The 272162-nt window shown below is 47.3% G+C and overlaps 4 protein-coding genes across 21 annotated transcripts; 2 read left to right on the top strand and 2 right to left on the bottom strand.

Annotated features, from left to right (window-relative positions):
• Positions 1–1947: 1947 nt before the first annotated feature.
• On the top strand, positions 1948–18766 carry KLHL30 (kelch like family member 30). Of its 2 annotated transcripts, none has more exons than XM_031957517.1 (8): positions 1948–2131; positions 4235–5066; positions 6553–6694; positions 9526–9612; positions 11487–11642; positions 13564–13752; positions 14824–14969; positions 18196–18766. In XM_031957517.1, the coding sequence occupies exons 2-8, from the start codon at positions 4293–4295 to the stop codon at positions 18436–18438; spliced, it is 1737 nt and encodes a 578-aa protein (XP_031813377.1). In that variant the 5' UTR covers positions 1948–2131; positions 4235–4292; the 3' UTR covers positions 18439–18766. The 2 variants fall into 2 exon arrangements, with proteins under 2 accessions (XP_031813377.1, XP_031813376.1); XM_031957516.1 differs by having other exon boundaries at positions 4231–5066.
• Positions 18767–28800: 10034 nt separating this feature from the next.
• ERFE (erythroferrone) lies at positions 28801–40731 on the top strand. Its single transcript, XM_031957511.1, has 9 exons — positions 28801–29194; positions 29356–29633; positions 31209–31334; positions 32828–32930; positions 34737–34993; positions 35287–35395; positions 36691–36784; positions 37295–37373; positions 39263–40731. Exons 1-9 carry the CDS (start codon positions 29092–29094, stop codon positions 39359–39361), a joined length of 1248 nt encoding a protein of 415 aa, XP_031813371.1. The 5' UTR covers positions 28801–29091; the 3' UTR covers positions 39362–40731.
• A 635-nt stretch (positions 40732–41366) lies between these two features.
• ILKAP (ILK associated serine/threonine phosphatase) lies at positions 41367–65121 on the bottom strand. Of its 4 annotated transcripts, XM_031957512.1 has the most exons (13): positions 64977–65121; positions 61142–61210; positions 54535–54600; positions 53997–54053; positions 50577–50696; positions 49632–49758; positions 46751–46857; positions 45917–46010; positions 45742–45829; positions 45327–45448; positions 42992–43111; positions 41916–41997; positions 41367–41592 (listed from the first exon to the last, which is right to left on the bottom strand). In XM_031957512.1, exons 1-13 carry the CDS (start codon positions 65029–65031, stop codon positions 41452–41454), a joined length of 1248 nt encoding a protein of 415 aa, XP_031813372.1. In that variant the 5' UTR covers positions 65032–65121; the 3' UTR covers positions 41367–41451. The 4 variants fall into 4 exon arrangements, with proteins under 4 accessions (XP_031813372.1, XP_031813375.1, XP_031813373.1 ...); XM_031957515.1 differs by lacking the exon at positions 50577–50696; XM_031957513.1 differs by lacking the exon at positions 53997–54053.
• A 9679-nt stretch (positions 65122–74800) lies between these two features.
• Positions 74801–246483, bottom strand: KIF1A (kinesin family member 1A). 14 transcript variants are annotated; one of them, XM_031957496.1, is made up of 50 exons: positions 246291–246483; positions 221044–221212; positions 197405–197481; positions 195801–195980; positions 192854–192919; positions 191303–191481; positions 186346–186457; positions 184952–185029; positions 183530–183595; positions 182813–182830; positions 181744–181819; positions 179709–179787; positions 178389–178531; positions 177690–177716; positions 172689–172900; positions 170987–171066; positions 168583–168658; positions 163849–163928; positions 162566–162672; positions 158453–158536; positions 155872–156052; positions 154852–154924; positions 154478–154571; positions 152778–152926; positions 151869–152047; positions 149847–149984; positions 148575–148859; positions 136478–136596; positions 130395–130480; positions 127646–127784; positions 126360–126528; positions 125302–125392; positions 123906–124024; positions 122815–122870; positions 117580–117688; positions 116047–116113; positions 114968–115052; positions 113875–113980; positions 109612–109638; positions 98015–98129; positions 96588–96721; positions 92824–92885; positions 91961–92106; positions 90143–90352; positions 89000–89077; positions 87078–87202; positions 85341–85493; positions 84496–84688; positions 81340–81458; positions 74801–80083 (listed from the first exon to the last, which is right to left on the bottom strand). In XM_031957496.1, exons 2-50 carry the CDS (start codon positions 221147–221149, stop codon positions 80041–80043), a joined length of 5496 nt encoding a protein of 1831 aa, XP_031813356.1. In that variant the 5' UTR covers positions 221150–221212; positions 246291–246483; the 3' UTR covers positions 74801–80040. The 14 variants fall into 14 exon arrangements, with proteins under 14 accessions (XP_031813356.1, XP_031813357.1, XP_031813359.1 ...); XM_031957497.1 differs by lacking the exon at positions 109612–109638 and adding an exon at positions 100854–100877; XM_031957499.1 differs by having other exon boundaries at positions 172689–172822; positions 246291–246482.
• Between the last annotated feature and the right edge of the window lie 25679 nt (positions 246484–272162).

Raw genomic sequence — 272162 nt, 5'->3', positions numbered from 1 at the left:
TTGATCCAGCAGTGTTATTACTGGGATTATATCCCAAAGAGATCTTGAAGAAGGGAAAGGGGCCTGTATGTGCAAGGATGTTTGTGGCGGCCCTGTTTGTAGTGGCCAGAAACTGGAAACTGAGTGGCTGCCCATCAATTGGAGAATGGCTGAATAAATTGTGGTATATGAATATTATGGAATATTATTGTCCTATAAGAAATGATCAGCAAGATGATTTCAAAGAGGCCTGGAGAGACTTACATGAACTGATGCTGAGGGAAATGAGCAGGACCAGAAGAACATTATACAGGACAACAACAAAATTAAGTGATGATCAACTGTGATGGATTTGGCTTTTTTCAACAATAAGAGGATTCAGGCCAGTTCCCGTGGTCCTGTGATGGAGAGAGTAGCTGCACCCAGAGAGAGGCCTGTGGGAGCTGAGGGTGGATCACAACATAGCATTTTGACCTTTTTTCTTGTTGGCTTTTTTCTCTTTCTCATAGTTTCCCTTTTCCTTCTGACTTTTCCTGAGCAGCGTGATAAATGTGGAAATATATATAGAAGAATTGCACGTATTTACATGTATTGGATTACTTGTTGTCTAGCAGGAGAGAAAGGGAGGGAGAAAATTTTGGAAAACAAGGTTTTGCAAGGGTGACTGTGGAAAACTATCTTTGCCTGTGTTTGGAAAATAAAAAGCTTTTTTTTTTTTTTTTTTTTTTTTTTTTTTTTTTAAGAATTAGTCTTAAACAAAACAAACTTCCAATCACTGGAAATTTCACCAAGATCCTGCGGGAGGTAGGTACAATTATGGCCCTCATTTGAAAGATGAGGAGCATGGGGTTCTCACAGAGTGTGAAGTCTTGCCCAGGGGTCACATGTAAGGAAGGGTTTGAATTCAAGTGTTCCTGACGCAGAGCCCAGAATGCTCTCTACAACCACCCTGTCTCAAGTGCCCACAGATGTTGGCGGCCTCTGGTGAAGAGTTCATTGGCTGTTGGGTCCTAAACAGGAAGGGGAAGAGCCTAGAGAGAGCGAACCTTGTTCTTAAGGACTAGACTTCCAGCTTTGGGCCCACTCCCTCTTCCCTTTAACCCGGCCCGACCCAACTTTGTTTCTCCTTGATTTAATTCACTTCAATTCCATTCCATTGATTTCAATTTCAATTTCAGTTCTCCAAAGACAATTCCCGAGAAGAGGAAGCAGGAGAAGGTGCCTTCCCGGGGCATTAAATTTCCAAGAATCAGGAGGGGAGCCTGCAAAGGAATAAAGCTGTGGGCGGCCGGGGAGACCCCTTAATATGGAAGGCCTTGGAGGAAGCGGCCACTGTGAGGAAGCGCTGTAGGGCCAGAGCGGCTGCCCATCCGTTTCCCGTGGGACGGTGCTCCGATATCCAGCCCAAATCCTGGTCTCCGACCGCTTAGTGTTCAATCTATGGTCCTTCTGCCGCCTATATTGGGTCTTAGCTGGATTCAGTCCGGGAAGGGTCTTTAGTGGCCAGAGTCTAATCCCTTCATTTCTCAGGCCATAAAACAGCCCTAGAGTGGCTGAGTGACTTGCCCAGGGTCACACGGCTGAGAAGTATCTGAGGCAGATTTTGAATTCGGGTCTTTCTGGCTCCAGATGCTCTGTCCACTCCTCCACGCACCTGCTCTGTGGGCTCAGTGGGCCTCCGAGTGGATTCTAAGCTCCTTCAGAGCAGGGGCCTTGCCCTAGTACTTCCCTCCCCCCTGCCCTGAATAATGCTTTGTACACACACACATACACACACACTCACACACAGTAGGGACTCTGCTCACTTGTCCCCACACTCTGTCTGCCACTGCTGCGCGTGTGGCTTTAAGAGCCAGCAGCCTGGCCAGAATCCCTCAGTGTCCAATCCTCCCCCCCCCCAAGGGGCAGACAGAGGGCTAAAAATACCCTCTGTGCGCCTGCCGGGCGGCACGCCTCTCCTGCTGGGCTGTGGCCAGGGCCCACATGCCCAGGGCTCTCTGAGGGCCGAGCCTCCTTGGGCCGGGATCCGTGGAGGAAACTTCTTTGCGTCCTTTCTCCTTTGTGGCCCCCACTGGACGAGGCCCAGCACCTGTCGCTCAGCTGAACCCGGGCAGCGGAGGGCAAGCTTCGAGGCGAAGCCAGAAGCTGAGAGGTAAGGGAGGCCCAGGGGCCGGGAGGCTCCGGCAGAGTCAGGCTGCAAGGGGGGCTGGCCCGGCCAGCCCCGGCCCAAAGGAGCCGGGAGTCTGGGCGTTCATGGGCTCCCGGGCCCCGGGAAGCGGGTTCCAGCCCAGAGGGCCCAGGCTCCGAGGGAAATGGGAGAGCCCTCCCATGGGCCTGGTGAGAACTTGGGGCTTTGTTCTTTTTATCTTTTCCACTCACACTGGCTCAAGGCTATTCCCCATAGCCCCAAGAGCAGCTTTCGTCTCCCACTACGGAGGGGACGGTGTTCTGCTCTTACCGAGCCAGGCCCACAAAGCTCCTCTGTTCTGGCCCTCAGAAAAGCCCAGAAGCTCAGGAGAGGAGCCTCTCATGGGCTCTTGCCCTTCATTTGAGTCTAGTCCTGTTCAGAGCTGCCTCCCATCCCAGTTTCTTCCTGTCCCAGAGCTCCCTCCCAACCTGTCCCAGAGCTGCCTCCCGGCCTGTCCCAGAGCTGCCTCCTGGCCTGTCCCAGAGCTGCCTCCTGTCCCAGAGCGGCCTCCTGTCCCCTCAGTCTTTATGGGGCAGACTTTCCCTCAGAGAGGCTCATGGCAGCTTGGGAGGATGGTGTGACAACAATTCTGACCTTCAGAGGCTGGGGCGGGGCTGGCACGTGGCTGAAGGGAGAAGTGGGACAGAGGTGCTTATGGGCCAGCGCTTCCTGCCATTGGAAGCTAAGAGCAGAACCCATAACCAGCCTGGGGAGAACGGGGCTTTGTCCGAGCTTTCTGGTAAGGTCAGGGTGAATTTCCAGCTCAGAAGCAGATGCTTCCTTCCTTGTCCATCTGTGGCCTTCACCCTCAGGGGCCCAGAGTCCTGGTGCCCCCTCCCGGGGCTCCCTCCTGCCCCTCCAGATCCCAAGGGTGGGAGAGCCCTGTGTGGAAGTTCCTCCCCCCACCCACCCAAGACATTCTGGTTTCAGTACGGCTCTGAGAGAAAGCGCTTTAGTTCCCTGAGCTCTCATTTCACCCAAGGGACCTTGACTGAGGAGGGAGAATCAACATGGAAGGAGGGATGGGCTAAACATGGGTCTGGCTTGGAAGGTGACTTAGGACAAAGCTCGCTCTGGACTCTGCCCCTTTGGAGGCCTCTGGGAGCCACGTGTGCCGGGCCAGTTTCATGGAAAGCTCTCCCGGCTCGGCCCCTCCCCGACCTGCCCACATGGGCCTAGGACCACATCGACAATTCGGATCCATTTCCACTTTGTTTCTGTTTGGGAGCAGATAGTTTATAGTCTCCCATTTAGGGCGAGCAAAAGTCAGAATAGCTCTCTGAGGCTCAGCCAGGCCCAGCCATCCCTTGTCATCCATACTGTGGGAATTCTGCCCAAGGGCCAAAGGAGGGGACAGCAGGTAAAAGGAGGCCCAAGGATGGCCCAGGGGGTCGGGGCCGATGGGAAAGGAGGCCCAAGGATGGCCCAGGGAGTCGGGGCTGACGGAAAAGGAGGCCCAAGGATGGCCCAGGGGGTCGGGGCCGATGGCTCAACTCTCTGGGGTGTTGGCTGGGATAGGGATAGTCCTTTCCGGGGATCCCAGGTGACTCATCTTCCAGGAGAACTGGTCATCAAGCCTGGGAGAGAGGCTGGTCAGAGGGATCCTATTTCCCCAGGAGGGCGTGTCACATAGGCAGAAATAGCCAGAGCGCCAGACCCTGTGCACAGCTGAGGGGCCAGGCCCAGAGTCCCAGCCCAGCCCAGCCCTGTGACTCAGGGGAGTCACCAAACTCACCAAGCCTTAGTCTGCCTCTGAAAATAGGAGCGATAGCGTCTCCCCCTCACCCCTCCCACCCCTCCACCTCTGAGACAGCCCCAGACCCATTACTCCGCAGCCTTACTTTTACCTCCTGGGCCGCAGCTGTCACATCTGAGGGGGAGGCGGACCATTTCCCAAACCCTCTAGCTCTGATTCTTGGTTGCCCTCCCAACCCAGCCCATTCAGCTCACGAGAGCTTAAAAGCGATGTGCAGAGAAGGGGGCTGGATGGGAGTGGGGGTGGGCAGGCAGAGGCAATGGCTCCTCCTCCGCTGCTCCGCCATGTTGATTTTCTCCCCTTTAAGGCAGATTGGGGTCCGGAGGCCGTTCTGTGATTGCGCGGGGAGGACGCATCTGGGCCGGAGCCATGGTGAGGAACATGGATGACCTGGACTTCTGCCTCCAGTCCCACCCCCAGGACATCCTGGATGGGCTCCGGGCCTTCCGCGCCCACCCCAAGCTGTCGGACATCACGCTGCGGGTCGCTGGCCAGGCGTTCCCGTGTCACCGCAGCCTCCTGGCCCTCTGCAGCCCTTACTTCCACGCCATGTTTGCGGGGGACTTTGCGGAGAGCATCGCCGCCCAGGTGGAGCTCCCCGACGTGGACCCCGGCACCGTGGGGCTGCTGCTGGACTTCGTGTACACGGGCAGGCTCACGGTCAACCAGGACAACGTGGAGGCGCTGACCGAGACCTCCAACCGGCTCCACTTTCCCGCCGTGCAGAGAGTGTGCAGCCGCTACCTGCAGCAGCAGATAGACGCCAGCAACTGCCTGGGCATCTGCGACTTTGGCGAGCGCCACGGCTGTCCGGAGGTGTCCTCCAAAGCCTGGGCCTTCCTGCAGGAGAACTTCGAGGCCGTGTCTCAGGAGGAGGAGTTCCTCCAGCTGCCCAAAGACAGGCTGGCCACCTACCTGGCCAACGAGCTGCTCCAGGTGCGGGAGGAACAGAGCCGGGCCGAGGCCCTGCTCAGGTGGGTGAGGTACCAGGAGGAGGCCAGGGCCCGCTACCTGCCCGAGCTGCTCGACCTGGTGCACCTGGTCTCTCTTCCCGACCAATTCCGGCAGCACTTGCTCTGCACGGAGCCTTTGACGAGGGCTTCGGAGGCCTGCAAGGCGGTGATCTCCCAGCATCAGAGCCCGGTCAGTGATGAGGATGGGCGGGGGCTGCCGTGGTGGGTGGGAATTGAACGCTGTTAACGGGCCCCTTGTCAGGCAGCCGATAATCACGGTTACCTGTGGCTGTCCCATCCCTGGTGCTCAGTCATGGGAAGAACTAGTCATGGTGTGTATGTGTGTGTTGGGCTTTTCTTCCAGGCTAAAGACTTCCTCTTCCAGATATTCACAGCAATATTTCTGGGTCAAATAACATGTACAATTTTATATCCCTTTTGTATGGTTCCCAATTGTTCTCCAGAATTATTGGATCAGTTGACAGCTACACAAATAGTGTATTAGTGTCCCTATTTTTCCACATTCTCTTCAGAATCTGCCATTTTTCTTTTTCCATTATGTCAGTCAGTCTGATAGGTGTAAGGCGGTACTTTAGAATTGTTTAAATTTGCCTTTTTCCAATCAATAGTATTTTAGAGTACTTTTTCATGTGACTTTTAGTAGCTTTTATTTCTTTTTCTGAAAACTGGCTGTTCATATCCTTTAACCATTTATTAACTGGAGAATGGGTCTTAATGTTTGTAAATTTGGTTCAACTACCTATATTTCTGAGGAAGGAGGCCTTTATCAGACAGACATATTTGCTATCAAATATTCTCCCAGTTTCCTGTTTTCCTTCTTATTTTGGCTGCATTAGTTTTGTTTGTGCAAAACCTTTAAATTTCATGCAATTGAAATTATCCATTTTACTTCCAGTAAACTTTCAATCTCTTGATTGTTCCCAAACTCTTCCCTTATCCATAGATCTAAAAGGGAAAAAATTTCCATATTCCCCTAATTTGCTTATTTTTGAATTTATATTTATGTTTAAATCATTTATTCTTAAATTTATGTTTAAATCATTCACCCATTTTGACTTCATCTTGGTATATTGGGTGAAACATTGGGTCTATATCTAAATTTTGCCCATTGTTTTCCAGTTTCCCAAGCAATTTTGTCAGATAGTGAGCTCCCCCCAAACACCACCCCCTCCTCGGCAAAGCTTTTATCTTTGGGTTTCTCAAACACTAGATTATTATGGTCATTTGCTACTGTGTATTGTACACCCCATCTGTTCTATGAATCCACCACTCCCTTTCTTAGCCAGTCCTAGCTTGTATTTGATGTTTCCTATTTTGTAATGTGATTTGGAATCTGGTACTGTTAGGCTGTTCGCTTTAACATTTCCATGGATTCCTTTGATGTTCTTGACTTTTATTTTTTCCAGATACATTTTGTAATTTTTCTAGCTCTAGTGATAATGTGATTGGAATGATATTGAATAAATAAATTAACTCAGGTAGAATTGTTATTTTTTATTATATTGACTTGGCTTACCCATAAGTAATTAAGATTTCTTCAGTTGTTTAGATCTGTCTTTATCTGTGTCGAAAGTGTTTTGTAATTGTGTTCTAGAATCAACATCGAAAGATCGTTCTCCTTTAAATCCTCATCTTTTATACATTTGGCCCAACAGTCTTCAACAATGCTTCCGCAGAAGCTGGAAGAAGTTCTGGTGATAGTAGGGGGGCGAGCACTGGAAGAGTCCGAGGATGAGGAGAATCATGAGGAGCCTCCGCCCATCTCCAGGAACTGCGCCTTCTATAATACAAAATCTAGTAAGTACCTGAGGAGAAGCCTGGGTGCTCTGAACCTGGAAGGGACCCAAGAGACTATTTAGGGCAATCACCTCATTTCACAGATGAGGAAAGTCACACATCGGGAGGGAAAGATAGATCAGGGAAGGGCCCCCAGTTCTTCCTTTGTTCCTTTGTTCCTTCCTTTCTTCCTTCCTTCCTTCCTTCCTCCTTCCCTCCTTTCTTCCCTCCTTTCTTCCTTCCTTCATTCCTTCCTTCATTCCTTTCTTAATTCCTCCCTTCCTTCCTCTCTCTTTCTCTCTTCCTCTTCTCTCCCTCCCTTCCTTCCTTCTTCCTTCTGCCATGGCCCCTGGAACAGCTAGTCCTCCACTCACCTTGACCCTCCCAGACGGAGCACATGTCAAGGAGGGTGGATTGGGTGGGGAGCAGGGCCAGCAGGGAGGATTATTACCTGAGCCAACTGATGTCAGTGAGGCTGCTTCCTGGGCCACTTGGGCCTTGCCCCCTGGAGCCAGGTGGCCTTCCAAGCTGTGAAGGAGAACATTTGTGGCTGACGCCACCTTCAAATGGCCCCAGTGCCAGGCCAGAACTTTCCTCAGGGAAAGCCCCATAGCCGGCAGCCCAAAACTGCCAAGGAGATCAGTGTTTGTCGCCATGGTTTTCACTGACTCTCTGCTGGGGGAAGGGGGAGAACGCTTTGTCCTGGGGCCAGAGCCAAGTCCCAGAGAGCAGGAACTCCTCTAAGGCTTTGGTCCCCAGCCCTTTACCAAAATCTGTGAAATGGGAATGCTAATTACACGAGTCCCTGAAAGTTAAGGGATCCAGGAGGGACCTTCAAACTCTAGGATCCCAGGATCTTCTCCCTTCCTTGGAGCTCCTGTTCAGTATCCCGGAAGGCTGGTCCCCAGCACTCAGCCAGACACCAGGCTGAGGTTCCATTTGCTACCTCAAGCCTTTTCCCTTCCCCTTCCCTGGCAGTGCAGTAGTTAAGGTTCTCAGGGAGTTTGACTGGGACTATAGAGGGGAGGCCAGGGAGTTCCAAAGAGGAGAGCTTTTGAATGGGCCAGGCAGCTGGGGTTTCTCCCTTCTTGAAAGCAGTGGCAAGCAGTTTGTGTGAGGGCTAGCCATAGGCTGTGAAGGATGGGACCTCTCTTTGCATCCCCCTCAATACCAACCCATTCATGTTCAGACCTATGATTGTGCATTCATTCATTATGTTTAGATCTATGATTTTGCATTCATTCACATTCAGACCTATGATTTTGCATTCATTCATTCACATTCAAATTTATGATTTTGCATTCATTCATTCATTTATATTCAGACTATGATTTTTCATTTATTTATGTTCAGATGTATGATTGTGCATTCATTCATTATGTTTAGTTCTATGATTTTGCAATCATTCACATTCAGACCTATGATTTTGCAATCATTCATATTCAAATTTATGATTTTGCATTCATTCATTCATTTATATTTAGACTATGATTTTTCATTTATTTATGTTCAGATGTATGATTGTGCATTCATTCATTGATGTTGAGACCTGATTTTTCATTCATTCATTCACATTCAGACCTATGATTTTTCATTCATTCATGTTCAGACCTGATTTTTCATTCATTCATTCACATTCAGACCCATGATTTTTCATTCATTCACATTCAGACCTATGATTTTTCCTTTATTTATGTTCAGATCTATGATCTCATTGATGCAGTTCCGAGTAAGAAAACTCCCTTTATTTCTGCAGATTTCCATCTGCTCTACAACTTTTAGCCTTAGAGGACAGTGGGTGCTTAAGTGAACCAAACAAAGTATCTGGGTTTGACTCCTGGCTGTGAGCCAGCTGAGTGAGCTTCTGGAAAATGGGGCCAGTGATAGCTGGAGTTCAGTAGGCTTTTGGGAGCCTCCAGTGAGGTCATGGATGTAAATCCGCTCATGAGCCGTGAAGCACTCTTGGCAGGCGATGTGTGACTTTGCTTAGGCCCCTTTCATTACCCACCTGTCCCACCCTTTGGACGGCCTGGATCCAAGCTGACGTGGCCCGGTTCCCTGGTGATGAAGCCCAACAACAGAACGGACCCTGATCCCGTGCATTCTATGGGGACCGAATCATCTTTTCTGTTTCTCCCAGAGCAATCTGCGGCTGGGCAGTGACGTCTCTCTGTGTGAGAACTTGGCTGGATTTCTGGTCGCCCGGGGAGGGTAGTGGGGGGGGGGATTGGGCACGTGCCAGTCAGCTCCTCTCGGGTGAGCAGCCCCTGACGCCGCACGCTGACATTGGCCAGATGGTCCCCAGGAGGCCCCGGCTGAGGAAGGAGCCCGGGACCATGGGAGATTGGAGGCTGAGCTAATGTGGTGAGCTCTCTTGGCCCACCGGGCCCAGCAGCTGTGCCCTGCCCGGATCAGAGGCTCCCGGAACGCCACGAGGCAGCCCGGTGAGACAATGGTCTGGCCCTTTCCTCTGCCCTCCCAGAGAGACCCGAACATGAATCAGAGGGCACATGACCTGGGCAAGATGACGCAAGTGGAGGGCATGGACTCAGATCATGGAACAGGGAGGCATTACCCAGAATTACATAAATTACATAAGCACATAGCAATATAACACAGGCTAGCAGTAATGTAACAAATAACATGAAGCAACATGAGAATTTATACATGTCCATAAGTCCTAGAAATAGTCCAAAAGGAATCCATTGGCCATCAGTTCATGTGTCAGGAATCCCATAATTCAGAGGAAGAAGATCTCTTTGCTTAGAGTCGCTGCTTCCAATCATTTGTCAGAGCTTTTAATTCATGCTCCACTTGCTGATATTCTCACCCCTTTTTTCCTTCCTTATCAGAACGCTGGACGGCCCTTCCCGATTTCCCCGACTACCATAAGTGGGGCTTTTCTCTGGTGGCGCTGAACAATGATATTTATGTCACAGGTACGTGAGGAGGAAGGCCGTATGATCCAGGCTGGGTGACCGCCCGGGAGCTTTGGTTGCTCATTTCAGAACTCGTTTCTGAGTTCTATTTCTTGCTTACTAGAGTTCTCTGGGGCTCGGCTATTCCGGGCCACATTCTTTTGTTTAACTTGACGCCTCTCTGGGTTTATTTGGGCTCCCGGCTGTCACTGGAGATGCTTGGGTCATGAATTCTTGCCTGGGTCATCAGGGTCTAGGAGCGGTCCTCCCATCTCGGGAACTGGTCCTCCTGATAGCCGAGCTCTAGAGGGGCGGTTTTTGCCACTGCAACTCAGTAGAATCTGGATGCTTGCCTTGGTGCCCCAGCTCTGTGTGACTGAACCCCTTTCTTTTTTTTTATTTTTATTATAGCTTTTTATTTACACGTCATATGCATGGGTAATTTTACAGCATTGACAGCTGCAAAACCTTTTGTTCCAATTTTTCCCCTCCTTCCCCCCACCCCTTATCCCAGATGGCAGGTTGACCAATACATGTTAAATATATTAAACTATAAATTAAATACAATATATGTATACATGTCCAAACAGTTATTTTCTGTACAAAAAGCATCGGACTCTGAAATAGTGTACAATGAGCCTGTGAAGGAAATCTAAAATGCAGGCAGACAAACATAGAGGGATTGGGAATTCTATGTAATGGTTCTTAGTCATCTCCCAGAGTTCTTTTTCTGGGTATAGCTGGTTCGATTCATTCCTGCTCTATTGGAACTGACTTGCTGAACCCCTTTTTGTGGCCCCCCATCTTCTACCTCTTCAATAAGGAACCCAAGAATGCTGCTGGGCCATCTATATTTGTGAAAAATGGGATTTCCTTTTTTGGAAATTTCCCACTTGGGGGCAAATTAAGATTCCCACTCTCCTACTGGGCCAGCCACTTATTTGATCTTGGTGATATTATTGTTCCCATTCGAAAGGCAAGAAAATGGCAGCCCCCAAAGTGAAGTGACTTTTTAGTTAGCGATAGGACAGGAAATGCCTCTGAATGATTCTGGGCAACAGTCCCTGGTGGTTGGGATGGAGTCAGAAAGCCTGGAGGTCAAACCTGGTCATTGACACTCTAACCATGCGATGATCAGCTAATCTTCCATATTATCTGAAACTTAATTTCTTCATCTGTAAAGAGGGCATGATAATGGCACCCACCTTACAGGGTAATCATGGGGTTCAGGGAGTTATCAGATGTAAGGTAATTTTTTAAAGCAAGGTAATGGAATATGGGGGTGGGAGCAAACTCTGAGGGCAGTTTTAAGCTTTCATAGCTTCCCGGCTTAATGAACTTAGTTATTCAAGCTTTAAGGCTGTGGAAACTTAGAATTCCTCTGATTTTGAGGAGTCCTCCATAGAAAGCTGGTCATCCTGATTTTGATGAGGCAGGTGAGGTGTCTACAGCTCCCCTGTGCCCATCTTGAGCCTCTTCTCATGGTTCCAAGCAGGCATCCTTGGGTGGAAGTTACCAAGTTATTTAGACCAGATGTCACAAAGAACTTGCCAGCGGTTGGAGACTCCTCAAAGTGAAAAGGGCCACCCATGGGCATGGCAGGTTCCTTGTCTCCAGAGGCTTTGGAGCCATGGTGGGACAAAGTCTGCCCAGGGATGTTGGTTGGGGGAATCTTATTCAGGTACAAAGTAAGCTCTGAGTGATGCTGAGGCTCCAGCTCTGAGCCTCAAAAGTTCTTAGCTGAGAAGGAGTGCTGTCCATAGGTGGGGGTTCTGAGCACCATGGTGCATATGGGGACTGGCAGTGGTTCAGGAACTTTCCCTTAGGGAGATTGGGTGGGGGTTCACCTGCCTGCTCTTTCCACATCAGAACCTCACTGTGACGTTTCTTGACAGGAGGTTCCCGCGGCAGTAAAATCGACACGTGGTCCACAACCCAGGTCTGGTGCTTTTCACAGAAAGAGGGCATCTGGAAAATCATTGCGCCGATGTTGAAAGCCCGCACCAACCACGCCAGCGCCGCGCTCAACGGAGAGATCTACGCCATTGGGGGTGAGGGCCAGCTGGCTCTGCCACTTTCTCCTTTCTGTTTATTTAATCTAGTAAACATCCCCGTTTGGGGTGCCGGGAACCGTGGGCAGTGCTTCCGAGTCCATCCATCTTGGCAGAGTTTCTGAATGTTATTTTGTCTGCAAAGATTATTTGTGGTTCATGACATTTGCAGGGTCCCGACTAAATTTTCAGAGTTCTCCTCTTCCCTCTTTATCTGACTGCCAAGCGGATCCTCATGAGGATTCAGGACCTCCCTTCCCTAAGCTTGTCCAGATTTATCCCATCATCTTCTGTACTCTTTGAGCGTTTTGGTCCTTACTCATGTCATTGATCACGGTCCATTTTAAGGCACAGTTACCTGAGAACATCATTTTCCCAATTAGACCATGAGCTACAGGAAAACGGAGGCAGTGATAGTGATCTCAGGAGCTCCTATAATGCCTCACATGCTCTGAACTTTGCAGACCATAGGGGTTTGATTAGAATCTTCTGAATGAGTGTTAGCCCATTTGGACTTTTCTTGGTAAAGATACTCCAGCTCATTTTACGGATGGGGAAACTGAGGCAAACAGGGTGCTATGACTGTCACTCTGAAGCTGGATTTGAATTCAGGAGGATGAGTCTTCTGACTCCAGGTGTGCACAGAATTTGCTCACTCCAATTTGATTTGGGCTTAGGACATCTGGATTTCTTGTTTATTTGAAGCTGAATCGGTGAATCGACTTTGCCATCATTTTACCAAATTTCCAGCAGCTTCAGTGGGTGGGCTTTGACTTGTGTCCTCGAGATCAAGTCAGCAGTTAACTTCCAGAGCCCACGTTTCCAAGGTGTCGCCCACCCTCCATGTACAGGCTTCCTGACAATAGGCTGAAGCCCATGTGGCTTGCAAAGGACTCCTTTAAACTTAGCCGGCTCACCCACTGGAGCTAGTCGGGGTCTGACCAGTCGCTCACCGCAGCCCCGTGTGGAATGGCCCAGAACACCCCAGCAGGGATGGGCTCATAGCTTCAGAGGAGCATGAATCTAGAGCTGGGAGGAATCGTGGGTCATTGAGTGCAGCTCCCTCTTCCGATAGAGAAATCCAAGGCTAAGAGATTTCCAGTGACTGGGCCCCCCAGAGCCAGGAAGTGTCCCTGAGGAATCCCTAGGTCATCATGCTGAGGTTTTGATGGACCCGTTTCCTCACCCCCAGGGTCACGGCCTGTTGTCCAGAATCATTCAGGGGCATCCCCTGTCCTAATGCTAACCAGCGGTCACTCCGCTTTTAGGGGCCGCCATTTTCTCATCTGTCCAATGGGCACAATTATCGCCGAGGTCAAGTAACTGGCTGGCTCATAGAGAGCCGCCGATGGGCACCTCTGCTTTCTTTCCCCTCCTCTCAGCAGAATAGGAAGAATAGTGAAGGTACATGTGGGGAGAGCCACGTTCACACTCGGGCACGACCTTCCCTAGCCATTTCCCCCGAACGAGTCCTTCCCCTTGACCCTGGTAAAAGGAGCCAAGCTGATAGATTGCCCGAGTGACTTGGCAAATGATAAAGTCTTCCAGAAACACAAGCTGTTTCCCTTCCTTCTTTTCTTGTGCTTTATGTCAGCTCCGGTGCCTTGTGACTTTGGCTGAGCCCCATCAGGACCCACATACAGAGGGGCTGCTGACTTGTGGGTTAGCCCATCTTTCCTCGAGCAGCAGCCTCGCCACGTGGATGCTGGGAGCTCCTTGAAGGCCTGGTCCGGTGCCCAGGCCAAGGAGGAACGCAAAGTCACAGGTTCCGAGCTCCAATCCCAGCTCCCCGACGTTCCCTGTGTGGGACCCAAGTCTCCGTTCCCTCCCCTGTAACAGGAGGCGCTCCCTTCTGATCCTGGCCTTCGTTCCCCGAGTCGCTCAGCCGTTGACCCCCCCATCCATTCTTGTTGCTTCCCAGGGACCACCATGGATGTGGTGGAGGTCGAGAGCTACAACCCCTACAACGACAGCTGGTCAGTCATCAGTCCGGCCCCCAAGTACGTGAGCAACTTCTCTGCCGTCGGCTGCCACGGGAGGCTCTACCTCGTGGGCTCGTGCGCCTGCAAGTACAACGCGCTGACCCTGCAGTGCTATAACCCCCTCACAGGTGAGCGGCCACATGGGGGTTAGGGCCCCGCATGGAGCCAGAGTCAGGGCGACCCCCGCCATGAAGGGCTTCCCGGCTTCCCTGAGGTCCGGGCAAGCTCCTCATCCACCATCTTGGCCTGTCCCGCCATCATCCACCTGCTGAGTTCTCCTGCAGCTGATTGGAGTAAGGGGGGATCACCAGCTCTCAGAGATGCCCCCTCACCCACAGCTGGTGATGGCGACCCCTCTGAATGTTAGAAAGCGCTAACACTCAGCCTTAATCTGTCATATCAGGACAAATGCCCCAATTACGAGCCCCAGACTAGAGAAATGGAGTTAATCCTCTTCCAGTCCTTGGAGATCAGGATCTCCTCCAGTTCCTTCATTAAGCTATTTCCCAGAATGCTGAGCCTTGGGGAGGGACCTTGGGGAGGGACCTTCTCACACCCAGGAACCCAGCAGGACAGAGTGGGGATGACGGCTGTTGGCATGAGCGTTCCCAGAATCCTCCTTCTGTACCATCCTGGGGGCCTCAAAGCCACAGTGTCCTCGCCCATAAAATTGGAACGGCAGAAATGTCTTACTGACCACAGGGACTTGACCAGAAGGAAGATGCTGGGTGCTGGGTTCAAATCCCAGTTCTTTCATCTAGTAATAAGTATGAAACTGTAGCCTCAGCTTCCCCTGGGGCTCCTCCTGGGTTGACACCTAAGACCTCATAGAAACAAGGCTTGTTTTGGGGAGCAGAGCCTCTCACCGTCTGAACCCCCGCTGAGTGTAGGGTCAGGTGCTTGTCTCTGTGATCCTAACCAGACAGGACAGGGAGGGAACCAAGGACCTTCCCCCCCCCACCCCCATCAGCCTCATAGTTCCAGGCTCCCTTTTCAGAGGCTTCAGAAGCGAGAACGGTCCAGAGAGCCCCGAGTCAGATGTTACAGATGAGGAAGCTGAGGCAGACAGACTTAGCTGACTTGCCCAGAGTCACTGGCCAGTGAGGGCCTGAGCTCGGATCTGCTCTCGGGTTTTCCCAGGTAGCACCTGGTGCATTGGCCGGGGCCTCCAGGCCAATGGTGCCCTGTCTCTCTTGTAGAAATCTGGAGCGTGATCGCCTCACCTTTCATCCCAAAGTACCTGTCCTCCCCTCGTTGCGCCTCCCTCAACGGGGCCATCTACCTCATTGGGGACAACACCAAGAAGGTCTACATGTACGACCCCGAAGCCAACGTGTGGCAGAAGGTAAGCCGTGTTTGTCACCCGGGGCGGCGTGGTGGGAGTGCATGGGACAGAGCCACGCCATGGGCCAAGAGCGGGCGCATCCGTGATCCCACGGAGACGGAACCCACGGAGACGGAACCACGGTGCTCTTGGGCTGCCGGGAATTCCAGCAGCAGGAAGGGTGCTCTGTCCTCTGCCTGGTCGGACCCATATCTGGTCCCGGGTTCGGCTCCAGGGAGCACGGACACGGACAGCACCAGAGAGTCCAGAGGAAGAAGGGCAGGACAGGGAAGGGCTTTGGGCTCGTAGCTGAGGATGTACGTTCTGGAGAAGCCAAGGGATGGGGTGGTTGGTTCCCCTCCTGGAGGGAGGCCACAAGCCCATTTCTCAGGGACGTAGAGGAAGGATTCCCCGGCCAGACGCCTCCCAAGCTTCCTCCCTCTCTTCAGTCCGGTGATCGTCCTGTGAGAAGTTCCTGGGCATTCCCATCCCCAAAATGGCCAGCCTGCCAGGGTCCTTGGGCAGAAACTGCACAGAGATACAACATGGCCGAGGGCTGAGATGCACTCAGAAATGCACCGGACCTCTCCCTGCCTCAGTTTCCTCATCTGCAAAATGGGGCCAATCATGGCTGTAGCATTTTCCTCACCAGAGAGGTTATGAGGTTCTAGCAAGATACACTAGCTGTGTGACCATGGCAGACCACTGAACCTCTCCCTGCCTCAGTTTCCTCATGTGCAAAATGGGGCCAATCATAGCTTCTTCCTCAATGGAGCAAGATAATATACCTGAAGAGGCTTCTAGATGTTAAAGGGTCAGAGAAAGGAGAGGTCGTAAACCTTTCTCTCATCTCTTGAGTTCTTTAAAATTTTCCCAGCAGTTTCCTTCCCATGACCCCCGGGGGCTGGTAAGCTTCCCTTAACTGATGTGTCCATGGTGCTGCATCTGGAATCAGAGGACGTGTCACTGAGTGTCAAGGAGACCCTGGGAAATGTATTTAATTTCTCTGAGGACTAGAGGAACATGGAATCATAGGAAGAGGCCCGGATCTGAAGCCAGACTCCTGAATTCTAGTCCCAGTCCCAACACTGACAGGACATATAACTATGGAGCAAGTCCCCTCGCTTCTCTGTGACTCTGGTCTCTTCATCTATAAAATGGGTCCCTTCCGGCTCTATTCCACCTCCATAAGATTCTCCATATGGAAGGGGCCCTAGAGACCACTGTGCGATGTCATCTGACAGGTGGGGCCGGGAGGGACCTCAGAGGCCGGCGAGATCAACCTTTGCATTTTATCGATAAGGAAACGCCGCCCCCCCCCAAAAATGAAGTGACTTGCCCAGGAGGCTGTGGGGAGCTCAGGGGGCCAGAGGGGGCTGGCAGCCAGGAATCCTTCCTCCCAGACTGTCCTCTCGGGAACTTTCCTGCAGTGTGGGGCAGAAGGGCCCAAGCTCCCGCCTCCCTCAGAGCCTCTGCAGGAAGGGCTTGGCCCCCGCGCCTGACCTCTGGGCCCGTCCGGGATGGGTCCCAGGGTAGGGTTACACTTGGATCATTCCAGAGCCGTCCCGCAGCTGTTCCCATGCCGTCAGCGCTCCGCGGACCACGCTGCCCTCGCCGGGGCAGGAGCACAGGTGCAGGGGGGGCTTGCCAGGCGGTGCTCCCCCCATGTCCGTCCCTGCCAGGAATGAGGGCAGGCGACCCGTTCCCAGCTCCAGCCCCGCAGCTCCCACTGGGGTGTCTGGGAGAGCTTTTTCATGGATGTCATGGGGCTGGGCTGCTCCTGCTGGGCCTTTGTGACGCTGGCTAGCTGGGACAGACCCTGACACACCCTAGAGAGACAATGGACTCTAGGTATTCAAATCCTGCTTCTGATGTTTATTGCCTACATCACATTAAGCAAGTTCCTTTCCCTTTCTGGGTCTCAGTTTCCTCATCTGGGAAATGGGGTGGAGGGGAGAGCTGAATCCCAGGAGTCAGCCTTGATCCAAGAACAAAGTCTCAAAGAACCTCCACTCTCCTGCCAATATTCTGCCTGTATGTTGATTGCTCTGAAGACATCCAGTTAAAAGTCCCGTGTCAGGACTGAGCCAATCTTTCCATGTGTAAAATGAGGACCCCTTCCGGTCCTGTGTGTGACTGGAGCAAGTGGCTTCTCTCTTAGTTCCCTCAATCAGTCAGATGAGATATTAAGCAGTGACTCCACACAGCTACTGTGTCAAGTGCCAGAGATGCAGAGGAAGGCAGGAGTGTGGGTGCTGGCCCTTAAGGAGCCTCCATTCTAATGGGGAGACAAAGGGGAAGTCTTTGCAGGGAAGATGGAATCCCGAGAGGACAGAAAAGTTGTCAACTCCACATTGGACTAGCGCTCATAGTTAGTCGTTTTCTTGGATTTCAAGAAAGCTGCCTCCTTCCAACATCTTCCCATTTCAACCATCTCTCCCCCCTGAGTTGAATGAGCTCTTCTACTTCCCCTTGATTGCTCTGGGTGACAGCAGGTCTCACTCAGTTGCTCCGTAAAAGACATTCACTTAAGCAGATCTCACTCAGGAGTTCCTAGGGGACATTGACTTAAGCAGATCTCACTCAGTTGCTCATTAAAAGACATTCACTTGATGAGATTTCACTCAGGTTGCTCATCAAACCACATTAACTTAAAGAGATCTCACTCAGTAGCTCCTCAAACCACATTAACTTTAAGAGGTCTCACTTAATAGCTCCTCAAAACACATTAACTTAAAGAGGTCTCAATTAATAGCTCCTCAAAACACATTAACTTAAAGAGATCTCACTCAGTAGCTCCTCAAAACACACTAACTTAAAGAGATCTCACTCAGTAGCTCCTCAAACCACATTGACTTTAATAGGTCTCACTTAATAGCGCCTTAAAACACATTAACTTAAAGAGATCTCACTCAGTAGCTCATCACAACACTTTGAGTTGATGAGATCTCGCTCAGGTTGCTCATCAAAAGACATTCACTTGAGATCTCAGTAAGTAGTTCATCAAAAGACATCAACTTAAAGAGATTTCACTCAGTTGCTCATTAAAAGACATTCATTTAAGCAGAACTCACTCAATTTTCTTGTTGGCAGATATTTTTCTGCTTTCCTCTACTGGGCTAACAGCTCATCTCTCCCTTTATTATGGGCCTCAGTCAGTCAAGAAACATTCATGAGACCCCTACTGTGTGCCAGGCACTATGCCCAGTGCTGGTTATTAAAAGAAACGCCACCTTCTCTGTTTCAGGTTCAGCTGCTTCACAGTCTGCACGAGAATGGGGGGATGGTGTCCCTGGGCGACAAGCTCTATGTGACGGGAGGCCGCTGGCAGGGCATGGAAGGAGACTACCGGGTGGAGATGGAGGTGTATGATGGGACTAAAGATGTCTGGACATGGGAAGGGGCGCTTCCCTGCCTCTGGCTCTACCACAGCTCTTCTTCCGTCTTCATGGACATCTCCAAGTGGACAGAGCCCTTTGTGAGGAGCTAAGGGCCTCCGAGGTCACACCTGTTCTTCTACCATCCTCCACTAAAGTTGCAGTACCCACAGGCCTTTGCATGAGCCTCCCCCGGGTACCCCTCTCCACCACGTCCGGACGTCATCATGTGTGCAAGTTTCTGCTTCTTCCTGCTTCCCAGACCCAGAAGCCTTCGAGAGGAGGAAGTGAAGATACCCCCTGGTTTCCAAGGAAAGTTTGAATGTGACTGCCATGGCTGCTTTTGTTGCCTTTGCTGTTATTTCCTTGATATTACTGAGACCCCCTTTTGACATGTTCTAATTGGGCAACCCAGGGCAAATCCAGAAGGAGGGGAGGAGGCTGGACTAGATTCTGATTCTGGGCTTGCCATTGGTGTTAGAGAGCCACAGATAAAAGGTCAGGAGCCCCGGAGCCCACCTGATCTCTAACTTCTCTGAGCCTCAGTTTCCATATGCAAACAGGAGAATGCTGAACAAGATGAGCTCCACGGTCCCTTCCTAGTTCAAATGTGTATGAGATGCTCACTGTCAGTCTGGGTTTCAGTTTTCCCACTCATCCAATAAGGAAGCCGAACACGACACTCTTCTGGGTCTCTTCCAAATGCAAACATTTGCAGGTCTTCTCTAGGACCTTGGGCCAGTCATTTCCCATGTCTGAGGCTCAGCTATGGTCTATCCCCCCAAATCCCCCTCCTTCTCCCCTTTAACATTCTGTTTTAAATCCTCGGGATTTAACATCCCTGAGGGTCTACACAACCTCGTCCTAGGTTCAGTGGTTTTTTGCTTCTTTTGTTTGAGAGCACTGATAGCTATTTATTCTTGTTTATGCCCTAAAGCCTGGTACTAAACCCAGCATACAGTAGGTGCTTAATAAATGCTTTGGGGACTGGACTGGACAGGGCTTAGTAAGAAAGAAGTATGCTTACCTAGGAGAACTAGGGCCCACTTTTGCAGATGGTGACCTCAGTGAAGTAGCTAGCTGTGTGACCCTACACAAGTCATTTCATTTCTCTGAGATAAGGTCATCATATTAATCTAATCAAATAACATAAGTGAAATGTTTTGGACGAGTGCTGAAGATCTGCCAGCTATTAGTTCCATTTTCCCTCTTCGTTTTACATTGGCTGGACATCAAATAGACAAAGTCCAACTGTCTTTTTTTCCCCTGAGGCAATGGGGTTAATTAATGGGGTTAATAATGTGTGAACCTTGCTCAGGGTCACACAGCCAGGAAGTGTTAAGTGTCTGAGTGCAGATTTGAATTCAGATCCTCCTGACTTCGGGGCTGGTGCTCTATCCATTGTGCCACGTAGCTGCCCCTTTTTAAATCATTTTTTAAAAAATTCTGAACTTCAACATCACACAAAGAGCATCTCCACAGAAATATCAGAACACCAAGTGAGGGCTGTGATGACCCAAGATGCTCTGTTTCATGTGGCTTGCTATAAGGACTGTATGCAATAAAGTCTGCATTTTACTTCTAAGACCATTCTCTTTGTGCACTTGCCTGAATTTCTTTTTTCTTTTTTTTCCTGTGCACTAAAACTCTGTCACAGTGACCCTTTGGGGTGAGGATCATTACTGCCCCCCCCTTCCTCTTGACCTTCCCAAGAGAAAAAAATGAAAAAATCCTGACAAGAAATAGCTTCGTCCAAGGGCATGAACTCCCATAGTGGCCGTAGCCACCTTTGGCTCTTTTCCTCTCCATTGGGAGGTGGGTAACATGTTTCATCACAGGGTCTCTGGTCATTGTGTCCATTGGTTATCATCAGTCAGTCAATTAGCATTTATTAAGCACTAAGTGTGTGCCAGGTAACATGTCAAGTTCTGGGAGTGAGTTCATCATAAGGTCTCTGGTCATTGCATCTATTGGTTATCGTCAGTCAGTTGATCAGCAATTATTAAGCACTAAGTGTGTGCCAGATATCATGTCAAGTTCTGGGGGCGTGTGGAAAGGTAATCTTACAGTCTAATGGGGACGGGATAAAACGTCAGTGACTGTGTGCCAATCAGACAAATACAGGGTAAATGGGAGTGAATCCACAGGTACTAATGTTAAGGAGAGCTTCCTGTAGGGGCGGGATTTGGGTTGGCACTTGAAGAAAGTTAGGAGGCTGAGCTGATACCAGGCTCAGGGGACGGCCAGGGCAAATGCCCAGAGTCTGGAGATCAGGGAGGAGCAGCCAGGAGCCTGGGGTTGCTGGATCATGGGTGTGAGGACACATAAAGTGTGCCAAGACTAAAAGGGAAGGAGCAGGGAAGGTCAGTTAGGAGAGGCTGGAGAGGTCTAATAGAGAACTTTCTATTGGATCATTGACTGTTTCAAGCCCAGGAACCTTCATTTTCCCAAGCTGCCTCCCTACAGGTGAGAGGAGAGTGTGTGAGGGCTCACACTGGGCTTTCATCCGTCATCCTGCTCTGGCCCAGCACAGACTGAAACAAGGGGCCGCAGGAGCCACATGGATGCATGGAGGGAGGGAAAGAGGGAGGGAGCGTGCATGGAGGGATGGATGGAGAGATGGATGGATGGAGGGAGGGAGGGTAGATGAAGAGATGGAGGGATAGAGGGAAGGATGGATGGAGGGATGGAGGGATGGAGATATAGATGGAGGGATGGAAGGATGGAGGGAGGGATGGAGGAATGGAGGGATGGAGGGAGGACCAGGGAGAGAGTGAGAACGGGGATGCCCAGTCCCTCATTCCTGGAGGCTGTTGACAAGTCATGGGGCGGCGGGGGGGGAGGTAGATTAGTCGCAGGCCACCCATAGCAAGGCGTTGCTGCCTCTTGTTGTCAGCAGCAGATGGAGAGTTCGTTCCCATGACTTCATCAGCCGGGTCTTTCCCTTGGAGGAAGAAACAGACAAACGTAGAGTGAGAGATTGAGAAAAAGAGGGAGAAAGAGAGCAGAGAACAGCTTGACTGCTTCAGGCTGCTGGGAAACACAGGCCAAGGCAGTGACATGAGAGCTCAAGAATGAGGATTCAATTTCATCCTAGCGTGAAGGAGTGTGAGTGTGAGTGTGAGCATGTGTGTGTGTGTGTGTGTGTGTGTGTGTCCCCGGCCCCATACACCATCCCTCCCTCCCACCTTCCTCTGCTCCTTCAATCCTTCCATGTGGGAAATCACCCACTATTCCCCAAAATTGGCCCTCCCTCGAGAGCATGGGATCGAAGGCAGTTTCCCCAGAGCTCTCAATTTCAGGCTGATCCTTGACCCATGTAAGATCAATGACTCTGAGCAGAGATCCTAGGGGAGACTCCCAGCACAGGAAGAGGGAAGGCAGGGGAGCCCCACGCCATGGCCCCGCATGCCCCCTTCTGTCCCACAGCCCCAGGCAGGTGGGGCCATAACCCCCACGTGGGGTTCCATGTGGATTTGCCCAAGGATTCAAACCAATTTGTTGTGGACATCCTGGTGGCTCTGATGACATCATTTGTACCATTCATTGTTTGGGAAAATAGCAACGGCTGCCGCCTCTGCATCAGCTGGACTTCACAGAGCGTCCTCTTCTTTGAGAGGATTTGCATGATGTCACAGGGGCCTGGAGAGGCCTTTCCAACAAAACTGGCTGCTCCCCTGCCCCCTTCCCACTCACACACGAGCACGTTGTCCAATTTTGGACAGATTGAGCCCGATTCATTAACATTGGGCCGGTTTCTGTCTCTTAAATTAAAGTAGACATTTCAGCTCTTAGCAAGAAAGCAAAGGAATAGCCCCACTGGGGAAACCAACAGGACCTCCTCATTGGAGTCAATTGCAGAGGCCATTTAGTCTAACTCAAAAGAATCTTCTCCTCTCCCCCCACCCTGAGGCAATTGGGGTTAAGTGACTTGCCCAGGGTCACACAGCTAGGAAATGTTAAGTGTCTGAGACTAGATTTGAACTCGGGTCCTCCTGACTTCAGGGCTGGTGCTCTATCCACTGTGCCACCCAGCTGCCCCAAAAGAAACTTTTTTTAAAAACTAGATTCTCAGCTAATTGTCGGTCCAATTTTGCATGGAGCCCTCTAAGAACAGAGAATTCACCACCTCTAAGGACAGGGAATTCACCCCCTTCTGAGATAGCCCCATTGCATTTTGGGGTATCTTTGCTTTGGGGGAACTTCTCCTAACACCTGTTCCCACCTTCATCCATCCATTATTATCAACTATACCGTTTAAGCAAAGCAGAATAGATTCAATACCTCTGCCACGTATATGAAGACATATTGATTTACTGATTCAGTGCTAAGCTAAAACCTATAAAACTAGTGATGGACACTTTTTTAGAAAATATAACAAAATTCAGTTGGAGGAACATAAAGTTGAGATTGCAAAAGAAATAATGGAGAAAAACCCATTAGGGATGAAATAGACATTGTATCACCAGCCTCAGATTATATTAAAAAGCTGTATCCTAAAGATTTTTGTTCTGTTTTATTTACTAAATTTGTACCCAATGTGGTGCTAATAAAATAGAAAAGGCTATCAGTGAAAACAGATCAGAGAAGCAGAAACCAGCAGCATTTCAGAAGAGCATCCCAGTGGAAAATTAAGAGCATAAATTAGTGAGGAAAAGATTTCTAGTTTTAGGGGAAGGATATTGGGGAGACTAAGAAGGAATTTGGCAAAATTTAGATTTAGATCAGCTCCTTACACCACAAACTACAACAAATACCAAATGTAACTGTGACCTAAGTGTAAAAGGTGACAATGTCAAAAAAATGAAAGGAAATGTTTCAGAACTATGGGTAGAGGAAGAATCTTGGGATATATAATTGATAGAGAAGATCTTAAAATACAAAACGATTTTGACCAAGTAAAACTAAAACTTTAGTAAGGAAAAAAATCAATGTAGAAGAACTAAGAAGAGATAATTGTCAAATGGGACAAATATTTGGATCCAGTGTCACTGATTAAGGGGCAGTTGGGTGGCCCGGTGGAGAGAGTGCTAGGCTTGGAATCAGGAAGATCTGAATTCAAAAGGGGCTTCAGACACTTATTTAATTGAGCCATCTACTCTGTTTGCCTCAGTTTTTTCATCTGTAAAATGAACTTCAGAAAGAAATGGTAAACCATTCCCATATCTTTGCCATGAAAATCCCAGATGGGGTTGTAAAGAGTTGGATATGACTAAGCAAAACAAAACAAAACCAAAAAAAAAATCATTGATTAAAGACCAATATCCATGATACAGAAGGAACTGGCAAAAATACCTAAAATCAAAACTCATTACTCAGTAGATAAGGGAGGCAAAGCATAGGAGCAAATGGCTTTCAAAAGAAAACTTGAAAGATCTCAACAATCATATGAAAATACACTCCATATCAGTCAGGAAATAAACATTTATTAGGGAGTTTTCTTCCTGGGAATTTCCCATTTAAACAATCACAGCTCATTCCCTTAAGGACCTGCTTAGGTGAGGAAGTAATTGGATTTCAAGGTGATACACTCTTGGCCATCTCTGAAGTGTAGGAAATTGCACTTTACATCATGCCATTTAGTGACAAGCAGAATGCTTTCTGAAAAAGCTGAAAAGATTTATCCAAACTGATACAAAGTGAAGAGAGCAGAACCAGAAGAACATTGTATGCAAAAACAGCAACATTGTACAGAGATCAACTGTGAAGCACTTAGCTATTCAGCACTGCTGAAGAACCTAAGATGAAAAATGCTATCCATCTCTAGAGAAAGAACTGATGGGGTCTGAATACGGACTGAAGCGGACTTTTGAAATTTTTCTTTATTTTTCTTGTTTGTTTGGGTTTATTTTTTGATCTGTATTATTTTGCAGTCACGCAAAACAATTTCCACATTGATCATGTTGTGAGAGAGACTTGATGACCTTTTCATTGAGGAGGAAGGGGAAGGAAAGAGGAAGGGGAAAAACTGGGAACTCAGTTTTTAAGGGAACCTTAAAAATTGTTTTTACACATAATTAGAAAAAAATAAAATATTTGAAACAATTTTTTTTCTAAAAATCATGTCATTTTATTTCTCTGCAACTCACATAATATTTCCAACTCTGTCTTTGGGAATACAGTCACTCTTTCAAATATTTGAAGATGCTTATCCTATATCCCCAAAGTTTTATCATCTGTAGGCTAAGTGTCAATAGTTCCTTCAATAATTCCTTGTATAGCTTTTTCTTCAGGGCTTTCACTCTCCCAGGCTGGTCCCTCCCATCTGGAATGATCTCATTTGTCAAAGACAATTCCTGAAAATTGCTGCGTATAACTAAACACAATATTGCATGTGCGGATCACCAGAGTTCAAGGCAAAGGGATTATGAGCTCCTTCAACATGGACAGTATGTCTTTTAATGCAGCCTTGGATCAGATAAGCCTTTTATCCCCCAGTGTCATCACACTGTTAATTTATATCGAGCTTGTAGTTATCAAAAGTTCCAGCTCCTTAAAAAAATAATAAAAACAAACTAAAAACAAAAAAATTAAAATAAAATTTAAAAAATTCCAGCTCGTTTTGTCATGAACCATCAGCTGATCGTGCTTCCCTCATCTTATGCTTGGACAGCTGATTTATGGAAGACAACTAAAGGAAGGTGCATTTACTCCTATGAGATTTTTATCTTTATAATTTTAATGTAAAATGCATTAAGGTGTTAATTTTTAAGATATCTGAAAGAGCGAGAGATGCCAGAGAGTTTAAAAAACAAAAACACCGGATAATGTTGTTTAAGAGAATCACAAAGGTTTTAGTAACTAATTGTTTGTGTGTCTACTTACTCTTCTCAATAGAATAAGACTCTATTGAGAGTCTTACTACTCTCAATAGCTTTTTGAGTCACACACACACACACACATACACACTGATGAAGGGGGAAATATCATTGATGAAAACATGAGGAGGCTTTCACAGATGGTTTTCCGCAATGGACTACATCCACACAATCATATAACAGACTGAAAGGCAGGAAATACTTATCTTAGAGTTCATTAATTATATATAAAAAAGCACCAATTTGATAGGAAAAAAGAAAACTTATATAGAGTCTCCTTCCAATGAGATTTCTTGAATGTATGTTTATAAGATCATCTCATTATCAATTTCAAGGCATAAATCAGGGAGATGTACGCTCTCCAAAGTTGTTGTCCACTGGCAGAGTATCCTATTCAGAGACCAAATGTGGAAGGGGTTCCTGTGGGTGGTCCTATTTATCATATGCTTCTGTTTGTTAGTGATTTTGTGTGTAAAGTCCCAGAATACTGTAGACCTTTGTAAATGAAATCCATAAACATTCAAAAAGAAATCTGCCTAATTATGCACGTGGGATGTAGACCGCTTATGGCTATGACTAGTTGTTGAATGGAAAAGCCATTGGGAACAGCTTGCAACTCACTTCCACCACTGGGTATGGTTTATTGTCCATTTGCAAAGTTTGTACTTTATCTATGCATAAGTCTAGGGTTTGCAATTTGTAATGATCCTAATATGGAGGAACACGGTATAATGGTATAAATGGTACCATCTAGGGGAGGTGGGCTGATTTTGCTGTAAGTGCGAAGAACAATTCTGCACTGGTGTTTAGGGACCAGAAGAAGAGCTTCAGAATGTTGGAGAGATCTTATATGGAGAGTATTAACAGAAACATAAAACAGCTGAAGTATATCGTCTACCCAACGAGGGACTCTTGTCAGAAGATACAGCCCTCTATTTCCAGCCACAATATCACTAAAAACAATAATATCGTTAATGACATGTGTTTATAGAGCACTTTAAGATTTGCAAATTGCTTTATAAATATTACCTCCTCTGGGTCTCATGATAACTGAGATGTAAGTGATATCATCTCCATTTTATGATGGGGAAACTGAGGTACTGAGAGGTTAGGTGACTGACCTGGAGTGATACAACCAGTAAGTGTTGGAGGCTGGATTTGAACTTGGATTTTCCTGACTCCAACACCAGCACTCTATCTCTCATGTCACCTAGCAACAAAGTCCTTGCAGCTCTTTTTCCTTTCCTTTTATCACTCTTTTGCTGTTTCTTCAACAATCTAAAGTACAGTTCTCACTCAAGAAGAGCGAATGTGTTTTGGATAACTGTTTATGGAGTCTCTGGCTTCTTTCTGTCTTTCTTGGTACCTGTGGCATTCTGTGAAATCTTTGTATCTTCCGCACTTTCTTTGAGAAGAAATCGAGGCAGTCCTTTCTGCATATGCATTTATACCTTGAATGCTTCTACAAGAGCCGGGAACATTTTTTACTTGCATCTGTGGAAACCTAAATGCATCATCTTTGGATGTTTTTCCCAGAAGAAACATCAGGTGGGGATATAACAAGTTCAAAGAGAAAATGACTTATCTAGGTCGCTCCCCAGGTCCAGCATGTCCTACTGCCTGCGCGACTCTTAAAGTCTTGTGGACGTCCTGGTACATGAGGGACATATATCGCTCTCTGTTTTAATGATTCTCTACAAGAAAATAATCGGTATTACCAAAACACACATAACCACATCACCTTCTCAGAAAGATTCATTGGTTCTATGGACTTAAAACTCCGAGGTTGGCGCTCAAAGTCCTGAAGTACCCAGAATCCCCTCCCTTGCCAGTTTGGTTTCGTGCTACCCCCTTAGGCCAATCTCCATTTCACACCAGCCTTTCTGCTAGCTGTTCCCTGACTCCCAAATGCCACCTCTCGCCTCCGTGCTGTTCCCTAGCTGGAAAGCACCCTGGACAGGGAGACAGGCCCTCTAGGCCCTTTTCTTTCTTGATCTCTCTTCATCTCGGACTCATTGAATCTCTAGCATTAAGGGGAGAGGGGTTTAGGAAGGGGGGGGGTGAGTACCTCCCCAGGGTTTCTCCTGATTGCTGCCCTCTCCCTTTCCCTAGGTGTTAATGTGAGGGCACGGCTCTCTCTGTCTATCTTTCTGCCTGACTCTGTCTCTGTCTCTGTCTCTATCTCTGCCTGTTTCCCTCTGTCTCTCTCTGATTCTCTCCTAGTCTCTGTCTCTCAATTTCTCTTTGTTTCTCTCTGTCTGTCTGTCTGTATCTCTCAGTCCCTGTCTGTTTCTCTCTGTCAGCCTCTGTCTCTATCTCTCTCAGTCTCTTTCTGATTCTTTCTTTCTCTCCCTTTCTCATACTCTGTCCCTTTGTCTATGTCTCTCTCTCTGTATTTCTATCTCTCTTAGTCTCTGTCTCTCTCTTACTCTCTGTGCCTCTTTCACTCTTTTTCTGTCTCTCTCTCTTGTCTCTTTCAGTCTCTGCCTCTATTTATTTGCTGTTGTTCACGGCATAGCCACGTAGGAAATAAAAACTTCCCAAGGGCGGGGGTTTGCCATTTCTCATTGCACCCCCAGCGTTTGGCACATCAGAGGCACTATATATATATATCATATATATATATATATACATATGTTTATATATGTTATATATATATACAATGTATATGTGTATATATATGTATATATATATTCAATATATATATATTGAATTCCAGTATCTTGAGAAGTTATTTAGCTAAATGCCATATCATTTTTAGTGTATGATCCTTAGCCTGCATACAGCAGGGACTTAATAAATGCCTGTTTCACTGCATTTCCCTTGGAACTCCCCTGTCTCCGTGTACTTCGTGGTACAGCCCAACTCTGCACCCTCCGAGGCATTAACACAACTTGGTTCAAGGCTGTATTGGGACCCCAACTTTCTCAGAGGAAGAAATTCTCAGTGAGTTGGGATGTTTCTGATTTACAAAGGATTGTACTAGGGGACGGCACCCAAGGAAAGAAGCTGGTGACCAGGGGCCTGGGCGGAGGCAGAGACCTGCTTTCAGCTTTAGTTTTCTCTGAGCGCTGTGAGATGTTGGGGCAGTCCCTCTCCGTGCCTCAGTTTCCTCCTCTGCCCCAGGGAGGGTCGGACAGGGAGCAGTGGAACTGGGTCTGGGGTCTGGGGTTTCAGCTTTAGTTCTCTCTGAGTGCTGTGAGACGCTGGGTCAGTCCCTCTCTGTGCCTCAGTTTCCTCCTCTGCCCCAGGGAGGGTCGGACAGGGAGCAGTGGAACAGGGTCTGGGGTTTCAGCTTTAGCTTTCTCTGGGCGCTGTGAGACGTTGGGGCAGTCCCTCTCTGTGCCTCAGTTTCCTCCTCTGCCCCAGGGAGGGTCGGACACGGAGCTGTGGAACTGGTCTGGGGTTCGCGGACTCGGGCCTCGGAGCCGCCGGGTTCCGGGCCGGCACGGGCCAGGGCCCTCGGCCAGCCGGGATTCTTGGGGGCGCGCCAGCTCCCGGGGGGCTCCCAGGCCGCGCCCTCCCTCTGCGCTCCCGCAGCCCGTCTTCGGGCCAGAAGGGGGCTCTGTGGCTCCCGGGCCGGGCGAGGGAGGCCGCGAGGCGGGGAATTCAAGCTCCTTAAGAGGAGGAGATAAGAGCTGGAGCCGGGAGATAGCGGAGGCTGCGGGAGGAGGCCGGAGCCTGGGAGGGAGCGGGCGCGCAGGCAGAGATAGCCCCGCGCACGGGGAGGGAGGGGAGAGCGGCCGGCCCGGGGGAGGAACAAGAGGCGCCCGGCTGGGGAGGACGATGCCGAGAGGAGGGCGGGCGCCGGCGGGGAGGACGGCCCCGGGCTCGGGCCCCCGCTGACGCCCCGGGGGCAGCCTCGCCACGGAAGCCGCCGCGGCCGCCGCCCCGGAGCCCAGCCCTCCTTCCAGCTCGGAGCGGCCCGGAGCCCTGCCCCTCCCCAAGATGGGGGTCCCCGCGGGGCGTCCCCGGGGCGCGCAGGGTCCTGCCCAGCCGCTGCCCGCACAGCAGCCAGCGCCTAGGCGCCCGGGGGAGCGCTCCTGCCTGGGTAAGAACGCGCTGCGCCCCTGGGAACCAACGGCTGGCTATGGGGGGGGGGGTGGCCACAGGAGCCACTAGGACCTCATCCTCCTCATCCCTCGGGCAGCGCTCTCTAGGCGGCGGTCCCCCGCCCCCCGTGCCTCAGGGCAACCTCCTGCTTCTTCCCAGGTGTCGGCCTCGCCGTCCGCGGAGACTCGGGGCGCCCGCAGGGGACGCGCAGGGGCCCCCGCCGGAGGGCCCCGCGCCCCGGGCCGGCCGCGGCCGTCCTCGCCAGCTGCCGCCTCCTGCTGCTGCTCCTGGGGCTGCTGGCGGCCGCCTCCTGCGCTGGCTCGGAGGAGTCGCAGAGAGACGGCGGGGGCCGCGGTCCCGAGAGGCGGCCTCCGGGGAACGCGCTCCCCAGGGAGCGGGGGCCCAGCGGCGGCCCCCCGCCGTCCTCCAACGACCCGGTAAGATCCCCTGGGCCAGCCCCTCCCCCGCCGGCCCCAGGGAGAAGTGGGGCTTGCCCATCCCCCTAAGACATCTTCCCCGGCGTCGTTGGGGGGGCCGGGGCTCTGAGTGCCGGAGGCAGAGTGTGTGAGAGGGGGGGCCCAGAGAGGACGCGGAGTGGGGGAGTGACGGCCCGGCCGGCCAGAGGATCTGGATTCAGGTCCTGCCACACGTCTGTGGGAGCTGGGCCAAGGCCGCGGCTCTGGCTCCATTTTCTGGCCCCTGAAACCAAAGCGCCGGGAGGCCGGATCATCACTTAGGGGCTCCCCTCCCATCAGAGCCCCAGGGACTTGCCCAGAATCCCCCGCCGGGAAGTTTCGGGGTCAGGATTCCAATCCAAGCCTCGCGGACTCCGGGTCTGTCCCGCTGCCTCCTGTCTGCCACGGGCCGTGGGAAGCTTTGCAGAAAGAGGGGCCGGCCAAGGGGCAGCGTTTCCTGCCGCGTGGAAAAGATTAGGGGAGAAATAAGGGAACTGGGGGCGAACCGGCCCCGGGAACGTGGAGCAGGAGGGCCGCGCTCGGACCCTCTGAATTGGGGTTTCCGAGACCTTGTCTTGCCTTTGATCTCAGGGGATCTGATGACAAGGGGGGCTCTTTACCCTTGGGCGAGACGGAGGGCTTCAGTTTGGGAACCGGGGAAGCGAGGGCGGCTGCCGGCTCCCTGTACAGCGTCCTCCTGGCTCCCAGCTCCCGCCCTGGGGCCTGGCCAAACTCCCGGGGCCGCAGCTCCGCCGTCACGCAGCCGGGGGCCTGAACTCCCGCCGCTGCTGCTCTGTAAAGTCAGGTGGAAGCCTGGGGGAGCTGCGGATCTGGGGGGATCATGGGATCCGGGACTGGGAGAGCTCTTGGAGTCTGTCCCCTCCTCCTCCCCACGTCCCTCATCCTTCTTGCCATCCATGGTCTCAGTAGTTGAGTCATCCTTGACTCCTCCCTCCCGTGGCTGCCTCATCCCCGAACCTTGCTCTTTGCCTCCAGGATCTCTCTGATATTCAGGTTCTTTTCTCTAGGATGTTTTAACATCCTAGTTGTTTTTTTTTTTTTTGGGGGGGGTCACCCCAGGCTATGGCTGTGCCTTCCCAATTGATTTCCCTCCCTCCCGTCTCTTCCCCAAAGGACCTTCCCAGAAAGCAGCCCGATCCTTTCCCTGCTCAATAACTTCCAGTAGCTCCCTGACTCCGGAGCAAGTGCCCCTTTACCTTTAGCAGATCCTTGGTCTTAACTTCCATTTTCGTGAGCTTTTTCACAGCCCATCTATGTGTGAGTAACTGATCGTACAGACACAACATTTACAAATACGTGAAGAGACTCGGATCGGGTGTTTGTGCCACAGTAGAGCCCCGGCCTCATTCTGTTTCTGCCCTCCCGGGGCTCAGGCCGGCACCTCCTCTGTCCCGTCACTGTCCTCTGCTCTGTCCCATCACCATCCTCCGCTCTGTCCCGTCACCGTCCTCCGCTCTGTCCCATCACCATCCTCCGCTCTGTCCCAGCACCTCCTCGGTGGGTCCCACAGCTCCTGTTCCCTGTTCCCTGTTCCAGGAAGCCCCCACCACCGAGAAGCCCCAAAGCATCAACCCCAGGGACGCCTGGATGCTTTTCGTCAGACAGTCCAACAAAGGGGTCAATGGCAAAAAGAAGAGCACGGGGAAATCCAGGAAGTACAAGGTAAGCATGGAGGGGCCTGGGCAGCTTCTGGGGAGAGTCCTGGGCACAGAGAGTGCATGTTACCAAGATGATGCCGTCAGAGCCTCACAATAAGCTTGCATGAGAGGAAGTCTGGGTATTATTATTCTCATTCTACAGATGAGTAAACTGAGTCAGAGGGATCAATGACTTACCTATGGCCAACTAGCTTAGTAAATGGTAAAGGTAGGATTTGAACTCAGATCACTCCTGACTTGAAATCTCGGGCCTCTATTTCATCAGAGTGATCATTGAGTTCAATTCCCCAATCCCCCAGATTCACAGGATCTCAGATCCCGAGCCAGGAGGGTCCTTAGCCGCCTCTAGGCCAGCGCCCTAATTCTGTACGAGGAAACCAGAGTCAGAGTGATGTCTACACAGGTGGTAACTGGCAGAACTGGGCTCGAACCCAGGATCCCCGACTCCAACTCAGGAGGAATTGGAACCCTAACGTGGGCAACGAATGATGAGTCAGCCAGGGCCACCTTCTCTCTGAAGCTTGGACTTGGAGCGGCTCCGCATAATCATCCAAGTCTCCTCCCACCTTATGATTCTTTCTGGTCCCAGTGGGAGCTGCACTGGGCTGGCTGGCAGACATTAGCAGGAGGCAGGTCATCGGCCCATCACTGGAGGGATGGGGATAGTAGCTGATAGTAGCGAGAGATAGAGATAGACTCGATTTAAAGAAGTGTTTGGTCTTGTTGGGGAATGAGTTCCCCATCCCTGGAGGGATTTAAGTGGTGGCCGGGTGACCACTTGCCGTGGGAGGGGCTCGTGGGCCAAGCCCGGGGTTAGAGACCACAATCCCAGAGTGCTTTGCAGTTCCAAGGTTCTGATTTCCAAAAAGGAAGAGAGGGGGATTTATCTGAAGGCAAGTCGTTAATACAAAGAAAGACTCCCCAGACCCCAGCTGCTTTTGCTGCTTTTCTCGAGCCATAGTGAGAAGCTAAGTTTCTTTCCGAAGTGTCCCATTAGTGTCACCCTCGGGTGACCAGCTGCCTGGTGTCTGGGGATGTTCCCAGCAGAGCGGGCTGTCCCCCAGCCCCCTACTCCTGCCGCCCCCGTTCCTGCAGCCCCCACTGAGAAGCCTGGGAGGGGGCAGGGACTGGGCTCTCCTGGTTCCAGCCCAGCCATGTCCTGCTCCTTGTACCCAAGTCACCGTGAAGCATCATGGGAAGGGCCGAGGGGACCTGAACCTACCCAGCTCTGAAGTCCAAGGGAAAATGAGCGCCCTGAGGGCAGGGGCTGTAGCTCTGGGTCCCTGTGGCCCCATCATGGAGCCGAGCCCGGGCTGCCCCCTGGGGCTGAAACCAGGGCAGGCGTAAGGGGCTCCTGGCTAGGAAAGGCCAGGGTGGCAGCGGGGGAGAGAATTCCCAAGGACTCGTGCATCCAAATGACCGAGTCCAAGAGCAGGATTCCAGGGTCATCTTCGCGGCGCTGGCTCTTGATGCTTTTCCGGGTCCTTTGTCTTTCAGCTGGGGCTCCCAGGGCCGCCCGGCCCCCCCGGTCCCCAGGGCCCCCCGGGGCCTTTCATCTCGCCAGAGGATTTATGGAAGGAATTCCAAGTGCTGCTGAAAGGTACGGGAAGGATGTTGGGGGGGTCTGTGGGTGCCGCGGGGGCCCCCCCCGGCTTCAGATCTGGGCGTCTCCCTGTTGTCGCGGATTCAAGATTGACCAAAATCTTAAGGAAGCTCTGGTGCAGACCTGTCGTTTTACACGCAGGGAAACCGAGGCCCAGGGAGGTCAGATGTTGCGTCTGGGGGCACAGAGGCAGGAGGAGGCAGGGGCAGGATTAGAGACAGTCAGTGAGCCAACAAGCACTGATCGAGGGGCCAGGGCACCACGGGTGCCGCACTGGGGGGCGTCAAAGGGGCAAAGGCGGTTCCTGCCCTTGGGGAACCCAAGGGAACCGGCCCCCCAGCACACACTCACACACAGGCATACTCGCCACACTCACACAGACACACTCACAGCCCCAGGGCGCCGGACACAAAAGGGAGGGCTGCTTCTGGGTGGAATTGGACCTTTGAACTTCCTGACTCTGAGACCAGCGTCCTCTGAAGCTTTTGTGGAGAATGTCGGACTCGGAGTCGGAGGATCTGGGTTCAAATCCTGACTTGTCACACTTTGTGTGACCTTGGGCAAATCACGACCTTGGCTTCCTAAGGGGCTGAACCAGGGGTTGGACCAGATGACCCCTGATGGCCACTTTAGCGCTAACCTCTGACCCTGCCTGTGCTCCTGGGCTTGTTTTCCTCCTCTGCAAAGGGGGCAGGTTAAACGCGCTGCCGCCTTCCCACTGTAAAACCTCTGAGCCTTTCGTGCCCGACTGTGTGTGAGGCACAAACAGCCCCGGCCTGCCTGCTCTCTCTGGGCTCCCTTTGGCCAGCCACACCAGAGGATGCTCACCCCCCCCCCCCAACACTTTGTCTCCTCCCTTCCCATGAGTACCCAGCGGCCGTCCCAGGGCAGGGGTGGAGAGAAGCCTCCCCCAGCTGCAGCTGCGGCTCCCACAGCCTTGGGCCTCGCAAACACAGGCACTCCCTGAGATAAGCTGCTCTGGGAAAACCTCCTCCCCGGTGGGTCCCACGCTCCGGCCGAGGGAGGGGAGGGGGAGCTGGGGGGCAGGGGCGGCTGGGGGGGCAGGGGCGGGCTCGGGCCTCCCGCCAGGCTCCGGTGTTCAGAAAAATGCGGGATTTCCCTGGGCCTGGGGGGGGGGGGGCATCTGCGACTACTTGAAGGTTGTTGTGGGGCAGAAGCTTCAGGGGTCTGGGCCGGGCCCGAAGGGAAGAGCCTAGAGCAGTGGCCGGATGACAAAGGGGCAGGTCCTCCCCCCTGCTTTTTTTGTATCTCCAGGGCTCAGCACAGTGCCAGGCACACAGTAGGTGCTTAGTAATGTTCTCTGACCTGGGGAGCCAGATTCTGGTCCAGGCTAACACACTCTTTCCCCTTCTGAGTCTCTTCTGGCCCCGTGGCTGAAGTGTCTGACAAGTGCCAGGCACACAGTAGGTGCTTAATAAGTGCTCTCTGACCTGGGGAGCCAGATTCCAGTCCAGGCTTCCATGCTCTTTCCCCTTTCAGAGTCTCTCTGGCCCCTCGGCCACAAGTGGGTGGGAGGGGGGATGTGGACGACCGGAGCAGGCCGCCCGGTTCCAATCCCTGCCCCGACCGCCCTCTGTAGGGGCCCCCTTAAGGCCAGGCCTGTCCTCAGCCAGGAGGCTGTTCCTGTTCCAACACGGCCGTCGTCCTGGGGCACTCTGCAAGCTGGGGCTGGGAAGGGCCTCCCTGCTCTGGGGCCCGGGCTCCGGGACACAGCGGGGACGCCCCCCTCCTCCGGGGGCCTGGCCCAGGCCGGCGGGCTGAGCTCAGTCCGTCTCCCGGCAGGGGCGGTGAAGCATCGGGACAAGGTGGGCCCGAGGCCCTGCGAGGGCTGCGGGGCCGGGGACGCCGGGGACGCCGGGGCCGAGGAGGAGGAGAAGGCCGAGGCCGCGGCTGACGAGGAGGACGTCCTGGCCCTGGTGGCGGGGCCCCTGGTGGAGAGCCGGAGACCTCAGCGAGTGGAGGCCGCCTTCCACTGCCGGGTGCGGAGGAACACGTCCATTGAGCGCCGGTCCCTGCAGGAGCTGCAGCTCTACCACCTGGTGAGTGGGGAGGAGCCGGGCGGCCCCGGCCGTGCTCCCGGAGCACTGACGCGCTCGTCCACGGGGTCCCGCCCCAGACGGCAGAGACCCCGGGCATTTAGGAGACGAGGGAACGGAGCCCAGAGGGCTCAGGAGTGGGGTTCACAGAGGGGGGGTTCTCTGCGGGCCACAGTGAAGAGCAGGGCCCGGGATCGCCGGCCCGCCGCCTCCAGGACGGCCTCGGGGGGAGCCACCGTCACCTCGGCCCGTGGCTGCGAGACCTGGAAACCCTAATTCGGCCTGTTCCTTTCCAGCCCGGAAAAGAGGGGTCGTTCCAGCGCGGGCCGGGGCTGAACCTCACCAGCGGCCAGTACACGGTGCCCATCACGGGCTTCTACACCTTCGCCGCGACCCTGTACGTCGGTAAGAGCCGACCCTGCGCACGGAGGCTGGGCCGGAGGCCGGGGGAGAGGCTGGGATCGGAGCCACAGGTTTGGGCCGCCGCAGGGGGCTGGCCGGGCCCGGGTCCCCGGGGACTTCGGCTTCCCCAGGTGTAAATGGGGGTCAGTCTCCAGACGGCCCCAGGAACAAACCCTGGCCAGATTTACCGCACGGTCCCGGCGAGTCCCAGAAAGATCACATGCAGGGGCTGAATTAGGGCCGCTCCCTCACGGGGATTGTCCGGGCCCCCAGAGGCCCCCCCATTGAATGCTGGGCACACCATGCCCAGGGGAGTGCCCCGGGGGGTGACTGGGGCAGGGTCTCCCTTCAGACCTGCCCCCCAAGCCCCCGGATCATCCTCTGGAGGTCTCTGCACCAGGTTGTGCGTCTCCTCCCTTTAGACTGGGAGCGCCTTGAGCAGGGACAACTCTTGCCTTTCTTTGCAATCCGGTGCTTGCGCAATGCCTGGTACATGGTAGGCGCTTAATAAATGCTCGTCACCTTCCCTTGTGGAGCAGAGCCTCGAAGGGCAGGATGTGTGAGGAGGGAAAGCGCGGGGCCCCCGGCTGGGGCCTGGAGATGACTTCAGGTCTCCTGTGGGCGAGGTGCTCGGACCGCGGGCCCGGAAAGGCCATGGGGCCTCTGGGACGGGGCAGCTCAGCCGGACCTGGGCCTGGGCCCTCGGCTCACATCTGGCCCTCGTCCCCTCGCGCCGTGTCCCCCCTTAGTGGGGACGCGGCAGGCGTTGAGCTCCCGCACCGAGGAGGCTGCTCCCTCTGGCCGGGCCCCGGTAAGCCCATTTCCAAAGGCCGCAGTCCAGGACGCTGTCTGGGAGAGGTCAGTGCAGGAAAGGGAGGCCGGGCCAGAGCCAGAACGGGAAAGCTAAACTCGGGATGGGGGCTCTGAAGGCCCTGCGGCCGGCCGGTGACCGGGAATCCCCGGCAAGGACCTGTCTCGGATCCCCAAAACAGGATTTCAGAGGGAGCCAGTTCTGTTAAATAGAGGCAGGCCCCCCTCCCCCATCCAAGGCCACAGACCCCCCCGAGTCACCCCCAGCCCCGGCCCTTCTGGCTCTGAGCGCTGTGACTCCCCAAGATTCCCCTGGCCCTGGGCAGCCGGCTCTGGGGGATGCCTCATCCCGGCCCTTCCGGCTCTGAGCGCTGTGACTCCCCAAGATCCCCCCGGCCCTGGGTGGCCGGCTCTGGGGGCCGCCTCATCCCGGCCCCCGCTAGCTCCCTCCCAGGCCCTCCTGTGACCTTGTCTCCCCTTGCTCACAGCGCCCAGCGGCGACCACCAGAAGAAGGCACCCTCTCGGTCCCGGGACCGCCTGCGGGTGCTGATCTGCATCCAGTCCCTGTGCCAGCGCAATATGTGAGTGGGCCCTCAGATGGCGCAGCCGCGGGCAGGCGGGCATGGGGTATGGGGGGAGACTAACGGGTGCCCGGCAGTGGGGGTGGAGGACAAGCACCCGCTCGCTTGGACGGGCTCCCACACCCCAGGCGGGAGGTGGTCAGGAAGCCCAGGGGTTTGCCGCAGCCCCAAGCCTCCTGGTGTGAGTCCCCACGCCCTGATCCCCAGTTACAGCCTCGGCCCTAAGCCCAGGAGCTCTGTGGGGCTGCAAGGAGACCGAGGGGAGCTTCTTGTCCGGGGTGCTGGATTTGAACCCAGCACCGGGGACAGCGCCCTATCCCCTGGAGAATGTCATGTGATAAAACCCAACAGAATCAGGGGAGGGAGACCCCTCAAACTTGGGGGCATCACCTGTCAGTGAGGGGGTGCAGGGCCAGCTGGGGGGGGCAGCGGAGGTGGGAGGTACCACAGGGAAAGGCGGCGGGGCCCGGGAGACGACCCTAGACTGACCCTCTGTGTCGCCGGCCCCAGGTCTCTGGAGGCCATCACCGGCCTGGAGCACAGCGGCGAGCTCTTCACCGTCACGGTGCACGGAGTCCTGTATCTGCAGGTGAGTGAGGGGCCCCGATCCCCAGACAGAATCAACGCTAAGGACGAGGAGCCCGGGGGGCCGGCTCCCCCAGAATGCGCCCCCTACCTGAGGCCCCCAAAGGGAAAGCTCTGCGCCTCCACAACCCCACCACGCAACCCGATGATGCTCCTCCCTTCTCTGTATAGGGAGGACGATGGGTCTTTTTTACAGAGGGGGAAACTGAGGCTGGGGGCACTGACCTGGCTTTCCCAGTTGTTCTTCTCCCCTCCCCTGAACCATCTTGAATAGACTTTCCTAGGTAAATGTGTCTACCCAGTAGGAAGGAATAAGCCAATAAACAAGCATTTATTGAGCACCTACTGCACGCCAAGCACTGTACTAAACGTTGGGGACGTGAGACAAAAACGACCACATCCCATTGGGCAGACACACAAAAATTGGCATTTACAGGACGCAGGGCACGCCTGGGGTGGGGGAGGGCCGGGGCTGCCTCCTACGCCTGCGCAGCCCCCACTCCCCACCTCACCCACTGCCCGGCACGCGGTAGGTGCTTTTAGCGGCATGTCCTATGGGACTTGCTCTTCTTCCAAGGGGGATCACTAAGTGACGGCCTTTTTTGGACCGTCTGAGGCGGCAGGGACGGCATTGCCTGGCCATGCTCAAGCCCTGCCTCAGACATGTAGCAGCCACGGGACCCGGGCAAACCAGAGCCCAGCTGCCTTCTCTGTAAAATGGGGGCGGTAGAAGCACCGTCTCCCATGGTTTTGGGGATCCCGCGAGATAATGTTCAGAAGGTGCCCCTCCCCGCGCTCTATGACAGGCTGGAGGCAGGAGGCAGATGAGCAAGTCAGGGAGAAGGGGCTCCAGGAAGGCGTCACTCTGGGTAGCTGCAGGGTGGTGGGAGACGCTCCATTAAACTGGAAAAGCGGCTGGTGTCCGTGCTGGCTGCAGCCGTGCCTGGGCAGGGGGTGTGAGGCCGCACAGCCGGAGGGCAGGCGGGCTCAGACTGCACGGGACCCGACAAGCCGCCCAACAGGGGCCGACCCGACCCGTCTGAGGAAGACGCACAGAAGGGACTGGAGACCAATGCGGAGCCTGTTCTAATCACCGACTAGCAGTTATTAGGTGCTCACTGAGTGCCGGGCTCTGGGCGACGAGGATGCAGGAAACAGGAGTTTCCATGGATGCAGCCTATGTACCACCTGCATCCCAGATGATCTGGACTGGGGGAGGGGGCAGTCCCTGCTAAGAGGTGCTGGAAGCTTAATGACAGAAGGATTCTGGGAGACTACTCCAGGCCGGGGGAACGGCTGTCCAAAGGACGGGAGGAGGTGGCGGGGAGGCCGTGGTGGCCACTGTCGCGTGCAGGGAGGCTGGAAAGATCAAGGGCTCTCAACACCAACCCCATTTTATCCTAAAGGCAAGAGGGCGTTAGTTGAGGTCGGGGAGACAAGGCCAGACCCGAGTTTTAGAAAAATCCTTTTGGCAAAGGAGAGAATGGATAGAAGGGGAGAGCTGAGGCGAGGAGGCCCATGGGAGGTGAACGTCCACATGGAGAAGGTGAGGGCACCGTGACACGCCGTCAGATATGGGTGACAAGAAAGAGCAGAGGCGAGGCTGTCTCCCAGGCCGTGGCTCCTTGTGCCAGGCCATGGCTCCTTTTACCAGGCCGAGACTCCTTGTGCCAGGCTGTGACTCCTTGTGCCAGGCCAAGGCTCCTGGTGCCAGGCCGTGGCTCTCTATGCCAGATGATGGCTCCTTGTGCCAGGCCAAGGCTCCTTGTGCCAAACCAGTTCTCCCCATCAGCCGGGGCAAAGAGGCTGGGACAGATGGGGCCTGAGCCCATGCTCGGCCTGCCGGCTCTTGCTGGCCCTCCTCACCGCCCCCTGTTGCATCCCCCCTTTCAGGCTGGCCAGTATGTCTCGGTCTTCATAGACAACGCGACCGGGTCGTCTCTCACCATCCGCGGAGGTTCGGACTTCAGTGCCGTTTTCTTGGGGCTGTGAAGCCCTCCGTGACTCCGGTGTCTCCGTCCCCTTTCCTGAACTTTGTAAACTGAAGCTCTGCTGGAGAAGCAGCCCCACTCTCCCGGGCTGGGGGACCCCCAACGGCCACCATTCCGACCTGTCCGTGACGGCCCCGCATCTCGCCCCGGTGATGTCCTTTACGCAACGGCGTGTTGGGGCTCGGGATTGAATGGTTCCGAGACTGGAGAAGTGACTGAACTACAAAGACTTTTCCCCTAAAGGAAACAGGGGACCCCGCTTATCCCGGAAAACATCTTCCCAACCCACTCCTGGAAGCCGCCTCTCCCGACTCTGACTTCCCTCTATTCCCGCTGCCTCGGGGGCCGGCAAAACCTGCTGGCCAGCTGTGGGGCCTTCGAGCCGTGCTTCCCCCTGACTCCGTCTCCTCTAGGTGGTCTGGGTCGGTGGGGGAGAGGGAGGAGCTCAGGGGGCCTTCTCCGTTTTCCAGCTTGCAGTTAAAAGGTGTGAGACAAATGGGACAGGGCGGCCCCGGGCTCCTCCACCTGAGGTCGGTCCTTTTGCTTTCTTGTCGACTTGGAAACCATTCCTCCCTCCGAGCCAGCCTGGGCGGCAACAGGGACGTGAGGCTGGGTGAAAACGGAAGGGGCCACAAAGGGCGGAGCTGGACGGGGGGCCCGAGGAGCCAAAGCCGGGTCACCACGCTGGGAAGTGGGCTACAGCGTCCCCGGGGGCGTCCTCTACTTCTCCCCACTGCCCGGGGCTTGCAGGCCAGCGGGCCGCAGGTGGCTTGGCTCTGGACCCGAGGACACAGCGTCCCCAGGTGGCTCCCTTGGCCCTTGCACCACCCACAGCTCCCGGCTGGAGAGGGTCCCATGTCCAAGCCTGCTGGGTATGACCCCTCCTGGGGGACCCCGATGAAGGTTGATGTTTGGCAGTTCTCAAAGACCCCAGAACGCTCAGGCAGCTGCAGTGAACCTCGGGACTCCAGAGCCCCCGATTTCTCAGTAAAACTTGTGCCCGCCCTACCTGGAAATGAAGAAAACCTCCTCCTGATAAGGGGCAGCGGCCGGGGCCTTCCCGGGACGGGAGCTTCCAAGAAGCTCTGCTGAGCTGCCCGTGGCCATTGGCCTTGGGCATCCCCTCCCCCCGGGCAGCCCGTTTGGCGGTTACTGACGCCCTCCCGAGTGCCCGAGAGCACAGGGTGGAGGAGCGGGGACCCCGAGGACACCGGCTCTGACCAAGATGCTGGGCCTGGGCCAGCCCCCTCTCCCCTGCCCCACCCGGTCTCTGCAGGGCCTGCCCCCTGGGGGGGACGCCTCTCCCCAGCCTGTTGGGGATGGATTTCTTCTGCACAAAACCATGAGTTAAATAAACTCTGCGCTACTTGCCCCGACTGGCTTGATTCTCCCCCCCCTCCCCCCCACTAAGAGTGCCCCTGGGGCCCTTTCCTTAGGGACACCGAGACAGAGCTACCACTGAATTCTGAGGTGTCCAAGTCCCTGCGCTGAGATCCCCCCATCCATGAGGGCCCGGCGCATGGGCCCTGACCCGGAGCAGAGAGGCCCGGAGCCCAGGCCTCTGCCCGGGGCGTGTGGGACCGTGGGATGGGGCAAAGACCAGGGCTGAGGGTCTCCCAGCATCAGGGATGGGGCCTGGCAGGAGGTGGGCCCAGCAGAGAAGGCTGCAGGGCTGGGGGGGAGGGGGGAGGGAGGGGGCCAGATGTGGCTGCACGGAGGCCGAGCCTCCCAAGCAAAGACCCAAGAGAGGGATGGGACAAGGAGGGACGGGTCCCGGGACCCCGTGGAACCCTGCACTGTCTTCTGCACCCCCCGCTAACCCTGCACTGCCTTCTGCACCCCCCGCTTCTGCCTTTACTGAAGTTCTCGGGCCCCTCGGTCTGCCCAGCCCAGCCCAACGGGCGTTGTCCCCCCCAAGGCCGACACTTGGCTGGCCGCAGGCCCGGGGTCACCATCTGGGACCCCCAGGGGCTCTCTCAGGGGCTCTGCAATGAGGGCAGCTCGGGTTAGAAAAAACAAACAAACCACCTTTATTTACAAGCACAGAGCACAGATGCGCACACAGACCGAGCCCCCCCTCGCTGCCGCCCCTCACTTCCCTATCCGCACGACCATCACGGTCACGTTGTCCGCGGAGCCGCGCTGCACGGCCTTGGTGGCCAGCCGGTTGCAGGCCGCCTCGTACCTGGCGTCGAGGGCCGACTTCCCCTCCCGGGTCTGGATCTTCTCATCCTTCTCCCCCAAGGGAAAAACGGCAGTTACCCCCACGGCCATTACCACCCGTGGCCTTCCCCGGGGCTCTTGCCTGGCTGGGGGTGAGGGAGTCTGTCCGGCCTGACTGGGGACGGAGACTCAGGACAGGTTGGGTGGGCAGGGCCTACGGGGCGCCAGGGGCGATGCCCAGGGGACGATAGATGATGGCATCCGCTTACAGAGCCCCAGGCAAAGGCCTGGCGGGGCCCTGGGCCGCAGGAAGAGCAAGAACGTCCCGGGGTTTTGCCAAAGCCAAAGGGCCCAAGGCCAGCCCTCTCCCACCCAGGACCCCCGTCTCCTACCTCCAGGCAGGACAAGATGAAGGTCACAGCTTCCTCAGGGGTGAAGACCTTGAAGAGCCCATCACAAGCCAGCATGATGAACCTGACAGGGGAGGGGGGGGAGGGAAATGAGCCCCTGCCAAGGCCTTGGTCCCTCCTGACCCCACAACACTATCTCCACATTCTCTGCCTCCACAGCACTTTGGGGGCAACTCGGACCCTGGGGAGCAGACCAAGGGGTGGCTGGGACGGTCGGGGCTGACCCAAGTGGGCACCAACTGGCCAATCAGAGCTGGGGCTCCATCGGTCCGTTGTGGGCCCCAGATGGACACTGCCTCTAGGGGCACAGCCCGGGGCCCCCCAACACTCCCAGGATCTCAAACTTGGCACACACAGCAACTGTCCTTCAGGGGAAGGACACTCGGCTCTGAGTGGCCCTGAGGCAAACTCGGGGGCCCAGACACAAGGACCCTGGATGGAGGGGACAGGGTGGGGGAGGGGGCACACAGGCAGAACGCCGCCCTACCCCCCTCAGTGAGGCCAGAATGCCCGGGGGTCCCCGAGAGCACGCAGCCGTCTGAGTCCGGGCCCAGCCATGGAGTCACAGCTCTTGAGACCATCATCACTCTGGGGGCCACCTCACTACCTGACAGCAGGGCCTCCAGAGCGTGTGCTCACCAAGCTGGGTCCCCAGTTTAGCCTCTGAGAAGGGTCCCCCGCACTGGTGTGACCATGTAAAACATGAACGCTGCCCCTCAGAGCAGCGGGCGCCAGGGGGCCTCTGCCCAGCTTGTGCCCTCCCCGCTCCTTTGGGAGCCTGGCACGCCGGAATGGCGAGCGCTGAGGTCAGCAGGATGTGCAGACTGTTGGGCTGACCCCGGGGGGTCGGGGGGCACAGGAATGACTAAGAACCACGGGTCAGACACTGAAGGATCCAAGCAGCAGGGGAGGGGGCTCCTTACCACCAGGTGCCACCCCAAGTGGCACAGAACGCGTGGTGCTGAGCTGCCAGATCCGGGGAGGGTGCGGGCGCCGTGTGCCCTCTGGCTGTGCCCCACACGCCCGCCCCCGCCCCTCCTCTCCGGGGAGGCCTTTACCTGTCATTCTGGGTGAGCTGGCAGCGTTTGATGTCAGGCACCGAGGTGACGCCACAGCGCTTGTACTGCCCGTCCCCGATGGAGCGCGACACCTCCAGCACGCCGAGCACTCGGCCGTCCCTGCAGAGAGAGGGTGATCAGGCCCCAACCCCGCACCCCAGGGGGCGCCGGTCTCCCCCCTCGCCTTGAAGAGGGGACACAGACACCGAAACCCGGATGCCCTCCCCTCCCCCAGCATCTCCACCAGCCACCCAGGAGGCTCCAAGGGAAGCCACCAGAACCGCGGCTCTGGGCCCGGCCCCCCGGTCCCCCTGGGGCCCCCCAGGTTTCCCCAGCTCCTTCCCTGGCCCAGGGCTCTCTCTCCCTGGATGTCTGGGCTTCGGGCCCTTTGTCTCACCCCGCCCCGTGCCCCCCCGTCCCCCGTCCCCCTTCCTACTGCTTCTGTATTGTGATGGTCATACCCCGTTTCTCCCCATTACCCATAAGACCCTGCTTCAGTCTCTCCCTGCCCCCCCCTTCTCTCCAGACTCAGCCCATCCACCCCCACCCCCCTCCCGGGAAAGAACTTCAACCAGCAGAGACGCCCCCTGCTGGCCCGGGGAGGTGGGGTTAACTGGGAGAAGCCTCCCCCGTGAGAAGGGGCCGCCGGGCCGGCCCCAGGCCACTGGCAGATAAAGGGGGGGATTGGGACCATCGTGCTCCTCCACCCCCCCTGCGCCTCTAGCCTTGTCTCCCCAGACCCACGGCCGTCCAGAGCAAGCGCAGCCGTGGCAGAGGGACTGACTTGCACGTCAGGAGCCCTTTGGAGCCCACCCTGAGATGGGGACCCCAAGATGGCCTCAGGTACCTGTGACCTCTGCCCTCTCTTTAGGAGCCCGGCCTCCCGGATCCCGGACCAGCCGAGCAGAGGAGCCAGGGCAAGACCTCCCGGGGCAGAGGGTGGGTGCCCCCGGGCTCTGCCCGCTCTCCCAGCATCCCCTGCAGGCTGACCTTCTGCTGACCCTGCGGACCACCCACTCCCAGGGAGAGTGGCCAGAGGGTTCATGCCCTCGGACCACGACCTGGACGCCAGGGGCCACGTGTGCCGGCGCCCCGCCTGGGGAGAACGGCAGGGCTGAGTGGGAAAGCTCCCTGGGGGCAGGGCCCAGCGCTTAGCGAAGCCCCCGGGGCATCGTGGATGAGACTCTACATGGGGAGAGGGGGGCTGGGTTCCAATCCTGCTCCAGACACTGGCTACCTCTAAGAGCCGTGGACAGTGTCACAGACAGAGAAAAAGAGGCCGGTTCCCATCTGTGACAGGGCCAGGAGGTCAGAGGGTCCCGGCTCACGCTCAGGTGAGCGCGGCGTCTTTGCGCGGGCCCGGCCCAGATGCCGCCGGCCTCGCTGGGTGTCTCTGGGCAAAGCTCTCCCCTGCCTGCCTCAGTTTCCTCCTTTGCACAATATGGTGGGTGGGAGCATCTCGGGACTCCCTGGGGGGGCGGGGTAGAGTTTATGACCCCGGTGTAAGCTCAAGCGGGCACCACTGGCAGCTTAAGGACAATCACTGAGGAAAAGGACCAAGACTGAAATGCTGCCTCAGATCTGATGACCAATCGGGTGACATATTCTTAATTCTGGCTCCGCCTCCTCCCCAAGGGAAGGGCCCAACCTGCTGTCTGGCTCCCCAACTGCTCGGGGCCCAGAAGATGCTCCCCTGTCTCCCCCTGCTCACTCGGGAGGCCGCAGCAGCCCCACTCTCTGAGAACGCACCAGGACATCAAGTCTCTTTGGGGCGACTCCCCCCCATCCTCTCTTATCTCCCCCAGAAAACCTGGCTTGCAAGTTAGGAGAAGAAAGGGCCAGAAAGTTCCTCTGCAGAGCTGATAACCCAGCAGCCCGGGCACTGGGCACTGCCACCTGCCCTCCGCCTCAGCGCCGCCCCTGGCAGAGCCGGCGGGCGATAAACAAGGGGCACCATGTGCTAGCTGAGATACAGAAAAGGGCAGTGTCATTTCCTGGCAGGCCCAGGGCCCACAGCGGGAGTGCCCAAGGCCCGTGGGCACGGCTGCCAGCGCTGGAGTAAGTGGAACCAAGAGGAACTCACACAAAATCGAGAAGAGCCGCACGGCTTTCAAGATGCAAAGCCAGTGGGCCCTGGAGAGGGAGGCGGTGCCCAGCGCCTAGAGGGGAGACACAGCGGAGGGGCTTTGGCCGGGTCTGGGGGCCCAGGTGCTCGCCGTGCGCTGCCTGTGGCAGGGGAGCCCTTCCAGGGGCCAGGCAGGGGAGGAAGAGAAAGAAGGCAAACCCCCGTGGGAGGCTCCGGGCCCAGGGCAGAGGTGCCCCCCATTCCCCCTACCTGACGTTCCCTCCCGCCTTCTGTATCCGCATCCGCTCCTCGTACTGTGTGGGATTGTGCTCTTTGCTGAGGCTCAAGGCCGCGTGTCTGTGGCTCTCCTCGTTATAGCGGCATAAGATGGCCTAGAGTAGGCAAGAGGATGGATCAGAGGGCCGGGCCCGGGGAGGAGAGAGCTCAGAGCCTGTCCTGGGGCTTCCCCTCCCCCAAGACCGAGAGGCCACGTGAGGTGACCAGTGTCCCTCCTCATGGACCACGCCAGACTTTCAGCCGGACAGCCCATGCTTGTTTCCATGGGGCAGCAGAGCCACTGCCCCGACCGCCCCCAGAGACGCCCCCGGGCTGCCCAGACCCGTGTGCCGCGGCCCCCCTCCAGGAAGCCCTGGCTTAGACAGAAACCCGCCAGCATGCCCTTTACCCGGCTATCCCCCAGGTTGGCGATGTAGAGGACGTTGTCCACGGCGAGGACGCAGGTGGCTGTGGAGCCGTCCTTCCAGGCAGGCTTCCTGCGGAGAGAGCCAGTGCGGTCAGTCCCAGGGCCCCCGCGGCCACCCCCCTGCCCAGGGCCCCCCCACCCAGGGCCCCCCACTTACTGGCTGGAGGCCTGCTTGAGGAACTCCTCGTCCGTGTGCTTGAAGGTGTCCAAGAGACATCTCTTCACGGTCTTCTCCACACTGATTACTTCTCCTGTTACAGGAGGACACGACCCAATCAAACTTGGGGGTCCTTCTCCCATAGACCAGACTCCCCGGAACACACGGGGGCCAAAGCCCAAGCGAGCCCTTAACCCGATGCAGGCTCCTGGCCCTGACATCTCCACACTGGCCATCGGGGTCTGTGCTCAGGCCAGAATATTTCCTTGCTGATGAGGGTCGGGGGTTCGGGGGCTCAGGGACGGGACCCTTCTCCTCCTCGCTCCCAGCTGCCCTCTGCCTCGGTACATCTGGCATGCTGAGCCAGGGTCTGAGAGCCGCTCTTTGTCCTGACTCAGTGACTCACCAGGTCACTCTGGATTCCTCCCTGGAGCACCCACCCTTTCCTGCTTGTCTCTCCTCTTGGGGTTGGCCCTCTGGGCCCTGGTTCTCCCTAGCTCCCTCCCCACCGACGATGGCCTCCCTGGGGCCACGGCTTTGGCCACCTTCCCCAGCTTTGTCCTGGCCCCTGCCCCCTGCCCCCTCTGCTCCCCCCGGTTTCTGGCTGAGTCTGGGAGGGGCCTGGATCGCGCTCCCCCTCCCTCCTGTTAGCCAGGTGGCACTTGGGCACCTCCTTCTGGTTTTGCCAGGGCCAGCAGGGTTCCCCGGCTTGTTGGTGACGTGGGTGCGGCCTGTGCCCATCCTGTGCCCCATCAGGAAACCCCCTGCCCCAAGCGCCCCCTCCCCCAGAACGAGAGTTCTCTCTGCCCCAATAAAACGACCACGTGCGCTCACCCTTGGGGAATTTCCGGATGAGGTTCTGGTGCAAGTTCTGAGCAGCAAACTTGGAGGCTCGCACGCCGCCGTGCCCGTCGAAAACGGCGAAGTAGGAAACGCGGGAGCTGTGAGGGAGGGAGGCACACACGGGCGTCACGCCTCCTTCCGCTTTGGGACAGCCACCCCGGAGTCCACCCCAAGGCAGGGGCCAGCTTGCTGTCTGCAGCGTCATGGACCCTCCCAGGGAGCTCTCCGCGATGCTCCTCCCCACACTTCTCTTGGGGGGACGATCACCCACATTTTCCAGGAGGACCCCAAGGTGCACAGAAGCTCCAATACAGTCAGAAATAGCAGTGCTCCGCAAACAGCCTTAGGCACCAAAGGGAACCCTGGTGTCCAGAGAATCCCGCCCTGACCCGTGCTAAACTGTGGGACCACAGCCCCCGGCCCTTCTGCCTCGGCTCCCCTTTCTCTCTGGGTTCTCCCTAACTTCCCTGGCGCCCGTGGCTGGGTCTGAACCACAACGCTCCTTTCTCCTCAGATCCCCTGACTCCTGGTTCCCTCATACTTCCCCTAAAGCCTCCGTGCCCTGCATGACTCTCCGATGCCCTGTGCCCTCCCGATGCCCCCAGGTGCCAGGTACTGATGCCGCCTTCCCCACGCCTCTGGCTCAGCCCCCTGACGCTCCCTCAGGGCACCTTCCCCCCATCGTCCCCTTCACTTTCCAGGCCAGACCCGGTGGGAGGCGCACAAACAGGATCTGCACATGTGAGAGAGGGGATTTTAGGGGGACCAGCCCCAAGCCGGCCTCACCCTCCGAGCCTGGGACTGGCCCCAGAATCAGTGTCAAGACCGAGTGGAGCAACCCCCCCCCCCCCCAGCAACCTGCTAAGCCCCCAAAGAGCCCAGGCACTTCCTACGGACCAGGCCAAGTGTGCCCCAGGGCAGCCTCCCTGAGCCCCACCCTGCTGAAGCTCCGACCTGTTCTACAACAAGAGCCGGCACTCTGCGTTAGTGAGCAAACCTCACAGGTCGGAGACGCTCTAGAGCGCTTTGTCCCCCGCACTGACTCTATGTTTCAATTAGAGTTAAGTAGAATAAGGATGTACCTATTTTCCCCCACCTAAGGTCCCCAGATTCTCAGGAAATTTACCCAAAGATTCCCCCAGAGCTTTAATCCCTGTCTAAGACTTAACTGGGAGTAAGTGATTTTTGAGGGTGTCCAAAAAACGGAGCGACTTTCAAAGAATCAAGATTTTGGGAGACCGCATACATTTCGAAGAGGGCATCTCCAGCTCTGAAGGGTCTTTCTAAAGAAGTTTCCCAGCCCCCCAAGCTCTGAGCAATGGCACGTTATTGAAGCGTGTTGCCTCCCGAGGTGATTCCTCAGGAGGGAAAATCTTGCATTTAGATATTGAATCCCAAGATGCTAAATCCAAGAATGATACGTGACCTTAGAGCTCCGTCCTTTAGTCTAAGTGACCCCAAATGCACAGATCTCCAAGGTTAATTGAGAATCCTCTACCTACTCCTAAGGAATCAGTGTTTTCCTACCTTCTGATTTCTTTATCTGAGAAGCTAAAACTTTCTGAGTTTATTGGTTTGAGCCTGTACTTTTCTTGTTATTTCTTTTCTGGGATCTCTAAGTTTCTCTTTACCATTTGTGCCCTTGGTGGGTATTGTCAATCTCACTCAATTTATCATCATCCATTAATTTTGCCACTAACTTCTACTCTTTCTTTCAGCTTTTATTTAACATGGAAGGAAAAAACCCCCACCATTTCTGGTTAATTATAAATACTAAGTGATGGCTTCTGAGAGACAAAGCTGGGAGACTCATTTTTAAGTGCGGCAATTATGTCTCCTAGTGAAAAAGGATACTGGGGAGAAAAAGGCACAGGTCACAATTAAATCAGTCGAATATAAAATTAGTTAAATGAGCAACTGGAAAACCATTTCACCACGAGCAGCTAATTGCCCACAACTAACAGAAGCCACAAAGCCACAAAGAGAAGCCAGTCTGGCTTCTCTACAGAGAGCTCCCTTACGAAAGGAGAGAAATGGCAGTGAAAGGTGAGCTACAATGTCCACTCAAAAGTGAAGTGCCTGCAGAGCTGTCAGTGGTCGTCTCGAGAAGCAGGAAAGCACCAGAAAAAGCCAGTCTGAGTAAAGCTTCATTGCTAGAAAGGCAAAGTTAAGCCAACGATGCTCAAGAAAATAAAGTGGCTTTTCCATTGGAAATGCCAGGACCACCAGATCTGGGCCTGAGGGGCTCCCAGGAGGAGGAATGGCTCCCAGGGAACAGCTGGCTCCAATGTACAGGGAAGGCAGCGCAGTGGGCTCGGGCCAGACCTAGATCCGGGCCTGCTGCTAACCATGGGCAGAGCCCCCTCACAGATAAACTAGAACGGACAGGATGGCCCCCAGTCCTCTCCTCCTTCTCTAAATCCCTAAGCCATCGAGGTGGCCTTTAGCAGATACAGGGAGGCCCGCCATGAATGGAAGCCCTGGGACGCCAGCCCGGAGGCGAGAGCAGGGCCACCCCGCAGGGAATCCACGTCTACCTCTTCAAGGTTAACGTGGTCTGGAGAGTCTGTGTGGCAGTGAGCCTGGACGTGGTGAGCTGCACAGAGCCAAGAGCACAGCACAAGGGGCAGGGTAGGCTTCTAAAGGGCCCAGGCTAGACCTCCTCAGGGAACGGAGGCGGGAAACGCAGGTGGGCCAGTCACCTGGCAGGAGGCTGGAGGCAGGTGGCCTGGCACATACAGCCAGGCACTGTCAGAGGAAGAAGCCGGGCCCCCGGCTCTGTTGAGGAGCCCGAGGACCCTGCTCCCACATGGCCACAGCAGATGACCCCTGGACCCTCCTGGGGAGCCCCTCAGGGGCTGCGGGTACTCACATCAGAGAAGACAGGGGCTTACACTCCTCCGTGATGTCGTTCAGGATCACGTGGGCATCCTGCATCTCTTCTCTCTCCCCTTTCCTCTCTGCCACGTAACCTTTAAGGCCAAAGATCACCGAGGAATCTGAGGAGGGAAACCACAGGAAAGCGGCCAAGCTCTTCTCTCCGAAGCCTCAGGGCAAAGGCCGCGCACACTTTCCCCCACAGCCCCGCCCCATCGGCCGGGCGCCCGGCCTCCCCCTTGCAGCACAGGGCAGGGCCCTCACCCCGCTTTTCTTGTCCATCACTCACTGGCCCGATGCAGGGCAAAAAGCCTTTTCGTTAAAGCCCATTAGACAAAAAGCCCATTAAATACATTTGAATTTGGTCAAAAAAGTCACAAGGACAAATCCCCCACTCTGCCTGAACCTTCTAAAGCCCCAGTAAGAGCAGAGGTTCTGTCTGCGGGGGAGCCTGGCTCAGGCGGCCCCTCGGGGCACAGCCGTCCCACAAACTCCTGTTCCCGAGACTTCCGGGGTGCCCCTTTTCTCTCCTCTTGGGCTAGCTCCCTCCAGCCAAGCCCTTCAGGACCTCTCCGTTACTTCCCCACCCAAACCTTGGTCAAAACTGCCACCAAAGGACAAAAGTGTCCGGTTTTGTCTCCTTCCCTGGCTGGGGAGCCCTGGGGTAGGAGGAAAAGAGTGGGAAACGGAGGCATTTCCGGAGAGAAAGGCACAAACGGGGCCCTTGGCTGCCTGAATCTGGGTGGAAAGCACACTGGCTTTGAGGTTCTGGGGAGCCCGAGAGGCCAAAGGCAAGGAGAAGGCAGAAGGGAATCTACGGACAGGGACACCTCCCCCCTCCCCCCCGGGCCAGAAAGGAAAAAGGAACAACCAGAGCATCTCTGGCCTGGGCTTGTGAGGGATAAAATCTAAGACATTTGTTTTCAAACTGTCTGAAAACCTTTACAAACTTTCTTTTCCACAAGCTCTTCACTGCCATTCTTCTCTTCCTCCACGGTTTTCCGCTTTGCGGCTTTCCCATCGCTCTTCGGGCCCTGGGATGCTTGAGAGGCGGGCGAGCCTGGAAGAGAAGCAGATGCCGGAGCCCCCAATGAGTCACCCAGGCAGCAGAGAGGGCTGTGGACCCAGGCCGGCACCAGGCGGCTTTCCCTTCACCACAAATGGCTCCGAGCTCCTCGGCGCACTCACGCCCGCTGTGGAAGAGACATCCCTCGGCCCGCCAGGACTGACGCTGCCCCGTGGGGAGATACCCACAAGCTACAACGCCCCAGACGCACGCTCGGGGGCAAACACACCCAGGCCCCAACGTGGCCGACCCCCCCCCAGACTGATAAGCCAGCAGATGGGTTCTGATCCAGTAAAAAACACCAAGGGCCGTTTAAAGCCAAAGCACAGAGACATCGCTGGTACATCCAAAGCGAGCCGGCAGTCTGGCAAGTCCAGACGGCAGCTCGGGGTGCGGTGGCTGTCGGAGCTGTGGTTAGGCCCGGAGTCAGAAACCGAGTTCAAATCCAGCCACATGACCCCGAGTCCCTTCCCTGCTGCTTGCCTCAGTTTCCCCGTCTCCAAAATGGGGACAACAGCCCCTCAGAGCGCTCTAGAAATGCGAGCCATCCCCATCGCCCTCTCCTTGGCCAGAGACACATGGATGCGCAAGCTGAGTGAAGCAGTGAGCTCAAAGGCTCCTGTTTCTGCTCACAGACTTAGAGAAGGCTCCTTAAAGATCACCAAGTTCGAAGTACATCAGGGCAGAGGTCACCAAATCAAATCTCATTTCACAGCTGGGGAAACCGAGGCAGGCACACTCAGGATGGCCCTGGAGTCCCAGAGTTGGGGTTCTGGCCCCTTTCACACTCACTGCCTCTGAGCTCAGCCCACCTGCTTTAAGATGAGGACTCCAGGGCCCCTCCCCAACATTTCCAAACACTAAGCACCCGAGAGACAGGGGACTTTGGGGGGCCCTGCCTTTACTATGGAAGGTGGCTGACATGGCAGATTTCAGACTAAAGCCTTGGTCCCCCCAGAGGCCAACTTCCCAGGGTGGGGGTCAGCAGGGCCTCCACAACCAACCCTTCCTGTGGAGGGAGATGGACCCAAGGGCATCGCACTTCCTGTCAGTGAGGGCCCCCCCAGAGGATCGCCCCAGGCCCCCTTTGGCTGACCTACTTGTCTTCAGTTCCAGCCAACCCCCCCTCCAGAAGACCCTGGGTCTCCCTGTTTTGTTTGCCATCCCTCAGGCCCAACACCCACTGGGCAAGGAGGTGGCTTCCCTCTGCTGCCCTCCTCTCTCCAACACCCCAATGGCTTCCATGTCGACCTCCCTTCTTCCTCACATAATTCAGCGTTCGCTCACTCCGATGGCCGCCCCCAGATGTGGGGACTTTGACGGGCAGGCAGACCGCCCTCTGACCTCCAGATCTCTTCCAAAAGGGGTCACACTCTTCATAAGAGTGGCTTCCAAAGTGTGGACCCCGGGGTCTTCAAGACCCCTTCAGGAGCCCACAGGGGCAACCTTGTCTCCATAATGAGTCATGTTAACAAATACCCTGTGGGGGGCAGGGCTCCTTCTGTCCCAGGACCTCCCCCTCAGTCCCAAGCCCCTCCACACCGCCTCCTGTCCCAGCAGAGGGTGGGTGGCGGGCTGCAGTCCAGGCCTCAGTCCCGTGCTGGCTGTAGGACCCTGGGCAAGTCCCTTCACTTCGTCTGCCTCAGCTTCTTCATCCACAAAGTGGGGATCCTAGCGGCAGCTGCCTCCCCAGGCTGTTTAATGGCCAAGTGTCTCTGAGAAGCGCTTGACACCGTGCCTGGCCCACAAGCATGCTCTCCATCAGCTCCAACCATGTCCATGATTCTGGGCCCCGCTGTGACGCTCTTCCATCTGTCCCTTTCCATCAGCGACTTTATTCTGACCTCCAACGCTCCTGGGGCTCGCCCCCAAACTCATTCCCTCCAGCACGCTCCTGGTCTCCTCCTTTCCTCCCAGACCCCTGGGTCCGCAGCCAGTGTCCACTTCCATTCCGAAGCTGGCTTCACCCCTCGGCACAGCCAGAGACAACTTCCCGTGAGGCCCATTGGGCTGCTGAGGGTCCAGTTTGGGGGTCTCCTTCGGGCTCTGTCTTCCTTCTCTGGTCTCTCCGTCCCGCTCCCACCTCATCTGCCCTAGGTGTCCCCAGGGCTCTTCCCAGCCTTACTGGTGGCCGCCCCACTCCGAGCTTCACCTCCTGGCCTAGCACAGAGCTCTCCGGGAGGGGTTTGGGGGAGTCTCCTTGGCCCAGTCCCCTCGAGGTCTGCCAAGCCCCCATGGTCGTGTCCAGATCTCGCTGCCGATCTGCAAAGGCATCTCACCACTGACGCAAGAGAAAATGAGCTGGAAGAAGTGAAAGGGAGCCTGGCCCCTGGGAGTGCAGGATGTGGTGCCCGGGCCAGGGTCAGTGGGGGGTGGTCCGCCTGCGACGAGGAGGCACTTGGGGCTCCAACATGGCCAACACCCATGGGCTGGGTCCACTGTGACTAACTGCCTCCTCCTCTTCACCGTGGAGGGTTCTGAAAAAGCAGCCTGGGGTGCCCGGAAGCCTCCAGAAGAAAAGCGCCTCCTTCCTCTTCCTCCTGAGCTGCTGCCTCTTACTTCCCAAGGTGAGGGGGCGACCTTCCAGCCATGGGCGTATGGGTGGGAGTCCTCACTGTTGCCAGAGTAGATTCCAGTTGTCAAGGGAACAAGACTAGCTCAAAGACAAGGCACCCTCTTTGCCTGACTTGGGGCTAAATTAAGCCAGCCCTCCAAACAAGAGATAGTGCGCTCCCCCTCCATGCTCCCTGTGGCAGCGGTCCGGGTTCCCCGGCTCTCAGCCTCGCGCTCTCGGCTCACATCGTGCCGCCTTCTGGCTCACCCTCACAACCTGACTCTCTGAGCCGCCTCCTCACAGAGGTTCCCCCTCCCCCCAGGCCTGGCGGGACCCCCCTGCCCCAACCTCAGCCCCTCTCAAGGCATCTTCTGTCTCCTCACTGTGCCATAATCCTCCATAAGGGGGTGAGTTCCATAGTCTCCAATCCCCCCCATCAAAGTTTACCAAAATGAATAACTCTTTACAACAAGAAATAGAAAAAGATGGATTAATTTAAAGATCTTTAGCTTCTATGTGCCAAGAGTTTATTTAAACCAGAGTGACAGAGAATGGACCCCGGGAAGGGATAGCTGCCTATTTCTGCAAAGCGGCTGCGGTCCAGCTGGAGCTTTAACCTCTTTTTTCTCAAGGCCGTGATTTGTGTATTGCCTGAAATATCTTTGGGGAGAGAGGCTCAGAAACGGACACGAGACCACGGACAGACAGCACTGGCTCGAACCTCTCCTTCACCCACTTACCTGAGTCACCACTGCTAGCAGGTGGAAGGTCATCAAAAAGCAAAGATGGCCCTGACCCTGAAACAAGCAGAAGCCCGAGTGAGCCGGACACAAGCCTCCCTGCAAGGCCTCCTGCTCCCACCCCGCCGCCCCCGGTTTCCTGCCATCCACTCACAGCTCTCCTACGGGACAAGGGGCACGGAGCAGGCGGGGGTCCTACACTTACCTGAGACTACCCCTATCACTTTCAGAGAAACAGAAATTGGCTTTAGAGATCCAAGTTCGTTTGAACCAGGGCAACAAACACGGCCGCTCAGTGTTGGGACAAACGGGCCAGAGAAACCTGCCCGAGTCTCTTAGGCAGATTTCTTCAAGGCCGGCACTAGCTACGAGCTGACTCTCTGCCTTACCTGAAGCCATGGACTCAAAATTTAAGACAATCCAACACCTCTAACATCTGCGTGTTGAAAATGGGGGAAAGGGAGAAAGATTGAGACAACTACAATCCCAGGAGGAGGAGAGAGGTTGACACACACCTGGGAGAGCCTGAAGACTGTACCTGAGTCAGCACTGCTAGCCGGGGGCAGGTCGTCAAAAAGCAAAGATCCTTTCTGGACGTCTTTCCCTGAAATGCAAACAACAGGCTTAGAGCACATCTCATTAGAACAGAGGAAGAATTCTCAAGAGAAAAAGTCTCGGTGCTAAAAATGTCCCGGGAAAACTGCCTTTAACGCAATTAACTTTCCCAGGTCTCAGCCAAAATCGCATACTCTGTTCTACAAATAAATCACATTTTTGCTCGGTATTTAACATGGACATTCTCACTTCCAATTGGGTCATACAAATACACTGTCTATATAGCTTATAAACTTTTATTTTGGGAACAAATATAACGCCTTAAACGTTTTAAGGACTACCAGGCCTTTCAAAGAAAACGATAAAAGGAAATTCATTCCCAAAACATTGACATAACCACATTGTTCTTTAAAACAAACTGAAGGAAAAATTGCTGCTGGTCAAAGGATTCAGCAAAATGAGTAATTCTATTACAAAAGGATTTAATATGGAGAAGGAAGAGCGGGAGAGAAAAAGAGAAACCATGAATAACTGACGAGGAGACATGCCTCCAGATCACAGACAGCAAGAAGAGCCAAGTACCATATGTGGAGAGCCCGGTCTGCTATATGAATATGAAGCAGTCTGAAAAAAGGCAAGGCCTTAGAGGACTTCCCTGTCTCTTTCTCTCCCCATCTAATTGATGGGTATGATTTGGATGGAGAGCCAGCTAGATCTTAGAAGAGACTGTCAACCAGGCGGCAGAACCTGGAGAAAGCCTAAGGGAAGGAAAGAATCAAGGAAAAGAGGCCGTCGGGAGAGCCAGGCAGACCAGGATTAGGAAAAGGTCATCAGACTGGACCGTGACTAAGGTCATATGACCATTTTCTATGATCCTTGAGACCTCTCAAACCTCTCCAAATCATCATCCTGTGCCAGAGCGGTCCCCATAGTCTGGAACAACAAGAAGCCAAAAATCTCAATGAGCCAAACAGGAGGCTAATCCTGGGCACGACCACTCACCTCCCCCCTTGCCCTTTGATCCAAGCAGCAGGTGGGCTGCTTGTAATGGCTTCATCTCACGAGGCGAGCCCACTTTCCTTCCCAGGGACCCAGATGTGCCGAGGCTACAGAAGCATCAAGGAGCCAGACCGTGGGCACCCCGTTGGCTCTGTGCGCCCTCAAGCCCATCCTTCCCCCCAGAAGTCCCAGGGGACGAGGGAACTGTCCAGCACAGGAGAAGCTGAGAGAGCTCTGAGTTCTAGCCATTGCCAAGGTAACTGCTATTTAAGGGGGTGACTGGGGGAGGGGAGTCCCCCAGTGTCCCCAGAGTCCCCAATGAGGGGAGTCAGAAAGTGAGCCATAAAAATTGCCAAAGATCTCAGGAGGAAGACAAACATAACTGAACAACCCAAACAGGAAGGCCATTAATGGCAGAGTTATGAGAGCAGCATTTATGGCTTGCATAGCAGAAATAACTGGCAGAACAAACACGACTCCATGGTGCCAAGCCTCATTAAGAGACAAAAATAGAGGATTAATGAACTGGGAATACAAATACACAGAAGTGAAGGAGCACACGGAAGGAAAGAAGCAGAAAACAGTAAAGTTAAAAGAAGGTGAGACCTTTATACAAGCAAAAATCAGTGACTCAAAGAACAAATGCACAGAGGAAATTTTAGAAACCTACGTCTCCCAAACGATCACAAATCCAAAAACCTGAACATCAAAAATCCAAGAACCAATACGAGCCAGTGGCTCAGAACTTCCAAACACCAAAAAACAACGCGCCAATCCCCCCAAAGCCTCTGCTGCCAGCCCCGACACGCAGCGCAGTCACGCCGACAACTCTAACAACGAATTCTTCAAGTCAATCACGATTTATTAATCAGCTACTATTTTGCTCTCAAGGAATTCCCAGGCAAAGGGGGAGAGAACATGCAAACAAGCGTAGAGAATTAAGCCGGATGCAAGACAAGCTTGATATAATTGATTGAGGGAAGATGCTAGAATTAAAGTGAATCAGAAGGGGCTTCATGTAGAAGGTGACATTCTAGCTGGGACTCGAAGCAAGCTGGGGAAAACAGGAGACAGGGATGAGAAGGGGGTTTTCCAGGAACGAGAGACAGCCAGAGAAAGTGTCTGACTGGGATATGAAACATCCTGATGCAAGGAAAATCAAAGCGGAAACGTGACTGGATCACCGAGAGTAGGGGTGGGGGACGAGGAGGTGACAGGACACAAGAAGTTTGCTGCTACTATGGGGCAACAGACTCTTGATCGCCTGGAGAAATCATTATTTCTAAGGGTGAGGTCAACAGGACAAAAAGAGGCCAAAGGTCAAGATCTGCAAGACCACAAGGGAAGCCAAAAGAGACCCTCAAAAATTTTAGTTCCAATAGACAATAAAGGACTTAAACAAGGACAAGAACTCTGAATCAATGAATAAAAGGCCAAGATGGGAAGGGTATATAATAAGGGGAAAAGTCTTTAAAAAAAACAAACAAACAAAAAATGCAAGTTCAAAGACCAATAAACAAAATACCCGAAAGAAGAGGAAGGGGAATTCTACTGGACTACTTAACTGAGAAGGAAAAGAGGGAAAGAATTAAATACCTAGACAAAATTGGGGGAGGGGAGAGAACGAGCTCGGTTTGGGACAGTTTAAGAGGTCTGAAAGGGTGAAAAGGTGAGTGAGGGTGGGCTCTGAGGGGTGATGGGAGCCACCAGCCTGCAGAGTTGGGGAGCAGCCATTGCCCCGGCCCTTTCCCTTGCTGGAGAAGGACGGGGGCGGTCTGGAACTCTGGGCACGCATCGCATGCCATTTGGAATGGAATGATGGTCCTCCAGGTACCTTGGGCTCTTGGCCAAACCCCTGGGAACCCTTCTTCCGACCCTTGCCGTGTGCTCCCACCAGTCTCCTCACCCCACGGGCCCACTCAGGGGGCACCTCTCCACCCACCCATTGTGAGCCCTGTCCGGCCCTCGCCTCTTGGCTCGTGGCTCTTTTTGGCACCTCTCCCTTCTGCTGACCTGCTCAAGCACAGCCCTCAGCCCCTGGGGATGGTGCCCACTCAGGAGACCCCAGGGGAGCCTATTTGGGCTCAACTTTGAGCCCCTCCTCCCCCTGGGCAGTCCTGTCCGACCATAGCCCGAGCTACTTTGGCCAGGTGTGGCGCGCTCCCCTCCTCCTCCCCCTGTGCCAGTCTTGAGAGCTCCATCCCCTGACCACAGCTTGCTCCAAAGCTCAGTACAAGAATCCTTCTGGGCAGCCAATGCCTCGGAAGGCCTCACATCTAGATGTGGGGGGGCTCCCTTCTGACAAATAAGGAAAGGGGGGCCCTGCTGAGGTCCAGGTGGGATTTAAACTCAGGGACTTGTGTTCTCTCATGGCTCTGGAGATCAGCTCCATCCTGAGTGAAGATGCGGACAACTGCTCGCTTGGATGGCTCCCTCGGACGGCGCTCGCTCGGCTGGCTCTCAATCACTACCGCACTTCTACCACAAACCGCCAGCGCGCTCCTGCAGCCACGGGGCACCATGGCCTCCCTGTGGGCCGCCACTCGACGCCACGATCCCTACCACTGTACCTCACCCTCAGACAGCAGCCCAAGCACTATTCATGTCCTGTTTCTGGTCCTCTCGGACATTCGTGCCCACCATGCTGCAGCTTAAGCGACTGCCCATCTTCAATTAGAGACATTTTTCTTCACTCCAGGGACTGGGCTGCTTCTTGTTGCTTAGCTTCTGATGCTCCACTGATTTTATAATTAATTCTGAATTTGCATCGTAGCCTGACTGGAGTCTAGTCTCTGCCCTTTCAGGACACCCGCAGCCTTAAGCTGCCTCGACCACATCAGGGATTAAAATAAAGAGTATTTAGAAATTAAATGGCGCCAAGTCCTAGAAGCAGCCCCCGAAGTTCCCTTTTGATGAGCCACAAAACAGCATTTTCTGACTAGTCACGAGGCAGAGTCCTTGACAAAGGGCCGTGCCTTCCTACTCACAAGAACGGGAAACCCACAGCTAGAACCCTCGTCCCACACACTGAGAGAGGAGAAGCCGAGGTCACCCCAAGTCACCCAGCCAGGCGGGGGCTCTTCCTCCAACACCACACTGTCCCAACCTGTCAATTAACGAGCTCTGATCTTCTCTCAAACCAGCTCCACCAAGCCTGACAAAGCAGCACGCCAGCCCCGCCCCCAACGATCACCCTGGGAGCCGGAGGCCGCCCTGCAGGGGGGCGCCTGGTCAGCACTGATGAGGACCCCCGATGTGCACCATCAGTCAGGAGGCCTTCCCAGGGCCCTGCTGCTGTCACGGTTACCATCCAGGGCCATCTCCTAGGTGACCATCCTGCCTCCGTTTCCACTTCTTTGCCCTTACAAGTTTTGGATGTACTTCCTCTGACCCCCCTCGGGCACCACCTGGTGGTGGATCAAAGGGAATGCAAGGCCTGGGGCCTATGGGGATAAACAGCTCTTCAGCGCAGCAGCTGGAACCACACTTGGTTTCCATATATTCTAACTTTTCTGGACCCTCCAAGAGCAGACACGCTTGGGATTCAGGCCACATGTTATTAGACTAGAGAAATCAACATGTGACTAAAAGTGACTTTAAGTGACTTTTTAAAAGTTGTTTCCAAGGTAAACTGCCAGTACAAAGTCCAGCACGATGGTGGGGGGTTCCCAGCAGAATGTGGACTCTTGGAACGCCCTTTGTGCCATCCCTAAGGTGCCCTTCTTTAGGGCATTGGAGTATTTGATGGGGTGTGTGACACATGCCCATATTCTTGGTTAAACTGAATATTCGATTACTGTCCCCCTTCCCCCCACTTCTAAATTATTTGGAATCAGTGGATTTGTGCATTTGTTTGCAGTCACACTTAGGAAGGAATGAGAGATGACACTGGTCACAAAGGAGCACGGTCCTGACAATCCCCTTGACTTCTGATTTTCCGAAGATACTTCAACGTTCTGATGAGGTTCCTGAAAGTCTGATCAGGTCCCAAGTCCCAGCTGAGAGATGGGTAAGGGGCTGCCAAAGTGACCCTCCTTTTCCCCCGTTTTGCAGTTTGGCTTCTGGCCCCTGACTCTACTGCAAGTTGTTTGAAAGGTCTGGGCCTCTTACATTTCAGACCCAGAGCTGACCCTTTCCGGCCTCTCCAGCCACTTGTTCGGGGGCCTCAACCTGGGGGGCGCTACCTCCTTTCCTCAGGCAATATCATTCCCAATGACTCTAGAACAGGACAAGCGTCCCTCCCCGTGACTTTAGAACAGGACAAGCATCCCTCTCCACTACTCTAGAACAGGGCGAGCGTCCTTCTTCCATGACTAGAACAGAGCGAGCATCCCTTCCTACTACTCTAGAACAGGACAAGCGTCCCTCCCCGTGACTCTACAACAGGACGAGCGTCCCTCCCCGTGACTCTACAACAGGACGAGCGTCCCTCCCCGTGACTCTACAACAGGACGAGCGTCCCTCCCCGTGACTCTAGAACAGGCGGCGTCCCTCCTGCTCTACAACAGAGGCGTCCCTCCCGTGACTCTACAACAGGACGAGCGTCCCTCCCGTGACTCTAGAACAGGACGAGCGTCCCTCCCCGTGACTCTAGAACAGGACGAGCGTCCCTCCCCGTGACTCTACAACAGGACGAGCGTCCCTCCCCGTGACTCTACAACAGGACGAGCGTCCCTCCCCGTGACTCTACAACAGGACGAGCGTCCCTCCCCGTGACTCTAGAACAGGACGAGCGTCCCTCCCCGTGACTTTAGAACAGGACGAGCGTCCCTTCCTGTGACTCTAGAACAGAGCAAGCATCCCTCCCTGTGATTAGAACAGGGCGAGCATCCTTCTCCATGACTCTAGAACAGGGCAAGCGTCCCTCCCCGCGACTCTAGAACAGGGCGAGCGTCCCCCTCCCCAGCTGCCTCCTGGCTCTCTGTACAAGTCCATGCAGGTCCAGCTCTGGTCCCTTCCCACAGAGTGCTGTCCATCAGCAGCATTATTCTGGCCCCCAGAAGACACAGGCATTTGCCCAGCCCTGTCTCTGGACGGTCACCATCCGGCTCTGGGTTGTTGTCCCACCAAACCTGCTCCTGACCTAACCATCTGTCTCTGGGGCCGCTGTGCCCCCTGCCACTCCCCCATTTTCCTATTACATTTCCCAGTTTCTCTGTGTGCTCTGTGGCCCAGACTCGCTCCCCAAACCTCTCCCTGGAAGTTTTGCCGCCATCTCCACACTATGACCCTTCTGCCCACGCTTTTGGACAAAGGAATCCCCTTCTCCCATGCTTGGCCCTTAATGCCCCCCTCCCCCCGTTTCCTGAGCCAAGCCCCCTCCCCCATTTTCTCCAGCTGCACTCTCAACCACGTTCTCAAGCCCAGCTGGATGCCCCCTCCCCCAGGAAGCCCCTCCTCCAACCAGACTGTGATGCACCAATCAAACAAGTTTGTGTATTTCAGCAACCTCTGCTCACATCCCACTCCTCAGTTAGAAGCTGAGACCCATGGTGTTCCCTGTACTTCTCATGGTGGGGGAGAGAACTGAGGAGCCGGAGCGGCCCCGAGCCACCTCCCCCCTCCCCCCCGGCCTCGCTCAGCTCCCTTACCTGACTTCTCACTGCTGGACGGCGGGAGGTCATCAAAAAGCAAAGGCCTTTTTTTCTGTGCTTCTCTCCCTGAAACACAAGCATCACAGGAGACTCACAATGTGAACAGCGCAAAGCTCAGTTTCTAGATCCTTCCTCTGAGGAGGGGGATAAACAAGTCTGCAATCTATGAAAATCCAGACCTAAGAAAGCCTGGTGGGGCAAAGGGAAGGGAAATAGTGCAGATCACTTCCTGAGAGTCGCATCCACACCCACTGCCCCCATCCTCAGGGCGTTAGCCATGGGACCACTTGCTCATTCCCAAAGCCACACCGAGGTCCCCCCTGGAACATCCTCTTTCCTGACACTCTTCCCTGTTTTCCTCTGCCTAGAGAGGGGCCGCCTCTGACTTGAAGAAAGCAGCTTTACAAGAGGGAATCGAGCCATTGTTGGAGAATGGCTGAACAAGTTACGGCACATGAAGGTCATGGAATATTATTGTTCTGTAAGAAACGAGCAGCAGGATGATTTCAGAGAGGCCTGGAGAGACTGAAAGGAACTGATGCTGAGGGAAGGGAGCAGAACCAGGCGATTATCATACAGGAAAAAGATCATGTGATGATCAACTGTGATGGACTTGCTCTTGTCAACAAGGCAAGACTCAAAGCAATTCCAATGGACAGAAAACGCCACCTGCATCCAGACAACTATGGAAGCTGACTATGGATGGAAGAAGCACTCTATTTTCACCTTTTCTTTTTCTTTTTTTCTTTCTCATGTTTTTTTCCCTTTAGGTCTGATTTTTCTCGTACAACATGACAAACGTGGTAACAAATTTAAAAGAATCGCACATATTTTGCTTGTATCAGGTTACTGCTGTGAGGCAAAGGAGAGGAGAAAAATTTGGAACACAAAGTCTTACAAAAACCAACACTGAAAACTATCCTAACGTGTATTTGGAAAAACAAAATACCATTGAAAAAATTTTTTAAAAGAGAAAGGAAAAAAGGGGGGGGGGGGTTCTGAAAAGCTAATTATCTCAATAGGTTGTGGAATCTAAAAAGCAATGCTTTCCATTTCCATAGACCTTTAAGGAAGACAATGCAGTCCAGACCCGAGGAGGTGAAGAGAGATTATTTATTCCCGCTTTTCTGGCAGGACTATTGTCTTCAATTTTTTTTTTTCTTCCTACCTGGAACCCTGCTTTGAATACAACAGACACTGTTTGTGAAGGAATGGCAAAGATCGCTTCTTATGGGCAAAAGCACTTTGTAACTCTCCACATCACACAAATCTAATTCAATATTTACGCGTACATTGTTGAGGAACAGAAAGGTAAGCAATGACACTGTTCCTGCTAACAAAGGGTTTATCTAATAGGGGAGAGGAGACAGGCACACAAATGACTGCAAGAGAATTAAGGGAGGCCACAGGGAGCCTGGCAGCTTCTTAGAAAAGACAGTTTTTACTGGCAGAGGTACGGGCAGGAGAGGGCAGATGAGATTATTTGGGCCTAAAGAATTCAAGTTTTCCTGCACGTGTGGGGACAAGAGAAGAGGGAATAAAGATGGGGGTCAGCCCCAGGCCTTCATTAATGAATTTCTCTGTAACTTGTTCTTGCAGAGTCTGATGAAGGGGCCTAAAACTGAAGTGTACCAGAGGGGGATTCCTGGCTCCAGGGTCCCCCCCAGCTCTCCATTGACTTCCTCACCCAGTGTCTTCTGGAGAGTCTGAAATGGGATCCAAGGAAGGAAAAGGAAGTGGAGGGAAGCAGCTGGCCAGCTGAAGACCAGAAGATGCTCGTGTCAGCGAGAGGGGGGCAGCCCCAGAGGTTGGTCAGACTTGGTGGGGGGGGACAGAGGATCCCGGGAGCTGTTAATGGTGACACTTCTCCTGCAGCACAGGACAGAGGCCAGACAATAATCGCACCTTAAAGGCCTGAAGAGAGCAGACAAGGTGACAGGTGACCAACAAATCTGCAAGCAACAGGTGAGCGACAAATACTGAAAATGGGCTCTGCTGGCTTACTCCAGGAGGGACCCGGAGGTGCGAGAAGCCGGGCGGGTGTACCCCTCGCACCTGGAGACAAGCCCGGGCGCACCAATCCTCGCCAGGGTTCTCTCTTCATGCTCCCGGGCCTCTGGCTCCCAAAGGAAAGAAAAGGGATTGCGAAGGACGGAATCCCTGGCGACTTCCACCTCCCTTGCAGAATTTCCTTAGTGAACAGTATGAAAACACACTTTAAGAATTGCTTAACATTTAAGACATTGACTTGAAGATGTTTTAGAACAATGCCCCAAGAAGGGTGGCTGAAAGGAAAAAACGAAGCCAAAACTATGATCAAAACGAGGAGAAACCGAGAGTTATTTCTCAGTAACACACCTACTGGCCAGCATCCTGAGAACTGATAAAGCCTGAGCTAAACGCAGAAAGCAAAAGCAAGGCTCTGGTGCAGAAGAGGGTTTGGAAATGTGGAGCCAAAAGTAAGCTTTGCATAACTTAATAAAGGTCACCGAGCCAGGGGAGAGGCGGGATGCAGGAGGTTCAGAGAGGAAAAACGGAAATGGAAACTTCTATCTCTGCTTCCAGATTCAAGGTCAGAGAGACCCACCCTGGGCACTTCCATCACACGTCGGACGGCAAGTGGCACACCAGGAAAGGGGCTTGCAAGCTGCCCAACTTTACTAACCACAGCTCACTCCCAAAGAAGAAGCTTCTGCTCCAACAGTTCTCCATGAGCCGCCTTCAGTGCCCCCGGGAAACCAGAGCTCCAGGACCATTCCGGAGGCAACGGGAACCCCAGACTAACCCTAAGCCACTGGCCTCGCAGAATGGTTTTTAAACGCACAGAGTACCAAGAAAACTAGTTATTCTGAAGCGGGGATCAAAGCAACCCAACTGCCCCCCCCCCCCCCCACGGCCCGAGGTCCCTGCACAAAGCCCGGGCCGGCGAAGGCGGGGCCCCCGCGGGAGGCGGACTCGGGCCCGGCGGGGAGGGGGCCTCGGGACAGCCCGTTTCTCACTGAGCTGAGCTGTCAGTTTAGGGGTTCGGAGCGGGGCGGAAACCACACGTGTCCCGTCCGGCCCCAGCTCACGCCTGACGGGCCCATCCAGGGGCGCGCGGAGTCTGGGGCCCCCCAATGGCTGAGTGGGAGCCGGGGGAGCAGGCCCACAAGCGGGCCGGGGCCCGGAGCTGTGGGCTGCCCGCAGGCCGGCCCCCATCGCGTCCCGCTCGGACCCACGGCCGGTTGGGGGCTTGGCTGCCCCCCCCATCTGGCACAGCGCCCCCCCACGGGCCGGCATCCCGCCCCGCACGTGGCCTGAGGGGTTTCTGAGAATCGGCCCCCCCCCCCCCCCGGGATGGGGGGGGGTCTCACAGCCGCTCCGCAGGTTAATGGGAGCTTGGGCTGGGTCTCCGTCCCTCCCAAGGAGCCCCTCGGGGGGTCCCGGAGACACCCCCCAGAGCCCTCAGTCCCGGGGGAGCCGGGCCATGTGACACGCCCGGCGCCAGCGCCACTGGGGGGGGGCCTCCTCGCTCTGCGGTCAGGGGCCATGGGGGGGCCCAAGGGCAGCTCCTCCCACCCAGAGTCCCAGGAGGGCGGGGCGCTTAGAAGTTTCCTAGCCCGGAGCTCCCTGGGGGGCCGCTCCCCGGTGTCCTGCACGTGCGCGGCCCACCTCCGGGTCCGCTCCTCCCGCGAGCCGGAGGGGGCGGGGAAGGTGGGAATGGGGAGGGGGAGGTCCAAGGGTGAGGGGGATGGGAGCGAGGAGGAGGAGCGAGGGGGCGGGGACGGGCGAGGCCCGGGGTTTTGGATTCAGCCGCCCCCGCCCCCGCCCGCGCCCGTGCCCGGAGCCTCACCGGCAGTGGAGCGGGGCGAGGGCTCCGGCTCCGGCAGGTCCCCGAACAGGTCCATCCGTAACCGGAACCGGGCGGCGCGCGCACGGAACCGAACTTCGTCAGGGGAGGCGGCGGCGGAGGAGGAGGCGGAGGCGGCGGCGGCAACTGAGAGGCTGACGCGGGAGCGGCGACGACGGCGGCGGCGGCGGCCTCGGCCTGCTTGCAGCTGCCAATCACCGGGATGGGGGCTGGTCCGCAGAGGCGGCCAATCGGGGGTCGGCCTGGGTCCGGATAGGGCGGGCCGTCAGCCGGAAGTGGGGGCAGGCGGGGCCGCGTGTTCGGCCCGGAGGCGGGACCGGCTTTCGCGCCGGCGGCTGCTCTTCGGCCCTGGGAGTGGGGACGGGGGGCGGAGGGAGAAGTCGGGTCTTAGTCGGTTCCTCCGGCTCGGGGATACGGGCTGCCTCCGCCGTGCAATGCCAGGGGGCTTCCGGGCGAGCCGGGGGCGGGAGGGAGCTCCGCCGGGATGTGCGCTTCCCGGACTTGGCCGGATGGCGTGCCGCGCATGCGCACAGCCCCTTCGGCAGGACCATCCAGCTGTCTCTTATCCCGCGCCGTGGGCGGGGCCTGCGCCGGGATCCTTCCTCTACTCCTGCGCGCCCCTCAGTCCTAACTCGGGACCCAAGTCCGAGGGGATCCCGTCCTCACGGAGCTCGCCTTCTAGCGGGGGAGGGGGGGAACAGCGGGGGATGGAGACCCCTGTACCCGCGCTATGAACCCCCGGAGAAAAAATGAGCTGCTCCGACCTGCCCGCTCCCTCTCACATGGCCTCCTCACCCAGCCCGCCCCCTGCTGCCCACTCTCACCTAGGCTGCCCCCACTGCCCATTCTCACCCAGGGCGCCCCCTGCTGCCCACTCTCACCCAGGCTGCCCCCTGCTGCCCACTCTCACCCAGGCTGCCCCCACCGCCCCCTCTCACCCAGGGCGCCCCCTGCTGCCCACTCTCACCCAGCCCGCCCCCACTGCCCATGGCCCCCTCTCACCCAGGGCGCCCCCTGCTGCCCACTCTCACCCAGCCCGCCCCCCCTGCCCACGGCCCCCTCTCACCCAGGGCGCCCCCTGCTGCCCACTCTCACCCAGCCCGCCCCCGCTGCCCACCGCCCCCTCTCACCCAGGGCGCCCCCTGCTGCCCACTCTCACCCAGGCTGCGCTGCCTGTTCTCACCGGCCCTGCCCCACTGACCAGCGTGGCCTCTGACACACGAGCCCCGCCCCCCTCCGACTTTTGCAGCAGCGCGTCCGCGGGCCCTCCCTGTCTCTGCCAGCCTCCCTGAAGCCCTCCTTGGCCACCAGCTCCCTTTGCGGCCTGTCACCTGTTTGAGTGACACGTGCCAAGAGCCCGCCCCTCCCGGGACAGTGCGAGCCCCTCCAGGAAGTGAGGCCCCTTTCCTTGGTACCCTGGGCTCCCAGCGTCCCCTGCCCAAAGCCCTGTACTACACTTCGTGATTGATGGGGGGGGCTCTGGCCGAGGCCGGCAGGCCCTGCTGCAGACAGTTAGAGATGGGACGCAGGCCGTCCTGGCGCTGAGACCGCCCTCCCCAGCGGGCGCGCGCTTCCTTGTTAGATCAGTCCTGTCAGGATGCTGGGCTGGTCAGATCCCTGAATGGGCAGTGACTCCTTGGGCCAAGTGATGTAGATCAGGGATGACTCCTCAGCCTCCGGGAGGGTGGCCCTTCTCAGCGGGCTGGCCTCCCAGCAGGGGGTCGCGCCCTCTCTGCAACCAGAGCCCCACAAGCCAAACCTCCGCCGAGCCCGGGACTTCCCTTCCCTTCCCTGAGCTCTTGGGGGCAGCACTTACGGCATCAGGTGGTGGGGAATACCCGAGCCGATCTCGTGTGCCAGACTGGGGACGGCGCTTGCTCTCCTCTGCCCCAGGGAAGGAAGGGATGGAGGGACTCCCCAATAAGGCCTAGGGGTCGGCCTGATGCTCAGGTGCCGCCACCATGGCTCATGGGTCATGTTGTTCCTCGGCCAGCCACTGGGTGGCACTACCAGCCTACCGGTCTTCTATGACTGGCTCCTGTCCGGTCAGCCTTGGAGAGTGACCATTACCCGAAATGGATTTTCCTGCCCCTCCCGTTGTCCGGAACAAAGAGAATGGGCTGCTGGGGGGTGATACCTTAGCATCCCCGGCTCAGAGCTGGGAGGGCCCCGAGAGGCCGATCTAGGCAGATCCTCTCGTTTGACACTTGAGGGCCCGGAGGTTCAGTGACGGCTCCCCCAGCTAGGAAGTGTCTGCAGAGGGAAGTGAGCTTTCCTTCAGGTCAGGAGACAGGGTGCCCAGTAGCCCCTCAGTAGGACTGCGTGAATGGACCCAGCTTGCAGCTGACTTTTTAATAGTTATTTTTCTGAGATCAATCTTTACATTAAATATTCAGATCATTTGTTTTTCAGGTCCCCAAAGCCTCCAAAATTTGCTTTAGAAATGAAGGACAAAAATACCAACGCTGTTTAATGATACTTACAGGAAGATGGGCCCATTACTGCATTATATGTAATCTGTGAGTCCTTGCGGATGTTTGGGAAAGCAAATTGGAATTATGCTGACAAAGTGACCAATATGTTCGTACCCCTTGATCCGGAGATTCTGCTAATAAGAATATACCCAAAAAGGTCAATGAAGGAAAGGACCCACATATAGTGAAATATTGATAGCAACATATATATTTAGTGGTAAAAAGATCTAGAACCAAAGTAAATGCCCGTTGATTGGGGGCTAGCTAAGCAAATTTGGTTTGTGAATAGAGTAAAATATTACTGTTCTGTGGGGAATGACAGATGAGAATATGTCTGAAGCCTGGAAAAACATGAAAAGCTGCAATATAAAGAGGAGACACCTTAATTATTTTTAGAGGATAGAGAGTGCAACATTGCGGGCATTTCCAGAGGGTTTTTTTTTTTTTTTTTTACATATTGACAAATTTTGTCCTCTTCCTTTTTTTTTTTTCTTCGTTATATGGGATAACTGGGGGGGGAGGGGCTTAGGCAGTATAAAAACAAAATATCAATAAAGATGTAATTTTAAAAAATTCACTCCCCCCCCCTTAACAATCAGGGTTATTTCTAGAACCCAAGAGAAGCTTTTATAGCTCTCCTCTGACACACTAGCCTGCCCCTGCTGGTGGAGGGCAGAATAGCAGCTCCCTAGCAAACTGCCCTGAGCTGTTATCACACTTGTAGGAACCAGTCCTGTTTGTGATCCCAGTAGTTCATCCTATGCCATGTTTGAAACCTTGATGTTGCCGTTGGCTTTTTATTCTTTGTTTTCTGTTCTTGGCAAGAATAAAGCGCTTGGAACAGGAAGACCGATCTTCAGCTCCTACCTCTGACACTTCCTTGTGTGCCCGCGGCTGGCCACGTCCCTCATCAACCCCCAGTTACAGGGCTGCTCCAGCCTCGGCACAGTGTAAAGTGCAGTTTCCACGGCAGCGAATGTTCTCATCCGTGCCCAAGGCCTGCCAACTTGACCTTCCATGATCACGTCCATCACCGATGGCCAACTGGGATAGAAAGGGATCCCTGAGGGCCGGATCCACTTAGGAAACGGCAAATTAACATTATCCAGGCTGTATTTTATCTATTTTGTTAAACATTTCCCGATCACATTTTACTCTGGCGAGTAGTTTTGTGGGCTGTGAATGTGATGCCTCTGTACTTTGTGATGTGTGGACCCTATCATCTCTCCCCTGATCCCTTCAGCCAGATTTTTTCATCTCCACCCTCTCTTCCCTCTAATAACTTATTTCACTGCTTCCAGATTATTCTTAGATCTCTTAGTCACATCATTCCTATTCTAAAGCTTTTAATGATTTCTTGTTGCAGAGCACAGGAAAGCCCACAATCAATCAAACGGCAAACATTTGCTAAGCACCCCTTATTTAAAAGTTCAGTCTAGGATTTAATCTTAAATTACTTCTCTCTTTATTCTTTGCCTCAGTAAAACTGGATTATTCATGGCGTCCTTTGTTGGTATTGCCCATTTCTAACTCTATAATTCTGCTCCTACTGTTCCTGTGCCTAGAATACCTTCCTTTAACTCTCCTATTAAAAAAATCAACACATTTATTAAGCACCTACTATATGCCAAATGCTACATTAGATTCCAGGGATAGACTTAAAAATGATATTCTCTAGCCTCAAGAAGGTTCTAAAACTAGATGATGATCAATACAGACAGTTCCAATAACAGAGGGCATTGGCCAGGAGAGCCACGAAGGGGGCAGCATTTGAGATGAGCTTTCTAAGGAATGGAGAAGAGTCTTCTAAATATGGGCAACGATCGGTGCCCGAATGTGGAGGCAAGAGATACAATGTCCCGTTCTGGGAACGGCAAGGAGGCCAGTTTGGCTGGAATGTAATGGCACGGAGCAGGAGGGAGGGAGAAACTGTGGAATTTATCTGCCCTTGAAATGAAAGAGCATTGAATTAAGAGAGGACTTGGGTTCAAATCTCCAGGCAAATCACTTGCACTCTGCGAACCTCACTGAGAGATACTCCTCAGTATCCCCTCATAGCTCCAGATCCCCTGTCAAGGACAACCGCCTACAGGAAGCCTTCCTGGGTCTTGATGACTTTTGTCCCTTTTACCCCAGAGGCCACCTTGCCTCTCCTGCACCTTTCATGCTTTGTTTACCACATGTGCAAGCCCTCTGAGGACAGGGATGTGGAAAGAAAGACTTGGGGGCTACATATAACATAAATATCAGAAGGCCTGGCATGTGTTGCCTATGTGTATGTGTGATGTTTCTTTCCCATTAGAATATAAACTCCTTAAGGGCAGACACTATTTTGTTGATGTTTATCTATAAACACACACATATATACAAGTATAAATATGTATACACACATATATATGTAAAATACTTGGCATATGGCAAGTACTTTATAAATTATCTGTCCATCCATGTACTTCATCTCTCCATCCATCCAGCGTAACTTCTCTTTTTAGCTCTCCACCCATCCAGCTATCCTGCCTCTGACACTTAGCGTGAGCCTTGGTTTTCTCATCTGTAAAATGAGAATAATAGTACCTCCCATGGTGGGTTGTAAGGCTCAAGTGAGAGGGTGGGTGTGAATCCTACTAGAAACCTCAACCTGTGGTTGAGACATCAGCTCTCAGGTTTGGATTCAATAGATTACAGAGCGAGACCTCCACCTCTGACCAAAAGGCACAGGAGGACATGCACATTTGCCGATCGGGGCCAATATGGGAACTGCTGCTGCTTTTGCTTAGCGGGGTGGAAGAGGGACACAAAATAAATGCTAATTTATTGGGGGGAAATAATTTGAATTGTAACAAGAGGCTTCCTGGGAAAATGAAGGTTGAAGACACAATAGCAGTTCTGTGACCCCCATCAAGATAATTGCTTAATGCTCCATGATTAGGTACTTAATGTTAATAATGAGTCATAATCAGAATAATAGCTAACATTTATCTGGCACTTAAAGTTTGTGAATCCCTGCATATGACTGTCCCATTTGATCCTTATAACCTGTTCAAGTAGATGCCATGGTTACACTCATTTTACTGAAGAGGAAGCGGAGGCTGAGAGAGATGAGTTGGCTTGTCCGAGATTGCAGGGCACATTAACATAATTCAGTAGAAGGAATATTCATTTTGGGATCAGAGGAGCTAGGCTTAAATCATCCCAATCCTGCTAACCGTGTCATCTTGGCCAAGTCACTTCCCTTTTGTGCACCTCAATTTCCTCTTCTATAAAATCAAGGGGATTCATCGGTTGGCATGTGAGACTCCAACTCTCCCTCGATGTTTCAATTAAAATGGTAGCTGCCATCATTTGAGAGGGAATTTGGTCCTCACTTTTGGCAAACTTGAGAACGCTCTATAAATTTTAGTTACTGTTATTATTCATTGTTTTAATCTCTAGAAAATAATTTGCAGATGGATCATAACACCCGATCAAATTAAATTGAGCGTCTGTATCCCCAGCACCTAGTGCAGTGCTTTGCACACAGTAGGAGTTTCATAAATGCTTATTGAATCGAATTTCCGGGGCAATAGAATTTTTGTTTTCTCCTGGGATCTCTCGTGTATGTCCCGATCAATCATTACTGGCTTGTTGCTGTAATTTGGGGGGGTTCAGCCTTTGGGTTCTTTGATCTTTCCTTGATGTATAAATAATGCTAAAAACCACTTGTGTACAGTGCTGCTGCTATTTACTTAAGCATTATTTTTACTTTTTTCTTATCGATCTTCCGTTTAAGTTCCAAGTGAGAAAGAACTGTTGTTTTTTCAGTTATTTCAGGTAGTGAGACGGCTGGTTGGACAGGGAAGCAGGAAGAAAGACGGGCTTCCAAAAGTTCTGACATTTCCTGTTCTGTGACCCTGGGCAGTTAGTCCTTGAACAAGCATTGATTAAATACTGTCTGGGCCAGGTGCTGTGCTGAGTGCCAAGGATGCAAAGAAAGGCATTAAACAGGCACTGACCTCCGGGAGGCCCACTCCAGGAGCACCCGATCTAATGAGGAGGTCCATCTCTCGCCCTGCGCCTCAGCCAGCTCCCTAGCATCCATGAACTAATCTGTGGCAGGTCTGCGTTCTGGGACCAGGGACAAGAATTTCAGGTCCTTAATGTATTGATATCAACAGCCCTTTTGCCATGAGACAGAAAGGCCTTTTGAGTTTGTTTTTGCTTTTTTTTAAAAAATATCACCACTTATCAGAAAGCTCATAGTCTTTGTTCTCAAACCTCCTCGCTTGCAAACTTCCCTCTTCCTGTTGAAGGCCCCACTGTCCCCCCAGTGTCTCAGACTCACAAAGCTGAGCATCGTTCTTGGTTTGTGCCTCTCGTACCCTCACCCTCATACCCAATGTGTTCTTTCTGCCTTCTTGACATCTCTGACATCTCTGGGCTAGATTCTCCCCTCTGGGCAGCACGGAACCTCCTCGGCTCCACTTATGTACTTCTAAGGCTTTGTCACTTGGTCACCGTTCAGGCCTCTTCTCTGCCTAAACTATCCTCAAAGGGATCTTCCTACAGTTCTGGCTGATCCTATCACCTCCCCTCAGCAGCTGGAACCTTCAGGCCCAGCCAGTCAGCAGCCTGCCTTTTGAATGTTTGGCTTTTAAAGCCCTTCACACCTCTTCTCTCTCCTACTTTTGCAGTCTCCTTATTTTTACTTCCCCATCTGTCTATTCACACGCAGCAAGATGGTGCAGTGGATTGAAAATTGAGCCTGAAGTCAGGAATATTTGAGTCAGACTTAACTGGCTGTGTGACACTGGGCAAGTCCCTTAATCCTGTTTTCCTCAGTTTCCTCATTTGTAAAGTGAGCTGGGAAAGGAAATGGCAAACCACTTAACCACTTTAGTATTTTTGTCAAGAAAGCTCCAGCTGGGTCAGAACGGGTCACTACTGGAAAGTGTCTGAAAAACACTGTTCTAATGAATACCACCACCTGTCTTGCTGTGTATTACAGGGCACTTTAACTGTGCCATTTGGCTAACTTTCTCATGCTTGTTATGCCCCCCTTTCTCATTTCTGCCCCCTGGCTTCCTTCAGTTCCAGGCGCACATTCTGCCTTTCTAGGTTTGCTTTCTGATTAATGCCATCCCTCTGAGATTGCTTTTCATTTATACCTTGTATAATCTTGTCTCCCATGACGTTATGCCCTGAATAAAAAAAAAAATTATCATGGCCACTCCCCCTCCCCTCCTTGCCATTAGGACTGAGAGAACCGAATCAGGAAAAACCTTGGAGCTCTGGTCACCTTCACGTACCATTGTGTCATAAACTCCAGGTGCATTATCGTGGGTAATTCCCCCTCTGTTTGAGTATTGCCCCTCCCCTTGCTGTCTCCTGCCCTTGACCATCTTATCTTGACCCCCATCCTGTCAGGATTAAGTTATGATCCTTTCCTGGAATTATGGCTTATCCCTCCTCCCAGCATCCTCGCTCCCCTTATCTGCTTTTGCAAACCCTCGTTAGCTAAAATCCTATATAACTTCCCTGCCTCAGTTCTTGGGGCTGGAATGATTTTGGACTGAGTCCCATCCCTCCGCTAGCCTAAAAGTCTCCACATTAAAAGATTAAAAACCAGTCTCTGTCTAGCCTCAGTTTCTCTCGTATTACAATTAGATCGTGAACTTGTGTTTTCTGTCTGTTGGGTGCTCAGCACACGGCCGTGGTCATCTGAAATGGTTAGTAACCAGGAACCAGGACAAAGGCTTGTGGACAGAATGAAAGCCCTGCTTTGCACAGTCAGTGCTGCCACATCGCACTGGGAGATACATCCCCCAAAACTTGTTCGGTACTTCTGAGCCTGGTGATTTTGATGACCCTAGCCTGAGAATGCAGCCTTAAAACTCGTAGGTTTTTGTCCCCTCCTGTTTTCCCACCACCTCTTAATTAGCATTTAAGTACTTCTTTAAAAGGCAACTATGGCTTTAAATTCTCTTATCTGATGATATCTGCTTGGATAGCTTTTTTCTAGGGAAATTTAAATTAAGAGTTTATTATTATTATTGACTTGTATTCTTTGTTTCTGGTCAGATTTCCAATTAGAATATAAACCCGGACTCCCCCAAACAATGGGAGGAAAGGCCCGGTGGGGGATAATCTTGTGTCTTGCAGCTTATGGTTTGTACTTCTTTGCTGACAAGCACCTTGTCCAATGGAAGATGCCCTTTCTCCCCAGATCAGAATAGATCCCTTTCTGCTTTTTCTTACTCTAAGCGTCTCTGATTGTTTTTGAGGACATTAATCGCCGTCCCATGCGTGAGGCTCCGGTGATGCATAAAGCACTTAGCAGGCTGTATAAATGCCAGCAGTAGGGAGGATTTTCCACACAGGGAACTTACCTCCTTTAACTTTTCAATATTATTAACAGTCCCAAATTCATATCTTACAGTTTTTGCTTTAAAACTAGTATTCTTGAGAAGAAAACAAAAAAGTAGCAGCTTGTGGCATCTGCTTGAGAATGGCTAAACAAGCCAAGGCAGGCAAGTGCCAGAATATTACTATTATTAGCTGAGGCAGTTGGGCTTAAGTGACGTGCCCAGAGTCACACAGCTAGGAAGTGTTAAGTGTCTGAGGCCAGATTCAAACTCGGGTCCTCCTGACTTCAGGGTTGTGGCTCTATCCACTTAGCTTCCCCATGTCAGAATATTGTCACAGAAAGAGTGGTGGAAGGGAGCCCTCCAGAGAAGGTGGGAGACTCCCAGTGTCTTAAGCACAGGAGGCATTTGGGTTTTTTCTTTGTATGCCCCAGGGCTTAGAACCATGTCCCTGACATCTTATCAGCCCTTAAAATGCTTGCTCACACATTGTGTTTGTTCTTTTTCAAAGGAGATCTGAAGGTGATGGGAGCCTTATGAATTGGATTTAATGAGTGTGGGCTGTGTATGAGGTCACTTTCCTCACTTTCTCTTCTGGAGCCATTTGGATCCAATGGCCAGATAGAGATCAGGATGCCTGGGGATGGCCCCCTGCCTCCTTAATGGATGATCCATATATACAACGACTACCATAATCTACACAAAACCAACTAAGCTTGATTGTGGTAGCAGACCTTCTTCTGGAGAAAAGATGACAGAGAAAGGACATTTTCTTAGTTGAAAGAGAACACACGTCACAGGGTGTGGGATGGAGTGGGCAGAGCAGAGAATCGCTTTTTAATCTGATTTACGTAACTGTTGCCCTTTGTTACAGGGGACGGTTTAACAAAAATTGTGTCATAATTTGGGGAAAGATTATTGTTTTTTTAAAAAAGAGGCACCGAGAAAACTTAAAAAAATATACAGACAAAAAAAAGTCCAGAGCCACAGGTCCAGTATTTGCATAAATGCCACATTTATTTCTTAACTGAACAATGCCTTGAGTGTACACAAACAGTTTAAGACCCTATATTTCAACACTCATAGTTTAAGACATCAATAAAACTAGACTCATTACTTGAGTATTGTTGTTATTATACAGTGGTGCCCACAGCAATCACATATATACAAAGCAAGAGAAATGGTCTCCCAGCGCATGGGGGATGGCGTCACAGGAAGAACTCATTTGGACAAACTAATTTATGGAAGCACAGGCAAAAAAAGAAAAAAAAAAAACTCCAAAGGAACCACACCTCCCTTCATTTGTACAGCAAAGCCTCTCGGCAAATGACCCCTCCTGAAGAAAGACAGTTTCCTTCCCTCGCTTGGCAGTCCACAGATCGAGAGAGAGCGCGGGAGGACAAGAGACTGGTTGACCGTTGCTTTCTCTTGGCTCGATAGCATCCCAACCTTCAACACGGCCGTCGTTAGGACAGGTCAGGAGGGCCTCTGAGAGCTTCTCAGCAACTTGTTTTGGCTTGGAGCCTCTTGAAAAAGCATCACCCCTAAAGTGTCCCGGGACTCGTAGGTCCCGCAGAATTCTATTTCCTCTTTTGTGTAAGCACCCAGGTGATGGTTCTAGCGGTTAAGTCTTTACCAAAAACATCATTACACAGTGATGGGCTCTTCCGACGAAGAGCTTGGAATCAATGAGCTATTGACAGACATCTCATGCACGGTCATAGAGACCAGTCGAACAAACAGTGGGAAGACACCAAAGAGCGTTTTCTATAGTTTATCTCCCATAGATTCCTATTTGGTCTCAGTCTGGTCTAAAGTCATGGCCAATTTGTATACAAGGATTTTTTTCCTGGTCACGGTCATCTCAAGGAAATGCTATGACTCTTTTGAGAAAAAGTCATGCTGTTGTTTTTTGTTTCGTTGCCAGATCGGGTCTATCTGTGACTTCATGAAATTGGGTCTGCCTTGCCTTGACCCTATGTGGTGAGAGGTGCTGGAGAATTAATCGATCATTAATTCTCACTTAAAATCCTTCGTGATAGTGAAGCGTTATCTTTGTAAATAGATTGCTACTAGATGGTGAGCCTTGTTAAAACAATGTAAAACATGTGTCTCATGTTTACAGTTTATGAATTCTTCCTCATCTTCATCTCTTCAACAATAGCTAGGATTTCTTTGCAACTATCTAAAGAAAAAAATCTACCTGGAAATTTGATTCCCGGACCCTAACAATAATAGTAGCAGGATTGTGATTCTGCTGCTGGGGAGAAATGTTGCGGGATACCCAAAGGCAAATGAGTTTCAGAATCCTAGTTATTCCCAGGCTGGGATCAGACCACAGAGGCAGCTGTCGTATAAGTCGGGAATCTACCTAATTGCTGGATTTCAGATCTTTTTGATGTTTTGTAGGAAAATTCACATTAAATCTCAAAAAAGTTTATTGCATTTTTTTTCTGGTCCCCCTCAGCTTGTTTCCCCCTCAATTATCCCTCCCCCCAAATAACAAACAGTGTGCTCTGCAGGTTGGCTGGCCTCAGGCACAGGTGTGTTTATCACTTGGAAGGGAGGAAGAAGATCATTCCCAGACCATGTTCTTCAGGATGGCTGACCTGACAACATGGCCCTGAACAGCTTTGATGGCTGTCACCTTGCCCTAAGGGAGTACCCTTCCTCCCTAGAAAGCTGGAACTCTTGGAGGACTCAATGCTTACATCAACTTTAGACATCCTTTCTTACTTTTCCTGGTATAGATCGAAAAACAACAATAGGCACTTGCAGAAAAAGATCTTTTAGGTCTTTCTACCAAGTCAGAAAAGCTTACTTATAACTTCACTAGGGGGAAATCTTTTAATTAGATTTGAAGGGAGGAAAATGCAAAACATTTTCCAAAAGACCCTTGGTTCCAATTCAGGTTGAAGAAATCTGGACTTCCAAAGGAAGAACTGAGCTCTAGCAGTGTCATCAAGGTGGTCTGAAACGCAGCCTGGGCTAGCTAGGGAGAAGTTTCCGGCTCTTTGTAATTTTTAGACACTGGGGTTTCACAGGGCTTTGTGTGTGCGTGTTATATTTTCTACTCCAGTCATCAGGCTGTCATGAAATACATGAAGGTCCCTGTCATAATTTGAGCCTCAAATCATATTTTTAGGGGCTGACATTTGCTCAAAATTCAGCATCCTGAAAGGATTTGGCTGCTCTCTCCTGTATATCTTAGGAAAGATGGGGGGATTGAAATAACTTTTCAAAGGGAAAGTCTAAATAGAATCTTCCCTTGATCATATCATGCTAGAAGGCCAAGGGGTGTCCTATGTATTTTTGGAGGTAGAACAAAAAACCCAATCTTATAGCTTCTTGTAAAAGAACAAAGGACACCTTTTACTTGACTCTGCTTAGAAGGTGGGTGGTTTAAATGGCCATCAACTTGTAATGTAGATTTGACGATGGACAGTGACCATGATAGGACAAAAATGGATGTGGTTGGAGAAGACCAGGAGGAAAAATCAGTGCCAGCGAGTTGGGAAACATGACTGAGGGCCTGTGGGACAGAACCAAGTCCCACCGAAACAGAAGGATGCTCTGGTCTGAACAGTTGTCCTAAGAACAATCAGAAAGGAAAGGAGAAGAGCAGGAAACCATCCACTAGAGAGTGGGATCTTTGAGATATCACAATATCCCGCTGTTGTGAGAAATGGGGCGAAGCTGAGCACGACTCTGAAATCTTGGCCCTGGGACGAACAAATATGGTAGAGGGGTGGCCGAGGAGAGGGAGTCTGGAGCTTTGGGGGCCCGCTGAAGTTTCTGGAGGTTGGCTTTCTAGGTTTTCACAAGCCCATCCTCTCCCTTATCCAAAGGAAAATGCATAGATAGCTGTTTGGGATTCATAACATCCCCACTACCACCAAGGGGATGAGAAAGGGACGGTGAAAAGCAAGGGTAGCCAGGGAGTGCAAATGAGGGTGGGCTGTGATCTGGTAGAGTCCTGTGGTTACTCAGATAAGGGCCATAGAGCTACCTCTCTGGACAGTTGCTGCTCTGAAAGGGGATGAGTGGAGAGGTCTAGTTAAAACTCCCACGACTGGGAACATACCAACGGCAGCTGCAAACAACAGTCTAAAAACATTCATCTTAATTTCACCAAAAAGTTGGAAACATGACAGTCAACTGGGCAGACCCCAAACTTCAAGGGCGTTACCGATAAGAAAACTATGCTTATGAGGGAACTTCTCGTCTTGGGAACGTGGTTTGGCTAGCCACGGAATTCTGGGCTTCTTTGGTTAGCCGGACTCTTTGGACCAGATAAACTAGCTGGGGATTCGCAGGAGCAAGGGATTAAAATTCGTGTTATTTGGGGCCCAGGACAAAAAGAAACTCTTTTCACATATAAAAATAAAAATCAATCTCTGGCAAACCCGACACCATCCTACCCCCAACCCACTCTTGCTCATCAACCAGTCATCCTCTCATTGAATTCACACAGCCTTCTCACCACATGGGGGAAGGATCAAACCCTGTCCAAAATAGGTAGCGAGATCGAGCCCTGGGCTTCAAGACCACAACGAGGACTTCTTGGGCTGAGGGGGACTTGCTGATTTAGTCCGAGATTCTGGAAGGGTCCTTGCGCCTCTACCCTGATTATAGTATCTGTTCCCTAGTGGCCTTCCTAGTTCTCAACCATCCAAATGACCTCATGCCCAGCAGTTCGGATTAGAATCCTACCGGTCAACAAAGAGCAGACTCACAGAAAGGGTGGGCATTGGCTCCCCAGGATTCCACTATCCGGTGCATTGCCGGGCCCTTCTCCGCTGTTTCTTTGCACTTGCCTCTATAGGAGGGTCTCTAAGGTCCACATGGGTGGGTGGGTGGGTGGAGAGAATGGTCAAGGATTGACTCTTCCCAATAACATCGCATGGGTATCGAACCTCATAGGTAGGGGAGCCCAGACAGAGCACCTGGGCCTTTTCTGTGCTAGTGCCTCTTGGGTATTCCTTTATAAACTGGCTGCCTCACTCTTTCCATATCCTAGTTCATTCCCTTTCTCTGGCATTATAGCTGCAGACTTAGAAATGTCAATCCACAAACATTTATTGAGCAGCTACTGTGTGCAAGGCACACTATCTATCTGGTCATACCTCATGGGGCAGAAATCGTGATGAAAAGGATGGGATTCATACTTCCCAGCTGAGGAACAACTCTCATCCAATACGCGGTCGGGCTTCGGAAAGCGAGCAAAGGGGTTCACTTCCCCCCGAACCAGTCATGCAGTGCACACACATAAACCCACATAGGAGGGAAAGGCAAAACCGTTTGAAAAAGTGCTTTGTCTCCGACCGGTGACTCAGGGACAGGGATGTGTGGAAGTCTGTGTGCTGAGCACGGGGGCTCAGGGGGCCAGGGGTGCAGCCAGAAATAGCCTCCTCTGCACTTTGGGTTAGGTTCTGGGGAGAGGGAGAAGGGAAAGGTCCTAGAGAGGGGGAGTGAATGTCCAATAGCCGGCTGACCTGCTGACGTGCCCCAGTCAGCTCCAGGTCTGCCTACAACCGAGAATGCCCCGAAACTCTACGGGGTCATGGGAGTTTTGAAAGGGGCAAAAATGATGCTCTGATGGCTGTTCATTTTCCAGAACTCCCTCTCTGACCTGCCTCAGTGAGGACCTCTGCCCAGTTTTCTGGAGCACCATAGATCAAGAAATGACAACTGAAATCAACCCAAATCAATGGCCCTTGGGGAAGGCGCTAGAAAGAAGTGGTTCCTAAATATAACCAGGGCTTATGGGGCAGCCGAATCTTAAAACTTGCCAATTGAGGGTATTTTAATAATGGATCTATCTATCCTTTAAAAGAAATTCTGATTGGCAGCAGAAACGCCTGACATGTGACCTCGGACCCTTTGAACATGCTCCAGCTCTTTTCCCCAAGAGCTTGCTCAGATGGGAGTAAAAGAATGCTAGCTTCTGTTGACGAGCAGTATAGACTGGGGACGGAGGGGCCACCCGACGAAGGAGAGAGTGGGAGATGGTGTGCGCCCGAGGCGGTCAGGCCAGATGGGCAGCTGAGCGGCTACCACGAAAAAGGGTTTCCTGGGGCAAGGGGAAGACTGTCGGTGGGCCGGTGGAAGGGTGGGTGGTCAGGGCCGTCGAGACAGATCTAAGGGAGGGACGGGGGGGGGAGGGTCGGGAAGGGCTCTCCTACTGGACCCGACACAGTTGGCAAAGAGACGGTGGTAGAGGCGTTGGGCTCAGATTCTCATCTGTGCTGTTCTCCTTCGGGAGAGTTTGGATCTGTTTCAAAAGCCAAGAAGAAAAGCGAGTCAGTAGATTGTGAAAACAGGCATGAGGCAGGGATGGAGTGGATGGAGAGCTGGCCCCAGAGCTGGGAAAGTCTGCGTCCCAACGGCCGCTGGTCTGCTCCAGAGCCCGCCGATGCACGTTCCCCAACACGGTGCTAACCGGGCTCAGCTCCCGCTGCCCAGACCGCTTTTTCACTTCCTCTGCCCGCGGCTGTCTCAGGTTATAAAGGCCCCGACCTCATTTGCCACCTTTTTCAATGGGTGAGTTACTCCCCAGAGCCAGAACGCCCCTCCTCCCCAGCCAAGCTCTCACTCGGACCCCTTCCAGGGGTAGGTCTCGGACCCACACTTTTTATCTGCAGGCTCTCCCTGTTGCCTTCTAGCTTCCTGTCCTGTATTGTCTCACACCTTGAGAGTGAAATCTCTTTGTAAAAAGGAAGTATCTTTCCTCGGTCTTTAGCCCGTGTCTGGCAACTGTACATTTAACAATTCCTTCATCTAGTCGATTCTACACATTCTCATCCCGGCATTTCCCTAGCCGTCTCTCAGGAGCAGGGAATCCTGGGACTTCCACCTCGGAAAGTTCAGGCCACACCTGAAGGGCAGCCCAACAGTAATTTGCCGGGCAAGAGTTTCTAGCCAGTCTTGTTTCCCCTTGCCTGCCTCTGGACTGGAGATTGGTGAACTCTTCCAGGACTAGTAACGCTGGGACAATTCTCTTAGATAGTGGTGGGAGAGGCAGCTTGGGGGGCACGTCAAGGATCAAAGACTGAACTGGCAGGAAGCTTGGGTTCTGCCGCTGACACCAGCTGTGACCCTGAGCCGCCCATTCAGCTCAGTGCCCGGGGGCACTTGTACGGAAGTGGCAGAGGGGGGCAGTGAGGGGCACCGTGGCACACACAGAGCGCTGCACCTGGGGTCAGCAAGCCTCGCCTTCCTGAGGTCAAAATCCAGCCTTAGACATCCCTAGCTGGGGGACCCTACGCACTCACTTCACCCCGCTTGTCTCAGTTTCCTCATCTGGAAAATGAACTGGAGAAGGGAATGGCCCTGCCCCAGTATCTTTGCCAAGAAACCCCAAATGGAATCCCAGAGAGGCAGACCTGATGAAAATGACTGAACAAGTGATGGAGGAAGTTTTCATACAAGTTACAGATCCTGTCTTCCTTCTTTCCCTATTGGTGTTCTATACTTGAAAAATAAAATACACCCCCCCACACACACACACTTACACACACCCCTCCTTACCTTATGGTTCCAGCCAAGAGAGGGTTGAATGCGTACAGCCAGTCATGCATGTCCTTGTCACTGTTTGCCTGCAGCAGGATGCCCCGGTGCTCTGTGCACACGGCAAATGTATTAGGAGTCTGGGACGGAAGAGAATCAGGAGGTTAGGGCAGCATTTCCAGGGTGATGTTTTCGCAAGCGTCCATCCCCAAACAAAGTGAAAAAAAAAACACAATAACAAGAACATTCAGAGATCCAATTTCCAAGTCACCATTACGTTTCTATGATGATGGCGGTTCTATGGCTCCTTGCACACAGGGCCCCCCACAAAGGCAGATTTGGAGGAACAAGCACAACGCCCGGCTCCAGGCTTCAGAAAACTAGTGGTCCAAAGCCAAGGGGCATGTGGTTGACACAGAGTAGGCACACAGTAGGCGTGTCTTTTCTGTGTCATGGACCTCTTTGGCAGGAGGGTGAATTCCAGAGACCCTTTCTAAGAAGAGTGTTTTTAAATGCATAAGATAGAAAGTACTGCAAAGGAAGCCGGTTATATTGAAATACTGTTTTCTATTTACATCCATCTATCTATCCATCTCTCTATCTTTTGATCTGTCTTTCCTTATCTATTTATCAACCTCTTTCTATCATCTATCTTTGTCATCTATTTACATCTATCTATCCATCTACCTATCTACCTCTATCTCTCTATATATGTTTGTCTATCTATCCATCAATCTACTTCTATCCATCTATCCATATCTCTATCTCTATCCATCCATCCATCCATCTATCTACCTCTATCTATCTCTCTATATATCCATCTATCTACCTCTCTCTCTTTCTCTCTGTCTTTCTCCCCCTTCATGTTTCATCTCTATCTCCCTGTCTATCTATCTTTCTTTCTATCCATTTATCTATCTACCCATCCATTTCTTTCTTTGTGCCTATCTATCAGTTTCTCTCTGTCTATCCATCCATCCATCCATTTATCCATAGAGTCCAAGTTAAGTAGTCCTGAAATAGGGAGTTGACCCCTTCTGTAGCCCCAAACCTCCCACTGCAACATCCTAGCCTGTTCTGGCCTATTTCAGAGCACATTCTATACTTGGATGGATCTCCTGACTCCTGCCCTTTCCCCATCTCACAAAGACCCCTCTTTCATTGGTATGGTTTGATTTAAGCTCCCCCTCTGCATACTTAGTACTGAGATTCAGAAGTGGGTAGGGAGGAGAACATTGCCTCATACTAAGAAGCAGTTGAAAACAGGGTCATTTGATGGCCTGGAGGGCCTCTCCACCCTTGGGTCCAATCATTCCTTTACCCTTCTCAATTGATGGCAAAGGATGCCAAAGAGTCTGTAGCACCACAGAAGGAGTGATTAACCCTGGGTTCACAGAACTACAGAATCTCAAGCTAAAAGAGATTCCCAAGACCTTCTTGTCTAGCCCGTCTGTGGCAGAACATCCCTTCTTTGTCCTGCCCCAGGAGTAGCCATCCAGCCCACTCCTTCCCTCCTGAGGTGGCCCAGTTCTCTCTTGGACAGTCCTGCCAGCAAGGCTCAGTCTGAATTTGCCCCCTTGTGCCTTCCTCTCATTCTTCCTGGTTCTGCTTTCTGGGGCCACGCAGAAGACGTCTGTGGCGTTTGAGGAAGTAAGTCCTTAGAGACCAAGTCTCCTGTATCTCAGATGGTGTGTGTAGGAAGAAGCTCTTGGGGACCAGGTGATAACTATGAAACAACCATGTTCTCTTCCTCATGCCACGAATCTTCCACCTCCATGGACGCCCGCCCCCAGCCTTCCCCTCAGTGCCTCGGCTATCAGCATTCCTTCTCCCACATTAGAGACACAGCTGAGGCAGGGAACAGCTCTCTGTCTTTCTCCCCCTCCATGTTTCATCTCTATCTCCCTGTCTATCTTTCTTTCTATCCATTTATCTATCTACCCATCCATTTCTTTCTTTGTGCCTATCTATCAGTTTCTCTGTCTGTCTATCCATCCATCCATCCATTTATCCATAGAGTCCAAGTTAAGTAGTCCTGAAATAGGGAGTTGCCCCCTTCTGTAGCCCCAAACCTCCCACTGCAACATCCTAGCCTGTTCTGGCCTATTTCAGAGCACATTCTGTGTGCTCTGAGATTTTCCTCGGCATTGGTGCATTCCCAATCCCCCAATCCCCTGCTCTCCTCCAAAGGTGATTCTTGGTTGTTCTTGGGCTGAGTGAGGAACAGAACTACTTGGAAATAAGGGGAAAGCCAGGAGTGTGCCGTGGGGCCAGCTGCTAGTGAACAATGTCCTGGCCAACAAGTGGAGAATGGGAGAGAGAGGGACTGGACTGGAGCTGCCTGGAAGGACTTTATGGAGCTCAGAGAGGTCTCCCCTTCATTCCCCTTCTCTTACCAAATTGATCTACATACTGTTCCCAAAGTCATTATATTCTTTCCCATCCCTTGTGCATTAAAAGCAAAATCAGGTCCATAAGTCAAGAAGGCCCTTCATGGAATCATTGAGATTTGGACCCATAGGTCAAGAAGATTTGTACTCATAAGTCAAGAAGGCCCTTCACAGAAATATTGAGATTTGGACCCATAGATCAAGAAGGCCCTTCACAGAATCACTGACACTGGGACCCATCAGTCAAGAAGGCCCTTCATAGGATCATTGACATTCAGACCCATAGGTCAAGAAGCCCTTCATGGAATTACTGAGATTTGGACCCATAGGTCAAGAAGACCCTTCACAGAATCACAGACTTCAGGGTTGGAAGGGCCTTCAGTGGGCTTCAATCCAACCTTTCCTGAAAGAATCTCCACTAAAACCTGGCCCACAAGTGGGGGTCATGTGGCCTCTGCTTGAAGGGCTCCAAGGGGGATCCCGCCACCTGCCCAGGCTATTCCACACCACAATTGCTCTCATGGTGAGGACCAGGGCAGAAGAAAGAACCCTGACAAGGAGCAAGGCAGGCCGAGTCTTAGCCCGGCTTTACCACCAAGGAGTGGGATGCGGCTAGGCGAGTCTCCTTCCAGCTCAGTCCCTCAGCAGCATCCTCCCTGGAATGGGTGGGGAGGGCGGGCCAGGAGCCTTCCTGACTTTGCTGGGGAGCTTCAGTCTCTGCTCTTACGGAAGTGTCCCCCACCCCGCCCTCAATCCCAGCAGCCCCTACTCCTCCCAGACCCGTTACCTTGAGCATGGCCTGCTGGTCCTCACTGTATTCCACCTGGGCAGTGGAGAGGTTGAGAATGAACCTCTCCACGGAGTCCTTGTCACTGTTGTACATGTAAGCATAGGGGCGCCTCACCACCACAAAGCGCTTGGCCCAGCCTGTCGTCTTGGGTTCCAGGAAGTGGAGGTAGCCCTTCTTGGAGACGATGGGGCTGAGGAAAAGGGAGAGGAAAAGGCTTTGCTCCTTGGGCAGTTAGGGAAGATGCGAGGGCCTGGGGAGATTCGCCCATCACTTCCCTGTCCCTGAGAACCTGTTCCCAACTTCCTAGAACCTTCAACCTCTCCAGATTCAGGCCCTTCACAAGCCATCCCAATGAGAATGGAGCTATCCGTGGTGCTGCTCCTGACTAGTTTGAGCTCCACTCCGCCCAGGTCCTGAAAGAATTGAGCTTGGACCTCAAGGAAGGACACTCAGAGCAGGGTCAGACGCTTTGCAAGAGCTGAAAATCTGGCCCATGTCTTGGAAGCCTCCTCCTCTGGCCACAGATGCTGGTGAGGGTGCAAGAAACTAGACTTCTTTGGGTAGGTTTGTTTGAAATGTCACTTTTTCTGAAAAGATCTTGCCACTTTCTCACGTCACCACTCTCTGAAGCCATCTGACACTCTCCGGCCTTCATCCAGCATGTCTAGAAGCATGTGGGGAGGACTCAGCTCCCAGAGCTCTCCCTGGAATTGTGCTCTTTGCCCAGGGGTTTCAGTGCTTACACCTGGGATGAGGGAGGCTGGGAATCTCCCCTAACAGGCGGAGAACAGGTCCACCCCTTTTACGTCTGCCTGCCCTCAGCACCCCAGAGGCCTCCATACCTGACCCGGATCTCTTGTATGTCTGGTACCAGCAAACGCTGGGGCTCCTTCTCTGCTTCCGGCCCACCGACGGGAGAAGGAGATTTTTTCTGCTCTCCCTCCAGCACTGGCTCCAGTTCGGGGCTGACCGGTCGGGAGCAGGGCGGGGGGTTCCTGAGAGGAAAAACAAGAACCATTTCATTAGGCAGCATGGTCCAGAGAAAGCCTACATGACCTGGAGTCAGGGTGGCCTTGGATTCAAATCCTACTTCTGAACCTTACAAGTGATGTAACACTGGGCAAGTTCCTTACTCTTATCTATAAGACAGGGAGAAAATTATCTGCCTGACTTCCTCACAGGGTTATCAGGAGAGTTGGTAAGTATTAAAGCATCCAGAGGCAGGCAGGGCTGCCCAGTAACAGGGAGCTGGCTTGGGAGCCAGGCAGACTGTGAGTCAGGAAGGTCTGGGTTAGAGTTCTGACCCAGGTGCCGAGTGGCTCCGTGACTGGAGGGACCATTTAACCTGTCCAGATTTCGGTTTTCTTCTCTGTAAAATGGGATAACTCACAAGGAATGAGATACATAAAGTATATTGCGAGAACAGTGTTTAGTCTTAGTATTATTATTGTTATTGCTATTATTATACTGGCTGTAGGATCTTGTTGACTTAATGACCTCGTTGACTCTTTATATGTACTGGTCGTGTGACACTAGCAAGGGACTGACCCTCTTAATGATCTCATTGACTCTATGATTATAAATTACAGAGAAAGGACCAACCTGCCTTAGTGGAGAGAGTTTCCTCCCCTGGGAGGCCCCATCCCAGTGAGGTTTCAGGTTGAATGTCTATCCTTCTCCTAAAGGGGCTCACATTGCCTTTCCGAGCTTATCACACCGAGCATAGGAAAGTTACTGGGAACACTCCCTGCTCACCCCAGACTTGCCAGATCCCAGACTTCCTCCAAGCTCATGTGGCAACTTCTGTGAAGATCCTTCCAAGATTCCCACTGTTATTAATACTCCCTCACTTCTCCTCAAAGGAGCGTGTCTATACTTAGTCCTGGGTTCCCACCAGTAGAACGTAAGCTCCTTAACAGGAAGCATTATTTCATTTTTGTCTTACTATGTGAGGGCTGCCTAACACAGTGCCTGGTATACAGTAGGTACTTAATAATGGCAGGCTGAATGAATTGAATTGAACATAATGAGGAAGAGTCATGACTTGGAAATTTACTGCCTAGGCAATCCCAAATGGGCACAAGATAACATGACGGTAATGGGGGAGGCATTCCAAAGAATGGGACTCTAGAGTTGAGTATAAATCTTGCTATTTCCTAAATTCTTAATTTCTCCTCTTTAATTCTAATTTTTTATTTTTTGTTTTTAATAATAGCTTTTTATTTTCAAAATACGTGCAAAGATAGTTTTCACCATTGATCCTTGCAAAATCTTGTGTTCCAAATTTTTCTCCCTCACTTCTCCCCACCCCTCTCCCTCAGAGAGCAAGCATTCAGTATTAGGTTAAATGCATGCAATTCTTCTAACCGTATTTCCATATTTATCCCGTTGCACAAGAAAAATCGGATCAAAAAGGGGAAAAGATTCCTCTTTAAATCTTAGGCATTGGATCCAGCGGGATTCAGCGATGTTGCCCCCGGCTCAGAAGAGCCACACATCTGGAACCTGCTTCCTGGGTCACTGAGCATGTCTTGCTTTGGATGCCCCCTCTGGGCTTGGCCGCAGAGTATTTGGCTTACCTCAGGTCCGCAGCGGTGTACCGCCCTTCAACCAGGGATGGGCAGGTGGAGGATGGAGTAAGAGTAGCTGCACTAAGGGGGGACATGGAAGGATCCCGCAGCAGAGTCACCGACATCTCTGACAGCTGCAGGGGAGAAGAAAGGACAGATGTATTCTTTCCCCAGCACCTGCTGCTCTCAATATCAGTGCACGACTCGGGAGCAGAGCTGGAACGGAGCAGGTCTTTGCCCTTTGGTCTTCATGGAACTCAATGGATTAGGATTTCCAGTGTGGCACAAACCCTGATCCAGTGACTGCTGATGACCTTTCAAGCCCAACATTCAGGATGTGTGCCCACAGCAGGCGGACACTGATGAGGTGGAGAAGGAACCGGCGAACCACCCCAGTGTCTCTGCCAAAAACCCCACATCTGAACCCGAACTGTCAGACGTGACTGAACAACAGCAGCAATAAACTAATTTGTTATAGAAAATACTAAGTATTAGGAATTATTGTTGGAATTAGGTTTCATTTCTTGCCTTTAAAAACATAATCATGGTACCTTCCCAGCAGAACTCAAAGACCTGAGTTCAAATCCAGCCTCAAACATGTAACACTTCCTAGTTGTGTGATGCTGTGCAAGTGGTGAATAATTTCTCCCTTGTTACTTATACTTATGGATAAGCCCCTGAGAACTGTTACAGAATGTTTCTGTATTTTATACAGTGTATTCATGGCACTTGCCAATTTCTGACCAATTGCTATCTGAAGCAGGTCCCTTCACTAAGGGGGTCTCACGTAATTCAAATCGGCAGCTCCTGGTTTGATGGGATTTGAGAGAGACCAAAATGCTTTCAAGGGAAAAATTCCACTTCCATTTGCTTACTGTAGCCCACAAATTGGGTTCTGAAGAACCATGTTAGTGGAGTCCAGGTTCTAGCAGCTTCCACCCAATTGGGAAACCCAATCAGAAGCCCAATGTTAGAACGGGTATGTTTTTGTTGTCCAAAGACCAGGTTAAGTCAGAAGGTATCAACACCCTCTGATGGTTGGGTCACTGGTGATGATGGCTCCTTATTTAGCCATGACCACATATGCTACCGCCTTCTGGGGTAGGGAGGGACTTGGGTCTTACCTGGTAGAGGGAAGACCTCTAGTGAGGAAGTCACAGAAATTTTTACTTATTGGAGAATTTACGAACGTGATAAATAGGTGTGTATTCTTGTGAATGTTAAGTCAGTGTGTACCATTACTGAGAGTTTAAATGGACAGTAGCTCTCTGTCCTTCTGTTCTTGAAGTTTATCTGGACAATAGCTCTCCGTCATCCTATTTCTGAATAGTATCTTAGAGAAATCTTTGTGTCAGAAAGTGTCTTGTTAAGAGCTGTGATTACTGGTTTTTTTGAGCAATGAGATCTTAGGTCAGCCACCTCCTCTGAGTTTCAGTTCTCTCATTTGTAAATTGTGGGGGAAGGTTGGGATTTCTTTTTCCTTCCTTTCCAGTGCCTCCACTGGAGTCCCTCCAGGTGTGAATGTATGATGCCAAGGATAAATTGGCTTCCTGGCTTCACTTTGGGTGTGGAAGAGGAGCTGACCTGTTTACTGTCTCCCTGAGCTGGCTCCTGGCACACCGGGTCTGGTTTATTATGACTTACTCCTCATTGCCAAACCCGATAACATGTAAGTCCTCCTAATGACATAAAGACAAAGTGCCGAGACCCTTGGTCTTTGTTCCCATGATGACAAGCGACCCAGAAGTTTCACCAAATAAAGGGGATTTCCATTTCTAAAATTGTGTCGAAGCCATGGCTTCCCTTCGGATACTGAGAACCTTTAGCTGGGCTGCACTGAGATGCATCAAGGGTTTCCCTGGGATGTAAAGGATGCCGCGGGTTCCCAGGGGCTGGGAGGGACCCGTAGAACAGGGGGCTCCCCATCTTACCTTGCTTTCACTGGCACTGACGCAGACGTGGCTGTGGGTGTACTCTCTGTTGAAGGTGTGCGTGAGGAGGCGGAGGCACTGGAAAGGAAGGAAAGAGAAAGTCCAGTAAATGACTGGTCCTCCTAGAAGAAGGTGCTGGTCCAAGGTAGAGTTTATGCAGAGTGGGGAACTTAGGTCATGGAATCACCGAACAGGGAATTTGGTTTGGATGTGAGGTGAGACCTGGAACATCAGGTCTCCCCTGGTCACTTGGTGACACTTCACTTCCTCTGGGGAAGATTTCCTTGGTCAAATTCCTTGCTCAGTTTCCTAGCCAGAAGTCTCTGTTTTCTCTGCCCCACCCCACCCCAAATACAGGTTGGAATCGATCAGTTAGAGGTTCTCTCAGGGCCTTTTCCACTAAGGAGTCTATAAACAGAGGATAACCAAATGGAGACAGAGGGAGGATGGGAGTCTGGATGCCATATCCCAGGAGGAGCTGGGGTTTACCCAGGAGACAGTGGGTGCTGTTCTACACACCAGGGAGTGGAGGATATGGCTTCAGAGGGGACAGAGTCAGCACAAGAGAACCATGCACCGCCCTCTCTGGGCCTTCGTTTCTCCCTTTGTATGTTGGAACGGCCGGGCTCGAGGCTCAGGCTCTAAGGTCCCATCCAGCTCTCAACCCTATGACCCCACAAAAAAGTACTGAAGCTGAGCTGAGGGTTAGGATATAACCAGACAGTAAGCTGGATTGAAGAAGAGCAGGAGTTACAAGGGGAAGCTTTGGTCTTGGGTGGGGAGACAGTGAAGACAATGGAAAAAAGTGTTCTTGTCTGGCCGGAGGAGGAAGGAGCTCAAATGGGCATCTGCCTGGTGGCGACATGGAGACTAGTTACAGGCCGGACAAGATGTCTTCTAAGGGAGCTTCCTGTTCTTAAGATTAAACGTTTCCATTTCTAACACGGAACGAAGTACAGAAGGTGACCTTCCTATTCCTCAATTTCACTGTTGGTGCTTCCTTCCCTTCAGTCAGATGGTTGCAGGGGCAAGAGGGGCTTCTTTCAGGGGCACGATTAAGTACCCTTGCCTCTGGCAGTCTGGAAAGTAAAGGAAAGCTTGGAAACGGCTTCAAGCCTGGGAGCAAAGATGGGCTCACGGTACCTTGGCTGCCAGCTCCTTCTGCCGCTCACTGGGAATGTCCAGGGTTGTGGCGCGAGTCTCCGAGGTGCCGTCCGAGAGTGGAGAGGAAACGCAGGAAGCGCTGTGGGACTCGGAGTCCTCGCTGGAGCAGGGGGACAAGGTCTCCAGGCCAGATCTCTGAGTGGTCTCCAACTTTTCACGTAGGAGGAGATAATGCCTTGTTTTTTCAACCTTAAAAAAAAGAGTATTTTCCAAGTTGTCAGATCACCCTTCTCTTTACAAAGTGCATCCTGTATGTTTCTCTATGAATTGACATCACATTCTGGGACTGAGATATGGCAGGTAATCCTTAGGCTCATTTTACAGATGGGCAAACTGAGGCACATTGAGTTAAGTCTTAGGTCATTTGGCTAAGGCAAAAGTAGCAAGAGTGAGATTTCCTTCCTTTAAGAGAAAGCTGAGCACTGTAGAAAATGTGAATTAACTCTTTGTGCCTTGTATTGGTTATTTATTTGTGACTGTCAGCGGATACCCAAGAACGATTGTGTCCCCAGAACACAAGAGTCAGGGGCTTCAGGATGCAGCCTGGGCTGTGGGAGCCTTCAGGAACTGCCCCCACTTACATCTCAAGGCTGCTCCTTGGAGAGGCTTCCCCAGGGGAGCAGAAAGTGGATGCACTTGAACTCTGGAGAGCTGATGGTTCAGATCTTTGACCCTTCCTCAGCTCAAGGGTCTCCTTTGAAAGGAGGCACCATCTGGTCACTCCAGGCTCTAGTGACTTCCTCTCTGACTTAATTCAATTTGGTCAGTGTCTTGTATATACCCCATAATGGGTAATAGATAGAATGGAACCTTCTTGGAACAGGGACTGGCTCATTTTTATCCAGGTATAAACTCAGTGCCTAACACAACTCTAGGAACACAGTAGGTGCTTAATAAATGCTTATTGGCTGATTATGCAACTTTGGGTATACTCAATCAACAAGCATTTATTTGTCATTTCATATCTCTGAGCCTTAGTTTCCTCATCTGTAAGTTGGGAGGGGGTGTTATAATATCTATAGCTCTTGTAGAGCCAACTGGGCGGTGCACTGGCTAGAGCACTGGATCTGGAGACAGGAAAACCTGAGTTCAAATCCAGGCTTAGACGCTTACTAGCTATATGACACAAGTCACCTAACCTCTGCCTGCCTCAGTTTCCCTATCAGAAAAATGAGGATAATAATAACAGCTACTTCCCAGGTTTGTTGGGAAGATCAAATGAAATCTACCTATAAAGAGTTTCGTGAACCGTAAGCACCATATAAATGTGAGTAATTTATCATTATCATCACAATTACCATTATCCTCATTATTATCAGTATCACCATCACCATCACCACAATCATTATCATCATCATCATCATCATCATCATCGTTGTCATCATCGTCATCATCCCTAGGCCAATGTAAGTCCCAAATGAGATCCTGCATTTCCAATGCTTTGAAGAGCTTAAAGCACTTTATTGGTTGTATTTTCTTGCCATGGAAACCAAATGATCATTTCTTGGACTCCCGAGGGGGTTTGGGGACTGTGGTGTGGCAGATACAGGACCAGCCTTGGCATTAGGAAGGCCAAACCTGACCCTGACATCCACTGACCTCAGGACTCCAGGCAAGCGGCCAAAGCTCTCAGTGCCCCGGGCTAGGTGGCACAAACCCACTGCCCACCTGTATTAACGAAGGGAATTTCCACATCAGAAGTTCCCTACATTTATGGCATCAGAAGTCTGTCCTCTTCCCCCCATCCCCCAAAAGAAATGAGAGGGGGAGAGTTTGGTTGCAAGAATGGCTTCTCACCTCTTGCAGTAGACTTAGCTTCTCAAGCTCCCACTGGTGGTCCAGGATGAGGCTGTCACTGCGGGGCCTCCAGCCGGCCAGGTTCTCCTCCCCCCGCACGTAGGCAACAGAAGTGTCCAGGACCCGCCGACGTCGTCTCTGCATCCCTGGAACGAGAGGATCAGCCATATGTCAAGGCCCACTTTCCCTGTAGATGGGACCATCCGGACTACAGAAGGTGGGGACAGAGGTCCACTCAGTCACTGAACAACAGCCAGGTTCGGGGAGTGTAAGCCCCAAGGCACATGTGTGATGGTGGAGAGGGGAAAAGATGGATGTTTTCTGAAAAAACAGGCTCCTCCCATCCAGCCTCTGCAGAAGAATAAGCATTTTCCCCTCTGGAGACTCTTCTTGGCCCCCTGAGGGACTCACAACACAAAGGGCACAACTAAGAGTGAGCATTGCCAGGAGCGAATCAAATGTTGCGGGTGCGAGTCACTAACGCCCTGGGCTCAGGCAGAAGACAGCCTTCTCCAGGGAGTGACACATGCAGAGGAGCATGGAGGTGGGCCACTGGGCCGGTGAAGGACTGGTCTTCTGGGAGAGCCAATTACTTCTAGGCCTTCCTTGGGCTTATTAAGGAGTCAGGCCTGCAGGTCAGTTCCACCCACCATGACCTCATGTCCTAGAGTCATCCCACGTGGCCACAGGGAGTCAGGACCAGCTGCACCATTAGCTCAGGCTTCTTTTGTGGAGCTCCCGGGGCCCAGGTTAACACCAAAAGGGTCTACTCTGATAAAAGATGTGGAGAGTCAACTCTGCACATGACAAGGGTGAGCCCGAGCGGCCAGGCCCAGGAAGAGGGAGCAGGACCGGTCACTCACCTGGACTTCCAGCATCTGCCACATGACATAGGCTGAGCTCATACACTCCGGTCACCCGATTGCTGCAAAGGAAGAGGTAACAGCTGTGAGCCGGCTTAGGAATCTTCAATTGCTCCCACTGCCCCCAAGATAATGTATCCACTGCTCAGCTAGCATTGAGGGCCTCTTACCACTGGCTCCAGCCTGTCCTTCCAGCTCTCTTGTATCCTCTACATTTTGGCCAACCTTGCCCACCTGCTGTTCCCCAAACTCCACCTTTTATCTTTTGTCTCCATCCCCTGGCACAGGTTCTATTCCAAGCCTAGAACGCACCTCCAGATGACTCCAAGGCTCAGCACAGGGGCCACCTCCTTCAGGAAGCCTTAGAGTTTTATGCTGCCTGAAATCAGCAAGTATGGGCCTAATCTTGTACATGTTCTGTCCGCTCATCCCCAGGGAATGTAAGCTTCTAGAGGGCAAGAACTACTTATTATCTTGCCACTGTATGAATACCCTTTTAGTGCCCGGAACATAAGGCAGGAGTTTATGATTGGGCAGTATGGAGGTTCCTGCCACCAATATGGAGCAAACCTTATCTGATACTTGGGAAAGCACGGGAGATGGAAGGAGAAACAAAACTGGAGATGGACAGATGTTGCTATGAGTTTCACCAAAGGCAAGAGAATGGAATCCAGATATCACCTAGGCCAGCAAGCTGGACTGGATTCCTCCAAACACTAAAAAGGATCCTGAAAAGAGCCAGTTGGAGCCAGGATGAGAAGAGCCTACCGGGGTTCTTCAAGCACGGGCTTTGTCAGGCTGGCCTCCTTCCCAGCCGGGACAGACGTCAGATGCTGTGCATGTCGTGTACACAGATTTTAGCAAGGACTTTGACTATCTATTTCAACTGTTACGCATGGAAAAGACGGACAGATAGGGCTTAGGTGATAATCCAGTGGAGAGATTCAGTGCTTGGAAGAGCACGGGCTAGTGCGTATTTCCATCACTGATTTTGTTAAAGCGGAGCTAGCGTGCTCATCCCACGTGCAGACTGAGCACAAGTGGGAGAGGAGCGGCGACTACTACCATGCTGAAGGACAGAGCCGGGACCCAACCATATCATGGCAGGCATAACAAAGGGAAGAACCCAACAAGATGAAATCTAATAGGAATCAATGGCATTTGAATATAAAAGAATCAGCTTCTTCAATGTAAGATGGAGAAGGCACAAGTAGAGGTGTAATTGTTTTGAAAAAGATCTGAAGGGTCTCAGTGAACTGAAAACTCTATTTATAGAGTCAGTGAAGTGATACAGCAACCAGAAAAACAAAAGTGATCTAGGGTCACGTTAGGAGGAGCCATGCTCCCACGATTAGAGAGGTGATGATTCCCTTGTTTTCTGTTCTAAGACTTCTTCTGAAACACTATGTTTAGTTTGGGGACCAGTGTTTTAGAGGGATGTCAGTCTTCCAGGGTGTGCGGAGAGGAGGGCAGCTAGGACTGTGAAGGAGCTTAAATCTGTGATATGGGCATGGAGAAAAGAAGCTGAGGGGCCTAGGATGGTTAGGCATAGGTGCTGGAAGGGCCACCATGGGCAAGAAGCAGTGGTCTTGTTCTTCCTGGTCCCCGAGGGGAGAACCAGATCCATCCAGCAGTGCCGGTCAAAAAGAGGCTAACTTAGGTTGCATGTTAATCAGACTTCATAAACATTGCTTGAATAGAACTCGATTGCTTCTTTTCTAGAGCTAACACACCTGGCGGATCTAAATCCCATCCCCAAAACAGCAATGATAAGGTCTATTTTTTTCTAAAGAATGGGAAAGTCATTTGCTGATGCTGAGATGAGAGATCTTCATCTGTGAGCAGGGACGTCACAGTCACCCTATCTAGTGCCGACATCCCAGGAGTCATTCTAGGGTTCAGCTGACCTAGAATGGATGGCTTGTGGGATCTGAATGATGAGGAAAGTTCTGTTTCCAGCTCGATCATTTCTGCTGATTTCTTGCTCCTTAAGAGGACCTAGTCATGGAGCCCATGTTCTTTATTATAGAATTACTAATCTTAAGAATAGGGGAGGACTTTAGAAGTTATACAAGATGATTTACATCCAAGCTGAACTGAGAGATGAAAGGAACAACTTTACAGAGAGAAAAGGGAACTCAACTGCTTCTCTATAGATATGAAGAATTGGAAGCACAGAAAACTTCTTCCTAATCATGGAGCCCATGTTCTTTATTACAGAGTTGTTGAATTTTAAGAATAGGGGAGGACCTTAGAGATTATACAAGATGACATTTCTGAGCTGAACTGAGAGCTGAAAGGAAAAATTTTTACAGAAAGAAAAGGGAATTCAACTGCTTCTCTACAGATATGAAGAATTGGAAGCCCGGAAAGAAGTTTTCCTGTGCCCCGGAGCCACACACACTAAGTCTACTCCTCATCAAGGACAACTCTTCCTATAAACAAGCTCAAATGTACCATTCCCCATCTCCGGATGTTTGCCCGGCTCCCTCAGGCCAGGGATGCTATTCCCTCACCTCCATCTCTTGGTTTTCCTGGCTTCTTTCAAGACTCCACACAGAGCCCACCTCTTGCAGGACACTCTTTCTGATCCCCTCAGAGGCAAATGCCCCCCGTCAGGTTACCTTCTGTTGAGTATATATGTATATACCTGGATATCTTCATATGGTCTCTTCCATTACAGTGGAAGATCTTTGTAGGCAAGTACTCAAATTTCACTTTTCTTTGTGCCCCAGCATGTAGCTTAGGGCCTGGCTCAGCAAATACTTAGTACTTGTTGACCGTCTCTTGGCTGACATTTGAATCAGCTTATTTGGTAACCCTTCTATGGTCCCCGTGGTCCCTGTCACGAATCATGGATTTGGATAAGGCAGAAATCTTAGAGACCATGGAGTCCCGCTCTCTCACTGAAGGTAGGTGACTTATCCCGACATACACAGCTGGTGAATGTTCGGGGCAGGTTTTGAAGCCGGTTTTCCTGCCTCTATGGCCATCTATTCTGCCATACTTTTATCTTGGTCATTTTCTTTTAGATGGCTGAAACTTGTCATGCATTTGAGGAAGCATCCATTCTATAAGTTATTTAGGAGACCTTCCCTGCTCCCTGCGAAGCCTTTGGCTTGAATAAGGTCCTTTTTTTCAAACTGTTTTTAAAATGACTCAGAAATTCTTGGCAGCGTCCCTGCCTCTTGGGCTTTAAGTATCTTCTCTTCTGGTCACTCCCTTTCTCTGCTGGGGCTCCTGACCTTGCAGGACGAGAGATACCGTGATTCATACCTTTCCAGCCCTGGACGCCTGATACGTTGGCCACAGAGCTACAGCTAGTAACTGTATCCCCAGAGTAGGACAAAATGTTCCCGATGCAAATGGCCCAAAACAACCCCCAAGACCCTTCTGGGAGTAGGAATGGGAGGCACAGATGGGTGAGGAACAGGGAGGAGTTCCCTGGGAAAGAGAGGACCACTCCCCTGGCAGCTTCCGATTTTAACTCATCAGTCTTAGGAAGTGGGAGCTAAACTTGCCTGTTTCTATGCGGCCAAGGGACTATGAAGGCCAAGCAATTTCTCCATGTAAACTCCTTGGGCCTGTAACAGAGCCAGGGCAAAGATGCCAACCCGCCATTGTTATCCTACCATGACCAGAAGGCCTTTCATAGGAGATTTCCTTGGGAGGTCCTGCTGCAGGGCGAGCACTAACCCTTCAATATGAGGCAATCATTTCTTACTGAGCGTTTCCCAAGAGGACCATCACAGAGCGGACTTTACCTCTCGGAGGCTCGCAGGCTCCCGCTGCCGAACAGGTTGCGGATGGAACGAGATGCCGGGAGTTTAGCATCCCGGGAGTAGAACACCATGCAGAAGTCCTTGGTGATCACAGCAGGTTGGGTGCAATTCTCCATCTGAAACACAGGAGAAAGAAAAGTGGGCGGAGGAGGAGAGCTCCTGTGAGAGCCCTACCCATGATGCTTCAAGCCTGGACAGACTGGACGATGACGATCTCTGTCTCATGCCATCTGTTCTTGTCACGAATTCAGGGACACACAGCGCATCACGTCTCCATCCCCAGACTGGATGGTCCCCCGCCCGCCTGACTTTTGGCCTCTGTTATCACAGGGGCTTTTTGTGGTCTCAACCAGTCACTTCAAACTTGAGATCTCTCCTTCATCTTGCAACTGGAGAGTCCCAGAAATGAGCCAAATCCTTTGAAAGGCAACGCTCTAAGGGTATCCCTTCCTCTGGATCTCACCATGGAGGCCACGTGTGCCTTCCTTCATGTGGCTCCCTGAACAAAGGGCATGGGACAAGCCTCAGTGCAGCACACCTTGCGGCTGGGGAGAGCTACGGATTCAGCACACGCCCCTCAATGATTTCCTTCTCATTGGCTAATTTTTAGAATAATCCAATTCTAAAACTGGATATAGCTTTTAAAAATCATCTGAGAGGGAGAGGGAGAGCGCTGCACAGTGTTGTGAAAAGAGCCCAGGCTTGGAACCCCAGATGTGATACCTACCCACTAGCTATGTGGCCATGGGCAAGTCATTTAAGTGCCCTGAGCCTCAGTTTCCCCATCTGTAAAATGGGGATACTCAAACGTCACGCAGGATTATTGGAAGGATACCTGAGATGAGTCATAAAGCATTTTGTGAACTCAAAGGGATTACCCTTTCATTTACAGGTGAAGAGGCAAAGCCAGAGAGTTCAATCGCTTTGTCCAGTGTCACTTCCATAGGTAATCAATGGCAGAGTGGGCTCTTAGAGCAAGTGTCCTGCACACTCTATTCTGCTAAATTTTGGGTAATTTTCCTTCCAGATGGTATAAGGTCTACAGTGTGATTTAACTTTAAGGAAGTCACACTTCATGAAAATTTAATCTCTTCCTAGTCAGCTGTCAAGGCTGACGGGCACTGCCCATGGCCAGCACCAATCCCCATGACTCATTAGCCTGTTCCTTTGCTCTGCTGGGCTAGCTTTGCCAGGTGCATTCAGGGAGGGACTGCATCTGCAGTGGCTGTTTGGGGTTTCAGATCCTAGTTCTTATTTCTACTTTCTGACCCCCTCTGTGTGTATGGGGCGGGTGGGAAATCAGAGGTGGCAAACGCTAAAAGTCCCCAAGATTTGGGGTTCCAGGGTTTTATCCTTTGGGCCCTGGAGGACGTTGGGGTTTTGCCCTGGGAAGAAGTCCAGTTCCTTGCCTCGATGTAAGCAGAGAGTGTCATGTAGATCTTCTCACGGTAAGGGGTGACCCGGTTCAGCAGGAGGGAGTTGTGCATTGAGCTGTCCCAAGCGGCTTCAAACTGGTAGAAGGTCCTGAAAAGAAGCAAAGCTGGGTAAAAACCAACCCGGATGCACACCCAGACACAGCCGGAGGCGGGGGCCGAACATGCATACAGACACGTGGACACACACATGTGTGACTGGCAGATGGAGCCGCCTCAGAGTGCTCAGGCAACAAAGCTCCCATGTGGCCCCTGCCTTGGGCTGGGGGCAGAAAGTGAACATAAAACTTGGGGCAAGTCAGAATATTGGAGGGCCTGCTGTCTTGGACGAAGATGGACGTACTCTGAACGAGAGGAGAGAGACAAGAGAGAAGGCAGCAGGTAGACAGAAAGGGGCCCAACCCCCTCACTGGATTACTGCAGGGGAAACTGAGGCCTGAGGAGGGGCAGGGACTGGCCCAAAAGCCCACAGGTGGCCATGGCAGGGCAGTGGCTTGTCATGATGCATCTGCCAAAAATGGGGCAGCAGAGAAAGGAAGAGGAGAGACGGAGAGCCCAAGGTCAAGAAAAGAAAGAGAACAAAATAGAGGAGGGAGAAGGAAGTTATGTGGGAGAGAGAGACAGACAGATGGACCCAGAGAGAGAGAGAAAGAGAGAGAACGAGAGAGAGACAGACAGACAGAGAGACAGAGAGAGACAGAGAGACAGAAGACAGCACAGAGACAAAGAAAGAAAAAGAGAGACAGAAACAGAAATAGAAAGTGGGAAAGAGAGAGAGAAAGAGATGCAGAAAGAGAAAGACAGAGACAGACAGAGACAGACAGACAGACAAGAGACAGATGGACCCAGAGAGAGAGAGACGGAAACAGAGATAGAGATAGAAGACAGCACAGAAAGAAAAAGACAGAAACAGAAAGAGAGAGTGGGAAAAACAGAGAGAGAGAAAGAGACAAAGAGATGCAGAAAGAGAGACAAAGAGGCAGATCAGGAAGCTGACCAGAGCCACAGAGAGCCACCAGGCATGGGAGATGGGGCACCTTTGGCCCCTCTGACTGAAATGAGATGACTTTGTAGCAGCAGCACTCCAGGCTTCCATCTCTGCCGTCAAACATGAAGCACTAAACAACTGTCTTCCTTCCATGGAATGGAAGAACTCTGTGAGCGGTGGGAGGATGTTCAGAATGGAAACCAGCAGGGAGCCCCTGATCCACCCCCGGATACCCCAGACCCTCTCTTTGGCTTCCCTTTTAGTGGGAATTCCATCCCTGCGAAGCTCAGAATCCATCCGAAGTCTAAAGAGCCCCATTCTCTTCTTTCATTCTCTTCATAGTGAAATGTCAGCGGGATGCCTTCTCTGACCTGGGTCCCCACTCAACACATCTGGGAGAGGGTCTCTCTGTCTTTCTCTGTGTCTATGTCTTTGTCTGTTTCTCTCTGTGTGTCTATCTCTCTCTCTCTTCTGTTTCTGTCTCTATGTCTTCCTCTGTCTCTATGTCTCTCTCTATGTGTCTCTGTTTCTCTCTGTCTCTCTCTCTCTGTGTGTCTCCTTCCTCCCTCCCTCCTTCCCTCCCTCTCCCTCTGTCTCTTTCCATCTTTCTTCCATTTCATATAAGAAGGTATCCACCTCAGAAACCTTCTGTATATGCTTTCCTATGCATACATCCTTCCTTCTGGCTGGATTGAGAGCTCTCTGAAGGCAGGGACTCTTTCATTTCTGCATCTGTATCCTCAGGGCTTAGCACAGTGCCTGGCACATAGTAGGTGCTTAATAAATGTTGACTGACTGATTGAACTATGCTCAAACTCTAGGAGACGAATCCTTGGAAAGGTAAAACTGGCATAAAAGGTTCAGTATCTGTTCTCTGAGATGGAAGCCCTGGGTCGGTGTTCCATTGACATTGTCCAGAAGCACTAAAGGCTCGTCTGGGCACACCTAGAGTCACAGCATCGCCAATGTCAGAGATGGGAGGGACCTCGAGCATCATTTAGCCCAATCCTCTCAATGCATGTTGCCCTCTGGTGGCTAACCCAGGCTACGGGATTACTTGAAGGCTCCCCATTTTTTGGAGGGAGGGAGTGTTTCCCAATATCCTGTAAGTTGACAGGTTGCTCCCTGCCTCCCACTCCCAGGTCATAACCATGGTGAGCCCATCATTCCCAAATAGTATCGTTTCCCAATGCTTGGCCTGCTCTGGAGCTCTAGGAGGGGGTCATATTTTTTAGTTTTATGCATTTGCCTCAGTTCAAAATGTCCAGGGTTTGCCTTCGAAAATTTCCGAGGTTCTCTTGGGGGAGCCCCCCACCTTCTCCTGGTTTCCATCTGATTATCCTCAAGAAGACGTAGGTTCCAAAACACTTTCACATCAACATTCCGTCACCAAGAACACAAAGTCAAGCCCAGCCAAAGCCTCTTTAGGAAGAACGGGCTCTGCCGGCAAGAGTCCATTGGATCGGCCCCGTCCCGTTTCCAAGGACGTGCCTCGGCAGTTCTTGCAAAGTGGATTTGGGAGGGCATCGAGGCACAGACAGCTAGACCATGAGTCTATTCTAGATGTCACAGGTGAATGACAGGCGGTCTGGGATCTCATACAAATTGGGGACATGGAACTACAAAGAAAACCAAGATGGGGACCACAGTCAAACACGATCACTTTAAGGGGGATGGAGAGTTCCAAAGGAAAGGTTTTCAGGGAAGTGGGGTTTAGAGAAAACAAGAGTAGATAGAGCAGGGGAAAAAATAAAAAAACCAAAAATTCAAAAAAAAAAAAGAAGGGTACAGACCAAGCAGGTGAGGAAGAGAAAAGTGAGGTTATACCTAGTGTCATTTCCGAATGAAATGCTATAGGTGGGAGGCAGCCCAGGACACATACACGGACACACACAGAAGAAATTAAAATGTCAGAAAACACCGTCCAAATGGTGTCCAGTGAGAAGAAGCTAACTCCAAAAAGTCACAGTGTGTACGAGACAAAATGTGAGCCGTGTCTAGTCATGGATTTGGGGTGGCCAGAAATGTGAAGAACATGCACCAACGGGTGGCCAGATTTGGCAAACTATCCTAAGGATAAATGGCTTTATCTTATTTCCCAGAGTCCCAGATCTGGACACACCATTCACATGCCATGTCAAGGCGGTTGGAGGAGGAAAGAGCTGAGGGGAGTTGGGACCATGGTCATGGAGTTGTGGGTGTATCCACGTGGCCCTATCCAGAACTTCAGCTTTAGTTATTCCTTCTGGACACCCCCCTCCCTTCACTGCCGTGCTAAAAGAAGTACACGTTCCCTGGAGGGCCAGAGTGAGATCTGGGGGGCTGAGGGGACAGGAAGATGTTCAGGAGCCGACTCCCATCCCCACCCACATGGAGAAAGACTTCGTTTCAAAGAAAGGCCTATCAACAGCAATGCTAATAACGAGCATCAAAGACACGGACGATGGACAATCAGGTCCATGAGCCCAAGGGCCAAGGACCTACTATGGTGAAGGATTTAGAAGGGGTCACAAAACAGCCGATTCAAGGAGCCAGGAGAGAAAAGTGTGCTTAGTTATAAGTCAAAATGTCAGAACTGGAAACGACCTCGTGGCCTCCCAGACCAAACCAAGCCTGAAAAAGGATCCTCTACTAAGTCAGTCTTTGCTTGAAGACTTCCAAGGTGTGAACACTCGCTCCCTCCCATTACAGACCATCCCACCCCTGGCTTAGGAAGTTTCCCCCTGATAAATTGGGCTCTCTGCTGCTTCTGCCCATCTCTTAATGATGTGCTCTGGGGCCCACAGCCCTCCCAAATCTGAAGTCATATCCTCTCGAGGCTGTTCATTCCTTCAAGTTAAACAATCCCCTTTTCCCCCTTCAGCCCATATTTTCAGGCAGGATTTCTAACACATCTTCCTCTACACATAATCTGACTTATCAATGTCCAACCTAAAATGGGTCATCCAGAACGGGGGGAAAAGTCCAATTCAAGCCCACCAACCGATACATCAGCCGTGGTTCAACCACATCAGGGAAGAGGGGATGATCACATTCTTCTCCTACACACACTCCCCCGCTTAGTGAACCCTGGGACAGGATTTGTTCTATGGTTTACTATTTTAGGCTCCCATGTCTCAGAGCAATCCCATCCTTAGCAAGACCCTTTTCTCCAGGATTATCTAATAATAGTTGGGTTTTTCATAAACTCTTGAATCAGAAGGAACCTCCAAAGCAGTCAATTGCTTTGTCTCTCCCTAATATGTCTGACTTTCATATTTGAATTAGAGAATCGAGAATTCTATTTTGTTTAATCTCTCATCAAAATGTCCTGGAATTCCTGGTGGCAGCCATTCTATTTTGTTTATTGGTTTGCTTTTGCTTTTTTAATCTCTGTGCCATCACTCAGCCCTAGACATCTGTCCTCCAAAGACATTTTGACCAGAAGATAAAAATACTTGGGGTCTTGTGGTCAAAGCTGTCTCTGTCTTGTCCACTTGTCCTATGGAGGGTAACTGACTTCCCCACCTCATTAACTCACCCTGATATCTATCTCACTCCAAACTAGTCCAGCTTCTTCTCTTCCACCCTCCTACCCTCACTCCACTGATAGATGGGGACCATCACTCTTCCTTGACCAGTGAAACAATGGATTTCTACTGAGCCACAATTCTGAATCAAGAAGTAGGAATGAAGAAGTATTCTATTTTCAGAGTTGTTGTTGTTGTTGTTGTTTTTAAAAGAAGCAGCAACAGAAAATGCTCACCATGTTTACTTAAACTTCAGGTTCAGGAATTTGAATTTGAAAGGAAAAGCGTCCATTACTTTGAGCCAACCAACCGCTGATCATCACTGGGCAAGCTTCCTACCCTGTTCCTTCAAGGACACTCAGGTTTTTCCCAATGCAAAGCTTTGCTCTGCCAATAGATGGTACGGGTGATCCAAGGTGATCAAAGACACTACTAATCAAACTGGCCTCGGTCTCATGGAATGATGGGAAGGCAAGAACCAAGGGAAGTTTTTGTTAATCAGAGATGCTGTTTGTCTACCACATTTCCTTCATTGTTCTCCCTCATTACTACATCTGCAAGTACATCACTTAAAGCCGATAAACAAAATTTGAGCAAGATATTTAAAAGATCCACCTCAAACCCATTTTGTTAGCTCCCCAAATATGAGCATATGGGAACCAAGAAATGGCCTCGGGATGCTATTAATACCCACTCTACTTTGTGCACATGATTTGTGTAGCATCATCAGAGCTGGGGGCCAGCTCAGCTGAACTGAGCAATTGTCTGGGCTCTCTGCATATGACCTGAGTCTCTTATGTTATCTTCTAACTAGCTTTATTTCCCTTAAGACTAAAAGCAACAGAGGGGGGTGGTGGAAAGCACCAAAAAAGTTTTTGAAAACCTACTCCAAATCACTGAAAAGAAATGTTCAGTGTGTATTGCTCCATATTCTGATTTTTGTCTCATATTTTCTGTCCATGTGAAGTTGAATATATTTGTGTAAAGGTATACACATGTATCCAAAAATGGCACCTTAACTTTTTTTTTTGACATTTTTTGTTTTAAAAAATAAACTATTCATTTGAAAAACTGCTGTTCTTAATAGTTACTCTCTGAAAACATGAAAGAACTTACACTTTTTTCCAGACAATATTTAATAAGTTAGTTTAATATTTATATGTAAGTTCTTCATGTATGATTGTGACCTGACATATTTGAATAAACATTAATTGAATATAGTCTTTGAGCCAGTATAAGTACTACCCTATCCATTAAATCTGGGTCGTTCAAGTAAGAGTTAAACTAATGCAGTTTTGGACTCATTTAGTTCTTTATAACATGTGAAATGTATATAGATATTGTAGATGAATATTTGCCTGAGATATTTTTATAAGGGTGCAAATGTATCTAGTTCCTCTTAAATTAAAAATAAAATTTTAAAAAGACCAGATGCAGCAGGGGACCTCAGGAAATGACAAATAAGGGGTAGAGAAATCCATCAAAACAAACTCAAAACACACGAGGGGCAGATATCAGCTAACTGCAGTCAACTGAGTGCAAATGGATCCGGCGCTCAGGAGATTCTGGCATCCCCAGCTGACTGCAGTGTGCTGGATAGATGCTTTGTGTGATGTAACAGGAAGTGTCAGCCTTGGTTTTGGGAGAACTGAATTCAAATCCTACTTCTGACACCCAAATGTGACCTGGGCAAGTGACTCCCTCTCACTAAACCTCCATTTCCTCAGCCATAAAATGGGGATGTGTGTGTTCTACTCGCTCGTGGCCTGCCTTGTGGAGATGTGTCCAAGGTGTTTCTAAAATTTATGAGTTGATAAAAGTCTGATCTAGGACGGGTGCTGGGACACTCTGACCACAGAACCAGGGACTCTCCCCAGTACCCTCAGAGAGCCGGACGTAAAGCTGGTCTCGGGAAGTCCTCACCTCAGTTTTCTCTATCACAGGCTCACGGAGATTTTGGGGACCTAGTATAACTGAATCACTTTACAGATGGGGAAATGGAGGTTCAGAAGACTAAATGGCTGGGTTAAACCACACAACAAATCAGAGGCAGACCTCCCTCTTGAAACTAACCCTCTTGAAACTAACTTCCATGACCCATTTACTAGGAGAATGGAAGCCCCCTGAAAGTAAGGACCATTTTTGTTTTTGCCTAGCCCAGACCAAACTTGGGGCATGGTGGGAAATTCATAAACAGTTGTTGGATTGCACTCTGGCACGTTGGGCGGGGGCACTGAGGGAGAAGGGTAAAACTCCAGGCACGGGGCTCCCAAGGCAAGGGAGCTATTAGGGGCGGGCTGCTCCCCACTTGTCTAACTGTTCTAGGCAGCTCTAGGACTTAGACGAGAATCTGTGTTCTGTCACGTGGGTGGTCTCTCCATGCATGGACAACATTGTCTCAAGGGGCCTCCTCCTAACAGGTCTCAGCCGGTCCTCAGCTGACCTCAAGATGAGAGCCCCAGAAGATCGTTCATGAATGCACCAAACCCCATCTCACTGACCACAGCCCGCTAACGATCTCAGGGAAGCAGTGAGGTCCCGGGGGCCTTCCCCTGTTCTTTGGCCAGCTCCGTGGGGCAAATCAAGATTAGAGTGATGACAGGTGCACAGCCTCAACAAAGAAACCTGCAGAGCTTCTGGACCGGCAGCCTTTGGTCTCACAGCCCTGGCCAAGCTGTGTGAGGCCATCGGCAACATTCGGGAGCGGGACCAGAACATGGAGACCAAGGCCGGGAGACGCGGGACCAGAGCCAGCTCTGCCTTCCTGTCTCAGGGCCTCAGTTTCTGGGAACTGGACTTGTTGACTTCTAGCCCCCAAATGATGATTCTGAGTCATGGGGTATTTTTATATCCAATCAACAAATCCAAGATTTCTCCCAGGACGTCCCCTCTTTACCCTGTGCGATGTAATATGGGGCTTTGTCTCGTTGGGAACCAGCTGCACTTACGCCTGCTCGGGCTCGAGGCTTTGGCCACAGAGTGACCGCTCATTGACAGATGGGAAATCTGGAGCCTTGGGGAGGGGTGGGCCCCGGGGGGGGACAGAGACAGCTCGGCTGCTGCTGGATGCTAGAGCGTCCATGAGCCCCCTCGGGTGACAGAAACAGGCTCCATCCTCTCCACACTAACCCTCAGGCCAAGGACCAGCACGTGCTTCAGCATCCCATGGCAAGCGGTGGCCCTTGGGGGAGCTTCCTTCCCGTATCCACCCTCGCACTGGGCTCTCTGAGCAGCAGGAAGGAAGCTCCCCCAAGGGGCCTCCGGAAGGGGTGAGCCTGTCCCGGCTGGGCTCAGGAGGGCGTTGGCTGGGGCCCGACGGCTTCCAGGAAATCTTCACTAAATTCAAAGCAGAAGTCAGCCCGGCGGAACGGCCAGAGCTCTGGACCAGCAGCTGCAGGAGCATGCCTGCTGCATGACCGGGACCCCCCCTGCTTTGTGGGTCTCGTGATGCTCAGTGATCCCATATATTTCCCCCTTCTGGACTCAGTCTGCTCATCTTTGAACTGGGGAACTGGACGAGAGTGTTAACACTTGTCTGGTTTTTCTGAGGGGATAAAATTCTCCCAAGGAGTTGCATAAGAACGATGGGGAGGCTTTAGGAGCCCACCAGGGGTATCCTTAGAAATCTGCTCTCCTCTCACTCAGCGCCTCCAGGATCAACTCTCTGAGACGCCCTTCCCAACCTGGGCTCTCCCTCGAGGGCCACACCATGGGGCCTCCATCTCCAGCCTCCAGGCCTTTGCACCTGCTTTCTCTTCTCACCTTCTTGCCTCCAGTCTCAGACTACCTCTGTCCCTTCAGAACCCACTTCAAACACCACCTTTCCCCCCGATAACACCCGGGCTGGCCCCCTCCCTCCCAAAGAGCCTTGGGCTTCCAAGTACAGATCGGTGCACCCTGGCTTTTTATTTCTATTGTAAATGTTTGTTCTTGCCTTCTCTCCCCCTGCCAGGTCAGCAGGGTTTTCCTTCTCTGACTTTGTAGCCCCGGTGCCAAGCAGAGTAGGCACTTAATAGAAGCTTATTGATTGATTGGCTACTTCCAGGATCCCACAGTGACCCCCATGAGTGGGTGCTGTAGGCCCATTTTACAGAAGAGGAAAGAAGCCCTGAGGGGTCACCCCACTAATGGACATCAGGGGTCACATTAGAACGCGGGCCTGCACTCCTACCAAGAACAGGGCATTTTCCCACTCGCCAACATTCCCCAGCTGGTTCACAGGGTGGGGTAAGGACCTCTGGGATGGTCGGGTTCAGCTCTGAGCCTCAACCTGGCCCTCAGTTTGGGGCCCCCAAAACCTGACTGTTAAGTTAGGCTTTAATGGGGTTGAGACCTCGGGGACCCCTACCCCACATTTAGAGCTGGAAGGAGCAGTGAGCTCCTCTGGGCCAGGCCCCTCATTTTTACAGAGCAGGAAATGGTTAAGGCAGGAGTAGTGGGGTACAACTGGGCAGATCTCCAGACTCTGGAAACAGGAGCTGGATCCCAACTGCCTGCCTGCCTGCACAGATGGCTGTCCCGCTCTCTGGTTGTTTCCTCAGTGGTAGGAGGAGGGATTGGAGAGTGGCCTTTGGGGTCCTTCACACCCAGGGGTCCCAGACTGCCGGACCAGCCCTCGCTCCCCTGCACTCCAGTCCAGCCCCATGAAGTATTCACTGTGCTCTGAGTCAGAGAGGGAGCCCCTGGGCCCCCCGCTCAACCTGGCTCTGCCCATCCTGTCTGGGAGACCCTACATAAGTCACAGCTCAGTGCCTCAGACAATTCACAGGGACTATAAATCCTGGAGAACTCTGACCCGTGAACATGAGACCCCATCTCCTGCTAAGGATCACTTATGGCCACCTCTGAGGTCAGTAGCCCAGGGCCGATGGGTCGCGTTTCTCGGACGAGGGCCGGCTTCCCGGGAACATGCTACCTGGCAGGGCGGGCTCTGTGGCCAGTTGTGGAGGTCTGTTAGCCAGTCTTTTTGGCTCTAAGCCCCATGCTCCATTCCTCAAACCTCTGCTTAATGCTCTCACCGAACTAAATCTACTTGCAAAATCTATAGGCCAGATCCTCGGAGTTGTTCCCATGGATTGGAAGCTCCCTGAAGGCAGGGACCGATGCCTCTGGCTTTTCAAGCTCTTCCCCGTCTGTCCTTGCTCCCTTTTTATTTTTTAAAACACGGTATCCCTGTCCCAGCACTCCACCCTCTGACCAGAGTGGCTCAATTGCCATTCATTCCTCACCCTTAACTCGGCCGCCATCTTTGCCCCAATCCCCCTCTGGCTGCCTGTCCCGTCCACTGCCTCTTAGGGTCTCTGGCCTCCTTTGAGCCTCAGCTCACACCCCACCTTCTGCAGGAAGTCCTTCCTGTCCACCCCCCTCCCGTGGCCAGGAATACGTTCCCTCTGAGCTCGTAGCTTTGCAAGGACTTGGTACACAAGTCCTATCTCAAGTTCATGTTGTCTGCACAGTGAGACTAGAAGCTCCTTGCGGGCAGAGACTCATTTCCCTTTTTCCTTTTTAGCTTCAGGATTTTGCACAGGTCCTGGAATCTAGCAAGCCTCTTACCACCTAGTGATTGCTGATCTCCGAATTCCCAGCACCAGTCACAGTCTCTAGGCCCCAGTAAGTGTTTCCTAAATGCTGGCTGGACTGGATTTTTGAAGAAACAAAATACAGAATTGGAACGCTGCCTCTGGGGGCTCTGGGGACAGGAGAATGCATCCAAATGAGTTTTTTCTGGGCCATTACATTCTCCTTTCTCCTTTCGCCCTCGGAAGGGCTGTTCTGGGATGCTCTCGCTCAAGGTCTTTCTTTTCTACCCCTAGCTCTTAATACTCTCTTCTTGAAATAGCTTTGCCCAATCTCATCTTTCCCTCGGGAAAACATAAGGCTCCTGAGAGATGAGGATGCTTGGTTTTTGTGTGGTGCTAATTGCTAATGTACTAAAAATAAATAAATAAATAAAATAAAATTCTGGTGGAATTGGGGGGGACTTAGTTATCATTGCTGCAGAAGCCAGGACAGGGGCTTACACAATGGGGAACAGAGACAGTCTGATGTGGAAGAGAGTCTCAGAGGGTGGGACTGCTAAATGTCTTCTTACTATAGCCTCACAGCAAATAACAGGAGTCATTTTCTCATCCTAGCTACACTGAGGCCCAAGATTTATCTGGAGTCGATCTGTAAATCAAGTCCCCTCTTGCCCCTTTCTCCATCACTTCAGTAGACTGTGGTCCATTGGGTACCCCACTGTGTAGCCTCATGACTACAACAGAGAATTCCTTTGGGTCTGGCCTTTGGACAATGTTAGGCAATCTATGACTGATGAGAAAGAGGGTCTCCCCCTGTCCCGGCTAATTTCTTCACCCATCATTTCCTTTGAGCCCCCCTCGCTATATCTTTTGCACACTTATCCAGACAATCCACTGTCTAATTCCTTTCCTCTCTCCACTTTCCACAAAATATGGAACCATGGCTTAGATTTGGATGTTATGGACAAAGTGACCCTCCCTCAGATGATCCACTGTCCAGTTCCTTTCCTCCCTCCACTTTCCACAAAATATGGAGCCATGGCTGAGATTTGGATCTTTTGGACAAAGTGGCCCACCCACTGCCCGTGTGCACTCAGCCCATGCCAGCCTCGCATGCAGCCAAAGTCTTACAGCACTCCTTTCGGGGCCAGGGCAAGTGAGGGAGGTGAGGACTTGGGATGGGGGAGGAAGCGTGTGGAGAGAGTGGGCCGGCATGGCTCTGCAGAAATGAGAACAGCAAAGTTGCGGTGAAAGTGAGGGAAGAAATCAGCCCAAAGGAAAAAGAAAAGAAAAAGAAATCAGCCTAAAATAAAGAAAATTTAAAGAAAAGGGGGAAATGGAAAAAAAAAAGATGACTGAAGAATCAGAGACGGGAAGGTGGGAAAGCCAGTGTCTCAGGGGTGCAAAGGGTAAAAAATTAAAGAAATAACCAGGGAGGGAAGGGATAGGTAACTAAGGAATGGGGAGGAGGAAGGGGAGGAGGGAGGAGGGAGGAGAAAGGAAAATCAGGAAAAGAGGAATTTAAATTAAAAAGAAAACAAGGGAAACAAAGAATACCTAGGCATGTCCGCATCAAGAAACTGCCTGCGGAAACACAAAACATCATATGGTTAGTGTGGGTGCAGATGGCCGGCGGCGGGAGCGGCGGGGACAGCGCGGGTGGGGTGCTCGGGAAGACACGTGGGAGGCAAGCTGGCCCCCCAGCCCCGGCCCCAAGCTGGAGCCCAGCACAGCCAAGCCTCGGGGCCCTCAGGGAGGAGACCATGGCAAGGAAAGGGCAGCAGAGAGCCTCCGGGCTGGCAGGAAGATGCCACAGAGCAGAATGCAAGCTGAGCAGCCCTACTGTGGGGAAAAAGGCCTGGGTCCCCTTTGGTCTATTAGACCAAGCCCCCAGAAGAATGGGAACCCTGTTCTCCCCCCAGGTCTTCCCCACCCCCCAGGGCAGCCTGATCTCAGAGCTCGGCAAGGTGAGTCTGGGAGTAGAACCTTAGGCTTGGGATGGAACCTGGAGGTCAGGTTCAAATGGTATCTGAGCGGGAACTGCCTCTACCTTCCCCAGCGAGGCAGCCAGCCTTGGCCTGGAGACCTGTGCTGATGGGAGATCTCGCTCCCCAGTGTATATACCATGGGACAGCTTTGGTTATTAGCAAGCTTGAGGTGCGCTGAGCTGAACTCCTTCCCCATGACTCTACTCCAGTCCTAAGTTTGCTGTAGGGAAGGAGGGCGGATGCTAGAATTCTGTTCCTCATGGGGAAAGGTAGTTGTGGGCTATGGCAAAACTGAGGGGACCAGCTCCGAGGGGGCTCAGGATCGGCCAAGGAAAGTGCCTCCTGCTCTCCCGATGGGAAAGGGTCACAGAGAAAGCGGTCAGGGTGGAAGATGAAGTCACTGGGGGAAACAAGCGTCCGCTTTCCCTTAAGTCCTGTCCTCCAGCTGTCCTCCCTGCACCCTCAGTCTCGTGGCTTCCACAAATGAGCTGGAAACCATGGAGACCAGGAGTCCAAGAAAAGAAGCCCTGGCCCAGCCTCGCAGCAGACCAAGGAGAGGGGGAAGAAATCCTTCTTTCCCGAGTCCTCCTGAAACTCATCTCCCCCCTTCTTTCTGCAAAAGACATTCTGGTTTCTGGCTCCATTCAGACTCACTGGGCCACAGGCTGGGAGCTGGAAAGGACCCGGAGATCCCAACACCTGTCTTTTATGGGTGAGGAAACTGAGTCACAGAGAGGCCGAGTTGCCCAGAGTCACGTCACAAGTGTCCAAAGTGGTGTCTGAATCTCTAGCTTCCCAACTGCGAGTGTGGGAGTGCAGGGCTCCATCGGTTCTCCCTGTGGCTCCTGCCTTTGCAGGCTATGATTTTGTATGTGTGTATGTATATGTATAAATAATATGTACATAATCATATATGTAGTGTGCATATTATATATGTAAATGTGTGTAGAAGGATAGAGCATATTTCTTTCTTTCTCTTTTTTTTTTTTTTTTTTTTTTTTTTTTTTACAGAGCCTATTTCCAAGTCCAGTTTAGCTGTGAGAACAGTCACATACATAGTTGTGGGTAATGTTGGTCCTTGAGAATAAGAATAAATTTATTTGCACCCCCTGAGAGAGCCCCCGTAGGCTGCTGGACTGGCTCTTCCTATCTCTGCTCCCCTGGAGCTTCTCTACAAACAGCAAATGTTTATCGGAGGCAGTTTAATTGAATGAACAGCTTAGGAAGAACCGTCCCATGAACTCGTTCAGCATCTTTCCCGGGGCAGATGCCCGTCCCCTTTGGCCGTTCTCCCGAATGGTCACCACCTGCTTATCCTTGACCATCCTGCTTCCCCACACACCCCAAGAGGGCTCTGCCTTTCCTCACGCTTGGCTCTTGCCTCATGGAAAGATGGGACCTCGGAGGGAACTTTTTCTTATTTCACAGATAAGGAAACTGAGTCTCAGAGAGAACTACTGGGCGGTGGAAAGAGCTTGGGATTGTAGGCCTTGAGTTTCAATGCTGCTTGGGTCACCTGCTATCTGCTGGAGACTGGGAAGGTCCCCACATTTCTGGTCCTCAGCTTCCTCATCTATAAAGGGGCTGCATCAGGCCAAAGCCATGACTTGAACAGTCACCTCCCCCCCCCAGAGCCAGACCTTGGCTCTCTGGGCCCCCATCTGGGTCTCCCCTCCCTCATTACACCGTCCTGCCTCCTGCTAGTGAAATGCTCTCTGGCCATTTTGTCAGGAAATTGCAAAGGGGACCATCTCCATCCCCAGACCTTTGGATAAAGGAAATTCACAAAGAGGATCTAAGTCGGCTCTTCCTGGCAGGTGCAGATGTGGGCATCTCCACACAAGGAGCCAGAAAATAAAGAGAAGCGGGTCCCCCTAAATACGGCTTTTCTCTTTTTCTCTTTGCTATGGGATAACCAGGCGTCAGGTCCTGACTCCTTTGAAAACCTCCCCAACCTGCCATGCACACGGGGTCCCCTGCCCCAAACGCCCTCATCCGAGGAGATGTTCTAGCACCAGGGAAATCTTCCTGAACCTTGTGACCATCTAAGCAAAGCCTTTTTTTTTTTTTTTTAACAAAAAGTTTTCCTACTCACCAAAACAAGTGGGGCTGCCTGAGGCTCTCTAACCATTTGGGGTCACTTAGACAAATGAAAAATGATTCTGGGCTCAACCCCACCTACCTCGTTTTCCTGTAACTCCAAAGAGCTCTTTTATTCCCATTTATACCCATAGAGCCCACCAATTTGGGCTGAGGCCATATACAGAGGACCAGGATCCAGAAGGAGAAACCCTTGGGTGGGGTTCCATTAGCATAGACTTCAATGTTCCTGTACCCACAGCTTCTCAAGTGTCTGGCTCTTTACTATCTTACTTCTGTACAGCTGTTCCTGATTGATTCATCAGCCAAGAAGCAACTCTTAAACTTCCTATTATGTGCCCGGTCTTCCCATCACTCCATCTCTGTGCCAGGAAAGTTTTCAGTAGACCCTTTGGCAAAACAAAGGCTAGATCTGTGATATAAACAGCACCAAGTTGCTTTCTCCAAATGATCCCTAGCTCCCTGCAAATCCCAGATCCCCTGCGATCTCATCCTTGTGATCAGGGAACTCTCTCTACAAATTATCACATGTATACTTATGTGTTCCTCCCAATGGAACATTAGCTCACTGAGGGCAGGAACTGTTTTATTTTTGTCTCTCTGTGTGCCGAGCACATAGCAGATACATTTGGCAAATGTTTGTTGATTGATTTCTCAGCCTGCCACTCCTTCCCTTGTCAACTGTCACTGCCTCTGTGGACCAGCTCCTGGCTGCTGTTGACTGGTTCTCAGGGAAAGGATAGAGATGAAAATGAGACTTCCTCCTGACATAACCCACAAGGAGACTTCCTTCTGACATAACCCATAAGGAGATTTCCTTCTGACATATCCCATAGGAGACTTCCTCCTGACATAACCCACAAGGAGACTTTCTTCTCACATAACTCATAAGGAGACTTCCCCCTGACATGGCCCACAAGGAGACTTCCTCCTGGCATAACCCACAAGGAGACTTCCTCTTGATATGGTCCACAAGGAAACTTCCCCCTGACATGGCCCACAAGGAGACTTCCTCCTGACATAATCCACAAGGAGACTTCCTCTTGATATGGTCCACAAGGAAACTTCCCCCTGACATGGCCCATAAGGAAACTTCCTCCTCACATAACCCACAAGGAGACTTCCTCCTGACATAGCCCATAGGAGACTTCCTCCTCACATAAGCCACAAGGAAACTTCCTTCTCACATAACCCACAAGGAGACTTCCCCCTGACATAGCCCAGAAGCACCCGGGATGATCAGAAATGGCTGCAGAGCCAAGGCAACTCATGGCAAGATGTTGGAGAATGGGCTGATCAGCTTTCAGTGTTAATCGGGGGAGAGGCTGACCAGGTGTTGGACAGCTCCGCGGTGCTGGATTGGGGCAGCAAGCTGTTAGTGGCCCATCACCTCCCCCCTCAGCTCCACCTCCTTCCCAGGCTCAGCTCAGGGGCCACACCCCGCCCCCTCAATTACAATGTATTTGCATTAAAAAGACCTGGTTCGTAGGCTACCCCCTCAGTGATCTCCATTGCATCTTCTGGAAGGCAGCTGGCTTGCAGCTGCAGCTTCTCCTTCTCTGAAAGCAGCGGGAGCTCACAGAGAGGGGCGAGGAGGCTGCTGGGTGATCCCCCGCTGCCGATCTCCAGTCAGAGAGAGAGGGGAGCATCTGGGATGCATGCGATCTTCGATCACTTTCAAACAGAGGGGCTTGGAGGCGATTTCAGGGGCGACTCTGGAGGGAGAACTCACCGATCGTCCTGGGAAGGCTGCACGTAGCCCGCCGAGAGGATGTTGAGCGACAGGATGTTGGGATCGATGAGGGATTCATCGGTTTCCGGAGTGTTCCGGATCCGTCCTGAAGGATGCAATAGAAGCCCAGTTATCTCAGGGAAGAGGAGGCCGAGAGGATGGTGTCTTCACCCTTAGGCCCCGACACAAATGGCACGTGCTTGGGCAATAATAAAAGCATTTACGGAAGGAAATAAGCATTTATTAAACCCCTACCGGAGCAGGCACTGTGCTAACAAATTTATCTCATTTGGTCCTCCCAATGACCCTAGCAGGTAGGTGCTATTATTATACTTATTTTACAGATGAGGAAACTGAGGCAGGCAGAGATGTGTTAAGTGCTTTACAAACTTATCTCATTGATCCTCCCAAGGATCCTAACAGGTAGGTGCTATTGCTATACTCATTTTACAACTGAGGAAACTGAGGCAGGCAGTTGCTCTGGGTCACACAGGAATTAAGTGTCCAAGGCTAGATTGAACTGAGTCTTCTTGCCTCCAGACCCAGCATTCTCTCTATCCACCGTGGCTCTACCTAAGAGTCCACACTTTGCCTTTTAAGGTTTATGAACCATTCTTTCCCCTGAAATGCTGTGAGTCAGGGAATGTGCCAGGGAAATTATCTTTTTTTGCAGATGAGAAAACAAGGCTTAGAGCAAGTAAATGGCTAGTTCAAGTTATACTAGCTGTGTGACTCTAGGCAAGTTACTTAATTTCTTTCTGCCTGTTTCCTCATCTGTAAAATGGGGATACCTACCGACTATATGTGCACCAACCCCCAAGGGTTGTTGTGAGGATCAAATGAAATCATTTCATAAAGGGCTTAGTATAGTGCCCGGCACACAGTAGGTACACACAAATGTCAGATTCAGGATGTGGAACCCGATCTCTTCCCACTCCGAGTCCATTTTCTATCTACTATTCTATCAGAAACGTCAAACAAGAGTGCAAGACTCGTACTTATTTTATAAAGGCCTGACTTTCAACTTGAGTGGGATGCAACTCTTGCGCACACATAGGCAGAGATTAGCCCATTGGACAGCTCCCCAACTTACCCACAACTAACTCCCGCACTTCTTTCCAGCGGATGTGGCTGCCGGTTTCATGCACCAGGGTCACCGTGATCCTTCTCTGGATCCCCTGGGATTCATCAAGAAAGGAGAGAAGTGAGAGAACAACCGTGATAACAACTCACATTTCTGTGGCAAAACGATTTTTTGACAAGAACCCCGAGAAGAAGGCGTGCGGGGGACATCATCATCTTCCTGTGGGGGAGAGGAAATGGGCACAGGGAAAGAGCCTCAGTGGCCAGATGGGCCAACCTGTCCCAAGATGTCCGCAATGAGTGGCCACCTAAGCTTTGCTCGAAGCCCTTCTCAGGAGGAACCCATCGCATGTTCCAACAGGCCACTGCACATTGCGACGGCTCTCCCGGTCACCATTTTTTCCCTGATGTCAAAGCCTAAATTCACTTCTCATAGATCCTAGTCCTGTCATCTGGAGCCAAATGGAACATTGTCATGTTGTCTATGTGGCAACTCTCTAAACACCTGAAGGCAGCTCGCTGCCACGCCTCCTACCTTACTCTTCTCCTCATAGTGAACGGTGTCAGGACCTCCACCATTCCCACTGTCCTCCTCTGGGCACTTTCCAGCTTGTCAATGAATGTATGGGCTGGCCAGGGTAAAATACAGTGGGCCTATCTACGACTTCTGTGGTCCTGGCCAGGCGAGGGCTCATCTGGAACGGTCTTGGGGGTTTAGGGGACCGGACGAGACCTTGTCAGCTGAGTCACTGTTCAGCTGGGCTTCCCTTATCTTATTCTTTTGAAGCTTAATTCTGAAGTGTAAGACTCCCACCTTGTTACACATTTGTTTGGGAGGTCTCTTTTGACCTGGACTCTGACATCCAGTGTATTGGCCATCCCTCCCAGCTGGGTGTCGTTCATATTGGAAAATCTCATTCTCTATGCCTATTTCTAAATAACTGATAAGAACTTTGCATGGTACAGGGCTAGGAGAGGATTTATGCCACAGGATACAGTGTGGTTATGACCCAAAAGGTCAGTAGGAAGTGTGTTTGGGGTGGGGGAGGAGAAGAGAGTGGATGGCTCAGGACCAAGAGAGGTCAGTACCTGATGGAGCAAGAAAGTCCCGAGGCATGGCATCCCTCCCCGGTGGTCCACAACAGCTGGGATGTAGCTGGGAGAGAAGAGAACATGGAACAGCCCGTCACATTTTCACAAGTCAGTGTCCAGAGGAGCGGGGATTACAGATTTAGGACTAGAAGGGACCTTGGGGGGCATCTACATTTTACAGGTGAGTAAACTGAGGCCCACAAAGAACTGATTTGTCCCCAAGTCTCATTAGTATTAAAAACAAAAACTCCAGTAGTGTAACAATCACCACCACCACCATCTGTAATCCATCACTTAAGCTCCTATTCCTGACAACAGCCTTGGGACCCCCAGAGAAATTCTCATCATCTCCCATCTTCTGACCTAAATCCAGTGCTCTGATACACTTATAGAATCACTAGACCAAGTAGATGAAGAACCCGATCAGGAAACAAAGGCTCTCATTATAATGGGGGTGGGACAGAATAAGAATCTCAGCGTGTTGCAGGCCCACCATGCGGATATTCATAGATGATACATTACTATATATTCATAGGACACATGAATTGCTACCCGCTTCATGCACCTCATGGAATTAAGTCCAGCGAACATCTATTAGGCCCTCTCCTGGTAGGGATGAGTATTTCCTTCTCATGAGCAGCAGCTCAGTTGACGTGGGACATTCCCTGATGTATCCAGTTGGCGTAAAGCCCGGGAATATTGTCCACTTTGGGGGAGGGGTCTTTATAATTGGTTAAAAAAAAACTATAGCTAGACAACCAAGGGCAAAGTAAAGGAGGAAAAAGAACTTTTTCAGTGCAAGTGGAAAGCCTCTTGGGATTCAACTTTTTGGTGTCTACTAGATATTAATTGACTCAAATAGAAGATGAGTAAAATACATAATAACTTGTGCATCCTATATATACATGGTAATTTATTATATCTTAATATAACACGGTAGGTCTTTGATATCGGGTGGATCTTGCTTCTTGTTGCTTTTTCTATAATAAAGACGTAAAGAATTGATGGAGTTCTATCAATCAACAAGCACTTATTAAGCACCTACTATGTGCCAGACATTTTGTGAGGTCCTGAGCCTACAAAGGCACAAAGACACAGTACTTGTAGAAAGGAGATCGCATTCTATCTAGTCTCATGTGCCCGTAGCACTTTAAGGTTTACAAAGGTCAACAACCTCAGGAAGTAATGGGACAAGACTTATTAACTTTTTGTTTTTTTTGGCTGAGGCAATTGGGCTTAAGTGACTTGCCCAGGGTCGCACAACTAGGAGGTGTTAAGTGTCTGAGGCAGATTTGAACTCGGGTTCTGAGTGCTCTATCCACTGCCCCCTTATTAATATTTTTTGAGGAAATGGGTTCAGAGAAATGAAGTAACTTGCTGATTGTAAGTTTGTGAGAGTGGAGATAAGAGTTCCCACATCGCTACGGTAACAGATACATCCATTTGGCGGTTTTCCCTTTGCTGCACAAGAAAAGGACCGGGGACCTGGGGGTTCCCTCGGAATCCCTCGGGACGAGAACGGTAACTCACTCGCCGTTGGCTTCCAGCTCGCAGATTTCGAAGTAGACCAGCAGGTCATATTTGCAGTGACAGGGTCCCGCGGTGGGCCGGGTGAGGGTGCTCAGCTTGGTAGCAGGCACTGCAGAGAGCCACAGAATGAAGCTGTATGTTACAACTGAAAGCTTATCGAAAACTGTTAAAGCCGGGAGCTTCTCTCAGCGTCCCCCAGGAAAGGAAGAGAGAAAGCAGCGTTAGTGGATGGTCCCCCAGCATGTGGGCAGAGAAAGGCAAAGGCAAAGTCAAAGGCAAAGGTGGGGAGTTTATTTCAGTCATTTATCCCATGCATGTTTATTAAATCCTGCTATTAAATAAGGCCTGCACTGAGGACTGAAGAAATCAAGGTACAGAAGGCATGGGGTTCCTGTCCCTTAGGGAGTTTACAGCAGGTCCCTGACTCCCCTTAGGTCTTCAGCTCCTCCTCAGTCCCCTAGATGCACTCAGAACAGCCCACTACCACTCTGCACCCAGAACATATTGCATTGATATCTGTAGCTGGAACCAATCAATTATCAATCAACCAAGCAACATCCATTAAGCACCTACTATGTGCCAGGCATATGTGTGTACAACCATCTCCAATCTAGAACCTGCTGACTTTTCCACCAGGTCTTTCTCGTTGCCTTTCCATGGCTGCCTCAGCTTTTCTCTCTAGACTTCCCTGGCTTTCAAGAACTTAAAAGATCCCAGGATGCTCCAATGAGGTTCAATGATTGGAAGTTACAGTCCCCAGTGTCGGAGGCTTGGGTGGAGGGGAGACTGGTGCAGGGGTGAGGAATCGCTTGGGGGAGGTCTAGGGGAGCTTCAGAGCACTTATTGGGGACACCTTCAGAGTTGTCACTGGATACACAACTCTGGCAGTTCCTGGGCTGTGTGTTGGGTTTCCCATTGGCAATAGAGAGCTTTTTGGCCCGGTTCAACAAATGAGTTTGGGTCAGAAGCCCCAGTTTTGAATCTGCTGCTCCCTACCTGTGTGACCTTGGGCACTCAGTTCATCAGGTGCTCGATTCCCTCGAATGTCCAAAGGGAAAGTTGGGTCTCTGTCATTTTAAATGCCATGATTCTTTCAGTGCCGTTGGACAGACAAATGTGGTCTGCTCACTGGCCTGCTTCTCATGAGACCCAGGAATAATCAGAGGGGCAGGAAGGCAGCCTAGACATCAACGGACCTAACCTGCCTCATTTGAAATATAGGTAAACCGAGGCCCAGAGAAATGAAGCAAGCAATAAATAGCAGAAGTGGAGTTTAAATCCAGAACTGCTGAGCCTAGGCTTTTATGCACAGAGCTGAATCAGCTCAACTTCTCTCTCTCCACTTCTGGGTGATGTCAAAAACTCCTCACCCCTTTTGACAGACTTAAATTTGACTGGAATCAGCCAAGGAAGTCAGAGCTTGGCCAAGATCCTCAAATTTTATTTTCTTTTCTTTTTCCTGAGGCATTTGGGGTTAAGTGACTTGCCCAGGATCACACAGCTAGGAAGTGTTAAGTGTCTGAGGCCAGATTTGAACTCAGGCCCTCCTGACTTCAGGGCTGGTGCTCTATCCACCGCACCCCTAGTTGCCCCAGATCCTCAAATTTTCTATTATGTTTTTGGCCACAAATTTCACAGCCAAACCTTCACCCTGGGTTGAGGACGTAAACACGGGAGAAGAAAAGATGGCCTGTGTTTGTACAGTCAGTCCAAACAGCTGTCCCTGATGATCCTGGCATCTTTCAGGTCACCAGACCCTCTTGGAGTGATTCTCATTTGGGAAGGGGCTTCCTGGCCAATGGGGACCCACATGGAGCCCTACTTTCTCCTCAAGGCCCCATGGAGGGTGATGGAGACATCATGGGAAGCAATGTCCTTGAGACAAGCAGATCCAGTGTCTCTGTCTTCCTTCCTATCCCCCATCTTCCTGTGACTAGACCCCAAGAGAGAAAGGGACAAGAGCAGGTTTTCTTTGAAATCAATCCTGTCCCTTCCTTTTCTGAGTGGTCAACGTCTCCTAGTGACTGTGTGACAAGATCAGGGAGAAAGAACGGGAGGCCCTGGAACAGTGAGGAAGGATTGCCAGGAGAAAGAGGAGTTTAAAAGTGAAACTTCAGAGGGACTTGGATGGGGCAGAGTGAGACCCCTGGCCTTGGGATGGCCACAGTCCATTCCCAAACGCCGCGGTCGGCAGCTTCCGAGGCACACAGCGCTTGCTATGGCATTCCTACCTGAGAGACGAGAGGGAGACAGAGATAGGGTGAGAGACAGACTGAGAGACAAAAAGGAGAAAAGGTGGGAGAGGGAAGGAAACAGGGGCAAAGATAGATGCTTATTAGTATAGAGACAGAGGGAGGCAAAGACAGGAGATACAGGAGAGACGAGGACACAGACAAAAGAGGCAGAGACAGAAGGACAGATGTGCAAAGAGTCAGACAAAGGGAAAGAGAAAGAGATATATATGTATGTATATATAGAGAGAGACAGACAGACAGACAGAGAAAGGCAAAGAGAGACAGAGAGAAAGAGAGAGAGAGAGAGAGAGAGAGAGAGAGAGAGAGAGACTGAAGAGAGAGAAAGAAACAAAGAGAGAGGGGGAGAGAGAGAGAATGAGAGAGAATGGAAGACAGAAAGGAAGGCAGAGGTAGACAAAGAGAAACAAAGAATGAGAGAGGAGGAATAGAGAGAGATAGACAGATAAAGAGACTAGAGGGAGAAATATGGGAGAAAGAGACTCAATGAGAAGTCTAGACAGATAAAAATTAGGGAAAGGAAAAAGGAGGGAAAGGAGAAGCAGGCAGGGAGAGGTTTAAAGAGCAAATGAGAAGAAGGGAGAGGAAGAAGGAGGTTAGATCAGGTAGCTTCATTTTGTGCTTGTATCCCAGAGCTGGCTACACCTGGAGATGCCCCATCCATCTCAGAGACAGTGAGTGGAGAAGAGCTCGAGTATACTGAATTAGTGCCTGAGGATCATCTCTGTCACTTGTACTCCCAGAAGCCAGTGAGAATGGAAGGAAGAGGATCCAAGATCAAGAACCAGAAGAGAAAAATCTGAGGCATCAAAACCCATTTCCATCCCAGGAGAAAACCCAGCCCTTGGAGTGTGAAAGGAAGAACAGCTCAGTTCAGTCAAATGGTATTGACTGAAGGAGAGGAAGAGGGGAGCAACAGCAAACACCCCAACAGTTCAAGGATCAGTTGATCAATCTCCACCAGGGTTGGACTACTCTTGAAGACAAGAGATCATTTGCCGACAGAGGAATCTTAAATCATGGTACTTTTTCTAGGAGTCGGGATTGGGAAGAGGGGAACCAGAAAGTCCCCAAAGTCCCGAGGTCCTGACATCCCCAAAACCTGTCCGGTCTGCTCCACAAATGTAGTCCAACCCTGATTTTCACCTACCCTGCCTCCCAATCACTGCAACAAAACCCTTCCCACAAAATGTTCATGGAAGGAATCGCAAAGCACAGAGATCTCTTCCATGGCTCATTGAAGGCACCAACCGGGTTTTTGAGCCTTCTTCACAACCCCCTCCATTACAGGCTGTAAAGGATGAGCCATGGACCCTTTGCCCTCTCTCAGCAGCAAGGAGGAAGCCATGTTCATAGCTATGGAGGCGTGCCCAGAGAGCACACTCAGCACGCGCCTGTCCAGTGTGCCTGGCATCCAATGCTCAAGCAGTCCCAGGGCCTTTTCTTCATCTTGTGTGGAAGAAAAAAACAAAACAAAATAAAAAAACTCCAGCCAATATTGTTTGACCGCAGCACGGGTCCCCCACAGGACATGAGAAGGGGGGAGTATTTTGGAGATGCTACAAAATTATAAGTAGAACAGGGACCCGTCTTTTTACTGAACCCTCTTCTTCCGGAGTACCAACTTGGCAGGCCTGGCAAGGGATTAAAAGGAGTACAGTAGATCCAAGAAGAACCTCACTCTTTGTTCGCATCCTAGTCTTATCTCTTATTCCTGCAAAAATATTATGTCTCAAAGAAAACTAGATGGAAAGGTCAGGGTCCTTGCAGAGGGGCTGGTGTCCTGATCTCTTCCCTCTTAACCAACATCTGAAATTTATAACAGAGAATTCAATATTCTCTAGTGTACCAAATTATGTCCCATTTCTGATGGATGCAATTGGCTGACGGATTCCCTGGCGATTAGGCAATATCTCCTCAGAAAAATCCCAGCATGCCTTTTTCGAGCAAATGAAAGATAAAATCATCTGCTCCTTGACTATGGACAACAGCCAAGTTTTTCCTGTTTCTCAGGAAACTGATTATCATTGTTCTGCAGTTGCCCTACATCTGAAATCCACCCCTTGCCTTCCAGATAGCTGCTATCACCTGTGTTGGAGAGAACCTAAAGGAGGTCATCCTAGTCTTGGAAAACTCTCTGGAAAACTGAGATTTGTGGTCTTCTCACTTAGTGATTCACCAGACTAGGAAAGGGACTTAATTTGAGATGCACTTCTTATGGGGCAAAGAAAGCCAAGCTCTGGGATTCTATTTCCAGATGGTCTTTACCAGTTTACTCTCATTTTAATGAAGATCACAGTCTCACTGAGCACTGGGATGAGATGGAACCATTCCAAGGGTATATGGTCTTCTACTGGACACCTAATATTTCTTTTAGAACAATAAATTTTGGGGGAATATAAATAAAATTTATAAATAAATTTATTTGGGCCCAAGCTAGAAAGCTATCCATCCTGGATTCTCCTCTCCTGAAGAGCTTTCCTGTCTTAGCTGTATTTTTTTTTCATATTGGCCCTTTTACATCCTTTCTCTAAGAAAACACCTTTAGAATAAGCAAGAGAGATTAAGGTGTTATGCTAGAAAGGTGATCCATGAAGTGATTACTTTAACCCAAACTCCCAATTCCTGTCTCACCATATTAACAAAGAACCCTTCACAATGGGGAAGCAAATAAGCCAATAGCCTAAATGTCTCACCATATTCCCCATGTCCATCAGTTACTCTGTCTGGACCTAGATGTCTCACCATATACCCCAAGTCCATCAGTTACTCTGTCTGGAGCTGGATGTCTCACTGTATGCCCCAAGTCCATCAGTAACTCTATCTGGAGCTAGAGCGCCATGTCAATCAGTCATATAATAATAATGGAATTCCCAGTGGGTTTCTTCCTGGGAAAATGCTACAACGTGAAGGCTAGTTGGACTCAAAATGGAAAGAACTGGAGGAGGCTGACCAGGGATGGGGGCTGGTGAATGATACCAACCTGGTTTAGAGAGCGGCATGACCCTAGGGAAATGGCGTCTCGAAGGTCGTAGAGGGCTGTGGACAAAGAAGAGAAATGCGTGAAAAACACAATCTAGAGATTTGAAAGAAAATTTCAGCTACCAGCATGGGTTAAACACCTCTCGGAATAGAGTATCACAGAATCAGTGAATTTGAGAGTTGGAAGGACCTTTCTGGCCCTGCGGTCTGACCCCAACGCCAGAGGAATCCCTACTGTAATATGCCCAACAAGAGGCCATCAAAACTAGCCCTGCCATCCTTGGGCCTGCATCGCCTGCTCTGCTAACGGAGTCTAACCCTGACTTCCATGTATCTTGCTTCTGTACTGACATATTCATTGGGATTCTGCACAAAGACCCCAAGGAGGGAAATCCCACTCCCTCCCAAGTTAACCTGGGCCACTTTGGGACAGCTTTCATTGTGAGGAGACGGTTCCTGATGTTGAGCCCATTGTACTTCTTGCCCATTGCTCCTGGTTCTGCCCTCAAGAGCTCGGTCAGGCTCAGAAACTGCTTTATACCAAGGGGCTTTATTGTCTGCTGCCTCCTAACATCAAGGGCATTGCTTTGATTGCTTCCATGTGAGAATTACGAAACGATTCCATTGATTTTCTTCAAATGCTTTTCAAAATATCTTCTTTGAGGAATTCGATTTAAATTAATTCAACTCATTTCAACAAACAGTAGAAAATAGACTGTATTAGGTACTGGGGGATAGGAAGGCAAAAATCGGGCAATCTCTGTTCTCAAGGAGCATGTGTATATGTATGTGTGTGTGTGTATGAGTGTGTGTGGGAGTGTGAGTATGTATGTGTGTGAGTGTGTGTGTGTGTGTGTGTGAAAGAATGTATGTGTATATGTGCCTATGTCTATGTGACAATGTGTAGTGAGTGAGTGTGTGTGTGTGTGTGTGTGTGTGTGTGTGTGTGTTTTCCCAAAGGCAGCAGAAAACATCAAGCTCAAAGAACAGTTAATAGACCTGTTTGGTTACAATGGCTAGAGCAGTCTCTCTTCAGTCAGACATGGGTTCAAGGCTCTTGGACATTCAGTTGAGAGGTCCGAGCAGGCTTACCTGAGAACATCCTTGCACAGAGGTGGGAAAGGATGCTGCTGGTAGTGGCCGAAGACCTCAAATACAATTGGCTGACTCTTGATGTATTCCACAAAGGACTTGGTCACCTCAACTGCGATCTGGCATGGGGGTTGAGGGAGGAGAAAGGCCACAGCATTATTGAAGATGAAGGGCAAAGTGTCATACAAATCCCTGAGTCCATAGGATGGAGGCTGGGTTATCCAGTTTGAAAACTAAAGTTATCCCTGTATTCTCATTCTCTAATCTTGACCTCTGTGACCTTACATAAACAAGAGACCCAAAATGAACCAGCTGGGAGCTGAAGATCGGCAAAGGCAAGGACCAGATCTCCTTAACCTCTGCTGACATGGCTCAGCTCTTACATGCATTACAGCCCATGAGCAGGACACTAGTTTTTTCTTGGGACATCGCAGAGTGAGGCTTCTCTGCCTACAATGCCTGAGAGCTCTATGCTAATACTATTACCACCAGAGGTGCTGATTGTGGTGGTGGCAGTAGTGATGATGTGGAGGTGGTGGTCATGATGGTGGTAGAAATAGAGGTGATGATAATGGTGATGATGATGTTGTGATGGTGATGATAGTAATGGTGGTAGGATTGCGGTGGTGATGGTGTTAGTGATAACAATTGCTGTTTCTATATAAAATACTATGTAAATATGATCAAATTTGGGTCTCACCTCTTTAGGCAGCACATACTACTGGTCTCATCATATTTATTTTATAGATGAGGAAATGGACTCAGACCTGCTCATGGTCACCCAGTTTGTAAGTATCAGAGAAAAGGTTTGGGATTATAGCCTTTTTCCTTGCTCCATCCAGATAGTTTTTTTTTCCCCAATTTTTTTTAACACAAGTCTCCTTTATAAGACTTCATACTTTGGAAACAATTCCAAGAAACAATTCCCCATGATTAGGGATACTGAAGACCTAGGAAGACCCAACAAGGTCTTGGACTCAAAAGACTTGAGTTTGAATCTTGCCCCACATACCAGCTGCGTGACCCTGGGCAAATCATTTAATCTCTTTCTGCCTCAGTTTCCTCAATGATAAAATAGGGATAATATCATCTCCCTCTTAGAATAATTGCAAATCATAAATAATAAAATAGGGGAATGAGATTAAAAGAGATAACATTTGTAAAGCATTATGCACACTTTAAAGTACCAGGTAAATACCAGTTATTATTAGTATTAGCTGTCATTGACTGTAATAAATGGGATAGAAGGAGACATGATGACTCCTTTGTCAGGCACGGCCTGTGGAGATGAATGTTCATTATGGTAGATGAGGCCGAAGGCCGTGTCACCTATGTAAGTCCCCACCCTCATGCACCCAGACAAGGATCAGTTGCTAAAAGAGCAGTGACAGCCTACATTCTGGACATGGTAGAACCCCAGGGGTGGCCCTCGTCCCGTGTTCTTCAGCGGCTCTGTGGAAAAGGCCTCGTCATGGCGGTGGATAAAGCTGCAAGACAAGAGAAAACGATCGGTGGTTACAAAGTGGTGCTTCCAGCAGTGTGGATCCTGGAGGTCTCCCCCGCCAGCTCTGGGCAGTCACACAGCCACTGGGGTGAGCCAGGATTCGAATACTATTCGATCCAGTTCTGCTGCTTTCTGTTAGCTTTAGCAAACCATTCTTTGACAGATGAAAAGCCAAACAGAAAAGAGCATTCTATTGGCGAAATGGGCATTGCCTTAAACTACAACAGGATCCAATTAAAGGGGGATGATGGGCATCTCTTGTCCAACAGGCTTAGAGAATCTAGGTCTCAAAGGCCAACAACTGATTTCATTTGATTTTTTTTCTACAGATGATGAAACCTCATGGCAGGAATTTGGGTTTTTTCTTCTCATGAATCAATGGATCGACAAGTTTTTATTAAGCACCTCTTATGTGCCAGGCCATGTGCTAGATGCTGGGGACACGAGTGCAAAGAGTAAACTAATTTCTTCTTGAAAAAAAGCCAATGTTCTAATGGGGTAAGACAATAAGCACATAATGTGAGGGGGAGATAAGGAAGGAATCATTCCAGACCCAGGGACTGCCCAGTAACCTGCACTACACATTGGTGGAAGAGAAAAAGTTGCACATGAGGGAGGAAGAGGTGAATTCTCCTACACACTAGACTCAGATTCTTGGCTCCCTGAAGGAAAGAAAATATCGAGAGCAACTGCAAAGAAAATCAGTCTTGAAGGAATCCCAGAAATTGGTTAGGGCTCCAAGTGACCCTTAGAGGCCATCAACTTTTTCATCTCATAAGGGAGAAACTAAGGCAGAGAAGTTAAATGGGTTTCCCAAGGGTTGAGTTTAAATTTGAACCCAGCTCTTTGGGATTCCATACTCGATGTTCTAGCCACAGTGCCATGTGAAGGCTAAAGAATCAGGGGGAGGGAGGGGGAAGTGACGGGAGGACCAGAAAGGGAGGACTCACTTGAACTGGCAGAAGATGTCGGCGTACTCCGCAGAAATGCTGGACGCTTGCAGCACGGTCACGCGGAAGGTGAAGATGCTGCCCAGCTTCAAATGGTCCAGGGCAGATTCCAAGGGGCTGTCCATGATGCTCTTCTCAGGGCTGTCCAGTAGCAGATCTTCAGGAGTCACTGTGTGGCGACAAGTCCCAGGGAATGAGGGTGCACAATCTCCTTGAGAGGTCTTATCCCCATTCCCTGGATCCAGGAAGGTCATCCCTTCCCCTACTGCCCCCAGACTGGGCACAGGATGGTTCCTCCGGGCACGGACTGCCCTTCCTCTTTGTCTCTGCCTCTGTCTCTCGATAGCTCCCTACCTGTCTTTGGGTCTCGGCTCCAGGGCCAACAGCCAGAGGAGACCTTTTCTAGTCTGTCCTCCAGTCCTTAGTGCTCCCTAACATCACCTTGGGTGTCTGTGTTGGCCTGTCTGTCTGTGTTGTTTTTATCTCTAGAGGATTCCCACTTTCCGGAGGAAACGACTCACTTTTGTCTTTGTAATCCCAGTGCCCACCACAGTATGTGGCGTATGGGAGACACTTGTGGATCAGGTTCCACAGGTAACTTGGGGACATTACAGGGGCAGAGCTTTGGAGAAGGGGCGGGTTCCCCGCTTCCTTCTCAGGAACTCTTCATTTGGGCAAAGTAAAAGCTACAAGTGGGGTGACTGCTTCTTCCTTTAATCTGATGGCACGGGGGAGGAGCTAACATGGGCTGACCCAAGCTCCTAGGGAGGGAAGCCGGGATCTGGTGGATTCCCACCAGAGTTGGAGTAACAACAGCTGAGTACTGAGGTAGGAAGAGATCATGGAGGTAGGAAGAAATCACAGAGGCATCGCTGATGGGCTAGAGGTAAACCATCTTAGGGCTGGAAAAACAGAGTGAGCCCGTGTATGCAAGGAGAGGGAAAGCTTCAGACAGGGCTCTCAGCTAATGCAGCAAGCTCCATGCTGCTCAGGGCTATGAGATCCCCTCATTCTTGGGAGTTATGCTGTTTCCCTGTCAGATTGGGAGCTCAATGGGGGCAGGAATCATCTTTTACTTTTCTTGGGTCAACAGTGCCCAGTACACTTCAGGCACATAGAATTCACTCAGTCAATGTTATTGACTATTATTTTATTTGTTATTGACTATTGACAACACTCTTGACTATTGCGGAACTCCCCTCACCACTGCTCAGTGCCCATATCTCTGACTTTGTAATTTCCCAGGGAGCCGGGGGTAGCCCAGGGCACCCAAGCCCCCTCTTTACCTGCACAGGTGTTGTTGTTAACTTCATCAGCAGAGGGCCCGATCTCGGCGACCTGTCCCTGCCCCTCGACAATCCGCAGCTCTTCTTGTGAGGTGCCAGAACGGGACATCCCCACTACTGGGCAGGACTCGGACTGGAACTGGAAGAGACCAACACAAGGAGGGCAGTGATGGGGACAGTAATGAGAGGGGGGAACCTCGGGGCAGAGAAGTCTGGGTCTGGAGTTGGGAAGTTCAGCTCCCATCTCAGATACTTAGTAGCTGGGTGACTCTGGGGAATTATGTCTCAGACTCAGTTTCCTCATCTGTAAAAGGAGACAATTGAATGGCCACAATGGATTGTGCTGATGGTTCCTATAGCAGTGGGCTTCACACACATGACTCATTTGAAGGGTATTATCACCCCATTCTATAGATAAGGAAACTGAGGCTCAGTAAGTATGGCATTAGAAGTAGGATTTCTGACTCCATCATCTCAGGCTGTCCCCCACAGTCCATGCAACTCCAGGAGGGCTGGCCAGTCACCCACTCCTGAAATGAGCCTTAAGTTCTGCTCTATTGGCCTGTGTTCTCCTTGTGTCCTCTCTTCTAAAGCACCGGGGGTATCTTGAGGTGGGCGACCCTGTCCTCCCACCTCCTTCAGCCATCCCCAGTGTGGGAAATAGAAGGTTGCAGCAGAAATAACGTCTCTGATCCTCAGCAATGAGATCAACCAAATCATTTCCAATGGAGCAGTAATGAACTGAACCAGCTACGCCCAGAGAAAGAACTCTGGGAGATGACTAAAGACCATTACATTGAATTCCCAATCCCCATATTTTTGCCCACCTGCATTTGAGATTTCCTTCACAGGCTAATTGTACAATATTTCAGAGTCTGATTCTTTTTGTACAGCAAAATAACGGTTTGGTCATGTATTTAAAAAAAAAAATGGAAATAACGTCTCTGGGAACTGGACCCAAATTGATCCCCGAGTCTCTTCATGTCCCGGGGCAACTTCCTCTGAGAGCCAGTGCCAGCCCTTTGGGCCGGCTTGGGAAAATTGTTCTCTTTGCTAGGGGAGGCCCCTCACTGGAGGAGCATCAGCCTGTCCCGGTCAGGCCCTGCTCAGAGCAGAGGAGACACTGGTTCTAGTGCTGGGTTTGCAGCAGGGAGGGAGACTTGGGGCTCAGAAAAGGCGCCCAAGAGAGGCTTTTAATAAATGAGGAGGTTGGAGGCCCATGTCAGAGCGCCTTTCTCTGGATAACCTGGAAGCTCTGGAGGAATGGCTGTCAACTCGGTCACTGCTGCAGAATTCAGGAGAGGGGAAATGCGGGGGCCAGAGGAGGGTGTGTGTGTGTCTGTGTGTGTGAGTATGTGTGAATGTGTGTATGACTGTGTGAGTGTGTGTGTGAATGTGAGTGTGTGGCAATGCATGACGAGGGACAGGCTGCCCAGGATTGCTCCCGGAGACAGGAGCACCACCCGGAGACCCTCATCTTCTAGCCTTAACCCCCCCCCCAACCTTGACCCTTCCTTCCCATCCCCTGCTGCAGGGAAAGGAGCCGTGGCTCTCGAGCTAGAAGAGCAGGCCTCAAATCCTGCCTTCGGTGTTCATTCCCCATGTGACCCTCCCCTGGCCGGGATATTGGGGGGGCAGGAAAGGGGGTGCCAGAAAGCCCCACAAATGCTGCTGCTTCGGGATTGTTACATTATTACAAGCTATCGTGATACATTGTTACATTTCAGTGGTGGATACTTTGTTAAAAGTTCATCCAGAGTGGTTACAGCCTTTCAGAGTCCTCGTAAGTATGTATATATATATATATATATATATATATATATATATATATATATATATGTGCACGTGTGTGATGTTGCTCTGACCAGCCCTAAAAGCCAGAGTGAATGATGAGTTCATTTCATCCAAGGTCGGGTAGCACCCACTGGGAATTATGGGAGTGGGGGAGGGGGAGCTTGGGTACAGCTCCATGGAGGAGGTGAAAGTTGAACTGGACCGCGGGGACCTCCTGGGAGCCGGAGGGGAGCAGGGGGGGTGGAGCCTGGACTCCTGGGGGTGAAGCCTGGTCTCCTGGGTGGACCCTGGGCTCCTGGGGGTGGAACCGGGGCTCCTGGGGGTGGAACCTGGACTCCTGGGGGTAGAGCTGAGCTCCTGGGGGTGGAGCCTGGGCTCCTGGGGGTGGAACCGGGGCTCCTGGGGGTGGAGCCTGGGCTCCTGGGGGTGGAGCCTGGGCTCCTGGGGGTGGAGCCTGGGCTCCTGGGGGGGGAGCCTGGCTCTGGGTGGAGCCTGGTCTGGGGTGGAACCTGGACCCTGGGGGAGAGCTGAGTTCCTGGGGTGGAGCCTGTTCCTGGGGGTGGAGCCTGGACTCCTGGGGGTGAAGCCTGGTCTCCTCTCCTGGGGGTGAAGCCTGGTCTCCTGGGTGGACCCTGGGCTCCTGGGGGTGGAACCGGGGCTCCTGGGGGTGGAACCTGGACTCCTGGGGGTAGAGCTGAGCTCCTGGGGGGAGCCTGGGCTCCTGGGGGTGGAACTGGGGCTCCTGGAGGTGGAGCCTGAGCTCCTGGGGGTGGAGCCTGGGCTCCTGGGGGTGGAGCCTGGACTCCTGGGGGTGGAGCCTGGACTCCTGGGGGTGGAGCCTGGGCTCCTGGGGGTGGAGCCTGGGCTCCTGGGAGCGGAGGGGGCCGTAGGCGCGACGGGATGCGGCTGGGGAGGAGGGCGGCCAGGGGCGCTGGCGTGGGGCTGGCTTTCCTACCTTTTCGAAGTGCTGATCGTCGAAGGAGATCTTGGCGGTTCCGGACTGGCGGACGCCGGAGCCGTAATCCGGGGCTTCCTCGTCGGCTGCAAGGAGAAGGGAGGCGCGGCGTTAGCAGAGCCGGGAGGCGCTAACGGGATGGGTTTGTGGCAGGGGGGAAACGAGCCCGAGGCCCGAGGAGCCCGGAAGGCCCGGCTGCTTCCCGGGGGCCATTCCCTGGGCCCGCGTCTGCCCGCCCCCGAGCCGGGCTCTTGCTCCCGTCAGTGGCCAAAAGCGAGCTGGGCGGGCGCCCTGACCGCGGTGCGCGAGGCGAGACCCCCAGGGGGGCGGGGCGGGGCCGGCAGAGGCGTCCTGCCCTCAGAAGGCAGAGCCCGGGACGGGCCGTGCAGACGGTGCTCGAGGCGAGCGCCTCAGGCTGTTTTCTCCCAGGAGCCGCCGCCCTGACTCCCTGAGACCCCCGGGTCCCCTGCTCCTCTCCCTGGATCCAGAGGCTTCTCAGTCACGACACGCCCCTAAGTGCATCCAGCCTCGGGGACGAATGTAAGAACATCCGGGGGGGGGGGCGCTAACTGAAGCCCCTTCCCTAAGCCTCTGCGCTCCTGGGAAATTACTTTCCAGGCAGTCTGGGTGATGTCACAGGGCCGCGTCCCCCTGATCTTTGGGGGGAGGTGGCCCTGAGTTGGAAAAACCTTGAATCTCACCCCCTGCCGCCCTTTGGGAGCATCCCCATCCTCCTACTTGATTCCCAGGGGAAACTCCCGCAATGATCCTCACCCACAATTCATTTGGAGCTCTTGGCCTGGGGCACAATCAGCACCTATCACTGACCTGGAAATGAGTCCCTCACTCCATCTGGACATGACTCCCTAGCCCTGGGCCCTAGAAACCTCAATATCATCAAAACTCTGCATTCCCTTTGCTAATTTCCTAACCAGGAACCAGCCCCCAGAGACTTCTCAGTGAAAATGACCGAATAATAATAATAATAATCATAATCATAATCATAATCATAATAATGATAAACAAGCCATTTTCATCAAAAACTTCCCTTGGAGACTGAGACTGCGAATTCTTTCACAGAACCTGCCACACCAGCCTGGGGACCCCCAAATGCTGTTAGGCTGTCTTAGGGAAGAGGGAATTTCTCTCTTGAAATAGGATTGAGAAAATCTCCACACCTGCACCATAGTCCATGTCCTCATCATGTGCTGCCTCTTTTCCCAAAGAAAACCCAGACCCTGGGGAAGGTCTATGACCCATTTCACAGCATTTATCCACAGCACTAGAGTTAGTTAAGCTCGAGGAGGGGGAGGTTGTAGGAAGCAATACAAATTTTCTTTTTAATTCTTCTAACTTTTCTCTGCTGGAGGGAACTGAGCTGTGTTGTTGTTGTTGTGTGCAAAAGCACACGGAACTTAGTTCCAGAATATCTGGGTTTGAGTTCTTGCCTTCTTCTAGCCTCAGTTTCCCTCTCTATAAAGAGGAGCAACAAAGTCTCTCTTGTGATGAGGTGACTGAAGCTTTTATAGAATTTTATGGTTAAAAAGGGCTTATATTCATGATCCCAGTGGAGCCCACAATAACCTGGCCATGAAAGCAGAGCAAATATTATACCCATTTGCTGGATGAGGAAGCTGAGGACTAGACAGAGGATGAAATTTCTAGCCTTTAAGACTTGCAAAGGGCACTCTGTACCTTCTCTCATTTTAATGTCTATAGGGCATAGGTATCAACCTTTTTGTTATATAATGAGGACTCTGAGGTTTGCCAAGGGTCACCCACCACCAAGTGTCAGAGGTCAGTTCTCTTAGTCCAGCACCCGGCCTGCTGCCACACTTTCTTGCCAACTCTTTCACATAAGGGATTTTCTACTCTCTAGATCTGCCTTTCCATGGGGTGAGCTCCCCATTCTTTTGGAAGTGTTCAAATAGACTGGATGATCAGGCCCGATTTGTGGGCCACCAGGGAGTTCCCGTTGGGTAAGCGGTCCCAGCTCCCATCCAAACCTAAGACTCTGATTCTGGCCCAGAGCTGGCCCCAAGGGCAGGTCAAGATCATCCTAATGACTGGATGTCCAGCAGGGAAAAATAATGAATGGTTTCATAAGCGTCCTATTTATAATCCCCCGCCAAAAGATTAAAAGTTATTTTAAGTCCCAAGTTTGGGTTATCGGGTATTTCCAAAGGCCAGCGCTGCCCGAGCCGGCTTCCAGGGGAGACCCACATTCCAACTCGCTTGGGAAACACAAACAACATTTTTTAAGGGTCAATAAACCCTGTAGAGAAGGCCGTAGGTGAAGAAACCGCTGGCTTGGGCAGCTGGATTTGCATTTTAAAAGCAACACGAATATAGCCATGGCTCTCCCAGGGCCCTCACCCAAGGGACCTATGACCTGGAGGAAGACTGAACCACAAGGCAAGCAAGGGGCTCTTTTACTAACCAAAGGGGAGCCAGAGCAGAGGAAAAACCCCATGGGCGTGGGTGGGCAGGTGCCCAGGAGAAGGGCGAACCTTCCATGCCCATTTGGCTCCTATGGAGGACTGACCTGAGAGCAGAGGGACTTTTATGCACCAATGAGGACAAAGGTCAGCTCCAAACTGTTTTCTATTCACAGAATAACATTTACAGCTGGAAGGGACCCAGTCCAACCCCCTCCCGCCCCCCTGCAATGGAGCCCAGAGAGCTTTAGTGACAGCATCTGCAGCCTTTCCCTATGGTTGTCTTCCAGCTCATCTGAATGCATCTTGTATGGATCTATTTATTTACATATTGTATCTCTCTCTCCCACCCCACCCTCATTAGAATGGATGCTCCTTGAGGACGGGAACTATTCCTGATTTTCTCAGTATCTCATCATTTAGCACAAAATCTGGCACTGACTGACCAAGTGCACGTATGTCAGAGCATGTCAGCTCCCGGACTGGAGGCAAGGGACCTGTGTTCAAATATTGCCTCCAGTTGTGTGGTGGGGGGCAAACCTCGTCTTCCTAAGCCTCATCACTAGGTGGGAGGGACATTACCCAGAGTACCCAGCTCCCAGGGAGTGTGTGAAACTCTAAAAAAAAATTTTTTTTTCTTGCTGAGGTAATTGGGGATAAATGATTTGCCCTAGGAAATGTTAAGTGTCTGAGGTTACATTTGAACTCAGGTCCTCCTACTTCAGGGCTGTATCCATTGCGCCACCTAGCTGCCCCTAAAAAGATAACATTTGTAAGCAAAGCGTCATGGACTATGCCTGGCAGTGGCAGGGGAGCAGGGAAGAATGGAGAGGGATCAGTTGCCCAAGATGTCAGCCCCACATGGACCACGGCTCCTCCATGGCTTAGCAGACTCTTTTTAAAGAGTTTCCATGCCCCAAACTTCCATCATCCTGAAACCAGACTAGTGAACAAGCATCTTGGAGATGAGCTAGAGGTTCCGACTCAGTCTCCTCCATGCCATAACTAACGTGGGATAATCGGGGCTTTGTCCAGGATGTGGGCATGTAGAGGGAGCACAGTTGTAACTAATTCCCTCTGGCTTTTCTTTCATTTACTTGACGTTTACAGGCACCATGGCATGGGGGGAGAGTGGTGGACCGGGAGTCAGGAGCACCATATTCAAATCTGACCATATTAGCAGGATAACAAGGACAAATCCCTGAGCCTTAGGCAATTCCTTAGAGTGCATCCGCTAACTCCATAAATGGGCTGCACTCTCCGCTGGTGGAGGAAGTCCTTCATACTGGGAAGCCCTGAGCTGATCACTCTTGCCTCCCTCATGTTCTAAGTCATGATTCCTGCGAGCCTTTGAGCTACTTCTCCCAAGTATCATTAGCTGTCCCTTTCCTTAAGGTCTTCCTTGATAGGTCCGCCAGGCTGACACTTATTTGTAGCCAAAGCTTTTGGGAGCACGAGCTCACCAGACTCATATCAGCAGAGATGCAGATCTGTCATGTGACTCTGCCTTCCCTTCCCCAGTTCATTCACTCACTCATTCATTCATGCATTTGACAAGCATTTCCTAAGTGCTTCCTGTGTACCCCAGACTTTGCCAGGCTTTTTCTCAGCTGCCTAAAGCCCCCTTGGGAATGGGGTGATATTTTAGCCATTGTCCAGGGCTGGGGTCACTGACGGTCCCTTAAAAAAAAAACCCAAACATGCCATTTCTCAGCGAGGGGCCATTGAGAGAGAGCAGGCCAGAGTTCGGGCTGTGCCTGAGGATAATCACCAAGTCCTATTTTTGCCCTCCTTCTGTTCTCTTCTCAGGGTGTGTTTGTCTCCGACAGCTGGAGCCCTCCTTAATCATCTAGACCATGTTAGAGGGCTTTATTTCTATTTATGAGCTAATTATGGTAGTTAATCTTATATAATTCATCTATTAATATGTAGAGTACGTCTCTGGTGCCAAATGTTGCACCGCAGCCTCTGGAACCTGCTGACTCATAAGCTTTTAAAAAAAGCCATTAGAAATTACAAAGTGAACATTTGATAACGGGGCCCGACAAATTTTAATTGAAGCCCATTAAGTTGGTGGGGTTTTGAGGGGGATGTTTTTTTTTTTTCCTTCCTGGCTGCTTTCCTCTTATTATAACTGTGTTATTAGCTGGCCACATTTTAACTCGCTCTTCTGGGAGGCTTAGAATGTCAACACAGGCTGTGCTGTCTCCTCTTCCAAGGCGTTTTCAAATGAAGGGCTGAGCTTATGGTGCCCTGAAGTTTGTACGGGAAGCCCTTCATACGTTTTCTCAGGAAGCACCAGTGAGAGTTAATAGAACCTGAAGGACACTTCCTTCCACCCCTCAACACACACAGATTTTGCATTTCTTGAGCTAAGACAGGAAATCTTCCTGATCTGCCACCGTCTTCCCTCTCAAACTACCGAGCACTTAATGACTTGGAAACTTCCATTAGGGGCATCTAGGGAATGGCTCAATGCTTATAGTGCTCGATCTGGAGTCAGGAAGCTCAAATCCAGCACCAGACACTTGGCACCTGTATAACCCCAGCCAATTTACCTCATCTGTCAAAGGGGGAACCATGAGAGCATCTACCTCCCAGGATGCTTGGGATATTAGTCAAGAGTTTCACAAATCTCAGAGCGCTAGCTAGTAAGATGTATTTGTGCTGTGTGTACTGTTATTTGTGTTGCTTACCCCCTTTAGGATGAAAGTTCCTCGCAAGTGGGATTTGCTTTATTCTTTGTACTACCCCCAAGTATAGTGCCTTGTATACAGTGGGTGCTTAATAAGTACTTGCTGATTTATCGATGGATTGTGGTCTTTGGATTCGCAATGCCAGGCACAAAGGAGGTGTTTAATAAATTCTTGGTGATTGATTGATAAAGCCCAAGAGGACCTGTGCCCCTGTGGCTACCCAATGATCCAGACAGGACTTGAAGAAAACCAGTGAATCAAGGGGCTGCTACCATTTTGGAGAGGAAGAATCATAGGCTTGAGTGCTTGAAGGGATACTAGAAACCATCTAAACTGAGAAACTGAGGCACGGAGAGGGGAAGAGGATTTTCTAAAGTCATAGAGATGGCAAGGATCACAGCCAGAATTCACAGCCCCTTCCAGCTCAGGAAAAGCCTTTTAGGGGCAGCTAGGTGGCGCAATGGATACAGCCCTGAAGTCAGGAGGACCTGAGTTCAAATGTGCCCTCACACACTTTTGGCTCTGTGGCTGGTACCTAGTAGACCCTTGTTAAATGCTTGTTGAATGAATCAGTGAGTGAATTAATGAACGAGTGGATGGGCAAATCAGTGAATGAAACACCAACAAATGAATGGATGACAATCAATGAATAAAAATTAGTGAATGGGTGAATTAATGAATGAAAAACAAAATGAATTCATGGATGAATCAATGAAAGAGAATAAATGAAGTGGGAGGAAAAAGTCCCGGATCATGTGTCAGGGCAGTGGTTTCCCAAGCCACGTTTTGCTTCATTACCCCACAGAGGTCTACACCAGTCCTCCTGACTCCACCAATCCTGTGGCCCACATGGGGTCCTCTCAGAAGACCGGATCTTTTCTCGCACCCGGTGGGCATGGCACATGGCTTGGGGCGCCCGTTACAGGTCGGAGGGCGGGGGAGGACCTACCTGAGATGGCCTGCACGGCCACACGCAAGAAGCCCTTCACTTCCCCCTTCTCGCTGACGATGGCCACGCGGTGGACCAGGGGCACGGGGTACAGCAGGTTGCTGAGGTACACGAAGGCCCTGAGGGAGAGGCAGAGGAGAGTGGTCACTGTGCCCCGCTGCTCCCCGGGGGGTCGCCAGGCCCACGGCAGGCTGATGGGCAGTTGGCGTCATCACAGCTCACCGCTCACACCACAACAGCGCTGCAAAGCAAAATGGAAGCAAGACAGCCAAGGCCAGCCGGAGGAGGAGGAGGAGGAGGAGGAGGAGAAGAAGGAGGAGGAGGAGGAGGAAGATGAAAATGAGCATGAGGATGGCATGAGGAGGCAGAGGGCAAGTGAGAGAGGGGCTGAGCCGTGCGTGCTGGAGGTGGGAAGGGCGGGCTACAGTCGGGTTCCGGGAAGTCGGCTCATTGGCGTGAACTTGAACTTGGCAGTGACTTAGTGACCCTCCCTGCTCCCCTCTCCCAAGGTAGTACCTTTCAGTCTTTCATCTCCCCTGGGCAAGGGGAGGGGAGGGAACTGTCCTCTGGAAGCTAAAAAAAGGACCTCTGGCCATAAAGAGTAGGAGAGCTAGTCAATAAGAGGTGGCGAGGCAGCGGGCCGCTGGCAATGAAATCCAGAGGCCGGGGAGGGACGAAGGGCGAAGGTCTGGGGCGGGCTGCAGAGGAGGAGACGCAGGAGGGGGCAGAGAAAGGGAGGCTGAGAAGGAAGGGATGGAAGGAAGCGCTGGGGTCACGGACCAGAGCTGCCCACCTCCTGAAGGAAGGAGCACAGGCCTGTTCAGTCTGAGAAAGAAAAGGGATTTCCAAGGGGACCTCTGGGCCTTGTGGCTGGGGAGGGCAGGAGCCTGGGGGGAGGAAGGGGCTAGGAGCGGCTTGGGGGGGGTCCTGGCACCTTCTACCTGGAGGCCCTCTGCTTGTGCCCGCTGGGAGCAGCTTTTCTCCCAGCCCTTACAGTATCCTCCTTGGCATTCTACTACCCCCAACTAAAGCTCTAAGCATCTCAGCCGGAAAACCAGAGATGCCCTTGGGAAAAATAACCCCGGTCCCTGAAAGGAAGAAGAAGGAAGAAAGAAACATTCCCTTTCTATTTTTTTCTGAGCAGGGTCCCAGGCTGGCTCCTACCCTTGGCTACGCCTACAGCCAGAAAGCTCAGGGCTGAATCCTCACTTAAACATTTACTAGCTCTTTGGCCAACTTCCTCGATTCCTGTCTGCCTCAGTTTCCCATCTGGAAAGCGAGAACTTTGGATTCTGCAGCATCTAAGGGCCTTTTCAGCTCTGCCGATCCCCCTCTAATCTTGTTCCATTAACATAGACTGACTTTACCCTTAACTTCCCCCAGCCAGTGCCAACCATTGGTGAGATCAGTTATGTGGATCAGGAGAGAGAGAGAGAGAGAGAGAGAGAGAGAGAGAGAGAGAGAGAGAGAGAAGAGAGAAGACACAGAGAAACAGAGAAGAATGGAGGAAGGAGAGTCAGAGAGAGAAAGGAGGCAGGAGATAAGGAGAAAAAAGAAAGGGAGGTGGGAGCAGAGAGACAGAGAAGAGAGAGGAGAACATGAGGAAGAAAGAGAGAGGGAGAGAGAGAAATACAGACAGACACACAGAGACAGGTAGACACAGATACATAGAGACAGAGAAAGAAGACAGCCGACAGACACAGAGAGAAACAGAGAAAGACAGAAGCAGATACAGACACAGAGACAGAGGGAGGGAGGGAGAGACAGGTAGACAAACACACAGAGGGGAGACAGAGTCAGAGAGAAGAGAGGGAAGTAGGGAGAAAAGAAGGGGGAAGAGAGAGAGAAACAGAAATATAGACAGACACACATGGGGGGGGGGAGGAGAGAGAGAGAAAGAGAGAGAGAGAGAGAGAGAGAGAGAGAGAGAGAGAGAATATGAGAATGAATGGGTTTAGGCCATCTGTCTTGCTACTTTCCTTTCCATGACATCCTGTCTCTGTCCTACACCTTGGCACCTTTCTCCACACTGGGCAAGCTCTAACCTTTCTCAAGGCTGCCTTGGCACCCTAGTTACCACCAAAGCTCAATGTACTTGCCTCTTCCTCCCTGACACCTTTCCTGAGCCCACCTTCTTTACCTACTTTTTAGACCCCCCCGACTGCACTATTAGTGTGAACTTGCTTTGTACATATATTTATTTATGTACCGATAGCTGGTCCCTGTGCCAGCCTCCCCACCCCAGTAGAACTTACAACCCTTTGAAGGTGGGCACTTATTTCATTTTTTTTTCTGCTGCATTTTCATTTATTTTAAAAGGTATTTCCAAATTACATGGAGGCACTGGGAGTTTCCTTGTTTGACATCTCTGATCTTTTTTTTTTTTTTTTTTACTTATTTCATTTTTGTCTTCCTTTTTTCAGTGCTCAGCCTGGGGCGTGTGAGATAGAAGACCTTTCATAAATGCTGAGCGTGAATTAATCAGGGCAGACCCATCCCCAGTCCAGGAAAACCCAGGCTACCAAGCATTGAAATGCCTTCCACTCATTGGGAAGATCAGGCGCTTCATTTCTGCAGATGAGAAACATGTTACATAGTGTAATGCAAGTGGCTGCTTGCCCTGTCTCATCCAGGGGCTGGACACTCCAGCTTCCCAGCATCCTCTATATTTTGCCCCCATCTGTTATCCTGGCTTAGCCAGCAGCAGACGTAGTCCTACTTCTCAGAGCTGGTTACCAGCTCCTAATGCAGACACACACTGGGAGAAAGCCTGATGTGATGGATGGACTCTACTTGCAACGATGAGCACATGGGAGGAAGGGGATACAGACATAGACAAACGTCACCGCTCTCACTGGGAAAGAACCGACAGAATCTTGGAGTGCGAAGGAGCCGGTCTGATCTCTGCCAGACAAAGGGTCTCCTCTCCAACTTGCTCAACTGAGTTTTATCTGTTACAAAGCCTCAGAGCAAAGGAACCCACTGGCTCAGAGAGACCTAGCTCTCCCAGAGAGGAGGCCTTCTTTGACCTTGCGCGCTAAGGCTGTCCCTGCCATTGCCACCCCATTTTACTAGATCCATCTCTGGGGCTGAGAAGAATAATGCTGATCTTTCAACATGGCAGCCCTTCAATTACTATCGGGCAAAGGCCCCCTGGGAGATTAATATAACTTCAATTCACGCTAAAGTAAGAATGACTGATTTTAGATCCTTTCCTTAGAGTGGGTTCTGGTTTGGGGGAAAGGGAGAAGAGATCTTCAGCCTCTTTCCTCAGGGGTTGCATCTCTGTCATGCGATATATAGGAAAGCCAGAAAGGAAGAATTCCCCATAGGCAAATCTCTTCTCTACCTCTCCCCTTTCCCTCACCTTCCTTGTCCCAGCAAAGCTTTGGCTGGTTTATGACTTGATACATCCTAGGGCGTTACTTCAAGTTCTATGTACAAAAAGATGAAATGATCAGTCCAACATCATCAGACGGAAGATTGGAACAAGGGTCTGATCCAACACTCGCCATTCCTTCCTCTATGGCACTACCATAGTATTGCAAGCACAGGAATTGAGATCATTGCCTCCCTGATTTGCCTAAATTTTATATGCAGGATCGCAAAGCTCAAGCGGCCATTTCTGGACAAGACCCTTCCACGGGCCTTGGACAAGTGGCCCTAACGATGGGAAGCCCATTTCTTTGGGACAGCTACCTTGGTTGGGAGCTTTTACCTGACATTCAGCTAACTTCAGGCCTCTCTGTGTCTTCTACCCTTGTTCCTTCTGGCTCGATTCTCTGAGACCAATGAGTATAATAAGTCTGATCCTTCACGTGGTCAACCCTTCTTTAGGAAACACTCCCCCTCTGGCTACTGGGTTCTCCTCAGAGAATCCAAGGCTTCCTGGAAATGGAATAAAGTAAATCTGGAAGGTTGAGGAAGGTTTCTACTGCTCCTTCATCTTTACTTTCCTCCTTCTGAGCTAGATGATAACTTACTGAGCCCATGGGGGATAAAAAGCATTGTCCTTGATCTTGTCTCTTCTAGTCAGGAAAATGCCTGGAGAAGGAGAATGGCAGATGCTGCCCAGACCCATAACCTGGAGACAAGACTGCTGGGTAGTTAGCTCCCAGAGAAGCAGCATAAGGCTGACCTCTCTCTTCCAAATCCATCTCATTCTAAATCCAAGGTCAATGACCTGCATTTCTGGTCACTCTCCATTCCAGCCTCTGGGGCCAGGAATGCAAGTAGGCTTTAAGCCACTGCATGGTGCTCTGATGTATTCAGGGGGAGGGGAGGAACAGCTCAGTGCCCTGTACCAGCTGTGCTCCTACGACCTTTCCATCCCTACGCGAGGACAGGACTGCCTTTCTCTGAGGGCCCAAGGAGCTGAGAACAGCAGATTGTTAGCCATGACAATGTGGTTATTGATGAGTGGCAGACACAGAGCTGTTGTCTCCTTGATGTCACGTCCCACATGGAGGCAGGACCCTAAGCCATCAGGGGGAGCTCTGTCTGTGTGGGGGCTGCAGAGACTGCCTCCTCCTCCTCCTCCTTTCTTCAGACACTCGCCTCTTCTGGGACCTTTCCTTGGAAGGAGAGGGTTTTCCTCCTTAAAGACATGAGCAGCCAAAGGACAGACCTAGGAGATACTGTCCTTAAGGGGAGAAAGAAGAACCTCATCAAAGACATCCACTAGGGAGCAAGGAATGAGGAAAAGGCCACATAACATGGACCAGGCGGGACCATGGAGACTGAGGCCAATCTATTCATTTGACAAATGAGGAGTGAGGTCAGTGAGATCACAGAGCATCATAGATCTGGGGTGGAAGGGATGTTGGGGGTCATCTGGTCCATCCTGCCTCTCCTTTAGGGATGAGGAAGAAACGGCTATAACCTGGTCCAGACTCTTGGTCCCTGGAAAATTGTGGGGTGCAGAGAAGAGACAACTGGATTTGGAGCCTGATACCCTGGGGTCTAACCCCAGAGGGATTGCTTTCTCCCCATGTGACCTTGAGTCTCTCTATAAAATGGGAAGAGGATTGGATGAGGCGACTTTCCATTGTCAGATATTAGTTCCCTAACCGTGATGCCGCCAGGTCCCACATGTTCCTATTTCCTTTAAAGCTACAAGGTCAAATATATTTTTTTCTCAGTCTCCAGATTGTGGGTCAGCATGTCATCCTAGCCAATGGTGCCATTTTATAACAAACCACACGTCAACAACATGTCAACAGATGACCGAACAGGTCATAGGAGCATCTCCTCCAAGAAATTATTTAAATGACTTCAGAACTCCAAACACCAAGACCGCCCATCATGTGAGTCCAGCCTCATTATAGACTTCTCCCTTCCCTATATCTTATGGTCTAGCAAAACCAGCCTTCATTGTGTTCTTCACACAGCTCAATATCTCCCATGTCTATGCCTAGAATCCATTCCCTCCTTCCCTTCAGCCTCACAATCTCTTACTGTCTCCAAGACTCTACTCAAATGTCATCTGCTCCATTTGTTCTTTCCTGATCTCTAAAATGGTGAGGGTCCTCCCTCCCTCACTATCCTGCATTTATTTTGTATAGAGTCTATATTTAAATTATTGTTGATGGATCGAGTCATCCCTTCCACCAGTATTTAATAATCTATGTGTTTAGTACTATGTAAGTGCTAAATGTTGGAGATATAAATGAAGATCCTAGACTCTAAGTGAACTTATATTCTTCTACCACCCCAAAGCATTCTGGGGGGTTGTGATCCAGAGAGGAAATTCTCTTAGAAGCGGTCTGCATTCATTTCTGGTGCCAGAGAGCAAAGTGATCTTGATGCTTCCTCAGACTACCAGATACTCTGGGGATGGGCTGTCTACTGAGCTATGGACAGAGTTTCATACACTTCTGCTGCTGGACTCTCCAAAACATGTCTCCCATTTCTAGTTCTTTACTGTGTGACACAGGAGAGACCATGATGAGGGGCAGAGTCTAAATTTTGGGTAAAGGCGGGGTGGGGATGCTTCCAAAGGAAGGAAAATGAGCGGCCGAATCAGGAATCCTCTAGAAGCCAGCCCTAACCCGTGCCTGCTTTCTGAGTTAGTGTAAATCGGGGTTCTCCACCCTTCCAATAGGACTTTGTGTATCAGGTAAAGGGAAAAGTATTTCTAGTTTTCAAATTCAAAATAAATAAGAGAAAGCCCACTTCAAAAATTGTTTGCTGAAAAAGCAGAATTATCCATCACAGATTAAAAGGAGTTGAGACTTCTAAGGGGTTAGGAATGAGAATGGATGAAGAATCAGGGTGTTAACCTGAAATTTACATCAAGGCAAGCCTGGCACCCCATGGCTTCCATAAGCCTCGGGGTGTCCAGCACAGTGCTTTGCGAAAAGTAGGCATGTGGCAAGTGCTTGTTGAATGATTGATTGAATCGATAAATGCTTCCCTTAGGGACCTACTGATTTCCCCTCCTCATCATGGCCCCAGCAGAATGCTGTGCAGGTAACAGACTTTTAATGAACATTTGATGAACAAATGGACTTGATGTTACTTTATTTGAAGCTTTATCCCAAACGTGAGGATGTGAGGAAAAGTCATTGGCTTGCCTCAATGGGCATGGAGCCAGGAGTTCAAGTCCCAGATCTGCGGCTTAGCACCTGTGAGAACTTGAACCAATCCCATCTCTTCTCTGGCCCTCCATTTTCTTATCTATCTATTAGGAGGGTTGAACTAGTCTTCCAGTCTGACACCTAGTTGCCTCAGTTTCCTTCTCATTTGTTACGGATGTTGTAAAGGTGATTTCCATTCAGCTAAGACTTGGATGCTAAGGCCTTTGTACCTTTATGAGACTCTGCAACTTTAAGGCCCCTTCAGTTATGGACAGTGTGAAAGTCTTACAGACACCCCAGGTCTATAGAAGAGCAATAAATGCATGGAGCCAGTCACCTTTCTTTGGGTGACCACTCAGAGTGCCGCCATCTTGGAAATTGGTGATTGTACCTAGAGACTTGGGGCTAATTTACAGATGCTAGGTAAAATGTGGGGAAGGCCGGCATTGTATTAAAAACATGGGCTCAAAATGCCCTAGAGACATTCACAGTTGTCAGGAACAGTGGGTCACAAAGGGAGCCAATCCTGGGTGTTTGAACCTTAGTTGTCTTATCGTATATTGGGGTTTGATGTGCTCCCATGAAGGGAGAGTGGAGTGAGCTGTTTGCAAAGGGAAAGCGACACAACTCAAAGGGAGGGAATGTGTTAAGGAAGCTTTGAAGGGAGGTGGAGTAGAGCCTGGAAGATGGACAGTTCAGTCCAGCTAGTTCATCAATAAACTGCATTAACTTAAAGGCCTCCTTAGAAGGGCTCTATTCTTCCCCCTTCCCCCCAGCTATCCATTTTCAGGTAACAGGATAGCATTTAAGCCAATAACCATATTGCTGCTTGAGATTATGGGAAAATGGCTTCTTTGGATGGCATACTTAGCATCTTCCTTATGGGTTTCTACTTTGGGACCAGATTCTTTTCCAGGCTTAAAAGGCAAAGATCCATCTGGGCATCTTCTGTATACAGGACCAGATTCTGCATGTGTGTCTGGTTGGCTCTCCCCTCCCTGTGAGGCCTGGAAGAACACCTGGGATTGTGGAGTACAAGCCCCTCTCCGGGCCTCTTTGCAAACACTTTCCAAAGGATATTTATGGCGGTACTGGACAATGGAGATTTTATGAAGATCCTGCTGGAGATCTAGTCCCCCCTCTTATTCCTGTCTAAAGGCAAGTGATCAATGGAAAACAAGTGGAACAGACCCAAGAAGGGACCTGCAAAGAGTCTGTTTCTCAACCTGAAGAAGCTTCCCTGTTCTCCTATTGGCGAAGACCAACACATCTGCTAGATGATGACAAGTGGGTGAGAATGTCCTCCCTTCTCCATCTTGGCAAACAATGGAGCTTTTCAGGAAGACTCTCCCCCGCCCCCAACATTACCATGTTGACTTAGAGTCAAAGATATTTAGGGCTGAAGACCCTTCTGAAATTAGTTTAGTCCAATCTCAGCATTATGGATGTGAAAACACTCTTGCTGCTTCAGAACCCAGTGGCCATCTCCAGCCCAAGGCCAAGTTTAGCCTCTTTCTTTCTATCAGCTCTCTTAGTCTCTAGAGTAGCAGAGGCCTTTGATCCTTGGACTTTGGAAGACCACCTGTGCCTTCAATTACCAGAGCTGATATTTCTAGAGCCCTTTGCAAAACATTTTATAGACACAACATCATGTGACTCTGAAAACAGTCCTTGAAGCTATGTGCTCTTATCCCCCATGGCACAGATGTGAGGCTGGGAGAGAATTTGCTTAAGGATAAACACTTAGCGTCTGAAGCAGGATTTGAAGGTGGGTCTTCCTGACTCCAAGTCCAAGGTTCTTATCAAGGATCTACATCCTTGTCATGGTTCCCTGGATCATTAGGTGCAGATATTCCTAAAACAAGCCTCCCCCTGCTTGGGGCACGCAATGCCTTGGACCAATCCAATACTGCTCACCATGTCTCAAGTTGCCTTATCTATCTACAACAAGCTCCGGGGAAGATTTATCCTCCCTCGCTTCATCCCTTTCCCCCTTTTCTTCCTCCTCATTCCCCTTTCCTTCCTCTCTTCCTTTTCTTACTTTCTCCACCCAACAGTTCTCCACTGTTACAAAATGGGCATTTCTAAAGCCTTCTCATCCATACTGTTTTTCCAGACCACTTTTCTTTTCCCAGAGGTTGCTGGCAAGCTCTGGGGTCTGGGTCTCAAGGATCTCATCGGGATGGGAGTTACTCCTCTACTGCTCCGGTCTTCCCTGACTTGGTGCGTTAGGTAGGTTGGCAGGGGTAATCTCTGGCTCCCTCTGGGCTGACCTGCTAAGCTTCCTTGCCTTTTGAAGGATGCAGGAGGAATGAAAGAAGAGATTGGTTTTATAGAGAATACTCCTCGCCTCCAACCTTCCCTTCTCTCAAGTTTTTTGCTCGAAGCCATGACCGACAACTCTGGATGAATGGGAAAGAACGTTAGCCACAGGGAAGAAGGGCCAGAGGGGTAGCTCTGAGCCTGGGGTCAGGCAGCCACCCTGAGAGTGGCAGGGTGCAGACAGATGGGTGGGGGGAGGCTGGGGACGTTGCTCTGAATCCCCAGGTGTGGAGCCTGGCTGATTGCTCCCACCGTGGTCTTATCCAAACAGAAGAGATGGGTATATCTTGAGGGAGGATGAAAAGTGAGGGGAGAAAAGGGAGCAGGAACAGAGAAAGAGAGGAGGGTGAGGGCATGTGGCACTAAGGGATGAGGAAAAGAGAGCAGACACTAACCACAAGATTGGTGAGGTGCAAAGATGGCATGCTCAGACCAAAGAAAAGCCTTTTAAAAGGAAGACAAAAGTGAAATAACCCCTCCCCCCGATTTTGCTAAAGCTTTGTAGAGAGAGCCAGCAGCTAAACAAAGAAAGAAACTAAAAAAGGATATGTGAAAAAAATCAAAGACAAAGGCCCCAATTATCAACCAGTCAGAACACAGTTCATGGGAAATGTGGCCTGCACAGCTGCTGCCCGGGGATGCCCATTCTGAGCGCAACCAAAAAGATTCGGGAGATTCAAAATAAAGGCCCTCCAGAGACACCCCACAACGGGGGCTTGGGGAGGAGCTTCTTCTTTGGTTGATTTTATTCATTTTGTCACTTTTGTCCAATCTCAGATTTCCCAAGTGGAAAAAAGAAAAAATGGGAAGAATCCAGCTCTTTCTGTCGGAGACTGCAGGAGCCTACATGCCATCTCTTGCCTGTTCCCGGGCCCTTCTTGTTCTGGGCTCTCTTTCCCCTCCCAACACCCTTCATTCTGAAATTTTCTTTTGCCGGAGAAGGGAACCCTCAAAGCTGTGCCAGGTATTAAGATAGACAGAGCTAGAATCTGGTCTCTGGAAAATTGATAAACCAAATCGACTCTGCTCAGAGCCTTCCCAAAAGCCATCTTCTCCCTAACTTTCTCCAACTTTTACTGTCTTTTAAGAATCCTAGACAGCAGACCCTCAGGAAGAATCTTCCTATGGAGCCTAGCTGGAAAGTCCAAACTAATTTTTGTCCATTTCAAGAGCTTTCCTAAGGACAGAGCCAAATAGAGTCGAGGCTATCAAGACCACCATCTTTCACAAATTGATCAGGCTCTGTGACTGTGACACTGCTTTTCCAGAGGGTCACTTGAAAGCTGATTATTATTCCAGATTTGAAATGGTGAAATCACAATTTATTGACCTTCTCTACTAGATAGCTCCCAGGCTGAACTCAAACCAAACCAGTGGAGGTTTCCCAATCTAGCCTAGTGATTGGGAAAAGAGCTGTCTTGTCTTTTCTCCATGACCTGGACCAGAGGAAGTATGAGTTCAACTTCCAATGGTTGTTCTGTTGGAGAAAACACTCTACTCTCTGCAGCCTAGGTCCCGTGTGGGTCTTCTGAAGATTTCTGTTTTTTTTTCCCTCTGACATAATAAAGTTCCTTTTACTTCTCACACAATAAAATGCCCAAATGTTGTAATTTCCCCTTTGGATTGGCCTTCCCTTCTGCTACATCAATCACAGGGCTAGAACTGAAAATGACCTACGTTTTGTTCCAGAGGAGAGAACTAGGACCCAGAGAAATGAAATGATCAGTCCCATCAGGGAGCGAGTGACAAAGTGAGACTAGGAATCTGGGTCTTTGACTTGAAGTCCAACACTGGTTTGCCTCTCCTCTCTTATTCTCCACGGACCTAATAATGTCCCACGTGCCATGTGACTCATCGTGAGCAAATTCCTCTCAGCCTGGATAGCCGTCCACTTGCTGTTCCTGGTGATAACTGATGTTTCTAAAGCACTGGTCTACAAAGCCCTTTCATCCAAGTGAGTCCCTCTAAACCTTGTGGCAACTCTGTGATCACTATGACAAATATCCCTATTCCCATTGGATAGATGAAAAAATTGAATCCTAGAAGGGACATTCAATGACTTGTCAAAGGTCACAGAACTAGTTTGCGGCAGAGTTGAACTCAAGTCTCTTAAACTTGTGTTCTTTCCACCATCCAGGAAACATAGCCCTGAGATATCTCTCTCTCATATATACATATGTATTTCATATACATATATCACATATATTCACACAGATATATCTATGTATCTATAAAAAACACATAGACATGTATGTGTGTGCATATATATGTATATGTACAGAATACCTACTTTTTTTTCTTGGTGTTTTTTCAGGTCTTTATTCCCCTTCTCACAGAGGCTCCCTTCCAATGTCATGGGCTCTGGTCTCAGGCTCATAATCACTAGCATTTCAATTATTCCCAATATAGGAAAAGATTAATTATTTATTGCTAATTTCAGAGCCTGCATCTCCTGGGGTTCGTGAGAGCTTTCAGGAATAAAATGAAAGTAGCCTCAGTCAAGAATCTGAAAGCTGAGTTTCATACATGCTATCAATTCCATTATTGATAAACAGAAAGGCACAAATAGTGACTAGAAGCATAGCTTTGGGACTGGGTCTGAGCCCGGTTTTGGAGACATGCTGGCTGTGTGACTTTGGGCAAGCCTCTCATTCTCAGAGTGCCCCAAGTAACTCTCGAAGACTAATCCATAAGCTAAGTTACCGAAGCTATCCATGCTCATTGGCAGAGGGAGTGTCCACACTGGGAGTTCCCCGTGCCAATGAAACCACACACTGAGAGCAAAAAAAGTGATTAGTTCCTAAGACCAAGGTACTAAGAGCCATGTTTCCCTATTGACCACAGCTCCTGCTTCTTGCTGCCTCTCACCAATATTCTTCCTTGACCGAGCTCTGCAATGAATTCTGTCAGACTCTGCTGAACGGCAACTACCCAAGCCAATCGGCCACTTCCCATAATTCCTAAAGACTCCGTGTCAATCGCCATGTCGATGGCCCTGCTGCCTCCATGTTGGAAATGGTTCTGCTCTGAAGAGATGCCCCACGCCCTTGGGCTCTTGGGGCATCTGAACGGGAGGATCATAGCCCTAAATATCTATGGAATTGGTGCCCTTTCAGATCCAATCGTGCTCAGACGGCAGTTCCCTCATGCGAAAGAGCTAGTTCCCTCCCAGCATGCTCTCCTGAAACCTCACCAACCTTCCTACTAAACTGAACAGGGGGGAGCGGTCGTAAAATGGATCCCGGCCACCATCACACAGCGAGCACTCTGGAAAGATGTCTTCCTCGAAGTCCTCCTCCTCCTCCTCCTCATCCTCCTCCTCCTCCTCCTCCTCCTCCTCCTTCCCCACATGCTGCTCGTCAGCAGGCTCGGTGATGTCGGAGTCGGGGTTCGAGAAGGTGGGGGAGGGGGTGAGATCAGCCATGCGCTCGCTCATGCATGTGTTGAAAAGAGGAGAGCTGTTGCAGCCAGAGACATCTGAGCTGAGGTTAGTACAAGATAGAAGAGAGGTTAACACCAGCTATTCCAAATTGAGCAGGATAGAGAAGGAAACAAAAAGGTTTTTTTTTTTTTCTAAAAAAACAAAACAAAACAAAAAAATAAAACAACTCAAAACCAAGAACGACAACAATGACAAAAAAAAAAAAAAAAAAAAACACCATAGAAATGCTGTTGTTAGAGATGGGAAGAACAAAAATATCCCCCCCGCCCGGCACCTCACACAGAAGCTGCAAGAGCTGTCAGCTGGCAGGATCAAAAGAGAACAGTTCAATTTGTGGGATGCCCAGGGTAGACTGGGATTGGGGACGGGCTGGTCCAGACAGAAACACGTTCATTAGAACCACTCCATGGAGGAGTGACCCCAGAGAGGCCCTCCTGTTCCCAGGCCAGCTAGGGCCTGGCCTCTACTTCAGGGCTAGACGTCAAGGGAGAAGGGTCGGGTTGATAAGACCTTTGAGGTGACAGCCCCACACCCTTCCGATCCCAATGCAGAAGGCATGGGTGTGCACGTGATTCATACAACACGGAGATGGATGCTGGCAGCCCAGTGAGAACACACACAAAGACACACATGGCCGAGGACGCAAAGCCCGTCTGTGAGTCATGGATGCCGACCAGAAGTGAGGGCCCGGTCAGACGCCCCCCCCCTCCCTTGACCAATGAAGAAGCTGCTATAGGTTCCTGGTCGGGTGTGGCCAACGGTACAGCTTCCACCGCTGGTGTTGCAGATGGTGAGTGCGCTCTGGGGCTCCAGGGAAGGGCTGAGCCATTCAGCTCCCCTCAGGGTATGTCATTCTCCCTCACTGGCTGCCCCCAAACCCACTCTCTGCTCACCCCCGACAGAACCCTGGGCTTATTGTTATGTCAATATAGAAACTGGTGTCTTCCAAGTGCAGGGTTTTTTGTACTTCTGTGAGAACGCTCCTTCGTTCTGTTCCTGTCAGGGGAAGGCAAGAACGTTCTCTCACCTGCCAACCAGCCGGAACCAAGGGAATCGGTCGTAGAAAGGGTCCCCGCCAGTCACCACGTTGTCACAGTCCTCAATGACACTGGAAGGCACCTCGGCAGCCCGATCGTACATCTCGCGCATCAAGTCCAGTCTCTGCCTATTGTGAGAGGAGGCAGGCCCTGAGCCGGTGCCAGGGGCAAAGGCCCCAGGGCCTGACCGACTATCCACAGTGGTGGGAGGGGGGCTCAAAAGGCAAATCTTGAGACAGAGGGTAACTCAGTTAATGGTTGAATGGGGTGGGGGAAGAGAAGAGGCCCCATGACACGGAGCAATGGGGAGGAAACACTTTCTCCATACCCAGAGGCTGGCAGAGTGGGACAAACTTCAGGTGTTCCACACCCATTATTCAGCGTGAGGTCACCCAACTCACCTTCAAGATTGGGGGAGAGACATAAATGTCTCTAATGCCTTGAAAGAACTGACCCAAGATGACCACATCACAGACTCAGAGAGAAAGGAACTGAGAGGTTAACTGCCTCGTTTTTCAGATGGGGAAACTGAGGCCCAGTGGTTAATTGACTCACTTAAAAGTCACATAGTGTCACAGGAAGAGTTTGAACTCATGGTCTCATGGAATCACCCTCTACCCTGATGGTTTAAGGCCAGGGAAATCGGGGTTCAAGACCTGCCATCGACACATACAAGACCTTTAATTCTGGGCAAGGGACAACTTCTGAAAGCTGCAAGCAACTCGGTAAGATAGTTTACGACCCAGTTGCCAATTTCCGTAGCTGGATGGAGTTTGCGTTCCTTGTCCCAATCAGTGTCCCAGACTGAATTCACATCCCCCACCTTGGTTTTGGATTTTCCCTTTGGGTGAAGCTCATGCAAAAGTGTCTGGAAGGTTGGCTAAGAGAGAAGGCTCAGCTCGGTGGATCCCCTGGGCCAGGCTTTTCCAGGCTCTCCTCAGCTCAATCCTCGCTCCCACCACAATGGGTATTTGCTTCTCTTGGCCTGGCTGGTAGAACAAAAGTTCCTTGGGGGCAGCGCACAGTAGGTGCTTCATTGTTACATTGAGCGAGTGACCCTTGAATGCTCATTTTCACCTCCAAATCTGAAGGGGCCCAAGCTGCCAGGACACACGTCTTGGATGGCCTCCTTTTTCTCCAGTCAACTAACTACCTTCACTGAAATCAGACGCCTGCAATAAGGAAGACTTTGTGTCCGATTCTTCCTGGCCCCATCTGGGATTTTCTCAGCAAAGACACTGAAGTGGTCCGCCATTTCATTTTTTGGTTCATTTTAGAGATGGGGAAACAATCAAACAGAGCTAAATGACTTGCTAAGGTCACAAAACTAATATTTGAGCCAGATTTGAACTCAGAAAGAGGACTCTTCTTAACTAGAGACTTGGAGCCCTATGTCCTGGGCCATCTAGCCACCTTAGACTTCATTATCCAAATCACCAGAGAACAGCTGGGTTGGTGTGGGAATGGGCTGGATTTTTGCTCCTGTGTTAGCTCCTTTACAAGGAGCTAACCCGGTCTTTTGATTGGAATTTTGGAATTTTGGGCAAGATCCTCAAGATCCACAATTCCCCCTCTTCTATTCAAAGAATCGGGCACCCTAAAAAAGCCTTGGCTGGACTTGAATTTTTTGGAGGTAATGGAGCCTGTCAGCATCTGCTATTTGGGGGGCATCAAAAGGTAGTGAAAAGAGCACGGGCTCCAGTTGGAGCATCTGTTCAAATTCCATCTCAGATGGTGGTGATAACGTGTGATTCTGGGCAAGCCACTTTCCTCCTCTGAGCCTCAGTTTACTCATCTGTAAGATGAAGGGGCTGAGCCCCAAGCCCCAAGGTCTGTATGTTTCTTCAGCTTGTCCAAATCACACAAGGACATTTCCCAAGCCCATCTCTGCCCTGCAGTTCTACAGCCTGCTTTCAACCCCAAAATGTGGAAGCCGCCTCCTGAGTGGCCATACTTTCTCCTCCAGCCTCCCCCTCCAGGATCATCGTCCTTCTTCGTCCCCTGGTTCCTACCTCAGTTTCTCCAGTGTCCAGTAATGAGTGGCCCCGTTCTTCTGATCCTGGACCTCGATGGCCACAATGGTGCGTGGGAAGGGCCGTTTCTCTCTTTCTTTGGCAGCATCAGGAGGAAGCAAATCCGGAGGTAGGGGGGAGTAGAGCGTGTCCGTGAGGAGAACAAACTGGAATTGGACCTGGTGACAAACAGGGAGGAAAGTCCAAGCATCTCCAAGCTGCTGGGATCGCCAGCTGAGAGAGCACCTCCCCCTTCCCTTCCCCTTTCCCCCTCTCCTCCACAGCATGGCAGCCAGGGGCTGGATATAAGGTCTTGGGATCTTCCCAGGAAGCTGAGAGTATATTGTTAGCGGGCTCCCATTTCCCCTGCCTACCTGGGAGAGGGCCAGCTTCCCATCTCAGTCATTTTATTCAAGTGATTATCCCCATCCCCACATCAAAGATCTAATTCCTTCCTGGGGCCAAGGGCTTTGCAACACTGGGGAAGCACTGAACGTCTCCACCTCCAGGGCACAGAGCACAGAGGATGTCACCATGGGCCCAAGGACATTTTAGTTGGGAGGATGTGAAGCCAGTGAGCCCTGGATCTTAACCGTCACTGGGGTGATATTTAGGGGCCATTATGGATCTTTGGCAGGGTCACTAAACTCTCTCCCGTAGCCTCAATAGAGGAAGTCAGCCCAGAGCAGAAGGTGGCGAAGGGAAATGGAGAAGGACCAGATGCCTATGTAGGACAGCAACTGGGATGCGGGGGTGGGGACTTGGAGATGAAGGGACAGTTTAACTTTGTCTGGGTCCAGACACTCTAAGGGAATGATGGCCCCCCCGGATGCCGGCACCACGGGTCCGAGCCTTTGTGCTGATCCAAACTCTGAAAAATAAGGAAGCTCGACCCCAGCTAACGCTTACCTTCTTCTTTAGCTCCACGCTGATGGCATTGGCTTCTTTGAGGAAAATGGCATTGCCCCACAAGAGGTCTCTCAGTGATGTGAACTGGTACCACTTCCACTTCCTGAAGGCCCAAAGCGCCAGCTCAAATTCCCTCTCTGTCCACTGGACTGTCAAGAGAAAAAACAACTCCCATGGTCATTCCAGGGAAGGGCAGCTGTCTTCCAGGAGGAGGCTACAAGGTACCTCCCACCACTTTCTCCTTCAAGAGTCTGGCCCAGAACAGGAACAATTAATGGCCGCTTGTTGAAGTAGATAGACTAAGAAAAGATGGCGGAGATTCAATAATCTTACTAAACAATACACAGTGAGCAAAAGAAATTAAAGACAGCGAATAGGCTGCAGACTGGAAGAGAAGCAGGGCTATTAGGAAAGCCAAATCACACTGTTGCATCTTCAGCGGCAGAAGTACCAGGAGGGACTTTGTGCCATGGACTGAGGCGCTCATGAAACGTAAGGTATTCCAGGACAAACCTCCATGGAGCTGAATGGAACTTAGAGGCAAGGAGTCCACACCTTCATTTTAGAGAGAAGGAAATGGAGGCTTAGAGGCTGTCCTGTTTCACCATTTGACCTTTATTCCCTCTGTAATGACACATTGGCCAGAGCCCCCTCCCCTTCCTTAGCTGTACAATGAGAAGATGTCTAGGATCCCCTGGGAGCTCTTGATCCTTTCCTTTCATGGGTCATTACCACTGGCCCATTAGCTACCCCCCTGACACATATTAGGCTGGATGATGCTGAGCAGGCAATACAGTCTTGAGCTCTGGACCAGCAGTGTCCAGCTCAGATAGAAAAGAATCCTTGAGCACAGCATGTCAACTTAGAAAACCACAAATTAATATTACCTATGTCATAGTGTATTCTTATTTCTGTTGTGAAATATTTCCCAATTACATTTTCTTCTGGTTCTGGATATACCACAGAGTGCCGTAGACCTGGGTTCGACACAAATGCTCCAGGAAACTCTCTGTGACTGCAAGTTACAGAGAAGCTGCTGGCCAGCACTGGCAGAAAGAATTTCCTTTCCCAAGAGTCTTTTACACTAGTATCTGTCCCTGTCTCATTACTACTGGCCCTTTCGCAGCCTTTTCTCTTCTACTCAGAACCCCAGAGCCAGCAAGAATCTTGGAGTTTTCTGGTCCAGGCCACAGGGGAATAAGTATTCCTTCCTCAATATCCCCAATCAAGAGTCATTAAGGCTCTATGTGAAGCCCTTTAGTGTGGGAGCCTACCATCTCCTGAGACAGCCTGAGCCTCTCACAGAGAAAGAACTTTGTCACCAGAACCTTGTCTCCATATTAAGCCCAAATTTGTTTGGGGCTTCTTCACTTAGAATTTTGTCACCAGAACTTTTGTCTCCATATTAAGCCTAATTTTTTTTGGTCCCTTCCACCCCATCCCCATTCCTAGATGAACCTAAAACCAGGAAATATGACTCCTGTTTTTAATTTCATTGGGCATTCTTCACTTAGAAGTTTGTCACCAGAACCTTTATCTCTACTGTAAGCCCAAATTCATTTTTTTGCTCTTTCCACCCATCACCATTCTTAGATGAACCTAGTAACCAGGAAATGTGGCTCCTCTTTTCAATTTCCTTGGGCATTCTTCACTTGGAACTGCTCTATAATAGGGAAAATACTTCGAATATTGTCCCTTACCTTCATCTTCAGGCTCTTCCTCCTCTTCATTGACTTCTGGGTAATACCTGGAATCCATCTGCTTTTGCAAAGCCTCGAGCTTACTCTCATAGTCCTTGGGGAGAAGAAAGGCCAAGTGACCACTCTGGCCTTCGCCATCCCATGATCCCTTGTCCCCAACCCAGGTCATTGCAGGCAAACTATCAAAGGCTTCTGGGTGGGGTCTCCCATTAAATAGGGTCTGAGAAATCAGAGCACTTTGTGGAAATTATCCTAAGCTACTTTTTAGCTCAGAGGTCACTTCAATGGTTAGCTCAACAGTTACGTCAGGAAAACCCCAACCAAGAGGCTTGCTGTCCTCCGAGGGCCAGGGCAAGGGGCGGTGACTCCCGTACCAGTCTCTGCTGCTCGAGGAGGTAGTTGGCTTCTTCCCTCTCCTTCCGATATTGGTCTTCAAGTTCCTGGAGTCTGAACCAGAAGGGACAGAATGAAAAATTGAGACAGTGCAGACAGCGTTGGTTTGTTTTTATGATGGCGATGTGATGTAGCAGAAAGGGTGGCACACTCAGCATCAGGGAGACTAGAATTTTGAATCCCCATTCTCATTTTTATTAGACCTGGGACCCCAGACAAATAACCAAGTTCCCTCAGCAGCAGATAGTTTTCTAAGACCTGGCTAAGTCATAGGCAGGTTATGACATATAAAGATGAAGGAAGTTCTCACAATGGGACATCTCCACATTTATTAAAGCAGAAATCCTTGATGTATTTGCATAATAATAATCATATTGATAATAATTGAGGGAGAGGTGCTTGGATTTGTGATGTCATTGGCAAAGTGTTTTCCTGGTCAACACATCTATTCTCCCAGTTCAAAAAAGCACCTTTTCTGTAACTTATAGAGAGCTACTTGGAACTCTCAGAAGTTTGGTGACTTGCCCAGAGACACATCCTGGATGTGTCACAGGTAAGACTTGAATCCAAGGTCTTCCTGAGTCAGACCCTGAAACTACTAATGCATCTTGATTTTCTCTTTCTTTTTCTTTTTGCTGAGGCAATTAGGGTTAAGTGATTTCTAGGGTCACACAGCTAGGAAGTATTAAGTTTTTGAGGCCAAATTTGAATTCAGGACCGGTGCTCTAACCACTGTATCACCCCCATGCCCCATGCACAATACTCTCTGTAGTGCAGAGCTGCCCCATGCACCTTGATTTTCAATACTAATAATGCTAGGTTCTTAGAAACCTATCCATGCCTATCCCCATCCCCCATCCCATCCCATTCCCACCCCCCACCCCATTCCATCTCATTTCATCCAATGCCGTTCTCATCCCCCATCCCACCCCATCCATCCCCACATCTGTCCCTTCCATCCCATCTCCACCCCCATCCCATCCCATCCTAACGCTGCTCACCTCTGTTCCATCTCTTGTTTCATATCAATGCCTTGCTTTTCGAGGAGCTCTCTCTGGGCAAAGGCCCAGTCCACTGGCTCTGCGGGAGTCTCTGCGCATGGGGTCCGTTCACGCTCTTGCCGAGCCTGCTCAGGATGGTTGAATCGGAACACGTGACTCTTGCCCATGATAATGCGGTTTCCTGTCAGCAAAAGAAGGGGCAGGATTAGGCTGAGATAGTCGGGAGGACCCCACGGTATAGGGTGACCAAGGAGAAGCAGAGCAGCCTGTCAGGGCAAAGGGGGCTGGGAAATCAAACCCTGTGCTCAGCCCTGCTCGCTACATAAGAAAGCATCTGCATCTGCTGCTACGAATGTAGCCAGGATTTTGTGGAACTGTTGCTCCCCTGTCCACCCCCTCCCCTGAAGGTTTCCCTTCTCTGCACTACAGAGAGTATTGTGCTTGGGGTTAAAGAATAGTTTCACTCATACAAGACAGGGGAGGTACGGCTTCTTAGCATTTTGCCTGAAAAAAAGATCCAGGGTCTGCAAGTTCAACACGAGTCATTTAGAATGATAGGAAAGTTAAGAAAGTTGATTCTAAGCTCTAAAGGAGATATCAGATCCATGTCTAAGAAGGTGCTAGTCCCACTTTACTCAGCCCTGATCAAACCTATGGGGAGTGCCGTGATCTTTTGGGAGCATCACTCTTTAGGAAAGACATTGATAAATTGGAAATCATTGAGAGAATGGTGGCCAGGATAGTGGAGAAACTTGGGTTCATTCCTCATGACAACTGCCTTAAAGGAAGCCTGGAGAAGAGAAGACTTAAGAGGAGCAATAACTATCTTAAGATGCTTGAATGGCCATCATGGAGAAGAGGCTGGCCTTGCACAGGCTACAATTAAGTACAATAAGAAGTGAAGAAAGGGTGTTTGGGGTTAGAGATCAGCATATCCTTCCTAACCATCAAAGGACACAAAAAAGGAAAAATGAACTACCTCAAGAAATGATGATAGGAATTGTAAAAATAATTTTGAGGAAAGTTTCTCCAATAAGGCTTCATTTCTCAAACATAAAGGGAACCAAGTCAAATTAATAAGAAATAAGAGCCATGCCCCAATTGATAACTGATCAAAAGATATGATCTACATCCAAAAGGCTATAAATTCATGTATATCCCTTGACCTAACAATACCATTATTAGGTATGAATCTTAAAAGATTTTTTAAAAGGGAAAAAGACATATATGTACAAAATTTATAGCAACTCTCTCTTCAGGGCAAAAAATTGGAAATTGAGGGGATGCCATCAATTAGGGAATGGCGGAATAAATTGTGGTGTGTGATTATGAGGGAATTGTCTATGTGAAATGATGAGCAGAATGCTCTGAGAAAAAAAACCTGGAAAGTTCTCCATAGACTCAAGCAAAGTGAAATGTATTGTAAATAAAGTAAGAGCAAATGTTCTGGGATCATGAGCTGTAAATGACTTTGCTGTTCTCAGCAATACAATCATCCATAACTACTCTGAAGGATTAGGATGAAAAATTCTACCCATATGCAAAGAAGGAAACTGATTGTGTCTGAATACAAGTAGAAGCATTCTCTCTCTCTCTCTCTCTCTCTCTCTCTCTCTCTCTCTCTCTCTCTCTCTCTCTTTCTCTCCCTCCTTTTTCTTTTACTTTATTTTTCTTGGGATTTTTTAGGGTGGGAGATCTATATTTTCTTTCACAACATGACTTTTATTGAAATTTTGCTGTTCATTAGAAATATTCAGACAAAGGCTGGAGAGCTCACTCATGGGGAATTGTTGAGGGCACTCAAAGATGAGTCAAGCTAAATTCTATATTAACATTCTGTGATTCTATATCTTTATATTTAACCCAATTAGACAGCATCTCGTAGGGTCCACCCCAAAGTTCAGGCTTATTTAGATCTTTTTGGATCCAGGCTCTGGCATCTCCCTCCAAAGATGTTGTCATGTACAAATCTGCCAAGCAAGCTATCTATGCCTTTTATCCAAGTCATTGATCAAAATCTTTATTATGTTATAGAAATGCGTCTTTTATTCCATAAATTAAAAATAAATGAATAAATAATTTACAAAACTCTTAGATCACACTCAGTCTGGCTCAGAGCAGTGGAGCACTCCCTCAGAGTAAGTCTTCAAGGCTGCTCTTTGAGAATCAACATTTGGCAATTCTAGATTAAGATCATCGTATCATTGTCTAGCACTTATTTTTCTATCAGCATGACATGAGAGACTTGGTTAAATGCTTTAGGGAACAAAACAAAAATTTTATGTTTCTCCCTTATGAGGGAAAGTCTCAGTTCTCAGTACTATTATTGTAGTTATGATATCATTTATAGACCTACAATCTTCTCTATTAGAATGGGAACTCCATGAGAGCAAGGATCACTGTCTTATGGATGCATCTATGGATCTCTCACAGGACCTAAGCACATGACCTTGCCCATAAAAGCCATCTGATAACCAATTATTGAATGAATGGATTTCCATGTGATGAAAATTTAGTTAATGGTGGTAGAGGTTCTCATTCCTCCCTTTGGGGTTCCTACCCCCAGAGAGAAATAACTTACCAGATCGTAGAATGCTGGGTTCTGTCACTTTTTTGCCATTGACATAAGTGTCTGCCCCTTCACATGGTTCCAGCGTCACCACTGCTACAGGACAGAAATAAAGAAAAAACAAAAAGGGGAGAAAGAGAAGAAATGGAAACAATGTGAGTGGGGGGTTGTGGCTCCTTTCTTGTCCCAGAGACAATACTCATTGGTATGTACTTTTTTTCAGAGTTAGAAGATCTGAGTGGGGAGGGCATTGAATGTGGGGACACTCTAAAGACTGTTAAATCAGTCTTTAGATCAGTTTAGATCAGTTTGAATCAAACTGAGTCTGACTGAAAGGTCATGTAAGTCTTCCCCAAATGGGGAACAGGGTAGATTTTCAGATTCCAGAGGAATCAGTCTCTTTGCAATGACATCTCTGGAAGGCATGTGACTTCTCTAAGTCTCTGTTCCTTCCTCCTTAGCTTGATGTGTGCATTGTTCTCATAAGGACAGCAGAAGTGGCCTTGGAGTGAGAGAATTTGAGCTAAAACACTGACTACCCCACTTCCTACTTCCAGGACCTTGGACCGGCAATATATCTCCATCCCACCATACAATGAGGAGTCTGGATGATAGAGCCTCTGAGGGTGATTCCAGCTCTGAATCATGTGATCTGGGGTTAGGGGCACAGGACCTATGGAGGTAGCAGCCAATTTGTATTTCCAGGTGCATAGAAGTTATTGGTTTGACATGAAAGTAAACTTAGGTTACATGGAAGGAGGCAGAGTGATGACATGGACAAAAGACTTTTGAGTTGGACAAAGAGCCCAAGATTTGGTGCCAAAGGGCCTGGACTTGAATCTTGGCTCTGATGTCAAAGATGATGACTCTGGGTCAGTTTTTCCTTCTCTGAGCCTCAGTTTTCTCATTTGTAAAATTCAGAAATTGAATTAGATAGCCTGTGAGGTCCTTCCTCAATCTGGATCTATTCCTCTGCGACACAAGTCTGGACCTCAGCTTGCTCTTCTGTAAAATGAGGGGGTATCTCAAGTCCCCTCTGGATCTAGATCTGTGGTCCCAGAATAAGAGCTGAGAGTGATACAGCTTCTTGAGGTTTGCAAAGCACTTCCTTCCCATTGGCTCAATGGATCCTTAAACAACCCTGGGAGGAGTGGGGTACAGAAGGTATTATCATTTGTATTTTATAAAGGCAGAAACTGAGACCCAGAAAGCAAAAATGGCTATCTAAGACCACACAAAAAAGTGACAGCAGGATTTGAATCCAGATCCTATAACTTTAGAGCTAGTGCCCCTACATGATTATTCTTACTGAATAGAGTCAACCAGGACTTTGGAAAGGTCTTATAGCACAACCCAGGTGTGTGTGTGTGTGTGTGTGTGTGTGTGTGTGTGTGTTCCTTTGATACTGACACTGGCCATGATTTGGTTCTGCTTTAAGAATCTGAGATGTCAAATATGTGAGTCCCCATTATGGGCGCCAAATCATTATTCTGTGTAATTATGGAGGATTTTCCCCTAAGCACTGACATAAAACCAAAAATTTCCTAGTGATCCCACACTCACCATAATCAGCACTTATTTATCCAGGACTCACTCAGTCTCCTGGTGCCTTCAGGCAGGATTGGGGATGTAAGAATATAGATTTAAGGCTGGACTGATGTTCAGCGCTTCATTTTTACAAATAAAGAAACAGAGGCACAGACAATGATTTGCCTAGCTGGCAGGTGAGGGGAGATTTCAAGCAGTTCATCCTGCTTTTATGTCCATGCCATCAGGTGGCTGTCAATCTTAGGCAGAAGTAGTGAAGACGGGCATCCAAAAGCACATTCCCACTCTTCTGCCACAGTGCCTGGAAGCTACCCTTTCTGAATCATTTCTTTGGGCTCAAAGATCAGAAAATACTGGATCTGGGATGGGCTTTAGATACTGAATCTTCTCCTTCCCCAGATGAGGAAATGGGAAGACTAGAGCCTTGGAAGATCAGACAAAAGGTAGCAACAAAGTTGGGAAGAATAATCAAATCCCAACCTCTGGGGAAAGCCCAGAGACAAACTTTTGGCATAATTTTGCCACGCCCTGCTTTGACTGAAGGCCTGGTCAGCAGCTCATCTTGGGAATAAAAATAATTTTCTCTCCACAAAATTCACACTTTTATGCTCCTTTTGTATTCAGATTTGTTTATCCCTATCAAGGGGGGAGCTTACTATATTAAGAGTCAGCAGACACGGATCTAAATGGTCACACTTGATGGGGCTGTAAAGTACTGCTGGGTATCAGGAGTTGGGGCCATTTTCATGGTTGGACATGCCCGTTCCTCTCGGGCCAAAAACCATGATGACCTTGTTACCTGTTGGTATCTACTATGAGGTGATTAATCCATGACACCCGATGAACCAATTCAAAGAAATTTAGGGCAGAGGGCTACCACAACAAATCTATCCTGGATTTGCAGGTTTCACAGGAGTTAGACTTGGAAGGAGAGGTCCTCTGAGAGAGAATCTCACACATCATCAATCCAATCCCCAAATTTTGGGGACCTAGGGAGGTAGAATTAACCCAAAATCCCACAGCAAATCAGTGGTGGCACTGGAATTTATAGAATGATAGGACTTAGGGCTGAGGGGGACTTTGGAGGTCAATGTATCCAACCCCTTCATTTTATAATTCGGGGAATTAAGTCAGCAAGTGTAAGTGCCTTGTCAAAAATTACTTGGCAAGCTAGTGGCAGAGGTGGTGGTTATAGGATTTAGTGGGGTAAAAAGGTAGATCTTAGATATCAAGAAATCTCACCCCTTTCTCTTAGAACTAACTGAAGTTCAGAGGGAGAAATCCAAGTCAATTGAGATTGGAAATTATTCTTTACCTCTCTTAGTAAAATCCTAGACCTTGTATCCAGTTGTTCCCACTGCACACAGATTGACAAATAGGAAGCGGTTATCTGCTCGTTCTCACAAGTACACTGCACTCACACTAAAAGACACACCAACTGCGCCCATATCTCTACAGAATGCACCCAGGGCAGGCACCTTCCCCAGCCACTCCTTTGGTTTACAAAGGGCCATCCCCTCAGCAGGCAGCAGTGCAAGCACAATTCCTTATCCCAAGGCTTCTTTTTCTCTCATTTTTTCCCACTGCTCAGAGTATGGGGGACAGAGAGCAATGAGGTACCATACACATTTTCTTTCCCCCCCCAACATTTTCATTGAGACATGCCTTGGCAAGAAACTCATGCAAAGGGGTGATAAGTATCTGACTTCTTTGAGGGAAATGAGATGGAAATTTCCAGGCCCATGTCTGATCCATCCATAAAATCAGGTTGCATTTTTATGGAAAGGAGGCTGGTGAAAACTCTGGGGGTGGCTCTTGCTATCCTAAGATCTCATGATCCTATACTGAGAGTTAACATCAAAGTACTTCTTGGAGCCAGGTCCCCCTCACCAGTCTTCTTGGATACTGTTCTTCCTCCCATGCTCGTGTTCCCACCAAACTTATTTTTAATATTCTTTCCTTCATTTGAATATGAGATCCTTGAGGACAGGGGCCATTTTTTTTTGCTTTTTTTTGGTATCTCCAGTACTTTGCACAGTGCCTGGCACAGTATACACACTTACAAAATCCTTGCTGACTTATTTACTTGTCCAATCAATATTTCCAAAATTTATCCCTTCACTTCCTGCCTTTGAGCATTTGCCCAGACTGGTTGCCCTCCCTGAAATGCTCTGTCTCCTCACTTTCACCTCTTAGAAGCTGTAATTTCCTTCAAAGGTTATGACGAAATTTTACCAATTTCCCTTGGTTTAAGGCCAGAGTTTTTCCATTCTCATCAAATTATCATGAATATCTTTTCTGTGTGTACATTGTCCTCCCCCTTCCAGTAGAATGGAAGATCCTTGAGGGCAAGAGCTCTTTCAGTTTTGTCTTTGTGTCTATTGCACCTGATGCAGTTCTTGGTAAATTCATGATTGTTGGATTGGATTGGGCTGAATTCATGGGCATGATCCCAACATGGCCGTTGGTCAAACAGAAAGGGAGCTCAGAAACTTGAAAGTTATGAGAAAGACAAATAATATCTTCTTGTGAGGGGGGATGTAAAGCCCACAAAACAGCACTGGGCCCAGGGGATACCTTCATTGCCAGCTCTGCTGTCACTTCGGAAAATGCAGTGTTCTTCCTTTATGAAGTGTCCGCTCAGGACGATGTCTTGTCTCCTCTCTCCATCTTCCCGGCCAACTCTAAATACAGAGCCATAGTTGGTTAGCATTCCCTGACTATGATGCACTGGGCTTTACAGAGTGCCCAAAGTTATTCCACCCTCACATCACAGAGAAGGTAACCTGCTCATTGCAACACGATCCTAAGAATCAGAATGAGAAGAATCTTTAAAATGTCCAGCAATGTTTGGATGATCCTTCCCAAGGATTGCAAGGAACAAAACCCAGAAATAGAGGGAACATGAGGGGACTGTCTCTGTATTACTGAAAAGAAGAACTATGTTCCTCCATTGAGGTATCCCAACAAAACGGACTAGAAGGATGTGGACTGGTGTGTGCTTACATTTGTTATTCGTGGGGAAACAGGGAGGGTCCCAAGCCAGAGAAGCAGCTTTCTCCTTCTTAGGAAAGAGAAAACTTCTGAGGAACCCTGATTAGTTTTATCTGGACTGTGTGGCTCAGTTGGCCTGAAAATGCCATCTTCTAGTTGGGTTCCTGGTCTAGTTAAGGCTGGAAGCCTTGACCATGGTGCTGATCCTGTACTTGAGTCAAGTGACAAAACGCTAGAGAAACCACTTCAAATGCTTGAATACTTCATCCTGAGGATGACTTCACACTGTCATCTCTGAATGCAAAACAAGCTTCCTAAAGCATCAGTGAAATGCTTTAGATGAGCAGTCCCTTTCCTTAATGCTTCCCTGACAACGTTCATACATTATAATGTTATAAGCACACTGAAGGTGGAATCAGACCGATTTTTGTTGTTTCTATCGATCTATCAGACCGATTTGCTTTGTTTTGTGGCTTTTGTTTCTAGTTCTTGTATAAAGCCAGCACTTAATAATTGTTTATTGAATTGAATAAGTGATGTTGTATTTTATCTACATGAGGGGAGACCCCAAAGCAAGGAGGAGCCTTAAGTCATCTAGTTAAGTTTCCCCCTTCCCTATAAAACATCAATAGATGCTGTTCTAGGAACACTGCCAGTCTTATGGCAGAACTCCTGGGCTGTGACTGAAGAAGATAAGGGCAATGCTGGAGGATGATAAGGATGGGTCCCCTCCCCCAGTCTATGGGCTTTCAGGTCCTGGCATGAACAAACGGAGTATTACTCTTCACTAAGGAAAAGGAAGCTGCCATTATGGGCCAACTACTTAAACAGGTTGCCAGAAGGCTTTACCGATGGTGCCATCTCACCTGGTTATTCCATCTTTAATGTAGTACAAAAGGCACTCAGACATCAGAGGGTCTTCATTCAGGTTAACAAGATGAGGTGTCTAGAGAGAAGAAAGATTAATACTTTTTCTGCAATCAACTTGTGAAATGACCGTTCATCTGGGGACCTTCCGCCCCTAGCATTGCCAAATTATCTATCTAGTTCCTGCCATTAGTAAAGGAAAGCCTCATTTCTTCCCTAGAGTAGTCAGAGAGAGAAATAGAAAACATCCATAGAAAACCATAACAATAATGGGTTTGCAAAAGAGTTTGAATCCTACAATACAATGAACAATTTCTTCTAAGTTTTCAGCCTAGTCCTTCTGAAGGCCTGTTAATCCAGTCACAAGTAATCCATTGTTTAGGCCCCAGTTTAGCACCACATGCATGGAGGGAAACCTAAGAGCCCAGACTCCTTTGCATGCAGAGTATTCCTCAGGAAAGTCTCTGCTGGACACATAAGAACGTTCTCTGGGTGAGCTCAGCTTCTAGAAATCCAGTTGGAATTCTTCAAGTTCCATAAGACTTCTGTCCTTGGGCCCCAGCAGTCAGCTCAGACCACCAGGCTTCTGTGAGGGTGCAGGGGAATTGCAAAGGGCAGAGAAGTCTTGGATGTGTTTGGTGAGTGAAGGCAAGGTTTGGTGAGTGATGGAGAGGAGAGGACATAATGGAGAGGAAAGGCCACAGCTCTCTGCTAGGGAAGAATCTTGCATGTGGGAAGGATCTCCCACAGATGACCGAGCCCAAACAACCGTACAGAAGTAAAGAAGCCCAAGAGATCGCACATCTACAACGTGGGTCCTGCTGATCTGTAAATGTTTCATTTTCCTCCGATGAAAGTTCTGATATTAAATGACAGGCAGTGAAGAGGGTGGACATTTCTTTAAGTTCATGCTCTGGGACTATGCAAGTATCCTTGAGGGGGTACTCCGCCTTCTATCCTATAGCTATAAGATTATACACACACACACACACACACACACACACACACACACATATATATATACACACAAGATATATATATATATATATATATATATATATATGTTTACATATATATATCCTGTAGTTATAGGATATATATCCTATCTCCTACACATTGTATCCTATAGCTATAAGATTATATATCTATATATCTATACACACACACATATATAGATATAATGTCTACATATATATATATATATCTTGTAGTTATAAGATATATATATATATATATCCTATCTCCTACACATTCTATCCTATAGCTACAAGATTTCATATATATATAGTATATGTATATATATACACAAAATATATATGTATATCCTGTAGCTATTACACACACACATCATATCTCCTACACCTTCTATCCTATAGCTCTAATAGGGAACACTCACTATTTTTGCTAGGTATTCATCTTGGCTTAGAGAATAACTTTCCAAAATCTATCTGCTTGTCCTACTGGAATATGTTATCAGTGTGTGAATAGAGGCTTTCCATCCTTACTCTTCCATCCTCAGTTCCTATTTCCTCCTTTCTGTTCGCAAAGAGTAGCCAGCTATCTGTGTCTTGATCTCTCATATCAGGCTACAAGAATTGTGGGCTCAGAGATTTACAGATTTTCAGGATTTGGAAGGGTTGTCACTGGCCTCTAGTCCAACTCTCTGCTCTCCTCAAGTCCCCCAAAGACTTGCCTTGACAACTGACCATCCAGCTTCTGCTGAATATCTCCAAGAAAAAAAGTTCACCAACTCTCACGGCAAGCCATTTCCCCTTGGGACAGCTCCAATTACCAGGAAGTCTTGCCTGGTGTCAAGGTCAATTTTTGCCTCTTTTTGGTTTTCATTTGTGGCTCCTGGCTCTCTCTGCTGAGACTAAGATAAGTCTAGACCATCTTCCCATGGCAGTTCAGCTATGATGCTAAGTCTTTTTTTCCCTTCAAGCTAAACATCCCCAAGGACTCCAGGACCTTCACGATCCCGATTGCTCTTCTCTGGATTTTGTCTAGCTTATTAATGTTCTTCTTATAGTGTGTTTCCCAGAAACTGAACACGCTACTATAGATAGAGCCTGATTATGGGAAAGGACAGATTATCATGCCATTTCCAAAAGCCACAAATTGCATTAGTTCAGTCCAAGAGAGAGTGTTTTCCTCTCCAGAAGAATGTATAACATGCTCTCTATTCTCCAGATTCTTTCTGGGGTTCTTTTATCTTTTATTGTTAAAACTGCATCTACATTACCCCAGACTCCGAGGCAGAATCTCATGTCAAAATCTTCAGATTTATGGATTTGTTTAAAATAACCACAATGATGACATAAACCTCAGGGAAACCTAAAGGGCTGAAAGATAGTCAATCTAGCAGACCCCATTTTGTTTGTTTGTTTGTTTGCTTTTTTGCTGAGGCAATTGGAGTTAAGAGACTTGCCCAGGGTCACACAGCTAGGAAGTGTTAAGTGTCTGAGGCCAGATTTGAACTCAGGTCCTCCTTACTTCAGGGCTGGTGTTCTCCACTGCGCCACTAGCTGCCCCAGACCCCATTTTTGAAGTTCCGAATGAACACCACTCCAACAGATGGGCCATGCTTTCCATATACAGGTCTAACTTCCATCTTGAGAAAAAGACAGATGGAAGAAACTGAGAGCTCAGGGAAGAACTCCTCCCTTATCAGGGGTGGTTGTTGGGTGTACTGAAAGCACCAGCACATTTAAAGACACTAAGGTTTAATTAAGGAATCTGACGAGACTTGCTTGTAACACCTTTCTAAACATTTGCTCCTGGGTATAGAAAATGATCCAAATGTCCTCCCAAGAAGCAGGGATCATAAAATGACTGATTTGGGGCTGGAAAGAATAGGAGAGATCCAGCCTCCTCCTCATCTGACAGATGACAAACACAATGATTTGCCTAACATCACATAACCAGGGAAGTGGAAAGAGGGTTACCTCTGTCCTAGTGTTCCTGGAATACCTAGGAATGGAGGGATTTTTTAGAGAAATTATTCTTCTGGGGATTCCACTTGAATTTAGGGTGTTATTCTCTATAAAACTTATAGCCAGTCTCCAAAGGTATAAACAGACAAACTGTCATCTCAGGTTAGTGAAAGAAGTGTGGCTATTGGAGGGAGTTAGAAATGGCCACACAGATGAAACATGTTGAGTTCATGTGACTCTACAGGAGAGTTATGGGATGGACTTGGTGTCTTTTAATGAGCTCTTCTCCATTTTACATTCACCAGGTGTTCCGTGACTTCTTATTTTAGCCTGAGCCACCCCTAGAAGCTAGAGGAGGAGTTCCAGACCCCTAAGTCTCTCAGCAGCATTTTACCCCATCACTGCAGCCATACCAACCTGCCTTGGGGAACACACCCCAACACTCTCTAAGAATAGATCCTGGGGGCTAAGTAGCAGAGGCTAAAATGATGAAGGGGAGACATCAATATCATGCAAACAGTTTAGAAAAAGGCCAACTGAAAAGTACAAAACGATTAATTCTATTTTTTCTTTTAAAATGAATCTATGGGAAAAGAAATCTAGTTATACAAATAAATTGCACATGATTCCCTTTTAATAATAATGATGACGATAACACCAGCTAGAATTTATGTACCTTTTAGCATTTATGTTAACTCATTCATCCTCACAACAACTCTGGGAAGTAGGTACTATTATTATCCCTATTTAAAGTTGAGGAAACTGAGGCAGACAGAGGTTAAGTGACTTGCCCAGGGACAAACATGTGAATCTGAGGCTGAAGGCACAAGTCTTCCTGATTCCATGTCTAGCACTCTACCACCTAGCTGCCCTTTATGTAGCAAATATGCCCCTGTAGGCAGCTAGGCTCTTGAACTTGTTTCAGTAGTCAGTGAATAGATTTTTTTTTTTGGCAGAGGCAATTGGGGTTAAGTGACTCACCCAGGGTCATACAGCTAGGAAGTGTTATGAGTCTGAGGTCAGATTTGAACTCAGGTCCTCCTGACTTCAGGGCTCGTGCGCTATCCACTGTGACATTTATCTATTCTCAGTGAATAGATTTTTTGCTAAAAGATTTTTGAGAAGAGGCACAACATCGCCAGGTCACTGTACAGGAAAGACTAGTGTGGCGGCAATTTGAATATTCCAGGGACAAGGGATGACCCTCTGTGGAGGACTAAGAATAAGAAATAGAAAATTCTTGGAACTTCGTCAAGCTTCAGTTTTCTCATCTGTAAAATGGTGATTATTCTCCTTGCTGCATCCTGCTACCTCCCAGGGCTATGGTGAGGATGCTTAAAGGACTATAGAAAAGCAGCTCCTAGTTATAAGAGTCTGAACCTTGAAACTGCTGCCCGACATTGGCTGGGTCTCAGCACTGAGACTTGAAAAACAAAACAAAAACAGCCACGGATTCCTCTTTTGGGACAGATTTTCCACAAGGACATGCTGGGATAGAATCAAAATCAAGTCATCTGCCTGATGCCAGATTCTGCCAAGGCCCTCCTAGATCCCCAAGGCATCACTGGGAGAAGGAGAGACAGAGAAGAGACAGAGACAGAGAGAGACAGAGAGAGAGGGAGAGAGAGAGACAAAGAGAGACAGAGGAGATACACAGAGAGAAACAGAGACAGAGAGACAAGAAAGACAGAAAGAGAAATAGAGAGACAGAGACAAAGAGAGAGAGAGATAGGGAGAGGGACAGAGGCACAAACAGAGACATAGACAGACACAGAGAAAAGTTTTCAAAGCTGCTCCTACCTTTTTGGGAGAGAACACACCCAAGGTACCGCCATCTTCCCTCATGGCCACACCCATTTCAGCCAGCAATGCCTCCCTGAAAAAAGACATAAGCTAAAGTCAGGGACCAGCCTGGGTTGCGGGCATTCAGGCCAACAAGAGGTTGGACAGGTATGTAAAGTCTAAAAGGAGCCTGAGATCCAAGAAATCAAACACCAGGGTGATGCAACCCAAAGATCAGAAACAGGTAAAAAAACCCAGAAACTTTAGACTAAAGTGAGACGGGGTGAGCTTCTGGACCCTCAGCCAAGGAGCAGAAGACACACGCGTGACTCATCATCTTAAAAAGTGAATGTAAAAGACGTTTTCCCCAGAATTCAAATCTTCTCCTTTCATAGTCTTAAACTCTCAGAAATCATCATTTCTCATGGATCCCAAATGTTGGTGGTTACTAACATTTTATCTCTAGATTTTCCTGCCTCGGACACCAGCCTTGCTGCTTGTGAATCACAGAATTTTAGAGGCGACGAGACCTCAGTGATCACTCTGTCTCACTCACCCCTAAAAAGGAGTCCCCACTACAAGTCCCCGACCTAGGCTGGGAGAGCTCCAAAGAGGGACCCTCCCCCAAAGTTTCTCATTTCATGGGGGGAGTTTTCATTGTTGGGGTCATTTTCTTTGCATGAACTGTTCACATTCACCTCTATACAGTCTCTTCTCACTGATCCTGATTTTGCTTCTTTGGACCAAGCCGAACCCGTGTATTTCTTCCGGGCCGGTCACACAGATATTTGAGTGCCCCATCACGTTTTCCCCGGGTCTTCTCTTCCCCAAGTTAAACAACCCACATTTCGCCAACTGATCCATACGTGGCAGCAATTCAAGACTGTGTAGCATCTTAGTTGTCCCTTTTCTGGATTCTCTCCAGTTTATCAATTTCCTCCCTTAAATGTGGTACCCAGAACTGAACACAGTATTTCAGATGCAGACCGACGAAGGCAAGAACAGAAAGGCCGAGCTGCCAGAGACCTCAGAGGCCAGCAAGCACAGAGGCCCTTAATCGCTTTTGTGTCATGGATCCCACCTTGGCAGTTTAGTGAGGTCAAAAATCCCTTCTCAAGATCATGACATTAAATGCAGAAAATAAAAATGGAGGATTACAAAGAAGAGCGATTTTATTCAATTATAACTATAACTATATATATATATATATAACTATATATATATATATAACTATATATATATATATGTTTTTGTTTTTTGCTGAGATAATTGGGGTTAAGTGACTTGCCCAGGGTCACCCAGCTAGGAAGTGTTAAGTATCTGAGGCCAGATTTGAACTCAGAGTCAATTTGTTTTTGTTATTGGTCGAAGGCACTGGATCCTGGGTTCGGGGATATGGGACAGACATTCTTAGTGGAAAGAGTTACGTTAGTTGATGTTAGCACTGATTGGCCAAGAGCAGGTCCCAAGCCAAACCTCAGCGGGTCATTGTTTGGACCCTGACTGATTCAGATTGGATGTAAATAGCTGTTGTTTCTGTTTTGTCAGGTTTTTTTTTTTTTTTTTGGTGAAAGAAGAGATTCTTTGCCTCCATTGCCACCTAACCTTAATCACTGAATGGGTGTTGCCTCAGTCAAACTGAGACCTGTTGAAGACCTTGGCTTAGAAAGGCCAAGGTCTCCCATTGCATCCAGGGCCATCTCCAGTCGTCTTGCTCTATAACTTGCCACCGGACCCAGATGGCTCTGGAGGGGAAAATGAGGCAGGTGACCTTGCCCACTCCTCCTCACTTCAATTTAATTCACTTGCATGTCATGGCATCACCTCCCTAATGTTGGGGTCCTCTTCTATACAAACAATAACAAATAATAAATAGACTAAAGCTGGGGCAAAACTCTTCTATGTTTAGGAAACAGGAGATATTTGGGTTCTGGTCCCCCATTTGCCTCAAACTAGCTTTGTTCTTGAACTTTTATGAGGTCCCTTTCTCTGTAAAATGAAGAGGAAAGACAGTGTGGTAGAGTGGGGAATGTGCTGGACCTGTCCATGGTTCCACAGCCAGCAAATTTCAGAGGTTCTAGACTGAGTTAAGATCCAGATTTGAGTCCCACCTCTGCAGTTAAACAGTTGGGTTCATAGGACACAAACCCTTACCTTCCCTCCAGCCAGCCACCTCAGCCCAATCAGCCCTTTCCGCTCTCCTCCTTCGAAAACCATTTGAATCCCCATCTGAGACGAGCTTTTGGGAAAGCACCTGAGGATGCTCTCACCTGTGCCTCAGATAGCCATTGATCCACGAGAGCCCGTTATGGTTTGTTCAATAGTAGTTAACAGATACCGACTGTGCAGCCCATCTGCTTAGCCAGAGCCTTCAGGGCTCCAGGGCCCCAGCCTGGGTACTTGTGATTCCCAGGATGCTCACCTCTCCATCCGGATAGCTTCTGTTCTGCGCAGTTTCTCTTCCCAGGTCTCATTCAACTCAGCGATGATCTTTTCAGTCTCCTGCAGGGACACAGTGTGAGGGAAAATTGAATGAGTGACTGAAGGCTACGGGTAAAATAGGCCCATCCAAAAGGAGGGACAATTAAGGAAGCCAAGGAAGGCAGCGACGTGGAGACTAGGCCTGACCAATGCTAAAGAGTCAGATAGTGAAGTCTGTTAATGGCTGAGTTTCTGGATATCCCTCAGTGGACTAGAGATCTGAGATAAGTGAACCAAATCGACTTCTGGCTGAATTTTTCAGTGGCCTTCAAGATGGTTCGAGTTTATCTAAGATAAAGTGAAGGATGAGCCAAAAAAACTGGAAGAAGGACAAAAGAAATGAATGGGATGAGGAATGCAGAATATGACAGAACAAAGCATTCCTCATCCCATTCATCTCTTTTTTCCTTTCTTTTTCCCAGTTTTACAAGGTGAAATACAACTGACTTTTGGAAAGAACTAGGTTTAGGAAGAAGGGAGAGGAGGAGGTCTTGGTCTCGACAGCTTCAAATACCTTATATTCATGAAGATTAGGACCTGTTTTCACCCTCTCGGAGAACACCACAAGTCAGGCCCTACACTCAGTAGACCATCATTGACTCTCTCTTTTCTATTAGGTTACATGGGATTCTGTTTTGGTGAGTGACACTATCTGCTTTGTACAAAGATCTTTAAACCACTGATCCCAGAAATGTCATGAAGACACCATCAAGTGTCGATGGAGCTGAGACCCGCCGATTTGCCCATCTCTGGGTAGCAGCATTTTATGCTTCATTATTCTTTCCCCCAGCACAGCTGGAGCCTCATCTCAGGGTGGGCCATAAAGCATTAGACCAGAGGCAGGAAGAGCTGTTTTCAATTCTTCTGGGGGGTAGTTATTATCTGTGTGATCCTAGCAAGTCTTCCGTAAGATGGAGCAGACTCAGCGAGGGGTTTAGCTCAGCTACGTGGGTCACCTTTCTGGTGCCCTTTATTCGAGATGTTCAGAGATACCGGTGATCACGAGCATCCTTCTTTAGTCCCCACTGATCACCAGAATGGAAGCCCTTGGAAGACTGTAACTGTCTGCTTTTTCCTTCATCTCAGCCCAGCATCTGTTGTTAGAGGGCTTGACAAACCCGTGATGATTAACTTATGGATTTATTTTGTTGTTACTGAAATGTTTCAGCTGTGTCTGAGTCTTTGTGATCCCATCTGGAGTTTTCCTGGCAGCGATACTGGAGGGGGTTGCCCATTGCCATCTCCAGTTCGTTTTACAGATGAGGAAACTGAGGTAAACAGGTAATATGACTTGCCCAGAGTCACACAGCTAGTGAGTGTCTGAGGTCCAGGGCCAGCATTTTATCTCCTGCACCCCCAGCTGCCTGATGGATCTCTTATTCCCCAAATAATAATATTGGCTGTCATTTATATATCACCTTAAGAGCTTGCAAAGTGCTTTGATGGAACTCTATTACTTAACACTCGTGACAGCCCTACCGATATCTCCATTTTACAGATGAGGAAACTAAGGATCGGTTGCTCAGCTGAGGTCATACAGCCAGTGTCCAGGGGCAGGATGAGAATCCAGATCATGCCCAGTGCTCTCTCATTATCCTACTACTAGCCAGTCAGCTGCTCCAGAGACCTTCCTTCTCACTCACCTTCAGCCTCTCAATAGCTTCTTCACTGCCCGGGGCAAACAGCATCCGCTCATGGAGGCTGGAAACGGAGGCCGCTCGGCTGGATAAGGCCGACAGGGAGGATGAGGGGCTCATACCCACCAAGGCGTTGGTCACTGTGGAGAGATTGTCAGGGCGTTGACTCAATTCTGCCACGCCAGGGTTACCATTATTGTTCTCAAAGTCGGACATGTCTATGGTGAGGAAGGGAGGAAGGAGGGGAACAGACAGACAGAAGGAGGAGGAAAAAAAGCAGAAAAAAGAAAAATAAACGAAGTTGGGAAAAAAATCAACAAGATGAAGCAAAGAGAATGCTAAAAACCAAAACAAAGAAAGCAGGCACACAGCAAGCCCTGCCATGTCCAGGCTGGCCTCTGTTCTCAGCTCTGCAGCCTCTGGGCTTTCTCCTTCCACCTGTGGCCTCGAGCAGGCAGCCCACCCCCTTCTCACCTGAGTTTTGGTGCCTGCCGGTCACCGCTCCCTCAATGGCCACACTTGCTTGCCAGCCCTGGTGGGAGGTCAATGGCTCAGCCAGACTCTCCACCCCATGGGGTTGCACGGTAGCCAAGTCAGCCAGCCTCCATTATTGCATGGTAAGGGCTGGCCTCTCTCAGACTTGGCACATAAAGGGTCTTCCTTCACACCTGAGCTAGCCATCTGTGGCCTTGCATGGCTTGATGGTCCTGTTTGAGCCTGACCTTCAGCTCTCTATACCTGTCTGACCCCCAGAACCTCCTTCCTTTCTTTTCTATCTTTTCTCAAAGTCAGTGACTTCCTCCATCGTTTCCCAGCTGCCTCCCAGAACCTTCCTTCCTTCCTTTTCTATCTTCTCTCAAAGTCAGCGACTTCCTCCATCATTTCCCAGCTGCCTCCCAGAACCCTCCCTCCCTCCCTCCTTTCCTTCCTTCCTTCCTTCCTTCCTTCCTTCCTTCCTTCCTTCCTTCCTTCCTTCCTTTTCTATCTTCTCTCAAAGTCACCGACTTCCTCCATCATATCCTGGCTGCCTCCCAGAACCCTTCCTTCCTTCCTTCCTTTTCTACCTTCTCTCAAACTCAGCAACTTCCTCCATTGTTTCCTGGCTGCCTCCCAGAACTCTTCCTTCCTTCCTTCCTTCCTTCCTTCCTTCCTTCCTTCCTTCCTTCCTTCCTTCCTTCCTTCCCTCCCTTCCTTCCTTCCTTCCTTCCTTCTTTCCTTTTCTATCTTCTCTCAAAGTCAGCAACTTCCTCCATCATTTCCCAGCTGCCTCCCAACTACTGCCCATACTCCCTAGACAACACCTGCTTTCTTCCTGTGCTTCCAAAGTGATACCACTTTCATTTGGTTCCTGGCTACTTCTACAGTTTCTTCCCTTTTTCTTGGAGGAGTTCAGACTTGTACATCACTTGCTCCTCCTGGTGGGATGGACTTTTAGCCTATTGGGAAAATCAGTAGCTTAGAACCCCAAGGTCTCCAGAGCTTCGCGGCCACTTTCTGTGGCCGTATCTGTTTCATTGGACTTCTAAGGAGAGGCTCAATGGCCTCTGGAGGAGTTGAGGAGACGCCTTCTCTTTTTCTCTTTCTAGATTCAGCACTTTCTCTAGTTGCCAGAAGTTGGGCCATGAGGTACCCCCTCCTCTGACCAGCCATTGTAACCCAGCATGAAGGAGTCCCTCTCACAGGCATTTGGAGGCAGCATTAAGAATCTGGCTCAGAAGAGCACAGAAATTCAGTCTCTGGGGGCTAATTTCAGACACAGAAAAAGCTAGAGCTGTGCTTGAGCTAGAATCTCTCTGGGTTGTGGCCCGGGTCCTTCTAAGGATGCACATGGACTACGGGCACTTTTCCTTAGAACTCTGGGGCTCAGAGATTGAATTTCTGGGCCCATCAGATAGAGATTTTGGCTTTGCCCCAAGCCAAGGTGTGATGTCAGCTGTTGGATCCACAAAGGCCCAGACTGTGGGGACCTCGGCCGTGCAAGCTTAAGCTCTAGGAGGGGGAGGCGCCACGTCGAGACTAACGCCGCCACTACTTCCTGGGGGTCCCTTTACCCCAGTATCTCCTAGGGCAGGTCCTGAAACAGCTCCCCGGCCAATAAGCAGGACGACAGCCCTCTGACCAGACCTAGGCCCCACGCCAGCCCTCACAGACGCCAAACAAGAGCAGCAGCACAAAAGCGACAGCGACAGCAGCAGCAACAGCAGCAAACATAGCTATAGCATGGAGATCGTGTCACCAAAAGTTCTCTGGGAGAGCGGACGTTCCCCGGGGGTGCCCGGGCTCAGGACGGGGGGGCCCGGGCTCGGGACGGGGACCCAATCATTTTTTGGATGAGCTCAGAGTCAGAGGCAGTGAGGCGGACAGGGCCGCCCTGGGAGGCTCTGGGGGCCTGGGTTACATCCCCGGAGCAGTCACTAACGTGCTGTGCATCTCCTTAACAAAGTCTAACTCTCTGGACCTCAGTTCCCTCATAAGCAAGAGGGGAGAGCTTGAACCTAATGATCTCCACAGTCCCTTCTGAGCTCCAGAATCCTGATTCCCACTCTGAGCAGGCTTACTAAAGGACCCTTCAGTGATCCCATCAGAGGACTCAATAAAGGACCAGGCTCATTAAAGGAGCCTTCATTTTGTGTGTCTCCTCTCAGAGTCATGGTCGGTCTGAGCTCAGTACAAAGGCGTTGGCTGCACGTGGAAAGGGAGACACCGGGCCAGACGGGAGCAGTAAGTCCGTCCGTTTTTATGCTGATCACTATTACCTAAGTACTAACCAATACTTCTCTTCTCCAAAGCTTCCTATCGGTGTCATCTACCAAGCTAGCTTTTCCTTTCCCAGAATTCTCAGCGGGAGCCACCTGCTGTCCTGTGCTGGACCCAGTCTGGTTAGGAAATGTCCGATGCGTCCTTAATGCTTGGCCATCATCTGACCAAGACCTTTCCTGCATGGTCCAATCCTCTAGATCTTCTGCTTTACTTTCACCCTCTTTGGGACCTTAGGGTTACCTCTGTGCCATATGATAAGGAGGAGGAGGAGCAGCAGGACTTTTGTGAAGAGACTTGCTTTGAATTTTACTTCTCGTCTCTTACCAAGGAAAAGGTTCTGCCTGGAGAACTCCTGACCTGGTGTGGCACCGAGGGTCTTTCTCCTTATATCCTTATATCCCTAAACTGGGGCAGAGCCTCCTGCCTTCAATGAAAATTGTGGAGGTTCCAGGAGCTCCTGGAGAAGAACGGTCCCTGTAGGGGTCAGGGACTTCCTGATGTAGTCCTGAGGGCCAGTCAGCTGATCCCACCCGTCCCCCCCACCCTTCACCTTGCCCTTAGAAATGTCATGATCAGGTAACAATTCCTCCTGAGGCTCTCCAAAGCTTAACTTGAAGAACACCTTCCACAGGAGACACTGCCTGATCTACCCGGCTATTGATGTGCTCTCTCCCTCCGACAATGACTTTGGATTGAGACACAGGAACCGGTGATTTCATTAGTATGGCAGACTTCCAGGTATGGAGATGCCTTCTATCAATGTAGCTTGCCTCCTTTTCTGAAACAGTCTTTGAGAGTTTCTTAGAACCTTTCAAGGTAAAACGACTTGCTTAGGGTCACCTAACTAGTACACATCAGAACTGGGGCTTGAGTTCAGGGCCAGCTCTCCAACCCCTCGGCCAATGCACACAAATGCTTTGGATTTACCCAAATATGTGCGTGTTTTATATATCCTACCAGTAGAATGTGAGGGGCATTTTTCGTTTTGACCTGGATCTCCAGTGTCTAGCAGGTATATGGCCCATAGGAGGTCTTGCTATATCCTTGTCAATTAGTTGATTAATCATTCGGAACATAAGCCTCATGATGACAGGGCCCGCTTTCTTTTTGTCTTTCAATTCCTAGTGGGAGTTTATAGGAGCTCTTGGAGGGGAGAAGCCCCCGGAGAAGTCGAGCCCAGAGCAAAGGCTTATGGACTGATCCGAACGTAAGCTCCCCGAGAGCAGGGACTGCTCGGTTTTTGTCTCGGGATCCCCAGTACTAAGTATGAACTTCAGAAAAAATAGAGGCTTAATTAATGCTTGCTAAGGATTAAACTTAATTCTCTTCAAGATCCCAACGGGAAGCCATAGTAGCACATCCCACTCCTTCCTGATGAAAAGGTCTGACGCTCAAGCTACTTCTCCCCAAGCCTCCCTACCCACTGTCCTCCACTCTCCACCTCAGACGTCATTATTGACAAGGCTTCCCCACAGAGAGCGGAGGCCTCTGGCCAAATAGAATCTCAAGACCACTGGAGTCCCTGAAAATGGTTCCTGGTGCTCAGTGACGACTGTTGAAGAACAGGAGGTCAGCCTGGAGCTCGGCTGATCTTTTTGTCCAGGACCACTGGCTCAAAGAGCTACAAAGGGGCCTACAGGAGAGCTGAGCAGGGACGCTGCCCAAACTGCCCCAAACGAGTGGTCCTGGAGTGAGCAGGGACAGTGCTCATGGGGAGTGGGCTTTTACACACATAGAACCGTGCATTACTCGTTATGCCTTTTGGATCAGCACAGAAGGTGTCAGTAAGTCACTCATCTATTGTCTGGGGACTTTCATGCTCTTGCCATCCTCAATCTTTTTTTTTTAGAAGTACCAGGATCCTCCTCCTCCTCCAGCCATCGAATCCTAGACCTGGAGCCCAAAGGGACCTTAGAGCTCAGCCCTTCCGGCAGCCTAACTGACGTGAGGGAACTGAGGTTTCAGAGTTAAGCTCTAAGTGTTCGGCAGAGCAGGGGCTCCCCCCTTTCATCCTACAGGCCTGAGATTTGGAGGGGGTGCAAGGACGTGGCTGGAAGGGGGAAGGCCGGCTGAGAAGAGCGGGGATACGGTTCCATGGGATGCCAGGGCCCAGCTTTGGGCCCCGGTCGCAGGCCCTGGAGTCCCCGTCTAGGTTCCCCTCCCATGCTGTACTTATGTTCCTTGCCAATGACTGATTCTCTCAGAAGCAGTGAAGCACACAGAGATACCAGCAAAGGGAATACACACATTTAGGTCCTCCAGGCACAGTGCTGGCTGAGAGAGGCAAGGAAAGGGAGAGTGGGGAAGAAAGACAAAGAGAACAAAACAACAACAGGTTTAGCTTTCTGGGACTTGGGAGCTGAAGCCGAGTTATCCCTGTTGGGCTAGGGGCAGGGGTTTCTTTCCCTGGGGTCTGCTCAGGGCACACGGCATGCTGGGACTCTCCTCCCGTTCCCCACCCTCAGAACCCCCTCGAGCTCTCACTGCTGCTTAGGAAGGACCTTTCTTTCCCATCCTGGCACCTGCCCCACACCTGGCTAGTCTGGGGAGCTGGGAGATCTTTCTCCTTCCTAAATGGATAATTCAGGATAATTCATTCTTAGCAATCTCCATCCCTGGGAAGCGGGAGATTCTCCTGCGGGGGGGGGGGGGGAAGGCTGGATACCTAACACTGGCCATGTAGCAGGAAAGGGATGAAAGGAAAGAGAGGGAAGGAGAAACGGAGTCAAGGAGAGAGGAAGAGAGGAAAGGAGAAGAGGGAAGAAAAGCCTTCTTTGAAGGCCTGGGGACAGGCGGGGTTACTTTGGGAAGAGTCCTTCACAAGTCCCAGTTTGCTGGGACTTTTATGTCGGAGGGCCAGTTGCCCCAGCCCTTCAACTAAGGGACGTGGAACTCTGGTCGGAGGAAACGGACCATGTGCAGCGTGCAGGATCACAGGACACCTACTGTCAATGATGTCCCCAAGCCCCTGGGCATACAGCAGGTCTCGCAGGCGAGCCACCTCGTCCTTCAGCTCGCGGATCAGCTTGTTGTTGGGGTCCTCGTTTATGACGGCGTTGCAGCGGATCTGTTTGGCTCGGTCAGCGTATCTGCAAAGAGAAGGGAGGCGGTCGGCAAACGGGACAGAGCCTGTGGCTTCCAGGAAGACTTTGGGCAACCAAGGTCACGTAATAAAGATGCTTTGGAGGCTCAAACCATCTTGAAGTGGCGAGCTTGGGACCTTAAAGCCAAGCGGGCTCAGAACCTCCCTGACCCAGTCCCCTCATTTTGCAACAGAAGACTGCGGGGAGGTTATGACTGTCCTGGAAAGAGCCATGAGGGAGCACATGAGCAAGAGGCTCGGAGGAGTTTCAGAAACTTGGGGGAAGCAAACCCCCCATACACACAGCAGAGGTCCAAGGATCCTACCCAGGAACAGATCTCAAAGGATCCATGAGCTTGGATGGGGAAAAACAGTGACATCTTGATTTTCAATACCCCAGATTGCAATTCTAGCAGTCTGAGGATTTCCCATAATTCTGAGAAGTTGTCCAGAGCTTTCACTGGACAACCCGAGATCTCAGTGAATATCAACAATAAATCATGTGCAGGACTCCGGCACCCAAGGAAGCTGCAGCTCAGAAGGAGGCTCGGAATTAAAGCCCATAGTTGGTGACTGGTGCAAAAGGGGGAGTGGGAATAAGGCCTGAGAGGGCAGAAAGCCTCTGTGGCAGCCCAGGGGAGAAGAGATCCAGAAGATGCTGGACCTCAGGAGCCTGGAACAACTCTCTGATCCGAGGGCTGCCACCTCCATCCAAGCCCCTTCCTTCCTTTCCAGGAACCTCAGGGACCCCATCTGTCCTCTCCGAACGAGGTCTACTGCTGCAGCCCAGCTAACCCGCCCTGTCTTTGAGTGTGGGGCGGGATAGCGGGAAAGATGGAACCCAGGGGAAATGGCTGGGGAAACTGAGGCTGAGCATGATTAATGGCCTGTCCAGAGCGGAGGTTGGACCTTCCTGCCTCCAAGGGCAGTCTTCCATCTGGGGAGGTGCCCCGAAGCCTCCAGCTGCCTCTCTAGCTCTCTGACACCTCTCCGAGAGAGCTCTCTCTGAGCTCTGAGCTCGCAACCTGAGGGGAAGAGGCTTTGAAGAGAGACATTCACCGACTCTTAATCAATGATGAGGGGGAAGCCGGAGATTGGTAACAGGTAAGAGCTCAGCTGAAATGGACATTTTCCTGCTCTTGAGGAGGGGCTAGAAAATAGAGATTAGCTCTGCCAGGTCTTACCTCAGGGTGCTAAGGGTCTCGTCGTAGTTAATGTCAGCAGGGCTCAGAGCTGCCACCATCGCAGTCCTAGAATTGCCCCCTGGAGGAAAAAACAGAGGACCTGACCAGCGTGCCTTGGGAACAGCCCCATGAGAGGGGAAAACAACCATCACTCAACTCTTTCCTCCCAGGGAGCTGGGAGCTTCTTTTTTTTGACACCATCAGCCTTGATTCCCTCCTTTTTTGTAATAAAGGAAGTCTTGAAGGACCCTCTGAGCTCAGATCTTCCTTCCTTCCTTTAGTCTTTAGCACAAGGGCTGGCACAGAGTAGGTGCTTAATAAATGCTTGTTGAGTTGGTGACTTGTAGCTACCTAATAGTCTGCAAAGTCGGCCCTTAGTTTTGTTCATCTGTAAAATGGGGACGATAATACCCGCAGCTTACACCTCACTGTGTTGTTGCCCAGACACAGATCTGGCTTGCCTTAAGTTTGCCAGGCCCCACATGGACATGAATGATCTCATGTGACCCTCTCTACAACCATATGGGGTGGGATTGTTTCATTATCCACATTTTACAGCCGAGGAAACTGAGGCTCAGAAGGCTTACTGCTCTGTCCAGAGATGAGATTTATCCCTTCCTGACTCCCAGAACGGTCCTCTGTCCAGGGAGGTGTCTGTAAAGCATCTGGTTGCTTTTTCAACTCTCTGAAAATGGCAGCTACAACCTGGGGCTTTGACCACAGACTTTGATACACCCCCGAATATCCATTCTTCAGTTTGGAACAATTGGGCTCTTTCCTTTGACCATTTACTAAAGACCCTCAAACTGGCAGCCATGATTATGCCTTCAAGTCATTAGGATGAAGGCTTTCATTTAAATTTTCCCCCAAATCTCATTACAGCACCAGGGGGCTCCCTTTCCCTCTGCCCTAAGCCCTGTGCCTGGTCTCTGCCTCCCTCCTACAGAGCAAGGGCCCCAGGTCTTTGTGGAGAAATCTTGTATCCTGAAATCCCCTGAACACTCCTTCTCCTCCCCCAAAAGAAAATTATTATCAAAAATCCTTGAAAATCCCCTATTTCATTGAAGGTCCATCTTTTCCCCTGAAAGACGGTGCTTGATTTTTCTGGGTAGTTGATGCTTGGTTGCGATCCAAGCCCCTTTATCCTCCACAATATCATTTTCCAGGCCCTTCAATCCTTTAAAGTGAAAACTGCTAAGTCCTGGCTAATCCAAAAAGCTTATCTTAAGGCTCATTTCACCGTGTTTGCCTCTGGTCCCAGAACAGTTATTTTGGGACCCATCTTGTGTGGTTACCCATGGAGCCTTGGTACATCTGAGCCCAATTCTCAGAGCTCCAGACCTGCACAGCCCTGTTCTATCATTTAGCATTGGATCATCAAGCTGGCCTGACCCCATTCCCCTATTCCCATTCTAAAGATGAGAAAACGATTCCCAGGGACTTCCAATCCCTACCTATGTGGAGTAGAACCATGGGACCATGGAGAAGAGTGGACCCAACCTTGGGGGGCCTTCTAGTCGGATGCTGTTATTCTACAGGCTTGGAGACCAAATGCTGGAGAGCCAAGGGAGTTGTTCAACATCCCATGAGCCCTGGCAGAAGGAGTGTTGAAGCTCAGGCTCTCCGACTCCAAAGCTTCCACATCCCATGAGCCTTGGCAGAGGGAGCGTTGAAACTCAGGCTCTCCGACTCCTAAGCCAGACTCTCTCCCCGCCTTTTCACACCCCCTGCTCAAGCTCATGGTCTCCCCAGGGCTAATCTGGGACCTTGGAAAGACTTGGGAACTGGCCTTCTCTGACCCCCACAGTGCTCGCGACTTTGCATTCTGCTTTTCTCCTGGTGAGAACAATTTCCCCAATCAGTGGCCCGGTGTCCTTCCTGAGGAAGGTGGATGGAGAAGGCAGCAAAGCAAAGCCTTCTCCCCCTCCGGAAGCCAGCCCAGCTGGTGGTCCTCGAGGCTGCTCGCCAGGGAACAGCAGGAGAAGGACGGCAACTGCTGCATGTGAAGCGGCAGAGCTGAAAGCAGATTCCTTACCCAAATTTTCCCGGAGGAGCCAGGTCAGCACCGAATCTCTGTAAGGGATGAAATCAGTCTTTTTCTTCTTTTTGTTCTGCGGGAGGAAAAGGAAGAATTCAAGGAGGTCAAGCCTGTAGCCCCTTGGCAGGTCAGACATGACAGGCAGGTTGGCAGGCAGGCCAAGTGGCCTGTGCCCAAGCCCGGGCACTACAAGAAACAATGGAAGCCAAGCCAGCCCTTTGCACCCATCTCCTCGGCACAGACGGCACATTATCGCTTCGACGGGCAGCCTTTGCTGTGGCCGAGATTGGGGGGATGCAGTCCCTCAAGGTCATTCTGGACCAGAGGATCTCTGGGGTGCAGGGGCGCCCTCAACAATTTGGAAGGTGAGTCATGTGATCTCTTTGCTTTGCCTCCTAATACTCAAACTCAAGTGGTCCTTGGGTTTCACTATACAAGGTCTTTGGGTTGTTCATTGAATCCATGTTCAATCCTTTGGGTTGGGAGGAATTGTTGAGGAACCAGACAGCTCAAAGACCACTGTTTGACAAAGCTGCTCAGTAGACAGCCGAAATAATTAGATGCTGCCCGGGGTCTCACCCAATGGAACCTAAGAGGTCAACTAGTGCATCCACTTGCCAATTGTGCAATAAAATATCCTTTTAAATATCCAAGAAAGGAGATTTTTTAAAATGTCTTTATCCTTTCATTTTATCCAGAATCATTATTGTAAATGAGTGCCCCAATTCTTTTTATGTTTTTTTAAAATGTCTTTATCCTTTCATTTTATCCAAAATCATTATTGTGAATGAGTGCCCCAATTCTTTTTATCTTTTATCTCAATCATCCCACGGGCTGAAGAAAAGATGATTCTAGGCATTACAGGAAAGTAAACAAAGTCACATAACTATAAATGTTCTGAAATATAGGGGGAGATAAAGTCCAAAATGTACAGTTGGGGGGAATTCCAGTCCAGTGGTTTTTGAAGATCCCTAGTTCCCTTCTAATCCCAAGCCTTATTTTTAATTCTCTAAGACACCCATTTAAAAAGAAGATAAATATCAGAAGGAAACGAAGAGTCACCAACCTTGTTTGGTCCAGAATCCTGGGGGCAAAAGAAAGAGAAAGTAGCTTAGAAATGCTCAGAAAAGTAAACTGTGATGAGCTACTAGACTTAGAGGCCCAGATGATAAAATGGGAAATGAATTTCTGGTATCACTAGAGTAAACCCTCCCTCTGGCTCAGCTGCGTCTCCCTCGTGCTGCTCTTGGTGAGCGAGTGAAAGAGAAATGGGGCTGTTTCAACAGCTGTCTGTCTCACATAAAGAGCAGCAGATGGAAGGGGATTGAGTCCTAGTGACTCAGATTTCTGATTTCCCTTATGACCCCAAACTGTCCTCAGAAAAGTGTATAATCCCTGGGCCCTCAGAGGAGAAGACCTGAACCCAAGGATAGCAGCTTTCAGAGAAGGAAACCCTCAATTTCAGAGGGTCTGAGAGGGGTCTAGGATAAGCAACTCCCCCTTCCCTAGGACTCAATGCCCTCATCTTATCTCTAAAATTGTTTATTATACAGCTGAATTAGAGAAGAAATTGGCGCTGTCCCTGGCCGGGTCCTATCAGATCTTCAGGATTTGGTACTTTGGTTGTACTTTGGTACAAGAAAGTAGAAAACACAGATACAGGAAGCTTCGGAATCATTTTTGTCCTATCTTAGGCTCATGGCAGAGCTGGCACGGTGGTCTACAGCCGAGATCCTTTCTAACCAGCCAATGAATAAAAAACAACCCTTAAGGCCAAACTCACCATTTCAGCTAGAGCAGAGATGACTTTTCCCAGTGTGGTCAAGGACTTGTTGATGTTTGCTCCTTCCTGTTGGAGAAAGAAAGCCCCGGTGTTGGAAAACAAGATAGATTTTCTTTAGCATATTTTTTTTAGTGTCACTGCTCTGCTCAGAAAACCTCGGTGGCTCCCTATTCTTTTTAGAACAAAATCCAAACTTCTCTGTTTGATTTATAAGCCCTTCACAATCTGGTTCCAGCCTTTCTTTTCATGACTGCCTTCTCACGCCTCTACTTAATGCTCTCTGCCTTTTAGCCATGTCCTTTCCCTTGCTGTTCTCCAAATAGGACATTCCTTCTTCCATCTGTGGACTCCTATGCCTGGAATGTGTATTTGCATGCACTTGTGCACACACATTCGCACACACATACACACACACTCACACATACACGCACACACACACACACACACACACACTCACACTCACACAGCTGATTGTAGCCATACTCAGTATATTAAACACAGGGAAACCCAAAGGCTCAGGAGAAAGTGACGGACTTTGTTGCTCAGGTTTCACTTAATGAGACACTCGACTCAGTGTAAGTCCCTTCCTATTCCTCGGCCTCTGTGATGACCAGGGTAACTGCCGGGTTTGATTCGGTTCCTGACCTCTAGTTCCAGGTTTCCTCTTGCCTTCGGACTACCCCAAGGGAATGAGCCAACCTTCCCCAGGGGAAGCAGGGCAATCCCGGGCAAACACTGTTCCCTTTCTCCTCTGAGAGGAAGCCTGCCGTCTCACAACAGGGGAAGGCCCTTGGCCTCCATGAAATTAAACCCAAGAAAGCTTGTTCTGTGCGCTAGAAATATAGTACAGAAACAAAAACAAAACGGTGGGACCTCAGGAAGTTTATGTTCTATGGAGGAAATGCAGTGTGGACACAGTGGAGTGAATACAAAATAAATAACCAAGAGAGGGAGAGAGAGGAAAAAAGGAGAGAGGAGGGAGGATGGGAGGGAGGGATGAGAGGAGAGAAAAAAAGGATGGAAAGAAGGAGGGAAGGAGAGAAGGAAGAAGAGAGGGAGGAGAGAAAGGGGGAAGAAGAAAAGGAGAAGGATTGAGAAAACAAGAGGGGAGAAAGGGTTAGAGAGGAGAAAAAAGGAGGGAGAAAGGAAGAGAGAGGGACAGAGTGGGCGAGAGAGAAGAAATAAGAGAGAGGGAAAGAGAGACACACAGAGAAGGAGACAGAGAGACAGGGACAAGGACAGACTAAGGCAGAGAAAGGGGGGACTCAAACAAAAGGGGTTGTAGCCCCTGAGCTGGATTTTGAGGGAAGATTTAAGAGGCAGCAGTGAGGAGACCTTCAGCCTTGCCTCAGTTCAGGCTCCCAAGGTCACCCCACACATTCTGTCCCAGAGGTGGATTCAGAGGGAGTCCCACAGACTTACCTTGAGGCGCGTGCCCTTGGCTCCTGTGGAGTCAGCTCGCTCACTGCCCGCCAGGTCAACGAGGCTGATCTTGCTCACCTAAAAGACCAACCAGTCCAGGTGTTGGGGACACCCCTAGGCCTCCCGTGGGTCTCAAGAGGGTGAAGTAGAGCCGAGCTCCAGCCCCAGCCAGGATCTCTAGGACCAACACCTGGAGTCCTCGAGATCCCTGAGGGCTGGAGGGGGCCGGGGCCGCAGGGATCACTTGGGGCTCCTTGAAGTTAGCAGCTGGGGCTATAAGCAAATACTGCACCATGGAGGAGCAAAGGGGGAGATTCCTCTGAGGAGGCTTCCCTCCTACAGAAGGGGGGGCATGTAAAGGAGGCCCCAATGGCATGTGTAAGAATGACTCCTGGTGTGCGCACAGCTTCTTGCCATTTGTAAAGTACATTATCACCCTCCTTTCTGTCACCTCCCATGTTATAGAGGGTATTAGAGTATCAGGCTGCGAGAGTGACTGGGTGACTTGCTGATAGTTACACAGCTAAGTGTGAGGAGAGAGATTTGAATCCAGGGCTCTCTGAGCTCCAGCTCCTGCTTCCTATAACCAGGGGAACATTTGTCTTCCTTCACTGATTCTTAGACTATGGACTCTTTGTCACTTCCCTGGGCAAATGGAAGATTCGATTCCTGGCTCTGTCTCCAAAGAAAGGCCTTAGGAAAAGAACGCATCCTCTCCCTCAGACTGATGCAAATGCGCCAGCAATCGGGCCCATCCCCTCATCCCTCCTTTTCCTCATCCGGGCCCTCTGTGCTCCCCTTCTGTGGGACCCGTTGCCCAAATGCCGCCATGATTCGAGCTGGCGCCTTGCTTAGTGGCGAGCCTTGTTAATGAGCACAGGGGCCGTGCTCGTGGCCTTCCTTCCAGCTCACTCCAAGACTGAGGGGTAGATTTGACCGACAGAAGGATGGCACCTCTTCCTATGTGCCCAGTGCCAGGCCCCAGCAGCAGTTTGGAGCCATCGGATTTCGAAGATCGGAGCCCTCCTTACACTCAGAGAGGGAGTATACATACATGCATGTATATGGATATTCCTAAATACATCACTAATGACTCACTGACATTTCTAAAATTTATAACATATTATAGAGGCACCGACTCCTCTGAGCTTCCCAACTCCCTTCTTAGAAGTCATCACTCTGGGTCCTACCCATTTTACAGGTGGGGAAAGTGGTGGTGGGATCTGCACTTAATCCCACACAGAACTATTGTCTGAGTGTCTGAGGTCTTCCCAGCCCTTGATCCATCACCTTGAACCACTGCACAGAACGCCTTTCCTAAGCCCTTTTTCTCCATGAAATTCCCAGGTCTTCATTCCCTGATCACCAGTGAATTAAGGACTCAGGACACTCACTTTTTCTGTGGTGATGTTGGTCTCGGCATCATGGCGCTTCTGGGTAAAGATGATGTTAAAGACAGCGTGGGAGCGGCTGCTGGTCTCATTCATGTTGGTAGCAGCCACCGTCCTATGTGGAAGAAAATGGGACAAGATGTGAAACCCGAAACCTTCTGAGCCGGGCCCAGCATGTGGGGAGATGTCCGGGGTGCTGGACGCCTCCCAGGATCCTGAATGCAGAGAGCGGAAGAGGATGTGGAGGCGTTGAGTCCTAGCTCCTCTTTTTACAGAGGGAGAAACTGAGGCACAGAAAGGGGGACGGAGTGAGCGCCTGTGAAGTGCCTGCCATATATTAAGTATCATGCTAAGCGCTTTACAAACAACAGCCTTATAAGGTAAGTTTTTCCTGATCTGTCCCCATTTTATAGTTGAGGAAACTGATACCAGGAGAGGAATTTGCTCAAGGTCACACAAGAGCCCAGAGCCCCTCAGCCAGGTAGGACTCGAACCCACAGCTTCCTGGTAGAAGGCTGGCTCTCTACCCACCAGGCCAGTGGATCTGGAGGATTCATGTCTCCATTAGTTATTACTTGACCTTGTAGGGAGACTTACCTTCGTCCTCTATCAAATGGAATAGCCAAGGGCTCTGCCTAGGTGTTTTTGGGTCTGTTACCTCTAAAATTAGATATGATTTCGGTTCTCTGTGTTTTCTGGCCCCCTGGGAAGACGGATGGATGCTTCGGGCCATCTTAGATGGAGGAAGAAGGTACCAGGAGCCAGATCTCCATGGTAACTGGAGGTTCATCTGAGAAGTGGGGATGTGGCTGAATAGTATGGGCTTAGCAGGGAAGATGTGATTCATTTCCAAAGGTAAATAATCCGAGAGCATTCTTCCCATCCTTTCCTTACGGCCGCCCCCAGGCCGAGGCAGAGCTAATCAGCAGGCTTGGGCTTCCTACCTCTAAGGCAATCTACCAAACACTCAGAGGGCAGGGAGTGCTCCATAAATGTCAGAGGGCAGGGAGTGCTCCATAAATGTCAGAGGGCAGGGAGGGCTCCATAAATGTCAGAGGGCAGAGAGGGCTCCACAAATGTCAGAGGGCAGGGAGTGCTCCATAAATGTCAGAGGGCAGGGAGGGCTCCATAAATGTCAGAGGGCAGAGAGGGCTCCACAAATGTCAGAGGGCAGGGAGAGGGCAGGGAGTGCTCCATAAATGTCAGAGGGCAGGGAGGGCTCCATAAATGTCAGAGGGCAGAGAGGGCTCCACAAATGTCAGAGGGCAGGGAGTGCTCCACAAATGTCAGAGGGCAGGGAGTGCTCCACAAATGTCAGAGGGCAGGGAGGGCTCCATAACATTTATGGAGCACTCCTGTGGTGGCCAGGACCTGTCCCCCGACATGCTCAGAGAAAACAGTCTGTATTCGGAAGGGGCCACATTGAGAGGAGCCTGAGGAAAATGTCTTATCCACCCAAGCCGGGAATGCCTACTGGCCATCACTGGCTGAATTCAAAACTTTGGGCCCAAGGAGGGGAGGAGCAAAGCCCAGGAAAATCATCCTCCACCCGTGCAGCTGGCCCGTGGTGGCAGAGGAAGATGCCAGATTGAGGGGAGAGCTGAATCCAGCCTCTTGGGTTTCTTTGAAAAGGAAAAGGGAGCTGGCTCGGAGCCCAGAACCTGCAGCAGTCCTAGAGAAAGGGGCATTGAGGTGAATTCCTAGTGAGGGTCACTGGCCAGCTGGCGGGGGCTGAGACGCTATTCAACGAAGCGAGGGGATTGGGGAGGGGGGGATCCCTTCATTGAAACCAGCAGCAGCCTTTTCATATCCCAGTCTCAGTGGTCTCAGTGGGGTAGCTCTTTCCCACAGATCAGTAGGACCCTGGCTTTGGAGATAAGAAATGGGCAGCTAGGACTGGAGTTGCCACTGCAGAGAAAGAGAAGCGTTGATCCAAATAATCAGAAGATTTGAATTCTGGTCTTGGTGATAGAGATTTCTGGCTTTGTGACTTTGGGCAAGATACTTTGCCTCTGAGCCTCAGTTTCCTCAGCTGTAAATTGGATCAATTCATACCTACTTTGTTGTTGGGAAGAATGAATGGGGCAAAGTACAGGAAAGCATAAGGATGATGAGGGTGGAGGTAGCTGGGAGGAACAGTGGATAAATAGCTGGATCTGGAGTGGGGAAGACCTGAATTCAGATTTGTCTCAGACACTAACTAACTGACCATCTGAGTCTGAGAAAGTCACTTATTCTGTTTGCCTCAGTTTTCTTGACTGTAAAATGAGAACAATAAAAGTACCTTCCTCTCAGGGCTTCATTTGTGAAAGTCTGGTTAACCTTCAAGTGCTGTAAAATGCTGTTTATTATCAATATGATTTCAAGAATGATCTAATATTTTTAAAGTTTTGTACAGTCATGATTCCATCTGAGTCTTCTTATAATTTTGCAAATTGCCAGTGGCAGCTCCCAGTTGTCTCACATTTTAAGGTCTGCAAAGCACTTTCCACACAAACTCTTGAGAAGGGTGGGTGCTGATGTGGCCATTCTCATGTTATGTGTGGGGAGGGGGCAGATTTGGGGCAGGTCACAGGACTCTAGAGAGTGAGCATTCCTGCGTTTCGAGGCTCCCTCAGGCTGCCTTTCACAGCTAGGAAGTGAGGGATTCTAGCCAAGTCCTTTGACCTAAGCCCAGCCTACTTTCTACCAGAGTATCACTCTCTAGCTGAAGAAGCTGTGACCCAACATATTTAGGCATAAAGAGTGATGCTATAAACAAATCAGGAGAGTAAGGGATAGTTTACCCACCAGACCTTTGGAGAAGGGAGGACTTTACGGCCAAAGAAGAACCAGAGAACATTATGAAATACAAAGTGGACGAGTTTGACTACATTAAATTAAAAAAGGTTTTGCACAAACAAAACCAACACAGCCAAAATTAGAAGGAAAGCACAAGATTGGGAAAAAAAACTTAGTGTTTCAGATAAAGACCTCATTTCTAAAATATACAAAGAATTGTATCCAATTTACAAGAACACAAGTCACTCCCCAATTGATAAATTGTCAAAAGATATGAACAGAAAATTTCAGATGAAGAAATTAAAGCCATCTATAGTCGTATGAAAAAATGCTCTAAATGATTATTGAATAGAGAAATGCAAATTAAAATAACTCTGAGGGACCACCTCACATCTCCCAGATTGGCTAAAATGACAGGAAAAGAGAATGATAAATGTTGGGGGGGGGGGGGAGAAATGGGACACTAATGCATTGTTGGTGGAGTTGTAAAATGATCCAACCATTCTGGAGAGCAACTTGGAAGTATTGAAGTGCCCCTTAAAGTGCCCCTACTGGGTGTAGATCCCAAAGAAACCAGAAAGGAGGAAAAAGGACCCACATGTGCCAAAATGTTTGTAGCAGCTCTTTTTGTGGTGGCAAAGAATTGGAAAACGAGCAGATGCCCATCAGTTGGGTAATGGCTGAACAAGTTGTGATACATGAAGGTCATGGAATGTTATTGTTCTATAAAAAATGATGAACAAAGGCTGATTTTAGAAAGGCCTAGAAAGATTTACTGATAAGATAAACTGATGCTGAGCAAAACAAGAAGAACCAGGAACACATTGTGACAGCAAGATGGTGGGACGATCAACTACGACAGGCTTGGTTTTTCTCAATGATTGAGTGAGCCAAAGAAATCCCTATACATTTTGGATAGAAATTGCCATCTGCATCCAGAGAGAACTGTGCAGATTAAATATAAATCAACACCTGCTATGTTCATTTTTTTTCTTCTGTTTTCTTTTTCTTTCCTGTTTTTTCCCTTTTGTTCTGATTTTTCTATCTACAAATCCAGGTGGGATGTATTGTTATATCAATTGCCTAGACAAGTGATGGAGTAAATATTCATAGTGCAAAGTAAATTTAAGTGTGTCTTGCTTATATTCCACTCCGTCCCTCATGGAGCTTATTATTAAGCTCTCATCTTAGATCTGGAGCTGGAAGGGACCTCATGGGCCCCCAAGTCCAACTCCCTCATTTTACAAAAGAGCAAACAGACAAAGGGAATGTTAAATGGTGACTTTCCCAAAGTCACATGGCAACAAGGATCTGAAGCAGAATAGCTGTCTGGGTCTTCCAGACTCCCAGCCTACTGCCTTCTCTACCAAGGAAACATACAACCCCAAGTGGTAAATGAACATCAGAGATGTTGACAGTGTCTGGCATACATTAGGTGCTTAATAAGTGCTTTTATTTGAATGGATGAACATCACATTATATGATGCTATAAGGTTATTAATCTGTAAGCAGCATCAAGCTCAATTTACAAATGAGAAAACAGAGGCCCAGGGTCAAATAGCTGCTCCAAGCAAGGCAAGACCGTGCAGTGGACAAGGGAACTGGGCTTGGATTCAGGGAAATCTGAAATCAAGCCCCGCCTCGGGCCCTGTGGGGTCCTGGACAGGTCCCAACCTCTTTATGACTCAGTTTCCTTCCCTGTAAAATGATATTCATGATGGCCTTGGTTCCTTCCAGCATTAAATCTACATGATTCCATTTTCTGCAACAAGCCTCGGAAGGGGATTTTGGCCGCAGCTTTCTAGTCTTTCCGGGTCTGGGCCGCTCCCTTCATCTATCTAGAGCAAGTCATAGAGAAGCTCACTACGGCTGCTTTCCCGGCCTTCCCAAGCATCCCAGTGGCCTCCCTTGTTGACTCCCCCTTAAGCTCCATTTGTTTCCTTCTGTCCAATGTGGGCGTCCCACCAGCAGGGCAGACGAGGCAGGAATTGCCCCCTTATATATGAAGGATGATGGAATAAGGCACAGCCAGAAATAGAGCCCGGGGGTCCCCTAACCTCCAGGGCTTTTCTCTCCCCGCTCCACCAGGGCCGATTCCTTAGAGATGGAGGGGAAGGGGGTCAGAAGGAAAGAGAAAGAAACGACTGAGTCACAGGAGAAGGGGAGTCCGCTCACGTACCTGGCTTTGTTTCCCGAGTCCATTAGGTCTTGGATGTCATTGTAGGAGGTGACGGCCAGCTTGGAGAGGTCTTCCACGTAAGGGCCCATGAGGGGATGCTCCCTCACGCGAAGGTTGCCCTTGTTTTTGGGGTTTAGGAGATCCCGGACACGCTCACAGTAAATCTCCATGTAGCTGACCTGAGAGAGAGGGAAGTTGGTGAGAGGGGAGACACGGAGGCCTTGGGCATCCTCCAGAACAGCTTTGGCCCCGAGGCCCTGCTCTGGGGCCCCACCCAGGATCACTGGAGACTGGGAGACTTGGTGCTGTCATAGTAAAGTATGTTCAGGACCCACTTGCTGAGGCTGTGACATCCTGAGACCCACTCGTGTGTGGATTGGGTGCTGTGGGTAGAGGGAGAACAGAACTACTGCCATCTATGTGTCCCATTTTCACCCCACACACCTGGCAAACATTCCCTGGCCTTCTCCTCCTCCCATGTCCCACCCTCACCCTTCCTCCAGGAAGCCTTCCGTCGTCCCCCCACTCGCCCGGCGGGCAGCATCCCCCACAACTGTGCATGTGCTCCCAGCCTTTCTCTGGGCACTCCCCATGTTCTGCTCCTGGCCAGTGGCTGACCTCTCTGGCTAGCCTGGATGCTGCCCAAGGGTCCCAGGGCTCTTTCATCTTCCTGACCAGGACCTTGCCTGGCGGGGACGCTCAATCAATGAGTAAGTGAATGAATGAAGCTACATGAAGGGCATTTAATGAACCGGCCTTTTCTTCAATCATATTCAGAGGTCGAACAAGAGCTATAACAAGGGGGGGGGGGGTGCGACTGAAATTTTGTCCTAGGTGCCTCAGTGTTTTTCCTTGTATCTTCCCCAGATTCAGGATCTCTGCCAAATGTTGTGGTAACTGTACAAGGTCTCTGTCCTTCTGTCTATATGCTGTACCCCACCCTCTCCTATTGCCTCGTGCCCTCTATCTACCTATCCTGTGTCCATGTGCCCTCTGCTCCGCACCCTCCATTTGCTTAGTGAAATGAAACTGTTAATAGCCCATCCCTCTCCTGGGGCTCACTTTCCCCCAAGGGGATGGGACTCCCCCAGTCACCTGGCTCCCTGTTTCCTCTCCAAGCTCCCCCCATCCCCACTCTGAAGAACTGGCCACAATGATTTGACCTGATTGGAAAAAGATTTGTCCCATGTCCCACCCTCACTCTTCATTATCGCTCTTCTTTTTACCTCCTCGAGAGGTCCCCTAGGACCCTCTAGAGAATCCCTCTCTGTCATCTCTTCTTTGCCCCATCCCAGCATCGTCCTGGTCAGGGGAACTGTCCCCAGCCTCCTTCTCCTTGAGTTCCAGGACGTGCTATAGAACCAGGGGGGACTTTCCTCCCCATCATCCCCTGATCCTTTGTTCCAGAGGAATGACTGGCTTGCAGATTCTCTGCATCAACCCTTCCCCCTACAACCATTCGTCCCACAATTCCTTGCTAGAGCTTTAGGCAATTCCATGTTATTAAGATAATAATCCCCCAGACCACCCCAGGGAGAAGGGCACATTTACCTCCACTGAGTAGGACATGTTGTCATTCGTTGTGTCATTGATTCGAGAGAAGAGGTCCTCACAGAGCTGTCGGGACAAAGGAAGGTGGGGAGGGAGGGAGGGAGGGAGAGAGAGAGAGAGAGAGAGAGAGAGAGGAGAAGAAAGGAGAGAGAAGAGAGATATCAGTTTCATTCTTCCTGTTTCTTCACTATTAATCTGGGGGGGCGGGGAGAGAGATGAAGGGCCCTGACATAGGACAAAGAACACTTGAAGCTTTCCTATCTTTGACTGCTGCCAGTGTGGATGGAATCCTCTCTGTAGTGCAGCTGGTGCTGAACCTCTCTGGCTGATCCTTGGCTTGCAGACCCACAGCCCATCTCTGGGCCCTCACACAGCCTTTCTGGCTTAGGGAACCGGCCAGATCCAGCACTTCACTGGCCAAGCCTCGGAGATCCAAGAGTCCTTCCCTGCCAGGATGGGCAGATCCCCTTGTTTTCAAATGCCCAGCTGATATTCTGAGATAGGAAGTTGCTCACCATTTGGTTCTCTAGGCCTTTATTTGTTAATGAGGTTTTTTAAATTAAAGAGTTATTCTCTTGCAGGACACTCGAAGCTAATCAGCTCTCCATCTGCGTCTTGGTGAGAAGCTCTGATTTGGAAACATTTTTGATTAAGCTTCTGACAAGTTTATGCAATTTGGCGCATCTGTCCCCAGGGCCTCAGTGCTGAGGGACTCTATAGGCGTTCTGGGCACTCAGGTTGTATGGAATTCACACCAAATAGCCACAGTCTCTGAAGCTCAGGTCAAAGATCACCTCCCTCGTGAGGGTTTTCCTGGTTCCCCCAGTGCTAATGCTGCCTCCCAAATTATATTTATTTGGTATATATTTTATGATTTTTATATACTTATGTGTGTATATACAGGTATATAATGTCATCTGCCCTTGGACAATATAAACTTCTTACAAGTAAGGAATTTCTTCCATTCCTCCCTCTTCCCTCCCTCCCTTCCTCCCTTCTTCCCTTCCTCCCTTCCTCTCTTCCTTTCTTCCTTCTCTTCCTACTGGGACTCCTGATGTTCTCTAATTCTTTGGAATCCCCTACCTTTGCCTACAGTTCTTCTTCCTTACACCCCCAAATGCACAGAGTAACTGTTTCTTTACAGACAATAAAATCCTGGAGAATTGTAGTTTAACTATCATCTAGAGAGATTCAATTGTGATGGTAAACTACCCCTGAGATAGAATATACAAAAATCCCAAATGGAACCCAATGGGGGGATTTAAGGTGACGCTCCATGTCTAGCTTAGAGGGAGACTGACTCAGTCTAAGTGTGCATCCTACGCTATCTAATGGCTATTTGATAATTTCCTTATTCTTTACTCAGATTCTAAGGCAATCAAGGAGAATCTTCAGCTATTTCTCAAAAATAGAAATGTACACACTTTCTCATTAGTTAATTAGCACCGAGCTCCCATCACAGTTTGGAAATATATCAGAAACAGGTTAGGTTTATTTTACATAAACTTCTACTATTTCTCTTTTTAAATTGCAAATCACAGGTTCTCAGTGACTAGAGCAATATCACTGTCCCATTGATACAGTATGTTTCAATAACAACAAATATAGGAGGCAAGAGAGAGTATTTCTGATGTGTCACCATGGATAAAGTTCTTAGCCAGAGTTAGCTTAGGGGAAAGAAATATGGAATAGGAAACTCTCACCAATTCCTCCTCAAGTCTAGACACAGTTCTTTCAGAACAGTAATTCAAGTCATTCAGGAATTCTCTTCCTAATATGTCTTCCCAAAATGAAAGGTAAATAACGTTTTCTCAAAATATTTCCTAATAGGACAAGGGAGAAAATAACATCTTGGAGGAACTGGGGGAAAATAGGCATAGGGTGGAGCTGTGAATTGGCATTTTGGAAAATAATTTGTAAATATACTTTCAAAATTACTAAAATACACATACTGTGATTCAGCTAGACCATTGATAATTCTATCTCTACCTGAAGAAATCAAAGAAAGAGGAAAGGACCTATATGTGCAAAAATATTGGTAGCAGCTCTTTCTGTGGTAGGCAAAATTGAAAAGTAAAGCACATACTATTGGGGAATGACCAATCATATTGTGTATATGAACATAAAGAATTGTTGTTGTGCAGTAAGAAATAGCAAATGAACAGGCTGAAAGGAAATGAACTGATGCAGAGTGAAGTAAAATAATGGATATTATTATAAAATTATAGAGAGAAAACTAAACGGCACTGGAAGGTTTTGGGATTCTATTCAGTGCAATAATGAGAGTGAAAATCAAATGTGCCACTTATCTCCTGACAAGGAGAAGGATTTTAAACACAAAAGAAAAATACGTTTGTGGATAGGGCCCTTGGGGAATTTATATTGCTAGACCATGCAAATATGCCCTCTAGTCTTTTATCTATTTATTTTTGCTCAATTGGGGAGAAGTATTGGGAGGGATAGATTGATTGATAAACAAATGGATAAGTAAAATGTAAATAATTGCTCTTAAGATTCTCCTTGACAGTTGATCGAGTCTCTTAGGACAAAGTTTTCTAAAGTTCTCTCTCTATACCTCATAGTCCCTTGAGTGATGAGAATTCATTCTTTTGTGACTGAGAATTAAAGTTTCATTTCCTGAGTTTCTAAAATAAAATTGTATTAGTTTTTACTTCCCCTGAATTCTCCCCTCCCTATTCCCTCCAAGGACTCAGTAACATGGTTTTCCATCTTAGGGGTTATTAAACTTTTAGCTTTTGTGTCCCACTTCATTCTATATTTCCTAGAAACCATCTTCTCTAATCGAGACATGATTAGTGTACTTTGTTCTGTTTGAAGGTGAGTTGGTTTTGTGCCTTTGATTCTTTTCACTTTTTTAAAGATAAGGAATGCCTTTGGTATCTCATCCTGCACCCCTGCTCTTCACTCTCTTTCTGCCCAGACTTACCTGTGGGATAATGCCCTGCTGATCCTTCTCCTGCTTCCCCATCATGGTATAGGACTTTCCAGCCCCAGTCTGCCCGTAGGCAAAGATGCAGACATTATAGCCTTCAAAGGCGTGTTGTAGCATCTCTTCTCCAATGTCTTGGTACACTTGTTTCTGAGATGCATAGTTGATATCTTCGGGCTGGGGAGAAAAAAGGATGTTGTGAATGAGAGGAATGAAGGGGGAGGAAGGTATGGGAGAGATCATCGGCTTATAGATGTAGAGGCAAGAGAGACTTCGGGGATCATCGAGTCTGAGCCTCTCATTATAGAGTTGCTGGGTTCAGAGAGCTTATAAGACCGAGCCAAAGTAAGACAGGAAGTGTAACTAGAAAGCAGTCAGGATGAAGAAGAGTTCATCAGCTTTGGGGAAGATTCTCATTACATTGGCTACAGTTCACAGCCTCTTCATACCTTTCTATCCTGGATGATTTTCATCCCTCTGTGAATTAATGAAGGACTGTGATTTATCATCATGGAGAGTTCACCATGTAGTGTCATAGAAATTCACGAGATAGATCATAAAGCTATGAAGCATGGGACTCCCCCAAATCTGGGAAGAATCCACACTTTTGCTATTAGAAAGATGCAGGCTGGGTTTACGAGGACTGCAACATGTCACTAATGCAGGATAGGAGGCAATAATAGTGTGAATAAGAGCATCTGGGAAACAGGGTCAAAAAGGAAGGTGGGGATGATATCCTCCTTCCATTGCTTGCTACCTCTGTGATCTTGGACAAAGTAGGTCATTTTCCTGGGTCACAGTTTCTTTGAGGTCCCTCCCAGCTCTAGTTCTATGGTTCTATGTGTCCAGAGTTGAAAGGGCATTCCTAGGGATTTCACTGAGATCTATGGGAGGACAAAGATTTAGGAGGTTCCCGATCACATTGGGCAGATTCTCTATGTGGGACCTTGGGGAGGATATGGCCAGGAAGCATGCAGAATGGAAAAGCATTCACTGGCTGCCATCTGTACCACTGGGGGAAGTACCCATGCTGAAGAAATCGTTTTGATAGAAGTAAGCTCCTTGAGGCTAGAGACTGATGGGTTTAGGTATCCCAAGCAACCAGCATTGATATTATTTGCCTTTGATTTGAATTTAGGAATAAATAATTCAGACCATAGAGTGAATAAAAAGAACAGAATGTCCTGGATCATTTCGTGACCAATTCCAGACCAATATGATATTAAGAGATCAACTGATATTGGAATTCATAGCTGCTGGGTCGTGATCAAGCATAACTTATATTCTGGCTCTCTCAAGCAAAAGTTCCACCAGAGCAATCTCCCCTGACAATTTAACGACAAACAAAGACCCTTTCCTGGCTCGAACCCAAAATGCAGGGGTTTGTCAATAAGTACTGTTATTTATGCATTCAGGTCATTCAACTAAAGGCCCGATCTCCAAGTTTGTAGACAATCCCCTTTCTGCTTAGCTTCTATGCTTCCCCTGCTATATATCTGATGCCCAGACTTTCAGGGGGTTTCTTAAAGAGCAGGCCATGAGAGAAACAGCTCATTTCCCCCCTTGATAACTCATATCTTTTCCCAGGTGTTTGTGCTTACCGTGGTATGTGACCAATAGGAATAATCAAAGCTGAAGCTTTTGGGTGTCTCCTTGGGTTGTTTTGGATTGACGATAGCTGGAAAGGAAAAAAATAAACATAAGATGAGGAAGTTATTGGGTTCTGGTGGGGCAAATGCCTCTGATTATGGGGCACCATTTTTACAGCAGCCAACAAGACCTTCGCACTGGCCTGACAAAAGTAGCTTTTAAGACCGGGTGCTGTAACACAAACACAGAAATATTCTGCTGTCACACTGTTCCAGTCACCAAGAGGATCTCTCCAGCTGGATGTCCTGCAAACACTTCAAACAATATATCCCAAATAAAACTTATTTTCTCCCCCACCACCATCACTCTGCCATTCTTCTTCTGGCTTTATTATGTCGATTTCTGCCATCTTCACTCTCTCTGGGACTACAAAAATGGAAAATGGGGAGAAGGCTTTCAAACTTTTCTCTGAGAGGGGATCATAAAGAAAGGTGATAAAGGTTTGAACATCCAACAGTATTACCTTTTGATCCTTTCTGGGGGAAATTTCACTTATTGGATGGACATTATGATTCATAGACATCTGAAGGAAAGATACTAATAGACAGATAAATGATAGAGAGATAAATAGATGATAGGTTAGTTAATAGATGAGAGAGAGAGAGAGAGAGAGAGAGAGAGAGAGAGAGAGAGAGAGAGAGAGAGATTAGAGCACGTGCTTACTATGTACCCAGCACCAAAGCAAGATAGAATCTCTGGAAAATGGGCTCACAGCCTCAACTGGTTAATATAAGGTCCAGAAAGAAGTTGGACCATGATGGCAATTTGCCTTGACAGGAAGGTTGGACTAGCTGACCCCGGCACTGGTCAGACCACATTTGTTGTCTTCTGGTTAGTTCTGGGTACTAGATTTTAGGAAGTGTATTGATGAGCTGGAAAAAGTCCAAAAAAGGGCCAACAAGATGATGAAGGGCCTTGAATTCACGCCACATAAGAGAAGGTTGAAAGATCTGGGAAAGTTTTGCCTGGAGAAGGAAGAACTTAGAGGCATACGACATATACCAGCTGTGTTCAAACATCTGAAAGGCTAGCATGTGAAGAAGGGATTAGCTTTGTTCTGAAGGGGTCCCGAGGGCAGAAGTAGGACAAAAGGTTGGAAGCTGTAGAGGCAGATTTCAACTTAGCTTAAGGAATTTTCCTAATAATAGAAGGAAATGGGCTCTTGGGTGGTGGGCACTGGTGGGGGCTGGTAGTAGACCTCCCTTGAGAGTTGGTCTCTGACGTCCCTTCCCACTGTGAGGCTCTGTGATTTTTTAGGCTCAAAGGCCCTTCTATAATCCTGTGTTTCTCCTTTTGAACATAAACCAATATGTCCAGAATGGAGGGGGGTACAATGGATCCTCAAAATTCTTCCAGTGAGATTCTTTGTTTTCCCAGGCAGAGCACCCTTTGATGCTCTACCTCCTGCCAAGCAATTTGTCTTTCTGTTCCACAGGTTTGGCTCAGTCTAATAATATCTGGTCTTTCCGAGATCAAGAGCCCATTGTGTGACCTAGAATGATGATGACAGAAGGGAGCAGGCAGGGTGGGCATGAGAGCGGACACTCCCTGCTTTTTCTCTCCCCCTCTTCCCCATCTGTCTGCCCCACCTGGTAGTGCTCGGATTGTTACCAGTTGTTCCTGCCTATCCACAGCAGGGGATCAATTGAGTCTCTGATCTGGATTCTCTGATCAACTGAGTCTCTGATCTGGATTCTCTAATCAACGGATTCTCTGATCAACAGATTCTCTGATCTGGAGCCTCAGGCCTAAAGAAACTGTCAGCCACCATATCATGATGGGGGGAGACTCAGAAATATGGCCAGCTTTCAAAACTTCCCACCCTGACATCTGTCAGAACGTCTTTCCCTAAGTCTTTCCTCCCCACATGATGTAAAACTATTTAACTTTCCCCCACTTGGGTAGCATTATGGGATCATCGATTTAGAGCTGGAAATGGGGGTTTTGGAGATGATTTATGGAAAAATGAGGAAACAGAACCAGAGAGGTGAAGTCAATCATTCATTTTCAGCTTCACTACTTACTGAGAAGGCAGTATGGCAGAGCAGATAAATTCTGGGCCTGCAGAAGGTATATTCTGGGCACTTCCTAGCCACGGCAAACTCCCTAAACCTTTCCGAGCTTCTATTTTGTCAGAAATTGGAAATGGTAAATACCTGTATCTGCCAGACCATATCTGCCTTTTTAAGATTGTTGTATAGATCCAGTGAGATAATATACATAAAGCATTTTGCAGCTCTCAAAATCCCATATACATTTCAGTGATAGATATTTTTACAAGTGCGACCTGGGTAATTCATCCCTTCTTTGGACTTCAGTTTCTTCAGATGTAAAGACAATACTCTCCATCTACTTTGAGGATCAGTTGAACTCATATACATGAAAGCAAATTTGTAAACAGCAAGCCACCCTATGGGGAGGGCATTATGACCACTCTATCCCCAGTGCCTGGCCCAGAGTCAGCACTGGATAAATACCTGCTGAGTGATTGAAAACAATCCAGAGAATTCATTTATTCATAATTCTAAGAAAATGTATTAATTTCCTACTCTGTCCAAAGCCTTGTACTCACTGCTTGGGTCATTTTTTAATGTCTTTCTTCTGGATCTTCTCCAAGTCTCCATTTTGTTCTTCACTTTTTAAGCTTAGAATTATAATCAAGTCCTGAGAGATACTGGGGAAAATGGTCTGAGAGTCCTCCTGGCTTCAGAGTTAGCTCTCTATCCGCTGTATGTGATCATGGACCTGGACCTGAAGACTCTACGACTAACTAGTTGTATAACTCTAGGCAAGTCATTTAACCCTGATTGCCTCACAAAACAAAACAAACACACAACTCTACATTCTAGTCCCACATCTTCCACTTACTAGCTGTATGTCTATGGGCAACTAATTTAATGTCCCTGAATCTCAATTCCTCTATCTATAAACTAGGAATTATTTTATAATTATAATTAATTATAATAGTATATAAACACAATAATATATAATAATATAATAATAATTATAAAATTATTATTATAACAACAGGAGTGCTGTTGGGAGATTTATGACGAATTGCGATAGTCTATAGAAATTTATCATTTGCCTACTTAGTTTGCACCCATGCTCTCCCCACTTTCCCCTGCACACCCAATTTCTTGCCAGATTTTCTTGTTTTTACCCTCACAACACCTCACAGATTTCTTACACAGTCTTAACCCTAGTCCTGGACCTCATCACCACTTCCTTGGGCTCTCTACATCAGGTCTCTCCTCATTCTCAATCTATCTCCCATAGAGCTGGAAAAGTGATTGGTAGAGATTTCCTAACTAGAGATCTGACCACGTCACCTGCCTCACCCTTCCAGAGTCCATGGCTACTATCAGATCACATATAAAAAGAATACTTTGTTTGATGTTTCAAGTCCTTCATCACCTGGACCCTTCCCTCCTTTCCACCTTGTAATGACAGGCTGATTGCCTTTAGCATCACAGACCAGTTGGCTATTTCTGGGGACATTTTGAAGTCACGCAAAACAACTGAAAATGATGGAATTGTCGGAGTCATCATTAAACCCTTCCCTCTCCATTCTCCTCTCCCTCTGACTTGTCTGGGATCGCTGACAGTCAACAGACCCATCCACTATTCCAGCTCAAATACCCATAGGGATATTAATCTAGTGCATTAGAGGATGGTCCCTTGTTTCTCAGAGTGCAGATGAAGTTTTAATTAAATCACCACAAATCCTCCTCTACCCACCCTGGGAGGCCGACCACTCTGAATGGTAACAAAGAGTTCTTTGGGAGGAGAAGGACAGGAAGATAGGAGCTCTTTGCTAGTGATGTTTGTTCTGTGGAGATGCTAAATTAGTGATGAAGTCTTCCCAGAAAAAGCTCCAGTTGCTAGGGAACTGAACAGGGAAGAAAGATCAAGTTGACTAACCCTGTGTCTCTTTTCAGATAAGCTAATGAGGAGACAAAGGTGCAGCCCAGGTGTGGGTAGACAGAACGTCTCCTGTGAGTACAGGTTGTGAGTAAACTGTTCCAGATACAGGAGGAGGGGTGGGAAGATGGGATGGGTCATATACTTGTGTCTTCAGACATACAAGAGGAAATCATGGAAAGCTTCCTTCTTCCTGGTTTTCACTTTGAATAGTCAATATATGTAAAGTTTCTTGTGTTAATCTCAGAACAGGATGAAACTTGAGGACACCATCTGATTCCCTCACTTCAAGCCTCTCTCTGTGTCAAATCATCCACTTGCTAGGAGCGTGATTGTGTAAAGCACAGATCTTACCATGAAATCCCCCCCCTTCATTAAACTTTAGTGGTTCCCCACTACCTCTAGGATCAAAAACATACTCTTCTGTAGGACATTCAAAGTTCTAACCTTTAACCTTCTAACCTCTGCCTCTAACCTTCCTTTCCAACAAAATTATCCCTTTCTTCCCTTTCCCATACTTTAAGGTACAGCCAGATTGGCTTGCTGTGCATTGCTGCTCCTCAAACCCAACCCAACCCAAGACAACTCATTTATATTCTCCTCCGCTTTGCACTCGACTGTCCCTGGACATGAATTGCATTCCCTCCTCACACTTGCTTCTTCAAATCTCTGGGTTCCTTCCTATTTCATCTCAAAAGCCCACATTAATGTTCCCAGATGCTCACAGCTTCAGCCACATCTTGCCAAAAAAAGTCTTAAATTGATTTTATATATATATTATGAATATACTTGTATGTCCACATGTTAGATATGCCTCTCAATAGAACATAAACTACTGGAACCCAGGGGCTATTTCATTTTTATCTTCGCACCCCCAGTGCCTAGCAGATACCTGGTACATTGTAGGGAGTTAATAAATACTTGTTATGTATTGGTCAACCTGCCATCTCGGGGAGGGGATAGGGGGAAGGAGGGGGAAAATTGGAACAAAAAGTTTGGCAATTGTCAATGCTGTAAAATTACCCATGCATATATCTTGTAAATAAAAAGATATAATAAAAAAGAATAAATACTTGGTAACTGATTGATAGACTGCTCTATGTGTACACTGCCTCTATCATTAGAATATCAGCTCCTCGAGGACAGAGCTGCTTCATTATTTTGTCTCTGTACCCAGCCTATGATTGGTACTTAATGCAATTTCATTAATAGATGGATCAGAACCATTTCTCATAAGGTTCCTGTCTCCTTGTCAGATGTAGTCGGAGCTATTTCCAGGACATGGCTTAGACTTCACTCTAGGGCACCAAATCTAGAGGGTTCTGAATAGGAAGTCTTTTTCACCAATAAAGATGCATAAGTGACTCCCAGTGCAGCAGTTCTCCAGGAAGTCTGTCTCCTTCCATGAATATCTGAACTGAGGGGATGCTCCACACCAGTGTTCCAGTCGGTGGAATAATTCTTCAGAAGCAATTATTCAAATTTTGATTTCCAATTAGTCCTTGAGATAACAATTGGTCAAATTTCCCTGATGTGAAACCAGGAGACAGTTTCTCCAGAGCTTCACGTGATTCCTGCTCTTCCATTCTTGCTGGTTCTAGGGACACAGAACGCCTGGTCAAGAGAAGAATCCCAGGCTCGGAGTCAGAGAATCTGGCTTCAAAACAAATCTCTGATGTTCCTTGCACACAACCTTTGACAAATGTCTTCCTTTCTCTGGGACTCAGTTACCCTCTCTGTAAAATGAGAGAGTTGTCTCCGAGAACCTCTAAACTCCCTCTCAGTTCTATGCCTACAATCCGACGACCCATGGGAAAATCTGATGTTGGCTCGTATGAGATTTGTTAATGGTGCCCAACTTGATCCTCTGCCCATCCAAATAGTGAGTGGGAAGGTGGGAGAGGAAGTAAAATAATTCCTGCCTGTGAAATAATAATGGCAAAATATCACATTTACATAGTCCTGAAGATCTGCAAAGGGTAAGTGTCATGATATTCACGGTTCACATTTGCTGGCTGATGGAGTCCCTAAGCCTTAGCAAATCTCAGAAATAAAGGGCAACTTGCCTCAGTATGAACATTTGTCCTTTAGGACTAAACTGCAGCTTCAGAACATGCAGGGAGGAAAAGAAGCTCAAAAAGGCAAATGGATGTACTGAAACAAATCTAATGCCAACCAGTGGATCAAATGAGGTAATGTCCATAGAGTGCATTGTAAACCTTCAAAGGCAATATAAATAAAAGGCAATAAAAGAAATAGTTGTCATTATTATGATGATCATTATTCACCTTATTTTTATTTTTTTCAAAGGGGTTCAGATAAAAATTATCCTGGGGCAAGTCTGTATTTTGATATTATTTCTTTATGTTTAATGTCTTATGGACTTTGCACGGGGGATAAAATAAAACCATTATTTTTGTGGTTGAATCAAGGTATTAGCATAAGGTAAAGTCACTAAAAGCATCTATCTACAACCTCAGTTCAGTCTAAATGAGAGGGATAACACACTTTTCCTGTATGGCTTTAATGTCTTTTGCTGGATCTTTATATTTTGTAAACTCTCTGTTCCAGATAGCTTAGATCCTGAGAATTTCTAATGGGAATTTCTGTTAAGTTTTTATGGAACAGTATTTTATTTTATTTTATTAATTTATTTATTTTTGCCCACTATCACCGTTACTATTTATTTTTTTAATAACTTTTTATTGACAACATATGCATAGGTAATTTTTTTACAACATTATCCTTTGCCCTCACTTCTGTTCCGATTTTTCCGCTCCCTCCTTCCCTCCACCCCCTCCCCCAGATGGCAAGCAGTCCTATACATGTTAAATAGGTCACAGTATATCCTAGATACAATATATATGTGAAGAACTGAACAGTTCTCTTGTTGCACAGGGAGAATTGGATTCAGAAGGTAGAAATAACTGGGAAGAAAAACAAAAATGCAGTTTACATTCATTTCCCAGTGTTCTTTCTTTGGGTGTAACTGCTTCTGGAACAGTATTTTATCTGAGTGATTGTCCCCTTCCTTCTCTGTACTTCTGTCTCTATCTCTCTCTGTGTCTCTTTCTCTGCTGTTGCCATCCATTTATGAAATACAGAGAACCACATAACCTCCTTTGCCATAGCTGCCAGTAAAGCTCAGTTCTAAAAATTTACCCCTTTCAGCTCCTCGTGACATCTATTTCTCTGCTTCTTTTAGCTGATTTTTATTGTTATTATTTTTAATTGTCTTATTTTGTCTTCAAAGTCATGGCTTGGTATCCTGCAGAGTTCTGGACCAGGAGCCAGGAGACTTAGTTTTAGGTCTTTACTCTGGTCTCTCTGAATTGTGTGACCATCATTAACCTCTCTCTCATGTGTTTCTTTGGATGCTTGCATTTCTGTCTTGAAGAGTGGTTGTGAGAAAAGTGCCTTGCTCTGCGGATGACCTTAAATCCATTAGGAAAGAGTTGTCATATAAATGGATGTGAACAAAATGAAATAGTGGAGAACACAAAGAGGGCTGCTCCAAGGTGGTCTCACCTACAGAACTTGTTCGGTACCTGGAGATGGGGCGACAAGGCAGCCAAAAGCTAGTGGAGTCCTGGGCTGAAATAAAAGAGGCATCAGTCCCAGAAATAAGGAGATAACAGTTCCTCCATCTTCTGTTCTTCAAACCATTTCTAGAGTACTGAGTTTAGCCATGGGGACCAAGATTTAAGATGAACTTTAATAAACTGAAGTGTTCATGGGAAGGTGACCAAGGTACTGAAAGATTTCAAATTCATTTTAAATGAACAAAACCCATTTATTAAGCATTTACTATGTGCTGGGCAGTGTACTAAGCCGGGAATTAAAATATAAGATCTAGACAATCCCAAAGCATTTACATTCTAAGGCAGAAGACAACATATATCAGGAAGTGGGGACTGAGTAGAGTTGGGGGGAAGGGAGGAGTGTCTTGATCTGGGAAGTCACAGGGACGGTGAGTGGAGCCATAAGGCAATTGATTGATTTGTTCCTTCCAGGAATGGCCATGTTGTTTTGATTACTGTTCCCAGAACTAGAGAAGGAAGGGTTGGGGTGGGGGGAGGGCATGTGCGTGGCGGGGAGATGGCCAAAGGCAGTATGCTGCCTCTGGGAATATAAGAGAGTTAAAAGGTTAGCGAAACAGGGGAAATTTAGCCTGGAGAAGAAAAGAAAAGAGTCAGAAATAGATGAGGGAAAGAGATGAACCTCCCCAGAAGGCAGAGTCTGGAGCAATCAGTGAAAACCGGCAGGTTTAGACTTTATACAAAACAGAAATCTCTAACAAGGAGAGGAATCCCAAAGTGGAATTGGCTGCCTTGGGAAAATGGAAAGGAGGTCTAGGAGCAAAGACTAGATGGCTACTTATTAAATACATTATAAAAGGGATACTTTTTCAGGTACAACTTAGGTAAGAAGACCACTGATAGTCCTTCCAGCTCTGAAAGTCTGAGCTTGGAGAAGGCTTCAGTCACAGGCAGAAATCGTATGTATTCTTTTGCTGGGGTTGGGTACCGCTGTCCATGGTGCTCAGAGGGAGGCTCAGGTTAAGTCCCACTCCATTGCTGTGACAACATTAGCAAAGACTCTTGCTGTTTGTGCCACTTGATAGGAAATTAATTCCTCTTGGCCAGTGGGTTTCCCTTCTCAGGTTCTCTCTTGGTATTTGGAATCATAATAATACACAGCAAGAGAAAAAATAGAAAGAGCAGAAAAATCACTCGTAACAAATGATTGTTAAAGGAGATTTCCTTCAATCTCTTCTCCTTCCTTCAACCCTCCTACAACATGCTACTAAATTTGCCTTAATTAAATACTGCTTTCCTACATTGAGAAATTTACAATGATGATATTGTCCATCATGTCTATGTTTAGCATCCAGCTTAGCGCCGGACATATATTAGGTGCTTAATAAATGCATATCAACTGATCACTTATACTTCCCTCTGTGGATATCAAGGCTCTAGTCTCACCCTATCTTGGTAACTCTACTTTCTATAAGACAGGCTTAGTTCTAGTCAAACCAATCTGTATTTTTACATTTTCATTTTTATCTCTGCACATTTGCACATGTGATTCCCATTTTTATGCCTTCCTCATTCTCCAACACTCAAAAGGTGACCAGCCTTTGTTAGTTTTTCTCTTTTTTTTGAGGAAAAAAAAAGTTTGATTAAACATATAGCATGGGATATCAATGCAAACAACTCAATTTTCTTAGTGAAAATTTGCATTTAAATTAATTTATGTAAATTCATCAAGTGCATTTAAATGTATGGATATATACACATAAATCTGTGTGTATATACAATATATACATATCGTATACAACATATACATATACATATACAACACATACATACAAATGTGTGTGTGTGTGTGTGTGTGTGTGTATTCTAATGTGAGACAACATTCTATAGTGGACAGAAAGTCAGACTTTAGGTGAGGAAGAACTGCGTATAAGTCTTGGCACTGACATAGTCTGACTATGTGACACTGTGGAAGTTTGCTTAATTTCTCAGGGATCAGCAGGTGCTGATCTACACTGATAAAGGGGATTTCCTAACAGAGGCTTCCCAACATGGATGAAATCAGAAGTCAGATCAAACATTGCAAACCATAAAGTGGCTTATAGCCTTATTTACTTTCCTTAGGTGGCCATAAAACTTATTTGTCAATTAATTTTCAAATACTTCTCCTGAAATAATCATGGTTGATGTGTACTATGTCCTTTGCTTTTTTTTCCCCTTTACTATTATTTCATTTGTCAATTTTAATTTCATTATACTATAGGATTCTATTCGCTTGATGTACTATAATATAATTAAGCATTATTCCATTATTGGTCATTTGAGTTAATTCTGATTTTTAAAAATTACATGTATTGCTATAAGATTTTAAAGAAGGTAGCTCTTTATGGTTTTTGACAATTTCTAATAATGAAATCATTGGATCAAAGAATAGGACTTACTTTGTCACATTTGCTACACACTTCCATCTTATTCTCTCTTTTTTTTTAGTTCTGTTCTTTTCTTTTTTTATTATTATTATAGCTTTTTATTTATAAGTTATATGCATGGGTAATTTTTCAGCATCGACAATTGCAAAACCTTTTGTTCCACCTTTCCTCTCCTTCCCCCCAACCCCTCCACCAGATGGCAGGTTGACCAATACATGTTAAATATTCCATCTTATTCTCAAAAAGATTCTACAAGCTGATGTGAATACTAGTGGTGGATGACTGTGTCTGTTTTTCCACAGGCCTACCAGCATTGAATTTCAATGTTTTAAATTATTTTTTAACATTTTCACGAACATGCCATCACAAAGTTGTTTTAATGTGTATCTCTTTGATCATCAATAATGTTCAGCATTTTTCAAAGGATTATTGTTTTTGTTTTTTCTTTTGAAAACTGTCTATTCATATCCTTTGATCTCTTGTGGACCAGGACTTGCCACTATAGCTCTTTAACAATTCCTTATATCTTTTATCCATCATATTTGTTATAAATAATTACCCAACCTTTTAAAAAATTTAATTGTTGGGCTTTGTCATACATGAAAACTAAGTTTCAGTGAGTAACTAAACTCATCTTAACTCCTGATAACTCCTTCCATTAATTAATTGAGTTAAAAATGATACTCCCTTCACAACTGAGATAAATATTTCATTACATAGTATTCTGATTTCTTTTCCTAGAGTTTACTCTTCATGTCTAATTCTCTTATCACATTGCAGTTACTAATAACGTATGCTGATCAGGTTCAAATCCCTTTCTTGATACCCAATTTTCCCAATCATACTAATTAAATAAATAAAATTATTTCCCTTGTTTTTATTTTCTACTTACCAAACATCAAACATTTGGCCTACATTTGATAGAATACAAATACCAGACATTCAATCAAAAAGTATAGCAAATATCTGATGCTTGGTAAACAGAAAATAGAAATAAGGGAAATGATTTAATTTAATTAATGTGGTTAGGAAAATTGGGTATCAATTTAGTATGACATATATGTATATGTATAGCTATACATGTATATATATATATATATATATATATATATATATATATACCTACACACAGGTCTATATGTTTGTATAAATTGCTACATACCAAAATTCAACCAAATAGTGTGTATAAATGTACATATATATGTATACATGTATATATCATTTGGTATATATGTGTATATACACAAATAATTTAAATTCAACCAAATATACATATATATGTGTGTGTGTGTGTGTTTGCATATTCTATTACAAAGATGTCTATGTTTCTGTCTTTGTCTCTGTGTATGTCACTCTTTGTCTCAGACTCTTCTTGCCTGTTGCATGCTCTCCCTCCTTCCCTCTCCTCACTCTTCCCTCGCTCCCTCCCCATTCCTCTCCTTTTCCTTCTTTCTTCCCCATCTCTGTCTCATCTGTCTGTCTCTGTCTCTTTGTCTCTATCTCTCTGTCTTTCTCTCCCTTCTCTCTCCTTTCCTTTCTCCTCTCTCCCTACCTGTATTTCTCACCCTCATTCTCTCACTCTGCTCCCCCTCATCATTCAGTGCAAGCCAGTTTTGTATGATCAAGCTTTGCACGATTTTTCAAAGAGATTTTGAGGTCCCTATTCATTAGCTCTTTTCTTTGGTGTGACCTTTAATATTCTCGCCTCTTTGTTTTTCCACATAAATTTTACTTACAAACTACATAGACTCATTTAGCACATAATTATAGTAATTTAGCATTAGCGAAAACTGTTGGTTAACAAACTTATCTCCTCAAGTGCAGCAAGTTCCTTGAGGGGAAGAATCCCATCTCATAGTTTTTCTACAGTCCCCACAGTATCTCAGAAAGCAGAAAGCACTGATGTCCAACGTCTCTCTAGACGAATTTAGACTCCAACATAATGAGTAGGGGACATAGACAATAATGACACAGGAAGGAGATTATATGTTGGGACCTGCATGAAATAGAGGAGGAGTCCTATATCAGTGGGACCATAGACCCACCAAGATGCCATGAAATGAAATAGAAATGTAAATACAAGTATTCTTGCTCAGTCTTCAGTCTTGTTCAGAACTTCTTGTCCAATGTATGTACCCCCATACAAAATGGAATCGGGAAAGCTGTTTCCTTTGTGTCATCATCGAGACTTATTTGGGGGCAGTATAGTCTAGTCAAAGCAGTGGAGAAAGCTGGGTTCTGATCCTGGTTCTGATCTATTACTTCTGACACTCAATAGTCACCAATAGTCACCAATATTTACTGAATTCTCAATTTGGTGACTATTTCCCTAAGATATCACACTTAAACTATATGTGCCTTACAATATGATCTCCCTTCATCCCCTTTGGCTGCTCTGATTATGCTGTGTGTGTGTGTGTGTGTGTGTGTGTGTGTGTACACATGCACGGGTATATGTGTTCATACCAGAAGACCTCAATATACTCAGCATTAAATATGAAGGGAAGATCTCATAGTAGCTGGAACTCTGTCCTTGAACTCAGCAAAGCTGGCTTAAAATCTCATTTCATACACTTAGCTTGTGAGTCTAGGCAGGTCACATCATTTCTTTCAGCCTCAATTTGTTCCTCTGACAAATGGGAACAATGATAATTTCAATGTCTGCCTCCTATGACTGGGGAGAAGAAAGTTTCTTCTATAGAAATTGGGATTATTTGAATGTCGCTCATAGGGACTGAGGACCAGGCAGATCCATCAGGGTCCCTCAGCAGGGACCTAGAACATAACCCTTCAGCTTCATGACAAAGAGCAGAGGCTTCTCAATGGTAGCTAAGGAGACTGGCCCCCATTTGTCCTTCTTGGCAAGCGTCTAAAGGCAAATAAAACATAAATATAAAAATTATGCAAATCTTGAAGCCCTGACTACTGCCTCCCCACTTTTGATGCTGAGGAAAGTGGAGATGTGTGCAGCAGTCAGCTTTTGTCCTTGGATTGTTCTTCAGGACCGTTAATGGTGCAGACACAAACACATCTGCCTACATTTTCTGTGTGATTTAGCTTGTTCATTAAATTAGCAGGCTTGGTATGTTCTCAAATGGAACCGTTTGGAAAAATTTCAAATTTATTGCAGGAGGTATGACCTGGTGGGGATGTCCGAGGCTTCCCTGTGATCCACCTCGTACCCAGATAGAAATTTCCCTTGCAACGTCCTTGACAAATGGCTATCCAATCTCTGAGAGCGAGGAGGGCCCCACACCCTTTTTGGTCACTATCATTTGAACATCGCTATCAAATTTAGGTATATTTTTCCTTAAGTGACCTACATTGATTCTTGCTCATTCCCCTCATTGCTCCTAGTTTTTCCTCTGGGATCAACCAGAACAAGTCTCTGTATCTCTGTATCCCATGCCATTGGTTCAAACCCTTCCAGGGAGTTCTCAAGTCCCCTTGGAGAATTCTCTTCTCTGGTCCTTTAAATGCTCTTCCTATGGCATAGCCTCAGGGGTCTCCACCACACTGGTTGTCTTTCCCTTCATGTTCCCCAGTTTATCCACATCCTTCCCATAATGTGGCACAAAGAAGGGATCGCAGCTCCCAAGGCGGCCTGAGCGGGGCAGAGGGCGGTCTACATCTGGGAAACGTTTGATTAGCCGCAGTACGGAGTGGAGTCTGTTACTGTGGATGAGAATGGGATTAATTTGGGCTCGTGGGAATGGGATCCATGGACTTGGCTTAGTCGATACCCTAACTGGCTGATTATAATGAACATCTCCGTTAGCAACCGGAATCTGAATAACAAAGACCAAATAAACGGAAGACTCCATCCTGCCCCATATGATATTATGAAAATAATTTTCCTTAGTTCAAAAAAGTTGGAAAAACTTTGATCTTTGATCGAGCTAGCAAAGAGTCAGCACTACAGAGGAGCCACAGTGGTGCATGTTGCCTGCGTCCTGACAGATTGAATCCAAGGCCCAGAATGAGACGTACATTTGGGGACAGGGCAGATGCAGAAATGTGCTTGGCTTGACAATCTATTACAAGAACTTTCTTTTTCTTTTTTTTTCAGTGAGGGAGATAATGTAGGAGGGAAAGCTATCTATCAGACCAATCAACAGCTGTTTAGTGTGCATTTAATACATGTCCCAAACTGGGCAAAGAACCCTGGCAGCAGAGGCAAATTGGAATATAACATAGCTACCAAACTGACATGCAAATAACTGTGCTGGGAAGTCAGAAAGCATGGGTTTGAGCATCAGAAAAGGCTTCCTGGGGATGGTCGATGAAAACTTGGTTTTGAAGAATTAACAAGGTTTCAACCAATTGACTTGGGGGGTGGTTTTGGAAAGAGCATGATCAGGCTCGAAAGGCAGCCCAGCTCACTATGGCTGGTTAATTGTCGGGAAGTTCTTCCTGACAGCAAGCCTAAGCCGAATCCCCCTGATGATGCCCTTTGGCCCAGACACCCCAAGGAACTCACTCTGCCACTACATAAAGGCAGCTTCAGTACAATCCCAAAGTGCTCCCTTCCCCAGCCTGAGTGTCTCCCATTCTCTTGGTCCACATTTGACATGGTTTTCAGTCACTTATCTGGGATTTCCAGTCTTTAAAAAATCGGAAACTAATCCAACCCTCTCCCCAGTTATTTTAATGAGGGACAACCTAAACAAACACAATGGGAGGAGGCATGACATGCAGGGAGGGACAGCAGGGTGCTCAATTTGGCCAGAATGAAGAGTGAGTGAAGGGGAATGAGGTTTAAGAGTGAAAAGGAAGCTGGGATCATGTTCAGAAGGGCTTTAGGTGCCAAACTGAGAAGTTTTCGTTTAGTCCTCAAGGTAATAGGGAGCCACTGGAGGATATGGAGCAGGAGAGTGATGCTATTTCACTAATGGCTCAAAGGCTTCAGTTATTTGACACTTCTGGATAAAAGGGTCTCTTTTGCTAGTCAACTCAGCCCAGTTCTGATCTGCCACACAATGGATGGGTAGGAATTTGCTGTCCAGGCAGGGACTGTAGCACCAGTTGCCAGATAAACACAAATTCCAAACATCAGCACCAGAAGCATAAAAGAGCACAGGCCATAGTGATATACACTCCCCTCCCCCCCACACCCATCCTCAGCCACCCACCCCAAAGCCTGACAGCAACAGAGGAATATGTGGACCATCGTGCTACAGTAAACCAGCTCAGGTTTGGTACCAGACCGCAGGGGCGGGGAGCTTTCTTCCTGAGCTTAGCAGCATTTTGAGAGCCCCTCCTGAGTTCCTTCCAGAAGCTGCCCCTTCTTTCTCTCCCCCTGCTCTGCTGTAGGAGGCCGTGTCTCCCAGTGGACAGTGTATCAACAGGAGCCAGATCTGAACTCAGAAAGCCCTGGGCCCAGCTGGAGCTGCTTCCCTCATCAGCCCACGTCTAAAGCCCCGAACTCAACCTGGAGGAACGTGGTGGGAGAGCTGGAAATAAGTGCAGAATGCCCAGGAGAAGGCCCCAGAGCGCTGGAGGGATTCGAGACTGGGCTGTGTGAAGACTGGCTTGAGAAAAATCACTTTTTTAATTTAAAAAGAGAAGACTTGAGAGATGACCCATCTTTGGGTGTGTCGGGGCCGTCACCTGGAAGAGAAATGGGTTCTATTCTGCCTGTCCCTAGAGGACCGAACAAGGAGGGGTGAGTGGGAGAGAAAGCGGTTCCAGCCTGATATCAATAAAAAGCTTCCTAGGTGACCTTGACCAAATAGGTTTGCAAACTCCTTGGACCTGCTTCTTTCTCTGTAAAGTTAGGTAGAGGGAAGGACTAGACAGCCTTTGACATCCTCCCCGCTAACGGTCTGGGATACTGAGCTTCCATAACTCCACATACTTCTCTCTGTCTTCCCCTCTGTCACATGTAGGAAACTGAGGCCCAGAGACCAAAACTGGCTCAGCCAGCCAGTGGAAGAGCATGATAGAAGCTACCATTCATCGAGCGCTTTAAGGTTTGCCCAATGCTTTCCATAGTTATCTCATTTGATCCTTACCATAACCTTGTGAGGTTATTATTATTATTAATTATATATAATATATATAAATATATATATAACCTCACAAGGTTATTATTTTTATATTATGTATTATTTCTAAATATATACAATGATTATATATAAATATATATACACAACTACATATAATAGATATTGTTTATATCATTATTATTATTAATACTATCTCCATATTACAGATGAGGAAATGGAAGCAAACTCAGACTGGTGACTTGCCCATGCTTATAGAGTAGGGATTGGGGGGGATTCAAACTCCATTATTCCTGATGCCCAAAGTCCATCCGCTGTAGCACGTGGCTACTCCTAGTGGAGCCCAACTTCCTGGCCATTGGCATGGTGTTTCTGGGCGGGTTCAGGTGCGTGTGCCTGTGTCTGTGTGTGGGTCTGTATTTAACGCCATAACGTGTGAGCTCAAACCCAGCCCTCTGTCTGGGAGCTGAATAGGCTGCAGCTCACTGGGACCGGCGCCTGCTCGCCCAGATTTGCTGATGCAGGAGGGGGGAGATCACAGAACAACCTCCCAACAAAGGACAACAATCCCTATGATCACCAAAGTAGCGGCCGGGGAGAGGAGGAAAGGGGACAAAGGGCAGGGGCCAGCTGGCCTGGAGCCAGGGATGGTCTGTCTTTCAAAGGTACCTTTTGTGTCCCACCTGCCAGCCCACCTAGAGCACCAGAAGAAAGCTTCAAAGCCTTCCTGTGCCAGGGCAGCCCAACCTCCAGCTGCTGGAGTCATCAGAGCAGCAAAGTCCCACAGCTCTTTTCTGGGCAGCAGGATAAGTAAGGCTGGGAATGCAAATAGGTCCTCCGGTCCTTGGACCGGAGGAAATGCTCATCTGTGGGCCTGGGGCCTCTGGTATCCCACAGAGCTGGACAGAGTGGGACAGGAGGGGGATCTGTTGGCTTTGCCTCCTGACTCCCTTATAGTCGGGAACCTGGGGGACCCCAAGGGATCCAGACCCGGTCCCCTCCCTCTCCTTAGCCACATCCTCCCACAGAGGGAGAGGGCCACTGAGGCAGGCACATTCACTCAGCCTGGATCCAAAGTTCCCAAGTCTACTCACATAACCTCTGGTCCTTCTCTTAGACCAGGGGTCCTCAAACTTTTTAAATAGGGGGCCAGTTCACTGTCCTTCAGACTGTTGGAGACTGGACTATAGTAAAAACAAAAACTCTGTTTTGTGGGCCTTTAAGTAAAGCAACTTCATAGCCCTGAGTGAGGGGGATAAACGTCCTCAGCTGCTGCATCTGGCAGCAGCCATAGTTTGAAGACCCCTGCCTTAGAGATTCCTTTCTAGAACTGAGGAAGGCTCCATAAGTGAGAGGAGTGGGGCTCCATAAGTGAGAGGAGTGGTGCTCCGTGAGCAAATACAGACGGGATGGCCTTGGGAGGGAAAGGCTGGAGGGAGGGTGGACAGAGGGATTCGAGGACTTCTTCCCACACCCATTCCATATTCAAGAGCTGTCAGGCACATCCTAAACAACAGCCAGTTATGGAGCAGAATCAGTTAAATCAGGGCCCTCTCTCTCCCACCTGTCACAAGCAAACACCAGAAAAAGCAGTCTCCACTCCCAGCCTTCACTTCCTCTTCTCCTACTCCTCACCCCCTTGCAATCTGGCTTCCCACCCCAACGCTCAAACGCCAACGTTCTCGCCAATGGAGCCTTCATTTCTAAAACCCAGACTTCCCAGGCTGCTTCCTCCTCGGTGACCACCTTCTCCCCTGGAATACTCCCTCCCTGCCCCCCAGCTTTTATGTCCTTCTTCCTCCTGATTTTCCTCCAGGACTCAGTGACTGATTCAGTGTTGGGCTGTGGGAGAAGGAGTAGAAGGTGGGGAAGTCAGGAGGGAGACCAGATGTGGCAGAGGAGACTAGGCAACATGGGAGTGTGAAAAGGGCACTGAATTTGGAGTCAAAGGATCTAGATTCAAATCTTATCCTGTCTCTGACCCTAGAGGTGGCTGGCAGTTCAATGAATAAAGCACTTTAGTGAGGGTAGGAAAACCTGAGTTCAAATCTGGCCTCAGACTCTTACTTGCTGTGAGATGTTGGGCAAGTTATTGAATCTCAGTTTCTTCAACTGTAAAATGGGGGTGGATAATAATAGCACCTGCCTCCTCGGGTTGATGTAAGGATCAAATGAGATCAAAATTGTAAAGCACTCGGCACATGCCTGGCACATAGCAGGTGCTATTTAAATGCTCAGCCTCTCCTTCCCCATGTGACTTTGGGCAAGTCACTTGATCCACCCTATTTCCAGTTTCTTCCTCTATAAAAAAGAGGGAGCTGGACTCAATGGCTTCTGAGGATCCTTCAAGGTTAAGGTCCTTTGGGTCTCTGACTGCGCTTGACCTGAGCCGGATCTAAATTTGGAGCAGTTCTTAATGAATCAGGCCAGTTAGAGCAATGCCCGAGAGTCCGGGCAGAGCCAAGGCAGGTTTTCGGCTCCAGGGAACAAGAGAGGGGACGTACAAAATGATCTCTCCCACCCCCTGCCTTTAGCCTCTGTCCTGCAGAGGCACAACAGGGCACTGCCCTCAGGGTGTGCTGCAGGTGGCCGTGCTTTAGAGGATGCTCATGGTACAAGGGGCCGTTAGAAGGGTGGGAACAATGGACTTTGGTACCCAGAGACATAAGAAGCTGCCAGCCCAGGACCAGGTCAGCTCCGCCCTGGATCTGCCCCATCCAGGTTTTGCCTCCTTCCTCAGCAATGGTCTTACACGTCCCAGACCCTCCATCGCTGCCCGTCTTCAACAGGAACAGAGGGCGTCATGCATTGTACTCCATGATTTGGCCACGAGAGCCCCTCACTCTGGCCCTGTCCCCCTAAGTCCATTCCATGAGGCCCAGAGACAGATTCTCACAGCTCCCTTCTCTACTCCAGATTCACATTTGAGTCTAACTCTATGAACATCATGCTGGGCTCTTCAGGTAACAAATCCCACCTCTCCCTCTTCAATTTCCTTGTATGATAGTCTTCCCCATTAGATTGTAGGGTCCCTGGGGGCAGGGAATGCCTTTCTTTGTCTTATTTATATCCCCAATACTTAGCACAGTACCTGGTCCAGGTTTATCAAATTATATTGTATTGTGTTGTGTCGTAAAGGCCATGTGTGACTTGCCCTATCACCCATTGTCACCCCTCCCACTTCCTGATGAGATTATGAGACTAGGAGAAGGGAACTGACTTAGCTAAAGTCACAAAAGTAGAGCTTTTATGCTGGAGAAGGTAAAAAAGACCCTGGCACCCATAAGGGATCTAATGAGGTAAATAAACATGGAGAAGCACTGGAAGTGATTCATTGTAACCACCCGTTTCAGTTTGGGAGAACAAGTAGCAAGCACTCTGAAGCCTTGCCTTAGCCCATACCAGTGGGGTGCTGTCTGGCCATAGCGTCAGCTCCTTCTGGGGCAGGGGCCTGGGATGTCCACGTGGGGGGACAGCTCCCATCCGCATCCTGGAATCAAGAGCACAGATTCCCTCCCACTCTAGGGAAATGGGAAGTGAGGGAGATTCCCTGTCTGTCCTGCAGAATTGTGATATGATATTGGGCGATATAGTGGGGGCTTTCCTTTCAAAACATCTTCCATTTCCCAATCACTGCTGAGCCTTGGAAAAAAATTAGAATTGATTATCTACATCTTCCTGTCCACTTTCTCCAACCAATCAGCCATTGTATGCTTTGGTACCAAAGACAAGCAAGGATTCTAGTGCATCCCCTTCATTTTTACCCAGATGGAATCTGGGTAAAGGAAAGGATCCAAGATTTACCGGCAGAAGAGATCTCCAAGCTCATTTAGACCAACTTTCTCATTTTAACAGATGAGGGAACTGGAGCCCAATGAAGCTGACTGAGAAAGTTGAAGTGACTTGGCTCAGTCACATAGATAGTGACAAAGCAGAATTCTAACTCGGGTCTTCTGACTACAAATGCAGCGTTTTCTCCCTCCCTGTCCCCCTGCTAAAGGCCAACTCATTTGGATTGTTTACACTTAAGCTCATTAGCAAAGATCAAGTTGTGCTTCACAAGTGCTAGACAGTGCAGCAAGACTACCAGGGATTGGGGGGTGGGTAGGACCTTCAGATTTGGCACCTCCTTTCTCCCTTCTATCAGCACAGATAATTCAGGGCTGGTTGGAGCAGAGAAGCTTTGGAAGAGAAGAAAAGTAGATTCATTCGCTCCTCATTCAGCAAACAGGTTTGGGCAATGCCATGTGCAGAGCAGCTGGGGAGATGTAGTGGTGAAGAAGTGGGGGAGCAGAAGGCAAAGAGGCAAGAGCTAGCCCCGGTTATTAAGTGTGCAGTCACTGAGGTCAGGGATAAAGCTGGCTCCCCAACAGAGAGAGTTTCATAGGATGACAAGAAGTCCGGAGCCAGAATAAAAAAGCCCTTTGTGTGAATCCATCTCTGCCATTCAATGTGTGATCTTGATAAATCACTTAACTTTGGGGATCTGTTTCTGAGGTCATTTAATCCTCAGAGATCCTTTCTGTCTTGAATCCATCAACAATCCTTTGCAACCCCCACTTCATCCTAGCTGACATCTGCAGGAGAAGCTAAATGACCACTTGTTGAGTTTATCGCAGAAGGACCTCTGAGGTCCTTCCCTACTCTGCCATTCTGCCAGGAACATCTTCAGCCTGACCCAGTCCACATCCATTATCTAATCTGGCACTCTTGGAATCATTAGGGCCTCTTATAGATCTGAAAAGGGAGGCTCAGAAGGCAGGCGTGAGCGAGCTTCCCAAGATTCCTCCAAACAGATGACGACTCCCACCTACTTCTGCTGCTTCAACTGGGCATCAATGAGCCTGCCAGAAGGAATCTGGAAATCGCTGCCAAGGATTATAAAGTCTCGGGTCCCAAACCGAAGACCACGGGGCACAGATGGTTTTTTCAGCACTGCTTCCCATTGAAGCAAAGGGATAGAGGAGAGAAAAAGAATTGATTTGGGAAAAGAGCAGCTGGCTAAGAAGGTGGTGTCTGAGAATGGAATTGGTATTTCTGAACCATGGCTCAAAATATAGAAATGACAGACCCAATGCTGGGGATGGAGAATACGTAACAATGGCTGGTGAGAAGGAATTACTCCAATTCTTCACTATACCTCCGCCTGGACCATCAGTGATTGGAGGCAGGGCTCAAGCCTACACAATGAGAGCATTAGTGCTCTTCTATGTCTCAAAGGAACAGAGCCCCCCTGGTTAAAGCTGGGGGTCTGCATTCAGCCTTCATTCCGAGCGAAAATGGATATATTAGAGCCCCTTTCTCCTTCCAGGGTGGGTGTAGCCTCTCACAGAAAATCCCCAGTGCTGATTGTTCCCAGATTTGGGCACAAGACACCATAGTTCAGCCACACAAACAAAGCCAAGAAAATTCCTGCAAGTCCTTGTTCCCTTCTTCTCAAAACCCAGATCAGCTTCAGTGTCTCTAGAGCTGTAGATGGGAATGCTAAAATGCATCCAGTGACCATCTCTAACGGGAAAGCATGTTCAGGCCAGGTCTGGCAGAATTAACTGTATATATTCTGCTGTTTTCAATTGCTCCTTCTCTATGTCTCTGTCTCTGAACCTTGGTCTCTGTTTTTGTCTCTGTCTCTCTGTCTCTGTTCCACCTCCCTCTAGAACACCATTAGTCAGAGGTTAAGAATATACAAGACAGAGTGATGTTGTGGGGAGAATCCCAGATCTGGAACTGGAGAATATGAGCTCAAACCCCGATCGACCTGCCTGGATGTCACTTAACTCAGAGCTTCTCACATCCCTCCCAGTCCTGACATTCTAGCAGTCTGAGGTGTCACGTTCCCATCCCTGGGCCTGGGTGTCCATTGGGAAGATCACCCACTCGACAGGACAAAAGGGAACACTCCCCAGGAGCTTGCTCTCCTGTGGGGCACAAAGGAGTGACTGATGCCCCCTTTCTAGTGCACCCCAAATTTTGTTCTTCCCATTCTTCTAACACTCTGTAATGCCCTCCCCACATCAGGTATAAAATCAACCACGAGGAGTTTTAGAGAACTTTGAAAAAAGGTGTCAGCCCTTTGGGTTTCCCAAAAGTGGAACCAATCATGATCCAGCGCCACAGAAGCAGGAGGAGCTTATTTGCACAGAAGTGAGGGCAAAGGATTGGAGGAATCATTCATCCTCCCACCTTTGCTTCAACCCATAGAAGGCTCTTTTCTAGCTTTTGGTGGCGTTTCAGATTTCATAAATGCAGGGATTTCCCCAAGATGCATCTGAAAAGACTGCTAACAGCTTTGTGGGGAGATCCTTTGGTCATTGAGTTGACTTGTCCCTCCTGCCATCGCCAGAGATGAAGGCTCCGACCAAATGCCCTTCTTCCTCCCTCACAGCCTTCTTCTGTCCTGCTCTGCCTGCCTCTCTCTGCTTTGCCTCTGGTCAATGACCAGCCCACAGTGATTGTGGAGAAGAGTTTCTCTCTGCCTTATTGGTCATGAGCATCATGAATGTCACAATTAATGCTTCTGCTCATTCTCGAGCTTGTTTTTCCCTCCATCTGAACTCCATGCACTGACAAATGAATAACAACATCAATTTAGTAAGCATTTATTAAGTGTCTGCTGTGTGCTGGGAACTTGACTAGTTATTGGGGAGAGAAAGATGGAAAGTGAAACAATTCCTGCCTTAGGACCTTCCAGTCCAGTCACTAGCCCTTTGCCTCTAGGCTGATTCAATGAGCTTGACTCTTGCCTCTCTATTCTATAGATCTGGAGATTCCTCAACTCCCAATTGCAAGATGTTGGTTAACCGGTCACAGGGAAGCGAGCCTTTATTTTTCTGGAGAGGACAAAATGGATTTAGCCCTTCCTGAGGGATCTCGGTCATCAGAGAAAAGTGGGAGCCGTATACTTGGACCAGGTGGATGCTTCCAAGCATCCTAAAATAACGTCCTATAGAAAAAGTAGGTGTTAAGCACCTACTATTTGCCAGGCACTGACTAAATGCCTTGTAAATATTATCTTATTTGATGACTGCCTAATATACCTTAGGTAAAGCTGGTCCTGGGAAAGGGGCTGGAGAATGTGGGAGAAGGTTGAAGGGAGAGCTACATGATTCTGGAAATAAAAGGTCAGCTCTGGCTTCCATCTAGGGTTGGCCCCTGTTTTTAAAATTTGATGGTTTACAGAAAGGCGAGAGGAAGCAGATGGTGTGTGTGTGTGTATGTGTGTGTGTGTGTGTGTGTGCAAAGTGCATCTGTATGCATGTGCATGTGTGTGTGTGAGGATGTGAATGAGTTTGTGAGCATGTGTGTATGTGCATGAGGATGGTTGTATGAGTGTGAATGTGCGTGTGAAAAGGTGTGTGGGTGACAGTGAGTACAGGTATGGGTGCAACTGTGAATATGTACGGTTGTGAATGGGAATATTGTCAATCAGGTCCTGGGACAAAGTCGGGGATTAACCAATAACATAATTGATTTCTGCTCCCCATTGCTACTGTTCTGGAACCTGAGCAGGATTTGGGGTCAAGGAGCATGGGGCAAAGGGGAAAGGAGTCACTAAGCCAGAGCCAGGAAAACTGTCCTCCTGAAAGAAAAGCTCTTGCTTTTCTAAGCAGTCATGTACCAGATGAGGGCTTTCCCCACTGCATCAGAACACTCAGCAGAGAAAGGAAAAGGGCCCAGGATGGCCAGTACTCACTTGTGGTGCTTCCGGTCATCTGGATGATGCATTTCGAGTCGCGGCTCATTTCTCGGGAGTTAAAGGGGCGTACTCGCACTGCCACCTTAACCGAGGCTCCTGCCATCTTGGTGGTCCTTCGCAGTGGCTTGTGGTTGCAGGAGGGAGCTCAGGGAGAAATGGAAAAACCCTGGAAAGAGGAGAAAGATGAATGAGAAATGTTAGAAAAGGCCAGTGAGCAGCTGCTCAGTGCCCAGAATTTGGGGGGAGATGTTGGGTTTGGATAGACTCACAAGCTCATATTGAGCCCAAAGTTCTGAAATACTCACTGCCATCTAAGATCAGTCAGTCAATAAATGCGTATTCAGTTCCTCCTGTGTGCCAAGCCATGTGCTAAGTATTGAATTACAGAATGGATTTCCTGCCTTTGTTACCCATCTCATGTTAACAGAGGCTTTCGCAGGAACTCAGAAAAGAAGCTCAGAAGAGACACTTAGGTGATGGAGAATTAGAGAAGAGATACAGAACAGGAGATACAGAGGGGAGAGAGAGTGAGAGACAGAGAACGAGAGAGAAAGAAAAAATGAGAGAGAGAGATACACACAGAGAAAGAGAACAAGAGAGAAAGAAAAAACGAGAGAGAGAGAGAGAGAGAGAGAGAGAGAGAGAGAGAGAGAGATTTTTAAGAGCTGTAGAGAGACCTGGAATCAGGAAGATCTGAAATCAAATCCAGCCTGACATTTACTAGCTGTGTGACTCTGCGGTATCAGCTTCCTCAGCTGTAAAATGGCATCAACCTCCCATGGTAAAAGTGAGAAACAAATGAGATGCTAATTCTAAAGTGCTTAGCCCAGAGCCTGACACGTAGCAGATTATTTAAATACGTATTCCTTTCTCTCTGAAGAAATATTTGCACCAGACTACTCAAATATTGCATATGTGTTGGCAAGTTTCCGTAGCTTAGCTTTTAGTGATTTAGGGTCCCAAACCACCTGTCAATAGCATCAGAGGAGGGGGTCCTACATCAGGTGGGACGTTGGGCTAGATCATTTCTCTGCTCCTTATCATTCCCTAGACCTCATAATTCTCCATCCTGTGTGGTGCTGACGGGAAAGGAAACAGTCCCTGTTCCTTTGATAACTGAAATCAGTTGGGGCCCTCTTGAATAAATTAATTAAATTAATAAATTGGTTCTAATTTCAAGTATCTTGCAATTAAGTAACCTTGGTTGCTTTCAAAAGATAAAAGTAAGTGCTCTGAAAGAAGAGGAAAAGGAAACAGATTATGATGCTCCCAGAAAGAAATTAAAAATTATTGAAAAGTCTTAAAAATGGAGGTGAGCTCTTTGCCTCTCAAAGTTACCTTGCTGTGGTAATGTGGATGGAAATACAGAATATTAATGTTTTGATATCCTCCTTTTCATGACCACCTTAATTTTAGAAATGAAAAAATAAAGAAAAACCAGAGAATCTCAGAATTTGAGAATTGAGAAAGCTCAGCCCCATCTGATCCAAAGGCACTAATTTCCCTAAGGACACTGAGTGAAACAATGACCAATACAGTGAAATTATGCCTTCATAAATGCAAATGCTTTGCCTTGTTTTAAATGTGAAAAAATTCACCTTGCCATCTTCAAAAGAGCGGACTTTTGGTTTAATGAAAACAGGGGATGCTGTGGAGATCCAGGCTCAAAGCGCCCATATGTCTAGTCCAATGCTCAGTGCTTGGCAATATTTCAGTAAACTTGCCTCACTAGCATAATTATTATGGAAATAAAAATGCTACTACTTGTGTCTCCCAAAGACGTTTTCTTTATTAAGAGACAAAGGCAAAGTTTTGGGGTTTTTATGGCAAATAGAGTTATAGATCCTCACATGCGGAAAGAGTTTCAGACATCACTTAGCCTAAGCCACGCCTGAACAGGATTTCCTTCTACAGGATGGCCAACAAGTATTTCTACATGGCCCCTGTACGAAGACTCCTAGTGACGGGAAACCAACTACCTACCACGACCTTCCTAATTCTACTTTTGGCCATTAGGAAACTGTTCTTGATATCCAACTGAAACCTACCTTCCATGAGCCCTACTTCTGCACGCTGAGACTAAGAAGATAAATTCGACATTTTTCCCAGGGGTATTTTCATCCACTTGACTGCAGCTCTCTCTCATTTGTCTCTTATATCTTTTCTCATTCAGACCCCCAATAAATCTAAACATGAAAGCAAGTTCAATTACAGCTAGCTACATATTGTGATTCAACGATTCTCTTAAATGGATGACCAAAAATTCAGTTAGGAATTATTGATTCAATTTCTATGAAAAATTCAGCACTATTTCCATGAAAAAAAGATGTTAAAATACAATTCAGTGTTCTCACATTATCTCACGTCTTTTCTTCTTCAGACCACCAACAAATCTAAGAGCGAAAGCATGTTCAACTGTAGATCTGGACAAAGGTAATAGCTACATATCAACTATTCTCTTAAATGGATGACAAGAAAATTCACATTTTGATTCAATTTCTAGGAAAAATTCAGCACAATTTCCATGAAAAAAGATGTTAAGAATCCATTTCAGTTTCTTTGAACTGACCTTTCTGTAATGAAGAATTTTGTTCCATTACCATTCTGGCTTCCATTGTCAGGATAAACTCCAGTTTTCTAAAATATAGTCTCTGGTCGAGATTCATTGTGACCAAGGAGAGAACAAGGGGGCAATTGCTTTTTTTTTATTCTAGACACCACATTTCTCTTAATGCAGCTTAATTGAGATCATTTCGGTGAGCACCATTTTACATTATTGACGAATCATCACTTACTTGGATATATAGCTAAGGTTTGCAAAACACTTTACAAATACTACCTTATTTGATCTTCACAGCCTTGGGAGATAGGTGGTAATATTATTTTACACATGAGGAAACAAGACAAATAGAAAGAGGTGAAGTGAAAGCTCCCAGTCTCACAGGGTCTTAGGCCAGATTTTAGCTCACGCCTTCCTGAATTTCCTAACTCTGTTTAATTGTCTCAATATGGAATTTGCAGCCCATTAAAAGTCCCAGATCTTTTTTCTTCTCCCATTTTTAATTTTATTTTATTCCAAGCTTAAGAAATAAAATAAGCATTACTATGACATAATAGAATAGACAAAGAGGTAATTCCATATTGAAGTGTAAATCTCTTATGTATAATTTTTATTATTCCCTTTAAATATATAATAAAGTCATAATTTTTTTCTTCTATCTCCCTCCTCTAGAAATGATCCTAAAACACAACTATCTATCTATCTATCATCTATCTGTTTATTTATCTATCCATCTATCCATCTATATCTATGTAAATCTATGTATATATGTATATATACCCATATAGATTGATATATACACACACATACATCATTCTATATATCCTGTTATTTATTAGTTCTTTGGATGCAGAGAGCATCTGATTGCTAGTGAGCCATGCTTTTCCTCACCTGTATTTCTCCAGTTACTGTTTTGAACCCAAGTGTAGGTCTTTAGTTTTGAAATATTAAATTTAATCTGATTTAATTTGGCCAAATGTTCCAGTTTCTGGAGATAATTTTTTTAGTTCCTGATTCCATTTTCCCACACAGTAGCTACACCTTCCAGCTTTTTATTATGGACACATTTTATGTGCATTATGTATATGTATGTACACATATATGTGGATACATATCATACTGCATATATTATATATACCGCTTATGTTTCAGCATTTCTTAGCACTTTAAGGTTTGTAAAGTACTTTGCATACCCTTATCAACTGATTTTTCATGACAATCCTATAAGATAGGTGCTATTATTAGTCCTTTTTTCTGCAAGAGGAAACTGAGTCATAGAAGGCTTAGGTGACGCAGTTGTAACATTTCATAACGTCATTGATGAGAATATTCACAACAACATGACTCCAGAAAGCTTCCAGCGGAAGGATGATGAAGCAGTCTGTGCTCAATCCAGCAATTTCCTTCTTAATTGTTTCTCCCACTAATGACCCAGAAGCAGGGCTGGGAAAAGGCATCTTGGTCTCTAGCCGAATGAAGGCTCAGCGGGGTGGGACCAGCAATTCTCTATAAATGACACTGAAATCTGTCCACCATGGTGGCAGGCCACCTCCTAGCCCCATTCCCATTCTGACACCGGCTCTTGAGTCCCTTCCCAGCACCATGCGTGCCCATCTGCTCTCTCGGGTGCCATCTAAAGCAGGACAGCAGATGGACTCAGAATCATGAAATGCACATGCTCAGTGACATCTTGGAGATCATCAAGTCCAGCTCCACCTCCTATTTTACAGAAGTGGAAAGAGGAAATGATTTGTCAAAGACCACCCAGTAATTTGGTGACAGAGCCAGATTGATCCTTTCTTCCAAACCCAAGGCTCCTCTTCCTTCATGGATACTCTCTACTCCTCCCCAGAAAGCTTTCTCCACAGACACTCACACACATGTATACATGGTCACACATATGCATACACACTGAATTTGGAGTTAGAAGAGCTGAGTTCCAGTCCCCGCTATGTCAGTTACTATCCACATGAGCTTTGGGGACCAGAATTCATGGGAGTCACAGTTCCTTCACTGTATAGTCACCTTTTAGCTCTAATTGTATGATCCTTTCCTTACTTAAGGTCACTTCAGTCCCATGTCTTACTAAGCTCCTCCTCCCCATTTCATCCTCTGTCACTGATACATAACCCAAACCACTTACGATCTGAGACTCCTTAAGAAAAAGCATTCACATGGACTTACCCCACATTAATAAGTAAAAATTAGGATTTGGCTATTCAAGCAAAGTGATCATAAAGTCCATGTTTTGCTCTGAGCAGACAATCTCTAGAATATCATGTTGGGTTCTGAATGTCACATTTTTGGAAGGACATTTATAAATTGGAGAGCCTGCAGAGGAAGGCAACCATGGTGTGTGTGTGTGTCCATGTGTGTGTGTGTGGGTGTGTACATTAAGTCCTACAAAGATTGGAAGAACTAGAGATGTTTAGAGAAGAAAAGATTGAGAAGTAGCCTTAATAACTGTTTGCAAATAACTCCTTAGAAATAAAGTTGATCAACAGAAAAAGAAGTATAAAAGGTTACCAAAGAAAATAATTCTTTAAAAATTAAAATTGAACAAGTGAAAACTAGTGACTCTATGACATCTCTCACTGGAAAAAACAATTGACCTAGAAAATAGATTCCGGAAAGATAATATAAGAAGTACTGGATTACCTAAAAGTTATGTCAAAAAAAATCCTAAGCAAGAATATTTCAAGATATTATCAAAGTGACTTTGCTATATTAGAACCAGAGAGCAAAATAGAAATTGAAAAGATCCACCAATCCAATCACTGACTGAAAGAGATCCCAAAATGAAAACTCCCAGTAACAAGCTAACCAAATTCCAGAACTCATGGATTAAGGAGAAAGTATTGCAACCAGCCAAAAAAGAAACAAACGCATATATCATTGAGCTACAGTCAAGATTAAACAGCATTTGGCAGTTTCCACATATTGGAACACAAAGGAATACAATCAAGAAATCCTACCCAGAAAAACTGAACATAATCTTCCAGGGAGGAAATGTATATTTGACTGAATAGAAGACTTTTAAGCATTTCAAATTAAAAGACCAGAGCTGAATAAAAAAAATTTTGAACTCCAAAGACAAGACTCAAAGAAAACATAAAAAGGTAAAAAAGAAACAAGAAAGAGAAAGCATAGGAAATTCAATGATTCAAACTGTTTATATTTCTATATGGCAAGATAATATTTGTAACTCTTAACAACTTTATTACTATACTGGAAATTAAAATGTATGTAGACAGAGGGTATGAATATAAGGTGCCTTTGATGTAATAGTACCCCCAAAAAATAAAGGGATGAGAAAGAAAATCACATTGGAAGAAGAAGGGGGAGATTGAACAGGTCAAATTATTCTACATACAAGAGGCTTGAAAGAGCTATTATAATGGAGGGGATGATTGGAGGCAAAGCTTGAACCTTATTCTCACTAAAACTGACTCAAAGAGGAATTAGCATATATGCTTCATTGCATATAGAAATCTATCTTACTCTATAAGGAAGCAAAAGGAATGGGGATAATAGAATGGAGGAGTATGGAGTGATGAAGACAAGGGAAGGTATATTGGGAAAGGTGGTGATCAGAAGTAAAACACTTGAGAAGAGAGAAAAAGTGTGGGGAGAGTAAGAGAGAAAGGGTAATAAGCAAAAAGTAGCATGGAAAGGAATACATAGTTATAACTAAAAAGGTGAATGAGATGAACTCATCCATCACGCAAAAGTAGAATCTGGCCTTAGACACTTAACACTTACTAGCTGTCCAACCCTAGGCAAGTCACTTAACCCCAACTGCCTAGCCAAAAAAAAAAAAGGCAAATAGAATGGATTAAAAAACAGAATCTTAAAATATATTGTTTTCAAGAAATACATTTGAAACAGATATATACAGGTAAAGGTAGGAGGCTGGAGTAGAATCTATTATGTTTCATCAAAAGGAGATTCAATCATCATTTTCAGAAAAAGTAAAAGCAAAAATAGATACAATTAAAATAGTCAATGAAGGAAACTATATCTTCTGAAAGGTACCAGAAGCAATGAAGCCATAGAAATACTAAACATATATGTACCAAATAATATGGAATCTAAATTTTTGAAGGAGATGTTGAGAAAATCTTACAGGAGGGAATAGAAAATAAAACTATACTGGTAGGGGACCTCAATTGTTTCCTTTCAGAACTAGATAATTTAAAAAATTAAACAAGTTAAATTAAATTAAAAAATTAAACAAATTAAAAAATTAAACAAGACAGAAGAAGGTGAATAAAATTCTGGAAAGGTTAGATATGATAAACCTCTGGAGAAAACTGAATGGGAATAGGAAAGAATATAGCTTTTTCTCAGCAATACATGATACCCACACAAAACCTGACTGCATATCAGAACATAAAAACCTCAAAACCAACTACAGAAAAGCTGAAATAGAAAACATATATTTTTCAAATCATAACACAATTAAAACATATTCAATAATGGACAGTGGAAAAAGATTAAAAATTAATTGGAAATTAAATAATCTAATAAAGTAGGCTAAAGAACAAATCATAGAAACAAGAAAATGACAACAATGAGAAAACACACCAAAATTTGTGGGATACAGTCAAAGATGTACTTAGGAGAAATTTTATATCTCTAGTTGCTTACAACAATAAAATAGAATATGTAAATCAGCAAATTAGGTATATAACAACAACAACAACCCATTAAAAGAACAAATTTAAAATCTGTAATTAAACAACAAATTGAAAATTCTGAAAACCAAAGGAGAAATTAATGAAATTGAAATTAAGAAAACCATTGAACAAATAAATAAAATTAGAAGCTTGTTTTATTTTTTAAAACTCAATAAAATATTATAACCAATTAAATCAATTAAAACCAATAAAATGACCATTGGTTAATTTGATTTTTAAAATGAAAAGAAGAAAACCAAATTGCTAGTATCAAAAATGAAAGGGATAAATTCACCATCATTGAAAATGAAATTAAAACAATTGTTAGCAGCAATGTTGCTCAATTATAAACCAATAAATTTGACAATCAAAATGAAATGAATAGCCACAAAATATAAATTACCCAGATTAACAGAAAAAGAAATAAAATATTAAGTAACCCAATATTAGAAAAAAATAAATTGAACAAGCCATCAATGAATTTCTTAAGAAAATGGATTCTTAAGGAAAAGGATGCATTCAAAAGCAAATTTTCCAAATATCTAAAGAATGATTGGTCACAATATTATATGAATTATTTGGGAAAATAAGTGAAGAAGGGATCCTACCAAATTTCTTTTATGATACCAAGTCCTGAAACTCAAACCAGAAAGAGCCAAAATAGAAAAACAAATTTATAGACCAATTTCCCTAATGGACATTGATAAAATTTAAAAAAATAAAATACTAACAAAAAGATTACAGCAATACATCACAAGGATCATATACTACGATGAAGTAGAATTTATATCAGGAATTCAGGGCTAGTTCAATATTCAGAAAACTATCAACATAAATTACCATATCAATAACAAAACCAACAGAAATCATATCACTACTCAATAGATGCATAAAAAGTCTTTGACAAATACCACCCACTACTATTAAGAACACTAGAGAGCATAGGAATTAATGGAGTTTATGTTAAAATGATAAGTAATATTGATCTAAACCATCACAGACTTTTGTCTGTAATGGGAATAAGCTAGAAGCTTTCCCAATACAATCAAGGGTGAAGCAATTGTGCCCATTATCACCTCCATTATTTGATATTTTGCTAGAAATATTAGCTATAGCAACGAAAAGAAAAATAAATTAAAGGAATCAGAATAGTCAATAAGGAAACAAAGCTGTTACTCTTTGCAGATGATATGATTTTTACTTAGAAAATCCTAGAAAATCAACTAAAACTATTTGACACTATTTACAACTTTAGTAAAGTTACATAAACCCACACAATTCATCAGCATTTTTATATATTGCCAACAAAATCTAGCAGCAAGAGATAGAGAAATTGTATTTAAAATAACTAGACGATACAAAACACTTGAGAGTCTACCTGCCAAGGCAAACCCAGGAATTATATGAACACAACTATAAAACCCTTTTCACACAAATAAAGTTAGATCTAAATCACTGGGAAAATATTAATTGCTGAAGGGTAGGTCAAACCAATATATTAAAAATAACAATTTTATTTAAATTAATCTATTTATTCAATGCCATACTAATAAAACTATCAACATGTGTTTTATAGAGTTAGAAGAAAAAAATAACAAAAGTCACTTGGAAGAAAAAAAAAGCTTGAGGCTATTAAGAGAACTAATGGAAAAAATTCGAAACAAGATGATCTAGCCATACCAAATTTCAAACTATTATAAAGTGGTAATTATCAAAACAATCTGGTATTGTTTAGGAAATAAAGTGGTGAATCAGTGGAACAGATTAGGTACAAACTATATTACAGTAAATGTAATAAAGGTCCAAGTTTTTGACACAAAAATGCATTATTTGACAAAAATTGGTAGGAAAACTGGAGGGAGGGGGGAGAGATATGCCAGGAGCTAGACCAATGTCTTATACTTACTGTATGTCAAGATAAGATCAAAATGGGTATATGATTTACACATAAAGTGATAAACCATAAGCAAATTAAGAAAGCATAGAATAGTTTATCTGTCAGTTTTATGGATAAGGTAAGAATTTAAAACCAAAGAAGGTAAAGAGAGCACTGCAAAATATAAAATAGATAATTCTGAATACTATAAAATTAAAAAAAAATTGTACAAACAAAACTAATGTTACCAAAATTACAAGGAAAGCAGAAATCTGGAGAAAAATTCTTCAACAAGTATCTCTAATATTTCTCAAATATATAGAGTACTGAGTCAAATTTATAAAAAACACAATTCATGCCTCAATTAATAAATGGTCAAAGGATATGAACAAGCAGTTTTCAGACAAAGAATCAAAGTTATCTACAATTATATTTTTAAAATGCTCTAAATCACTATTGATCAGAGAAATGTAAATTTAAACAATTCTGAGGTACCACTTCACACCTATCAGAGTGGCTAATATAATGGAAAAAAAGGAAAATGTAGGGTATTTTTAGGGGATGTGAAAAAAAATGGGACATTGTTGGTAGAGTTATGAATTTATGCAACTATTCTGAAGAGCCATATGGAACTATGTGGAAGCTAATTATTGGAAATTAAAGGGGTGTCCATCAATTGAGGAATAGCTAAACAAGCGGTGGTATATGGTTGTAATAAAATATTATTGAGCTATAAGAAATAACAAAGAAAATGATTTCAGGAAAAACTGGGAAAGATTTACATGACCTAACACATAGGGAAGCAAACAGAATCAGGAGGATGTTATATAAAGTAATAGGAACATTGTTCAATGAAGAACTATGAATGATTTATATGTCATGCTATCTAATGATCTAAGAATATCCCAAAGGACTAATGATGAGACATGTTGTCTGCCTCCAGAGAAAGAACTGATGTTGAGTGAATACATGCTATTTTCACTTTCTTTTATTGTTTTTCTTTTATTTGAGTCTCCTTGTTCAAAATGAGTAATAAGGAATATTTTACATAATTGCACAGGAATAACCTCTATCTGATTGCTTTCCATCTCAGGGAAGTGGGAAAGAGAAGATAGAATTTGTAACTCAGAATTTTAAATAAAAATGTTTTGAAAAATTGGGAAAAATAGATGATGTTCTTGTTTTCTGCCTATGTGTCTCACTACCCAAAAGCTTAAGATAGCTTTTTCTTTAAATTCTGGGCATAAAAATGTTCTTACTAATACCACTTTAATAAATACTTTGCTAAAAATCTTTTAAAAATATTCCTGGAGGGGCAGCTAAATGGTGCAGTGGATAGAGCACCAGCCCTGAAGTCAGGAAGACCTCAGTTCAAATCTGGTCTCAGACACTTAACATGTCCTAGTTGTGTGACCCTGGGCAAGTCACTTAACCCCAATTGCCTTAGCAAAAAAAAGCAAAAAAAAAATTCCTGGTTCTGGGCTTCTCTCCTCCATTTCTATACTCTTTTATCTGAATTCCTTCTTTGGAATTGCTCAGAGTCTTCACAGCGTGTACCATGTTACACTGAAGTCTTACACCCAGATCTTCTCTCCTTCACCCATGTGTTCCACGCTCCAAAATCACAGGGTTCCCCAATTATATAACTTATAAATATTAATTTTGTATTGCAGCTCATTCTGCTGTTTTCATGGAGCTTTCACAAATAATACCTAGATATTGTTGTCCTCCCTAATACCAGACAAACAAACGCCACTTCTATTAATTGCCTGCAGTGAAGAATGGATAGAGAAAAGCAGAAGGGTTTGACCTAGGACTTCCTCTCTTTTTGACATAGTCTGCTGTGTGCTTTAGCCTAAGAGATTGCCTTTTTATTAAATGGGAATGAAATTCTGAAAAATTAATTAAGGTACTGGGCTAAGATTCAAGGATCAACCACGTAGAATTAGTGGCAAGAGGAAAGGATAAGGAGGATGGACCAGGAGCTCCTAACCTGAAGAGATATTTATGTCATAGATACTTAGCTTTACAGCTCACAAGGACCTTGGATAGGCATAGTCCAATATTCCCATTTTTCAGATAAGGAAACTGAGGTCCAGAGAAGTTGTTGGAACAGAGATTTAGAGGGGAAGGGACCCTATAAATCAACTAGTCCAAGACATTTATTTTACAGATGAAGAAACTGAGACTCCAAGAGAAAGGTCACACAGGAGCTGAAATGAGATTTGAACCCTGGTCCCCCAGGTCCTGAACATAATAAATGTTTGTTGACTGTCTGATTATCATAAGGAAGAGGAGCTATCTTTTTCTATCTGGTTTAACAAGACAGAATTAAGTATAAAATGGAATTAGTTAGGACCCTAATTAAGGACTTGGAAAAGAACACATTTCCTGACAATTAGAACTTATTCCGTCTTCAATAAGTTTTTATTAAGCACCTACTTTGTGCCAGGGACTGTGCTAAGCACTAAAGTTGTTCAAGTCCTCCAAGAGTTCACTGGGAAGACAAATAACTAAATATGTTCATAAAAACTAATAGAAATAAATAAAATAAATAGATATAAATGGAATAAATAAATAGAAATAGAAAGTATTGAAGTTAAAAGAATGGAAAGATTTCCTGAAGAAGCTAGGATTTTAGTTATCACCTGAAGGAAGACAGGGAAGACAGGAGGTAGAGATGAGAAGGGAATATATTCCAGGAATGGGGGATAGAGAAAATGCCCAGAGTGGAGAGATGGAGGATCTAGTTTGTGATGATACATGGGGGGATGGAAGGTGGAAGCAGACTGGAAAGTTAGGAAGGAGCTATGTTAGGAAAGGCTTTGATGATAGAGAAAGAATATTTTTAATTTTCTCCTGAAAGCACTGAGAAAGCATAGGGGTGTGTGTGTGTGTGTGTGTGTGTGTGTGAAGATGTGACTTGATCAGAACTGCCCAAGTGTGAAATTCATTTCACTTTAATTCATCAAATATCATTTTTCTTTTTTGGAGGTTTTTAAACAGAGGGAAGATGATCATGTTATAGTGGAGATTTCTGTCCAGTCTGGATCAGACCAGATGGTTCTCCAAACCCCAAATCTGTGATTTTGGAATTTACTAACTACCTACTATGTAAAAGGCGCTGTACATGGCAAAAAGTGTTAAGCCTTCCCCCTTCCTCCAACATATATACCGGCAAATACTCTGGAGATTTCTTAAGCCAAGGCTGGATGACCACTTGTCAACAATTTTTTTAAATGAAGCCTTGGGCAGGTACTAGATGGACTTGTTTAAATATGAGATTCTTTAATTCTTTCTTTTTTAAAAAATTAAATTTCACTTCCACTAGAAAAGTGTTTTGAGAACTCTGAGGTTGTTACTGAGTGGCTAAGAAGGGCATGTGTGAATTAAATGGGTAAGACGATGGCATTATATCCTTCTATTAGGTCTTGGAAGAATGAAGATAGCCAAGTTCATTAGATTGTAGGCTTCTTGTGGGCAAGGACAATCCCTACTCTTTTCTAACACGAGGGTCCTGTATAACTTCATAACTATTATTAGTCTTTATATGGAAATTTGAGGTTTGGAAACTCTACATATATATCATTTTGTGTTGAGATAAAAATAATGTTTCAATATCATTTCATTTTCTCATATAATATTCGATTAAGTGTCATTTGACTTGACTTTTCAATATTGTTCCCAAACAAAAGAGCACTATTTTCCCCTATAAATGACAAGAAAAGATGGACCTCTCAGAATGACAGAGTAAAGGGATCATAATTAGAAATAGAATGAAATAATAGCTGGCACTTTTATAGCTGTTTTTGTTCCCTGGGGGATATTGATGGGAATTGCATTGTGGACTTTGGGCAAAGGAAGTGGATGCCAGTTCCAAGACCCTTCCCTCTATGTGCACAGGAGCCATTGTAGCTTGCTAAACACTTGGGTTGGTCAAAGAATGGAAAGGAAAATGCCCTCTTGAAATTACTGTGAAATATTTATAAGGCACTTTCAAGCCATTTAAGTGCTTATTATTGGTGCTGTGATCATTTCCCAGGGACAGTTACAAAGATGGCATCTGAGAACAGAATTTGTATTTTTGAATGACAGATCAAAATAAAAGAATAATTGATGTAGAAATAGGATGGCAACAGACTTGGTGCCTATTAGGGTGATTATAACAGGAGACAGAGAGAAGACAGAACTATTCAACTCTCCTTTGGCTTTTCCCAAAGCAGAATTATCTTCAGAAAGATAAGAACAGGGAGTTTAAAATCTCAAGTAAGTATGAATGTGGTAAGAGAATACATAGCTACTTTCACGACTTCCAAATCACGTGGTCTGGTTGAACTTTATCCTAGTCTACTGAAAAGACTGATGGATGTGATCACAAATCTGTAAAAAATCATGGAGAATGAGAATATACTATGGTACTGGAATTGGGCAGATGAATGTCCCCATTAAAAAGGAAGAGATGGAATTTCTATAGGTAAGTGAACTTGATTCCTTGAAAACCTGACAAAATACTAGCTGACCCATGAGCATTTAGAAAGAGAAATAGAGATTGTTCAGAACCAGAATGGGTTCCAAACTAACCTCACTGAAATTTTATGGGGTTATCAAACTGGTAGATCAAAAGAATACTCTAAATAGGATTTTCTTAGTTTTAATTTTGTTAGATAACTCATTTTATAATTTGTTATATAATGAATAGACACATTTTTGACACTTCCAAGGAAACACAAATTTCCTCCAAATTAGGGGATTTACCTCACTCTCCTGTTACTCTACTTCTTTCCACTAGCTGCGTTGATCTTCCAAACACCATATCTCTAATCCTTGGAGAAGTTAATTCATTTAATTTTGGAACTGTACTCTGGAATAAGTTGTCTTATTTAGGCAATATGTGGGAAGCCATTTAGTCCACTGTACCTGATCATCTTCAGACCAGAACATCTTGACCATGCATCTGGACTTTATTGCTAAGGACTCCATTTCCTTATGGGCCCATTCACTATTAGATCCAAACTCCCTTGGTTACCACTCCCCAATGACGACATTTCTGCACATTAGAGTGTAAGTTCCTTGAGGGAAGGGACTATGTCACTTTTTGAATTTTTATCTTCAATGTCTATCACAGGTCCATGGTGCATGCATAACACACACTAAATGAATGCTTTCAGATAAATTAATTAGTTTCATTTAAAGAACATTTCATCCAAAGCAATTTACAGCTTGTTAACCTCAGAGAAAGAAACATGTCTTTTAAATTTGACAGGCCGTTACTACTTTTTTCCCTCTCTCTTTGGGCCTTAGTTTCTTTATCTGAAAAAGCATGATCCATGAAGTCCCTTCTAGTTCTAACACTCTAATATTGAATTCTAAAACTGAAATGAAAGATCACAAAGTGGTTTTAAAATGAGAGTGTAAGATGGTAGGAATATGTTTGATTATTACAGTCTGGTGAGAAGTTTGTTGGAACTATGTGTTCTAAGAAAGGAAATACAATTGGCACATCCTGCCCAGGGAGGTCAGGCCTGATTCACTAATAAATAACCAGAAGTCCAATGTGAAGGCAAAGCAGTCTGGTGGAATTTAAAGCAATGACTCCTAACCTGTGGGTCACGGGGCCTCAGGGAGAGGAGAGTTATTGCAAGAAGTCTATAAATCTATGGATGAATCAATAACTCAGTCTATAGACAATAAATATTATGTAGAGCTATGCAACACATGGTTAAGAAGCCGAGTTCTGGATTTACACAGATTGGGTCCAATCCCAATGGAACAAACACAATTATATCCTTAGTCTTGTGCTTTCATTTGGGGATATAACCCAGGAAGATCGGAATCTAGCTCCTATTTAGGTCTATACAGATGTGGTTAAAGGGCCCTCAGATTTTGTTGAAGTACTCAAGATAACAATGGATATTAGATTTATGACTACCTTTTTTTCACATCTCAGAAAAAATATGAAACAGGGAAAACAAAAGAAAAAAAAAGAAGAAAAAAGGAAGGAAGGAAGGAGGGAAAGAAGGGAAAAAAGAAGGAACGAAAGAAGGAAGGAAGGAAGAAATCCCAATTTACAGGATTCACAAGAACTCAGAAACAATCAAGACAACCCCACTTTTCTTTCCAATGAATCCCGTCTTCCTCCAGGGAGCTACGTCAGCCTCCAGATTTATATCAATCAGCAATCTATAATTGAGACTTCCTTGAAAGATAAACACATTTGGAGCCGAGTGACTGAATCCTTCCTTGTCTGTTTCAGGCCCAAGCGGTTCTCCAGACTCACATTTGGCTTACCCCAGGCTGGCAGTTTTTTTCTCCCCACCATCCCCATCCCTCCCACTCTGTCTCCCTCTCTCTGTCTGTCTTTTCCTCTCTTTGTCTTTCTTTTTCTCTCTCTGTTTCTATCTCTGTCTCTCTGCTTCACTCTCTCATTATGTCTGTTTCTGTCTCTCCATGTGCTTCTCTCTCTCTCTTTCTCTCTCTCTGTTTCTGTCTCTGTCTGTTACTCTGGCTCTGTCTGTTACTCTGTTTCTGTATATCTTGTCTGTCTTTCTATCTCTCTGTGTCTCTGTCTCTCTTTCTGCTTCTCTCTATGTATCTGTGTGTTTCTCTCTGTCTCTCTCTGTTTTTCTATCTTTCTGTGTCCCTGTCTCTATGTGTCTCTCTATCTCTATCTCTGTCTACTGCTGTCTCTGTCTCTCCCTGTATGTGTCTCTGTCTCTCTTTCTGTCTCTCTTTGTCTCTGTCTCTGTGACTCTGTGTCCCTGTCTCCATCTCTCTGGGCCCCTTCACACCTCCCCACTACTAGCTCTCCCCCTGGAAGCTGGGGTTTGCTCTGGGTCAGAGGCACCAGACTCCCTCCTTCAAAGACGAAAGGAGAGCCCTCCCCTTGGGAAGCTTTCAGGAGGTCTCTGGCTGAGGCACCACATCACTGTTAATGGAAATGGTTTTGGACAAATATGGATCAGCCACTGTTAGCAAGAGCTGGGCCGAGAGGAAAAGCCGGCACACACAGCAAGTAGCTTATAAACCTTAAAGCCCAATCTAGCTATTGTGATCAGGGTTTCAGGAACTCTTACAGGGTAACACAACCCTGGTGGAGCAGAGCCTTTGAGGGAACGAAGGAATGGATGCAGTTTTTTAGTAGACATATCTTGAAATGCAATAGGTCCTTGCACTCTCTACATCTCTGAGCTGATTGCATGACGGTAACACTAGTTCTGATCATTTGCAAAAATCTCTGAGGATGGGGAGATAGTCATTGATTTCTTCCTTTGACAGATTTTCCTTGACATTCATAAAATCTGACCTCCCCCTTCCCCCAACAAATGCTTTTAGTACCTTTCTCTTTTCCGACAACTTGAGAATTGGTTCCTCATCAGGCTCTAGAATACTGCAGCCCTTCCTGGTTAAGATCCATAATTATACAAGAGTTTGGCTTAACTATCCACACAGGAGAGACCAAGTGGATGAAGAATACCTATAGTCCAGGCTATGTCAAGCTGTCCGATAGATGGATTACAGAATTTATGATCTTAGTTAAGTACATCAAGTCTTGTAAAATACCTCTTCACAACAACCCTTGATGGGATAATGAAATTTTTATTTCCATTTTATAGAAAAGTGAATTTGAATGAAATGATTTCATGTATTTCTGAGACAGGATTTAAGCTCAGGTTTTCCTGACTCCAACACCAGAATTCTAACCAGTGAGCCACCTTGCTTATCCCGCATTATCTTGGACATCTACTACGACTGAACAATAAGTTGGTTCAGCTTTAAACACACAGTATGAGCTCGATAAGCAATCCAAACAATCATGAGACCCCGTGATGCTGATCTCGTTCTACATCTGCTCACTCATTCTACAAGTAGAATTACCCAACAAGAAAAGTCACCTGTCTGGGCCCTGAAGAAAGGTCTGGGACCCCAGAAGGGAGGATATAGCTGTGGGAAGGGGAAATACAGAGAATGACTTCTCCAAGTCTCAGGGCAAACTGGGACTCTGGTCTAAGTCTCTTGTCTTTAAGCTCAGTGAGCTTCTCACTGCCCCACACTGCCTTCTCAAGTGGAGGTGCAGTAAATCTTGAGGGCTATTTTGGTAATTAGGAAGACTCACATTCAGACAATTACTGGTGTGTGACCTTGAGAAAAATACTCAGACAGCTTCTACCTCAGTTTCCCCATTATAACCAAAGCTATCTCCCAGAGTGATGTGAAGCTCAAGCGAGATAACAGATATAACACACTTAAAGACATTCACATGCTATCATATTATCGGGCCATGAAGAAGCAGGGTGCTCACCGGAACGACCTTTTTCCCTGGAGAAAAGCCAGTGAGAGGAACCAGAAGCATCTCTCTCACTGCGGCTGCTGGTAGCCAGCGTTCCCATTGGCTGGTCAGGAAAAGACCTCTCCCTATCCGGGCTAACTCCAGTAGACTTGTGATGGAGAGAGCCACCTGCATCCAGAGAGAGTCTGTGGGGACTTAGTGAGGATCACAACCGAGCTTTTCTCCTTTGTTGTTGTTTGCTTATTTTTTCTTTCTCATTTTCCCCTTTTTGATCTGATTTTTCTTGTGCAGCGTGATGATTGTGGAAATATATTTAGAAGAATTGTATATATTTAACATATATTGGATTGGATTTTTAGGGGAGAATGGAGGGAAGAAATGGAGAAACATTTGGAACAGAAGGTTTTGCAAGAGGGAATGTTGAAAACTATCTTTGCATGTATTTTGACAAGAAAAAACTATATTTTTTAAAAAGGAAAAGCCACCTCAGTTCTCAGGGAAGGCTCCAGACAAGGAGGGAAGAAACCTGTGGAGCTCAGCTCAGCCCTTCACCATGAGTGGGAAATCAGCCCTCAGCTTGCATAGCCCTAACCCTGCCCTTTGCCTTCCCACACAGTGCCGTGAGGCGGAGAGAGCACTGGTCCTGGTAGTGCTGGGTTGCCCCGGGTGTTCACACCTGCATGAGTGGGGCAACCGCTAAGTCTCACTAGCCCTTAGTTTCTGAATTCGAGAAGGAGGCCGTGGGCAGACTGACCTCGGAGATCCCCAGAGGTATGACCCTAGGCTGCTTCTTTTCATGATGGCTTCCTAGTCCCGGGACATGGCCAAGGACCACAGAATTTCAGTGAAAAAGCACCTCGCCAGGCCGGCAGACCAGCCTCTACCCTTCAGTAACGAGCCTTCCGCCAGTGGTTACCCTCCCTTTGCCGAGGACCCCAGGGAGATGGGAGCCGCCCCGACCCACACCCGCCCACGACCCATTCTCCTCTGCCATAGCTCCGGTCGTTAGGAAATTTTCCAGACAACAAGCCTAGATGGCCAGTTCGCAGCTTCTACCCAGAGTTCCTAGTAAAGCTCTCTGATAACAAGCAGAGTCAAGTCTCCTCTCTCCGCACAGTCTGGCCAGGACTTAAAAGCACTTCTCTGTCCCCAGGGACTTATTTTCTTCAGGAAAAAGCATCTATTCTCCCCAGGAGGGACTTTGTACTGAAGGGTTATTCTCAGCCCACCGAGAAAGGGGCGCCATCGTGACTAGGGCAGCTCCAAGTGAGCCCAACATTCGTGCTTGCTTACCTCTGGTGCGCTTGTTTGGGTACACACACACACACACTCTCTGAAAGGGTTTCAATTCCCAGGGAGGATGATGCAATGACTTCTTGTTTGGCAATACACAAGACAGACAAGTGCATCCACATACACACACACGTGTGTGCACATATATACACACGCATGTGCACATACATGCTCATACATTCCTAAGTATCAAACAACCAAGGGAGAAAAGTCAGGCTGGCTGCTTTTGTCGGCTTGTCTCTTCCTAAAGGTTCCTGGCCATGTGACCCTGGCAGCTTTGCAGGTATGGAGGCCTGCACCATTATGGATTTTGGTTTCCCAAATCAATCACTTGATGCATTAAGTGGGATGAACACAGCAAACAGATTCGCCCCCACCCCCGCCTGATGTCCCAGAGGGGAGCTTAGAAAGTATGAGAAGAGAGGAAGGGTGGAGAGCTGTTGACCTAAGGTGAAGCTGCATGGAAAGGTGGCAGACTGGGAATCTGCAGATTAAGGTTCTCATTTTAGCTTTTCCAGCTGTGGGGTCCTAGGCCAGTTTCCTCATCCAGATGTAGGGCTCTCTTCCTACTGTATGATAGGGAAAATTGCTCTGGGGGTTAGAAAGAAGCAGAAAGAACCATCCCTGTCTGCCCTCCATCTGGTCTCCAGGACCCTTAATGATGGTACTCAGTGCCTACCTTGTAATCTCACAGAACTCTCCTCTCATCACACAACACCCTGTTCGACTAATTGGCCTGGGATCCACTCCCCAAGCCCATATCTTAGCCTCTTATCTCCTGCTTTTGTGTCTTCCTCCTATCTTCAGGGAGAGAGAAATCTGCTCAGTATTCAAGGCTCGTCTTTCCAAATGGAAATGATCATAGCCTCCTTTGGAGGCTATTAATGCTTTCTTTTAGTGCTGTCCCTAAATCCCAGGGCTACAGCGAGGATCACAGTACAATCACAATATCACAATATGTCAAGCAAGTCATTGCCCCACTCTCTGCCTCCCTTTCCTCATCTGTACAATGTAGATAATAGCAGTACCAAGTCCCAGAACCACTGCGATGTTAAATGAGACTATCTATGCTTCCCTATTAAAATGCCTCCTTAAAATGGGGGTGACAGGAGCACTGACTTCACAGGATCATTGTGAGGGTCAAACAAAAATAAGCTGTATAAAGAATTATCCCCGCACGGATCCCTTGGAGCGTATCCTGCAATAGCAATGACTCTATTGACAGGGAGATTTCCAGGGGGTGAGGAGTCTGGGCTGAGCCATTCACCCAGTGAGAGCGTTTCCCAGCTGGGGACTGGCGACACCCGGTACAGCTCTGCCCCTCAGGAGCTGGGGGACACTGAACAAGCCATTTCTTTCCCTGGGCATCGGTCCTTTCATCTACACTAAGGGATCTTTGCGGCGTCCTCCAGCTGTGACATTCTGTGGGTCTGTTTGAGGGTGAGATGTCTGACCGGGACCGGGGCTGTACCACGTAAAGCATTTTGCCAATCTTATAGCGCTACGAAAACCTTAGCTGTTGATGTTGTCATTGAATTGGTTGGATTATAGAGCACGTAAAAAGATCATTCTGTAATAAACCTGGTAAGGAAGACCAGAATCAGGTTTTGAAGAGTTTTCAAAGGGCTAACAGAGAAGCTTGAATTTGATTCTAGAGGCATGGGACTCGAACAAATTAACAAATGAGCGAATGAATGAAATACTGAGAGAATAACAGCAAGAGACAGAAAATGACATAGTGTGATTTGAATAACAAATATTGAGGGGATATATAATAATGGGACGATCACTGGGGAATAGGATGAGTCAGGGAAAATTTCAGGAAAAGATGAATCTTGAAGCTTGTTTGTTCTTCCTTTTGAAAAATATCTGGGTTGTGTGGGCTTAGAGATCCAAATCTCAAAGGATGAATTTTCTGTTACCTTATATTCTGAATTACTAGTGGGATAATTCAGAATTTTTCCTGTTTGAGCCTAGGATAGACAGGAAAGAGAAGCATTTGATGAGTGCTCGTCCACCATGAAAGGGCATCATTTCCTGTAAAATAAGCCTTGAAGGAAGGGAACCAAGCTCTACTGACCACCCTGACAGGTAGCAGCACAGAGGCGCTACCAGGAGCAATGGCAGACTTGCAATGAGATTAAATGTTCCTCTGACAACCAAGATGGTGTATTCAAGTCCACAGGATTGAAGGGAGTTAATGTTAGGAAGCCCAGGATGTCATCAGTAAACCTTATAGATCAGAGTACTTTCCCAAATAACCTCTCGGAACCCGGGACTGCTTCTTACAGCACTGGGCACTGCCCTTCAGTCTGGTTGTTCACTAGGTGACCCTCTGAGCTCTGAAATTCCCTAAGCAGAAGATGTCACTCCCTAAGCCAGTCCGGGATAGTGGAAGAGGGAGAATATTGGAGAAGGACTCTCTTTTCTTGCATCTGCTGGCCTGCCAAAGCTTCTGGAAGCATCTTTCTGGGTCTCAGTTTCCTTATTTATAAAATGAGTTTTCTTCTAGTTTGAAATTCTCTGATAAGGAAGGGCTTTCTGAACTCCCCAGCTGCTAATGTCATTTCTTCCCCAATTTGCTTTATATTCATTATCTACTCTACATTTGGTATATTTTTACATATACATTTTCCTGGAGAAAATGTCAGCTCCTTGAGGGCAGGGATTGTAGAATTTTTTATATCATCAATGTTTAAGAAATGTCTGTTGGCTGATTGATCCAATGGTTGCCACTGAATGCCTGGCTTGTCTCTTCTGCCATGGAAAACCCAAAGGAAAGAGATGGCCCAGCAGATTCTCAATAAAGGCAGTAACTAGGCTGGGCCTGTAGGAGGGGATGCTAGTGATCAAGGAGTCTGGGGGAATTCACAAGGAGACAGCGTTAGAGTTAGCCAGAAGCTTGGCCATCACCTTCTCCGGCTCTTTCATTTTACAGAGGAAGCATCTGGGGCCCAAGGTCACAGAGAACAGCCGCGCTCAGAATGTACCCAGGGCTTCCAACTCCAAATGCTTTTTCTCCTCCTTACCTCCTCTGGGTTTATCAACAACGAATGACCGAGTAAAGCAAGCTGATGTTCCAATAGACCTTAAAGGTCCGGGAAAGGAACACTGCATCCATTACCTCTTGCTCTTCAAGGGAATTTTTATAAAATAAATTCTATAGATACTATTGTGCCCATTTTCTAAATGAAGAAACTGAAACTCAGAGAAATTAAGGGACTTCCCTGTAATCCTACAATGAGTAAGTCTCTGAGACAGGACTTAAGTCTGTGCTTTGTAACCTTGTAATCATATCCTAGCACTTTTTCTGAAGGGACATTGGGCTGGTCTCTTGGTTGAGTTCAGCATCCAGGATTATAGCATGTACCCATGGTAGGTCCAGTTCCCACTTAAAGTCTTAGATACTTATTAGGTTATAGAGTTGGGTGTAGAGGGCACCTTCAAGACTATCTAAGTCTATACTAACCCCCTCTTATTTACAGAGGAGGTGACAGAGAGATGGCTTGTCCAAGGGTCCACAGGTAAAAACAGTCCTAAGTCATGTCCTTGGATTAAAAATCCCCCAGCCCAGGCTTTCCCTTCTCTTCTCTTTTTATCTGCTCATGTGTGAAACCACTGCCCTGATGGGGAAAAGGGGCTGAGGGGGCAATCAGCTGCTAATGGGTCCATGGACACCTTTTCCTGGCTAGTCACAGCCTTATATTGAGGGCTGTTTCTCTGCTGCAAATCTCTCTCCTCACCCCCTCTATAAATGGATTGGTTCTGCAGTCCGTTTGTACGGTCAGCTGACTGAAGGGAGGAAGAACAAGAGCAATCCCTCAGCTCAGGGAAAGATGGCAGCTTTCCTCTCCCCCCAAGGCTGACCATGGTGGGGAGTTTCCGGTTTTAGCCAATGGTAACCATGGAGCTTCTAATCTGATGAAGCTCAGGTGGAATAAGGCTGAAGGTAAAGGATGGAGCCAGCAAACCTGTCAAGGTCCTTCCCAGGGTCTAAGAGACCTGGGAGCCAAGGCCAGTGGGGGTTTCTCACTGTATATCCGGAATCAGGAGGGGGCTGTATTTGCCACTGGGTAAGAGACACCAGATGCTTCATCACTAACCATCCAGATCGCATTTGCTCTTCCCTGCTTTCTAGTCCCCTGATATGTTATGGTCCTCAGAAGAGGGAGCAAACAGTCATTCGGGGAGGTTTCTATTTGTCTGGAAGATCAGAGGAGACAACCGGGGCTGGGACACCATGAATGTCAATGGGGGTCAGCCATTCTTCACTCAGCTCAAGCACTCAAGAGGATTAGAGCTGATCGTTAAGCTGCTCACATGTCATCATTTACTCTGTCCCCATCCTCCAGAAACACACAGGCAAACACTCCCAGTGGAAAAACAGAGCTAGAGACAGAACTAGAGAGAGGAAAGGGAGGAAAGAGAGAGAGAGAGAGAGAGAGAGAGAGAGAGAGAGAGAGAGAGAGAGAGAGAGAGAGAGAAACAGAGAAACAGAGAGAGAATGAGAATAAAGGGAAAACGCCAAAGTGGATAACCTGTCCCTTAATACAAGAAATGACACTGCAGCCTCCAGCAAAATGGCCGACCCTCCAGCACAGTTTTTAAGACCCAAACAAGATTCTCCTTTACCCATTCTGATGCCTATTTTTGAAAGCAAGCTGGTTTTTAAAAAATCTTTTAAAGTATCCATCTTTCTGTACTCAATCCCCTCACCCTTTGCAGGCCCCGTCCCTTTCTGTGCCAGAGAGAGGATGGGCCACCCAGCCCTTTGCTTAGAGAGATTCTGAATCCTCACAGTCTCCCCCAGCCCATCAACATGCTGCTACATCCTCTGGTTCAGTCTCCTCCTGCAAAATTCATTAGGATGTCTGTCCCCTCCTTCTTTAATCCTAGGCAAACCACCTGGAGAATACGGAGATTCAGGGCGGAAACAGCCCCGTCCCACCGGCCGCTATTCTCCTCTATTCTGTTTGATTTTCCGAAAGATGATTTTCAGAAGGAACTGGCCGAGTCCTATCCAGCTGGGATGGGGGAGGGGGGAGGGGAGCAGGGAGGGCTGCAGCCGGAGCCAAGCAGCCCCTCTCCTAGGCCCTATGACTCGGCATTCCCATCACCCCCTCTCCTGCACACGGTGCAGACAGGAGGGTGGGGTGCTGACTAAAGCCAGCGCTGCTTTGCCATCTTCCCTGGCTAAATTTCCCAGCTCAGTCTCTCGGGCTATGTGGAAACTGGTCCTGTAGCTGCAAAGAAAGCCAGCTCTTCTTCTTACTCACTAGGGATGAGAGCCAGGCTAACCTCCTGGGGACGCAGCACTGGGGATTGGGGAGGGATAATAGGAAGGGGGAGTCTGACCCGCGAGCAAGGAAAAGGAAGCAGGCAAGTGGGGGAGGCTGGGATTGGGGGGAGAGCAGGGCCAAGGCAGCGTTTGGAGTCACTTAGAAACTAGCTTAACCACGACTCCGTTGCTCCCTTAAGATCGCCATCATTTTGAGTGTTTTGTGGAGAGGATGCGGAACCCGCCTCGCTCAGGGCGCTGGGGCAGGAGCCAGGAAGGCCAAGCGATCTCACCTGGGGAATGAGCGGGGTTAGCGCTGTCTCCTCTCCCCTGCCCTCTCTAGCTCTGGCTCCGGGGCAGACTTCGCCCAGCTCCGGCCCCTCCCTACCTGGGTTTTTTTTTTCCACTTCAGCTCCTGTATCTCCATCCCCAGAGAGTCCTCCTCTCCTCCTTCCCCCTCCCTCCTGATCTCCATCACTACCAGCAGCACCTGCATCTCCATCCCTTCTCCTCACCTCCACCTCCGATCTTCCTCCCCATCTCCATCACTCTCCCCCCACCCCGCCCCCGTCCTCATCGCCATCCCCGTGGCTATGGCCCCCTTGCCAGGCCCCTCCCGGCCGCTGCAAAGGTTAGCCAGAGAACTGTGAGACGAGGCGTGGTGACGCCAATCGCCGACCATCCTGGACCCATCTGCCCCCTCCCCCACAACCACTCCCTGCCACAGCCCGATACCCACAGGGATGTTTTCCTGCAAGGGGGGGGGGGGCTGGGTCTCACTCTGCCTCGCTCCCTTGCCCACACGATGCGGGCGGGCGGTGGCCGTGGGGATGGGGCGGCGGCGGTGATGTTTGTAGAAAAAGTGTTGTTTTCCCTCCCCCCCTCCTCCCCCATTCAGGACTTGGGCACAAAGGCCCCGATCCCCGTGAATCTGCCTCATTGTTCTGTCCTGAAACGGAGCCAAGTGCAGACTGGGGGCGGGGAGAGAGGCAGGAGGGCCCGGGGGAGCGGAGGGGAGCGCAGAGCCGGCTGGGCGAGCTCCTCTCCGAGGGATGCCCGGGGGGATGCGCTCTCAGCCCTCCGGTCCAAGGGGGATGGGGCCCCCGAAGGTGCCCTACACTGCGCCCGGGAGCTGGGGGATAGGAAAGCCAAGAGGAAGGGCCAGGGCCCCCGCCCCAGCCCCTTCAGGGACCGAGGGGGAAGGGGCGCCACACACCCATACACCCAAGCACCCGGCTGCGCATGTAGCCGGGAGGGCCGGCTGAGCTTACCGCCCCCGCCGTCACTGGCTCCGGCCGCTCACGCCGGGCTCCTGGGCGCCGGGCATCGGGGACAGCTCCCGCCGATGGCGCGAGGCCGCCTGCCTTCGCCGCTGCTCCTCCGAGACGCCCGCCTCCTTCTCGTGACTGTCTCTCTGCAGGTCGAGCGCTCCCCCTCCCGCCGCCCTGCCTGCCAGCCGGCCCCCCTCCCGGCCGCCCGCCGGCCCCCCTCCCCGCCTGCCCGCTGGTTGGCTGCGCCGAGAGGCCTCGTCAGCTTGTGGGGCTGGATGGGAGGAGGCTTTCCTGGGCGCCGCTCACAGCTGCCCTTGCTGGTGCTGATGATGGAGCTGTGACATCACTGCTCCCGGGAGCTGGGCCGCCACTGCGGAATTGCCTCGGCCACCTGGGAAAGCGAGGGACAGGAGGGGGGAGGGAGGTAGAGGGGGGGAGGGAGGAGGGGGGCCAAGAAATAAGGCCGTGGCCGGCCCTGGCCCTTCAGCCCCTCGAGATCCCACCCCCCACCAAGAACAGAGCGGCTCCATCCCGCCAGCCTCGGGCTGGAGATAATAGAAACCTTCCTCTGAGTTTGGACCCTGAGCACCCCCGGCAGGGGATGCTTCCTGGGGGAGCTGGGGGGGGGGGGGAGGACCTTGGCTTGTTCATGTTTGCTCCCTGCCCCACCCTCATCAAACCCAGCCCTGAAGGCAGCTGCTTCATCAAGGTTGGAATGAAGACGGAAATTATATTCTCATACACATGTACACACGCTATATATATAGGTATAGATGGCCTCCGAGTTCCCGGCCATCTCAAGATCTATGATCATAATGCCTTAAGTATAATCCTCCTCCCTCCCTTCTTACCTACCTCCCTCTCTCCTTTTCTCTCTCTCCCTCCCTCCTTTTCTCCCTCTCCCTCCTTCTCTTCCTCCTTTTTCATCTCTTCTCTTTTTTCCTTCCTTTCTCTCATCTCTCTCTCATTGTCACTCATATGTGTCTCTTTTATTTGCCTCTCTCTCTTCCTCTTTCTCTGTCTCTCGTCTCTCCCTGCCTCTCTGTGTCTCTCCTCTCTATGTGTCTCTGTGTCTCTCTACTCTCTTTTTCTCTCCTCTCTCTCTCTCATATCTGTCTGATCTGTCTCTCTCTCCCTCTGTCTGTCTGTCTCTCTGGCTCACTCTCTGTGTCTTCTCTCTCATACTTAACTTCATATATGCATCATCCTTTTGCTGCATGTTTTTCAAAAAACTGAGGGTACTTCTTTTCCTACTCTTATCAGAGATCTTTAATTTATAAAATCTCCTTCCCCAGCAGGTTGATTACAAGGAAAAAGAAAATGTTTAGATGAAGATGATGGACTGTCCTGAGGAGATGAATTTCCTCCTTTCATGGGGTGTCTTGAACTTTTCTACATTTTCTACATTTTCAAAGAAGCCATTAGCTTTTCCTTTATGTGTAACTGACTGTTACCTCCTGACCCTCAATCATGCTCACGCAGAAGGAAGGTTCACATTTTAGCTCTATGTGTGTCAGTGTCCACTGAAGAGGAATGCCTGGTGCTCAGGTTATGGTGTGTGGTTCCTTGCAAAGCCTGTCGGTCACGTCCATTATAATACATCTTTTTGACCCTATATTCAGAAACTATACCATTTTCAGAGAGGAACAGAGTGTGCACTACTTTTCTGCAAAAGAGACAAGGCAGAGATTCACTGACATTTGTAAGCTACAAATGGATGAAGACTTTTGTCCAAAATTGAACAAGAACTGGGGTACAGATTAAATCGCCATGGGAAAATTCCAAATTCTCTTAAAGACCCAAATCTTCTCCTCAGCCCATTTTTAAAACCATTTTAACTGATATTTTTCTGCTTTAAGGCTAGGGCCAGAGAATGTGACCGTGGCCAAATAACTGAAATGAGGATCACATAAAGCACAATGGAGAGGGCGAGGTGGACATGTGCATCCAAGCATAGATACATATAAGGATTTTCTATGGAGAAGCAGAGAATTGGAGAAATGTATAAGGAAAAAATAAACCAGCCACGTGGTAAAAGTAATTGAGGAATGGACAGCACATATTTTCACTGGTATCTTAATATTAAGATGAAGAAGTACCTCAGAACAGTAGATGGGTATCACTATGGGGAATTTATGAGAAGACATGGGAAGGAGTGAGGGGTGAGTGCATGTTGTTTTCCTTCATGGAATATAATGAGGGCAGAGACTATTTCATTTTTAATTTTGCCTTTCTAGCAGCTAAGATAATGCCTTCTTGTTGCTATCTTGATCAATGGCCAGGCAAGCATGGATGAGATTCAGTCTACATCAAAGAAGAGGATACTTATAACTAATGAGACCACCTAGCTGAGCATTTTGGGGGCATCTACAATAATCCTTCAGTGTTATTAGTTTCCTGTGGCTATTCTGTCCATCAGAGCAGATCTGAATTTGCCCAGCCTTCTCATTTTTAGTGATTCTTATCTAAAGGAGTTTGTCACCAACACATCGACCACTGGATGAGGAAATCTTTGCATGCATAAATATGTGTAAAAATAAAATATGTGAAATCACATTTTTACTATGGGGAGGCAAAGAGCACTGACGCGAAGAGCAAAATTCAAATCCAAGCTACACATTTCTGTGACTTTGGGCACATCTATTAGCTTTTCTCAGTGTTCTCATCTGTTTAATGGGAAAGTTCAAATAGGTATTCTCTGGAGTCTCTTTCAAGATTTACATGTATGATCCTAGGCATAAAAATTATCAGAAAAACTTAAGAGTTTGAAAGAACTTAGAAAGCATTTACTCGAAAAAGAATACACCCCAAGACATAGCTGATGAGGTATGTCATGTATATTGTGGAGTGTCGGCCTTGGCTGACAATAACCTTACATTTATTAGCATTCAATTTTCAAAATTTCTGCATATTCATTATCTGATTCTACCTCAAAAACATCCCAAGAGGCAAATGAGACAGCTCTTACAGATAAGGAAAATAGACTAAAAGATATTCAGTGATCTGCCCCAAATCAAACAGTTGGTTATTTTAGAATGAAAACCAAAACTCAAGTAAATTCCATTTGCTAGGCACTAATTAAATACCTACTGTGTGCCTGGCACTATGCTAGATTCTAAAGACACTAAACAAAATGTAAAACCATCCTTCTCCTGAAGGAACATACATTTCACTAGGGGCAAATAAATGATCATGTCAGTAGGCAAATGAATATTGATAATTTTAGGAAGTAAAGTACTCTAACAACTGCAGGGTCTGAGAAAGGATATTGTTTCTGTGAATTTTACTCATGTAGTCTTTTTTTCTGATTTGTTTTTTTCCTTATTATTGAGAATTTTATTGTTAATTTAATTTTATTAAATTTAATTTAATAATTTAATTTTAAGTCTTCATATATCTTTTGGTTGTTTTCTATACTCTATATTGTCTCTATTATATATTGCTATGTAATAGCAATAAATTGCTATTCTAATTATTTTAAAGTTTGTGAAAATCTTTGGTTGTATTGAGGTCTGTTTAATATTTCAGCCTTTTTACATTTAAAAAAAGTTATCTGTGCCCTAGAAGGCCCAGATACACAGGGGAGTTTCCTTTCCTAGAGATTATCTTTATCATGAAAATTACAGTTACAATCCTTATCCCTATCCCTATTGTATTGTGTATATGTGTGTGTGTGTGTGTGTGTGTGTACGAGTTTGTGTGATTCTGAGAAATATGTCTATTATTTAGTGCTTCCAATCAGAAGATATTATAAATTAAAGTTTAACTTCTTTAATATCCTATTCAATTTTTTAAAAATTTGACTTTTGGTTATAACTCTTTTAGATTTATCTATCTCTAAGAGAAGAATATTAAATCTCCTATAACAGGGGCAGCAAGATATTACAGTGGCTCTGGAATCAGGAGGATCTGAGTTCAAATCCTACCTCAGATACACGAACTAGGCAAATCACTTAACCCCAATTGCCTGATGCAAAAAAAAAATCTCCTATAATTAATTTATTACTATCTGTAATTTTTTTTAAAAAATAGAAAGCTAAGTTAGATTTTTATTCATAAATTTAGGTATCATTTCACCTTTTTGAATATGTTTAATAATCATATTGTTTCACTCTCTATGATGACTTGGAGTATAATATAGTTTTCGTGTTTCTTTCTGAATTCAGAATTTTTATTTTTGCCTTGTTTGAGAGCACATTACAATTCCTGATTTTTTGGAAAGGGGGAAATCATCTGACCCTTGGTAAATTTTCAGCTTCCTCTTTTTATTCTAAAGGTATCTAATTTTAGATGTTTCACAAATGTAGCAAATTTAGGGGTTTTATTTATTTACTGCATTAATTAATTCCCATTTGAGTTTATAAATGAAAATAGATTTTCATTTTCCTCCATTCATTTTTCTTTGTATTGATTTCTATTCCATTCCAGCGCTTTGTCCCTGAAATTGGTTTTGCTTATACTAATTTGATTTGAATCTCTTCTCACAAGATTTCCTTCCCAGTCCTATTTACCTTCTCTCTTTCCCGAGTTCTTCAAGTTTTCTTAAAATGTTCATTAATCTTTTCATTTTTACTTATCTATGGCACATCTCACTTTGTCTTCTTTTCTCCTACTTAGTGGCACAGTATTAAAAGCTTTGCCTTAGAGGAGTGATGACAAGGAATGCAGAAAATTGTGGAAGGAGCAATAAAAAAAATAAAGCAGAAAATGAGTTATAAAAGGAGGGAAAAGTTGTACAGGTAATTCAGAAGGGTCTATGAATTTGTGAGATGAAGGAGGATAAGAAGGATGTGTTTAAAGTCAAAAAGAATTCTGGGGTGAGAAGATGGTAGCATTGATCTTTGACAAGGCTGGCTGCTGGCTTCACATATCCTGTTCCAAAGACAGGCTAACTGAGGCCTGAAGATATGGAAGTGTCTGAAATCAAGTGGACAATCAAAAATGAGGAGGTTTCTACCTTGTCCTGAATCCTAAGAACTGAGAGGAGATTCCCTAGCCCAGAGTTCTGATGTTTCCACATGATCCTGCTGTGCCAGGTATGAGAGCTAAATGGGAGCTTGAAAATACTTGCTCAAGCTAGGTCTCCAAACTGCATTTCCTAGAATTCCTAAATCAGAGGAATATTGAGGCTATGAATTTCAGGGACAAAGTGGGAAAATTTGAAACTCATTGGGAGATTTTTAGCATATAATATTGCCTATTTACTTATGATTCTATGTTGAATAAATGTAATTTTTATTTTTAAAAACTTATTTATTTTAATACACATTGCTTTATGAATTATGTTGGGAGAGGAAAAATCAGAACAAAAGGGACATAACATGTGAGAGGGAAAAAAAAACAGAAAAAAGAAGTGAATATAGCATGTGTTGATTTACATTCAATCTCCATAGTTTTTTCTGGATGCAGATGGCATTTTCTGTCCAAAGTCTATTGGAATGGCTTTGGATCACTGAGCACCGAGAAGAACCATGTTTTTGATACTTACTCTCCAGAATGGTTGAGTCATTTCACAACTCCACCAACAATGCATTAGTGTCCCAGTTTTCTCACATCCCCTCCAACATTTATTATTATCTTTTCATGCCATTTTAGCCAATCTGAGAGGTATGAGGTGGTACCTCAGAGTTGTTTTAATTTGCATTTCTCTAATCAATAATGATTTAGAGTATTTTTTTCATATGTCTATAGATGGCTTTAATTTCAGATGGCATCTGAAAATTGTTTGTATCCTTTGGCCATTTATCACTTGGGGAATGAATTATATTCTTATAAATTTGACACAGTTCTTTGTACATTTTAGAAATGAAGTTTTTATCAGAAACACTGGCTATAAAGATTTTTTTCCAGCTTTGTAATTCTATTTTAATCTTGTTTCTATTGGCGTTGCCCTCAAGGAGCTTACAATCTAATGAGGGAAGATAATGCACAAAAGGAAGTTTAAAAGGAGTATCAAGAGCATGATGGTGGTGGATTAGGAATCAGGTAGAGCAGCTGGTAGAAACTGAAGAGTTAGCTGAGCTTCTGTTCCCTTTAAAGGGAAGCTTTGAGAAGAGATTTTTGCTCTGCCCTCCAGCCCTCTGATCTGGGAAACAGAGGCAGCTGAGGGTCCCAGGTACCACTGAGACATGAGCACCAAAGCTAAAGCCATATCTTGGATGCTGAGTTTCCTAGTGATGACCTTATTTTGGGTGGAGGCGAGAGGAGGAAGGATGCTGCTGCTGAACTGGAGACTAAGCAGATAAACTGGTGGGGAATGAAAAATTGACTGTGCTTCTTGGACTTCTTTGAAGAGAGGCTTTGGGAGGCACTTTTTTACTCCACCAGCCCCTCCTCCCCACTGAAGGATATTGATTCAGTTCTCGAGGGCCATTTATTTTTGTCAATGAAATCTTAATTTTTTCTTTACTCTTTGTGTTCCCATTATATTTTCAGATTCTTAGATCTCTTTTCACTTGGATGCTATTTTATATATTTTTTAAAATGTACATCCTTTATAGGTTCTTTTTTTAAAAAAACAATAACTTTGTCTCAATGGAGAAAGAGTTCTAAAATTGGGGTTCAAAACCCCATGAACAACGATGAAAAAATTTCATTTTTATTTTATTTCTTTTAATGGCAGATTATTTTGAAAAGAGAGCAGTAAACTTCACTAGATGGCCAAAATCATCCACAATATGCCAAAAAGTTATAAACCTCTGTCCTCAAGCATTGGAGTGAAGCTGAGGTAGATTGGAGAATAAAATTGTAAGAGAAGAGAAGGTGGGTTCTATTGTCTAAAGAATATTGACAAGGAATGGAATGGAGAAGAAAATCATAGACCAGGTATTAAAGTCATTGACAAAGTTAAGAGAATGTTGGTAGATGATGAAAAGCATAATGGGTATAGGGAGGTATGAGCAGACTGCTTCTAATGAGATGTCTATATATTTACACATATATTATACATATAAAATAATTTATATAAATTAATTAATAAATCTGGGAGAGGAAGACCCTCTGGGTTTCTGGCCAAAGCAGAAATGATTGCTCCTTATATAAAATCTGAGTCAACCAGGACACAAACAATGACCAAATGGCGCTTGGCCTAGGACCTGTTGGTGGCCAATGAGAATCAAATTGGTTGTGGTTTAAGGCATGGTCCTTAAGAAAGAAATCTAGTCAGTAAACCACAAAATATCTTGGGAGAGCATCTGGAGGGAGAGAAGGAAGGAAGGAAGGAAATTGGGAAGGAAGGGAGGGAGGGAAAGAGGGAGGGAGGAAGAAGTATTCCAACAGACCAATTCCAGTTTGTGGGTCAGCTTTACTCACAAAGGTTGTTGTTTGTCCTCCATTTTCTAAAAGGACCATGACATCAGGGAGCTGATGTCATGACATGCAGGTGAATTGGATTTAAGGGAGAGAGGGCTATGATACTGTCCTGATCTCTTTCTGGCCACTGGACCCACATGGCTCTGGAGGAGAAAGTGAGGCAGGTGACCTTGTATAGCCCTCTCATTAAATCCAGTTCACCTCCCTGACATCATAGTCCTTTTTTGGAAAAAAGGAACAATTCATTAAAAATAGAATTGATGAAATGGAAAAAGAGAACAACTCCTCAAGTAAATGCCTTTTCTAAGAGCTAATTATGTTTATTCGCCAATTGTTAGTGGAAAGAATTCCACTGGGGGCTCATGAGTTAGAGTAGTAGAAGGGTGGTCCCAAGGAGTTACTCAAACTCTGAGACTATCAGCCATTCCCTTCAATGACCCAACTCATGACTTTTAGCATAAGTTGGACAGATAGACAATATGATGTACTACATTATGATCTTAGATGGCTAAATTAAAAAGAATTTTAATAGTTGGTTCTTTCTCGGTGTTGCTTTGGGGGAAATGTTAGCTTACTTCAGACTGGGAAATAATATTTCCATTTTGACAGATAAAATTTCCAAACCTGTCCTTCTTTTCTAAATCCAACACTTTTAGGAGCTTTTCACATGTTGAAAATATTAGCTTTGTCCTGAATTTGGTCTCCTTCCTAGAGAATATGGCTGCCTAGCCATCCTATGGGTGTCTCAGAAATCTGCATTGTTCTTGAAGGGATGAATTAAAAAGCTGGATGTAGCAAGGTCATGCTCCCGTGGGATCACCCCTATGACATGTGTTTTCTGGCTCCCAAACGAGTAATTCAAAGTTGCTGAGTGAAACCATACAGGATGACAGAGGAGGGAGGGAAGGAGAAAACAAGTGGGGCCAGAGTTGTTATAGCAACTGGACTGATTTAACTGGCTGGAGGAGGGAATGCAGAGGGCTGTACTGGCAAATACTAGAACCCTTGTGTTCCTCAGGCCCTCCCTCCTGCTTGCGTGCCACAGCCCGGGAGCTGATTGGAATGGCCAACATTTCCCTGATTTGTCTCAGGCTGGCCCCTTGTCATCTTTGGGGAAGAATTTCCCAAGAGCCTTTGGTGTTTGCTTTTCTCTACACCAGCCCCTGATCTGAAGCAAGAGAGCAAGTGGGTGAGCAGCAAGGACCAGGGACTTTGTGACACTGAAGCCCCCTCTTGTTTCCTTCTGAATCCTGGGCTCGTGGGAAATTCCCAGCACTGCAGCCAGCAATGCAGGTTCTCCATGAAATCTTCGGTCTGGCAGCTGAGCTCCTGAGCAGACCTATCAGACATCCTGAGTTGGAGTTTCCCAGGAAGATCCCCATCCTATGGCTGGCAGTTGGCAAGCCCCCATAGCCTGCCCCCTACCCTCCACATCCTGGTCAGTCAGTCAGAGTCAATACCTACTGAGGCAGAAATCCCCTTTCTCTGCCTTTGCAACCTCCATTCAACTCCCTCTATTCCTCAGCCCAAATCCTGCTGTTTTCCCATTCCACTGTGCCCCTGGCACCTCTTCTGTTATTGTGACCAAACTCACCTTCCTCTAGATCTTTTCTTTGAAGTGACATTGTGATATACTAGAGAGAGCATTAGACTTGAAGTCCAAAAGGGCTTGGGTTCAAGTCTCACCTTCGATACTACACTAATTCTCTTCTCTGAACTTCAGTTTCCTCTTCTGCAAAATGGGCATAATAATGGGCTTATTGTTAAGTTCAAATAAGAAAATGGTATCAGTTAGTAGCTTCTGGGATGAATGGCAAAATAACTCTTTTGTTATTCTAATTTTTCCAGTTCTGTTTTATACTAGTTGAAGGAGCATCTCTTTAGAATGTTTTGGGTCCAAGATTTCTGCATCTTTTTTGGAAGGGAGATATTGGAATCAGGAAGCAAGCATCAGGGTTTACACCAATGTATTGTTTACATCTGTTGTCCCCTCTAAGGAAGCCTTGAACTGTACATTTCTTAGGGCTCTTGGGTTTGAAGCAGCTTCTGTGCTCATTGATTCTACTTGTGTGCCATTTTTCACTCCTCCCTTCTTTCCACTCCCTCATTTACCATTGTAGTTCATCCTCTAGCCACCTCATATCTGGAGAACTGAAATAGTCCCTTCATTGGTCTCCCTGCCATTTCTCTCCTCTCCGCAGCCTGTGCCCTGCACAGTTGTCAAGGACTGTCCAAAGGGCAGATCAGTCCATCCCTCCTCACCTCAATAAGTTCCTATTTGTTCTAGAGCCAATAGAAATGCCTATTTGGCCTTTAAAATATTCAGCATCCCTGATGATTTACATAGATATCTTACACTTGGGGTCAAAAACTCCACTTTGGAAACCCAGGCCATGGCAAAGTATCATTAGACAGCAGTTTGCCTAAAACAATAATCTTGAAGTTTTTGTAGACTGCAAATGCACCATGAGTCAGCAGGGTGATAAAGCAGCCAATATAGTGCAGCCTTGGGCTGGCTGGCTAAGAAAGGCTATTAATTAAGAAGGGGAGGGCTTCTCTGTCCCCAGCTCTCCTTAGACTCTATCTTTAGTATCAGGCGTTTTAGCATTCAGTTAACAAACATTATTAAATGATCCCTGGGTACCAGGCTTTGTGTTGGGTGCTAGAGATACAATGATAAAAGGGAAATAAACAGTCCTTGACCACAAAGAGCTTACATTCTAATGGAAACGACCATTTGTAAATATATAGATATATCCAAAAGACAGGTGCGAGGTAATCTTGGGAGTGGGTAAGTACCAGCAGCAGCTGAGACAAGGAGCAGAAAAGTCTTCCTGATACTGAGTTACATCTTGAAGGAAACCAGAGAATTCAAGAGAAGAGGAGAAAAAAAGCCTTGGAGAGATGAAGAGCCAGTGAAATGAATCATTGTGCTATTGGGGTCAGTTCTCAATGTCACAGTTTTAAGGAGGACACTTTTTAAAAAAATATTTATTTCATTAAGTATTTCTCAATTAAAATTTTAAAATTTAACATTCATTTTTAAAATTTTTGAGTTCCAAATTCTCTCTCTGGCTCCCATCTCTACCCTATCCCTTGAGAAGGCAAGGGCGTTCTTAATCTGGAGACAATTCAGAGAAAGGCAACCAGGATGCTCAAGAGCCTTGACTCTATGTGATAGGTAGGAAAGCTGAAGGAACTGGAGATGTTCAGTCTGGAGAGAAAAGATCCATGTGAAAAATAATCGTTTGAAAAAAAAATAAAAAAGAAACTATAATAATATAAATAATATAATAATATATATTGGAAATATATATTTTAAGATATATATATATATATATATAAGATATATATTGGGATATATAATAATACATATTGGGAAATGAGGTCTTTAACAGAGAAAATTGCTGCAAATTCTTTTTGATATTACTTCATGGTCTATGGTACCTTTTAGCAAAATGTAATTTTCCTGATTAGGTCTTTCAATTAGATCCAGTTTTGCTTTTCCTTTATTTGAAATCAACATGGCTATCTCTGCCTTCTTTTACTTCAGCTGAAGCATATTTGGTTCTGAATTTCCAGCCCTTTATTTTAACTTTGTGGCTATCTTTCTGTTTCAAGTCTATCTCTTGTAAACAACATACTGTTGATTCTTATTTCTAATCCATTCTGTTATGTACTTCTGTTTTATGGGTGAGCTCATCCAATTTATATTTGCAGTTATGATTACTAATTGTGTATTTCCCTCCATCCCATTTTCTTTGGTTTCTTTTTGCCTGTTCCCATGCAAACGTTTATTTTGCTCCTAACCATTGCTTCCCTTAATCTGAGAATCCTTTCTTATAAAATCCATTTTCTCTTAACACCTTCCCCTCCTAGTTACCTATTAGGTAAATATATTTCAATATACAAGTGTGTGTGTGGTTTTTTTTGTGTGTGTGTGTGTGTGTGTTCTTCCTTCTCGGAACCAATTCTGATGAGAGTATTAAAACATTACTCATGCAAGGGGTAATGTTGTAAAAAATTACCCTGGTATGAGTTCTGTCAATAAAAAGTTATTATAAAAAACATTACTCACTCCTCTTTTCTCTCTCCACTATAAAAAGCTTTTCCTTGTGTACCTCTTTTATGTTAGAAACTTTTCCCATTCTACCTCTCCCTTCCTCCTTCTCCAAGAAAAGGCTCAAACTCCTCTTTTTCATCCCTTCAGTTTTTTTTTTTTGGAGATTATTCCAACATAATCAAGTCAACCCATGACTTCTGTCTATGTAAACTCCTATTTAATTACCCTAATAATAATAAAATTCTTAAAAGTTACACATGTTATCCTTCCCATAAGAGAATGTTAACAGTTTAAATTTATTGAGTTCTTCATGATTACTCTTTTATGTTTACCTTTTTATGTTTCTCTTGAGCATTATTTTTGAAAGTCAAAATTTTTATTCCGTTCTAGTCTTTTCATCAGGAATACTAGAAAGTCCTCTATTTTATTACATGTCTATTTTCCCCCTGAAGGATTATATTTCATTTTGCTAGGTAGGCTATTCTTGGTTATAATCCTACAACCTTTGCCTTCTGGAATATTATGTTCCAAACCCTCCATTCCTTTAATGTAGAAGTGGCTAAATTTTATGTGATCCTGACTGTGGTTTCATGATATTGGAATTGTTTCTTTCTGATTACTTGTAATATTTTCTCCTCGACATTGGAGATTGGGAAATTGGCTACAATATTTGTGGGAGTTTTCTTTTTGGAATCTCCTTCAAAAAGTAATAGTGAATTCTTCTAACTTCTATTTTACTCTCTGACTCTAGAATTTCAGGAAAAAAAATTTAAAATAATATCTTGAAATAAGATGTCCCCCTTTTTTGATCATGTTTTTCAGGTAGTTCAATAATTCTTATATTATTTTCCTTGACCTATCTTCTGTGCATTTATTTTTCCAATGAAATATTTTACATATTCTATTTTTTCATTCTTTTGATTTTGTTTTATTTCGTTTTGATGTCTTATAGAACTTACATTTGCCCAGTGCTAATTTTTAAAGAACTATTTCCTCCAATGAACTTTTGCACTTTTTTTTCTATTTGACCAATTCTATTTCTTAAGGAATTTATTTCTTCAGTGAATTTTTGTGCCTCCTTTTTCATTTGATCTATTTTGTTTTTTAAGGAGTTCTTTTGTTCAGAATTTTTTAAATCTCTTTTTACAAGCTGTTCATTCTCTTTTCATAATTTTCCTCTATCATTCTCATATCCTTTCCCAATTTTTTCTCTATCAACTTTATATCTTTTGTAAACACTTCCAGGAATTTTTGTTGGGCTTGTGTCTAATATGCATTTTTCTTTGAGGCTTTGTACCTATTGTCACATTATGTCTTTTTATGAGTTTATGTCTTGATCTTCCCTGCTACCATAATAGTTTTTTATGGTCGAGTTCTTTTTGTTATTGTTGTTTTTTGTTCATTTTTCTAGCTTATTTCTTAACTTTGAATTTTATATTAATGTTGGGCTCTGCTCACTTGTGGATGAGGTACTGTCCTAAGCATCAGGCTTTATTTGTGCTGCTGTTTTTTAGAGCTAGTTCTAAAGGTCTGTAAGATTTTGGTGCTTCCGAAGTTTTGTGACCCAGAAGAGATGTGGTTACTATTTTCCTGGTCTGAATTCTGCTCTTTTCCCAAGAAGGATTCCTGTTCCCTTGTGGCTACAAATGCTAACACTCCTTTTGGCCATGGAACTGTACCCGAGTCCCCTATGTTCTTGTGACTGACCACAATCCCTCCTCTACACCCTGAAACTGTGACTAAAATGTATCTAGGCTGAGAATTACCAATGCAGCTACTTCTGCCACTGCTGCTAACTCCACATGTATGTGCTCTGGACAAGCTTCCAACCCAATGCTATAGATCTTTCATGTCATTCTGCTAAGTATTTTTAGGCCAAAAATGTCTTATTCTGATCTTTTGTTGCCTCTGCCTCTCCAAAATTTTGTTTGAGGTCTTATTTTAAAGTTTTTTGGAAGGGCTTGGTTAAGAAAATTCAGCTGGGTTGTTGTCTCTAATTCACCATCTTCGCTCAAACTCCTTTCCCTGGAATTTGGGGACCTATAAGTCCAAGTTTGAGGGAGTGGCCACAGAGAAAAGATTCCATTTGGTTTGTATTGATCATTCAAAACAAATGAACAGGGAGACAGGATAGATAGATAGATAAACAGACAGACAGACAAGAAAGATCGATAGAAAAATGAGACAGATAGATAAAAAGGAAAGAAAGAAAGAAAGAGACAGACAGACAGAAAGAAAGAAAGAAAGATGGACAGACTTATAGAAAGACAGATAGATGAGACAGATGGATCGATAAATACATACATACATAAATGTCTTTAAATCATTGACAAAGAATTGACAAATTAATTCATGGGAGGTGAAGGGTTCCTGAAAGTGAACAGAAAGAGACAAAAGAGAACAGAGTCTTGGAGAACACATACACTTGGTGGATATGATTGGGATGATGAACCAGCAATGAAGAGTGAGAAAGAGCAGTCAAGCAGATAGGAAGAAAACCAGGAGAAAAAGGAGGCATAAAATGTTAGAGAAAAGAGACTATTTAGACAGAGATCATGATAAGCGGTGACAAAAATAACCAGCAGAACTCTAAAAATACCACTTCAGAATCAACTTGCCAAGTTGGAAGAGAATGCAGAGGCCATTTAATTCAACTCATATCTGAACAAAAGTATCCACTGCATCATACTCAGCCAGTAGATTTTCAGTCTTAGCTTGGAGACCGCCGGTCTCATTGTGAGCCTGTGAACAAGAATCCCTTAGAAGAAATAGGGTAGCTTTCATAAACATAAAAGACTGAGAAAAGCAGTATGGGGTGTATAATCTCAAAACTGAATAAATGACACTCAAATCTAAGGCAAACCATTCAACATGACAGCAATAAAAGCCTCTATTCCAACTATTGATGCCAAAAAGATTCAAATTGATCAATTCTATGAAGATCTTCTAGAAATAATGCCAAAAATTAAAAAGATACCACATTCATCTTAGGAGATTGAAATGCTAAAACAGAAAATCAATAGATAATTGGAATAATAAGAAAATTTGGCCCAAGAATACAAAATGAAGCAGAGGACAGACTAAGAGGATTTTGTCAAGATAACTCGTTGGTCACAGCAAGTACTCTTTTTCAACAGCCCAAAAGGTGATTAGTCACATGGGTACCACCAGATGATCAATAGCAAAATCAGATCCATTTTTTACTTTGCAGACAAAGGTGGAAAGAAGATTTATACAGTGAGTTGAAACAAGACCTGGAGCTAACTGAATCTTACATCACAAGGTTCTTATTGCAAGGCTCTAAATTGAAGAAAGTAGAGAAAACCAACAGACTATATAGATATGACTTAAGTAACATCCCTTATGAATATGAAGTAGAAATGATGAATAGATTTAAGGGATTAGATCTGGTAGATAGAATTTCTGAAAAACTATACATTATCATACAGAAAGCAACAACAGAAAATATTCCTAAGAAAAAGAACAGCAGAACCAAATGGTTTTTGGTTTGATGGCTGTTTGATGAGGCTTTACAAATAGCTGAGTAAAGAAGGGAAATAAAAGGGAAAGGAGAAAGGGAAAGCTATAACCAAATGGATGCAGAATCCCACAGAAAAGCAAAGAGAAATAAGGTTTTTTTTTTAAAATGACTAATGCAAAGAAATAAAGGGGCCACTCACAGAATCAGAAAAACAAAGGATCTCTTCAAGAAAATTAGAGGTATCAGTGAAATGTTTCATTAAAAATGAGCATAATAAAGGATAAAAAGATGAAGTGACAAAGTATACAGAAGACCTATAGAAGAAAGGTTTTAACATCACAATGGTGTGGTTGTTGATCTATGGCCAGACATCCTAGAGAACAAAGTAAAGTGAATCTTAGGAAGTATTGCTAAAAATAAGGCTAACAGAAGTGACATGTGACTTAAAGCCACTTTTATACAAAATGTCAATGATTAATACAAATAGAATCAATTACAAAATAAAATCCATTTGATTTCATAATTCCCCACTTTGAGCCATGGGAGACATGTCTCCCATGGATCATTTATTTATAAGCTAATTCTACAAGATTTTTAAAAACATCATCATTATCAGTCATGTGTATTATCATATCATTTTTGGATTCAAGTTGAGTTAAGGCACCAACTAAGGCAAATTCTGAAGAGAATAATAAGTCAGAGGACAATAAGGATCCATTTATCATGGGTGGCTAGCCTGTTGTCTCCCTATAGTCTAGTGAACAAGAGAAGGGATTCTACCAGCTCACCTGAAATGTATACTTGTGTCTCTGCTGTAACTTGTTAAATTTCCCGAGGACTAGTAATTTTTCCTGATTGGGCTAAAAACAACAAGACATAATGCAAGCCATAGTAAGATTATCTAAAACCTGGACTAATTTTTGAGAAAAGATTTACATGTCATCAAGGCAACTAAGAAAACTCAGAAAACATAGATCCTGGGAAGCAAAAAACCAAAGTAATACAATAATGATCATCAATATTAACTAACATCAAGTATCCATATGGCTCGTATGGCTCAGTAACCCAGTTATAATATACATTTACTCAGCACATTTCATCTTGGATCTCAAATGCCCCATGTAGTTGTCTGCTCCCTGGAATCTTTTTCTCTTGGAAATTCTGGAATAATTATTCTCAGAGAAGCTCTGAAGGGGGCTCCTCTTACAAGATCTGCTTCTCTGGTTTCAAGTTACTTGCAGAGATTGCTTAATGAAATTTAGTGCAGCAACAAAAAAATATTTATAGTATCTCTTTCTAAGGTGGCTAAAAATGGGAAATCAAAGAGATGTCCATCAATTGGGGGATGGTAGAACAAGCTGTGGTAGATGATTGTAATGGAATACTATTATGCTATAAGAAGTGACAAGATGGTTTCAGAAAAAAAAAACCTGTAAAGACTTTCATGAAATGATGCATAGTGGAGAGAACAGAACCAGGAGAAACAGAAATAGCAATATCATTCGATGAAGAACTGCAAAATGACTTAGCTATTCTCAGCACTCCAATGATCCAAGACAACCCCATAGGACTAATGATGAAGCATAATATCTGCCTCCTAAGAAAAACTGATATTAATTGAATATAGATTGAAACATGCTATTTTTACTTTCTTCTGCTTTTACAAAATTATTAATATGGAAATGTTTTACATAATCGCACATGTAAAACTTATATCTCATTGCAAACTGTCTCAGGAAGGGAGGAGAGGAGAGAAAGAGGTATAATAGAATTTGGAATTCAAAGCTTTATATAAAAATGTTTAAAAATTGGGAGTAAAATTAGTACAATTTCTAAATTTGGGTTAACAATAATTATTCATGTGATGAAAAATCTGCTGAAGGCTTATGGTAACAGTCCTGTTGAAAAAGGAAATAACACAGGGAAAACGAATTAAGAGGATCTTAACTTTAGCTCTGCAAGGTTGTCTCCTCAACTTTTGCCAGACACAAACTCCCTTTGAGCAACTTGGGGCATTTCCCTTAAACAGTAGATACTGACTAAATGATACTCCAGACATTTATACCCGAATTCAAAACAAAATCAAATTGTAGTCCCAAGAGAGTTTACTTCAAATAACAAATTTCACCAATCATATCTTAGGGCTACATGCAGTTACTATTACTCTTATATTATAATTGCTAAAAAGAAAAAAAAAAGTTTACCAGGCTTTTAAAAAAATCATTAACATCCCTTTCTTTTTTTTCTTATTCAGTTTTAACTAACCTTGGCATAAGAACCAACAAGTAGGAATTAAGAAAATGAGTACATTACAAAATTCCACATAAAGAGCAAATATATCACAAGTTATTCAAAACTCCAGAAAAAAATCTAACTATATTATGTTTCCAGGCTACAGATATCTATTTTTTAAAGTATTAATCTTAATTAACTAATTAATCTTAAAACAAAATTAAGTCTTCTGTTGAGATTAAGTTGGCTCAAGATATAACTTCCAAATATACTATGTCAGGTATAATCATAATTTTCAGAATAAAAAATCATTACCAAAATTACTTCTATGGTATAAACAAACCTGCAAGCTTCTCCCCCTCTTCTGTAAGGACTTTTTGTAATAAAAGAGAAAATTCCATCTTCTTAGCAATCCAACTATTATTTTGAGATCTCACAACATTTAGCAAATTTGTTCAAAGAGCCAATAAGATTTTATGATCTTGTCCAAAGGAACTTGGCAAGTTTACAAAAAAACAAATTAAAGCCATTTTTTTTTCCTTTTCCAACAAAGTAATGTTTTGAAACATATGGGATTAAATACTTGAGAGGGTTTTAACATGCTGACAATAGCTTTTCATAAGTATAATTTAACAGCATCCAGATAAAGAGTAAAATTTTCTAATCATATGACTGCATTAACTTCGTAACAGTATTTCTTATAAAAATGGCCTCCCAAAATTTACAAAACAACTTAGAAACATAGTAGCAAACACAATAATTTACACAATATCATGAAATAAAACTTATCACCAGTCACATGACATCAATTCAGTCAAATGCATTTACAAATTATCCTACATAGAAAATCATTCATTTTGTCACCTTTAGTATTTTATAGGAAACATACTTAAAACCCAATTTAGGATTACTTATGGAGTAATTATATTCAATTAAAGAAACAATAAGGGATGACTGGATGCCTGAATGGATAGAGCACCAGCTCTAAAATCAAGAAAATCTGAGTTCAAATTCAGATTCAGTTAGTATCTGACTCTGCCCAAGTCACAACTCCAGTTGCCTCCAAAACCAGAAATAATAATAGTAAAAATAACAATAGTTAATATTCGTATCATGCTCTCAATGCTTGCATGAAGCATTTTATGATCTTTATATTATTTTGATATTTACAAAAACCTTGGGAGGTAGCTCATCATTTCCCTTAGAGATCAGAAAATTGAGATAAACAAGGGTAAGGTAACTTGATGAAGGTCTCATAGCTAACAAATTTCTGAAACCAGATTTTGATTTAGCATTTTCTGAGTCATGACCATCTTAATGTCAAATAATAAAGGTAGTTTCTACTAGGTTCTAATTTGCCATATTTATCCTGTTTAGTTTCAGAACAAAACTTTGTTCAAATCTCAAATTTAATCACTGTTGGTAAGATTGAAAACTATTAAAATAATTTCCCCTTCAACATTGCACCTGTCTTGTTTCTTTCACATTCTCATCCAACATTTCCCTTACTTAGTTCTATTTATTCAGTTTCTTTAATATTTATCTCTCAATCACATCCCAAACTGAGTTTTTCCTTTACAGATTTCCTTTTATATCAATTAATGACTCAATTTTTACTTTTTGAATTATATAACCTGTCTCAACCCAAGCAATTTAGCTACCCAGTTACTCAATTATTTCAAACTAATTTAAATTCTGTCTGTTGTCTAATAGATCAAATTAGCTTTTTAACTAGTACAATACGTCCATTTCCTGCAGTAAGGGTAGATAGGCTGGTGCCATTTGCTCTTAATCTTAACCCCAACTACTAATCTCCAAAAATCCATTCAGATATTTTGGGCAGATTTCCTGCCAAGGTGGCGGAGAGGATGCACACATCTGCTTAAGCGCTTCATTTTTCTCTCAGAATTTAATTCATGACAAGCCTCAGAATCAGTGCTAGAAAAAAAACACAAATAATTACCAAAAGAAGACATCCTTGAAATTCGCTAGGGAAGGTCTGGTTTTGCTCAAGGGCAAGGCCGGTTAGACGGGGCGCAGGCTGAGGGCAGGCAGCTCACAGCTGAGCAGACCAGAGTGGGGAGGAGTGTGATCCCAGCAGTCTCTGCAGGGAGAGCTTTACTACAGTTTTGGATACTTTGCCGCAGCAGCAAGCCAGTAGACAAGCAGAGAAGCTAAAAACACTGGGGGTGAAAACTATAACCCCAAAAAGCGAGGGTCTCTCAGGACCTGGCCACCCCTCCCCTACAGTGTCTCAGTACGTTCTCAATGACACAGCCATTGCTGTCCTGCTAGTGCCTTACTGCTGCCCCTGCAGTCTGTAGAGAAAGTTCGGTAATACCATCCAGTGCCCCACCCCCAAAAAAACAGACCATTTATTTTTCTTGTTAGTTTGTTTTAACTCTTCTTTGACAAAATGAGCAAAAAATTTAAGCAGACCCTAACCATTGATAGCTTCTATATGGATAGAGAGCAGACTTTAAACCCTGAGGAGACCAAAAACAGACTCTCCAGATAAATCCCCAAAGGAGGATATCATCTGGCCCTCAGCACAGATGAATCTCATAGAAGAAATTAAAAAGGCTCTCACAAGAGAGCTAGAAGAAAAGTGGGAAAAGGAAAGGGAGACTTGGCAAGAGAGTCTGGAGAAGTCATTCCACTCATTTAAAGACAGAATGGATAAAGAAATCAAATCCTTGAAAAATAGGATTAGTGAACTGGAAACAAAAAATAGTTCTCTAAAAAATAAAATTGGCGAAATGGAAAAAAAATCCATAGAACAAAACAACTCACTTAAAAACTCAATTGGACAATTAGAAAAAGATATTTAAAAAGTGAGTGAAGAAAATACTTCATTGAAAATCAGAATCAAACAAATAGAATTGAATGACTCTAGGAGACACGAAAAATCAGTCAAGCAAAAGCAAAAAAATGAAACAACGGGGGGGGGGGGGGGGGGGAGGAATGTCAAATACCTGTTCTTGGGAACAGACCTGGAAAATAGATCTAGGAGAGACAATCTGAGAATTATTGGACTCACTGAAAAATATGATGAAAAAAAGAGCCTGGACACTATTTTCCAGGAAATTATCAAAGAGAACTGCTCAGAAGTTATAGAAACAGAGGGTAAAATAGAAATGGAAAGAATTCATCGATCACCTAATGAAAGGGACTCTAAAATCAAAACACCAAGAAATATAGTGGCCAAATGCCAGAACTATCAGATGAAGGGAAAAATACTGCAAGCTTCTAGAAAAATCAATTCAAATATAGAGGAGCCACAATAAGGATTACTCAAGACATAGCAGCATCCACTTTAAAGGATCGAAGGGCCTGGAATATGATATTCCAAAAGGCTAAGGAACTTGGTGTGCAACCAAAAATAACTTACCCAGCCAAAATGAGCATCTTTTTCCAGGGAAGGAGTTGGAAATTCAATGAAATAAGCAAATTTCACCTATTTTTGATGAAAAAAAAGAACTAAACAAAAAGTTTGATCTATATAGAACTCAAGAGAAATCTAAAAAGGTAAAAATAAACCTTGGGAACTGTATTTCTGCTATAAAGATATATAAAGAATACATGTATACCTGTACTTTCCACTAGAAGTGGAAAGGAAATTGTACCCGAAAAAGCGTAAAATGGAGGTACTACATCTCATGAAGAGGCAAAGGAAATCTATTGTATCTGAGAGAAAGAATGAAGGGTGATGTAGTGTGTATCTTACTGCCATCAGAATTGACTTAAAGCGAAAAATTTTAGACATATTCGATTTATGGTGAAACTTCTCCCACCTCATTGAAAAGTGGGAGGGGAAAAGTGAAAAGGGAAGAAGTAAGCTAAGAGGAAGGGAATACAGAAATTGTGAGGAAAAGGAGTAAGATAGGGGGAGGAACTCTGAAGGTGGGAGAGGGACACTAAAAAGGGAGAGCTGTGAGAAGTAAGTGGTGCTCACAAGTTTAATACCAGAGAGGGGGATAAGGGGGAAAGAAGGGAGAAAAACATAAACAGGGGTTAACAAGATGGCAAGTAATACAGAATTGGTAATTTTAACCATAAATGTGAATGGGGTAAACTCTCCCATAAAGAGCAAGCGTTTAGCAGAATGGGTTAAAAGCCAGAATCCTACAATATGTTGTTTACAGGAAACACACCTGAAGCAGGGAAATACATGTAGAGTAAATGTAAAAGGTTGGAGCAGAATCTACTATGCTTCAGGTGAAGTCGAAAAAGGAGGAGTAGCCATCCTGATCTCAGATCAAAGAAAAGCAAAAATTGATCTAAATAAAAGAGATAAGGAAGGGCACTATATCTTGCTAAAGGGTAGCATAGATAATGAAGCAATATCAATATTAAACATATATGCACCAAGTGATGTAGCATCTAAATTCTTAAAAGAGAAATTAAGAGAGCTGCAAGAAGAAATAGACAGCAAAACTATAATAGTGGGAGATCTCAACTTTGCACTCTCAGAATTAGATAAATCAAACCACAAAATAAATAAGAAAGAAGTCAAAAAGGTTACTAGAATATTAGAAAAGTTAGATATGATAGATCTTTGGAGAAAACTGAATGGAGACAGAAAGGAGTACACTTTCTTCTCAGCAGTTCATGGAACTTATACAAAAATTGACCATATATTAGGACATTAAAAACTTCAAACTCAAATGTAGTAAGGTAGAAATAGTAAATGCGTCCTTTTCAGACCACGATGCAGTGAAAATTACATTCAATAAAAAGCCAGAGGAAAATAGACCAAAAAATAATTGGAAACTAAATTATCTCATCCTAAAGAATTATTGGGTGAAACAGCAAATCACAGACATAATTAATAACTTCACCCAAGAAAACGACAATAATGAGACGTCATACCAAAATGTGTGGGATGCAGTCAAAGCTATAATAAGGGGAAATTTCAATCTCTAGAGACCTACTTGCATAAAATAGAGAAAGAGAAGGTCAATGAATTGGGCTTGCAACTAAAAATGCTAGAAAAGGAACAAATTAAAAATCCCTAGTCAAACACTAAACTTGAAATTCTAAAAATAAAAGGAGAGATCAATAAAATTGAAAGTAAAAAACCTATTGAATTAGTTAATAAAACTAAAAGTTGGTTCTATGAAAAAACCAACAAAATAGACAAACCCTTAGTAAATCTGATTTAAAAAAGGAAAGAGGACAATCAAAGTGTTAGTCTTAAAAATGAAAAGGGAGAACTCGCCACTAATGAAGAGGAAGCAAGAATTAGGAGTTACTTTACCCAACTTTATGCCAATAAATTCGATAATTTAAATGAAATGGAAGAATACCTTCAAAAATATAGCTTGCCCAGATTAACAGAGGAAGAAGTAAATAGACTAAACAGTTCCATTTTAGAAAAAGAAATAGAACAAGCTATTAACCAACTCCCTAAGAAAAAATCCCAGGACCAGATGCATTTACATGTGAATTCTACCAAACATTTAAAGAACAATTAACTCCAATGCTATATAAAGTATTGAAAGGTTCCAGTAAGATCAGGAGTGAAACAAATACTGAAGAAGGGAAAGGGACCTGTATGTGCCAAAATGTTTGTGGCAGCCCTGTTTGTAGTAGCTAGAAACTGGAAAGTGAATGGGAGAATGCCCATCAATGGGAGAATGGTTGGATAAATTGTCGTATATGAATGTTATGGAATATTATTGTTCTGTAAGAAATGACCAGCAGAATGAATACAGAACTTACATGAACTGATGCTAAGTGAAATGAGCAGAACCAGGAAATCATTATATACTTCAACAACGATACTGTATGAGGATGTATTCTGATGGAAGTGGATTTCTTTGGCAAAGAGAAGATCTAACTCAGTTTCAATTGAACAGTGATGGACAGAAGCAGCTACACCCAAAGAAAGAATACTGGGAAATGAATGTAAACTGTTTGCATTTTTGTTTTTCTTCCCGGGTTATTTCTACCTTCTGAATCCAACTTTTCCTGTACAACAAGAGAAGGTTCTGCACACATGTATGGTATCTAGGAAATACTGTGACATATTTAACATGTATAGGACTGCTTGCCATCTGGGGGGAGGGGTAGAGGGAGGGAAGGGAAAAGTCAGAACAGAAGTGAGTTGTAAAATGTTGTACAAAATTACCCAGGCATATGTTCTGTCAATAAAATATTATAATTATTTTAAAAACATATTTTTGGCAGCTATAAAAACCTTTAAACCACAACATGAAATTTATATTAAAGACATTATACTTCAGTTAAAGATTCCAATTTCTAATTCATTTACAATGCTACTTTATAATTTTTCCTCTATTCCAAGAATAGAGTGATGAAAGGTCTAAGTCAGAAACAGTGTAAAGATGATGGCTCCCAGATGTCTAATAGACTCTATAAAATTTGAGATGCACTCAGAAAGCAAGGAACCCATTTCAGCAAAGTGAACACAAAACACAAGATAGTAAGCCTGCAGGAGCTGATCCCTTCTGTGGAGCAATGGTGGTGGGAAGATATGTGATTAATGTCGCTCTTCCTTAGTTAATAACTTTAAAATGTCCAGTCTATTCAAGTAATAATTAAGTTCTCTTACAGCATTCACAGAAGTAACACAAAGCATTTTCCTGAATTGAATTTTATTTAATTCAATTTGATAACTCAGATAATCTTTTCTTTCGATGGTTAAGAGGCAAGACAGTTCTTAAAATTCAGATTATAAACTGGCCTTTAAATGCAGACTAAACTGCCTTCCCCTTCTCTAGCCAGTGGTTTTGAGCTATAGAGTATATTAAGATATAGGGGTTTGCAGAGGTATAGTCAGGATTGGGGATGAGTCACCAAGAATTGGAAGACCTTTAAAGGGTATCATCTCCCTGACATGAGGATTTTCCCCTTGCTTTGTTCTTTCCTTTGTATATATATATATATGGCAATGATTTTAAGTTCACCTATATCCTTCTCATGCTATCTAGGATAGAAAAATAAATATATTATTTAATTTCTTGGCAGAATTAACAAAAGCACAGTTAATAATTCCTGCATCATATTGTTGGAAAGGGTATAACTCCAAATCCTATCTGTCTCTTCTATATAAACTATTATAAAAATGGGTAGGAATCTCATCTTCTTGACAAGTCATTCAAAATCTACTCCAATTAGCATCATACTTGAATTGGGGGGGGTTAATATCATTTACAGCCAAATCTCTAAAGTCAAAATACACACGGATTTAAAAAAAATATGGATTCAAAAATTTCTAACTTGATTTGTACTTACCTTCATTTGTAAAAGTCCCAAGTATCTAATTCGATGTGCTGACAGAATTTATCTGCTTTTTAGTTGTTTCTTGATTTACGCAGATCTTTCTCATTTTATGAACCAGGAAAGATTTCTTAAGCACTGGATAAAACTAAAGTGCAAACCTGTGGTTATTGTTTTTTCACTTTGAAATTTCACTGATATTAATTTCAAACTTGCTTCATCTCCCTTTTCTCTAATCAATTAAATTATCTTCAGATTGCACTGATATAATAATAAATCTGTCAACTTTCCAAGAATAGAGTAATGAAAGGTCTGTTATTTCCCTGTAAATTTCTACTCTCATTTTTTCCCTTAAAAAACAGAAAGTTGGAGCAGCTAGGTGGAGCAGTGGATAGAGCGCCAGCCCTGAAGTCAGGAGGACCTGAGTTCAAATCTGGCCTTAGATACCTAACAGTTCCTAACTGTGTGATCTTGGGCAAGTCACTTAACCCCAATTGTCTCAGAAAAAAAAAAAAAAAAAAAAAAAAAAAAAAAAAAAAAACACACACACACACAGAAAGTTACCACAAAATTTACTAAAACATTTTGGCATTTGGAAAAACATTCTAATTCACAATAGAAAACCATATTTCAGTCACAATTTAGTCTCTAGTTTTTAAATCCCTGAAAATTAGGAAATAAATTTCCTCTTATCTGTGTCTCTTGTTCACCTTCTAACTTGGCCAGAGTTAAAAGAGAGAGCGAGAGAGACTTTCTTTCTGGAGAAAAAAAATATTCACTTTTTCCTTTGGCTGACTAGGCTCCAGGAAAAAAAATTGGTATGACTTACAGAATACAGATAGAACAAAATGGACACAAGGATATTTAAAAACCAGTGTACAAGCAGAAATTACTTTTCACACCAGATTTGAGACTTTTAAAATATACCTTAGACTAATTTTATTCTATTTTTAATTACCCACTTTTTGACTATTTTCCCTATCTCCAGGCTTTTCCAACTCCTTTTTGAATGGGAACTACCCTTGTTTTCAGATTCAATAATGTCCTCCCCAGTTTGTTTCAGAAGCTCCTATCCCACCTCCTTGGGGGAAAATTCTCCAAGTTTAAATCCCTGAGAGGTAATTTTTTTGCCAATAATTTACAAAATACAGACAGAATGCAGCAACAGATAAGAAAAACTGCAACTTCTCCAACAGTGTTGGGGGTCTTACATTGACTCAGAAGAATTGGAACCAAGGGGCAGGTGAAACTTCTGGCACAATTCCTGTGGAGAAAAACCTCCTGGTAAAAATTCTACCTGAGTGCTCTGAAGGGTGTTTTCCTGAGTGGTTGGTCTAAGAATTAGCCTCCCTCATTCAATCTCTATGGTTATCTACTATCATAATTGAAATTAAGGTAAACTGAGGCAGAAAGTTCCAAATTATTGGTAAGGCTAGCAGTTACCAATAGAAGGAATCTTTAGTTCCATAGAAAATCAAAATACCTTGAATGGGGACAGATGGCTCATTTTTACAGACAAAAGGAGAAGCATCCAAAAACA

Source organism: Sarcophilus harrisii, chromosome 3 (assembly GCF_902635505.1).
Source record: "Sarcophilus harrisii chromosome 3, mSarHar1.11, whole genome shotgun sequence".
NCBI lineage: Eukaryota > Metazoa > Chordata > Mammalia > Dasyuromorphia > Dasyuridae > Sarcophilus > Sarcophilus harrisii.
Note: the sequence above shows the minus strand (reverse complement) of the source record. Positions and strands in the feature narration are given on the sequence as shown.

Bases quoted from the DNA above. Each gene is read 5' to 3' on its own strand.
- ILKAP (XM_031957512.1), bottom strand. From the start codon at position 65,031: ATGGACCTGTTCGGGGACCTGCCGGAGCCGGAGCCCTCGCCCCGCTCC. The intron at 45,449-45,741 runs GTAAAGGGCATG...TGCCTACTCTAG, and splicing joins CCAACCTGGGGGATAGCCGG to GCCATCTTATGCCGCTATAA. The intron at 43,112-45,326 runs GTAGGGGGAATG...CTCTCTCTGCAG, and splicing joins AAGGCGGGAGGGAACGTCAG to GGACGGCCGAGTGCTCGGCG.
- KLHL30 (XM_031957517.1), top strand. From the start codon at position 4,293: ATGGTGAGGAACATGGATGACCTGGACTTCTGCCTCCAGTCCCACCCC. The intron at 11,643-13,563 runs GTGAGGGCCAGC...GTTGCTTCCCAG, and splicing joins AGAGATCTACGCCATTGGGG to GGACCACCATGGATGTGGTG. The intron at 14,970-18,195 runs GTAAGCCGTGTT...TCTCTGTTTCAG, and splicing joins AAGCCAACGTGTGGCAGAAG to GTTCAGCTGCTTCACAGTCT.
- KIF1A (XM_031957496.1), bottom strand. From the start codon at position 221,149: ATGGCAGGAGCCTCGGTTAAGGTGGCAGTGCGAGTACGCCCCTTTAAC. The intron at 171,067-172,688 runs GTGAGTGAGAAG...GTGTCCCTGCAG, and splicing joins AAGCTATTGAGAGGCTGAAG to GAGACTGAAAAGATCATCGC. The intron at 152,048-152,777 runs GTAAGCGTTAGC...GTTTGTCACCAG, and splicing joins GCGTGGAGCTAAAGAAGAAG to GTCCAATTCCAGTTTGTTCT.
- ERFE (XM_031957511.1), top strand. From the start codon at position 29,092: ATGGGGGTCCCCGCGGGGCGTCCCCGGGGCGCGCAGGGTCCTGCCCAG. The intron at 32,931-34,736 runs GTACGGGAAGGA...GTCTCCCGGCAG, and splicing joins ATTCCAAGTGCTGCTGAAAG to GGGCGGTGAAGCATCGGGAC. The intron at 36,785-37,294 runs GTGAGTGGGCCC...CGCCGGCCCCAG, and splicing joins TCCCTGTGCCAGCGCAATAT to GTCTCTGGAGGCCATCACCG.